The 280,446-nt window shown below is 42.7% G+C and overlaps 5 protein-coding genes and 3 pseudogenes across 21 annotated transcripts; 4 read left to right on the top strand and 4 right to left on the bottom strand.

Annotated features, from left to right (window-relative positions):
- The first annotated feature begins 14,515 nt into the window (after positions 1-14,515).
- On the top strand, positions 14,516-15,165 carry LOC109433898 (hypoxanthine-guanine phosphoribosyltransferase pseudogene; annotated as a pseudogene).
- A 12,142-nt stretch (positions 15,166-27,307) lies between these two features.
- Positions 27,308-31,808, top strand: LOC109433895 (cold shock domain-containing protein E1 pseudogene; annotated as a pseudogene).
- A 14,217-nt stretch (positions 31,809-46,025) lies between these two features.
- On the bottom strand, positions 46,026-111,383 carry WDR59 (WD repeat domain 59). 2 transcript variants are annotated; one of them, XM_088800232.1, is made up of 27 exons: positions 111,210-111,383; positions 106,690-106,739; positions 100,558-100,693; positions 97,419-97,504; positions 96,349-96,429; positions 93,734-93,771; positions 90,627-90,715; positions 88,189-88,305; positions 84,710-84,787; positions 82,377-82,533; positions 79,108-79,187; positions 77,852-77,984; positions 77,590-77,714; positions 75,898-76,062; positions 73,979-74,074; positions 73,667-73,823; positions 73,095-73,164; positions 69,978-70,131; positions 66,428-66,484; positions 60,552-60,685; positions 59,334-59,415; positions 56,467-56,579; positions 54,960-55,110; positions 54,794-54,866; positions 53,691-53,817; positions 53,393-53,535; positions 46,026-46,859 (listed from the first exon to the last, which is right to left on the bottom strand). In XM_088800232.1, the coding sequence occupies exons 1-27, from the start codon at positions 111,261-111,263 to the stop codon at positions 46,624-46,626; spliced, it is 2,982 nt and encodes a 993-aa protein (XP_088656358.1). In that variant the 5' UTR covers positions 111,264-111,383; the 3' UTR covers positions 46,026-46,623. The 2 variants fall into 2 exon arrangements, with proteins under 2 accessions (XP_088656358.1, XP_088656359.1); XM_088800233.1 differs by lacking the exon at positions 66,428-66,484.
- Positions 111,384-121,066: 9,683 nt separating this feature from the next.
- On the top strand, positions 121,067-216,439 carry ZNRF1 (zinc and ring finger 1). 6 transcript variants are annotated; one of them, XM_019710556.3, is made up of 5 exons: positions 121,067-122,112; positions 200,418-200,513; positions 210,432-210,537; positions 212,182-212,273; positions 215,172-216,439. In XM_019710556.3, exons 1-4 carry the CDS (start codon positions 121,689-121,691, stop codon positions 212,237-212,239), a joined length of 684 nt encoding a protein of 227 aa, XP_019566115.1. In that variant the 5' UTR covers positions 121,067-121,688; the 3' UTR covers positions 212,240-212,273; positions 215,172-216,439. The 6 variants fall into 6 exon arrangements, with proteins under 6 accessions (XP_019566115.1, XP_088656361.1, XP_019566098.1 ...); XM_088800235.1 differs by having other exon boundaries at positions 215,072-215,196; XM_019710539.3 differs by lacking the exon at positions 215,172-216,439 and adding an exon at positions 213,467-214,483.
- On the bottom strand, positions 134,493-135,826 carry LOC109459162 (DNA-directed RNA polymerases I and III subunit RPAC2-like). The gene is made up of 2 exons (XM_019753436.2): positions 135,804-135,826; positions 134,493-134,868 (listed from the first exon to the last, which is right to left on the bottom strand). The coding sequence occupies exons 1-2, from the start codon at positions 135,824-135,826 to the stop codon at positions 134,493-134,495; spliced, it is 399 nt and encodes a 132-aa protein (XP_019608995.1).
- Positions 216,440-217,523: 1,084 nt separating the features above from the next.
- Positions 217,524-222,203, bottom strand: LDHD (lactate dehydrogenase D). Of its 4 annotated transcripts, none has more exons than XR_012490128.2 (11): positions 222,062-222,203; positions 221,089-221,201; positions 220,730-220,871; positions 220,364-220,505; positions 220,070-220,229; positions 219,554-219,753; positions 219,331-219,459; positions 219,126-219,253; positions 218,431-218,565; positions 218,233-218,344; positions 217,524-218,144 (listed from the first exon to the last, which is right to left on the bottom strand). XR_012490128.2 is itself a non-coding variant. In XM_019710519.3 (11 exons), the coding sequence occupies exons 1-11, from the start codon at positions 222,134-222,136 to the stop codon at positions 217,979-217,981; spliced, it is 1,458 nt and encodes a 485-aa protein (XP_019566078.2). In that variant the 5' UTR covers positions 222,137-222,203; the 3' UTR covers positions 217,524-217,978. The 4 variants fall into 4 exon arrangements, 3 of the variants coding, with proteins under 3 accessions (XP_019566078.2, XP_019566086.2, XP_088656360.1); XM_019710519.3 differs by having other exon boundaries at positions 218,431-218,521; XM_019710527.3 differs by having other exon boundaries at positions 218,431-218,521; positions 219,554-219,618.
- A 10,414-nt stretch (positions 222,204-232,617) lies between these two features.
- Positions 232,618-266,973, top strand: ZFP1 (ZFP1 zinc finger protein). Of its 8 annotated transcripts, none has more exons than XM_019710595.3 (5): positions 232,634-232,766; positions 236,624-236,701; positions 236,793-236,851; positions 262,299-262,425; positions 264,040-266,973. In XM_019710595.3, the coding sequence occupies exons 3-5, from the start codon at positions 236,837-236,839 to the stop codon at positions 265,119-265,121; spliced, it is 1,224 nt and encodes a 407-aa protein (XP_019566154.1). In that variant the 5' UTR covers positions 232,634-232,766; positions 236,624-236,701; positions 236,793-236,836; the 3' UTR covers positions 265,122-266,973. The 8 variants fall into 8 exon arrangements, with proteins under 8 accessions (XP_019566148.1, XP_019566154.1, XP_074170667.1 ...); XM_074314566.2 differs by lacking the exon at positions 236,624-236,701 and adding an exon at positions 238,158-238,265 and having other exon boundaries at positions 232,686-232,766; XM_019710604.3 differs by lacking the exon at positions 232,634-232,766 and adding an exon at positions 232,834-233,286.
- Positions 248,230-249,215, bottom strand: LOC109433989 (protein FRG1 pseudogene; annotated as a pseudogene).
- Positions 266,974-280,446: the final 13,473 nt, after the last annotated feature.

Here is a 280,446-nt window from a genome sequence, read left to right as displayed (position 1 = left end):
CAATTTTTGTTTATATATTCATAAGAGATATTGGTCTGTAGTTTTCTTTTGGTGTCTTTGGTTTGGGTATCAGGTAATACTGGCCTCACATAATGAGTTTTGTTATACACAAATTAGTATTTGGCCTCTTTACATGTTATAGGTCTATTCAGATTTTTCTATTCCTCGAGTCAGTTTTAGTAGATTGTGTCTGTCAAGGAATGCGTTCATTTCATATAAGTTATCAAATTTATTGGTATACAGTTGTTCATAGTATTCCCTTGCAATCATTTTCATTTCTGTAAGGTCATAGTAATGGTTCCTCTTTTATTACTGGTTTTTGTAATTTGAGGGCCCTCTCTCTCTCCCTCTCCCCCTAACCTCCAGTCTAGATAAAATGCCTTATCCTTCCTGATACGAATGGTGTCTCTCGTCCTTGGGAAAGACACTCCTGGGTTGTAGGAGACACGTATACATTTCAAAGGGACAGTGGAAGGAGTCACAATTGTAAGCTGTTCTTAGTAAATATTCTAAGAAAGGGTGGTCAAGGACAGCTTAGAACAAACAGTAAATTTTCCTGGCAACCTTGAGCGTTCTCAGGCAGACATTTTAGGGGTAGGAGAGTAGGGGGTGCAGAGGAGGAACACTGGGGTCAAGCTAGGAACATGGCCTTATGCTGCTAGAAGCCATGCTAGAGTTTGGACAGAGTCCTTATGTGCCAAGAGTTCTACAGCTCTACACACACACACACACACACACACATCGTGCTCACACACACTCATGTACACACACTCACATTCTCTTTCAGTACCTTAGTCCACTCAGTTCTACCAGATCCATATTCAAATTCTTCCTCTCCTTTGGAAACCCCATGGGTAAGTCTTGAATGAAGCAACAGGTAGTACTGAGGGCTGAATCCTGGCACAAACCCCAGGGCAGGAGCTGGCTGAGGAAGGATATCGGCCGCAGTGAACTTGCAACAAAGCCCTTCATGTCTTCTACCTCCCCCATGTCAGTGGCTTCCCTGAGCCAATCCCACGTCCAGGGAACAGCAAGTGGCTTCCCAGCTTCCGCCCAGGACGTGGACTTGCAGGTCCCCATGGGGAAAGGAGAAGCCTCCAAAATGCCCATCAATCATACAGCCTATGACTAACCCGTCCCTCCAGCACTCAGAGCCCCTAAACAGGAACTGATCAGCATAGACAGTCCCTCAGGGCCCTGCTGAACAGCCCCTGCTTTACTCCTTCAGTGTTCCCTCAAAAGTAGGAGGCTCTTACTATAATAATATTGAATGCCATAGTAAGCAAGTCACTCCCTTGTCCCCCCCCCACACACACACACACACACCCCCGTCCTTCTGGTTATGTCAAAAAGAAAGCCTCTGTCTGATGCTACTAAGTCTTTAATACCTTGCTGAAGATTAGAGCCTTAATGAATTTATTGACAACAGTAATTGTTTGTCTTTGTTGTACTTTTATTTATATTAGTCACCTTACATATTTTTGGCAACAGATACTAGGTTTTTCTATGGTTATCGTGATGCAAAGTTTTCTTTTTATAGGTATTTATTTTGGTAAAAAAGTGAGTCCATTAAAGACAATTACTGCATATTTAAATAATGATGGGATGGAAAAATTCATGAGCATGGTACTGACTGCGCTTAAGAGAAAAAAATGCAAGAACCCTGTGTATATTCTGGGGGGAGTGTCCCCAGCCTGTGAAAGCCTCCTGGGGTAGGAAAGCTTTTCGCACAGGCACCAGGTTACAACAAAAGGTAACTCTGTCTCTGCCCAGTGACCTTGGGCTGTCTGCCTCCCTGGGGCGATCCTCCCCTGGCCCTTGCCGGAAGCCAGCAGGCCTGGAGCATCATCTGAAAACAGCCACGTCTAGAGGAACATGCACACTGGCGCCTGGAGGGAGGTGCGAGAGAGAGCATTTCAATGGGAGTGGAGGGGGGTGTATTTTCAGACTTTGGGGTCCTGGGAGCCACAGCCAAGTGGTGGTGCCGAAGGCCGCATGGTTCCTGTAGACCCGGAGCGCGGCGATCGCACTCGCCTCCCGTCACCACTGGGTGGCGGACTCTCGCTCCCAGCAGGAGACGCAGATGGCCTCCTCAGCCTGGAACCGGCCTAACGGTCTGCCCCTGTCACAGCCCTGCCTCAAGTGTCCTTCAGATGGCAAGACGCTGGGAATGAGGAAGTCTGTCTCATTCCCCTTCAGAGCCAAATCCCAGGTCACCAGAAAATGAACATGACCCCTAGCAGGGATTCTTGACCATTTTGTGCACAGACGCCTTTAGAGGCCTGGTGAAGCCGTGGTGTTCTTCTCTGAATAATGTTTTCAAATGCATAAAACATATAGCAATAAATAACAAGATCTAGTAATTTGGGGGAAAAATGGGCACAAGCGACTTTTCTAGATCTCTGCAATGACTGTCATAGGACATGAAAATGTCTTCAATTTCTATTGGTACCGCTAATACCACCATGGTTTATTTGTTGCCTACATTCACTATTGAAGAAAATCCTAAATATCACTTAGAGGTTAATGAGAATAAAGACTGAATTATTTTCCTATACAAGTAAGGGCTCCATGAGTTCTACCTGTGAACCCAAAGTTAAGAAACCCTTAGCAAAAGCAGAGGCGGTGAAGATGGGAGAGATTTAAACTGAGCACCTTAACTCCTGCACAGCGAACCCCCAGTCCCTCCATGCGGGGACTTGCCAACAAGTCGGTTCTACCCCAGCTTCAGTGCTCAGCACTTCCTCAGCCTTGACCTTAAGAAAGAAGCTGGCTATGAGCAGCACTGGACAAAGAAACAGTCCGGGACACAGGACAGTCCTTGAATAAGTGGAAATTGGCAGGAACCTAACATATCATCCAGGTGCACCCATTTGGTTTCCAGACATTGAAACACAGGACGAAGTAAGTGCCCAGCGCCTTACCACACATTCTGGGCAGGGCCCAAGGCCCATCTTCCATATCCTTTCCCTCATTTGAGCCTAGAGGACAAATTGGGAGGGACATGGTAACGGAGACGCCCCCAAAGCAGGCCGTGGGACTCTCCAGGGCCTCACTAAGTCACCAAGTAGCCATCATAGAGAGTCTAGTTTCTTTGGGAGTAAGTAGGGTTGAAATTCTGAGGTGCTCAGGGTAGACCTCCCCAAGAAAATGACATTTGAACCAACACTTGAAAAAGGGAGGAGGAGGATATCTGAGGGAAGAGTGTTTCAGAAAGAGGGAATAGCCCGTGCAAAAGTGCTGAGGTGACAGTACACCTGGCGTGTTTCCAGAAGGAAACCCTGCCGCTGAAGCAGAGCACAGGGTGAGCAGAGGAGAGAACAACAGGAAATGAGTCCGGAGAGGTAACTGGAGAGGCCTAAGCATGGGGGCAATGCAGTGACACAGGTATGCAGAAATGAAGACGAGACAGGTCCTGCCACAGGTTGAGGGTTGTAGGGATGCTACCTAGGAAGGGCCTGGGGAGACAAGGTGAGTTTGGGGCTCTCCTAGGGAATTTGATTAGAAAATCATGACGGAAACTAGGCAGAGGCAGTAATTCTTCCAGATGTTCCCCACAATCCAGGTGAGGATTCTCTCTCCCAGCCAATCAAGCCTGGCCTAATTCACTCCATTTCTTTTGTTTGTTATCTTTGTCTCAATCTATCTCATTTGATCTGAGCTCCAAGAAGCATTGCAATCTTCAGCAAGAGTATCACTGGTCAGGGTCCATTCAGGAAAACAACCACTACAGTAGTTATTTTAACGGAGAGAATTCAATATAGGGAATTCCACAGGTACTGGAGGAATAAAAAGGCAAAAAGGGGATTCTGACATAACACAGGCAGTATAACCTCAGGAAGCAATTCCCATTCAAAGGGCTGGGAGAACAAAGGGAAGAGGCTGGGTTTGCTGGAACCTCAAAAGGGCTCTGGGAGCTGCAGCCCAGACGTCTGAGGAGAAGGCACAGCCAGGCTAATGAGGGCATCTTGGTCAATCCCCTTGGCCAGGGGTCCCCCACCTCTATTCCCCAAATTTCTACCAGGAACAAATATGATGAAGCCTGACAGCAGCTGCCTAAGATTCTGCAAAATCCTCTACATGCCAAAAGCATAAGCTCATAAAGCCTAAGGGAGGCAAGTCCAAACGTCATCCACGGCCTGAAATGGCTCAGGCCTTAGCATTCCCCAGAGGACTTGGGCCTGAGCCCCCAAAGTGAGCTGGAGGCATGGGGGCGGGGGTCTTCATGAACTCGTATATGGGAAGCAGGAAAAAAGAGGTACAATGACCATGGTCTGGTGCTGTCCATGAGGACAGCAGGACAGGGCTAAATATTAAAAACTGGGAGCTGTCCTTGGTCTGGACACTCTCAGGGTGACTGCATCCTCTGGCCCTCCCTGACAGCTGGGGACACACCATCAGCAACTGCCCCTCACACCACGCCAAGCACTCCAAACAGGACGGCCTGCTCTGCTTCCAGAAGTGGCGCCACCCCAGGAAATCAGGCTGACAGCGCCCATTTCCACCACCAGATCCTGTGCTGTTACAAAAGGGACTGGCGGCATGAGAATTTTTCTAACCTCCTTACCTGTTCCTTCTAAACCAAAAAACGCCCCCCTCCCCATTTTTTTTGGCTAAAAGCCCATTTCCCTAAGAAATCTCCTCTATTCTATATATACATTCACATGGATGAGAACTTTTCACACTAACTTCATTGTCTTACTATTTCACAATGAAATTTCCCCTTCATTTTGCTAAATTAGCTCTAAAATAATTTCTCTCTACCTTAGAGAGAATGAAGATGTATAGTAGGAATGGCCAGGTGAATAACGTCAGGAGCTCCAAAACCTAGTCTGATTCTCGTGCCACCTTGGGGAGAAGCGATGGACAGGACAGAGGCTCAGCGTGGTTTCCCCCCGTGTGACTGCAGTAGATCTGTCGGAGGCCTACCCAGAGCTCCTAACTGGGCCACTACAGCTGTCCTCCAGCTCCTGAGTGTTGGCTGCTAACTGCTCACACCTACACCCTTCTCCTGCCCTTGGCTGACCATGACTGCCTTGCCTGGGCAGTGATGAGGCACTATCCTCAGAGGGCAATGACTGAGGCTGTGGGAGTGACAGCCCAGGCCCTCTGCTAGGTGTACCCAGGGGATAACCTCTGTGATACATTTCACATTCCAGAGCTCCCCTGGGATCAGGCTCAGACTAGACTTAATCCAAACCTACATCTTGGCTTGGCCCTTCCCTCACTGCCTTAAAACTTCTTGCACAAGAATCATCATTTCAGGCTCTGCTTCTGGAAAACTATTCTTATCATAGTGTCCTGCCCAATACCAGTCCTGTAAGATGATCAATAAGAAACGTTTCAGGGTCAAATAGTCTGCGCAATTCTGCAAATTTTGTTCCCCTCCCAGAGACTCCAATGCATATTAACAGTTCTGAGAAATACAGCAATAAAGAAACCTGTTTAACTGTGCTTAATCCTGTTAGTACCTATTAATAGCATATATTTGAGGAAAACTCACCTAAGCCTTGAGCCCCAAGGAGCCAGTCAAGCTCAGGAGGAGTAGGATGGGGTGGGAAAGGGATATTGGGAAGATTCATTGATCTAAAATATTCTAAGTCTACTCTGAGGCTGTCTTTAGGATTTTGATTAGTTTAGTTGGGGATTAGAGAGAGGATTTGTTCTGTGTCTGACTTGTAACACTGGGGAAGTTTCCAGATCAGTGGCTACCTGAGTCCAGCCCTGAACACAAACGACAAGGCTTGAACCAACTCAGTGGTGTGGAAGCGTCATTCCTCTCACCCTGCAGGCTCTACTGTTGCCCCAGAGTCTGACGCCTTTGTACCCTGCTATCCTCAAGGACCACACAGGACGACCATCTCGCCTCCTTTCACTGACAAAAGGGAACAGCACTGTTTAACTACAGAAAAAGTCTGCCTTTTTGTTAATTGAAAAAGTTCCAATGCCACATTCAGTCTAGGAAACCAGTGTATCGTAATCCATCTTCTCTCCTCTCTGTTCCCAAGGGGTATATTAACAAAGTGGGTTGGCAGGTCCACAGTGATGGGGAAAACACAATAGCAACATGAACATGGCACTGCCGGAAGATCAGAGGGGACAAAGGGAGCAGCGTAGGGAAGGTGGAATTAGTCTCGTCTCTTCTTAGCTGACCTTTCCCTGGCCAGATTCAGGGCGATACTGAAAGGTGCTGGAGCCGGTGCCCAATTCCATGAGTCTTTCATAATCCTCCTTCTACGCCCTTGCTACCTAATCCATTCCTAGCACTTCCATCTGACTAGAGAATGGACACTCTCTGACTGCTCCTCATGGAGGGTGTTGGGCCTAAATGGATGAGTGGTGACCTCCAAGTGCCTAAGGCCCTACTTTCAGGGAGCGTAAGGCTTTAAAAAGCATCCAAGTGAGGCAGCTGGCTTCCATGCCCAACCTCCAAGACTACCCTGAAAACTCTGAACCTCCAAATCTCCACACTGCAAATAAAAAGCCAGAGCACACTGAAGAGAAGGATTTAAAATGTCTGAATATCTCATTATACAATTCCACTTAAGATCATAATATCACATACGAAAGCTACTTGAACAAGCTGGCATATAGTTAATCAATAATTGAGTTGTCCCCAGATATGAGAAGGCCATGGAAACCAGTGGCTTAGATGTAGATCTAGAAAGAAATCAAATAAGAATAAACTTGATCAGAATACCAGCTCACGTTGAGTGGAAAGGATACAGGTCTAATAAAAAAGACAGATAATAACAAATGTTGGTGAGAATGTGGAGAAGTTGGAACGCTCATACACAGCTGGGGAGAATGTAAAACAGTGCAGCCACTTTGGGAAACAGTCTGGCAGCTCCTCAAAATGTTAAACATAGAGTTACTATATGACTCAGCAATTCCACTCCTAGGTATATACACAAGAGAAATGAAAACATATGTCCACAGCAATACTTGTACGTGAATGTTCATAGCAGCATTATTCATAATAACCAAAAAGCAGAAACAACCCAAATGTCCATCAACTGAAGAATGGATACACAAATGTGGTCTATCCATAAAATGGAATATTATTCAGCCATAAAAAGAAATGAGACTCTGATACATCATACAACATGGATAAACCTTGAAAACATTCTGTTAAGTGAAAGAAGCCAGTTACAAAAAACTACATATTGCATGATTCCAAAATAGGCTAATCTATAAAGACAGAAAGTAGAGTGGTGGTTACCAGAGGCTGGGAGAAGATGGGGAGGTTGGAATACATTAATTACCTAGGACTGCCAGGAGAAATTACCACAACCTTGGCAGCTTGAAACAACAGAAATTTATCGTCTCCCAGTTCAGAAGGCCAGAAGTCCAAATTGAAGGTGTTGGCAAGACTGGTTCCCTCTGGGAGCTCTGAGGGGGAATTCGTACCCTACCTCTCTCCTGCCTGGTTGCTGGCAGTCCTTTTGTGGCCCTGGGCTTGGGGTTTTGTAACTCTAATCTCTTCCTCCATCTTCACTCTGTGTCACTGCATGTTCTCCTTGTCTGTCTCTTATAAAGACACTCAGCATTGGATTTAATGGCTCTACCCAGAATGATCCCATTTCAAGATCTTTCATTACCTCTGCAAAGACACTTATTCCAAATAAGGTCACATTTTGAGATTCTAGGTGGACATATTTTTGGGGGCCACAATCAACCCACTCCAGGGGGTGATGGCTGTAGGATGCAGTGTTTCTTTTTGGGGGTGATGAAAATGTTCTAAAGTTGACTGTGGTGATAGTTGCACATCTTGGTGAGGATACTGTAAGCCACTGAACTGTGCACTTTAAATGGGTGAATTATACAGTATGTGAATTTTATCTCGATAAAGCTGTTATTTGTTTAAAAAGGGTCACAGCATCTTATTGCACCCCTATTACTATGAGTAGTAGACCTGTTTCTTCATGGAGCCATGGATGATTAAAAACAAATAAACAAAGCATTGCCTCTCTCCATGAATCTCCTTAAAAATAGACCTATTGACTATCTCATTCATGAAGTGGTTTTTGACGAAAGACAAAAAATTGTCTGGTCAGCAATGTCTTTCAAAGTCCCTCAAAACTTCAAGATTATCACAGTAGCCATTGAATGCCGTCTTCCCAAATCAAACTGAATAAATAACAAAAGAACAGTACCTGTGGCTTGGCATTATATTTTTATAAATTGTTATTTAGATGTCCTTGAAAGGCAAATAACTTTTCCATCAATGTTTAGCTACTACTCACTACATAATGCAAATACTAAGCACGTGAGGCCAAATACTAAGATTAAGGTTCAGCTATCAGAATATCCCTTACCTTGATTTGGTCCTTTACTGGAAAGCCAGGACTTGTCTGGCTGTCAGATTTTCACAGGGTAGAGATGTAATGATGTCTTTCATGCTTTTAAAATGTTCTGAAGGGAGCAAAGCCCACAGAAAGTCAGCAGCCTGGAGTCTCCTGTTGATCTCTGGACAGAGTGAGCAGCAGTTCAGATGCCGCCTCCTCCACAAAGGCCTTGGACATGGCTCTCCTCCCTGTACACTCCTGTGGTACCTGGCATAGTCCTCACTGCATAGCCTGCTTCAGAGGAGACAGTAATGAATGGGTTAAATGTAATCTGAATAAAGTATGTTTTACAGGAGATGATGTGGAAGCCACTAACATAGGCCACCTATGGAAACTTAAATTTTCTAGTGGCCCCACTTAAGAAGATAAAACGAAACAGGTGAAACTAATTTTAATGATATATTTTATTTAGCCAAATACACCCAAAGTATTATCAAAACAAGATTCCATCACTATAGAAATTTTTAATGAGATATTTTATTCCTTTTTTTTAATGCATTAAGTCTTTCCCCCCTTTATTCTGTCTCCCCCAATGCATTAAATCTTTTAAGTCGAATGTGGTGTTTTACACTCTCAGTATATCTCAGTTTGCACCAGCCACAGTTCTAGTGCTCAGTAGCCACGTGTGGCCAGCGGCTACCATATTGTGTAGCACAGATTTAGGGCATCAGCGACACAGTAGCCACTATGCTGAGCACTTCATTCCCATGTCACCATGATAAAAACAATTATAAGCAGCCTCACTGCACGCTTCATGCAAGCTATGCCAGGCAGTAATCTTCACAGCAGTTCTGTGAATATACACCATTATTATGTTCACTTTCCACATGAGGGAAATGGGAATTAGAGATGTTAACAAACTAGTCCAAAGCTGTACAGCTAGCAAAGGAGCCAGGCCAGGAAGCCTTAGGAAGAAGCTGCACTCATGAAAAGCTTGCACATGGTCGCCGCAAATCCACACACCCATCTTGCAAAACAGGTTCTTATTATGAGTCTTTTTGAAAAATAAGTCTCCCTGTATGCTCTTCAGGCTGAGTTAGTAAAGACGGAGCTCCCAATATGCATTAATTTTGGCCAACTGTATTATCACCACCATAACATCATTGACTGCTTAATATATTATTAAAAACAGGGTGTGAGTTCAATTCCACCCATCTGTGTGCCTTTAGTTCAGAAGTAAAAGATGGTAATTTACTTCCCTATTAATTTGATTTATGATTTCCAGTTATGCACGTTGTTAATTTTCTTTTCCTTTTTTTTTTTTTTTTTTTTTTAAAGATTTTATTGGGGAAGGGGAACAGGACTTTATTGGGGAACAGTGTGTACTTCCAGGCCTTTTTTCCAAGTCAAGTTGTTGTCCTTTCAATCTTAGTTGTGGAGGGCACAGCTCAGCTCCAGGTCCAGTTGCCATTGCCCACCAACCCTTGCGGGAGTCGAACCGGCAACCTTGTGGTAGAGAGGACACATTCCAACCAACTGAGCCATCCAGGAGCTCAGTGGCAGCTCAGCTCAAGGTGCTGTGTTCAATCTTAGTTGCAGGGGGTGGAACCCACCATCCCTTGGGGGACTCGAGGAATTGAACTGGCAACCTTGTGGTTGAGAGCCCACTGGCCCATGTGGGAATCGAACCGGCAGCCTTCGGAGTTAGGAGCATGGAGCTCTAACCGCCTGAGCCACCGGGCCGGCCCACAGGTTGTTAATTTTCAAGCAGAGATCAGAACAGAAAATGGCTGTTTTTATTTCTATTCATGTTTTTTTCTTTTAAATTGGGGAATATTGGGGAACAGTGTGTTTCTCCAGGGCCCATTAGCTCCAAGTTGTTGTCCTTCAATCTAGTTGTGGAGGGTGCAGCTTAGCTCCAAGTCCAGTCACCATTTTCACCGTTTTCAATCTTAGTTGCAGGGGGCGCAGCCCACCATCCCATGCGGGAATTGAACTGGCAACCTTGTTGTTGCGCGCTCGCACTCTAAACAACTGAGCCATCCAGCCGCCCCTCCAGAAGCTCAGCGGCAGCTCATTGTCTTCAATCTAGTTGTGGAGGGCGCAGCTCACTGGCCCATGTGGGAATCGAACCGGCAACCTCGTTGTTCAGAGCTCACGCTCAACCAACTGAGCCATCTGGCCGCCCCTCTATTCATGTTTTGCAATGTGATTTAAATGGTTCTCACAAAGGTTAAGATCCTTTAAACCACATCACCTTTAACGGTCTCCAGTAGCATTCAGGGCATTGGAAAAATAGCTGTTTTATGGAAAACAAGGACATTAAGGTCTTGTGGCAACGTGCATACTGTTTGGACATAAGATCCTTAATATTAGGGATGTTTTCCATTCTCTATGTGGCAGGCGGTGAAGAAAGCAAGAAAAGAGTGATATGATCCTTAGTTGCAGGTTCTGAAGTTTCTGGTACCATGTAAATTCCACTGTTTTGCCTGCTCAGTAAGGTCGATTTTAAAATGTGGTGGCAACCAATGATTTTGAAGTGGTCGTTTCTCAGATTTTAGGGTTTAATAAGAATTACTTGGAGATGCATATAAAAATGCAGATTTTTGCCCAATTCTCTGAGATGTTGATTCAATATATCTTTAGGGTAGGCTCATGGATTTACAGAACTTCCAAAAGTTCTCTCCCCCATAAAGCAATGAGAAAACCAGTTAAATTTTTCAGAATTCTAAAAATTAGCCAAAATCTTGCACCAACCCAAGGAACATTTATTCAAGAAAAGTGGCCAAATCTTGGTAAAAATGGCAAGCACTATGGCATTTTTAACTTGCCCTCGTTCTAACACTCTCTCTCCAGCTCCACAGTAACCTTGAAAACCAGTAGTCTGAAGTCATGGGGAAATCCAGTAGTCTGGCAGCCAGCAGAGGGAGCTGGGGTTGCAGCTCCTTCAAAGCCTCCTTCCCAAAGAATTCTCATGATTTGACTTGTATGACGGTTCCCTGCAATTCCACTTGCAAGGCAGTCTTTATTTCACCTGATTTGAAGCTCATCTAGTGAAAAAAGCCTTTTCCCCAGGGACATTTGTCAAAAACATTTAGAAGCAATTGTTTAATTTCATGGTTGCCTGAGGTGTGGATAACAGCTGGGGCAAACAATAGGCTTTATTTAAAAAATAAAAAAAAGAAAGAAAAAAGAGCTTAAAAGGAAAAGCTGGGTTATGAGATTTTCACAGAGCTATGTATGATGAGCTCCAATTCATTTTTGGGAATTTAGAAACATATACATGTTGGGTTATGTGCAAGCTCAAGAATAACATGCGAGAGCCCTAAATTCTCACCTCTGGCTGACCTTGAGGCTCTGCACAAGCAGGAAGTAAAGGATAAGATGGAATTATCAACTGCCTGGCTGAGTATTGAAAGCAAGCCTCAATGTGCACACAAAGTCCTTTGGCAAAGACTTATTAGTTCCAATTATTTAAGAAAATCTTGTCCAATAATTAGTTGACACTAAACAAACCAAGCAGAGACCTCAATGGCCAAACATGACCAAGGAATACAGATTTTACAGAAATACTTCAGAAAGGTCACTACACAAACAAACAAACAAAAACAATAATGACAAACAGCAACAACAACAAATCCTGGTGGGAGAGTATAAAGAAATCTGATTTCTAGATTTACCAGATTATATTACTTAAAATTCCAGTTTTCAATTAAAAATTATGAGACATACAAAGAAACAAGTATAACCCATACACAGGAAAAAAGCAATCAATAAAAACTTTTCTTGAAAAAACCCAGACATTGGACTCAGTAGACAAAGACTTTAAATCAGCTATCTTCAATATGTTCAACTAACTAAATGAAACACTTATAAAGAACTAAACAAACGTTCGAGAATGCTATCTCACCACAGAAAATATCAAGAGATAGAATTTATGAAAAAGAACCAAATACAAATTCTAGACTTGAAAAGTATAATAACTGAAATGAAAAATTCACTGAGGGACTCAGCAACATATTTGAACAGGCAGAAGAAAGAATCAGAGAACTTTAAGATAGGTCAATGGAGATTATCCAGTCTGAGGAAGAGAAAGGAAAATGAATGGACAAAGTGCACAGAACCCACAGAGACCTCTGAGTCACCATTAAGTGTGCCAACATAATGGGAGTCCCAGAAGAAAAGGAGAGAAAGGAGCAAAAAGAATATTTGAAGAATAATGGCTGAAAAAACCCCAGATTTGATTGAAAAAAATCTGTAGATAGAAGCTAAACAAACTCCAAGTAGAATAAACAGAAAAAGGCCCACACCAAGGTACATCATAATCAATTTTTTGAAATTTATTGAGGTGACAATTGTTAGTAACATTACATAGATTTCAGGTGTACAATTCTGTATTACATCATCTATAAATCCCATTGTGTGTTCACCACCCAGAGTCAGTTCTCCTTCCATCACCATATATTTGATCCCCCTTATCCTCATCTCCCACCCCCCACCCCTCTTACCCTCTGGTAACCACTAAACTATTGTCTGTGTCTATGAGTTTTGTTTCTCATTTGTTTGTATGTTCTTTCGTTGTTTTTGGTTTAAATACCACATATCAGTGAAATCATATGGTTCTCTGCTTTTTCTGTCTGACTTATTTCGCTTAGCATTATACTCTCAAGATCCATCCATGTTGTCACAAATGTCCCTATATCATCTTTTCTTACCGCCGAATAGTATTCCATTGTGTATAGATACCACAACTTCTTTATCCATTCATCTATCAAAGGACATTTTGGTTGTTTCCATGTCTTGGCCACCGTAAACAAAGCTGCAATGAACATTGGAGCACACGTGTCTTTATGTATAAATGTTTTCAGATTTTTTTGGTAGATACCCAGGAGTGAGATTGCTGGGTCATACGGTAATTGTATTCGTAGTTTTTTGAGGAACCTCCACACTGCCTTCTATAACGGCTGCACCAGTCTGCATTCCCACCAACAGTATATGAGGGTTCCTTTTTCTCCACAGCTTCTCCAACACTTGTTACTATTTGTCTTGTTGATGATAGCCATTCTGACTGGGGTGAGGTGCTAATCAAATTTTTGAAAGACAAGGAGGGAATCTCAAAAGCAGCAAGAGAAGCAACTCATCACATTCAAAGGAGCATCAATAAGACTAAAAGCTGGTATCTCGTCAGAAACTGCAGAAGCCAGAAAGCAATGGGGGGACACATTTGAAGTGCTGAAAGAAAAATTAGCAATCAAGAATTCTGTATTTGGCAAAACTACCCTGCAAAAATTAAAAAGAAATTAAGATATTCTCAGAAAAATAAAACAGAGAGAATTCATCACTAGCAATCCTGCGCTGCAAGATATGCTAAAGAGAGTCCTTCAGTCTGAAATGAAAAGTCACTATACAGTAACTTAAATTTACATGAAGAAATAAAGAAAGTAAAGGCAACTACAGAGGTAAACATAAAAGACATTATTAATGTATTTTTGTTGGTAAGTCTCCTTTTCTTCTATCTGATTTAAAAGACAACTGCATAAAGCAATTATTATAAATTGGTGTCGGTGTGCATGTTTTAATTCAGTTCATAAAAATGTAATCTGTATGACAATACTAGCACAAAGGAGGAGGCGAGAATAAAGCTATATAGGAGCAAACATCTGTAGTATTGAGATTAAGTTGTATTAATCAGAGCTAGATTCTTATAAGATAAGATGTTAATTGTAGTTCCAAGAGCAACCACTAAAAAAAAAACACCTCAAAAATATAGTAAAAGTTATGACAAAGGAATTAAAATGGCACACTATAAAATGTCTATTTAAGACAAAGACAGTAACAGAGATGTGTTTGAGAGTTAGCAGACCAGGAAGTTTGGAGAAGAGAACGGCGCAGAGTGAGAAGATAAAATTGGAGATGTGGGTAGGATCTTAATGTTCACGCAGAGCCTCATAAGCTAATGGCAGGCAGTTTGGAGTCTGAAATACAGTGGGTTCTGGTGTCTCTGCCTCGCCCTTTGTCTCTGTCTCTGTCTCCCTCTCTCATAGATAAAATGAATAGCAGGCAGAATCTTGAGTGTGCCTCCCTCTTCTGGGGACCCCTGACTGATACAAGTGTAACAGGGTATAGAACCAAGCTAAGAAAGTCCAGCTAGGTTTAGACCATTAAATAATTATTCAAGAAAAGCACAACTTGGGACACACTCAGCCGGCGCACCTGCTGGTTCCAGGATGACAACTCGCAGCCCCAGCATCGTGATTAGTGATGATGAACCAGGTTATGACCTCAATTTATTGGTATACCTAATCATTACACTGAGGATTTGGAAAAGGTGTTTATTCCTCACAGACTAATTACAGCCAGGACCAAATGGCTTGCTCGAGTGTGATGATGGAAATGGGAGACCATCACATCACAGCCTCTGCGTACTCAAGGTGGGCTATCAATTCTTTGCTGACCTGCTGGATTACATCAAAGCACTGAACAGAAATAGTGATAGATCCATTCCTACGACTGTAGATTTTATCAGACTGAAGAGCTACTGTAATGACCAGGTAACAGGAGACATAAAAGTAATTAGAGATGATTTCTCAACTTTAACTGGAAAAAATGTCTTGATTGTTTAAGATATAATTGACAATTGAAGATATAATTGATAATTGCTTTTCTTGGTCAAGCAGCATAATCCAAAAATGCTCAAGGTCGCAAGCTTGCTGGTAAAAAGGATCCCTCCAAGGGCTGGGTATAGACCAGACTTTGTTGGATTTCAGATTCCAGACAAGTTTGCTGTAGGATATGCCCTTGACTATAATGGATACTTCAGCGATTTGAATCATGTTGTGTTATTAATGAAACCGGAAAAGCAAAATACAAAGCCTGAGATGAGAGTTCAAGTTGAGTTTGGAAATATTTGGAGTCCCATTGAAATTATGGGTAAAGTTATCAAATGTTCTAGTTCTGTGGCCAGCTGCTTAGCAGAACTTATTGCATGTATCTTCTAGGAATTTTATTGTTTTGGATTTTAGAAATGTCAGTTGCTGCATTCCTGAACTCTTTATTTGCACTATGAACCTATGGACTATCAGTTCCCTTTAGGTGGATTGTTGTTTGACTTGTAAATGAAAAAGCTCTTAAACCACACCAACTGCTGAATGAAAACATTGAAATGCAAGAAACATTTAAAGAGAAGATATGTTAGTTTTTTAATTGGTATTTTCATTTTTATATAATCAAGAAAGAACAGAAGTGATTGAATATTGTTAATTATACCACTGTGTGCTTAGAAAAGTGAGTAGCAGTCAGTTTTCATACCAATGACAGCATCTAAGAGATATTGTTATGTCATATAAACCATATGCCTTGGAATTACTTTAGTAGTGTTTCAGTATTATTAACTGTATTTTGCCACTTGGTCAGATTATTTCTGGTGAACCTTTGTCAACAGTTCTTTTTAAATACAAATCAATAAATTCCAAAAAACTTTAAAACAAAACAAAAAAAGAACAACTTTTAACGCCTACGAATAATATATAATTAACTGTTTTTGATGTGTTGCCAAACAGGTGAACATTTTTCTATACAAATTTTCAGTGATTTTCTTGTATTCTTGCTCACACCACTCATTTATTCATTTGTATTTTGTGTGAAGTCAAATGTCTACTTAGATGACTGTGGAGTATCACAGTGCTCATTATCAGTTTTAATTATAAAATATCATACATTGCCGTATATAATGCATTCCTGTGTATAATGTGCACCCACATTTTTAGCCCAAACTTTCAGGGGGAAAAAATCTTTCATTTTAATTTTTTAATTCAAATTTTTATTTCTTTACTTTTAGGTACTTGTTTTTTTGCATTATAAAGGAATTTTAGCATTTATTTTGTAACATGTTATGGTACAAGAAATTTTATGTAACAAATAATTACGAAATATAAGAACAGATACAAGGTACAAGAAATTTTATGTACCCGTAAAAAATTTACAATATTTACACATCATAGAAGGCTAAGAACTCCATCATTGAAGTTAGTCGAAAGTTCAACAAAACCAATTATCGTATTCCAGGACATTATTTTGCATGTGGATATCGTTATTAACTTATAGAGTTACACTTTTAACCCATAAGCATAAATAAAAGAATTAAAAACATTTATATAGATACGGAATTAGTACTACCCAGGTATAATGCACATCTTTATTTTTCTCTCACAAATTTGGGCTAAAACATACACATTATACATGGCAAAATATGGTACTTCTTGATGACTGCCTGAACCAAATCATTTCCTAATGTCTTGGCTTGACTACAAAAGGTGAAGCCACACTAATCCTCACTCTTCAAAAAGTGGCAAGAAACAAGAACAGGACAAGTTCCTGCAAACCGTGAGCTGAGTAACTGGAGACCTGGAGGAGGTCAGGGTTTACTGTATTTGAAAAGCAGTTGTTTGAAGAGACGCATAGTGGAATTTATACGAAGCTTCAGAGAAAGCTGAAGGCTTGCACCTCAGATTTGAGCACAGGGATTTTTGTTTTCTAATTGCATTTTTAAGAATGACATGGTATTGGCAGAAAAACACACACAGACCAATGGAATAGAATTGAAAACCCAGAAATAATCCCACATAAATATGGACAGGTAATTTTACACAAAGGAGCCAAAAATATGCAATGGAGTAAAGAAAGCCTCTTCAATAAATGGTGCTGGGAGAATTGGAAAGCCACATGCAAAAGAATTAAATTAGACTGCTATCTGTCATCATGTACCACAATTAACTCAAAATGGATCAAAGATCTGAACATAAGACCTGAAACAATAGACTGCATAGAATAAATTTATAGACCTTGGGTTCAAAGAGGATTTTATGAATTTGACCTCAAAGGCAAGGGAAGTAAAAGCTAAAATAAATGAATGGGAATATATCAAAAAGCTTCTGCACAGCAAAAGAAACCATCAACGAAAAAAAGAGGCAACCAACTGAATGGGAGAAGATATTTGCAAAGAATGCCTCAGATAAGGGCCTAATATCCAAAATATATAAGGAACTCATACAACTCAACCACAAAATGACGAACAATCCAATTAACAAATAGGCAGTGGACTTGAACAGAAACTTCTCCCAAGAAGACATACAAATGGCCAACAGATATATGAAAAATGCTCAACTTCACTAGCTATTAGGGAAATGCAAATCAAAACCACAATGCGATATCACCTCACACCAGTTAGAATGGCTATCATCAACAAGACAAATAATGACAAGTGTTGGAGAGGCTGTGGAGAAAAAGGAACCCTCATACACTGTTGGTGGGAATGTAAAATGGTGCAGCCACTATGGAAAACAGTATGGAGGTTCTTCAAAAAATTAAGAACAGAATTACCATATGACCCAGCAATCCCTCTCCTGGGTATCCACCCCAAAAATCTGAAAACGTTTATCTGTAAAGATATATGTACTCTGATATTCATTGCAGCATTATTTATGGTGGCCAAGACATGGAAACAACCAAAGTGTCCTTTGATAGATGATTGCATAAATAAGACGTGGTATATATACACAATGGAATATTACTCACCCATAAGAAAATATGAAATACTGCCATTTGCAACAACATGGATGGATCTTGAGATCATTATGCTAAGTGAAATAAGTCAGACAAAAACAATTGAAAACCATATGACTTCACTCATACGTGGGATGTAAAACTGAAGGCAACAAAGAAACAAGACAAGCAAATAGACACAGACAACAGTTTAGTGGTTACCAGAGGGTAAGAGGGAATACGGGAATGGTAGAAAAGTGGAAAGGGGGTCAGATATATGGTAATGGAAGAACTGACTCTGGGTGGTGAACACATAATGCAATATATAGATGATGTATTATAAAATTGTACATTTGAAACCTATGTAGTTTTTTTGACTATCGTCACCCTAATAAATTTTAATTTAAATAAAGAATGACACTTCATGTCTCCTATGCCTTGTCTTTCTTTATCAGATCTTCTACATTACAAGTACAACATCTAACAAGTTAAAAAAGGATTTAAGTGGGAAAATATATTCCTCCCCATCTCACTTTCCATAATTCTTATAACATATTCATTCTTATCTTACTTCCCCCTTTTATTCCATTCGTCTACAAGGTATATCGACTACTTATGAGATTTCATCCATTCATTTCACATTTACTAATGCACTACCCCATTCTTTTAGGTATGCAAAGATAACTGTGTTAGTCATGGTGCTTGGTTGCAAGCAGCAGAAACAACTCTACACAAAAAGAGAATATTCTGGAAGAAGTAGATAAAAGGCAGGAGAACAGGGGTTGGAAAATGGACAGAAAACAGGGCAGCAGTGGAAGGCCAGCGAGCAGGAAGATAACCACCATGTTTTAGTAGAAACCACTTGGTCAGGATGCTACCACCACTTCCACCACAGGCCACTGCTGGATACCACTATCACCATGAATAAGGACTAACCATCTCCTCATCTTTGTGTGACTAGCTCAATATTCTGTGCCTGCCCCAGGTGGGAAAGGTAATTGGCCAAGTCCTGTGTCCATGCCCCGATAGCTCAAGACAGGGAAAGAGTGTTTCTTGTCTTTTTATGTTTCCATGGGAGGAGGTAAACTTACATAATGGCAGGGAGGGGAGGGAACTCAAAAATAGGAAGGGCCTTGGTAGCCAAAGACAACTACACATTTCAATAAGTAAGGCACTGACCTTGTCCTTCAGAAGTTCCCAGTCTTGAAGGAGAGACACACAATAAATAGGACAAACCCAACAGAGAATAATAAACATGATGCTTGGACATCATCAAGAAAAAGTACAGCCACAAGGTTCTGAGCACAAGCTCTGGAGTCAGATGAACTGGAGTTAAGTCTTGGTTCTGCTAGGTGGAACCTTTAGTTGCCTCCTCACTTGTAAAGAGAAGTTAATAACAGTAATCTCTTTGTAGGATTGTTATTCAAGTGTGCAAAGCCATCAGCATAGTGCTTGATACACAGTAACACTGCAATAAATATTAGCAAGGATTATATTATTATTTTTTATGGTGAAAAATTTTTATATTTAGAATTAGCCAGCTGGACTCAGTTTAGATGATCCCGATTTTGTTGGCATCAGAGTTGGGAGCCAGTTGAACATATGCCTTCTACTCTCCATCAGGCCTGATCAGAGTGTTGACCTTGGCCATGTCAATGTCATGGAGCTTCTTCACAGCCTGTTTGATCTGGTGCTTGTTGGCCATGGCATCCACCATGAACACAAGTGTATTTTTGTCTTCTATCTTCTTCATGGCTGACTCGGTATTTAGGGGAACTTGATGATGGCATACTGGTCAAGTTTGTTTCTCCTGGGGGCACTCTTTGGAAGGTGGGTGACATGCAGATCTTCTTTTGTGTGGCTGTCGTTGCCTTTCAGCACTTGCTTTCTTTGCCTTCAAAGACTTGCTTTGCCTTCAGCTTTGGGAGGGGCAGGGGCTTCCTCCTTCGCTTTCAGCACCATCTTCATGAAGCAATGATGACCATTATAAAGGGTAATGGGCGCTCTACCAGAATTGGCTAAAAAGTTCATTGTTCATTCACATAAAACTCAGACATAGGGGCTCTATCTACTCACATATTTCCAGAAAATGGATTCATTTTAACTTTGTCTTTGGAAGCACGTAAGTGAGTCTGCCTAAAGCAGGGCCATAAACTACAGCGTATCTTCCAATCTTTTTCCCAGTTCTTCATTTAATTCATAGCAAAATGGATTGGGTGGGGTGGAGACAGGTCACAAGACGTGCATCGGGTTCTCGGAAGTTTTAGCAACTTCAGAAACAAAGTTGGGAACCTCCACACTAGAAGGAAGCTATGCGGAAAGATTTTGAGAATGACAATGTTTGGGGAGGAATTAAAATTACACACACATACCCTAATGTGGATGTTCAGAGTCCAGCTGAAGTTTTAAAAACATTACTCCCCTTCCTCGGCCCTCCATCACCTACCACTACTAATATTCTAGGAATTAGGAGAAGAGTGTTTCTCTTTATGGTGCCACAGGCTTGTACTGGGATTTCTATAAAGTCAGATAATCTTTTCATATCTTGGTTTTATCCTCCAAAGCAATTCTGTCCACTAGAACTTTCTGCGATTATGGAAATGTTCTATCTACACTGTTCAACACAGTAGCCACTAGTTATTGAGTGCTTGAAATATGGCTAGTGTGATTTAGAAACTGAATTTTTAATTTTAACTAAATAGCCACTTGTGGCTAATGGTTACCATGGGGAATGGTTAATTTTGTGTCAACTTATCTGATCTAAGGGATGCCCAGATAGCTAGTAAAACATTATTTCTGGATGTGTCCATAAGGGTGTTTCTGGAAGCAATTAGTATTTAAATCAGTAAACTGAGTAAAGATCAGCCTCGCCAATGTGATTAGGCATCGTACAACCTGTTGCGGGCCCAGATATAACAAAAAGGTAGAGGAAAAGCAAATCACAACACCTCTAGGATGTTGGAGCAAGACCCTGCCATCATCCGCAGGTAAATACTCTTCTTTTGAGAAACAACTCTTAGCCTGCTCCTGAGCCTTAGTAGAGACTGAACACTTGACCATGGGCCACAAAGTTACCATGTGGCCTGGGCTGCCCATCCTGAACTGGGTGTTATTTAACTCACCAACCCATAAAGTTGGGTTTGCACAGCAACACTCCATCATGAAATGGAAGTGGTATATGTGAACAGGCTGGTGCAGGCTCTGAAGGCACAAGTAAGTTACATTATGAAGTGGCCCAAATGCCTATGGTCCCCACTCCTACTACACGAACATCTTTCTCCCACGCTGCACCGATGACTTCATGGGGAATTCTCTATAATCAGCTGACAGACAAAGAAAAGACTCAGGCGTCGTTTACAGATGGCTTTATATGATATGCAGTCACCATCTGAAAGTGGACACCTGTAGCGCTACACTTCTCTGGGACATCGCTGACGGACAGTGTTGAATGGAAACCCTCTCAGTGGTCAGAACTTCAGGCAGTGCATCTGGTTACTCACCTTGCTTGAGAGGAGAAATGGTTCTATGTGCAATTATACCAATACAGGGTCTATAATCAGGGTTTGAGTGGATGGTCAAGGACTTGGAAGGATCATGATTGGAAAATTAGTGACAAAGAAATGTGGGAAAGAGCTTTGTGGATAGAGCTCTCTGAATGGGGGGGGGGGAAAAAAAGTGAAGATATTGTGTCTCATGTGAATGCTCACCAAACAGTGACCGCAGCAGAGGAGGATTTTAAGAATCAAGTAGATAGGATGAGCCATTCTGTGGATACCAGTCAGCTTCTCTCCCCACCCATGTCTGTTATCACCCAATGGACTCATGAACAAAGTGGCAATGGTGGCAGGCATGGAGGTTATATATGGGCTCAATACCATGGATCTCTACTCAACAAGGCTGACCTGGCTACAGCCACCACTGAGCGCCCAATCTGCCAGCAGCAGAAACCAACACTGAGCCCTTGATAAGGAACCGTTCTCCAGGGTGCCCAGTTAGCCACCTGGACCACTTCCATCATGGAAGGGGCAGCAGTTTGTCTTTACTGCAATAGACATTTATTCTGGATAAAGATTTGCCTTTCCTGCATGCAGTGCTTCTGCTATTCAGGGACTTACAGAATGTCTTATCCACCATCCTGGTATTCCACACAGCATTGCTTCTACTCAAGGAACCCACTTCACAGCAAAAGAAGTGCAGGAATGGACCCAAGCTCATGAAATTCACTGGTTTTATCATGCTCTCCACCATCCTGACACAGCTGGCTTGACACAATGGTGGACCAGTCTTTTTAAGACTGTTACAGCACCAGCAAGGTGGTCATACCTTTTAGGGCTGAGGAAGGCTCTCCAGAAAGCGCTACATACTCCAAATCACTGTCCAATATATGGTGCTGTCTCTCCAAAAGCCTGGATTCTCAGATCCAGGAATCAAGGGGTAGGAATGGGAGTGGCACCACTCACTATTACTCTAGTGACCCACTAGCAACATTTTTGCTTCCTGTCCCCACAACTTTATACTCTGCCGGCCTAGAAGTCTTGATTTCAGAGGGAGAAATGCTTCCACCAGGAGACACAACAAGTGAACTGAAAGTTCAGCCTGCCACCCAAACATCTGAGTTCCTCATGCCTCTGAATCAACAGGCTAAGAAGGGAGTTACGGTGTTGGCTGAGGTGCTTGATCCTGACTACCAAGGGGAAATTAGACTATCATTCTGCAGCAAAGGTAAGGAAGAGAATGTCTGGAATACAGGAGATCCCTTATAGTGTCTCTTTGTATTACCGAGCCCTGTGATTAAGATCAATGGAAAACAACAACAATCCAATCCAGGCAAGACTACTAATGGCCCTACTGAGCCTCAGGCCATGAAGCAGCAGGTGGTCTCTCTAGGGTTCTGGAGTACCTCTAGGATCCTGGTGGGAGCCGGTGGGAACAGCAGCAGGATGTGGTGAGCAAATGGCCTCCCAAAGCCAGCTCCCAGTGGGAGACCGGGGTACTGATGAACGGAAATGAGGTGGTCTGCACCCAACTCCAAAGTCCACCAAGTGGGTATCTTATGGGGGCCAACCGGATGGTGCACATGCGCACAGATGAGATGCCCTGTGGAAGCTCTTAGAAATGCTTAGGGGCCAGAATCAGTGGAGTTTGGTTTATTACTGCTAATGTGACCCCTTGAAACTTTCAGTATCTAGCTTCTGATTAGGTTTTAAGAAGCACAACACTCCTTTTTCGCAACAGGTTTGCTGCCAGACCATGGATATATGTGAAAACCACTGCTAAATCTAACCCAAAATGGGAAAAGAAAAGACTCGTATCAACAACGTCATCGTTGGACATGTAGATTCCGGAAAGTCTACCACTACTGGTCACCTGATCTATAAATGTGGTGGGATCGACAAAAGAACCATTGGAAAATTTGAGAAGGAGACTGCTGAGATAGGAAAGGGCTCCTTTGAATATGCCTGGGTCTTGGATAAAATGGAAGCTGTACATGAGCGTGGTGTCACTATTGATATCTCCCTGTGGCAATTCGAGACCAGCAAGTATTATGTGACCATCACTGATGCCCCAGGACACAGAGACTTTATAAAAAACACGATTACAGGCACATCTCAGGCTGACTGTGCTGTCCTGATTGTTGCTGCTGGTGCTGGTGAATTTGAAGCAGGTGTCTCCAAAAACCGGCAGACACGTGAGCATGCTCTCCTGGCCTACACACTGGGTGTGACACAACTAATTGTTGGTGTTAACAAAATGGATTCCACTGAGCTGCCTTATAGCCAGAAGAGATATGGGGAAATCGTTAAGGAAGTCAGCACCTACATTTGTGCCAATTTCTGGTTGGAATGGTGACAACATGCTGGAGCCAAGTGCTAACATACCTTGGTTCAAGGGATAGAATGTCACCCATAAAGATGGCAATGCCACTGGAACTGCTGACAAGTCTTTCCGCCTGCCCCTCCAGGATCTCTACAAAGTTGGTGGTATTGGTACTGTCCCTGTGGGCCGAGTGGAGAATGGTGTTCTCAAACCTGGCGTGGTGGTCACCTTTGCGCCAGTCAACATTACAACCAAAGTAAAGTCTGTTGAAATGCACCATGAAACTTTGAGTGAAGCTCTTCCTGGGAACAAGGTGGGCTTCAATGTCAAGAATGTGTCTGTCAAAGATGTCTATCGTGGCAATGTGGCTGGTAACCCATCAATGAAAGCAGCTGGCTTCATGGCTCAGGTGATTATCCTGAACCATCCAGGTCAAATCAGTGCTGGATATGAACCTGTGCTGGACTGTCACACAGCTCACATTGCTTGCAAATTTGCTGAGCTGAAGGAGAAGATTGATCATTCTGGGGAAAAGCTGGAAGATGGCCTGAAGTTTCTGAAATCTGGTGATGCTGCCATCATTGATCTGGTTCCTGGCAAGCCCATGTGAGTTGACAGCTTCTCTGACTACCCTCTTCTGGGCTGTTCTGCTGTTTGTGACATGAGAGAGACAGCTGCTGTGGGTGTCATCAAAGCAGTGGATAGCAGAAGGCAGCTGGATCTGGCAAGGTCACCAAGGTAACCTTGGTGACCAGAAAGCCCAGAAGGCTAAATGAATATTATCTCCAATACATGCCATCCCAGTCTTAATAAGTGGTGGAAGAACGGTCTCAGAACTATTTGTCTCAAATGGCCGTTTAAGTTCAATAGTAAAAGACTGGTTAATGATTGCAATGCATCGTAAAACCTTCAGAAGGAAAGGAGAATGTTTTGTGGACCATTTGTTTTTGTGTGCGTGTGGCAGTTTTTCAGTTATTAATTTTTAAAATCAGTACTTTTTAATGGAAACAACTTGACCAAAAATCCTGTCACACAATTTTGAGACCCATTAAAACAAAGTTTAATGAGGAAACACACATACACACACAAAACTGATTCTAAATGGCTTTTCTACTTTAATTTCCTCTTCCTCTGGACAAGTTTTACACTTTACTCTATATTTTATGTATTCAGCCAATGATTGGCACTTACCATGTGCCGGGGATTGTGCCAGGCCTAAAGATGTGGAAGGGATAACAGTGGGCCTCGTCCTGGGGTGCTTATGGTCTAGGGAGAGAGGAGATACACTATGGGGGGGGGCCATGCTGGGAAGGGAGGAAAGCAAAGCACAAGGAATAGTGGGTGGGAGGCACCCAACCTGGGGGCCGAGGAAAAGCACACATTCACCAAGGGCTTCTCCTCTGCTCACTTCAGAAAGCCAGTGTCCCCTCCCTGGAAATTTCATTTTAGAGCCCAGAAAACACCCTCCATGGCCCTATTGCATTGCTTTATTCTTATGGTCACCACACATAACCTCACAGAGTCTATTAGAATAAAAATGGAAAGACTATATATTATCTTCACTAGGTGACGCTTGAAAAATACACCAGAGGTCAAAAAGTACAAACTTCCAGTTATATGAGCATAAGTCCTGGGGATGTAATATACAGCATGATGACTATAGCTAACAATAGTGTATATTTGAAAGTTGCTCAGAGTAAATCTTAAAAGTTCTCATCACAAGAAAACAATTATAATTCTGTGGTGATAGATGTTAACTAAACTTATTATGGTAACCATTTTGCAATATATACATATATCAAATTATTATGTTCTACACCTAAAACTAATATAATGTTACATGTCAATTATATCTCAATTTTAAAAATTGAAAAATACATCATTAATATTTATTCTTCCATTAAACAAGATTGAGCATTGCTTACAAAATTTGGTAGTAGCATCATGCAACGAGTAAAAAGCAATGTAATATTTACCCCTTAGAATAAATCAGAGAAAAGAAGAGACATAGTTGAGGACCAATTTCCAACTAATAAGAATGTTTACCTTACTGATAATACCATTTAATAATCACCTTGTTAATTACCTTTTATTAGTAATTACATTATTAATAATGCTAACAATGCTGTTATTCAACAATAAACACTCAATAAATTTACCCATTTAGATTCTAGATATTCATTAGTTATTCAAACACTGACCAACCAAACCTTGTTTCAAGAGAGCTTTAGAACTTGCTGAGTTTAAAAGAAGTGAATGTTTTCCTGCAAAGCAAAGACTCTTCCACTATTTATTCTTTTTGAAAAGCACAAGTAGTCTAACATATTGGTTGACCCATATTACCTCTTAAGTTTTTTGCTTCCAGGTGAAGCAATAATAGTCCAGGATTTGTCCTTAATTACATTCAGTTATCATTTCATTTATTTTATGGTTTCTCACAACAGGTTTATTGAAACCTAAAGTATTGACTTTAAAAGTGCTGGAGACTTAAAAAGAGTTAGAGTTAGAAAGAATTACCAAAGGCTTATCTACCCACAAGAAAGTAAACCTTGAGTAACACTGTCATCCTTTTCCTAAGGCAGTAATTGTCACTTTTGCCTTATCAGTACCAACTACTTATCTGTGTGACCAGCAATCCTGGCGACAGTTCTAGCTTTTGAAAGTTTGTCTTTGTTCCACATATCCTTGGTCATTAATTTCTCCTTCTAAGAGCTGGCCAGGCTACAGTCAGACAGCACTTTCACCTTCTGTGGAGTTCAGGACCTTGATCTCTCGTGCCCACCTCAATGACCTTATCCTATATTTTCTGGGTCAGGGGAAGAACCTATACAATTCTAGAGGCCAGAAGTCGAAAATGGGTCTTTTGGGCTAAAATCAATGTTTTGGCAGAACTGTGTTTATTCTGAAGCCTCGAGGGAAGAATCTGCTTCCTTGCCTTTTCCAACTTCTAGAGGCCACACATATTTCTTGGCTTGTGGCCCCTTCCTCCAATTTCAAAGCACACCACTCCAACATCTGATTCTGTCTTCATGTATGTGCTCTAGTTCTGACCCTCCTGCCTCCCTTTTATAAGGACTCCTATGATTACATTGGGCCCGCGCTGATTAATCCAGAATAATCTCAAGATCCTTCATTTAATAACATCTTCAAAATCTCTTTTACCCTGTGCTATAGACTGAATGTCTGTGTCCCCCCAAATCCATATGTTGAAACCTAATCCCCAGTGTGATGGTATTAGAAGACAGGGCCTTTGGGGGGTGATTAGGTGACGAGAGTGGAGCCCTCATGAATGCGTTTAGTACCCTTATAAAAGAGACTCCACAGAGCACCCTTCTTCCTTCCGCCATGTGACAACACAGCAAGAAGCCAGCTGTCTATGAACCGGGAAGCAAGTTCTCACCAGACACTGAATCTTGCCAGCACTTTGATCTCGGACTTCCCAGCCTCCAGAACGGGAAGAAATAAATTTCTGTTGTTTATAGGCCACCCGGTCTATGGAATTTTGTTAGAGCAGTCTGAACAGACTAAGACAGAATGTAAGATAATATATTCACAGGTTCCCGGAATTAGGATGTACACATCTTGGGGGGGGGGGGGGGGCGTTATTTAGTCTACCACAGTGAGATTTTATACTGTAAGCTGCCTACAATAATGCTTTCGTAAATAAACAGAAAATGGAATTTTACTTCTGGTCTTGATTTTATTAGCGCAGCTCTTGCTGCCCAAGTTGGCACAGAGTAGCCAGCCCTAACCAGCCATGGGAACCTCTGAGAGTTTGCAAAACCCCTCTAGGGTTGACGTGCATAAATATCACTTGAAAGGGTTAGATTGGATGCGTATGGCCTCTCTGCTCTGAGCTAAGCAAGACATGGCTGGCTTACTCCTTTGGGATATTTCCAACTAGACTCCCAAGGTCACCCAACAATTCTAATGGCAAAGTATTAAAAAAAAAAACACTTCAGCATCCATAAGGAAAAAATAAACTATTTCAATCAGAAAGATAAATAGTCACCTTTTTATAGCCACCCCAAGCTAGAATGCCATGTTGTAGATTCTAGCTTGCATTCTGCTTTTAAAGAAGTATATAGAATTTTTAAGGCTACTGTATGTATAGAATTAGGCAAGTATATAAATTTTGACACTTAGTAGTTTCCAGCATAGATTGTTATTTCAAATGTAATAGAAACTGCAGATGTTTCTATAAGACAAAGACAAATCAAAAACAGAAATGGACTAACTGAGCTGTAAGACCATGGTAACCTCCAACTTTAGATTGGAAATATGTTGCTTAATAATAAAGGGAATACAGGTTACTTTAAACAATACCTTTACTATAAAGCCCCAAGGCCCATTCCAACAAGTCAGCAGTGCCAATATTTTTATATAACTGAGTGAACAATGACTATAAAGGTATTTCAGTGCTTAAGGCATGCAGATGTCACAATCAGTTTGTTGCACCATAATATTTGTGTAACATGCTTTTTAAAAAATCTCTCACCCATAGATATGAAGAAATGGAAGAGTAGAAGGTACAAAGTTAAAGAGTAGACAGGGCATCCATCTGAGACAATTAGCAACATGACAACATGTATATCCAACACCAGTGTCCATTCGTGTACTGCTTACTTTTGACCTAGTAATATGATGGGAAAGTTGTCCTGAATTATGGTCCTACCTTTTCAACTGAAAATTTATCATGAAAGACACTTGCTTAATTTCTCATTGGCTAGTTCTTTACCTGCAAAATATCCATAAGGATGTGAAACTTGACCAAAGGAGACTGTTCACATTCTATTCGGACTCCTAAGTTCGATTTGTCAACAAACAATTCTGGGATGTGGGCAGATGAGGTAGATACAGAAGGGAAACATTAAAAGAGTGCAGAATTCAATGAGCTCTCAATGGGCAGCCGGAAGAGTGGTTGCAATCCAAGGTCGGGGTAAGAGAAGAGGTACTAATTTCCATCTACCAAAATCAGAAAGTAAAGATTGGTAGGGAATGAATTTAAAAGATGACCAGAATGTCTGATGCCTTGGGTAGAGAAATTTATAATTAACCCCAGTTCAAAGATGTAGAGTTGAGAGCCAAACACTGAGAAAGGCCTGAGCTCGTCCATCTGTGGTATGATGGACCCAAGTTCACATGCTCTGGCTGCCTTTCTGGTTGGTTGCCCTGAACCACTGTTGGGTGTGGAAACAAGGCAAGATGCTTACTCGTCTCCTCTTAAGTAGGTAAGTGAATTTGTAATTCTAGAAAGGCATAAATAATAAACATATAGATGAGGAGGAAATAAGTTTTGATGTAAACTGCGTCAATCCAGGTATGAAAAGTTCCACGGTGAGTGTTCTCCCTCTATGCAAGGTGCAACAAAGGCAGATGTTCACCTACAGATGTGTTACTGGTGATCTTCAGCTAGGCGTTATCGACAGAGGTGTTCTTTAAAACTTTAAAAACAACGGATCCTGGCTTATGGCAGCGCTGGAGAGGGGTCGCTGAGCCGTTGGGTCTAACGTGTAACTTTACCACCTGAAATGGCTGCTTCAAGTTTAGATCAGGCAAGGAACAAACCTCGAAACAACCACCAAGACCAAGGAAGAGTATGTACACTTCAGCTGAAGACACAGCACTCAATCTGAAACAAGAAGTTTGTGCCTACTCAACAGCTTTGAGAGAGCACTTTCCAATGCTGCTACTAGTCTTTGTTTTCTTCAGTGCTGTGCTGGGAGATTGGCTGGTGCAGCAGCAGTTGTATTGTTTACTAGCTTGATAGATCATTTTCTCTTGCTCTTTTTTTTAATACTAGCAACTTTCATCCTTTGAAACGTGTGCTGAAAAAGAAGGATCAGCAAATACTACTGAAAGTGCAATGTTTGATTATCACTGCAAGATGAACTTTGATCCAAATCTTCTCCACAACAATGAACACAATGGGTACTCCAATGGTACTTCAGCAGCACTGCGTGAGACTGGGGTTACTGAAAAACCGCTAACCTTTAGGGATTTATTCAGTGTTCAGAACATGAAGCTAGACTTTTCTTCCACTGTTCACAGTGTCATGGCAACCTGTAAGACTTCAAAGTAGGAGATGATGTTGGATTTGAAGTATCATCTGACCGGCAGACTGGGAAACCCATTGCTGTTAAACTGGTGAGGATAAAACCAGAAATCCTCCCTGGAGAACGAATGAATGGACAAGAAGTGTTTTATCTGACTGACACCCCTGAAAATGTGGAAGGGAACGTTCAGCTGAACACCAGAGATAACTTTGTAGTTGATAACAATATACATACTGGTGCTGTTTAGTGCTCAAAACATTATGCTGTTGAAACAGAAACAAGCCCGCTGTCAGGGAGTAGTTCATGCCATGAAGGAGGCATTTGGCTTTATTGAAAGAGGTGATGTAGTAAAAGAGATATTCTTCCACTACAGTGAATTTAAGGGTGACTTAGAAGCCTTACAGCCTGTAGACGATGGGGAATTCATGATCAAGGACAGAAATGGTAAAGAAGTTGCAACAAATGTCAGACGATTGCCTCCAGGAACAGTCATTTTTGAAGATACCAGCATTGAACATTTCGAAGGGACTGTAACCAAAGTTATCCCAAAAGTACCCAGTAAAAACCAGAATGACCCATTGCCAGGATGCATCACAAAGTTGACTTTGTGATTCCTAAAGAACTTCCCTTTGGAGACAAAGATACAAAATCCAAGGTGATCCTGTTGGAAGGTGACCATGTCAGGTTTCATATTTCAACAGAGCGACATGACAAATTAGAATGAGCAACCAACACAGAAGTTCTATCAAACACATTTCCGTTCACTAATGAAGCCAGAGAAATGGGTGTAATTGCTGCCGTGACAGATGGTTTGGTTTCATAGTGTGGACGTGATGCTGTATGTCCTTCCACTGCAGATGAAGTAGAGTTTACTGTGGTTCCTGATATTCTCTCTGCCCAAAGAGATCATGCTATTAGGATTAAAAAGCTTCCAAGGGCACCGTTTCGTTCCATTCCCATTCAGATCACTGTTTTCTGGGCACTGTAGAAAAAGAAGCCACTTTTTCCAATCCTAAAACCACTAGCCCAAATAAAGGCAAAGAAAAGGAGGCTGAGGATGGTGTTATTGCTTATGATGATTGTGGAGTGAAACTACTGCTTTTCAAGCCAAGGATTTAGAAGGATCTACTTCTCCTCAAACAGGAGATAAGGCTGAATTTAGTATTAGTGTCAAACAGAGGCCTGGACAGCTGATTGTAACTTGTGTGCAGTTTTTAGGTCGTAATTCTAACTCCAACAGGCTCTTGGGTTATGTGGCGACTCTGAAGGATAATTTTGGATTCACTAAAACAGCCAATCATGATAAGGAAATCTGTTTCCATTACAGTGAGTTCTCTGATGGCCTGGAACTGGGGGACATGGTGATGTCGATGGCCTGGAACTGGGGGACATGGTCAAGTACAGCTTGTCCAAAGGCAGAGGCAACAAAGTCAGTGCAGAAAAAGTCAACAAAACACATCCGGTGAATGGCATTATTGAGGAAGCTGATCCTACCATCTACTCGGGGAAAAGTCATTCGCCCCTTGAAGAGTGTTGATCCAACACAGACTGAGTGCCAAGGAATGATTGAGATCCTGGAGGCGGGAATATGAAAGGTGAGGTCTATCCATGTGGCATAGTTGGAATGGCCAACAAAAGGGATTGCCTGCAGAAAGGGGCGAGTGTCAAGTCCCCATTGTGTGTCCTGGACCAAAATGCACAGACTATGGCCTACAATATCAACCCTTGCAGAGGGCCATAGTGGAGTGTGTGAAAGATCAGTTTGGCCTCATTAACGATGAAGTAGGAGAGAGCAAGAAGCTTGTTTTCCATGTGAAAGAAGTTCAGGATGGCATTGAGCTACAGGCTGGAGATGAGGTGGAATTCTCAGTGATTCTTAATCAGCGCACTGGCAAATGCAGTGGTCGTAATGTTTTTGAATCTGCGAAGGCCCCAAGGCTGATGCAGCTCCATGACCTGATAGGTTGGTCAATAGGTTGAAGAACATCACCTATTGGATGACGCCAGTGCTCCTTGTCTAATGGTTCTTCATCAGCCAAGGGGACCAGAGAACTCAATGGGATTTGGTGCACAAAGAAAGATCTGACAGGCCAGTGTCATTGACTAACCACATCCACAAAACCCATCATTAATCCACTATGATCAAGTTGGGGGGATTCTGGTAAAGGGTCATTCCTCCCAAAATCTGGAATACTTATTTTATTGAGCTATTACACTAGTTTTAACATCTTCCTCGTGTTATGTTTAAAAAAAAAATAAATTTAAGAAAACCATTTTTAAATTAAAACAAAACAAAACAATGGATCCCGCCCTCAAATACTCATAGGTCAACCCTCATTAATGATTGTTTCCCAGAGTGGATTTAGTGATCACTTTCCCCAACATCCATTTCCCATTTCTCTTGGTAACCACCACTAATTTCATTCTTTCAGGTCACCACCTCCACCTGTTCCAACTCCTTGGCTTCCAGGGGTCTCACGGACTCTGTCTGAGGCAGGGTAGATCTCCTCTCACAGGGCGCCCAGGAGCTTCCATAGCCACCCTGCAGAGCTCTCCAAACTGGCTGCCAAGCACTTGTCCCATGGTGGGGCGGGCCCAAATCCACACTACACCCAGCAACCCGAAGCCTCAGCAGCCGCTTGGTATATGGTGGCAGATGGACTGGAGTTGGAAATGGTACTATTATTCTTAATCATGGAATAATTTAGTCTCCTTTAATCATAAGTGTGTATACGTGCAGTTTTTTGTTTCACAAACTGGAATACTAACATAAATATAAGTTCTGTATCATGTCTTTTTTACTTAACATACTCATATTATTATTTGTTCCAAACCGCTCCAAACTTCTTGAGATTCAAATTTCTTGGAATGGTCTTCAGCTAGCCTGTTTGAGGTAAAATCTTTCCTTTACTCTTTATAATCTTCTTTTAAGACTATTTTGGAAGAAGACTCAAGTTTTCTTGGGTGGCATTATTATTCCAAGGACTATGTAATATACTCAGTGCCAAAACTCTTTAGAGAAGGACTTTTAAAATATGATTTTAATTGTCACCGCCTATTAACTAAGCTTTTAACCTTAAAGTAATGACAGGCCAACTACCTAAGGCCAAATTGATATCTCATTTAAAATGTAAAACACACCCATAAAATTTACCTAGCTATAAATTTGTTCAATAAAACTCTAAATATATAAGCACATATTCTTTGGGTGTGTGCTTTTGTGACCCATATAAACCTTTTGCCCCAGGTACAGCTATCCTGTTTAAAACAAAATTGAGGAAATAAAATGGTTTGCACCCAGTGGTCTCCAAAACACAAAATTCTTCTCAGTCAGTGCTGAGAAATCTGGAAAACTTCTCTTTTTATATTTAAAACTTATATATTAAAAAATTGCTTGTTTGATTTTGGCAAGGAAGCTTTATAATATTTAACAGTTTTTTCTTTTGCATTGAAGAGTCAAAGCAATATATTAAAAAATCAAACAGTACAAAAAATTAAAAATAAAAAGTAAAACTCTTTTCTACCCCAAACCCTGCAGGCCTATTCCTCAAGCCCCTCCTAACATTCCTATTAATAGTGTATCCTTCCAGAAATTTTCTATGCATTTATAAATGTATATGTGTATATCAGTAAAAAAAACCAAAACAGAAATAGGACCACACTTTATACACAGTTTGCCAGTGTGTTCTTTCACATAATATATACGGCAGCACCTATAGTCTGCATCCATGTTTTTCTAATGGTGATATAATATTCCATTGTATGAACACACCGGTTTATTTAATCAGAACCCTATTGATAAACATTTAGGTTGGGTTTTTTCCCCACTATAATAAACAATGTGAAATTAAACATTCTCATACAAACATTTTTGTGCATTTGTGTAAGTGCATCTGTGGAATAAACTCCTACAAATGAAACTACATCAAAGGGTTGGGTATTGAACAGTTTGAGAGCTATTGCCAAATTGTTTTCTAAGAAGGCTACACCAGTGAACACTCCAGGATATAACACCGCATACTTCCCCACATGCTAGCCAACACTATGTTTTTTCAACTTTTTTATCTTTGCCAGTCTTGTAGGTGGAAAACGGTAGTTTGTGTGTGTGTGTGTGTGTGTGTGTGTGTGCGCTTTTAGCCAGTACCCAGGGAGTGCAAGGTTACTGCCATTTCTGAACATGGTGACACAATTAAATAAAATCAGGGTAGTAACACAGATGGATGCTATTTCAAAAGTTTATCCCTATTTCTAAGAATGATTAATTGGCTTTGCAGCCTCTTTTTGAAAGATTAATCATGTACTGAGCAGTGTTTTGGTGTCACTTTCTGATTACTCCTTGATCTTAAAATGTCAAGCTAAGAATTAAGGGATTTATCCAGATAACATAAGGAATAATTATAATTTTGATTCAATTATTTAGAAATGTCAGCACAAGTCACTTGAAATCTTGAAATGATGACAATTCATATTGTATGTTTAGGTGAAACAGGCAGTCTCAAGAATAGGTTAAACAGAGAAGTGAGTATAGTAAATCTTCAAACTTTTCTTACCTCTTATGAACAGTTTTGGAAGAAATTTATTACTGCCACTATGAGAAATTTTAAATCCTTTACTGAAATACATTTAAATAACCTTTTTATTTTAGAAGAGTTTTAAATTTACAGAAAAATTGCAAAGACAGTGCAGACAGCTCCCATATACACCACAACCAGTTTCCCCTCTGTATTAGCACCTTATATTAGTATGGTCCATTTGTCACAATTAATGAACCAATATTGATACATTATTACTAACTAAAGTCCATACTTTACTCAGATCTCCCTAACTGTCCCCTGTTCCAGGATCCCATTTGGGAGACAACATTACGTTCAGTTTCAATGTCTCCTTCGGCTCCTCTTCGCTCTGACAGTTTTCTAGACTTTCCTTGTTTTGGATGACCCTGACAGTTTTGAGGAATATTGGCCAAGTATTTTGTAAAATGTCCTTCAGTTGGGATTTGTCTGCTGTGTTTCTCATGATTAGACTGGGATTATAGCTTTGGGGGAGGATGACCCTGGAGGTAAAATTCATCACGTATCAACTATCATATCACACTGTCAACATGATTCTTGACCTTGATGTTGACCATGATCACCTAGCTGAGTGAAATACATTTAGAAACTTCCTATGTTGGCATAAGCAAGTATACAGGACATGATGAGTTGAGTCCTGAGGGTTTCCAAAGTAAACCCTTTGATGGCGAGGCTATTAGGCGGGGCAGGAGACCCCTAATTCTTTAGCAGACGCTGCTAAGGGAGCAGAAAAAACCCCATGTCAGAGCATAACAAACTTTGAAGCAATATTGGAAATTTAGAAATACGCTGTTCAAAATAACCCCTTTGGGGTAAGGACTGTTACTCATACTTTTCAGAGGAGGACACAGTGCACCGTGCCAAGGACACAGGACAGCTGAGATGCAATCGCGAGGTCTGGCCTCAGGGTCCATGCTCTGACCACTCATGCATAGTGCCGCACCGATGCTATCTTTTGTCTTAATTTGCATTTCCCAGATTATTAGCGAGACTGGGCATCTATCCTTTGGTTGATTGGCTATTAGACTTCTTTTTAAGATCACAATTTGCACAGGGGATACAGAGGTGAGACCCCAGAGTCAGCAATGAAAAGCGACCTGGGGTGGGGATCGGGGGTGCATCCCATACTCAGGAGTCATTGCACGGTATAATTTAGGCACAACCCTTGGCTAAGGTTGCCAGATTTAGCAAATAAAAATACAAGGCCCCCACTTAAGTTTGAACTTCAGATTAACAACAAGTATGTGCCGAATGAAATTCAAATTTCCCTGGGCATCCTATATTTTTATCTGGCAACCCTTCTCCTGGCTGCATAGCTCCCATGCCTGATTCTCCAGCCCTCCTAGAGTTTCTGTGAGTTATTTCTCTTTCACAAATCTCATTCCTGCTTAAAATAGTTGTGGTGGAGCCTATTGTGTCACTAAAATCCCTTACACTGTGACTATCAATGTGGGAAGATGAATGAAAGATCTAGAAGGCTGAGTGTTTCAAGAAAAAAATGGGAGAACACAATTCTTTGTGTAAGAGAACAATGCAATGTGCTTAATATGCAAAGTATCTTTCTAAATAATTCCATGTAAGGTGTCATTATGAAACAAATCATAACATCTGCTTGCTTCACGTCCTTATGTTACGAGTTGTGACACCTGGAATAGTTGTGCACTTTTACTTTACAGATGAGTCGAGATTCACAGATGTCCTGTGCTTTCTCTAGAGTTACACAGCAAAGTTGGGGTGAGAACGAAAGTCTCCAGATTCCCAGACACTATTCCCACTACTCCAGATTCCTAACCCAGAAAACCCTCGTTATAATAAGCATAGTGCATACTAAAATGTAAGCTTATAAAATGGCAGGAATCAAGCGTGTTACAGTGCCTGAAATGAAACAGATACTCGAAAAAACTCACACCTTTAAAAATAATCTGTTATTTAAGTATTAATGTATTGAGGCACATTAAATTCTTGCCAACCCAACGTTGACCTTTGAATGAAAGGATATAATGAAGTAGGTAGAGGGGAAGGCAGTCAGTTTCATTCCTTAAGGTCCTTACAGTTCATCTGGTACAACGGACGCAAAAATTCCCTCTACAGCACTCTTAACAGATGCTACCAAGAGAACTCTTTCAGTAACGGGGAGCTCACTACCTTTTGTTGGACAATTTTAAGTCTCCCCGAGTATAATCCAGATATCCCTAATCCCTCCATCCTGCTGAAATCACCTTTATCTTTAATATCTACATAAGGCAGATCTAGGCTGCCTCCCCCAACATTCCCATGGATTTTCCAGACACCAATATGGATCTAGGCCGTCCAGGGTAAAGTTCGTTTGCTCATACCTCAGTGCCCACATTCACTGTCTTCTCTTACTGGTCACTTCACTCCATCCTGAACCTTATTCCTCTTCTTTTGTTCCCCCAAAACCCCAGCGACACAAAGTCACTGTGTGGCGGACTTTTATGGACCAGTTACCCTAGTAGCAGCGGAGGGCAATTATGGCATAGAACAGGAAATAACTTCAAATGGAATGTTAAGTATTACTGCTCCCGGAAGTTATTCAGCCATTTCCCACCTCAGCAAATTTCTCACTCAGCATATCCCACCAGGGAGCTAGGCCTTCTGCAGGCTGCTCTCTGCCCAGCCCTCCTCACCTTCCTCCCTTCTTCCCATAGCTCCCCAGGGAATATGAAAATTTCTCTCACCTGATTAGACAGGAAAATGGAGTTTTATTTTTTGTATCTTCTCCTCTCCGACCACACCAGAGGCAGCTCACCTTTCACCCCAAAAAAGGCTCATCAAGGTTATTTCTCTAAGGTGAGCTATGTCATACATGAGTTATGTCATACATATGTGAGTCATGACAATCAATTATTTTAATTTTTTTTTGTTACCACTTATACTGAGCTGAAATCTATTTCCTTGTAACTGGTTTCCCGTAATCCTATTTTTGAATTCCAGAACTACAGAATAAACCTAATTTACTTTCAGCCCTTAAAAGTCACCGTTTCATGTCTTCCCTATACCTTCTCTTCGCCAGGTCAAAAATTTCCAATTATTGTAATAATTCATTTTGTACAGTTCCCAAACACTTCACCACCTTTCTTATTCTTTGAACACTGTTCCTGTAAAAACACCCCTGAACTGAACAGAATGATCCATATGTGGGCTGACAAAGTGGCATAAATAGGACTATTATCTGTCTGTTCAAACACTCAGTTGGCTAAAATCTCTAGGTCTTTTACATATGAACTCCCTCATCAAAATTGTACTTTTACTATTGTTTCTAACTAACTGCAGACTTTGTATTCATCCTTCATAAAAACTTATCTTTTTAATCTGGATCCATCACCATAAATTTGTTGAGTTTTTCAAAATCTTAATCGGATGCAATTATCCAACATATGAATTACACATCTCAGCTCTGTTTCATCAACCAATCTTATATGAATATGTTTTCTAGTGAGCCGTCTGTCAAGGATTTGCTGCACATTCTTCCTAGAAAAGCAATGTGATAGAGCGAATGTAGGGCTAAACTACAGGAAATCTGGGTTCTAATCCCAGCTTTGTCTTCTATCACCTTAAGCATAATGTCTCTGAGCCTTGGTGTCATCAACTGTAAAATGGGCTGTGTCCTCGGTAAGTCTCTGTGAAGGTCAATGGTGAAAGTACATAAAAAGACATCCATCTCACTTCACCTTAATGTTTTTATTTTATTTTATTCTATTTTACTTTCTCCTTAGTTCAGCGCCTGCCTTTCTCAGTTGCTTCTAGAATCAATATTCATAGAATCCTCTGAACCACCTTAGTGACCAGGTGCCTAGATTTGATGTGACCACATCCATCTTCCTTATTAATATTAGGTTGGTGCAAAAGTAATTGCAGTTTAAAAGGTTAAAAACAATTGCAGAACTGCAATTATTTCTGCACCAACTTAATAACTATTTTAACTACGTTTCTCACTTTAAAATGCAATTTAAAATTAATGCTAAAAGTTTAGATTTTAGCAATAATCTGTGAGAAATGTTCATACTCAAGAAAGTAAGGGGCAGGATTTCAAGCTGCTTTTCTTTCTGATGGTGTATGTTTGTTCAATCACTGGATCTATGAATCTAGGGTGAATTACAAGTAAGCAGAATGTTCATTTTACAGCTAGAGAAAAGGTACAGACTAGTCTGGATTAACCTTCATCCTCAACCTCACTTCAGACTGAAAACGAAAATCTAACCGATTCACCAAATCTGGATCTCTGCTGCCATCTAGTGGGAATAATTTCTCAGCTCTAACGATGTAAATGGGGAAGGTCTGTGCTCTGACAATTACACCTTGAGCTCCTTCCGCCGCTCTATTCCAGGATTTCTAATTCTGCCAAGGCCTTTGTGGGAGAACAAGAAAAAGTATATCCTCTATTTGTACTGCACAAATGTTTAAGCTCTGTTGAACTAAATGTATTCACAACGTTTACAGAAGGAAAAAGTTTGATTCCTTTAAGATAGATTGGCCCAAACCTTCTAAAGCAAGCAAGCACGTTAGTTTCTGGAATATTTTCCCGATTGGGAAAAAAAAAAAAGACCTATTTTGGACACCAATGTCCATCTTTTCCCCTTTTCTTCCATTTCTGATCTCCATTAGGAAAAGAAGAAAAACTACAGAGATCGTTTTGGGGGTGCTCTCCATCAATGATTCTCTCTAAATTAAGACAGTGGCGGAAGAACATAATGTCTGGCCTGGCCCCAGGCCTTTAAACCCGAGTTACTCCCAGTACAGACACAAAGGCACCCGATCAACGAGCTGCACAGGCCAGGTGATGCCAGCAAAGCTTTCGATCTTCTGAAAGTACCAAGGTGAGAGAGAGGAGAGTGCTTTCCTGAATGGCAATCCAGAGCCATGATAGCAAAAAGCTGAGCTCAAAAAGACAGGTCATTTCTATCTAATTGTTTTCTCATCCTTTATATTGTATTTTAGCTTAACATCACAAAATAAAGGTAGTAATTAGAGATGGTTTTGAGATTTATGCTACTGTAAGAGAAATACTTTTATGATAGAAGGAAGTGGAATACTCATGTCTGCACTTTGCTTACCTTTTTTCTGTTGGTCTAATCCAGGGGTGTCCAAACTGCGGCCCGCGGGCCAACTGCGCCGCAATCCATTTTTTATTGACCCGCAGAAAATTCCCAAAATATGTTTAGTTTACTTAAATAAACCCGGTGAGGCAATACGTACTTTACCTCGAGTGAGTGGCCCAGCTGTTTGTGTATTTTACCACATATGGCCGTTGGTAAAAAACATTGAAAAAAGTTTGGACACCCCTGGTCTAATCTGAAAGTTTCTCCACAGGCATTCTCACGCACTAACAATGCCTGCGGCAGCCCTGGGGATTTCTGGTTTCTGGTTTGGGAGGTAATAACCAGTCTCCCAGGATTTGTTATATGTGTAAAGTGATGGCAGATATCACATTTATCATCTATTCCTGAACATTTTAACTGCCTTTCAACTACAAGTATTATTGGAAAATAATTCCAACCATCATAAGGGAACAGAGTCAAATGATTAAAATCGGAATGAGAAACTAGATATGCTGATTAAATATCAGCCACCTCCTCTAATATAGGCAAACCCAGGCTAACTCAATCCTACTGAATCTACCACCCAAATACCAGACCCTCCCACCCTCCTCTCCATTTCCATGACTTATTGAAGTGCAGAGAGTCTGCCTGGCTCCAAATCTGATTGCGCTCATGTCCAGAAAGCCTTGGGCAAGTCAGTTTAACTGCTCCAAGCCTCAACTCACTATCGTCAAAGGAAAGACAACATTCACTACAGTGATCCACATGTGAGCCTCTAATCTCATGGCTTGGCAGACAAGGGAGCACACATCAGCGGGTGGCTCCGCTAGAAGAGGGAGACATCATGTGTGTTAGGAAGTGACTGTACTAAGGAAGGATTTAATCTTGTGCCCTGGTGAAGGAAACCAGAATATGTCACTCCATGTTTGACATAGGATTATTTTGAGCTAAAGGTGATTAAGCAGCAGCAAACATAGGAAAAGCTCTCTGCCCTACCCCTTGTTTGCCTAAAAGGAGGACGTAAATTTACAAAGGTGTCCCTCCTCCCCTCACTACCAGGAAGTTCAAAAGTTAATTTCTGGAGACAGCTTTAGACCCTTATCAGTCTGGAGAGATGGCACCAGTGGAAAGCTACAAACAAACTTGACTATCCTTTATTTACCACTAGTTCCCATATATTTGCCTTCCTATGATTTGCTGCCCTTCTAGACTCAAGGTCCCTTTCCTTTGTCTTGTCACATCCCTAAAAATGTATTGTTTTTTGTTGAAGGTCTTATAAGTAAACCTGAATTCTAAGCCACCTCTTTGAGTTACTCACCCCTCAGTACTTGCACATGTTAATAAACTTCTGATTATTTTTCTCTTATCAATCTGTCTTTTGTCCATCTAATTTACAGGGCCCTAGCTGAAAAATCTAAGATTGCTAGAGGAATTGATTTAGGATATATAGCATCCCATGGTGCACCGCTACAGATGTACTACAGTTTATTTAACCCTTCACTGGTTGAAGGACACCTGGGCTAATTCCAGTTTGGGCTACTGCAAATCTGCCATTTTAGTATCTGTTTCCTGTTTCTCATTTCTCTGTTTCTCTTGTCTTACCTTCCTGTGGGTTACCTGAACACTTTTTAGAATCTCATCTTGATTTATTTTTTTTCTCCTTTCCAATTTTTCATTGTGGTAAAATACATGTACATAAAATTACTATCTTAACCATTTTCAAGTGTACATTTCAGCGGGATTAAGTACATTCATATTGTTAGGCAACCATCACCACCATCCATCTCCGTAACTCTTCATCTTGCAAACCTGAAACTATACTCATTAAACAACTCCCCATGCTCTCCTTCCCCCCGCCTCAGGCAACCACCATTCCACTTTCTGTCTGTACTTTTAACTACGCTAAGTACCTCATGTAAGTGGAACTATACAGTATTTGGTTTTTTATGACTCATTTCATTTAGCATAGTATACTCCACGTTCATGCATATTGTAGCATATGGCAGAATTTCCCTCCTTTTTAAGGTGGAATAATATTCCACTGTATAAACATACCACATCTGGCTTATCCATTCATCCATCGATGGCAACTTGGGTTGCTTCCACATTTTAGCTGTTACGAATAATGCTGCTGTGAGTATGGGTGTACAAGTATCTCTTTGGGACTCTGCTTTCAATTCTCTTGGGTATATACCCAGAACTAGAATTGCTGGTAATTCTCTATGGAATGATATGGTAATTGTAATTTTAACTTTTTGAGGAACTGCCATACAGTTTTCCACCGTGGCTGTACCACTTTACATTTATAGCATTTTTTTGAGTGCATCACTCTGTCGTTTTCCTAGTGGTGGCTCTGGGCATTACAATATACATGGAACAACAGTCTACTGGTATAACGTTTACCCCCTTGAGTGAAGTGTGGAAACCTTCCATTCATTCAGGTCCCTTTACCTTCCCCACTTTTAAATATCATTTCCAAATGGTGTTATAATTTTTGTTTCAATCATCAAATGTGATTTAAATAACTCATGAAAAGGATAATTATTGCATGTACCCATATTTTTGCTCTTTCCATTGTTCCTTCTTCCTTCCTGATGTTCCAACATCCCTTCTTTTATCATTCGTATCTGTTTGAAGAACTTCTGTTAGTCATTCTTTAGGATAAATCTGCTCGTGACAAATTCTTCATCCCTGAAGGATAATTTTGCCAGATATATAATTCTAGGTTGACAGTTTTCTTTCAACTTTTGAGCAATGTTGTCTACTTCTTTCAAGCCTCCAAATGAGTTTCTTATCATTTGAATTGGTGTTCCCCTACAGATAATGTGTGGTTTCTCTCTACTGTGTTCAAGATTTTTTCTTTGTCTTTAGTTTTCAGAAGTTTAATTATAATGTGTCTTGACATGGATTTCTTTGGGTTTATTCTATTTGGTAAATTAATAAGTTAAAATTTTAAAAACAAATCTCAACTAGTTGAATTGGTAGGTTTATGCTTTTCATTAAATTTGGGGAGTTTCTGGCCATTTTTTCATTGACTACTATTTTCAGCCCCTCTCTCCAGTCCCCTTCTGGGATTCTGATGGTACAAATGTTATTATAGCTTTTGTTATTGGCCCTAAGGCTCTGATCATTCTTTTTTCAGCAACTACATGTGAAGCGTGTAACTGAAAAGAAGATTATGAATAATAGAATACGATGACAAATACCTGAAATCAGACCTTATTGAACTGGTTATCCACTTGTACCTATTCCGCAGTATTTCATCAAATCTTGGCTATTATCATTTATAACAACACGTGGCCTCTCTGGAAATCAATGAAGTGCCTTTAAGACCAAGTACAAAACAGTTTCAATTTATCAACAAAGATGGAGAAGAAAGTGTATTTAATGTTGAGGTTAAAAGTTATCAGTTCTTGAGAATGAGCTGTGCTGTAAATGGCTTGATTGACGAGTATTTGAGTCTTCCCCAAAGCTTATTTTCTTTGTTAGAAAAAGGAGATGACATTATTGCCGAGCATATATTTAAAAGCACAGCAAAATGCTGCAACAGAACAACAAGGGGATTGGGAATCCAGTTATTGCTCTTCCAGCTTCTAAGAAACGTGCTCATTTGCCCACTGGACAAAATGCTGAATGAAGTCTTCAGAGGAAAATCTCACCATAACTTATTATCCACGTTTGAATAAAAAATATCAAGAATTTTGTAGCATCAAAATATCAAGAATATCAAGAAACTATAGACAGGGACACTGATTCAGGTTCAGTAACCACCAAACACTTGTGTTCTCAAGAACCTATAATAACGAATTTCAGATTTTTCTACTTCACATGGGGGAAAAAGAGTAAAAATTAAAATAGACCAACTACGGAACCTCACCTACAGTTTATGGTATATACATCATCAAGACAAACACAAGGAAACCTTGGTGAAAGATATGGTCTGATGTGATTCATTTAAACACTCCTGTTGGGTGATATTTTTAAAAATTAAAATTGGTGGTCTGTATTTGTGTGGAATTCCCATTATGCAATCAGTGGATGATAAAAGACTGAGGAGAACTGGCTTACAGGGGAAAGGATTGGCCCAGACTCCTTGGCACAGCGTTCGGGACCCATTATGCTCTGACTCCAGTCCTGCTCCCCAGCTTCAATTCTCAGCCCCAACCTAAGCTCCACCTGTAAGAAACCACGTACGGTGCCAAATGACACGCTTGCTTGTCCATCTTGGCTTAGCCCTTCCCTCTGCCTTCCCACTCTTCCTCACCTGAAGAATACTCCCCCTTAAACTCGGCCAAAGCCTCCTCCGCTGTATGATCTCTGCCCTCAGTGGAGTTACTCCTTCCTTCCCCCGGAAGCCAACAGCACACTGTCATAGGAGCATTTATGTAACAAATTCCTACTAGAGTCTGCATTCCAGCAGGGTAGAGCTCACATTCTCTATATTCACCTTTGTCCAAGCACTCATCTCATGTTAAATACTTGATGAATTAAATCAGATCTTCTCAGATTTAAGAAAAAATATCAAATCAATGATATTGTGGTGAAATAAATGTGCCAGTATTATGGAATGCCAATAGGACAGGTTTCTTTCTGATTCTGACAAGGACAGTAGGTTCTAAGGAGAATGAGGAAATCAAGGTGTGTGTTTTCTCCCTTGGGATATGTCCTTTGAGTGTGTATATAACACCCTATTGCCAGCTCCAACTTTGAGGAAAGTATGACTCGGTGAGCCATAAAGTAGAGGGTGTTATTTATAACCCTGTTTTCTGAACTGTTTTTCCACTGCTAGAAAAATCAATCTTCTAAGAAATTGTTCTGTTGCATAGAGACCACTGATGAGCTCCCCCACCCTTCAGCATCAATCTTCTGACAAAATGCATGACTCCTGTCTTTCCTTCAAGTTCCTGCTGCATTAAGTCACGGAAACGGAGCCAGCTTTCTCCTAAATCCTGCCAGCCACCCAGGGAATCACTGAATAAAGAAAGCACCTTCAGACTGAATGCATTTTTATATCAGATGAAATTTTTCAAAAAAATTTAAAGCAACATTGATTCTGTGTGACAGTACCAAGGAAAGCATTATGCCACTTGGGTTTTAGGGGGCAGGGGAACAAAATCAAGCTGGTGGTTGCCCTTCCCCCATTCTTTACAGTAGGTCACCTAAGCAACATTTTGTTTCTGGCGCACAAATAAGGCTGCTATTAGCCCTGTTTTCCTTGCCAAGTTCCAAGGTACTTTGGAACACAGCTTATATTATTTTAAAAAACAAATACACAAAAAAGGACTTAGGTGCTTGTAATAATCTATTCCGAGGCAGAGAGAGTCTCAACCATGGCCAGCACCCAACCCAGACCAATATGTTTCCAGTAGTGAATATTTTTAAAATATTAGACTTTTGTTCTGGTACCTTGGAAATTCAAAAGGAATACATATATTGAAAGAAGACATTGCATAACTTTCTAAGCTTTAAAGTTCTTAATACCCATTATTAAGGTTTTTAAGATTTAGAAGATAAGGTTCCTATAATAAACACATCTAATTCTTGATGGGGACAGATAGGGACAGATTTTTACATTAGCTTGACCAGTGGGAACAGGAAAAGACTGTTCTCCGCAAATGGAGTGATCTCACTGAGGAACACAGCGGGTCCTCCGTGTAATCAGTCAGCCCCTTCCGTGATCACCATTGCAGCAGCATCGACACAAACCAGTGAAAGGCAAAGAGTGAACAAATTCAAATTTCCTTGGCGGCCTCCTTTATCAGCCCCCCCAATGTACCTGCTGCACCTCGTCGTTATTCAGCTTACTGTGCACAGATGCTGACATATGACCTCACATCAGAACCCAGGAGAAACCTCTGCTCTTACTGTACGGATCTAGGCTTCTCTTAGGTCACGGTGGTTTGCACCCAGCAACACAAGGGACAAAGTACAAACATCATCTCAAACAGTGTTTTGAAAGTGTTTTGACCACAAGCTGCAGTGAGAAATGAATTTACACTGTGATCCACTATACACGTGTGCAAGTGTGTGTGTGTGTGCTCTCGTAAACCAGTTACACAAAACAACACTACCCTCTATATGGTCATGTGGATCATTTTTCTTCTACTCTATTTCACTTTTTTTTTACGCTGGTTTTTGTCTACTAAATTGATTTCACAATCCATTAATGGGTCCTACCTCAGTGACTATGTACAACACATTCTGAGACATGGAGCGAAGTTTCTTAAGTTAATCAATCTGGAATTGTAAAATTCTAAGAAACAAATACAAGTTTCGGTAGAAATACCAGAAAGAAGGAACCTTTTCCTGGCATATACAAAATGTGAAGCACTGACGATGATTCTGAAGAACTGGTGGATATCTGAGTCATAACCAGTTGGCACACAGGTAAATACGTGGTGAAGTTAGTGAAGGAACTTACCAGAGCTCAGCCAACCCGCACAGCGGCAATGGAGACGATTACGTGAACGCTGCGATGCCGTCTCATTGTCCTTTTGCTGAAAGAAATGATTAAAAGATTCTTGGGGTTGGGAAGAACCTTAAATGTCAAATTCTATTTTCTCCTGCCAGATAACAAAAGTAAATCAGCATTTCCTTTGACAATCTGAGCCCTCTCTTTGTTCCAATCCAAGAGTTAACTTCAATTGGAAGTAGGGTAAAAAAAGATCCACTAAAATATTGTTCAACTTTCTCTTTTTTTTTTTTTAACAAGTACTAGAATTTTATTAGCCAAGGGAGAGCAACTGGAAGAGAAATAACAAAAAATACATCTCAAGAATCCTTAAGTACATCATAGATTTATAATTTAATATCATATTTTAACAGGCCACTATCCATCAGTTCATGGAATATACCAACTTATGTCACAGGCCCCCTTGTCAACCAAATTAATGTCCACCGTCCTTTGGCTCAGGAGCCTGTCTTTTGCTTCTGAACTTGGTCTCTGTAATGGCATCAGAAAAGATGCTCTTCAAGGATTTAAGGTTAACACCTGAAAAGTTAACACGGCTCTGAAGGCAGATGCTTTTCTCCGAGAAAACTTCCACCTGGCTTTGCAGCTCCGCACGGCCGCCATCCTTCTCCTCCAGCAACATCCACGTCACTGACAGCCAGATGAGAGGGCCACGGCTCACGACCAAATGAGAGGGCCACGACAGCTGGTGCTGTGTAGTCCGTGAGGGAACACATCCCACTCTAGTTAGGAATGGGTCCTGCAGCCTCTCGCCTGGCAGAGAGCTTGTCACCGGGCACTGACGGGGTCCTCTGGAATTTCCGACAACTCCCGGTAAGTTCAGAAAGTGCTTTCAAGCAGGCAGTGACACCCACACCCGGTGGGACACACCTCCTGGGTCCGAAACCACTCCATCATGTGGCTGGTGTGTCCCCCATGCCCGCAGGTCAGGCAGAAATTGGACGATCCTCGAACTGCCACGTGGCAGATGGCACACTGGAATGTGAAGCCTTTGCAGATGGTGCACTGTGTGCCACGGACCTCGCTTCGGCAGTGGCTGCAGTACACGCCAAACTCTGCAAATGGTTGGAGATGGCCAAAACAAGAGACACGAGTTTAGTTCTGCAAAAGCAAACTGGGCATTGTGAACTAAGACAGACATATTCATCTTAGGACTCTGTAGGACTCCTATTAGACCAGTGATTTTTGATTTCCTTGTTTGAAACAGCAGAACCCCTTCTTCTACAATTTCAAGTGTTATAAAGAGGAGCTGCTGTCACTGCAGTGGCAGGGTGCGGGCAGAGGGTAGAGCAGGCGCCTGGCTCTCATACGCCTTGGTGAAACCCCGGGGCCTGCCGCAGTGGCAGCTGGGTCTCATTCCTCTTCCCACCCCAACAGTTGCAGGGGCAGGACACATGGAAAGCGATAAACAAACACGTGTTCCAAGAACTGAAGGACTCAGTAAACACTTGGGCCAAGAGCTGATCGGTCTTACAATATCGTCTGTACCTGCTGATGACCCGGCAGCACAAGATGGACCAGGTCAGGACACCACAGTGCCGCCAACCACTGGGGAAGCAGCCAGGACCGTTCTGCTGTGACTGGTCCCCAGCCTCCTAGAGGAGACCCTGAGGGCTAATCCCACCATCCGCTCATCCCAGGCTGCCTCAGTCACTTCCCTGAGTGCAGCCGGCCCAGGTTCACTGTCCTTCTCGCCCTGCTCATCCCCGGCTGCTCTGGAGATCCTGCCTCCTCCCTGCTTGGCCTTCCGCTGTGCCACCTTGGGCACAAACCTTCCATGTGCTCTTAAGAATGAGCAGGGGCAGGAGGGTGGGCACTTGCCCCATTACTGCCTCCAGGCTGTTACCTTTCTTCTAGAGGCTATGCCACCTGGTTTCACCAGCCTTTCCTCTTTTCCACGGCTCTCATCTACTGACAGTCTGGACACACACACCGTACACTGAAGACTTCTGTTCTTGGTCCTCAATCTTCCCTCTACCGCAATTCCTGGCATGATCCTTGGTACCTTTAAAAATCTACGCCACTAACCCTCTGCACACCTGACCTCTTAGGTCACTGCCCGCTCATCTCTAATCTACCACCTTCACTTTTATTCCATCAGCCTCCTTCTGGCTGTAGTTTGCCCTTTGGGTCAGCCTGAATTACATGACCCAACTTTGTAATCACTTTTTGGCAAATATCCTCAACATCTTTGCCACTCTCTCCCTCCACGGTCCCACCTGGCAAAACCTCAACCTTGGATGACCCCTATGCCCTGCCTACTCCATGCCTGCCCCGGGAAGACCCACCATCCTGAGGGAAGGCCCACCATCACGATGTGTGTCTCACTAAATACACGACCATGGACAGACTCCCAGCGCTGCACAGTGGTCTGTTTCTCGTCCATTTCCAAGACGGCTACTTCATACCCCAGCCACATTCCAAAAACTCCTCCCTCACACCTTCGCTCCCTCTCTGTCACCTGATGGCCCTTCTCTCTCTTCCCTGAGAAAACAGAAGCCTTCAAATAGGGGCCCCTTCATCTCTCCATCACCAAATCTTCAAGTCTCCGTAAGTTTGTGCCTCTTGTCCTTCTACCTCTTACAATAGAAGGGTCCTTTCTTCTATCACAGCCAGTTCCTATGCTTTATGACAACTGATAGCCATAAAAAAGTACCAATAAGTATTTTTTTAAATACATGGTAACTAGGGAGAAAATTTTATGGTAGCCCTAATTAAGGTAAATCGTGAGACAAATTAGACTGCTTTGATAATTCTGGTTTAAAAACAGCTATGCCTACTCTAAGCATAACTTTTTATATTATGTAAGACTTCAGTTTATGTTCTCATAAAAAGCCTAATTAGTTTAAATTTCTTAAATTTCCTTTATTGGTTTTATTGGTTTGATAAGATTCAACATTTAAATTATAAGGATGTAAAATTATGTGTACAAGTTAACAGAATTATGACAACATGTCTTTTAAAAAGGGTTGTTCTTTGGCACTTGAGATAGCTATAAATGTAAACTTAATCACTCTTCGTATCTATCTGGGTAAAATTATTAAAATGTCATCTCTCTGAAAAATTCAATATATCATTAATAATTGTTTCTCTATAGTGTGTCAGCTTAAACGTAATTTCTAACATCCTTATTATCTTTACGACCTTGAACTAATATTTCATTTAGTTACTTAATGAATAATCTTTGGGGGTGTATGTATAATTGTTAAGTGGATACAAATTCACACAGATAGAAAATACAAAAACACTAAGTCACTTGACATAATTTTAATATTTTTCTCTTGCCTCTTAGGGGTACACAAAATGGAATGGCCAATAGTTAACAGCTGAGAAGGCTGTGCGGACACCTTTGGGCCATGCTGGCATACATGCTAACTTTCGCTATTTAGGAGCTACAAAGGGACATGGAATGTGTTCAAAATCCCAAAGCTGTCAAGGTGTCCTTTACAGCAACGCCAACAAGCTTAGGGATCTCAGGGAAGGAGGCATACAACCACAGGTTATAGGCTTTGCAGGTGAAACCTGGGAAACGCGAAACGAATCATTCCTGGTTCCTAACAAACGACTACAGCAGTAAAAATACTCTGGCATACAGGATGACCAAATTACGATTCCTAAGGCTTAACGAAACCTCCAGGAGGAAACTAACTCCAAAGGCTTAGTCTCACATGATTCTAGTTTGTTAACCATACAGAAGAGCTGTATTAGTTAACATTACCTATTGCACAAATGTAAATAAAACCAGCCACATAAATAAGACAATAAATTAATCAGCTGACGCAGAAAATTGCTGTACAAAATTTAGGGGAGCAGAGATGTGTACCTCTGGAGAAGGAACTAGAGGCAGGGCTTACAAAGCAAAGCAATCGCCTTGCTCAGCCACCATTACAACCAAGAGCCACATACCACAGTGGAAAAAACAAAAATCATCTTATTTCCAGAGATTTTCTTTTTTTTTAAATGACTCTGTTGAGCATTATTCCCTCAAATAATGAAGCTTTGAGTCCTTTCTGTAAGTATCTAACCCCTAATGAAAACAACTTTATCCCTCAAATTTGCTGCCGATATGGTACAATGACCCTTGCAGATGTAATGAGCACAAGAAGAAATTGCTGGTTTTCCACCTGAGGAAACCAATGGTAGCCCTGGTAACCCTGTGTGTGTTTTTTTCAATACCTGATGTTTCCTACATATGGGCAGTCTGACTCTTCCAAACAGTAAAAACTTTAAGAATGAAAATATTTTTCTTAATGTTTTTGTCTGTGAATCTTCCACAATCCCCCCTTTTCTGAAAACTTGTAATAATGTTTATAATGGTAGTAGGACATATCATTCACTCTTGAACATCATTTAAGTCTTCATGAGCTAATGTTTAATCTCTGATTGTATTACACTTCTTGACCCAGCCCCCCAAACCACTCTTTATAGTTCTTTGTATAGCCCACAGAACCCAGCAGGATTCTTTATATTAATAGCAGATGTCAGTAAGAGTTTAGCTGATTGATGGATTGATGCATCAGTTACTTATCTCTATGATTCATATATTTCCCTGAAAATTAATTTTAACAGACAAAATTGCTCCAGGCCATCATTAATCTCTCCCTGCTATACTTTCATGCATTTAGATGCTCCGAAAAATACATTGCCCAAATAGCCTTTTGTGTCTTTGCATTTCAAGCATACACACCAAAATAATCCATGTTAAAATAATCCTTGTTATTCAGTATTTAAATCTATGTATTACTCTGGTTTACTTGTTTTTTAAATTGAAACTATACATACACACATACAACTTAGAGTTAAATATTCTATACCACATCTTATTACCAAAACTAGCATTCCCTTCCACTCCCACACCCATCACTCCCTGGGAAAATCCTTCTAACCCATTTAACTGTTTCTTTTGTTTTTACCTCCCTATCTCTAAACAACATGTTTATAAAGCTATTTCTTCCTTTTCATGTCTAAGCATTATCTATTGACTTTCTGCAGCGGAAGCTCTCTTTCATTCCCCAATCTGCCCAACCACACGCATATACCACCTGTCCCTCACCTTCCCCACATAGTTCTATCATCATTTGGTTGGATCAGTATTCTGCTTTTACATTATTTATCTAGGTAAACATTATTCAAGCCATGTACCGTGACAACTTTTCCTTTCTGGCACATTTTGTTTTTCCTAGAGTTGGTGACTGTCTTATCTTGTTCATCTGCTTAATTTACTATGTACTTATCAATAATTCATCTCTAAATTCTCCCTTAGATATCTGAATCTTCTATAAATACACTGAACACTGAAATACATTAAATATTTTTTCAGTTTTCTCTTCCTGGAGACAACATTCCTGAAGCTCCAGTCGGGACTGGTCTACCTCTAGGTCTGCCACTGCAGATCTCCCTTCATGATCATTCTGTTCCCTGGTTTCCTGGATTGACTCTATTCCTCCTCCTTAGATAGAAGGAACATTTCACTTTCACACTTGATTCATAAAGTAGGTACAGAATCCGAGGTTACTGGTCATTTTCTTGAGAATTCTGAAGGTACTACTGTGTTGTCATCCAGTTTCCAGCAACTAGTTCACGGCTCCTGAGGAAGGGTGATGCCATTCATATTTCTTATCCCTTGTATGTAACCTGTTTTCTCTCTGGAAAATTCTGGGGCCTTCTCTTTAGCCTGGGTCTTCATTCATTATGCTAGGTGCTTGGTGAGCCCTTTCAATCTAGAAACGTGTTTATCTTCTCTGGAGAATGAACTTCCAGTTTTCTGCTTGGGTAGAGGAAGGGTAGGAACCTGCTGTGCAAATTGGAAGAGGGGACCTGGGACCCTACAAAGGCCATCAAACAATGCTCCTGTTTTTAACCTCACTTTCGTGCTACTTCCAGAAGTACCGGGTACCACAAATTCCTGAGCCATTTGGTGGTTCTGTCATGTATCTTACTGTTTTTCTGCCTGCTGGTTTGGGGTTCAACTTTCTCTGGCCCTGTAAAATCAGGTACCACTAACCTATCTGCCTCCCGGGTCCCAAATTTTATTGCCAACATTTCTCCTTGCACAGTTATGCCTTTTCAGAAAAGCTCTCTCTAGACACTTTGGTGGGGTCTGGGGAGAGAAGAAATCAATGTCTGTTCAGTTGACTCTCTGGCAGTCTTCCATTTTACCCTTTAAAAAACATCTCTCAGCTTCTTTCATATCACAGTTTTGCTTTTCATTGAAATTCATTGGTGACTCATTCTAAGTTCCTATTTCTGGTTCTTCCTCTCAGACTCAAGCTCCAGGTATTAGTTTCCTCTCAAGACCCAAAGTGGGTGGGCTCTCATGTTTTGTTCTCCTCAAACTCTTCTTCTCCACCCTCCAGCTCCCGGGTAGATGTACCCATTCTCACAGCTGGAATACCATCCAGATGCTGAAGATTCCCAGAATCTTAGTTCTAGCCTCAATCTCTCCTTTGACCTTCAGACTCACATCCGACTTCTACAGTCTGATATCTCACACACAACTCTGACGGTCCCAAACTAAGCTCTCAATTTTCTTTCAGTCTTTTGATCTCAGTTTTCTTAGAATATGGCACCATCATCTACCCAGTTGCTCAAGCTAGAAACCTAGGAATTATTCAAGTTTTGTCCCTTTTCCTTAATCGCACATCCAATTTGTTCATAAGTCATGTTGAGTCTACTTCTAACATATTTTTATTCCATTCATCTCTCCCTACCCCAGTTGATATGACCCCTGGACTAAGCTATTAATCTCTCTTGGACTACTCTGTCTTCAAAGTTCTTCCAACCTCTACTTCTGCCCTCCTCCAATCCTTTCTTCAGATAACAGCCAAAGTGATCCTCTTAAAATGGAAACCAGAGCAAGTCCCTTCTCAGTGCCCTTTGAAGCTTACCACTGGACTTAGAATACAATTCAAATTCTATATTTACAAGTCCCTAATGATTCTACAATCTAATTTTATACCACTCTTCTCACTCATTGTGTTCTAGCCACACTGGGCTTCCTTCACTTACTTAAAATAACAAGTTGCTTCTCCCATCGGCCTGCTCCCTCTGCATGGACACTCTGTTGGTTGTCCTCTGCACAGATGGCTCCTTGTTCTTCAGACCTCAGCTCCTCAGAGAGGCCTTCCCAATACACCTCATTACATCTTCTAAAATTATCCCTCCCTGCTTTCCCTGCCGCAATATCCCTTTTGTTTGCTCTTAAATCGTTTGATTACAATTTTTAATTATTTTTTCTCCCCCACTAATCTGTGAGTTCCACAAAGGGAAGAAATGTGCTAGCACTGTGACTTAAGAGGAGTTTGATAGATATTGGTTGAATACCTATAGTATTAAATGAATAAAAGCCCCTACTTCCAATTACTACCTGAGGATTGTATATAAAACTACTTCTGTCACAATAAATATTTAATCTTGTCATGAAATGCAAGGGCTTTCAAGAAGCTTAAAATAGACCCAAAATGCCTCAGAAATTTCTGCTGACTTACAAGAAACTAAAACTTCATTCCATGTATTGTGCTATGGACAAATTATAGAAGCTTTCAGATAATGACAGGAAAATAAAAAAAATAAAAAAATGCACACTCACCGATCCCTTTGTGGGGGTCAGGGGGACAGGAAACAAACTTCAGCACTTCGGCTCTCTTTTCTCTCAGACCCCAGCGATAGAGGATTTCTCCATAGCATTTCTTAAAATCATCAAATTGCTGGGTATTGGCGGGGTCCAGGAGCCTGGATAAAAGTCAAAAGATTTCCTGTCAGTTCCTTTAAGAAAAAACAAGCTCAATACCAGCTGGCTCTGTATATATCTTTCTTAATACCAGAGTCCTAATGTTGGAGAATGGAAGCACTATAGACCTGCAGCTCTCACTTAGGAAGGTCGTTACCTTTTATTCTTATCATGCTGGTCACGTTCTCGTTCACGAGGATCACTGTAGGTCAGACTCCCAAAGCGGATTTCTTCTGGTGAGGACTCTCCCCACGGTGAAGATACGTGTTCTATCTCTCTCCCTGCTGAAGAAATTCAAATGGGATGGGAAGATGGAAATCAGAGGAGACATAGAAAATCTCTGAAAACTTTCATAAAGCAGTGTCCAATTTATTCCCCAAAATAAAAATAAGCTAAGTTGAAGATCCTGAGAAATAGAACTAAACTGAAGTCTTTCCTAGACTTACTTTTTTATCGAGGTATTATTTATTATTAAAATAACCTGATAATTAAGTACACACATAATGATTAAGCAAATTATGGCACAGTATACTAGGCAGTCATTATTTATAAAGACTTTTTAAATGACATTAGAAAATGCTCATGATAAAATGAAAAATCAAACACAAAATCACATAATGACTCCATCTAGACCCCACATAAACAAAGATTGGAAGAAAATGCTCTGAAATGTTCGCATGTTATTTCTAGGTGGGGCAATCAATGATTACTATTTTCTTCTCTGATACTTCGTATTTTGTTTTTCTTCCTTCACTGTATTACTTTTATAATCAAGAACATTAAGATCATTTTTAACAACAAATTTTAAAAATCCAGAGAACACAAAACATCTACTCATTAAACAGATCTTTATGGCCAGCTAGAATGAGGCTCAGCTGTATTTCTCTACATTAAAAGTTATATGGCAAGAGGTAGATAATAGAAGTGGCAGATGACCATGGAAGAGGTTGGTGAAGAGAAAGGATAGGGTTAGGTTTTGGGGGTGAACACTGGGAAGGCTCACTGTCAGTTTCTCAAGGTTATGGGATGAAAAGCAACCCAGAAAGGTACAAAGACCTTCCAGAAACTGGCCTGTTGAAACATGAAAGTCCCGGCCTTGCTGAATGTAGTATCGCCATCATACTAAATTTAAAGAAAAATGAGAAACGAGGAAAAACGTGGAGAATATTCATCAACTAAAGAGTACGTATTACTAACAATTCACACACAGCTTTTAGAGAACTAAACATCCAGGGTGGGATCAGCGAGCTCCACACCAACCTATGTTCCAGCCACCGGTGTTGAGCCCTGGGTCTGACATGCTTGAGCAGGAACCAGAGGAGGTAAAGCTGGGCTGCAAAACAAACACGAGTAGCATCAGAATACCATTCCCCATGAAAGTTTACCTTTAGGAAAAGACACCCAAACCAGAAAACCACAAGCTTACATATCGACTGTGGGACACCACCAGATTTGAAGAACGACTAGGAAAAGGCACAAAAGGGTTTGGTATTCCCTGAGGCCGAGACTGGGCTTCAAACACGCTGCACAGCATAGCCAATGTCTGGACATCCCGGAGTTGGCAGTAATGAGCCAACCTAGAGGAAAACATGAGAGAAGAGAATATAGGTCTGCAGAAGGGATGGAGGAAGGATACTATCACCACCGTGGTGGCCTGTTGCCATAGGGATAGGAAGAGAGGATGCTTAATTCTTCCTCAACCCCCCCCCCCCCAATTAGGAACCAGGGCTTTCTACAGATCCAGAGGCTTGATCTACTTTGATTAAATTTGGTTAAATTTGCTTTGGAATAAAATGTAAGTATTACAAATGACCTAGAAAATCAATTTGAAAGCTTCTGGTTGGCATCTAGGCATGGGCTCAGACTCAAATGTATAGCTTTTCAAGAACTAAGGAGACTAAACTGAGATCAGAGTGAGGCCATACATGCTCTTTCCCAACTGCACTGCTTTCTGGGAGGTTCCTGTAAACTTCATTCATGTAACCTAAAGCTATGCGAAGGTGCTCAGAGAACACTGTACCACCACTGTATGGCGAGCAGACGATAGACTCAGGAGGTGGAATTAGGAATATGAGCTATTAATAAGAACAAGGAATAGTTTTACCTTGTAGGTAGTCATATCCCCTTTGCTCCTTTTAGGATCACTATGCTCGAGTGTGAGGTAGGGATCGGAGGGACCTGGCCCTTGTGAGGGATACTGGTGCCTTCCTATCAGGCAATGTCTAATATTAGGTAAGGTGTTTTCACACTGATTTGAGCCTTACGTGAAGTGGGTAGAGCAAGCATCATCATCCCTGCGTTACCATGAGGCAACTGAAGCACGAGCACAAGTGTCCCAGGTCTGGCCTCAACCAGTAGGTAGAGCAAACCTTCCCGTGAAGAAAGGAGAACGTCCTTATAGAACTTGGCTCACTGTTATGGAGGTTCAAGTGGTTTACCTGGTTATAAATCATTTTGCACGTTGTATTTCCAGTTGGCCATATTTCAGTGTTATAAATGAAACACAAATTCAGTGTTTTCATAAATTGCCTAATAGAGTGAAAGCATCATGGCCTTTCGAAAACAGTAAAAGCCAACACGCAATTCTCTAATCTGTTCACAGTTGCGAAACTCTACAGCAGCCTAGACATTTACCATCTCAAAAGCTCAAACTCCTGTGTTCAGCATGATGTGACTTATAGGCTAATGTGTAAATCTCTAAAGGACATGAGTCTCAAATCCCTGTGATAGATGACAAATACTATATAGTTCCTTCTGCTATATACAAGGAGTTAGTTGTGCACAGAAATTATTGTAGCACAAAAAGGAAGATTTCATGTCCATCTCTCATTCCTCAGGCCTCTGTACTTTTCTCTTAGACTGTAACCTTGAAAGTGTTGACAGACCTAAAATTTACATCACTCATTTCCTCACTTCTAGCTCTCCCAACCTACAGGGATTCCAGCAGCTGTCGCCCAAATGGATGTCGAGCCCAGGGTGTTTCCAAATCTGGGTCAGATTTCGGACCAAGGCAAAGATCTGTAGCTACCGTAGCCAGCGACCAAACCTGAACAAATCAAAGAGAAAAACCCCAAACTCAGACTGGTAAGGACAGGAACAGGAAGCATGAAAGAACCCACCCTCCCCTCCACCTACATTCCGCCCTTGCTACTCTGAGAGCCCCAAAAGCTGGGAGTTCTTGAAATACGACTTCAGGCCTCAATCCAGACCTACTGAATCAGAACTGGCCGTTTAACAAGATTCTTGAGGAACTATAACATTTGAGAAACACTAGCCTTAAAAACTTTCACTAAGCAAACTTCAGAGAAATAATACATGTAGTAACTTCAGCTGGCTGTCTATTTAGCCACTAACTCATGTAACTTTTTCTACTGCTTCATTATTGAACTGGCAGGGAGAAAAATGAGTATTCGGTATCATATTTAAGATCTGTCCTTCTCTAGCCAAATAATGAAAAACGTTGTTGCTTTCCTTACAAAAGTTGCAGTATACTCTCTGAAACTACAGAAAAAAACAGGCCAAGACAAAACAGACCTGGCTTCCTTTTTTGGTGACACCAAGTCCGGAAATCTCACAGCGCTTGGAGTCATCAAGCAGAAACCAATGTCCATTAAGTGTCTATTAAATGCAAAATTTAGCACACACTGAATACATCGTGCCATCAACAGAGCCCACTCCCCTCCACACATTTAAAATTGGAATAGAACTTTTGGGAAAATCTTTCCTAGCAGCAACACATCATTGTATGCCCACTAACTGAAAAACACTACACTAGACTCTGTGAGATACTCAAAAGAAGTACAGATTTTAAATCAAGGAGTTTATAATCTAAGGAAAAAAGACTAACCAAATAAAAATACTGAAACACAGGTAGAGAAGTTTATCAGATTTGTAAAAAAAATCAGTTAAATTACCTATATACTTAAATAATGCACAGAAGCATGGGTTCGGCTGAGAAAGTTGGTTACCTTCATCTTTATAATCAATGACTCACCTACATAATTGTGGAAAGGGACAGAGTAGATGTTTACTACCCTGCTGACAATTTAGGCATGTTATTACATTTCCTCACTTATAATACATATTTCCTACTGCCTTCAACAGAAATAGTTGACACTTAGGTTTATTTCTGCAACTCTTTGCAAAATAGTAGGCACATCATCTTCAACGCGTGCACAAAGAATTTTTTAAAAATTCTTCAAGCATTTGCATTGATGTCATTTCTGTCCCATTAAACAGTACCATACCACAAATGGTGACAATAATTGCAAGAACAGCAGCAGTAATTGTACCATATATTGGGTCGTTACCATCTATCGGATGTAGATATGGGAATTTTACATCATTACCTTATTTAGTTCTCATAAGGACCTTAGAAGTATTGTTCCTATCTTACAGTCGAGGAAACTGAGGTTCAGAAAGACGAGACAGCTGCCCAGGATCACGTAACAACAAAGTGACAGAGCCCAGATTTAAACCTGGGCCTGTCTGAACCCAAGGGAAGGGTCTTTCTTCTTCACTAGGACTAGCCTGACCTTCTAAATCAACTTAACAAAAACTTAAAAAACAAAACACTTCAGGAAGTCATTTTTCCTCAGAGACTGTTTTTCAGAACATGAACATGGTCTGCCTTCGCACTGCATTTACCAATCTTCTTACCAACCCATTGAGGTCATTATTCTCATGATCCCCATTTTACAAATGTACATAGAGTCGGAAATAATTTGCCCAGTGTCATACCACTAGGGAGCTGAGTTAAACCTATACATCCTGTTACATATTCCACAAAAATTCCACTGCTTCATTTTGCCTTCTTACTGTTCACAGAATTTTAGGTGGCTGGGTCCTTAGAGAAATAGATTAAATCCATGACTAAATTTCACTTAAAAGGAATGTTTTCATTCAGATAAAAATCAAGGACAAGCTTTAGCTCTAGGTCATTTGGAGGGTTATAAGGGAAAGACCTGATCAGACAGGATAACAGCTAGTAGTTTCCATTGCTTAATCTAATCTTCACACTAAAGAATAATGGGTGCAATACAGAGAGACAGAGTAGATTTTAAAACTCAACACATCTCCATCTAAAGAAATGTTTTCCTAAACCTATTATGAAATGAAGCGTTGCCTAAGGCTAGGTGCGGGAAGAAGGGATTGAGAGCTAAGGGATGTGGGCTATCTTTTTAGGGTGATGAAATGTTCTAAAATTATTTGTGGTGACTGTTGCAAAACCCTGTGAATATACTAAAAGCCACGGAATGGCACATTTTAAATAGGAGAACTGCATATTATCTCAATCGAGTTGTTTGAAAAAACCATAGGAGCAGTTTGCTTTAAATACACTGCTGTCTTCCTGCAAAAATGAAGATTTAAATTTTTGTAAGATTGCATCGTATTTTAAAACTCAACATGTCTCCATCTAAAGAAATGTTTTCCTAAACCTATTATGAAATGAAGCGTTTTTAAAAGCAAAAAAACCCAAACAAAAAAGAATTAAGGGTGCAAATGGGAAAGATGCAGATAACCAAATTTAGGTAACCATCGCCATGGTACTAGAATAGAAAAGGGATGTAATAAAAAATACTCAGTAAATGCTTTAGGACCATCTCAACTAAGCACTAATAAGAAAACATCCAAGGCATTTAGAAAGCTGCTCCAGCCCTATAGTTTGGCAAGGAAAATTGGGGGAGGAACTGCACAATAGTAGGCACACCTCGAAATATCACTAAATCACAACTATAAAGTGAAAACAACCTGCTCAAAAATAAAACTCCAAATCTCCCCCAAAAGGGGTGGATAATACCTGAACAAGATCCTTCCTTCCAACAAGCAAGGCGGAAGTGGCATTCTTCTGACACGTTTCTTGGATATCATTTACATTCAATCTGAAATTGAAAAAGAATTTGAAAGTTTCTCTCTAACTTCCTAAATCAATTACTCCTGGTTTAACAAATAGGCCAAAAACTGCTTCTTTGGCTATCACTCAAAATGTTTTATTTGTATTGGCCTAAAGCTCCCTTCCCACATGACATGAACAAAATGCTTAACTACTCACTGTTATGCTGTGGGTTCAGGCCTGGGAAGGTGAAATCACTCACCTCTTTGAGGTCAGGAGAGGAGACCACACTCAAAGACAAATTTGCAACCCCGTGTTCTGTGGAGTTCCCCAGGCTCAAAGGTTGAATAACAATGGATTTAAATATGTGCAACACTGTAGTTTCTAACACAAAGAATAGCATGCTGTGTATACTACAAAATAAGTTCTTTTTGTTATGTGTTCAAATTCAGGAAGAAGAGGAATCACAGGCCAGCCTGTGTATGCTTGTCACTCATCTCCTTTTAACCAAAGTGGCTCTGCTTTATCTATTTTATTGACTGGGCTTAATAGGCAGAACTCTGAGACTGCTCCCAAGATTACTGCACCGCTATTAAGTACCTTGTATAATAAACCCCTTCCTTTAAATGCAGGTGAGACCAGTGAACACTGGTGAGACATACTTCCATGATTACGTTATTATTAATCAGTCGACTCTGAAATTGTCAGAATTATCCTGAATGGGCTTGACCTAATCAGAGGACAGGTGAGCAAGACGGTGCAGCATCAGTGAGACACTCCTGCTGGTCTCGGAAGAAGATGAAATTCACGGAGTTCTATGGCTGCAAGAAACTGAATTCTGCTAACAACCTGAATGAGCTGGGAAGAGGATCCCAAGCGTTGGATAAGTGTACCACCTGGTCAACTCCATGATTTCAGCCTCGTGAGACCTGAGCAAGGACCCAGCTAAGCCATACCCAGACTCCTGATCCATGGAAATTGTGAGATAACAGATGGACGTTGTTTTAAGCCATTACATTTGTGGTAATTTGCTATACAGCAATAGGAAGCTAATACACTGGACTTCTCCTGAAACTGCTTTTGAAGAAAGAGTTCCAATACATATAAAAAAAAAACCACACACAATACTTTGATAATCATTCCTAAGTAATAGTAAGCATGGCACACTTAAAATTTTGAACTTACATGTACAGTTCTCCCAATGACTTGTGAACAGGAAGAAGGCATGCAATATCCTGGATGATAACTTTGCCAGCAGCCTTGATTGGTCGATTGCCAGAGTCCAATCCCTCGCGCTTACTTTTCCATCTCCTTGATTTCTGGGGGAGACAACAAGATATAACTAATGGGAACCTTGCTGAATGGAAACCCACAGTTACAGACACATCATAGTTGGGTCATTGGTAATTTGCAGAGACTTTGCATTACATCATGCCCACAATTATATGAATCAGCATCTGCAGGAAATAAGAGGATGACATAGGGCATTGAACTCTTGTTCCCAAATCACAACAGGAAAATAAGCACCTACTACAGAACTGTATATATTCTGCAGGTGCTCAAAAACAGATACCTTGAAGCCAGAATTTTAAAAATAAACAAGAAAAAGAACAGCAGGTAAATAAGTTAGTAAAGACCACAAAAATGTGCGAGAAGAGCAACTTTTAAGGTTGGGTTCAGCCCTACGTTCAAAGTTCTTGTTTGAAACTAATCAAAGTTGTTGTGTTTTTTAAAACTCTCCTTCTCAGAGAGTTTTCATAGGATATGTTGAGAATTTAATCCAGACACAGCAGCGTGGGCTCTGCAAACCTTCATCTATGGTAGGCAGACAGAAAAACTTAGCAGCTCAGGGAAATTACCATTTTTCCTAGCAGACTTGAATTATTTCTAAAAGTGATGATTTTAGAATGTCAAAAAGACTTGAGCAGAGGGTTGTGGGTAATGGACATGGAAGATCAGGATCAATTATCCTATTTCCCCAGAGCCTTACCTACAACTGGCTACAGAGGAGTCTACTGGATGTGGGAAATGAGAGACGTCCTGGAAAAATGAGAATTATTAGAGTGTAGCCCCCTCTGATTATCTTCAAAATGACAACGAGCCAAGGGAGTGATATTCTATTTTACTTCATTGCCAGAAATTAAAAAGGGGGCCACCAAGGTGATTTAACTCAGGAGGCAAGTGACATATTTATTAACAACGGAGGCAAAAGAAGCTAGTGAAAGGGTCTGCAATTCTAAGTCAAAAAAACCAAGGTCTTTTTGCCACACGTACTGGTTGAAGGTGGCCCCAGGCAAGTCACTTATTTGCTGTGAATGTAATCTATCACTCTCTTCGCAGTGACAACTTGTGGCTCAGGATGAGTACTGCTGTCTCACCAAGTCAGCAAGGGTACACGGAAAGGTGAGAGTACACACCGTGTAAACTGAAAAGGGGCAATTTTAAAATCCGTAATCTTTAGGAATGTGTATAAACCTTAGATTAGTTCATTATTTAGATTATTCACAAATTCATGTTCCGCAGGTGATTTTTATACAATCACTCTTCCATAAATTAGTCATGTCAGGTGTTACTGACCACTGATGTCCCTTCTCATCCACAAGGTTGCCCAATGCACGTAACTTCCTATAGGATGAGGAAGTGTTATGGAACCTACGAAATCCAGGATACTCAGACTTAGTTCACAGAAGGTAAATGAAGTCTCTGAATTGCTTATCATAATTGGTAAATACGTATGCTACAACATCAATATGGACCTGAACCCATTTGATTTTAAGAAGCAGTTCAGTTACTATTTATCCATACAGGAGACATCATTCTGCAATACAAGAGGAAACTTAATCTATCATTGTGGGGTAGCCCTTCAATTCTCCACTAACCCTTGGTTATTTTCTGAAGAAGAATTACGACCGTACTCACAAAACGCTATCCTTTTAGCCACAAATATCCTGACGTGGGTGCAAGTAAGGAGAGAAGGTGCGAAAGAGCAAACAATCTGTCACAATGGGCTGGAGCCAGGCCTTGTTAACCAACACAAGACGACATGCACTATGACATGACTGGTTTTGTCATGTCACAGTGCAGGGTAATTTGGCCTCCATCCATCCAGCAGTGACAGGAACAGCCCCGTGTGCTTAACTAGAACAGGGAGGGTATAAATACATACACTAATTTCGTTGTGATTTTCATCCTGGTTTCCAGGAGTTTAAAAATCCCAGGAAATGACAAACCCAGAGGTCCCACATAATTGGTCATCAGATGAGATTTAGGGTACTGGAGGGGGGAGAGAGAAGGAGGGAGAGGGAGAGAAGGAGGGAGAGAGGGAGAGAGGGGGGGAGACAGGGGGGAGGGAGAGGGAGACAGAGAAGGAGAGGGAGAGGGAGAGGGAGAGGGCGAGAGAGAGAGAGAGAGAGAGAGAGAGAGAGAGAGAGAGAGAGAGAGAGAGGTGGGGGGGAGACGGAGAGAGCGAAGGAGAGGGAGAGGGAGGGGGGAGGGAGAGGGAGAGAAGGAGAGGGAGGGGGAGGGGGAGGGGGAGGGGGAGGGGAGAGAAAATGAGCACACATGAGAGGGGGAGAGAAGGAGGAAAAGAAGGAAAGGAGGGAGGGAGGGAGGGAGAAAGGTCTACACTAAAAAGATTCAACCAAGAAGGGACTATTATCCATCTAAGTGGGTCTTCAGGTTGGTTGGAAGGCTTCTAAAACACTGTTCTAAGTGGTGACTCTGGCTCCTTATTACAAAGAGAAAATGAGAAACACTTGGACAATTGAGCAACTCACTATAGCTTCATTTAACTAAACTGGAAATAAACGGAAGCCTCCTGAGGGACGGGGTTTACTGCTTTCAGACCACAGTGAAACCCACAATTCCCTGACTTTTTAAGCAAACCTAATGAAAATATTAAGTGGTTCATCTGCAAATAGACCAGCTCATTTTAAACTGATTTTCCTAGCAGACTTGAATTATTTCTAAAAATGATCATTTTAGAATGTTAAAGATACTTGAGCCAAGGGACGTGGGTAATGGACATGGAAGATCATAAGCAATTATCTTATTTCCCCAGAGTCTTACCTACAAATGGCGACCCAGGAGCCCACATGTGGGAAATGAGAAATGTCTTAGACTTGAGTCCAAGTGTATAGCTGTTTGACTTAGGATTTAAAGGCTTGCCTGTTATTATCAACATTAGCTCCTGCTACGGATTGCTCACTCTGCGAGCACGAGCCTCAGCACAGCTCTCTGACAGAAGAGGTGTTGCCTCCATTACTCAAGCCCACACTCGTAAGAGCTGAGATTTGAACACAAGCCTGTTAGGCTGCTAAACTTGTTAACCTGTTAACCTTGTTAACCTTGTTAACCTTGTTAACCTGTTTTTAAGAACATGACTTTTGATTAAAAAGGAAAACAAATAAGTCCCGACTATGCCACCTGTTCCTACGATATGTAAATAGTTTGGTCCACTTTTAAACGGATCCATTTCTGCATATAAGGAAATCAACACCTGATTCTAGGGAGGCCTATCCAACACACCATCATCTACAGTTAGTTATTCACTTCTAAAGTCACTTCCCTGCCAAGCACCATGACTGTTCTGCTGAGCCAGAGCAGTGTGCTGAAGACCAGCAGAGGCAAGCAGCTTCCGGGCTAGCTGGCTTCCCAGGGGACACGCCAGGCTCAGACCCAGATGCCGTATTTCTGGCCGGGCTCACAAGCCTGCACCTCACACTGTTTAATCTCCTTCCTGGATTTGTTAAGTTTAGATACATTCATAAAGAAGACTCAGAGTCCAAAAAGATGTCCTAGGACTCTTCCCCAGTTGCAGTCTTGGGTTTCTACAGAGATTGGTAGAAACACAACAGTGCGAATCGTCAATAAGAACTCAATGAAAAGGTAAAGACAGTGGGTCTTGGACAACTTTCTGCTACTGTGCTCACTGAATTATGAAAATCAGTCTGTATTTCCTGGGACTTCCTCGTCAACTTCTTGAGACACCAGGCCTCTAGGTGCTTCACTGTTTGATCTGTAATGACGATGACGTACAGGCTATGTTTTATGGGACCTCGTGAAACTGCCTTTGAGCCTATAATAGGAGAAGCTTCCCCAATACAGCGTCATCTACTTATAGCTGCCACCAAGAATCAAATTATAAAAGCAATTATGGGACAGCACTATTCGTTCATTTAATCCAACAAGGAATAACTGTAAAACAGTATCAAAAATCTTTAAAGGGTCATGAAACAGTTTTGTTTGTTTTTTTTCCAATTTGATGGTTAGTGGTTTTACAATAGGAATTCTCTCCCCTTCAGGCTACAGGAGTCACTCGGCAATCCTGTCTAGTGGCCAATTACTCTGGGGATTCAAATAAATTACGCTGCCTAAATGAAGATGTGCTAAATCTCCAATCCGTGCTGCTCCCTAACAAGCATGGACAGTTTCCCAGGGTGCTTCTTCCAGAGCTTTGGCAACAAAAAGGGTTCATACTCCAAGACTTCCTTTTCCCTTAATACCTTGCTGGCAATTTTAGGAGTCTCTCTTATCTGTGCAACTGTCAGGTGACAACACACAGAAGACAATGACACACCAGGCTGAGGTGTGGCTGATCTCTCAAGGTGAGGGGAGGGCACCATGGCCCAAATGCCCCCAAACCCCCTGCATCACTCCAGTCCCATGCTGATGAGCTGGAACATGGGTACTTTTCTGTGCGGTGCAATCGGTACCTCTGGGAGGCAAAGGACTCTGCGTTGCTCTTAGGTCTTCTCAATGCCCCATCAAGAGAAAATGCCCTTTCCCACAGATTTCATGAGCAGGGATTGAGGGAAGAGAGACAAAGCAAGACAGACAGGTTATCACATAATGAGCACCAGATGCTCCTCTGAACATACCAAGAAGGTGTTCGCGGAATTACAGGAAAGAGGACAGGGGAAAAAGGAGTTGGGTGGGAGGAGGAGGGAGGGAGGCATTGGTGCAAACAGCACTGAATGACAATCAATAGCCAGCTTGCGACTGTACCACCAGTGTTACTGCTACAATTGGAGGCAACAATAAATGGGTTAAATGTAAAAACAGCCCAAGAATAAGCCACCAACTGCTTCGCAGCAACCCCATAAACAATGCATAATCAGCAGAGCAGCAGGGAGTCAAAATGAGTTCCTATTTAAGTAGCAGTGGGAGCAGGGACTGCTGGAAAAATCAGTGGATATTCAGCAGTTGGGTTGGCTGGGACAGACTTTTTGAGGAAAGGTGGCCACGCTGGTGGCTTCACCTGCAAGTTGTTGGCAGCAGTGGTACTTTCAGGGCTCCTGATTTCAACTGGTTTTTATACTTAAAAGCTATTGAACTAGTCCCCTAAATATTTTTTTACACCAAATTAAATTTATGCTAAAGTCTCAAGGGCGCCTTGCACAGCCTGAAGTTGCTGTGGCACTACTGAAACATGAAGGGGGTGGGAGAGGAAGACAGAAGAGGAATGAGTAAGAAAGAAAGGAAAGGAAGAGAGGGTGTCTATAGCGGAGGTTTTACTGTCAATAGAAAATATTTACTGTCAATACAAATTTTTCTGGAAAACATTGGTTCCAGAAAATTCCCAAAGGATAAAAACTAGCTTATGCGTCACGCCAATGAAGCAGGTGGGTACTTCTCTCTTTGAATTAACTAAGACTATAAAAGGAGACAAAATGGTGGAAGCCTCTTATATCTTCCTCTTGCTTCCCCCTATACCAAAGGTCGGCTTTTGGAAGTTCTATGAAATTATACAAATACTCCCAATGAAATCAGGTAAACTAAAGGCTTACAACCAGGGTTCTTTCCAAGAATCCAGTTCTTTTTCAAACAAGTCCATTCACAATCCTTAACAGTATCACTGTTCGCCCATTTGAAACTGGGATGGAACAAGAGGTGGTCCTTGGTGCCTGACTCCCAAGAGTGAAAATTTATTGTTGCTGGTCCTAAAACCCAGCCAGCCTGTCATTTCAGGTTCCTCAAAGCCAGGCAGGTGGCATTTTATTCTTGGGCCTTTTGGCAGAGACAGGATTAGTCAAGGAGAGCATTTGCACAGCGCACAGTACCGGGAAGTCGTTAATTGCTTGTATGGACCAACGTCGCCGGGCAGAGCGAGGAGACATCTGTGTATGAAAACGTTACACCCAGGAGAAGGGAAGAAAAACACCAAGAAAATTAAAAGGGAAAAATATAGAATAAAATGAAAGCTTCCCACACATCTGATGGACTAAAAGGTACCATAGCATACTGCAAAATCGGAATTGAAATGGCCAAAAAATCTGAACCTAAACACAGCAGTATGTGCATTCCCTCACCTCCCATCCAACCCATCACATTCCAAACCCCGCTTCAATGTCATTGCTCTTCAGCCCAAAACCCATTTCAAGATAATAAGGAAGCTAATGTCCACACCGCTCTGACCAAGGAACTATGGTCAAGGTCTGTGGTTCTCTACCAAGCATTAAGGTCACAGCACAAGTGCAGAAACAGGTGAAAGACTCTGCTTTCCCCTTCAGGAGCACACATATGTGGCGAGAAGATTCTCATTCCTAAAAAGGAAGAAATTCAATAGACTCAATACCTCATTTTTTTGGTGTGTGGCTGGAGGGAGATTGGGGAACCTGGAAATCTTGACCTTGGGACTACAGGATTATTTTAAGAGCGATGCCATGGGGAAGTGAGAGCCCCAGAGAAATGTGGGAAAGCAGGAGCTAAGGCTGAAAGGACCTATACTCTTGCGTGCACTCTAACAACATAAATATCAGTGTAAAACTGGGAGCATAAACAGACTGTGGAAATCAGAACTTCTTCTAGTAGTAACTTCAAGACCACTCCAGGTATTTATGTTAGAGCTATTTTACTTACACGAACGAAAGCAAATGTGGGAGGTTGCAAAATTGTTTAAATGTTCATAGGATAATGTCTAATGTTTCTCAGAAGTTCTGGGTCTTCCAATTTACCCTTGGAAGAAGCAATAGTTCCTCACCTGTTAATAGTTGGTCCGGTTACCAAATGAATACTAGCGTCTCTGTGTGTTTTCTAACTTCCTATGAAATTTGATGGTTTTTTATGTGTGTCACTCTTTTTTTTTAATTTTTAGAAGCAAACCTTGGAATTCCATCTCAAGAACATTTGGCTTCATATAACATGACGTCAGTAGGGCAGGTTAAAAACACACAAAAACAAGAGAAACAAACAGTAATCCTCAATGGCTCTATAAAAAATTTTTTGTAATCTCCAAAATATGCTATAATTCCATCATTGCTATACTTTAATGCAGTTATAGTCTCTTCCTTTATTCTTACTCATTTAAAGATCCCAGGGGTAGAAATCTAAAAGAGAACAGAAATATATAGGAGAAAAATCTGGGCTGAAAATGAAGACTTAGCACAGAGAAATTTAGTAAACTGGAATCATTTCCAGAACAAAAGTAATGAAAGTCATATTACTTGACATGTGAAACGAGACACGAGGATCAGAAAATACTCCTCGAGGGACAAAACTATAATGCCCTCTAGGAAGAAGATATTGGCCTATATCCAATATCGTGGCCATATGTCATTTCTTTAATCCTCCCCCTTTCCCTCATGTAAATGGAATGGACATGAACAAGCTTCAATGAGAGATGAATTTATTTCAGATTCATCACAAAAAAACTGACTGACTCATTTTAACTGCTTCTTAGGTTGAACCACATGAAACTTTTCTTTAAGGTCTAAAATGTTCAAATATCACCAATTTCATAAGATTTAACCTAAATTACTGTATGTCATTCACTGAAATGTACCTCCCTTCCCCAGGATTTCTAAGGTTCTTGTAATGTTCTATTTCTTGGTCAATATGATTGTTAATTCACTGAATTATACCCGTCTTATGATTTGTGAACTTTCCTGTACATATGTGTACAGCAACACAGAAGTTTCATATACAATTATAATAAAAGTATCTCCTTCCATTTTGCTTGATCACTATCTGGAATAAAACTTAAAGACCACTTACTATGTCATCCTGTTGGAGTATCTATCATAGCGCATTCTCTGAGGAGAAGCGGCACAATGGGAACCATCCCAAACTGAAATATCCCAATTTTTCCTTTGGTCCCTCTTTATGATTATGGTGTTTGTAGTAAAAGGACCCAGACATCAAAAACACGAATGTAGGCTTCACAACTGCTTCTGCATTAGGAGAGGTCCCACCTTGGAACGAGAATTATTTTGACTCAACATGGTCTTTACACACTGTCACAGAGTCAAAAGTGCTGGTCCATGTATTTTGCCCAATCCAAACACAAGCATGAGTAGCACAAGACACGATTTGAAGGGAATTCAGAACGGCTTCTTTGACTAAAAGATCTCCTCAACCTGACTCTGGAGCTAAAGAAAATTCCCACATTTATCCAACCATGAGTCTGCTTGGCTAGTACGTCAATTAGAAAATGCCTTAGTTCCAACCAGTTTATCAAATTATCTTATCAGTTACCTGCTACCTTGCAGAAAAAGAATTTTTTAATGCAAAAGACCTGGGAAGATATAGGTGTTCCAAGAAGGTCTGTGACAGCAGGTGGCCGGGGCATGGGGTGGGAGAATTCCATCAGAGATATGAAGAAAGGACTAAAAATCATTTTCCCTATTGGACCGAATGGTTTTTCCCAAGACTGGTCCTGTCTCACGCACGCATCAGTTCCTACCACTCCTTTCAGTTATACAACCCTAAGATCAGACAAAGTAAGAGATGGCCAACTATTAGTGTGAACTAATAAGGTTAGATACTATACTGCAATAAGTGGAAGACTCCTTAACACTTGCTAGAATTATTTAAAATAATTTAATTTTAAAATTTTAATTATAGTCAATCATTTCTCAATTAGCGGGGGACAGCAAAGAATCCCTAAGGACTGAGTTTGTGAGTAGCCCAGTGGTAGCTCTATTTAAAACATGCTGTCAGTTAAAAGCTGGTTTAAGCCAGACTCTCAATCTGACAAGAAAGAATTCTCAGCATCCTTCCTACACTCTGCCAATGTTCTCTACATTGTCGTCACCAAAGGCTTCTGACAGCTTAATAGCTACTTTAGGGACGATGAGTTCCTTACGAACCCAGGAACATAAGGAACATAAGGACGGGTTCAGGTGATTTTTATGTAAACTGGTCCATTCAAATGGATACTTCAGTGTAGACTTAGAAAAGCATAAAACGTTTTAGAGATCAACTTGAAAATGTCTCAGAACTATGAAGTTCCAAATAAATCAAGATTCTAAGCCTTCATAAACACCCTTTAATTTATTAACAAACATCAGAATACCAAGGAAAACCTGAAGGTAAATTATTCTACCTGAAAGAATGGGAATCAGCTTACTGACTGGGGATTACAAGGATAGGGTTAAATGGGGAGAGAAGACTATGGATTATGAGAACTATCCATGCCCCCAACCGCATACACTCTACAGTAGTAAAAACCAATAGAAAAGCACAAAGCAATAGTCTTTCTTTAACAAACTAATTATGGAAGTGAAAGACTAGGGGATTACTAATTTAGCGGCTGTGCGTGGCAGGCAGGGAGGCAAAGAACAAGAATCCAGGGAAGGGAGGAGAATCAAAGACAGTGGCTCTGCTGCTTACCCGCTCCTTGTAGTAGAAGGAGCTGATGGAGACCTGCTCTTTCTCACTGCGAGTGGGGCTCCCACTGTATAAACGTAGGTTCCCAGGGGCCTCTGTGCGGATCTTCATGGGCGCAATCAAGCCAGTATGATAAGCAGACAAAGCTGAGAGTGATCTGTGGTTGAAAATGCAGAATTACCCACACTGGCTTCAATCGTTCCACATTTTTAAGTAGTGCTGTTCTTGGCACTTGATGAAACCAAGAGGAAAAGATGGATAAAATGGGAGGTGTGGGGGGAAGGGGAATGGAAAAGAACAAATGGAACTTTTAGAACTGAAAAATGCTTTATCTGCTGAAGCAGAAAATGTTTCTGTGATTATACACATGGAAAATTCAAAGGAATCTACAAATTACTAAAACTAACAAGTAAATTTAGATACATCAATCTATAAAAACCTACTGTATTTCTATATATTAGAAACAGACATTTGGAAAATAAACATTTTAAAAATGTCATTAAAAAAAAAAAAAAATGTCATTTATACTAGTATCAAATACCTCAAGTACTTAGGAACAAATTTAATGAAAAAAATGTATGTTCAAAATACAAAATATTGCTGAGAGAAACTGAAAAAGACCCAAACAGAAGTACACCATGTTAGTAGATTGGAAAACTCCATATTGTTAAGATATCAACTTTCTCCAAATTGATCTACAGAGTCAACACAATTCCAATCCAAATATGAGCTTTATAGTAAAAACCAATAAGCTGATTTCATATTTTTATAGAAATGCAAAGGACCTAAAATAGCCAACACAATCCCGGATAAGAATAATAAACTTCCGGTGGTTCAGGTGGTTGGAGTGCTGTGCTCCTAACGCCAAGGATGCTGGTTTGATTCCCACATGGGCCAGTGAACTGCGCCCTCTACAACAGCTTTCCCTGGAGCTGGGCTGCCGTGAGCTGCCACGGGCTGCTGTGTGTGGTGCTGGCATAAGGAGAGACCAAGAGATCAAAGGGAAAAAATAGACATCCACAAACATATACTCAATTGATTTTCTTTTTTTTTTCAATTGATTTAACAAAGTTATCGATGCGAATTCAATAAAAAAAAAAGGAAAACCTTTTCCATAAATGATGCTGGAACACTTATATATGTCTATTGAAACAGCTAAACTGAAAAATATTTTCATGACCTCGGGGTAGGCAAAGAAAGCACTAACCACAAAATTTTAAAAGCAGTAAACTGGACTGTATCAAAATAAATAAAAAACTGCTCTTTATCACAAATTTACTAAGGAGGGAGAAAGAAAAGCCACAGATTAACGTGAACAGGCACATCACAAAAAAAAGATACGCAAATGGTCAATTAGCACACAAAAGTGGTTCAACCTCGTTAGTCATCACCATGGGAGGGCAAATTAAAGCCGCAATGAGATAATACTGCACACCCACCACAACGGCTAACATTGAAAAGCTTGAAAAACATCAAGTTTTGGAGAGGATATGTAGCAACCAGAACTCTGAAACACTGCTTGTAAAGAGTGTAAAATGACACAACCACTGGAGGGAGATGTTTTGGCAATTCTAATAAAATTAAACAAACATATAGCTATCCTATGACCCAGAGATTCAACTCCTTAGGTAGAGAAATTAATATCCATGTCCATAAAAAGACTCGTATGTGTAGATCTACACATAATAGCCCCAAACTGGAAATTATCCAAACGTCCATCAATTGGAGTATGAATAAACTGTATTATTTTCATACAATGTAACTATTGATACGTGCAACAATGTGGATCAATTTCAAAAACATTAAGTTGAGCAAAATAAAATAAGCCAGACATAAAATACTACATGCTGCATCATTCTATTTAGATGAAATTCAAACACAGGCAAACTAAACTACAATGATGGAAGTCAGGGGAGCAGTTTCCTACGGGGAAAGGGACCAGGGAACTTTTGGGGTGAAGGCAATGCTCTGTATCTTGATCTGGGTGCTGATCATCAAGGTATACATTTCGGGCCGGCCAGATGGCTCAGGTGTTTGCAGCACCGTGCTCCTAACGCCAAAGGCGCCGGTTCAATTCCCACATGGGCCAGTGAGCTGCATGCTCTACAGCTAAGATTCTGAACAACAGGCTCTCCTTGGAGTTGGGCTGCCGTGAGCAGCTGAAGCTCAGCATGAGCTCCCTTGGGCTGCTGTGTGCTGCCATGTGCCGCTGTGAGTGGCCAGCAGCCAGCGTGAGTGGCCGGCAACCATCGTGAGCTGCTATGGGCTACTGTGTGCTGCCACACGCGGCCGGTGGCCAGCAGCCGGCAAGAGCTGCCGTGAGCGGCCGACCAACAACTGGCGACTGACTGACTTCCTCAGCCGCAGGGACGGGGGAGCGCAAGGCTCCTAATACCAGCATGGGCCAGAGAGCTGTGTCCTACATAACTAGACTGAGAAACAACGGCTTGAACCGGAGTTGGGGGTGGAGGGAAGGAGGGGGAAAAAAAGTATACATTTGTATGCTGTAAATTATGCTTCAATAAAATACTGTTAGCATAAAAAAATGTTCAAATAGGAACATTTTCCCTCTGATCCAAAATCCAGATATTCTTGTTTCCCTTTGTGAGTAGATGATTGTTTTCTAGTCCAACCTTTTCAAATAAGGAACATAATGTAACGTAGGGGGTCACTAGCACTTAATTCCCAATTCTTATAGAGCCAAAGTCTCATCTGCCTGAGTTACTGCAGAGACTGGCCAAGTCCCAGGAGAGCAGTAGCGCCTGCTCATGCACTTGGTTCAATCTCCTTTCTTTCTTGTGAGCTCAGTTATTTGCTCCTAAGTATGCTGATTACATTACACCAAGATATCCAGGTGTTTGTAGCAGGAAGGTTTCCAAGTCATCTCGGTCCCCACATTGCAGAACCAGAAGTCTACAGTATATAACTTATAATATTTATTTAAGTTTAAAAAACCAGTAATTTGGGAGAGGTTGTACGTATATGAAGACTGGGCAATATGAGAACTCTGTACTATCCACTCAATTTTGCCCTGAACCTAAAGTTGCTCTAAAAGATAAAATTTATCAATTACGAAAACAAAAACCACTTTACATTACACCTGCCATCTCCCAGACTCACCTTGGAGTAGGTTCTGTAGGAGACACTGCTCGATGCATCGTCATAGGCCTTGTGAAATACACCAGATACCCTGACAAAGAAGACATCACATGTGTACAACAAAGTCAATAAACTGGACATGGGAAACCCTAAGGCAGCATTGGTCAACCTTTTGTCTATCTCAATACCTTTTCATGAGGTGCAAAGGCTCATGACTGCAGCCATACTTAACAAGGACAAAGGTCAGAATCTCCAGGACCCAGGAGAGACAAGATATATGATGTTTGGAAAAGGTCTTCACAGGTACTTTATATATCCTGGTTAGGGGACCTGTCCGCTGTTTAGAATCAGGGCTTTAAGTAAGACTCAAAAATTATGCTCATCAAGACTGTTATTCTGGTGAACATTCTCAGAATATGTCCACAGACACCAATTCAGCATCAGACAATATAAACACTACTACAGAAGTCTTCTGAGTCTTAGGAAATAAAAACAAAGAAAACTCGTCTGATAGGGATTACTATATAGACTATATGACATCCTTAGCTGATCTCTCTCAAAATCTAGAATCATAAAACCAAAAAGAGACCAACCTGCTCCACAGAACCTGGCCCCCGAGGTCCTAGGAAAAGGAATATTGGCATCCTGGTAGGACCCATAGGCAGTGGTTACTCGGGCAAATGTGGGTAAAGGTGGTGTGACTGAGTTCGGGAGTGCAAAGGGGTTGCTGGAAGTGCTGTCTTCTTGGTTCTAAAATGTAAAAATCAACAGATAGAAACCCACAACTTGTCTTAAAGTGGAGTTGTAAAATAAAGATACATTATTACAAAATCAGGGCACCCAGGAGTTTAGGGAGGAAGAAATGAAACAAAACACCAAAGCATAGGTTGGTACAAGAATCTCACCACAAAAGACTCAAGGCAGGAAACAAGCTGGCGCAGGCAGGGCTCCAGACAACTCTGGTTGCGTTTCACTTTTTGCAGGGAAGTGTCTTTCAGGATCTGGGAAAGGTACAAAACACAGTCAGGAACAGCAACATTCTTTCTCCTGATTCACTTGTATTTGGAAGCAGAGAAGATGCAGGGCGACTGGTGCATGGCTGTGCCTGAGGCTTCCAAAGCCACATCCTACTTTCTACCTTCTCTAGAGGCTCAAAGAGAAAATTCGTTTCTGAGCTCACTTTCAGATGCCCTTTTCTTAGAAAGCCAGGGTAAGCATACACGCTGGTTTTGAGAGAGCACATTTCTAGTAATGGAACAACTATTCTTAATTTATAGTGAATTCGATTCCTTTCCTCACTCCTTATTCTATCCTCTCCATGAGAAATCTCGGTACCTTAGAAGTAACACCTGCTGGCCTGAACTGAAAATTGCTCTAAGTGAGCAATACAAGCCAGGGGGAACAGATTTCACTTTAGCGAAAAGTATAGAAATCCCATCATTTTAAGGCACATGCTGCATATACAATGTGACATACACATACTGAAGACAGACATGTAAATTGGATCTGCACTATCCAATATGGAAGTCATTACCCACATGGGGACATTGAGCATGTGAAGTATGGCTGGTCTGAATTGAGATGTGCTGTAAGTGCAAAATTCAAGATGGATGTTAAAGACTTAGTACAAAAAAAAAAAAGGAATGTAAATTATCTCAATAATTTTAATTTTCATATTGATTACATGTTGCTATAATGCTTTGGATATACTGGATAAAATAAAACTATTACTGAAATTAATTTACCTGCTATTTTAAATTTTTTTTAGTGTGACTACTAGAAATTTTTAAATTCATGTGGCCTGCATTATATTTCTATTGGACAGCACTGAATTGGATCTTTAAAAACACTTCCTAGTCCTATCATTTTTATACCAATAGAAAAATCTTTTTTTTGTATGTCAAAATGAGACAATGAAATATTCAAATTCCTAGTACAAAACATCAAATACCACAAAAATCTGAGTAATTAGCCTTTCAGAGAGCCTTATGACACTTGAAAAATTTCTAGGTCACAGATCATACTCTAAGAAGATGAATCAAGTATGCATGAAACTAGGCAAAAGTGAACAGCATTCAGGCCAACTTGGTTTCAAGACATTTTTATGACTTCACATGTGACACTGCTCACACTGAAAAAGATATATCATCCCCAGCTCATGGGGCTTTTTCACAAGGATTCTGGCTGATTAGTTCTGCATGAACTGACAAATCAAGGTTCTGAACCTGGAGGGGTAAAGACCAGATGCCAGCCTGTAACACCTCCACTGATGCACTGCCATCCTTTTACATTCACCTGTGCAGCCAGGCAGACTCATTCTAGGATGGCACCATCTCTTTTTATGGCATGGATTCTCTTAAATGACCTTATGTACTTTTTTCTATCACCTTTCAGCTTGAAAATATATCTTGCGTATTGTTTCCAGATAAATGAAATTGTATTGCAGGGTTCTTAAGCTGGGATTAATGCATAGCTTTAATGAGATCTGTGAGCAGATTATATGCAATTACAGAACTGCATTATTATTCACATGCAACATTTCTGAAGTTACATGCAATATTTGTGCCAATTTTTCTGGGAAGGGTCTATAGTTTCCATTAGACTTTCAAAGGGGGTCTAGGACCCAAAAAAAGGCAAGAATCACTGCTCTAACGTTTTCTACACAAAATAAATAGGAAGTGTTAATACTGCAGTGGATAAGGACAGGTGACTTCCAAATAGTATCCATCAGTTTTCATTCAACTTTACTACTCAACTCAGACACTGATGTGTATGAGCAGAGCTCTCCTCTTACATCATGGAGAATTTGAACACAGATCCCCACCTTTAGCAGCTTAGCTTTCATCGTGGATGTGATGGTTGTGGGGTTGATAAACTGGAAGGAAGGGGCAGCGTTGTTTGGATACTGCGCAGGGAACTTCACCAGCATCTTGACCCGATGGCTGCTACAGTGCACAGACACAGTGCAGCTCCTGTCCGCTGCATCCATCTGCAAAGGACAAAGTGACAACTGCTCCGGAGACAAACCACAAAGGATTTCTACATACAAATGGGTGCTAAGTGCTCTGAGTTTCTGGAATCTCCAAAGATGAAGGGAGAATCTCCAAAGACAAATGAATTTGGAAGATTTGGACCACTCATTTTCAAGGTTAGATTTTTAATTTTAGCACCGATTTAATAAATTCTAAATATTTCGACTTAAAAATGCTTCATCCTAGAGCTCTGAGGTAGGCTGAAACTTGTCATATTTATTTTGAGACCAGGAAATAAAACAGGAAAGAATTAAATAGCTAACAAGTTAACAAGGGATCCTAGAAAAATCCATAGAGACAAAAAGTAGATTAGTGGTTTCCAGGGGCTGGGGAGTGACTGGTCATGGATATAGGGTTTCTTTTGGGATGAGAAAAGGTTCTGGAAGTAGAGTGGTAATGGTTGCACAATTTTGTGACTATATTAATAACCACTAAATTATACACTTTAAAAGGATAAATTATGGTATGTGAATTATATCTCAATTTTTAAAAAGCATGCCTGAGAAAGGAATCAATATCTCCTTGTTAAACCAGATCACCAGGTAGCCACCCTGTTTTCAATGGGGACAAAGGAATATAAACCAAGTTGAGAGAGATAACCAATTAATCAAGGATTTTCTCTCTTTTGCTTTCTTATGCTGCCAACTAGGGAAGACACCTGAAGTGCAGTGAAAAGAGGCTCACACGTGGGAAATCTAGAGACCTGGATTCAAATATTATCTCTTCCACCAAATAGCTGCTGACCTCAGACAAGTCATTTCATCTCTTAGTGTCTACATTTCCTCTCTGTTAAGTGGGGATAAAAGCACTTATTGCAGAGCTGTTTTAAAGGTTAAATGAGATAATTACATAAGTGCACATATCCATGCCTACTGTTAACTGAATCTGGGCAAAAGAAAAACTAATCGAGTTTTAAAACTCCTTTGTAGAGAGAGACTCAATTCTCTGAAGCAAAATATTTCAATACCTGCCCAAAAGGAAAAGAGTGAACCTCTCCATGTGTGAAATGAACAAAAAGGCTTGGTCACCTTCTTACTCTGAATCTAAATCACCAACTTTAAGGGAAGATCACACAGAAAAGCTCCAAAAAGCCCTGGGTGGTCAGGAAGTTTGGCTTCTAAACTCAGCTCCGTTATTAACTTCAGCAGTAACTTCTCTGCCAAATCACTAAGCCTTCCAGGATCTAACTATCTGCACATATGGTAAAACGAGGTGTCAGAGCATCTAAAATTTTAAGACACATAAGCATCAGTCTAACCCTTAGTTTGTACTATGAGAAAGTAGTATGTAAGGAAAAAAAAATTCTGCGTTTGCAAAACACTATTTCTTTAGAAAACCTAGGAAATGAAAAAGCAAACCAAGAGACTTACCTATTAGAGCAGCAAAGGTATGAGTTAGCGAAAACCGAAGCTGACACAGTCCTCTGTCGCACCACCTGCCACCCGCAAGCACGAGAGACAGTGCATTAAACTCTGAACACCTACCTCCACGTTGACGTTCCGGATCTGCACATTGATGAGGGAGAACTCCTGCTGCAGAGTCTGAGGCAGTCCCGGCTGATCTGATTTCTTCTCTTCCAGGAGATTGCTTGGGGGGTCTTCCTTTAAGACTAGCAGGAGAGAGAGGTTCAGTTGTTGGCAAACATTCTGAAATTGAGCCAGAGAGTAGTTCTGGGGTATCTTCATCTTCTACAACTCTGAAATGCGTAGAGGGGCACCCCCTCTAAAACATCAGTTGACCAATTACCTTCTTCCTCCCCATGGCTTGAGTTGTGCTGGTGATCTGTGTCTTGAGTGTGGAGGATCTTCTCTGGTTCCGGCAGAAGAGAAATGCTCTCTATGAACTCATCAACACCATCTAGGATGTCATTTGCACAAAGCTGCAACAAAGGGTAGAAGATCTAGCTCTAGACAAGTCTGGAAATGATCATCACGTTTGATTAAGAGTTCTAACTTAAAAATGGGAATCGCAAAGGACAGAGATGTTGGCCAAAAACTGATACAATCAAGATAGGCTTTATCCATCAGCAACTCTCCGTAGGTAAATACTCAGGAGAATAGACTCTATTATTCCACCCTGAATTTTTCATCCTGTTCTTGTTTATGCAAACCTCCGAAAACATTATTTTAAATTCCAAGCCCTGATGGAGTTATTCGCATAACCCCAAACCAAAAATATCATAATCTTCAAAGCATTTGGAACAAGTGGTACTTTTTGGAGAAAACCGATTTGAAAGGCAGTAAGGTCATGATAATTGACCAAAATACTCAAGAGTGACTTCATACTAAGCAGTGCTGCAAATTTTATCCAGGGTTTTGTATCCACTCCATATAGAGTGCAGTGGGGGAGGCAATACAAGTGAGATTTGGTTCCCGCCTTCAAGAAATGCAGCCACCAAATGAGAAGACAGAACCCTGTGATGAGGCAGAACAAAGCAAGGGCCACAAAGCAGTTCATACCAGGTACCATTGTGGTTCATATAAGAAACATATCATTTATGGGGCAAAACCTGAAAGAGGTTTTATAGAACAGGTGTTATTTATGGCCGTAGAGGACTCAGAACATTGCAGAGTTCAAGGATAAGCTTCCCAGTCCATTTAGAAGAAGAGAAAGAAATGAAGCCCACAGGCTATTAGCTCGGTATGCTACCGACACCCTCTTACACCAGGACAAGAGAAACAGAGACCTTTAGAGGTTTTCAGCCTTAAAGTGCTGAATCCCAAAGCTGGCTCTTGAAGACCCCACACCCTAGTGTGGCACACATGAGCCACTTGGCCAACCAGCAAGTATGCGTATGTATTAAACACCTCTGTGACGTATCTTCTAACTTCCATAAATACCAGATCTTGTATTTTTTTAAACTTTACAATGTATCCAGTTACATTCCTCCACAATAGCAATGAATACATATCTTCTAACTTCCATAAATACCAGATCTTGTATTTTTTTAAACTTTACAATGTATCCAGTTACATTCCTCCACAACAGCAATGAATACATACCCTCTGCATCTGGGAATCCACCCGCCACATTCTCAAGGTCTGATCCCGTGACCATGTAACGAGCTGGTAGTCCTTGGACCCTAGAAATCACCAAGTAAAAATCCTGGAAATGTCTTTGGATTCAACATCAATTTTGCTACAGATTGCAATGGAATGAGACTCATTCATTCATTCATCCATCCATCCATTCAACAAATATTTATCGAACACCTCCTACATGCCAGGTGTTTTCCTAGGCACTAGAACTACAGCATGAACACAACAAGCTCTGTCTTTATAGATCTCACCTTCCAGTAGTGGAAACAGACAAACAAATAAACATATAATAAAATATCCAGTAGTGATAGTGTTATAAAAAATAAGTAAATTACACAGGTAAGAGGACAGAGACTGATGGCAGAGCTATTTTTAGATAGGACTCCCTGAAGAAGTCACATTTGAGCAGAAACTTAAATGAAGTGAAATAATAACTAGCAAATTAGCAAGGGAAGAGTGATGCTGGGGTTTAATGTCACATTAAACTTTCACCTCCACAAACGTTCTTCTTTTATATGCTCTAGAAGAGATGAGGATGCATACAATTTTTGTAAAATGAGTTGTTTTAAATGCATCATGACATCTTACTGTTTAAAAGGATTTTTTTTGGTAAAGCGATGCATGCATTTCTTTATAAAATGAATAATCAATCTTTAATGTTCTGAGTTGACCAAATTATATTTTCAAATATTAGGTCTGGTGAAAGGGCAATTATTCTGAAAAGGTTCGGGGTGCTTTATGAAAGAGCTTTATGAAAGATCAGGACATTTCACGGTAATCATGTAGTGTGTAGAATCTCCTTCGTGGCCATCTTCAGAGAACAAAGAATTTAGAACTAATTTCATCCAATTCCCTTGTTTTACAAATGGGGAAACTGAGGCAACAGAGAACACAATCTGTTCAAGCTAATAGGGTGAGGGAGAAAAGTTCCTTCTCTGGGTCATTGCCTTCAATCAGTGTTTCAATATATCCCTGTACACAGCTAACAAGACAGCAGCAGTCCCGAACTACTGCCTGTTACGAGTTCTACCATCTAGACTCATGTTCACGTCAACTATTTTCTGACTCCCCATCTGGCCTCTTTGCATGTCCCTGACTTTGAAGAAAAGTTGTGCCTAATTCCTTTCTAAACCCAACTGCTTTAGCTGTGCCTTTGGCCCTATTCTATCTCCTTTTCAAACGGCCTTTGCTTTCCCACATACCCCACTTCTTGCATCTTCTCCTTGCCTTCAGAAAGAGAGGGCAGCAGCCTCTGCCAATCAACCTTGCTTTTGAAGGCAACTTCATTCACAAAACCAGTTCCTGCTGCCTCTGTTTAGCTACCTTACAATCTGGCTTCCATTCTCAATCTGCTTTCGGAATGCCTCTCTTAAATACATGGCTTCCTATTTGTACAATGAAGTGCGTTTCTCTCCAGCAACACCTGAAACCAATGACCGCCACTTCCCTAATGAAGCGTCCTCTTCCTGTGGCTGTAACGTCCTGATTTCCTTGCTACCTCTCTGGGAGTTCCTACACCACAGCAAAAAACAAAATCAAAGCTTAAGATCTTCCAATAAAAATTGACTACAAAGATATGGCAGAAAAAATAAAAATTAAAATACAAGAATACATGCAGGATGATTATAGTCATAAAAGATTAAAAACAAGCACACCTAAACTGTTTTGAGGGATGCATAAATAGGCAGTAAAACCAAAAAGATAAAAACAGAAACCACTATCATCTATCAAAAGCATTAGGATAGTGTTTACTTCTGGGGAAAGAGAGGGGATTGTGATCAGGAAGCTTCTGTGATTCTAGCAGTGTTCTTTTTCTTGACCTTGGTGGTAGTTACACAGATTTTCACTTTATAATAATTTGTTAAACTGTCCATGTTTTATGCAATATTCTAGATAGATGATATAATACACAATAAAAAGGAATTTTAAAAACACCTATAACTTGTACTCAAAATTTCACAACTGGCTAGACAGTCCCAATTTACACAATTCACCCTACCACACATAGATAACTGAAAATGGGTTGCTAAAAACTTTTTATTTCAACACAAAACTACAGGCCAACCTCTCCCTGCCAGACTGCGGGGAAACTCATCATCTTTTCACAATGGCAAAATGCAAGAGATTAAGTTGAAAGCCAAAGTCATGCATGCAAACTGATGGGATAAAGACCAAGCAGCCTCATGTTTCTAGAAACAAGACAGATTATAGAAATAAAAATAGGAAAATTATGAGGATGACCAAAAGAGTCCTTTCAAAACAATTCTGGAAGAGGTTTATGAGGGTCACAAACAAGCAGGGGTCAGATGACCATTCTAATCCCAGATCTACCAGAGACCTTTCCTGGGCTCTAGACAAGACACGCTACTCCACTGCCTAACTTTCCTTCTATGATATGAAAAGACCAAGAAATATATTTCTATTCAGTAAAACATTTAGAGAGCATGGCAATAAGATCTCAAGAAAAGAGAGGTGGCAATTGAATTTGCATGGAGGGTTGGTGGAGAAACTCAGGTCGAGGGCTTCCTGACTCCCAGTGTAATTCTGACCCCACAATAGTGAGGGCTGGCTAATTAAGCTGCAATAACAAACAACCCCAAATCTCAGTAGCTTAAAGCAATGGTTTCCTGCTCACTCTACATCTCCACCTCACGCTCACTCCTGACCAGAGCAGCTCCATCTGGTGTTTCACCAGTTGCTGTGGCAGAGGCAATGAGAGCATGTAATTGCACACTAGCTGTTAATACTTCAACCCAGAAGAAACCGCATCATTTCTGTTCATGTTTCATGATCAAACCAAGTCATTTGGCCAAACCTATCTTCAATGGGATGGGACGTATGTGTGACGAGAAATGGGAGTCTGTGGTAGGCAGTACAAATGATGACCTAGGGTCTCCCTCATTAATAGAGTGGCAAGGGCAATTGTCGGGGGCTTCTCAAGGTAGTGACCCCAAAGTTTTTCAGCCCTATAAATGATCCAACAGCAAGTCTATCAATTTCTTACAGATCTCTTTCACACAGGAGAGAGACTACACTGAACATAAGAGGAGGGAACCTGGAAGAAGAACCGCAGCCTGCACACCTATCTGTGATGAAAGGTGCTGGTGCCCCTGACGCTCTGGTTCCTCAAGCCCAGCCCTGTACGGTGCGTCCTCCTCACAGCCAAACCTGACCGGAGCTGCTGCTGAACAGGGCTCAGAGGCAATCAGGCAGCGGCCTTCTCTCTCACTCACCTTCCTTCTGTTTCCTCCACTGGAACTCCAGCACCACATCATCGTGGCCCACAAAGGTATGGACTGGGGTGTTTAAGTCAAAGACATTCCACAAGAGAAGACTGTTCTCCCTCCGAAGCTGGGGAACCATCACAGTCACTAATCCATTGCTGAAAGGCTACAGCAAGAAAAGGAAAAGCAGGTCATTATCCCAGGGAGATTTAGCTGAGTCGTCAGTTACCAAACTTGGCATTCTTTCCTAACTAAAATAAATTGCGACCCATATGGGTAAAATTTTTCCAAATACCTTAAGTTGACAATCACATCTACTTTTCTTTTGGTTTTCTTTTACTTTTTCTTTGCTTTTGGAAGGGATCAGAGCAAGTGAAAAATAAAGCTAAGCCAAATACTTGGAGAAGAACTTTTAAAATATTCTAAAATAAGCGAATGGCTCTGACCGCTGCACCCTGGAACGCAGTTTCACATCCTAGCTACTCTCCCTGAGCTCCCTCTAAGAGTTACTGGGTACGTTCCCAGAGTGAGCATGCAAGGTACTCTGGGGAAAAGCCCAGAGCAGCAAGCATAATTCCTGCCATGTGGAAATGCACCAGGGGCATACCACTCGCATGAAGCGTACCCTTCCCATTGTCCCAAATACTACAGCTATTCAAAGGAAAACCTTCCAGTCAGGTTTTATTTATCAACACTCAATCTGCTAAGTAGCTAAGGGACCCATTAGATTGATAATTAGACTGTTTTTAAGGAATAAATCATCATCACCTAAAAGCACATTTATTTCTATCTCTTCTCCTGGCAGCACTCCTGGACTTCTCTGTTTATTTTTTAAGTAAACATATTAATCCAGAGAAGTATTTCAATTCATAAGAACGTCTGATTCCTTGACATGTGTTCCCAGATGCAAAAGCCACTTACTACCCAAATTATCCTCTATGCTCCATCATGCCCCAGGGTGACAGCCTAATGTATAAAGGTAGCTTTATTCATCCCTATGCTCCCTTTCAAATTGACACTAGAAGAAATATATTACCTCTGATCAGCAACTATCAATGTACCAATGGAAAAATTGTTGGAAGGTTGATAGTAGCCTGCCCTTTATATTTGTAGCATTTTATGCTTTATAAAGCATTTTCATATACAGTTTTTCAAAAGGAAGGCATATTATACGTGTACTAAATGCCACCGAATTAAACACTTTAAAATAGTGAATTTTATCACAATAAAAAAAGAAAAAAAAGGCACAGTAAAAATTATTATTCATAGTCTACAGAGGAAAAAAATCGCTGCTCAAAAACCTCAGGTGGCTTGCTCATGGCCACACAGATATTAAATGTCTCATTGCAGCATTATTCACAATAGCCAAGGTAGGGAAACAACCTAATCGCCCATCAACAAATGAATACATTAAAGAAAATGTGACACTGGCACACACACACACCAATGGAATATTTCAGCTATGAGAAAGAAGGAAATCCTACCATTTACTACAACATGGATAAGCCTTGAGAGCATTATGCTAAGTGAAATAAGTCAGAGAAAGACAAATACTGTATGATATCACTTATATGTAAAAATCTAAAAAAGCTGAACTCTTAGAAACAGAGTAGAATGGCAGTTACCAGGGGCTGAGGAGTGAGGGAAATAAGGAGACGTTAGTCAGAGTTCAAACTTCCAGTTATAAGATGAATAAGTTCTGGGGATCCAATGTACAGCATAGTGACTATAGCTAAGGACACTGTATTACATACTTGAAAGTTGCTAAGATCTGAAATGTTCTCATGACCAAAACAAATGGTAATTATGTGAGGCAATGGAAGTGTTTTCTATGTTGGTAATCATTTTGTAGTGTGTAAGTATGCCAAGTCAATACACTGTATACCTTGAATTTATACAATATTTTATGTCAATTGTATGTCAACAAAGGTTGGGGGGGGCGGAATGGGAGACTAAATGGCATTGCTGGGCCTAAAACCCAGGTCTTCTGAATCTAAAGCCAGAGTTCTTCCCACCACAATCCACTGACCACAAGCCTCTCAACGCTCTGCCTCCATCTCACCCTCTTCCCCTGCCATCAGTGACCACCTTCACACTGCCGAGCTTCCCAGTCCAGCTATGGTTAGCAATTCTAGGACAGATTCTTACCCAACATTCCAAGGGCAAATTATTGAACAGGTAATACCTTTTATGCCATCATGACCACCACGTTCCCCCCCCAAATCAAGATAGACAGAAAGAAAACATTGCCTCACAAAGAAAATAAGAAAATGGCCCTTGGCCCCTTGTGTCTGGAACACCAAGATGGAAGTTTCCCAGCACCAGATAGGTGTCACACTCACAGTGTATCTGGCCTTCCAGACAGGCACCTGGCAAGGGAGAATATTGAGGTATTTCCGAGGCTGGCGGTAATCCCAGAACTAGAAGAAAGAAAGCAAGATAATTTGTGAAATAAATGCCATTAAAAGAAACTCAACTATTGAAATAAGCACAGTCTTCAAACCACTGCTTTCGGTCCTGCAGAGATCCATTTCAATACTGCATTTCAGTCACCCCACAACCATGCTACTGTGACATCGACACAAAGAAAAACTCCCTTTCACTTTTATAAACATTGCAGGAGAATTCCGGACTTCTTGAGGACCACCCCTCGGGGCAGATCACTGTCAACGTGCCTTACCCAACCTTCGGAGTTGAAAGAGTGACACATTTTCACCCTGTATCACTTTTACACCACGTAGGGTAATTTAACTAATAACAATAGCTGAAATATACTGACTACTTATTGCATTTCAGACAGATGTTTAGAGTTTCAAGCTTTTTATCCATTTAACCTTTACAACAACCGTATAATGGATGTTATTAATCTCTTTTGCAAATGGAGAAGCTAAATTACTAAATTCCTAAACTTGCCCAAGATCATGCAGGAAAATGTGGCTGTGGACTATCTGTGCACCAGCCCACTCACATACACACTCACTCACCCACGCCACCCTGGAAGGTGTGGAACTCGCAGTGGCAGAATTACACAAAGGTGAGCCAGATACAAATCTGCCTTAGAGATGCCTATGCTTTTAATGGAGAGACAAATATACTTAGATCTCAAGCACCTGTTAGGAATGCAGAAAGTGGCAGAGCGCCAAAGGCAGGAGGACCAAGACTGAAACTGTGAACGATTCAGGGATTAAGAAATTATTTTCACAAACAGATGACAGGAGCCACACTGGAAAAGTGTGGCAGTTTCTTAAAAAGTTAAACACACGCATACCATATGCTATGACCCAGTGATCCCACTCCTACATATTCATCCTGGAAAACTGAAAACTTCTGTTCACAGAAAAATCTATACATGAATGGTTACAGCAGCTCTATTCACAATCACCAAAAACTGGAAACAGCCCGAATATCCTTCAACAGGCCAACAGATAATAAGTTGTAGTATATCCATAAAGTGGATTACTACTCAGCAATAAAAAGTGTACAAATTACTGATTCTTAAAACAACTTGGGGGCAGCCAGTTGGCTCAGAGGTTGGAGCGCAACGCTCATAACACCAAGGTCGCCGATTCGATTCCTAAGTGGGCCAGTGAGCTGCGCCCTCCACAACTAGATTGAAAACAATGTCTCGACTTGGATCTGAGCTGTGCCACCCCCCCCCAAACTAGATTGAAAAAAAAAAAAAAATAACAACTTGACATGGAGCTGATGGGTGCTGGAAAAACACTGTCCCCCGATATTCCTCAATAAAAATTAAAAAAATTAAAAATAAAACAACTTGGATGACTCTCAAAGGTGCTATGCTGAGTGAAAAAAGCCAACCTTAAAAAGTTATGTACTGCATGATTCAATTTTAATGACATTCTCAAAAACACAAAACTATAGTGATGGAGAACAAACAGTGGTTGCCAGGAGTCAGGTGTTGGGGAAGGATGTGACTGCAAAGGGACAGCATGAGGTAATTCTTATTTCTCCTGACAACACTTTTTTGCCAAATTCAGGTCCCATATTCAAATAATCAAATTGTTAAGCTGTCTTTTCCATCTAAACTGCTTTTGGGTTTCCCAGATAGCCACAGGGTAAACTATAACTTGCTCCCTCAACTTATAAAAAAAAAAGAAACCAGAAATCACCAGGTTAAGCTTGGCATGCTCCAGATTTTTAATTAGCTCAACACTTGGTGAATGCTTTCCTGCTACCAAGTCCACCGTATGTGAAAAACTAGTCATAAATGAGAAGTTCAACCTCTCTGGGTTAATTATATACCAGTAAAATATTATTACCATGAATGCATTTCAGCAATTGTTTACTTTTCAGGTTGGAAATGAATGTTTATCCATGTTCATTTATAAAGACTGGCATGATGATTAACAAAATTAATCCTTTTTTTAAAAAAGGATTTTGTTTCCAAGTTTAAATATGCTCATCAATTGGTGACAATTATATAATTGATGGGTTAAATTAGAGGACCTGAAGATCTGACAAAGTCCTGTTTGTGACATATTCTTATTTTCAAGGCAATCAGTGCTGGAGTCCAATATATGAATAGAGGATTTCACCGTTTCAATCTGATAGAATTGGTTATTATAATAAATTAACCAGAGCCATGCCATCCTCCCATCCATATTCATCCATAGGTGATTTCAGCCTTATCTACAAATTACTAAAAACAATGGTTGAATATCATACGAAGTGCCTGTAAATTACTTTTATGGTTATGTTATATACAGTGACAAACTTGAGGACCTTAAAGAAAGAGGCAGAGGTCAATTGGCTGGTTTCTTGTTCCTGAACTTAGGAGACAAAAACCCAAATTCCAAACAAACAAACAAATTAACAACAAGAAGAAAAAAAACAGGTCTGGGACATAAAAGTAAATTACAACGCTAGGGGATTTACAAACCTCAAGCCAGAAGTTAACGTTTAAGCCTTAGTATGATTCTAGTTTTGCTAACGATACCAAGAGGACGTTGTACACGCCTATGTAAATAAAACAAAACATATAAGTTACATATAAATTAGTGATGCTGAATCACAAAATTGCTAAGCAAACTTATGTGGTCAAATCTCTGTCCTTCTGGGCAGAGACCTAACCACAAGGAGAAACCGTGGGGCGAGGCTGGCTCTGTGCCCTGCGTCGTTTTGAACAGGGTGCATGCACATGACATCCCAGGAGGAGAGGAAAAACAACAGAAACACTGCACTCCAAGATAAACCAAAAATAACAGGGTCACCAAAACACATAAAATCTTGAGCATTTCCTGTAAGTTAGAGAATCTCTAACAAAACGACTCTATCCCTAACTTTCTCAATGCTGATGGTCTGCAGATGTTGTAATTTTACAGATACGATACTTGTGTGAGAAATTTTCCACCCCAGATATGCTAATCATAAACTTGGTAATCTTAACAATTCTGTGGGCTTTTCTGCTGTATTTACATATCTGTTGTGCTTTTTTATCTTTCTTTTTTTTTTTTGATAAGTCAGTCCTGAAATCTGACTTCCGGCAACTTCTTTGCAAGTAAACTGCTTTTCCTTTCTAAGTGCTTTTGTCTCTGACTTCCTTTCATAAAGGGAAAGGAGAAAACCCTCTGAACAAAGTCCAGGAGCCATCTCAGATACATAGTAAGCCATCTCAGATACATAGTACTATATCATCACTCCTGCTGGTCTACATAACCAGGTTTACCTGCCTAGCTCCCCAAGAAGTACATGCACCCCTGAAAACCACACACTATACTAACATACTGTAGTTTTCCTTCCCAGGAGTGTGCTGTCACACAATCTAATGCCTCCCCCAACTGCCCCAGTGGGTACCACTCACCTTGACAGAGTTGTCTTGACTGGAGGTAGCAAGCACGTGCTCACTGTCCGGGTGCCAGTCCAGGCCATGGATTTTGGAGAGGTGAGCTGCTAGATATTCCACTGCTGTACTGGGTTTCTGCAAAGGATCAGCACTGAGTGTTGTCAATTTAGAAAGAACTTACTGAGTGTCTACGTAACAGTCTGCTAGGTACTGAGTGGGGATACAGGAATGCTACCAGACACTGTCTCTATCCATAAGAAACTCCAATTTGTTTTGTTTAAAACAAAACAACAACAGAAAGACTTACCCAGCTCTCCTTCAAGCATGCTCTATACATGGGCCTATGAGCCTAACTTCTCCCTGCTCCAGCCCCATGCACGGCTTTAATGAAGGATACGAGCTAATGGGTACTTTTCCGGTTTAGAAGTATGGTCTGCAATTCCCACTCCCCTTCCTCACAATCACCCAAGAAGAGGGGCTGTGACATCCAAACAGACCCAACCTCAATCCTGAGGCAAAAACCACCAATCTTTTTTTTTTTTCCCCTTCTCCCATCTCCCTCCCACTCCGGTTCAAGCCATTGTTTCTCAGTCTAGTTATGTAGGACACAGCTCCCTGGCCCATGCTGGTATTAGCAGCATTTTCACTTCTATAATTAGCATTAGTCTATGAGGTTAAAAGTGCAGTTTCCAGAACCAGCCTCCCTGAATTCAAATCCTAGCAACAAACTGTGCCTCAGTTTACTCATCTGTAGAATAGGGATAAAAATAGTGACTACTTTAAAGGCTAGCTATAAAGAGAAATAAATCAGTGTTCTTAGAACAATGTCAGCACATAATATACGTTTAGTAAATGTTAATATTATTAGTCTATATGAGTTTGAATGAAATTCAACATTATCACTAATACTGCACTTTTTAAGCCTCTGATGTTTACGGCCGTTAGTGCTGGTTTAACACTCGAAAAGTGCCAGAGAAGTAAAAATATGACCAAAAAGTTTTACAATCCATCGGAGCAGAAGTCCTAAGTATTAATAACCAAAAATAAAGTTTAAACCCTTTCAATGAAATTGATAAAAGGCTAGAAAGGAACACTTTGGCAGTATATTTCTACAAGATAAGGAACACAGGTACTGTTTTGGAAAACAGGTACTGACAGAGTTCATAACTAAATGTCACATTGTTTATTTTGCCTATGGCTTTGAAAATAGTCTATGGCAAATAGGTATGCACTACAATTAACCAAATATTTTATTTAAACCATTTACTATATTTAAATGCTATGCTAGTGACAGAAGAAGTAACACCAATCATCAATTTAAGAAACAAAGAGAGGGAAAGAATAACTATTACCAGACTGGACTAAAGGTATAGACAAAAACTAACATGTGGAAGATAGACCCATCCACCCTCTACTTATAAAATCACCTTCTCACCTAAGACCTACCTAGGGCAGAGGGCTTTGGCTAGCACACCAACCCAGCACGATCCCAGTCTATGCTTTACATCCCTCTCCTCTCTCCAACTGTAAGACCTTCTCCACAGCTAGAAGAGGAAGGGAGCAGGGCAGCCAGAAGCAAAGCTGAGACTTTCCAGTCAGCACCCAAGTTGGGACAGCCCCTGAACAAGTCTCAGGAAAACTCAAAGTAGGTGCTACCCAAAAGGCTGAGGTTCTCTAGGCTCAGGTTTCACAAAGCAGGAAGCAGTATTCATACCCCAGATCTTACATGAAGCTGACTGCACTATGCATTAGTACCCAATCATCTGGCAATTAGAAATGTGGGAGGCCTCTTCCCTGAATCATTCTTCTCATTGATGCAAACATACCAAATTTCCAACAGACAGCTGCAGCCTGGGACCCTACCCCTCTTTCACACCTGTCAGTTACATGGGCTGCTTCAGGGAGAACACGTGGTTTGTAAGCGCTTTGGAGGGTGACAGGACAGCTAGGCTTCTAAGGGAGGAGCTGACCATACTGAGTACCCACCTCAGTGATTGACACCAGAGGTACTCAGGATGGTATATGTCCGGGAACAGCTAGTTTTCCCTTTGCAACCTGAGGCAGCTGACCTTCTAGAATAGAGTCGGGACCCCCAGGTTTGATCTCTCCTCCATGATACACTCACTATTAATATAACCTTTACTGTAAAGATAAGGCAACAGAGGCTTGATGAAGTGTAGTGGCTCAACTGATATACTCAGCAGGCAGCAAAATGAGACTCACGCCACATTCATTTCTTAACCACTGATCACAATGTCTCACTTCCCTATATTCCATCAACACCAGTTTGATGGGGAATCAAATGTCATCTGGTACTGGGATTTTAAAATGGCGATTTACCATGCTGCATAGGGCACCCTAGACTCTCACAGACAAGCCCTGCTAATCACAACATTCTCTTTGTATCCTCTGGGAGTGATTAAAGGCCAACTGGGGGAAAAAGAGAGATTACTCACCCGCTTGTCCCATATCCTTACATCCCCGTCATGACTGGTAGCAAGGCAATTAGCATTTTTTTTATTCCATTTGACCTGTGAGGCACCCGCTGCAAAGAAAAATCAGAGGGAGAAAGCTGCTGCCCTCAACACCTTCAGAAGCAGAGGGGAGCATATCCAGGGGAGCGGGATAATGAGTTCCAGTTGAATAAGCACAGAATCCTTCAACTTTCTGTGATTGCACCAACTCCATCATTAAAGATAAAATGAAGCCAAAAAGATAAATGAATTAAATAACACATGGGAACAGGATCAGAGTCTCGTATTTGAAGAAATACCTTCACTTAGGAAAAAAATCTAAAAGTTACCTCCGAGCAGCATCAGTAGGGAAATGTAATTTCTTAGAGAGCAGAAGTTGAGCTTAGCTCTGCTGGTTAGTAATTGACTCATCACACAACCTGGCCCTTCACCATCTCCAGCCACCAGCTTGCACTCCCAACCAGAAGAGCCTCAGCTCAGGGCCTGCTCCTTCCTTTTTTTTGGAGGAACAGTCTTGGAAAAACAAAGCCCACAGCTGAAGCTCAGATGAAGCATAAGCTCCAGTTCTGCCCTCAGAAGGTTTTGTGCACCCCCCACATCTCCTCGTCAGCAGTCACACGTCTACTGCCCTGCGGTGAGTCAGGGAAAGGGAACACCCTGGCACTGGGTGAACTCAGGCCTTTTGCATTCTGCCCAGACAAAGAGGTAACAATGACAAAAGAGCCAATTAGGAGAGGAGGCACACTGTAAGATGCCAGAAGGGGCTGAGACGTGGAAAACTGAGGCATAACAGTAATTCTAGCCATCTCTTAAAAATAATTAACTTAATCAACCCAGAACCAAACAATGGCCCTCCTTCTTGCCTCTCCTTGTCCTTGCTCAAACAATACATATTTCCACTTTGACACCTCTCCTCTTGGGTGGGTGGTTATTACTGAGGACGCCATAGTAGAGCCAGGGCTTTGGAGAACAATCTGATCCAAGAAGTCTAGAGATCTTAATAGATAAAGTAAGAACTTAGGATGTAACAGGAAATAAGATCCAGGACTTAACCTTTCTTGGTTTTGGTGAGGGTATTTGTTTGTTTGTTGTGTCTTTTTTGTCCTTGAGATGCAGGGAAAATACTTTTTCCAGTGCGAGTGTGGGGAGGGTGTCCATCAGACCAGGAAGCCTCCCAAAGATTCTGGGAACCCCCTACTTCAATCTGCTTGACTAGGATCATGACACCGGGGTCACACAGAGGTCCCACAATGTAAGAGTCCCGGATGCAGAGAACACTTGGAGCACATGGACATGCTCTCACTGACTCTCTTCCCCGAAGGTATGAACAATGTACTCCCGGAGAGCTGAGGACCACAGACGTGGAGAGCAGCAGTACCCAAGGCTGCACCTTCCAGGGAAGGTTAGATGGGACAGCTTACAAAGGTCCACAAGCCTCCCAGTTGCTTCTTTCTCCCAGGGCAGCCTTACCACTACTGAGAAACCTGGCTGAGGTGCAAAAAATGAAAAAGTCTCCTAATTCTATTTTTTTGAAAGACCTATAAAAGAAAGCAATTAGAATAAGTGGGCTGAAAAAAAAGAACTGTCTTTATTTTTAGGGTTGTTCTATGACCAATCTAACTTAGAAACCTGTTGAATGGAAATAAAGTCAGAGGAATGTGATCGAGGATTTCCAGACCATTTGTATTTTTATTCACTGGGATATCCTCTGCTACCAGGTCTATGGACCATTCTATGTCTGAGACCGTAAGTGCCTAAAAGGTGGGGGAAATACCAGATCAACGGAATCATTAAGCCCTTAGCACAGAGGCACAGTACATCCAAGTAACAAACATTTACGGAGCATCCCCTCGGGTCAGGCAGACATACTGACCTTGGTCTGCAGCAATGAGCCAGACAGAGATGGCCCCTAACCCTAAGCTGCTTCATACAATCGTGATGCTAAATGCCTTTAACTGATGAGACATGGGGGTGCAGGGGAAAAGATAAGAATCATGCAATCATTTTGGAATAAACACCAAATCAGAATTCAAATGTAACAAGAAGATACAAAGGAGCAGGACACAAGAGATAGATATGTTTTTATCAAGAATGCCAAAATGCAAAACTGATATATCGGTTTCATCACTGTAAGGTATACCAGCGCCACAACCAAGCTCTACTCCCAGGAAATAGTGGGAAAACGCCACAACAGTCCCAATGCAAAATCTCCAAAATAGTCAATTTCAATTGACTCTGAGCAATGAAAACAGGTAAATCAGAAAGTAATTTCAAAGACTCAGTGCATCCATATTAAATGACACCAGAGGGACACAATCAGCATCATCTAGATTGGGGAGAAACCACAGGACAAACAACCGGGTTTCTTCAATAAATAAACCGCAGGAAAAGAAAAACAAATCAAAAAAGGAGAGGGAGAAGAACCCTACCGATTAAAAAAAGATGAGAAATGCATCAACCACTTGCAAGCACTGACTTTGCTTGGATTCTGATTCAAATAATTCGTAAGGGAAAAGAGAGAGGAGGGGGGTGGGGGAAGAGAGACTATTGGGGAAATTTGAATACTATTTAAATATTTGATGATAATAAAGGGCTATTGTTAATATTTTTAGGAATGTTAATGATATTGTGATTATGTTTTTTTCTGTAAAACATTCTTCTCTTGTAAAAAATACTGCAAAATATTTGTTGATGAAATGAACCTGGGATTTGCATCAAAATAATCCCAGGGGGATGGGGTCGGGGGTGGGACAGTGGGTAGAGGTAAAGATGACATAAGAGTGGCCATACAGTGGATGGGGAACACAAGGCAGTTCATTTTCTTCTATTTTTTTAAACATTTGAAATTTTCCACAATAACAAGTTTAAGAACAAACCAATCTGGTTCCTGCCCCTGAATTCTGAAATAAGTCCCTGACCACACTCAACAGTCCTGACTCTAACTTCTAAGAGCAGCATGAAGCAAGCTCCTTGCAATATGAAACTTACGATTCCACCCAGCCATGATCACACATGGGGAGTGGGGTGGTCAGTGTGAGAGCTAGAAGGAAAGGAATGAAGACAAGCTGGGGGGCGGAATATACACTCACCTACAGCAGACAGTGCAATGGTAGGTTTCCTCGTGTCTCTGAAATATAAAAGTCAGAAATCAAATGCCCAATTCATCTGCCACCATCCACCTGTACACACATTTCTTCTTTCCTTTCAGTGGGTACTTGGAGTTCAGTGGGAACGTGAGGGCCTTAATAAAGTGTAAAAAGAAGCCAGTCTCCCTCCAGGTAGATTAACTTTGTCAGTCACTTCAATTGAGGCTGAGTCTGAATTTCAAATCATATAGCTGTATCCACAGAATAAGAATTACATGATTCAGCATGGCCTGGGTGACCCTGATGGATGAGCAGAAATGCCCAAAGAATACCCTCCTGGTGTCATTTCTCGTAATAGAACAAGGGGACAGTCATGCGGGGAGGCATAACTCTGCAGGAAGCTTCCCATCAGCATTTCAAAGGTGGAGTGAAAAACTACTCTGGATGTTCACAATCGCCAAGAGGTGAAAGCAGCCCCTGTCCATCAACTGATGAATGGATGAACAAACTGTGGTCTACAGATACAATGGAATAGCATTAGGCCTTAAAAAGGAAGGAAATCATGTCACATGCTACACCATGGATGAACCTTAAGGGCATTATGCTAAGTCAAATCAGTCAGTCCTGAAAGGACAAATATTGTATGATTCCACTTATATGAGGTCCCTAGAGGTGTCAAATTCATAGAGACAGAAAGTAGAGTGGTGGTTGCCAGGAGCTAGCGGGAGGGGGAAATGGGAAGTAGTTTAATGAGTACAAAGTTTTAGCTTTGCGGGGTGGCCAGGTGGCTCAGCTGATTAGAGCACAAGCTCTGAACAACAGGGTTGCCAGTTCGATTAACACATGGGCCAGTGAGCTGCACCCTCCACAACTAGATTGAAGACAAAGAGCTGCAGCTCTGCTGAGCTACTGGAGGGGTGGCCGGATGGCTCAGTTGGTTAGAGCGCGAGCTCTCAACAACAAAGTTGCCGGTTCAATTCCCACATGGGATGGTGGGCTGTGCCCCCTCCAACTAAAGACTGAAAACGCCAACTGGACTTGGTGGAGCTGAACTGCGCCCTCCACAACTAGATTGAAGGACAACGACTTGGAGCTGATGGGCCCTGGAGGAATACACTGTTCCCCAATAAAAAAATAAAAAAATTTTATTTTAGCTTCGCAAGATGAAAACATTCTAGAGATCTGTTCACAACAATGTGAATGTACTTAACACTACTGGCTGTACACTTTAAAATGGTGAAGATGGTACATTTTATGTTCTCTGTTTTATAGCCAATTAACAAAAAACAACAACAACAAACTACTCCTGGAGACAACGGGAGACTCTTGGAGGAAGAGGCTCATGATTCACTACAAATGGTAAAACGAGAGCTGGGCAGCACGGTAGAGCTAGGGGGCCAGACAAGGCCAATCTGCAGCTCGGCTTACTATTTAGAAAACCTGAAAGGAACTGTCATTTCAGTGTCTTGTAATCTTTAAGTTATGAAAACAATTGATTCATGTCAACGAGGAATACTCTACACCGGCCCCAAGGCTCCCGGGGTACTCTGTTTGTTTAAGAGCTTCTCTCCTCCATTTCCCTGGATTTTGTGCTCCTTGCCTCCCTCTGGCTCTGCCTTTAGACTAATCACCTCTGAAGGGCTTATCTGTATGGAATGCAGGTGAAGTCAGCGGACATACCTTTACTCCTGAAGAATCCCTTTCACTGGTCTGTCAGGTCTGTCATACCTCCATACCTGGCTAGTTTTCTACCTACAGTCCACCTTCCAGTGTAAAATATCACAAAGCCACTGCCACTTCGGAGCAGAGCAGCCTCGTGAGGGGAAAGTGTCCCATCTGGGGGACTCTACAGACTACACCCTCTAGTGAGTCACCTCTGTTATGGAAAAGGAAACCTTGCTCTACAAAGGGAGAGAGGAAAAGACGTTTGCTAAGCACTTATACCATGCCAGGACCTGGGTTTCACTCTTCCCTCCATAAAGAGTAACCCTACCAGGGTTACTCAGCCCCCTCTTACCGATGGGGAACTGAAGACTCACAAAGAGCAGGCAAAGAGCTGAGCTGATGTATCTCGTAGCACTGCCTTCTGTAGCAGTTGTGTCTGTGCCCATTAAAATCCCCCCTTCCTCACCTGCCACTTCAGTAAACTCCAGCCTGACTTCCGAATGCCAGTACCTGTGTTTCTTTACCAAAGAGACCTCCCTGGTTCCTGAAGCCCATTTTGCAAAGCTTTCTGATAGGACTGAAGTGCTAAGGAATTAAGGCCCCTGGGGACAACCAATGATGGACAGTGACAGCACCCTCACTTCCTTAGCCTTGGGGGGACACCTCTGAGGAGATGGCTTTACACTAGCACTTAGTGGTCCCCAGTAATACTAAGCCCCACCTGTTCACAGTGGTACCCAGGTGAAGAACGCACCCTCTATTTGGGGCCCTGCCGATCCTGTCTCTCTTCTTTATCCCTACAGTGTTTCTTTTGCCTCCTAAATAATGTATCTGGCAAGTATCCTTGTCTCAGGGTCTGCATCTAGGGGGAACCAAACTAAGACACCTGATCTCGAAAACGAAGGTCCGAAATTGCCCGACACCAAGTGGCTATGCCTCCTAATTGTCCTTACTTGATATCCCACACGTAGATGTAGGTGTCCACAGAGCTGGTAACCAGGAGATCGGGCTCAAACACTGCCCAGTCCAAGTCGCTGGGGACACAAGAGACAAACAAAACATTGAAGAGATAAAAATTCAAAGTCTGGTTCCAAAGCACTAGCAGATTTAGTCTCTGGTGACTTCAGAAAGTCACTGTTAACAGACCTCTTAATACAGTTTAGGCTGAGATTCTCCAAAGTTCTTTGGGAATGAACAAGATTTAACTGAGTTCTGAAGGAAATGTTCAGGTCCTTCCCTTGGCATCGGAAACACGAAGCAATTTTTCATTTACTGTCTTCTACATCGGACTCAACCACAGGGACCCTGAGTAAGCCCAGTATCTCTTAAAGCAGTGCAAGCTGCCCAGCTGCCATACAGCTTCCAGGAGGGCAAGCAGGCCTGTGGTCCTCCTCACGCCCTCACTCACAGAAAGGCAGTTCCTACACGAACAGTTAGCACAGGCTGGGGGTCTAGCCTTTCCCATCACCTCTAAGGTCCACCTCAGCACTCCTGCACTCCCTGCTGCTACTTCCCAGAACAAATTTTCCCCACCCAGAAACAGGGACCCAGGGAAAGGGTGGATGAAGGAACACTCCAAAAGCAACTGGAAGGCCACGAGTGTAAGGCAAATGTGCATCTAGATAATGGACTGTGACGTAGCTCTATGTGGTGACCCACAGCTGCCGGAGAAAAGAGCACAAGCCTTCTCCCTGCTGTCTCTGGACTCCTGGGCACTGCGAGCTGTGACCTGAGGGATTCCCTGCATAACATCGCCTCCCTCCTGAGGCAAAAATCAGCTCGAATCCTTCCTCTGGACTGGCTGCACCTGTTTTCTGGGCTCGGGGTTAACACTGCATGGATGCTGGTTGTTCTCTGCTGTGAAAGCCATCACCTAAGTGCAAACTAACAATCTAAAAGCCACCCAGGGCTGACGCAACACAGAGAATCAAGCTGTGGAAAGAGGAGGGTGCTTTCATTTCGTTCCCCAAAGGACTGGGACAAAGCGAGACAGTCCAGGGAGCTGTGGAGGGCTGGTGCTTACCTGATTACACGTGTGTGGCCTTGTAAGGTTGTGCCAACTTCCCCACTGCCATCTTTCCACTTATAAAGGTCGACTCGTTGGTTACTCTGAAAAGAAACAAGGGAAAGAAGGCAGCAGGTAGTACATCAGAATATACGCTCTCACCCCAATCTGCTGAAGGCCGAGAAGGGGAAGCCATGTAGAAAACAACTTGCATGGCAAAGATCCTACAGGTTGAACTTTTTTTTAAAAAAGCCATCAGAAATAAATATAATTAACATTTGAGCTAACCTCAACTCAGTACAGCAAACTCTGAATTTCAAAATGGAAAGGCAGTATATCTTCAAAATGAACCCATCTTGAACAGTCAGAGCTGAACTGAAGCTACAGATGCACCACGAAGCATGTGAGTTATGGGTAATGGCGATGTCCCCCAACCACTGGAAGGTCACACACCCATCTCTCTAGCTGCTGTTGCACTAGATTTTTTAACTCACTCTTCCCATTATTAAATGCCTAGAGTCCATCTACCACACTTACAAAACAGATGCATAAGAAAGAAAACGACCACCACCAAAACGGAGAGCTGCCGGGAGCTGCTGTGAGCAGTCGACCGACTACTGGTGACCGAATACCTCAGTGGGGTGAGCGCAAGGCTCCTAATACCAGCCTGGGCCAGGGAGCTGTGTCCTGCACAACTAGACTGAGAAACAACAGCTTGCACCGGAGTGGGGGGGGGGGGGAGCGATGGAAGAAAGGGGGGAAAAAAGTATATAAAAAAACTATTACAACTCGACAGCAAAAAGACAAGCAACCCAATTTAAAAACGGACAGTTAAGAGTACGAATTGCTGGTTCAATTCCCACATGGGATGGTGGGCTGCGTCCCCTGCAACTAAAGACTGAAAACGGCAACTGGACTTGGAGCTGAGCTGCGCCCTCCACAACTAGATTGAAGGACAGAGACTTGGAGCTTATGCGCCCTGGAGAAACACACTGTTCCCCAATATTCCCCAATAAAAAAAAATTTTAAATAACTAAATAAATAAAAGCACACTTCTTTTTTAAAAAATGGACAAAGGATTTGAATAGATATTTCTCCAAAAAAACACACAGATATACAAATGGCCAACAGGTGTTAGGGAAATGCAAATCAAAACCACAGTGAGGTACCACTTTACACCCACTAGGGTGGCTATCATTTTTTTTTTTTTAAATAAAACAGGAAATAACAAATTTTGGTGAAAATGGGGAGAAACTGGAACCCTTGCACATTGCTGGTGGTGCCGTAAAACAGTCCGCCACTGTAGAAAAGTGTGATGGTTCCTCAAAAAGGTAAACACACATTTACCATATGACCCCACAAATCCACTCATAGCTATATACCAAAATGAAGTACTCAAAAAGTACATGTACACACAGTGCATATTGGCACTATTCACAAACGCCAACCCAAACGTCCATCAGTGGTGAACGGATAAACAAAATGTAGTCTATCCATCAATGGAGTATTATTCAGTCATAAAAAGCAGTGAAGTAGTGATACCTGCTACAACACGGATAAAGAAGCCAGACACAAAAAGTTACGTGTTGCATGATTCCATTTATATGAAATACCCAGAATAGATGAATCCATAAAGACAGAACACAGACTGGTGGTTGCCAGGGGCTATGGGGCGGGGGAAATGGGGAGAAATTGCTTAATTGTAAGGGGTCTTACAATGAAGTGATGGATTTTTGGGAACTACACAGAGGTAGGTCATGGTCACACAACATTGTGAATGCAGTAATGACACTAAAGTGTCACTTTTAAATGATTGTCTTTTTTAAAAAAGGCTGTCTTCCTTGCCACTCCTAAATAAATGCAGTGTTAATCCACTTGCACCGAGTACTGAGGGGTCGGCCTAAATCACTGCTTCCCAATCAGGGGTGACTTTGCTTCCCAGAGGACATTTAACAATGTCTAGAGACATTTTGGTTGTCACTATGAGGAGGGAGAAGGAGGATGCTACAGGAATCTAGTAGGCAGGGGCCGAGGATGCTACTAAATGCTGAGGCACAGAACAGCCCCCACCTCAAAGAATTATCTGACCTAACTTGTCTATACTGCCACGGTTGAGAAACCCTGGACCAAATGATCAGGAGCTGAGCATGAGAGGGGAGCTAAAGGGCATCAAGGTGTAAGCCAACAGAAAGAGCAACCGTCCTAACACACAGGAAAGAAACGGAGAACGGGAAAGCAGCAGACTGCCTGCCCCTTCTCCTTCAGAACACTCTTCCCAACCAGTTCAACCTCACACATCCTTGGTTAAAGGCAGACAGTCAGATTCTATTTTAGGAATGACGGAGAAGAGAAGCTTGTGGTTCCTTCTAAAGCTGACAGTGTTGCTCTTCTTTCTTAGATGCTTTCCTCTCACACACTGTCATTCCTGATAAGAACAGCACCAGACAGCACTGTGAACGGTCACATCCCCTGGACAATAAGAAGCGTGCCTTTAAATACTATCCTTCTGGCCCAGTGCAAAAGGAGCCCGAGGTTGAGATCTCTAATCGTTCTAGAACAGAATGCTCATAGAGAATTTGGTGAAAGGTACCAGAAATGATCTCCCCAGAATCCTTTTTCAGTCATGAATCCCTTGGAAAACCTAATAAAATGTATGCATCTTTTCCCTAGAAAAATTCATAGATAACCAGACACATAAATTTTCAGGGGGTGAACTAATCTAATGAATCCCAATCAGGAAAGAACCCCTTCCTTTGAGGGGAAGAGTATATGGAATCTTCTAATCCCTCTGAAAGCAATGAAGGTCAATCCCAGACCAGCTTACTAGTTTCACCCTTAGAATGTCTAGTTACATTACTGCTAATGAAAACAGGTTCTCATCACACACAGAAATGAAGGCATCCACCTGTGTCCCTTTCAAAATCTGGATTCAATCCTTAGAAACGCAAGGTCTGACACCTACAATACCAGCAAAACCTCTTCACATATATCTTTTTTTCATCTGTAATTTGCCTCTATCTTCCTTGTAGAACCATCCACATCTTTTTTCCGCCTGCGAAATGAGGGTTACATTCTCTTTTCTACCTCAAGACTTATACCTGCCAGCCCCAGATCACATGTTTAAAAGCCTTCTCCTGTCCTTCTTAAATAAGCTCACCGAAGCTGCAAAATAGTGTGCGAAGCTGTCATGAGGATTCCACTGCACAGCTCCAATGTCCCATTTGCTCTGGCGAGAGATCTTTCGATGACCTTCAAAAGGGGCATCTAGATTAACGATGTATAGGAATCGGCGGCTAGGAGAACAACATCAACATTATGACAATACAACAGCATTAGCATTGAGATACAAAAGCACATTTAGAATTACATAGTTTGCAAGCAGTGCTCAAAAAATCCCCAGAGGTAGATGACCATTTATCTACTCTGAAAGACATACAAGTGACAAGAGTAACTCAAGGAGGCTGGTCGGCAAATGGGAGTCACATCCCTGCGAGAATCGACCTCTAGAGGTGGTCTTCCCTACCACACCCACCGCACCCAGCTCCAACCCAGCCCTCACCCAGCCTCTTCCAATCCCCCACTTGGGACAGTCACTGCTTCGACATTACTCCTAACACGCGCTTTGCATGTTGACTGCAGCATTTATCTCTGAGCAGCACTACGTACTAATGTTAAGGCTCTCGTCCTGAACCAACTAAGTGTTTGGAGTATGGACCAAGTCTCGAATATCTCTGTATGTCCAGCATCACTAGGCCCAGTGCTTTGTAATCAATAAATGTGTGCTAAACACATCACGTATAGCTTAACCAAACATCCTGTGGAAAATCTCAAATTCCCTTGGAAGTCAACTAACTAGAAAGGGAACTAAGTTAAGTCTATCCAGAGGGCAAATAATAACAAAAAATAATAATTAATAATAAAAATAATGTATTAAGTGCTAATAATGTTCAAGATGCCAATCACTATAAAGGATCTGAAAACAGGGATGTTCTGTGTTCACCTATTTTCCTTTTTTTTTTAGTGAAAATCTCTGGTGTGTGAATCAACGTCTCAGCAGCCATCAGCTCTCGTTTCATTGTTAGAGGATATCGCATATCAATGAGGACAAGTGGGCTCAATAATGAAGAAAAAGATTACTAGTCGCTGCTCAGAAAAGCTAAGAAATGGAAAGTAAAAATAGTATGGAAAACTCTAGCAGAAACCCTAGGAGGGATGGTTAAGGGAGAACTGCTAAGTAAGACACAGATTCACAGAACTGGGACTTCTAAGAAAGTTACTGCTAAATAAAGATCTAGAATCTCTGACCTCCTCTGAAGGAATCACCTGATCCTGCGGCAGGCCAGCTGACATCTTGCCATTAGAACAAGAAACAGGAAAAGGCTAAGAGCTGTACAGATGGGGTGTGTGTCGGCAGGGAGTTCAGAGAGACATTCCAGAGCAAATACAGGACAGACAGTGAGCACTTCAGGAAAAAGATGCCTGATTGAACATAAGTGTTTTTATCTTCATTCCCCTCTGAAGACCGACTGAAATAAGAGTAAGAACATAAAAGAGAGAAACCCACAAAGACAAAGACAATGAGACAGGACCAGCATGTGAATGAACAGTAACTGATCTAGGGTAAAGGCAGCTAATGGCCACGTGCCGGCAGGAGTGAGTGAGAAGCAAGGTGATTCACGGCAGAACCCAGGACTGCTCAGGCTGGAGGCTTCAGGCTACAGGCAAGGAGAAGGGAGAAGGCTGGAGAACCGAACGCAGAACAAACCAAACCAAACAAGAACTGGTTGCAAGAACACTAAGGAGAGTGGTTTAAGCCCCGGGGTCGGTCTCTCTACCTCTTCTTCACTCAGGTGGAGGGGTGGGTGATGTGCTTTGGAGAAATTACTTCAGAGAAGGCCGGGCTTGGGACAAGAGGCCCGGCAGAGAGTAAGTGAGAGGGGCTGAGTTCAGAACAGGACGTGAATGTAAGACCCTTAGGCCTCTCCCCTGATTCAGCACTCAGAACGCTGAGCTTTTAGTCTTCAGACAGTGACTAGTGACAGGAGGATTCTTCTCAGGAAGAAATCAGCTCAAGAAAAAGAAAAAGCAAACAAACAAATAACAACAACAACAAAATCCTCCAACAAGAGGGCCTGGTTCCCACCTGATGTCCCCACAGTGAACCCCATCACCGCCCATGTGAACAGAGATTCCAGCCATTCTCTCACATTAACAGAGGTTGCCAGGAGCATCAGAGGAAACCTGAATGACAGAGGCCAGCATTATCGAGAGAAAGAAAAAGGAAATGAGGTTGGCACAGAGGAAAGAAAAAATCCTAGAATTAATATGCTCAGAGAGGCAAAAGAAGACAATATAAAGAACAGAGACCAAGAAAGAGCTCTTAGAAACTAAAATAGTTTAAATAAAGAAATCTGATAGAAGGGTTAGAAGTTAAAGAAAACTACCAGAATGCACAACAAAAAGACCAAAAGAGAATCCATACAGGATATTCGACATGACTAATAGCAGCTCCAGAAAGGACTGAGAAGAGGAAATGGGGAGGGGGGGGTGTTTTCAACGACATAAGGCAGGAAAATTTCAACTATAAGACACAGATTTCCGCCCTTCCCGAAAGTGGCCTGACATGACCTCTAAAACAGTTCACTATTCACGTGACCCAGAAAATCCCACAAAATTATGCCAATAAAGAGGTTCAAATCTTGGGGTTCTGTACCGTCGCAGATTTGGCGCTAGGAACATGGTGGCCACTGCCCTTGGTAACAGAGAAAGTTCCCAGAGCTCCCACGTGCTAGTGCATGCAGCGTCACTTTGGGCCCTCGACCCCCTTGGCATGTCACCTTCCAGTTCTGAGTCGTAGGCCCAGCCCCTACGGTCCTCCTTTTACTGTGTGGCCCCCAGGGGCAACTCTGACAGTGAGAGAGCACTGGTGGTAGCCAAGTCCGATCACTATAAACAAAAAGGCCACCAGAGAAAACGCTGAAATAGGAGTTACGGATACATGGGGTTTGCTGGATGAAATACAAGCAGTTAATTTTTGTAATGTAGGGAGAAAAGCCCAAATTGCCAGATTACATGTGTAAATCACTAGGTTATGGCTTTTTTCTTAACTGAAGGTCAAAGGATTGGAAACAAGTCATTTTTTTCTCTTGTACATACGTAATGTGTTATGTAAAAAAGTATTCAGACTGATAATTTTAGTTAAGCATAATGGTATGGCTGCAATTTTTAAAACTTTAATCAGTGTTTTGTCTGATTAAAGCAGGCACCAATCAGGATATCTCCTAACAGGTAATTTACCTCCTAGTTCCATCTAGTAATCCTTACATTCTCAATTTTCATCTCTGGGAAATAACAAGAAGGGAATATAATTAAATTGGGAATAATCTAATCATTGTTGTTTAAATGGTGTCAATTCTCACCAGGAAAGCCATTTTTTCAGCCTCCGAGAGACAAAATAATGCCTCTACCATTTTCTACCTAGTGATCTGAAAATTGACGTTTTAATTAGAAAGAAGTCACTAAGCGTCAGGGAACTTATATACCACTATCTATGCAGCATTGTTATAGTCTGATTATTTCTGTGTTTTGACTATAATTTTCCTAGTGCTTTGAATAAAATTTTGTTAAAAATTTAAAAAATTAAAAAGATTTAAATCTTTGTGTTCACTTTAAGACCGCTGGTAAAACTGCCCTAGCAGGCAATTGAGGGTATGCATATCCAAAAAGCCACCAAGTATCTGAAGGCTGTCACTTTATAGAAACAACGTGTACCTTTCCGTTAAAACGGTGGAGTAGGTAGGTGTGCCCAGGCCAAACAGTGGGGCTTGACGCAGGGTCGGGAGCCCAAAACAAATGCTGAATTTTTGCTGCACATACTTTAAAATGCAGAGAGTCATGCTGAACTTAAGGGCTGAGATGTAAATTCTCTGATCAGTGAGCACAGCCAGGTGAACAAAGCGCACAAGATGCTTCACAGAACTTATGGTGCTCATGGGCTAATGGGTTAACGCCTGCATGAGCTCACCCTGCCACACTGAGATGATCCTCACTGAAAAAGAGCAGATTGTTCTAAACCAGGAGAGGAGGTTGTACAGAAGAAAAAGATCTCCCAGAAGAAAATGAAGAAACAAAAACTTATGGCCCAGGAGTAAATTCAGTATCAAATAAATGCTAATTAACTGAAAGGGCCTTCCAAGGTGCTAAAAATTATTCTGTATTTTAATCTGAGTGGTGACCATATGGTGTAGATATCTGTATATTTATCGGAGTTGTTCTTTTATGCATACACTTTACTACACATATTGTTCAAGTTCAATATATGAAAATGAAATGGTGAACTTCAAGATCATGTTAAAAAATAATATAGATGTATACATATCTAAGAATACACACAAACAGGAACACTTCCATGATTTCCATTTACATAACCCCATTCTCTCCCAGAATGCTACGAATGAGCAACACACGCATAGGTGAATGCTGAGAAGTCTAACATTTTGAGACACAGTTATTCCAGGGTACCTGAGAGTATTTTACGGTACCTGAGAGTTGTTAATACAGCTACATGATACCAAGTGTATGTTATGCTTCTATTTGTTTAGATAAAACAAGTAATAATGTAAAAAAGGAGGGGGGCTGTAAGTGCCTGCACAATCAATGAAAAAAGACACACAAGAAAGCAATCACAGTAAAAATTTCACACATTAGAGATAACACAAGAGACAAACATAGGATTTTAAAGCTTCCAAAGAGAAAAAAAAGGTCACACACAGAGTCTAGAATCAGAATGACATAGGACCTCCCAACAATAACTCAGAAAAAGAACCCCAAATATTGATTAAACCCAACAATTGTTATATATTGGAAGAAGGGGGGAAGGCAGGTATATACGTAAATGACTCACAGAGCAAAGTAAAAGTGCTAAATCCTCATCTTCTATTGTAAAAAGTCAATGGATGAATCATATACTGTTTGGAAAATGGAGGCAATCCAAAAAAAGTGAGTAGGGAGGAGGCAGAAAAGAGACATACCCATTTTTCCTTATCTATGCACCCAGTGTGACACAAGAAAATGGTATGGATAATTGTCTCTGGGGAAACGGGTAGAGGGAGGAAGGAAACTTACTTTCCATTGTATATGCTTTCTTTGGTATGTGCTTGTCTTAAGGTAAGTCAAAAAATGATTTCAAAATAAAATAATGAAGGGGCTACCAGATGGCTCAGTTGGTTAGAGCGCAAGCTCTGAACAACAGGGTTGCCGGTTCGATTCCCACATGAGCCAGTGAGCTGTGCCCTCTACAACTAGACTGAAGACAACCAGCTGCCGAGCTGCCGCTGACCTTCCAGAAGGGCAGCTGGATGGCTCAGCTGGTTAGAGCGCAAGCTCTCAACAACAAGGTTGCAGTTCAATTCCCGCATGGGATGGTGAGCTGTGCCCCTTGCAACTAAGAATGAAAACGGCAACTAGACTTGGAGCTGAGCTGCGCCCTCCGCAACTGGATTGAAGGACAATGACTTGGAGCTGATGGGCCCTGGAGGAATACACTACATGCTACATTTATTCCCCAATAATATTCCCCAATAAAAAAAATAATAAAATAAAATGAAATAATGAAGTTAATAGAAAATACCTCATTGATTTATAAATGGGTTCATAAACAACCAAGTTAATGAAAATACTGCCAAATTTGAGAAGTAGGGGTATTAACCTAAAGCAATATGAAAGGGAAGGGGGAACTCTGACCATTAAGTGTTCTCATACTGGTACAATGTTAGGGTGATTAGCAATGCAGGGATGACCCTTAACTGCCAGAATCCTAAAAAGTTTGAGCCAGAAGACACTAGAGAAATTATGTAGTTCAATTTCTTCATAATAAAATTGAATTCCTTCATGAGAAAACCAAAGTCCAAGGAAGCCAATTGAGTAAATGTCCAGGGGCTCATAATCATTGGCACTGCCAAACGCGACCCCACATCTCCTCAGTCCTAGTAACCAACTACCTGTGAGACCACACCACACAGCATCTTTATGAAGAGTCTGTGCAGTAAACAAAAAATTGCAATTTCAAGACCAAACTACCAAGCTCTAAAATTTCAAAGGAATTTTATTGCTTACCTGTTAGGGCAGACAAAAATAAACTGCAAATAATCCCTCCAAGTACCCCTGAAGTCACTAGGACAGCAGAACTAAGCCCTATCACTGTAACCCTTAAATATAAGAGTACTTTCCAATTTCCCAGAAACCTCTTGATTTGCGATTTGTTCCCAGGTGTCATGGAAAGCTCACTTACCCAGAAAGCACCGCATGCTGCCCCAGACAGTCCACAGACATTGCAGTTGCCTGTGAGAGAGAACACAGATTCAGTTCTGCCAGGAAAGCCAGCTCAGGTTGGAGAAGGCAGGCAGGTTGTCAGTCACCTTGGGGTCTTCCTCTTCCCACCCTTTCAAAATCAGGGTCCTTCCAGCTCATGTGTCAAGGCCCTTCCTTAACATCTCAAAGTATTTTTTCACTAGTTTCTCTTAATAATTCCTTGATAATTTATCACCTATGAATTATCTACACTTCTAAAGTGCCTTCATTTCTTTAATACCTCCTAGGATAATAAAGTTGGATAGTTCACTGCCTGCTGTATGAAACCTTCTATTAGAATAGGGAAATCTGATGAATAAAATTGGTGTACCTTACCCACACACTTTATAATGTAAAATCCCAATCATATCTTCTTTCACCCTTAGTTTTTAGATACTGAAGTGTACTCCTAGGAAAGCAGACTATTTCAGAACTGCTCCCTGTCAAGAGATACCTTTTAACAGAAGAGAATAAAGTCCTTAACAGCCCTTGTTCCTTCAACTGCAGGATGGTGGCTTTTGTGGCACACTTTAGGAGTCATGTGACCTTCATGAAATGACACTACCATAGCATTAACAGTGACTTTTGATTCTTATTAGCCTGGAGAAAATGTAACTAATAATTTGGAAAAGATGGGCTAAATGATGGCTAATAAAAGATATCAATTCCATGAGACTCTGTAAGCCCCTTACACAAATTGCTACAGCCCTTCTTTTAAAAAAAAATCATGTTTAGGGCAGCCAGTTAGCTCAGTTGGTTAGAATGCAGTGCTCTTAACAACAAGGTTTGCTGGTTTGATCCCCACATGGGCCACTGTGAGCTGCGCCTTCCACAGCTAGATTGAAACAACTACCTGACTTGGAGCTGATGGGTCCTGGAAAAATACACTTAAATAAATAAAAGTTTAATAATTATTTAAAAAATCATGTTCATGAAGTCAGCTGTGTTCCTTAAAGCATTTGGTTTCACCACTCCAAAAAAACTAATCACATTTTATCAAAAGGAAGAAAGATTTCTACACGGAATTTCTGCAGAAAAACGGAGTTCATCTGGTGCAGTAGAAAAAGTATGCACAGGCTTTGGAGTCAGAACTAGGTTCAAAACCCTTCTCCACCACACCTCAGGCATACAACAATAAAAAACAATCCAGCACAACTCACTGATCTCTTATACTGCTGAAATTAGTCGATACTTTCTATTAGTTTTTTACTTGATCTGACTCCTCCTTAAAACCTTTGATTTCTATGACATGAGTCTTTCCTGAAACTCCTCCCAACTTTGGGCACCCCCCTTCCTGGTCTGTTCCTAATCAATCCATTTCTCCCTATCTCTGCCTGGGCTCAGGCCTTCATCAGTCCTCACTGGACAGGTACCCCAGCCTCTCACCAGCCTCACTCTCCACCCTCAGGGCTGTTGTTACACTTAAGCCTGGTTATGCTGCTTGCTTGCTCACACTCCTTTAGTGGCTCCCCACAGCCTACAGGACAAGGTCCAACACCCTTGGCGTGCCATTAAAGATCACTTAAGACCTCTTCTCTGATCACTTCTACAGGCTGTCTCGCATCTCTCCCCTCCCAAGTCCAGCCCAACACTCCAACCATGACGAATTCTTCTTTTTTTCCATTTAAGTAGAGTTGGTATACAATCATATATTGGTATATTAGTTTCAGGTGCACAATATAGTGATTCAGCACTTTTCTATCTTACAATGTGATCACCCCACTAATTCTAGTAATCATCTGTAGCCCTGTAAACTCACTGCATTTTTCACTACATTCCTCTTCCCCATTTTACCTCTTTTTGAGTATAAACTATTGAATCTCCACAACACTTTCCAATACCATTGCCACTAGCCACAAGTAGCTATTTAAATGGCAATTAATTAAAATTTGATTAAATTAAAAATACAATGTCACTGGTACTAACCCCATTTCATGTGTTTAACAGCCACATTTCCATCATCACAGAAAATTCTACTCGATGGTGTTGCCCTAGAAGATTATCTCTAAGTTTTCTTACAGTGTCCACATCCATTGATTCCAGGGACCACATACCGTGTTTTCCTCGAAAATAAGACCTAACCAGACAATCAGCTCTAATGTTTCTTTTGGAGCAAAAATTAACATAAGACCGGGTCAAAAAGACGCATTAGAGCTGATTATCCGGCTAGGTCTTATTTTCAGGGAAACACAATAAGAGTAGATCCAAGCAGCAGAGGTTCTTCACTATTAATCAGTGACAATATCTCCAGGTATTGATTTATAAAATAAATGCTTGTATAAGGTGTAAAAGAAAAAGAGTTTCACCTTTTAGGCTGGGGTTTTTCCACTGAAAAACCTAACAGCTTTTATTTTTTAAAGAGGCAGGGTGTTTTTAAAAGTTTATTGTTCTGGCCTTCCTCTTCAGAAAGACAATAGTAAGAGTTTCAACTCTTCATTTCTACATTAATGAAATAGTTCATAAAAAAGGGCCCCTACTCCCCCACCAATTACCATCAGAATTAACCACAAAACCATAATTAACATGAAGATGTACCTTTCCAAATGAACAGAAAAATCAGAAAGAAAAACAGAAACTCCCACAAGACAGTTAAATTACGCAATTTGCTTTATCCTCTGACTTTAACAACTGCTGTTTCGGTTTATTATCCTACTGCTTCATAGCATCCTAACCTATGTGTCTGCACCCTCTCTGCAGGTCTCTTCAATGACGTTTCTATAGGGAGGTTTGGTTTCTCTGTAAGAGGCTACTTGTACTTCTATGAGAATTAAAGGGTTTACAGATTAGTAGCTTCCAAATTAGCAGGTTCCATACAAGATTTTGTTCTTAATCCCCAGTGAAAGTAATTAACAAGAAGGGTAACAGGAATGTGGTTCGTTATCCCTAGCAGTCTGGCGCCTCCCCTGGGAGCGCAGGCCTCCCAGAGACAGTGCTGACAGTACAAAGTGCTTCAGAATTCTTTAATCCAAATGCTGCTGCTCAAATTCTCCAGGGAACTATGTATCAGAGAGCACCATAGAGCAAACTGGTTGGTGGCTCCTCCACTCATTATCTTTATGGCAAGAGACCATGGGATTTTAGAAAGAAGAAACCACAGCACCCCTTGTTGTAATCCCAATTTCCCTTCAGTATAAATCATCTGAGTTTCAACACAGCGCCTGGCACAGTCTGCACCTGGCAAGAGCTCAATAAATCCTTGTTGAATAAACGAGTGACTGAAAGCCTGGCACAGAAGGTATTCCATAAATACCGGGGGTGCCAAAAAAATGTATACACAAGACTTGTATTCATCTTTTGTTATCAGTATAATATCGAGTGTTACAAATTTCACACAGTTTTTTCCTTTCTTAAAATGTGTACACATTTTTTTGGCACCCTCTGTATTTGTAGCATAAAAAGCGAATCACCAAGACACTGTCCTAAGGTGCTGGGGGTACATGGTATTTGTTGAGGAATGACTGTATGACAGGCTCATAAAATATGAAGCAAGGTAGTGTAATGAGGCCAACAAGAGCCCTGCGGCCAGATGCCTTAGTTCAAATCCCAATGCAGCCACATAAGGGGAGCCTTGGCCAGGTCACTTGGGACCAGCCAAACAGAGATCAGCTTCCCCGTTTGGAAAAAAAAGGGATAACATCTATTTATCTTGCGTGGTTCTTTCATGAATTAGAAAAAGAAAATAACAGAGAAATCACTTAGCACGAGGCCTGCCATATGGAAGACAGGAAATTTAAAAATGGTAAAAATCACTAGTAAGTGCTAACGTTCCTTGAGGCTTACCATGTGCCTGTCACTGTACCACACATGCTAAATGTGTGAATGATCTCATAGTAAAATTCTCAAGCCAGCCCTTTGAGGTGAACAAACTAACGCGCAGAGAGTGAGGACAGGCTAGGGGCTGAGCCGGGATTCGAACCCGACAACACGGTATTTTCCACTATTCTAGCAGCAGCGACCACTTAAAAGCTTAGGCGCCGAAACAGGCACTATGCATGCAGTTTTGTTTTTTTAATCGAATCCACCCCCAAAGTCCTGTGAAGAAGCGTTAAGTCCACAGAGCTGTGAGGCTCAGAGAAGTTCTGCGTCTTGCCCAAAGTCACTAAGCGCGACCCTCAGCCTCGGGGAGCAAACACCCCCTTGCCCACCATCCGAGTTTGGAAGCTTCCCAGCACTCACTCGCACGCGATCTCTGCACTTCGGAGTCCAAAAGCAGACACCATCCCCCGTACCCCCCGCGGGGAACCCCGAAACCCTGTCGGCGCCCGTCCCAACCGCCCCCAATGGTCATCAAGGCTCCCCCTCGCCCGCTCGGGTCTAACAGCTCCGGGTCACCTTCTTGTCCACGAGCCCAGCCCAAGTTTGGGGGTCGCCCCGCCGCCCCTGAAGCTGACCCGGCAGCGTGGGGGGAAGGGAACCGGGAAGGGCGCATGCCCAGAAGGCTCCATTTGGCGACCAGCTCACCTGAGAGTCGCGAAACTCCACCACCACGTTCTCGCTGCTCCATCGCGTAGCCATCTCCTGCAGTCGGGAGCCCAGGTCCCAGAACCGCGCGTTCCCGCCACCGAAACCCACGTACCAGGGATCTGTAAGCCCCACGCACCCTGCGACTGAGCCCTGCCACGCCCCGTTCCCTTCTTCCGCCTGAGCGCAAATCATTGGCTGACCCAAACACTGACTCCGCCCCCTCTTCCAGACTCCTCCAATTGCGGAACCGTCCCTACCCAAAACAGGCACGCCCCCTCCACTTCCGTCACTCGGCTTGAGTCACACAAGCTTCGTCGCAGCTGCGGACACACGCCCCCTTCCTGCAAGCTGGGCCGGGAGTTGTAGTCCAAGGTCGAGTAGCGCGTGGATAACACAGGAAAAGCTCGCAGATTGCAGTTTGGCCGAGATGCAGTGCATGTTGTCTTCCCTGTCTCCTCGCTGGTGTCACCGGTAAGACCCAGGATGTCTACAAACCAAAATCCAACATTTGTGCAAACCTGCCATGAAGGCATTGAAAAGTCTGAATGTGAAATTTATTGTTTCATCCAGTAACAGCAGCGCCTGCCAAAGTGTCCAGGGACCCCAGTGAGTCTCCACAACCTTTTCATGGGGTTTCTGAAGGCAAAACAATTTTGATAATCATACTAAGACGTTATTTGCCTTTTTCACTTTCTTTCACCAATGTACAGTGAAGTTTTCCAGAAGCTACATGGTATATATTGTAGCAGATTGAATGGTAGAAGCAGATGTGAGAATTCAGCAGGGTTTGTTTTTTTTTGTTTGTTTTTTAAATTAAAGTTAACTGGGGTGACAATTGTTGGTAAAGTTACATAGATTTCAGGTGTACAATTCTGTATCACATCATCTATTAATCCCATTGTGTGTTCAACACCCCAGTCAGTTCTCCTTCCATCACCATATATTTGAAGCAGTTTTCTATTAAGCCAGACATTAAAGAGATTTGCCACTTATCCCACTGTTTTTTTAAATAAATTATTTTTCATTTACAAAATGTATTATTAATGCTAATGTGCATTAATGTATAAGTAAAATCATGAATAAATATATTTTAAATTCTCATTTTTAAATCTATTAATTACTATCAGTATATATAGCCCACATAAAAGTTGGGCAGGAGGAATCTTTAAAAAGTTGTAAGAGTGTAAAGGGATCCTGAGATCAAAACGTTTGAGAACTGCTGATTGCGCAATGAATGGTGATTAGCTACTCTTCTTTTGTCCCACGCTCTCAAATCCTGGCTTAACTGGCTTAGCTTCTATTTCTTTATAGAATGGGAAAATGACATGCTTGATTCATTTGGTTGTTACAAGGAGTTAAGCACAGAGCCTGGAATGTAGTCAATACTCAAGTGTAAACTATTTTTATTGTTGTTGTTGTTAATACTATCACTATTTCTATGTGCAAGGCATTGCCTGAGTAGAGATAAGAAGCCTTCCCTTCCCTCCTGGGGTATTGGATGTAATGGGGAAGACAGACTTATCAATAGGGTGACCAACGTATCCCAGCAAACCCTTCAATCCAGATAAACTGAGACAGTTGGTCCCTGTACAACAGGTATACACTTGGCAGAATGAATTGGGTTTTACAAAAAACTTGCAAGCAATGTGCCAGGAGAGGACATCCTAAACGGGGGACCTGACATAGCATCCTGAAGCAGGTGACATTTAAGCTTTTCAGTATAATTAGGATTTCCATAGCGTACACTGTCAGAAATAGTACTTCAGCATTGAAGTGTGAACAAAGATCCTTAAGTGTGAAGAGAAGGATGCATTCCAAAGACACAAAGCAGTTCCTCAATTAACACTCAGGGCACTGTGCTTTCTTTCAAAGTACACTTCACAATTTGTAATTCAACATTTATTTTTTTATTTAACATTTTCAAGCTTTGGGAGGACAGGGACCAGGTCTGTTTTATTTTCAGCCCTGCGTGGTGACTGCATATATAAGAAACTCCATGAATATTTGTCCAATGAATGAATGTGAAAAGCATATAAAGTCATACCCTTAGGCTGCTGTATAGGTCAAGGGATGCCTTCTGTGAAACCAAATGTAATTTTTAAAACTATTCAAAATCGTTACCTGCAATTCTTTACCCCCAGAAGGGAATACAGAATCACCAGTCTCCTTCAAGTCCCTTTGCTTTCTTTCCCATCCACCTATCAGTTATTCTCACACACTGCAGCCCTTAAAAAACTCCAGCCATGGCCTCCACGCTCCTATATTATTAGCCTTTCTTCCTTGTCTCCCACTTTTCTCCTAATTCTCTACCACAAAAGACTGCTCTAGAGAGAAGGGCCTCACCTCAGCTTAGCCAGCCCAGAGGGGGAAATCTTTTAAGCCAGATTCAAGGGCAGGGAGAAAGAAACAGAATACTTTCTAAGTGTCCTGGAATACGTTGTTTAAAGAACTTCTGTAAGGTTTTATTTGAGCCAAAGTGGTGACAATTGCCAGGAAGCAAGATCTCAAATGCTATGGAGAATGATGGTTTGGCAGTTTCTTTTTAAGCATTTGGAAATAAGGAGGGAAAGTAAGGAAGATTACATGAAGGTGGGAGAAAGCAAGGCAGTGATTGGATTTCAGGATAGTTAACAAGATTATGTGCTCTCTTGAGGGTGGTTATCCTTATTTCACAAGTGTGTTAAACTAGATGCACAGAAACAATGGACAGGGCTTGCTTAAGGCAAAGACAAACCTTTTACTAAAAAAAAAAAAGTATATGCCTGGGGCGTGACTACCCACCATGTCCTGCCCAGTTCATCCTGTGAGGTTACTTTCCCTAGAACCCCTTTTTTGTCTCTAATAAAAATTAATCAATTCGGCCGGCCTGGTGGCTCAGGTGGTTAGAGCTCCATGCTCCTAACCCCGAAGGCTGCCAGTTCGATTCCCACAAGGGCCAGTGGGCTCTCAACCACAAGGTTGCCAGTTCAAATCCTCGAGTCCCGCAAGGGATGGTGGGCTGCGCCCCCTGCAACGTAACGGCAACTAGACCTGGAGCTGAGCTGCGCCCTCCACAACTAAGATTGACTTGGAAAAAAGTCCTGGAAGTACACACTGTTCCCCAATAAAGTCCTGCTCCCCTTAAAAAAAAAAAAAAAAAAAAAGACCCTGACCCTAAAAAAAAAAAAAATTAATCAATTCATCTAACATACCATAATCTTATTTGTTTATTTCCCTATTGCCTGGGATGTAGTGGGTGCGCAATAAATATGCACTGAACAAGTGATTAGCAATTTAGCAAATAGTCAGGGCATATGGGAAGTTGTAGCAAGAAGTATAGCTAGAAAAGTTAGAAAAGGCTGGGGGGGGTGGGGGGGGAGAGAGAGAGAGAGAGAGAGAGAGAGAGAGAGAGAGAGAGAGTCCAAAGCTCTCTGTCTGTAAATAGTTTGGTAATCTGTTTCCCACTAAAACCTGTAGAATTGCTCTTGCCTGAACATTTCTGCAACCCTCCCCCACTCCTACCTCTTTAGTTCATGTCTGTCTAGTTCTGAAAATCTGCTTGTCATGATTCGTAGGCACAGAAAGTACTTGGGGTTTCAAGTCCTTGGTGCTCTGTGTTCTCTCAATGTTTTCTTTCTTAAATGTGAAAAGAGCCCAGTAGAATTTTTGAGAGAGGGAGCATGAACACCTTTCAAACTGCCTTCTTGGGCCCTTTCTTTCCATCTTCCACCCACATTGAAAGAGGGACTTAAGCTAAATCTAGAGCTCTCTGGCTGCTGCTTCATTGCCATGTACCTCTGAGATCCACCTATGAATATCCTGTCTGAATCAGAAACGGGGGACCGTTAGGAGTCCCTTGTCAAGTAGAACTCAACCGGCTGACCAGGCCCCAAGGCCCTTATAACCAAGCAATGCATTTTCAGAAGGTCACTTGCTAGGAAAGCAGGATCTCTGGCCAACCTAGAAATCCAGGGCTTTGGCTGGCTCTTATCAGCAACTACTACAGTAGACTTGCAAGTTTGAACAGAATCCTTTATCTTTCCAGTCCTGTTTCCTTTTCTAGAGAATGTGAAGTTTAGCTGACCCTTCCATCTGTTTACATCTGAGAATCTTGGAATCCTGTCTGGAGCCCCACTAGTAATTTCCCTCTTTTCATCAGTCAACAAATATTTGTGGACATGCCCACTTGTTCAAGCTCCTTGCTAGGTGCATTTGGTTGCCCATTACCCTGATTTCTCTCTTTAAGTTTTCTCTTTTCAAACAAAACAATAAAAACGTAAAGAGTTCTGAGTGGTCTGGGAGGAAGTTTCTTACTGGGAGTCACTTGTCTACCCCCAGAGGAGGTGCTGGGGGCTCCCTCCAAAGCTGTAGGGAGCCTTCCCCACTCTCAGGCTCTTGGAGACAGAGAGGAGGCCACAGGTTCCCCAAAAGCTTCCCAGGAGCAGCCCTAACAATCCATTGCTCCCATTTTCTGACTTATATTCTTCTGGAGATGTTTAAAATTGGGTTTTGCAACAGTTATGCACTCGTGTTTGCAAGTTTTGGCAACACTGATCTTATCAGCTCTTTCTCCTGACTGTTCTGGTAGGTGGGTCAGTGCTTTATTAACCCTGTTTCACAGCTGAAGGAGAGCCAGGAAGCAGTTCACCCAGGGTGGGTGACAGCATGAAGATACGAGATAGAAAAATAAAGATACGGAGATAGAAAAATAAATAAAACAAGAGTCCCAAATCTAGCTGGGGACATTTCTGCATCTGATAGCCTTGCATTGAGACAGTTCAAAAGACTTGACACTTCCCCAGACCCATTAACTTAAAACCAAGAACCCAAAAGAGAAACTTGGAGCAAAACACATACTGGATTCTTGATGTAACAAATGACACATTGAAACTAATCTGAGGCTGCAGGTCTCTGTGGATGCCTGTTGCTATGCCTTGAGTCATTCTCTCCAAGATGTAAAGGATAGAATCAAGTTACTGGATGAAGAGCTTTGTATCTTAATATCTTCATTTCAGATGGGAAAATTGTCATGTGAATAAGTGCACAAGGAGATAACAGGGACATTGCCTGAAAAGGGCTGTGATTCAGGGTCCCACAGGGCACCTAAACTTGTTGTCATAACATTGCAGAGAGTAGAGGCTTCACCCTTTCAGTTCAGGCCCTCAGCTGTTCAGTGGTGCCAGATGTGAGAGAGACTGGCTTATGATAACCATTAGACTGGAATATAAATGAAGGGCAGACTATTAATTTACAAAAAGAAACATAGCTATTAAACAGATCTAATCTTTTTCACCCCAAAGCATACAGAGAAAATGAAATTGTTAACTAAAAATTATTTGATGAGCATGTATAAAGGTTAGAAGTTCTGCTCCTACCAGCTATGTGACTTTATAGTGTGCCCGTGGTATATACTTTATCTATCTATCTATCTATCTATCTATCTATCTATCTATCTATCTACCTTTCTACAAATTTACAAAAAATGGGTCAAACACAAATACAAAAAGGTATATAATGAAACAAAATGTTTCTTATCCATCCTGTCACCCAACTCTCCAGTTCCTGCTGCCCACTCCCCAGGGGACTACATTATGCTCTTTCGTGTTTCTATCCAGTATCTTTATGAATATATAAGCTAAGAAAAATATAGATCTTTATTTGGGGAAGAGGGAAGTTTCTGAATTTTGCAAGTCTTAGCATCTTCAGTGCTCATTAATCATTGGTCATTATTGTTGTTGTTTTTAATTTTTATTGGGGAATATTGGGGAACAGTGTGTTTTTCCAGGACCTATCAGCTCCAAGTCAAGTCGTTGTTTTCAATCTAGTTGTGGAGGGTGTATCTCACTGGCCCATGTGGGAATTGAACCAGCTGCCCTGAGGACCAGCTTCATCTTTGGTTCCCACTTCCTTTCATTGGAACTCTATTGCATCCTTCAGTTCCCTGAAGATGCCGTGTTCTCCAGGCCTTTGAACATGCTGTTCCCTTTGTTTGGAACATTTTTCTCTTCTTGAAACACAGTTCACGCCTCTCACCCTATTCTCTGGCTAATCTCCAACTCGTCTTTTCAAGTGTCAAACAGAAAACCCCAGGCCCAAAGTGGCAGGACTCCTGCTGAAAGCTTATTACACCAAACCTAGATTTAATACCTGATTCTAATCGCAGTTTCAACCTCTCCCAGAACATCACTTAATCAATCAGTCTGGAACTTCCTGATCAACACTAGTGAGGTAATCTGCCTGAAAAGACCCCCTACCTCCCCCTAAAGAAAGGTGTCCTTGCCTGAAATAACCCACTTTTTAATTTTTTTTTTTTTTTTAAAGATTTTATTGGGGAAGGGGAACAGAACTTTATTGGGGAACAGTGTGTACTTCCAGGCCTTTTTTCCAAGTCAAGTTGTTGTCCTTTCAATCTTAGTTGTGAAGGGTGCCGTTCAGCTTCAAACTGTTGTCCTTTCAGTCTTAGTAGTGGAGGGTGCAGCTCAGCTCCAGGTCCAGTTCCCATTGCTAGTTGCCAGGGGCGCAACCCACCATCCCTTGTGGGAGTCGAACCAGCAACCTTGTGGTTGAGAGGACCATGCTCCAACCAACTGAGCCATCCGGGAGCTCAGCAGCAGCTCAGCTCAAGGTGCCATGTTCAATCTTAGTTGCAGAGGGCGGAACCCACCATCCTTTGGGGGACTCGAGGAATTGAAGTGGCAACCTTGAGGTTGAGAGCCCACTGGCCCATGTGGGAATCGAACAGGCAGCCTTCGGAGTTAGGAGCATGGAGCTCCAACCACCTGAGCCACCAGGCCAGCCCCACTTTTTAATTTCTTAGTCCCACCCTCTTTCTGCTTATAAAAGTCTTTCATTTTGTACAACTCATGGGAATGTCCTATTTCCTAGATGCGATGCTGCCTGATTCATGAATTGTTTAAGAAAGCCAATCAGATCTTCAAATTTACTTGGTTGTATTTGTTTTTTTAACAAGATCTTGGCTTAGAATCACTGTATTTGTACCTGTCTCCTTTCATCGGCACCAAGCTCTTTCGCTCTCACAGTAGTTTTACTTTCATAGCACTTAGTCATTCATTCATTCATTTGACAAATATTTATTTAGTGCCAACCACATGCCAGGGACTGTTTTAGGCTTATTATATTGTCACTGCCAGCTTCAATACTATAATATATATATATATATATATATATATATATATATATATATATATATGCACTGTAATTCATATACCATAAATTCACCCTTTTAAGTGTATAATTCAGTGGTTTTTTAGCATATTCACAAGGTTGCACAACCTTCACTATCATCTAATTCCAGAATATTTTCACCACTCCAAAAAAGAAACCCATTAGCAGTCATTCTCCGTTCTCCCCTCCCCCAGGTCCTGGCAACCATTAACCTTTCTATCTCAATGGATTTGTCTACTCTGTGCATTTCATATAACTGAATATGTGGTCTTTTGTGTTTTGTGATTGGCTTCTTTTGCTTAGTATAATGTTTTCAAGTTTCATCCATGTTGTAGCACATATCAGCAATTCATTTCTTTTTATGGCTGAATAATAGTCCATGGTATGGATATACCATATTTGCTTTATTCGTTCATCAGCTAATAGACATTTGGGTTGTTTCCACTTTTCAGCTATTTTGAATAATGCTTCTGTAAACATTCATGTACAACCTTTTCTGTGGACATATGTTTTCATTTCTTTTGGAAATATACCTAGGAGTGGAATTGCTGGGTCACATGATAATTCTATGTTTAATTTTTTGAGGAACTGCCAGACTGTTGTTTTCCACAACAGGTGAACCATTTTACATTCCCACCAGCAAGGTATAAGGTTTCTGATTTCTGCACATCTCAGCAACACTTTTTATTGTTCTCTTTGATGTAGCCATCCTAGTGGGTATGAAGTGGTTCTTCTGAAGCTCTGTGAGAACATGGACTCCATTTGTCTGGCTCACCACTGTGTCCCAGAACCTAGTACAGTGCCTGGCATTTATTAGCTATTCATATTTTGTTCAATACACTAAAAAAGTGTTGAATGAATAGGTAAATCAAAAGCTACTTAGATGGTTACAATACTTACTGTGTATTTATCTCCTCAATAGAGATCTGTCAAGAGCTCTGGTATTCTTTTTTGTGCACAGTACTGAACTACCCCTCTTCTGTTACCAAAGCCATTCTTCAGGATGGAAATTGCGTTAAATTCAAACTTTCTTGTTTTTCTTTAGATCACTCATTTGGATCTTAGGTGTGCACAAATTCCTGTTAGGCACTTACAGATAATTTCTTGGGTATTGGAACATTTTGTTTTTTTCCTACATTCATTTCTCCTCCAGGACGCTTCCTTCTCTTCTGTTTGCTCACTCCCAAGCACTCCATGTTTGCAAATAGTCCTCCTCCTGTTTCTTTCCAAGCTGGTCTACTGGGACAATCGACACCTCTGACAGACTAGCCCTTCTTTTTCTGGTTTTCTTTCACTATTGCTCTACACCCTTGTCAACATAAGAAATGTCCAAACCTGTACAGAATTTTTATAAGAGTTAATTTGAGTCAAACTGACAACAATTGTTGGGAAGCAAGTTCTCAAATGGCAGTTTTGCAACTTCTTTTATACATTTGGAATTAAGGGGGGAACATAGAGCACATGGAGGTGGGAGAAAGCAAGGTACAGCATAGTTAACAAGATTATATGCTCCCTTGAGCGTGGTTGTGTGCTCCCTTCAAGAGTCTGAAAAAGGTATTTCAAAGGTGTGTTAACCTAGATGCACAAAAACAATGGACAAGCCTTGCTTAAGGCAAAAACAAACCCTTTACTAAAAAAGTTGTATGCCTGGGGTGTGACTACCCACCATGACCTGCCCATTTAGGAATTTATGATCAGATCACCCTGTGACGTTACTTTTTATTAGATGTATTACAGTGCCCCTTTTTTGACCACACTGTTTTTGGCTCCTTGATTTGGAAGTCAGTTAGGCCAGGGACTGGGTGATGCTCACAGCCAGCACTCAGTGCTTGAAAAATAGTGAATGAATGAATGAATGAATGAATGAATGAGACTATGTGAGAGGGACATATTGCAAAATGAAGACTTGATCAACAAATATTTATTGAGTACTCACTTTGTCCCACGTCCTGTGGTGTATGCCAGGATAAAAGGTAAACTAAGCAGGAGGGGACCCACCTTGAACAAGGGAGTTTCTAAAATCATTAGGTCTAGCTGCATTTTTCCATTTCCATATCTATATCTTTTTACCTTTTATGGTACAACTAATGATTTTCAGGATCACATTTTAGCTAAGGTATCTACTCATTCGCTTTAGCCTCAAATAGGAAGTTCTGATCTACTGCCAGCAAAATCCGGAATCACAAGTACCCCAGTGCACTGACTGTTTATCCCCAAACAGCTAAAAGTCCCCCAAACGCTAAGCTTCCTGATCTTAGGGTCCTTGGACGGGGAATCTCAGAAAGAACGGACAGCGTGTCCACCAGAGGGTGCTGTGGGGGCAAATTTGTGCTGGGAGCGGAGCTTGACTAGTGACCCTCAGAGCCAGGTAGGCGTTTTTGAGAAATCTTCAGCCTTTCTTGTGTTTCCTTCCCACCCATTTGGGCCATAGCCGCCCCTCCCCCTTAGGTGGTTCCCCCATAATTATTAGCCACTTTGAGGGACTTAAAGGGTGCTTGCTTTGAAAAAGGCGTTGCTTCAGTTCGTGATACCCCGTGCCTCAGGCCACTGGCCCGCGGGGGCTGTGTGGGTGGGGGCCTCCAGGGCGTCAGCAGCTGGGCGCCGCAGGGGCCGCGAAGGGGTTAAGCCGGCGGGGGGGGGGGTGAGGGGGAGGGGGCGCGGGCCGCGCCTGCGCTCTGCCGCCCTCCATTGTCTCCACGGCGGCGAGGAGCGCCGGCGAGCGCAGCCCGGGACCCAGCAGGGCGGCACGGCTGGCGGGGTCGGTGGCGGCTGGTGCGAGATCGCGACGCGACGCGACCGCGGTTTCCCGAGCTCGGCCTGGCCGCCGAGCGCTGCAGCTCGCCCGAGGCCTGAAGGGTCCGGGCCGCCGTCCATGGTCGCGGCGTCCTGAGGTGGGGGACGCGCCCGGCGCCCCCAGCCCTCCTCCGCTTCCTCCTGTCGGGCGGGCGGCCTCCTTCGGCGCCTCCTCGAGCTCGCTTGCCGCCTCCCTCCTTCCTTCCCTGCGGCTCCCCCGGCTTTCGGGAGCCCGGGGGCGGCCTGTGGCGCGCCGAGCTCGCGCCGGACTGCGCCTCTTTGGACCTTGAAGGGAAACATGCGTTTGGCTTGGATCGTTTTAAATTCTTAGTTTGGGATCCCCGCCCGCCTTCCTCTTCCGCCCCGCGGATTTTCTTTTCTTTTTTTCCCCCTTTTTCCTCTCCCGGTCTCCTTTTTGACTCCCTCCCCCTTTATGCTCGCCCAGCCCTCCACTCGCTGCTGAGAAGTGGGGGAGGGTCTCGGCCTCCAGGTTCCCGCCCCACCGGGGCCCGGGCGAGTATGGGGGGCAAGCAGAGCACGGCGGCCCGTTCCCGAGGCCCCTTCCCTGGGGTCTCCACCGATGACAGCGCCGTGCCCCCGCCGGGAGGGGCGCCCCACTTTGGGCACTACCGGGCGGGCGGTGGAGCCATGGGGCTGCGCAGCCGCTCGGTCAGCTCCGTGGCGGGCATGGGCATGGACCCCAGCACGGCCGGAGGGGTACCCTTTGGCCTCTACACCCCCGCCTCCCGGGGGACCGGCGACTCCGAGAGGGCGCCAGGCGGCGGAGGGTCCGCGTCTGAGTCCACCTATGCCCATGGCAATGGTTACCAGGAGACGGGCGGCGGTCACCATAGAGACGGGATGCTGTACCTGGGTTCCCGAGCCTCGCTGGCGGATGCTCTACCTCTGCACATCGCACCCAGGTGGTTCAGCTCGCACAGTGGTGAGTCCGCGGATGCTGGAGGCCTTGGGGGGTGGAGTGCAAGGGAGGGCGCACTTGGGCGCTCAAAACCTTGGCGCGCGTGCGAAGGTTTGGATGTGGAGTGCACGACCTGAATCCGTCTGCCTTCCCTGGGTTTCCCAAGTCCAGGGAAGATAGGGATACCGACCCTCCAGAAAAGAGGCTTTCTGCGAGGCTGTGGAGCTGGGCGTTTTAAGACTTCAGGCGTTGGTTCACTTGTGGAGAGTGAAACATGCCTACTGAAGTCCCACTTATTGGCATTGCCATCCTCAGAGAAGAAGTCTGGCCTGGCTTAAAGCAGGTCGGCCTCGGTGCTTCCTTTCTGTCACTGCAGCATTGTGCCTACCTCACCTTTACAGAGAGATCCAGTTTGACCAAGCGGTGTCTCCCAAACAAAGAGTGTGAAAAGAAATAAAATTGGGGGCAAGTGGTGGTTGGATTAGGGCTCTCACTCTTGCAGGTAGAGAGGGTTGCTCAATTTTGCCACCCTGCTGGAGAGATGTTTGAATTGTTTAAAATGGAGCAGCCAGCAGGCTGCTGGCATAGACAGGTGTGGCCTGCTGATGGAGGGCCCAGCCAGGGAGCCTCCTTCCAAGGCTTTGCAGGACTAGGGTTCTGGTCGCCCGTGCTGCATGCATTAGGCTTGGCTCAATGACTCTAACATCCCTCCATCTTTTTTCTTCCCCTTCATGCTAAGAACTTGGTCTTCCTGGTAATTGGTATCTTTTTGTGACGGAGAGGTGGAATTTTATTGCCAGGCTGTTGGTACATGACAGGAGAGGAGGAGGATTCAAAGAATCTGGATGAATTCATGTTGTGAACTTCTGGTGACAGGCCAGCAAAAAGCTGGAGGAGGATTTCCCAGGCTCTGCCTGGCAGGAGCTTCTGGAGGAAAACAGGTCTGTCTGCTCAGCTAACCTGAGAGGCCAGGTTAGGCTTCTAGAAAATTGGTCAAAAGGGGTGTGGGGCCACTATTTACTAATTGGCTTTTATTTCTGGAAATAGTCTGGATTTTTTTCAATTCTATAAACTTTTAATTTGTGAAATAATTTTTTTTTGCGGGGAGGGGAGTAGTGACTGATTTCAGGTAACACTTGAAAGTGGCTTTTGATTTGCTGGGATGGTATTTTAATCCCTAAACAAGCCTCTAGATATTGCTGATTCTCTGACCTGCACCAGACTGCCCTGAATGAGATACAAGGCATGACTATCTTTGACACTTTTAGACATTTGATCAGCCTTAGGCACCTTGAAATTAATAATCTTTCTTATAAAATTTGGTCCAGAAAGAGTCAGCTAAATTTGTGAGATGATTGCGGTTAAGTTTTTTTAAAAACTGCCATTAGTATCTTATTTTAAACCGAAAAGCACTATGAGAAGATTCTCTAAAATCACAGAATTTTGTGTCGCAAGACAAATGTAATCTTACAGAGGCTTGTCTAGAGAAGGAGTTTCCGGTTTGCTAAAATTTCTTGCCTGTCTCTTACTAGAAACTTCTTTTTCCTTATTCCACCACCAGGCTTCATGCTGGAGTTGTGAGCTTACAAGTTGATTCCAAAATTTCAGATTCCACAACTGTGAAACCATAGTTTAATTTTTTTTTCTTCATCCAATTGTGAGGGTAGGGAGTGTGCTATTAAGGTAACAGGTGAGTGATAGGAGAGATTAACGGGAGGGAGCCAATAGCCGTTAATAGCCACTGAATCATGGGAATACTGGAAAAGTTGGAGCAAGGGATTAATATTAAAGCATGTGTTGGGGGCTGCTATTATTATTTTGGGCAATAACATTCTTTACAGGACCATCCTGTCCTTTTGCAATACATTAAGCATACTTGGCCCTGTCTACTAAATGCCCCTACAAATTTCCAAATGCTCTTGGTGGGGGAGGGGGAATCCACCTTGATTGAGAACTACTGCTTTAAGAATTCGTTCTTTCATTCAATTAAAGTAATTAGTTTTTCCTATGCAGTTCATTTGAGATGAACTTTCATATTTCTGCTCTTCTGCAGTGGTGGTTCTATCTACCTTTCTGGAACAGGCCAAGGGATCTTCCTCTCAGAACATCCCTTTCCTCTCTTGTTCATTGCTGTAAAAAGAGAAACTTACTTCCATTCTAGAGCCTTTGAATAAGGTCTGAGCAGTTTTTGCTCTTGTGTCGTGAAAATAGAAGGATAAGCTTAGATTTTGGTGCACAATTAACTAGATGCCTGGAAGTCGATGCCATGCTCTTGCTTGTGTTTTCCACGTGCTTTGGAACTCGTCATGGGCACAGAAAATAGTTGTCAGTGAAATAAGGGGGGAATTCAGTGTGCAGGAGGCTTCCTTAAAGGGAGTGAGCTGATGTATCAGGAGGTGGAATCCAGGGGTCCCAGCTCCTCCTCTAAGTTTCTGTGACCTTGGGCCAGACACATCTCTCTTGAGCCTCAACTTTGTTATTTTAAAAATAGATGTGTAATTCTCGGCAGCCAGCCTGTAAAAGTTGTTTCCCAAATCCTGTGAGGATACACAGCAGTCACATTTGTCTTCTCTTGGTTCTTACACTTTCTTGGTCTGTGACCCTCTCACGCCCTGTTCCCTATGCCTGGAATGCTTTTCCTTTAATTCTGTACATGGATAGCTCTTTCTGATCCTTTAGGGTTCAACTTCAATTTCTCTTCAGAGCCCACTCTTAAAACTTGGCTCCCTCCTGTTAATCTCTCCAGTCACTCTCCTGTTACCTTAATAGCACGTATACTTCATAAGCATCTGATTCATGTTTACTTTTTCTGTTTAGTTTGACTACATTTTAAGCTCCGTGAGAGCAGGATTGTGCCTCGTGATCACTATTGTAACTTGCATTGTGTGTGCCTGGCACAAATACTTGTTGAGTGAATACATTTGAGTGTCTTGTGTCCATCGTCTCATTTAATCCTAATTATAACTCTAGGAGGTAAGACTTTTTATTCTCATTTTACAGGTGAGAAAACGGAGGTTTAGAGGGGAGATTAAGGAACCCACACAGGTCAGATAGCTAATAGGTGATGGAGCTGGGATTGGCAAGTGTCAGAACCTGGGCTCTGAATCATTAGTCTGCTCCCTCTCATCCTAAAACAAAAGGAAGCTGTAGGGTCCTGGAAATTGTACTGTGAGTCAGAGGATGAGGCTCATCTCCTAGTTGGGCTACTAAGTAACTATCTGATTTGTGGCCGTGGGCAAATGAGTCGTTTAGCCTCAGAGTCACCTTTTTTTTTTCTCCTCCACCTATGTGATGGAGATAATACCTGTTCTGCTTACCCTGCTGGGTCTCCTGAGGTAGTATTTAGAAAAGCCAAATAACATACAACTGGAAACTGGTGTTCCTATAGGGACACTTTTCCTCTAGTTCTCTGCCTTCTCTCATCTCAGAATTTGCTGGGCAGAGAGATTTAGAACTGTGAACTGTTTCCCCAAAATGGAAGGTAGTGCTCTCTACTGAAATCTGACCTAGTGCATTGATGGGCTGTTCATAATAATGAATGCCATTGAGAAAAGCTGCTTTATAGGATCGGAGTTAGAGAGTCCCTTTCTACATTAAAATGTAAGTTTCTGCTGTAAGGTGTTTAACTCCTAATAATGTCCTTTGTATCTCAGAATATGGATTTCTAGATGTGGGGGAAAAACAGAGGATCCACCATGTTGGAAGGAAGAGGGTTTCCTGTTTTCTGGGTCCTACTATAAAATGGCTGGTCGTTGAGGGTTTCACTCGAATTCGTTAGTCATATGTGTATATACACATGCATATTCAGAAAAATCTAAACTGTTCTCTGTTGTCACCAAGCCATCAACAGGTGAATAGAATGTGACTTCAGAAGTCTTTAAACGTGCTAGCAGGATATCTCATGGGTTCTTTTTTGCTGTCACTCTAGGGTTCTCAAGTGATTTAATTTTCTCTATTCTTAAATAATTAGGGAGAATTGCCAACTCCATTGGAGTGGATCAGAAAGTGTCTTTGTGCCTCACCATAGGTGTACTAGAGGTAATGGTCCTCTACATGGTTTCTGGAGAAGGAAAAGCATTCTGTGGTTTCCAAAGAGCATGATGGGTCCCCTGCCCTGCAAAAGTTCTATTCTTAATGAAGATTTTTTTCCCCTCTTCTTCCACCCCCACCACTCCCATTCTGGTTCAAGCCGTTGTTCTTCAGTCTAGTCGTGTAGGACACAGCTCCCTGGCCCATGCTGATATTATGAACCTTGTGCTCCCCTCCAGCAGTCGGTCACCAGTAATCGGTCGGCCGCTCATGGCAGCTCACGCTGGTCACATGGTAGCCCGTGGCAGCGCTCAGCAGCCCGCAGCAGCTACGCCAACCACTGCTACGCCAACCACTGGCTGCTCATGGCAGCCCAGCTCCAGGGAGAGCTGTTGTTCACAATCTTAGCTGTAGAGGGCGCAGCTCACTGGCTCATGTGGGAATTGAACCTGTGACCTAGGTGTTAGGAGCACGGTGCTCCAACCACCTGAGCCACCCGGCCGGCCCAAGATTTTTTTTTTTTTTAAGCAGAGTTTTTAGTTCTCTAGCCATGAGGACTTATTTTCTATAAAATAAAAAAGTTCCGCTTAAGAGAAGGTAGTTTCTTGAAGGTCATAGTTAGCTCTTCCTCATTTGGGTTTGAAAGGTGTTGCAAGAAACAGTGGTTTCATTCTTTAAAGTGTTTGTTTTATGGGATGTATACATTTTGCTACTAAACAAAGACACACCCCAAATATGTCACAAGGAATGCTCTAAGCCAGCCCACTCTTAACCAAAGAAATGCAACTCTAGTTCCTTTTGGGAAAGGGAACATGCTTTATATTTTACAAATGGGATATTCAGCCCAAGCTTACTGGGCACTAATATTTTAGTAAACCCAATTCTAGAACTAAACTTCAATTTTGATAGTTTCGAAATTGGAAAAACCTTCATAGGGAAGTGATGATAATTTAAATGGGTCCTGTTTCTACCAAATAGGGGTGTTTTTAATGACAGTGGTTTATTGAGAGTGGTACTGGAATCTTGAACTTAACCCAGAACCTAAATCTTAAACCCAGTCTTTTAGAATGATGGTTGAGTATAAATTTCCATCTGTTTCTTTTTCAAGCTTTGTCATGGTGTAATATGAATCAAAATGTGATTACTGGTGGGTACAGGCTTGAGTATGAGAAGGGACTCCATAGACCCAGCAGTTTTCAGTTCTGAATGTTATGTTCTCATAAGCCCACAGTTTCATACTTGAATCCAGCAGTTTGATTTTGATATGCTGAATGGGTACGGGGTGAGTTGTGGGTATGAATTAATAAACTCAACAACAACCGTCAAGTATGAAGCAAAGAACCAAGATTAATCTTAAAGCAGTAGCTGGGATAGTTTCTAGACTGTTGAGACTGTTTACCTTGAAAACTCCCAGGAGTTGTTAGAATTGAGACTACCACCTTCCTCTGTTGGGAATAAAGAGGAAGGGGAATTCACTGGGTCCCTGTAAATGCCAAGTTAGAAGACGTGTTGTAAGAATTTATAGTGGACTCTTGGATCTATAATCAGGAGGCAAAGAAGAGCTCTCCTGATTTCTGTGAAAGGTTCAAAAGGTTTTCAAACTTGACTCTGCCCAGTGTTCTCTAGGGGGCTGCAGTGCAGATGACTGAACCTCACTCCCAGAATTCAGTAGAGCTAAGGAGAAGACCCAAGAGTCTGAATTTGTAACAAATGATTCTGAAAATGTAATCAGAATACCATCTATATCTGAATCTCAACTCTACCATGGATGTAGCTTGTCTCTCCCTACACAGAGAAAGAACTCGGAATGCCTTTTTGGTGCATTCATTAGCCTGATTTTTAATATTACTAAACCAGGCAGATATTTACTAAGCACTATCCATACAAATCTTTTCATTTGTTCCCAGAGGGGGGCTTCACCCCGAAGAGCATTGTTCATTATTTGATGGTTTTCTTTTGCATGGAACTGTGCATTTTTCTCCTATAGGTAGGCCTAAGCCCGTCTGCATTGGTCCTGAGAATTGAAGTTGCTCCTCAGTTAATTGTGGCAATGTCCACTTTCCTTCTGTGCTTGTCTTCTCCCTCGTTTTTCTTCTAAGGCACACAGCTGCCTTTGGCTGCTTTGCTATAGAAAGGCTTACTGAGTTATATCCTCTTTTATGTACCCCCAGTCAGTAGCTAGATAAGTCAAGATTTCAGCATGAATCCAGATTTTAAATGGACAAAATACCTCTCTGCTTTTCTCTTACTGACGCACAAGCGTGAGACTGTATGTGTGTGGAGATCTGTACAGCTAAGACATTCATTTATTCAACTGGTATTTATTAAGTGCATTGCTTTGTTCTTTTTGTAGATGTAAGAACATCCAAACCTGTAGAGAATTTTTATAAAAATTTATTTGAGCCAAACAGGATATGCCTGGAAGCAGGATCTCAACAGAGTGCGATAAATACAAGAAATGACAGTTTGCAGCTCTTTTATTCATTTGGAATAAAGTAGGGAACTAATGAAGATTAGAGGAGGATGGGAGAGAGCAAGGTGGGGATTGGATTACAGGATAGTTAACAAGACTGTGTGCTCTCTGGAGGGTGGTTACTTTATTTCAAAGGCGTGTTAAACTAGATGCACTGAAAAAACGGACAGGGCTTGCTTACGGCAAAGATGAGCCTTTTACGAAAGAAGTTATACACCTGGGCATGACTACCCATCATGACCTGCCCAGTTAGGAATTTATGATCAGATCACCCTGTCAGGTTACTTTCCATAGTACCCCTTTTTCATGTACGTTACTGGCCATCGTTGCTTCCTCACCCCTTAAGAGTAAATATTGCAGCTTGGGGAAGATTTTACCTTCTTCATCAGACCCTCTATAGAATAAACAAATTCAGAGTTTTGTCCAAGAGTCTGCTAAGTGGATATTTCCTCTCCACTCTTCACTCACGCTATTCATTCTTTCAAAAACCCTAGCTCTGTGTTGGGGCAGGCAATCTTTTCTTTGTGGTTCCAGTTAAGTGCCTACTAAGAAATTCCTCATATGTCCTAATACAAGTGGTCTTCTGTGTTCTCAATGAGAATATCAAACAAAAAACTGTTTTTCAAACTCTTAACGTGTATCTTTGACTTTAATATTTTTGTTATCCCTAGAGCCACTTTTCTTTCTGGTCGCTGAGCACTGTTCCGCCTCCCCCGCCCCACTCCAATTCAAGCCGTTGTTTCTCAGTCTAGTTGTGTAGGACACAGCTCCCTGGCCCAGGCTGGTATTATAAGCCTTGCGCTCCCCCGGCTGCGGCCGTTGGTCGGCCGCTCACAGTGTCTCTCCCCGGCTGCCAGCCACTCACGATGGCTGCTGACCACTCACAGCAGTACACAGCAGCCCACGGCAGCTCACGCCAACCTCCGAGGGCTACTCACCCCTGCCCAGCTCCAGGGAGAGATGTTGTTCACAATCTTAGCTGTAGAGGGTGCAGCTCACTGGCCCATGTGGGAATCGAACCAGCGACCTCTGCATTAGGAGCATGGCGCTGCAACCACCTGAGCCACGGGGCCTACCCTGAGCATTGTTTTCTAGAAGTATGATCCAGCACTTTTGTAATCTGTCTTCATAAAATTTATCCCCAGCCACAAATGCCCACAAGGAACTATAAGGAACAGTTTTCCTTGGTCTTGTAAGTGTATGTCTCTGAGCTCCACAACATCAACACTTTAGTGTTGTGTTAAGTAATTTTTAAAGCCTTGTTTATGATAGCCAACACTGGTGACTGAAATGTCATTCCCTCTGGAATAATGATTAAATATGTGTTATATTTGAGTATTTTTTGCTCAAAGTAAAGAACTGATGCTCCATGCTGAGAGACTTTATTCAGACTTTGGCTATAAGGTGATACCTTAATTTCTGAAGGATAATTTTTGAAGAGGCCTCAGCTTACATTTAGGGCTATGCAGTCAACTTGATCTTGGTGAATTAGACTTGTCATGGCATGGCTCCAAGTTGCTTGTTGGTAGTCCCTTTAGTTCTCAAAGTATAGGTTTAGTTCTCAAAATAAGCCATGCTTCACAAAGGGTTGTTCTGAAATTAGTCATCTCCGTACTGTACAGTATCTTTTAAGGTCAAAGTTAATTTGTTAGCATGTGGGACAAACTTAAATCTGGAGTCACCTAGATGATCTGGGACAGAGGTAGGAGGTGAACCCAAGACCCTAGACCCCAGCTGGTTTGGTCATTTTACATGCATTTTTCAGCTCTTTGGAGATCTTTTCATTTGTTTTCCTGAAATAACCATTTTCCCTGGTGAGAAGGTGCTTTTCCATAGAAAGAGCTCTTAGGATTCTTTTATCCTGATGCCTACCCAAGTACTCTGGGAATCCTACAAAGATTTGAGGGAGTCCTTGAGATTCCAACCTAAACCAATAAAATACTTGGTCTACCATATATACAAATGAGCTTTCTGTAATTTTGTTCTATTAGATCAGTTACAGTTTTAATGCTCTCTAAGGTATAATATCATCTAAGTCAGCTTTTTCAAAGTAACTTTTTTATAGCGCTACTCCCTACTGAAACAAGCATCACCAAATACCCATGTATATCATATGTTATTAGATTTCCTCAATCCTGGTCAGATATGGCCGAACATTCATGGCATTGCAGCCAGTTACCCTGGATAACTCTGGCAAGGCTAAGGCCCGTGATGAGGGCTGGCTTGCACACCAGCTGCTTTCCATCTTAATATCTCATGAGCCCAGTCTGGTTAGCTGTGTTTAATTGATCTATTTCCTGCCTCCCCTGTCAGCCCAGAGGCTACGTGCAACATAAAAGGACAGCAAATCTAAGCGTTTCCAGTATTTTGAAGTATAGGAATCTCCTATGAAGCGGCAGACCTTTGAGAAATAGTATGAGCTGTTCTGTGTTTGCTGTAGCTTTGGAAAAACCTTTGGATTCTTCTACTGAAAATCTGTTTTAAAAAAAAAAAATCTTTTTAATGAAACAGTGTGAGTCACAAAACAGCCACTCCTTCTCATAATAGCATTTCTCACCAGGGGAATTTTTGGTAGCTGTTGGGGGAAGGATTTGAGTAGGTTGTGGATGATAAATTCCTCTGTGGAACATAACCAGAGGCTGCCATATCGGAACTCTGGTGCTTTCCATGCTGACAGGGAGCCCTGAATTCAAAGTGCAGGACCACAGAATAGAAGGGGGAGGCCTGTGCTCAGTGAAGAGCATGACCAATGAGATTGGAGTTTCAACATTCATACACTACAATGGTGTTTTAATGAATTGAGTAATAGGATCATAAAACCTGAGGCCTTGGGTCAGAGGGCCTGAGGTCATTTAGAGGAAAAGCATCATATTTCTGGATTAAGGGACGCCCCTGGACCTAATGATGAGAGCTTAAGAGTCATGAGTGTGCCTTCTTTTTCCGTATTGTGAAATGGTGGCATGGCACTTGGCACTGGCCATGGGATGACTTTACACAGAGAGCATTCATTCAAGGTCATTTTAGGTCTAATAAAGCACTTAGAGTGACACCCAAGAAGAACACATCACCCACTCAGTCTCTTTGTAGGATGGTGAAAAGGAAATGGCTAGAGATATTAAGAGTTTAGAACAAGCCAGGATTATGATAACATCCAAAATGCCTGTCTTCGACCTCTGCCCGCTCAAACCTGAGTTTGGACTGTTGCCAACTTCAGTGACTTACAGTTAGTTCTTCGTCCGTCCTCATGTCTGAACCACTGTCTTATGTAAGCTACAGATAGAAGAAAGTCTGAAAGGTTACTACACTGTTAAGATTTGCTTTCCTTTGGAAAGTCATAGCTGTCTCCACTCTGTGTTTTCCTGTCTTTGTACTTTCTTTCAAAGCCTCTTACCAGTTCCAAGTCTCTTGAGCTCAATAAAGAGGAACAGGAAGTCAGCGTTTGATGCCTTAGAGCCTGCAATAACTAATAGAGAAAAGGACACAAGCACGGAAGTGTGGGTGGGGGAGAGGTTTCTGGGCCTTGAAGGTATCAGGACTGTAGGACTATAGACATCCTTCAAAGATGGCTTTAACCAACTCTTTCAAACAAGGAAAACACCACAGGAACTTCTCTTCTGAGAGGACTAATTTTCTTAGGTTATATAGTAGAGGCTCAACATTTTTAATTGAGGGCATAATTACAAAGTATCTATTGCCTGAGGACTTCAAAATGCTTAAGGAAAAAGTGATTATCACTTTTATAAAATAGCAGGAATTACTTCCCTGCCTCTCTCCCATCAGAGGCCTCAGGGTACGTCCTGTCACGGGATCCAGGCTGGAGCCTGACCCTTCCTTTTTCCTGTCTGTTCACTTTTATTAGTTGAACCCTAAAGTTTCAGTGCTGCGATTGCAAAATGGGAAAGTCATAGGGGTTTGTGCTATTTCAATTTTAGTTTCACTTGCACATTTCAGGAAATCAAATAGTGGTGTGACTCTGAATAGGAGCTCTGGTCTCTTGGAATCTTTTCAAAAAGTGAACTATTTCAGGCATTCAAAAGAGATAATGTACTTTATCTACCAAGCAGATTAATAAATAAAACATGACAGATGTAATTGTATGTACCCTGCCAATTTCCCTTTTCCAACTTCCCAAAGGTAACTTCTGCCCTGACTCCTGTTTATCATCCTATGTATGGTCATACTTTTATTTCATGTTACTATCCAAAACAGTGTTCATTTAATTTATATAAACTTATCATAATGTCTCTATCCTTTCATATCCCTATATGTATATACCTCAAAATGGATCTGTAAATCCATTGTACTACTTATTTATTTTTTTAAAGATTTTATTGGGGAAGGGGAACTGGACTTTATTGGGGAACAGTGTGTACTTCCAGGACTTTTTTCCAAGTCATGTTGTTGTCCTTTCAGTCTTAGTTGTGGAGGGCGCAGCTCAGCTCCATCCCTTATGGGACTTGAGGAATCGAACTGGCAACCTTGTGGTTGAGAGCCCTCTGGCCCATATGGGAATCGAACCAGCAGCCTTTGGAGTTAGGAGAATGGAGCTCTAACCGCCTGAGCCACCAGGCCGGCCATTGTACTACTTATTGATCTAATGCATTCATTTTCACTGCTGTACTCCATTGTATGAATATACCACAAATATCACCATTATGGAGCCCTTCTCTTATCAATGGATATTAAAGTTATTTTCAGTTGCTTTGAGAATTTTTTCTGTTCCTTTACATACTTGAGTGAGAGTTTTTCTGGGGTATATCCTTAGTCATGAAATACCTGGGTCATAGGTTATATATATATATCTTCAACTCTTAATTAAATATTGCCCAGTAGCTCTCCAATGTGCTTGTACCAATTTATACTCCCCAAATAGCATATTTTCAGTTGTTCCACGTCCTTGCCAAAACTTGATATTGTCATAGTTTAATTTTGTCAAGCTCTGGTGGGTGTGAAATGGCATATCATTGTGATGTTATTTATGTATTTGATGATATACTATTTATACATAATTAATACATTAATATTTTATGTGTGTGTGTATGTGTGTGTGTGTATGTGTATATATATATATATATATATACACATATATATATATATATATATATATATATATCCGGTTCAAGCCGCTGTTTCTCAGTCTAGTTGTGTAGGTCACAGCTCCCTCGCCCGTGCTGGTATTAGGAGCCTTGCGCTCCCCTGGCTGAGGCAGTCGGTTGTCGGTCACCAGTCGTCGGTCGGCCGCTCCCAGCAGCTCCCAGCAGCTCTCACCGGCTGCCAGCCACTCACACTGGCTGCCGGCCGCTCATGGCAACACATGGTAGCTCGAGGCAGCTCAGGCCGACCTCTGGCTGCTCAGGTCTGCCCAGCTCCAGGGAGAGCTGTTGTTCACAATCTTAGTTTCACAATCTTAGCTGTAGAGGGTGCAGCTCACTGGCCCATGTGGGAATTGAACTGGCGACCATAGCGTTAGGAGCACGGCGTTCCAACCACCTGAGTCACTGGGCCAGCCCCTAATGTTATATATTTAATCATGTTTCCTCTTCTGTGAAATGCTTGTTCATGTCTTTTACCCATGTTTATATAATGGATGGTTCATCCTTACTAGTTTGTTTTGTTTCCAGATAATTCTTTGTCAGGTAATGCAGATGTATTTCTCCCAGTTTGTGGATTATCTCTTTATTCTGTTTGTGATTTATTTCTTTTTTTTTTTTTAGTTTAAAGAGGGAATTTATTATAAGAATACAAAAATTCTTGTGGGGATTCCAATAGCTGTAATGGGTTAATAGCTAGAATCACACCTTTTTGAAAGACAGAGCATGTTGTAATCACAAACTTCTGGGTTTTGCAAGCTCACAAAGGGAATATCCTAGAAGACGTTCCTCCCTGTAGAGTGAATAAGGGACTAGAATGTGGATTCATTTCTGCATGCTTTCTGGTCCTTATATTCCTTTATGCTTGCCTCAAACTTGTCAAGCACATGTTGGCAGACATTTATGAGCTCATTCAGGCCTCTCTGAAATGGTTCAACAGCTGGAAGAGCACCTCGAGTCTGAATGCGTAAATAAATTTTACTCTCTGAAGGATGGGTTGTAGTGTAACCACAAAATTCCACTTCCAGGTTCTTCATGATCATGTAATGAAGAGAATTTCCTAGGGTATGGTCCTCCTCGTGTAATACAAATGCCACACGGTGTCTATCGGTTCCAGCTGCCTGGACCATTTCCAGGGCTGTCTTCCTCTCGCCTTCAGCCATGGAGGTCTTCAATCCAGATACTTTTCTACACACATATTTTTTATAAAAATGAGATCATACTGAATATGGTTTTGTAACTAGCTTCGTTCAGTATTTCACAACTGCAACACTTCTAAAGCACTTCCAATTACATAGAACTATTAGCATTAGCCCCTTATTTTTCTGCCTCCACATATTCTGTCGATGAATATTTAATTTATTGCCTCCAGTTTCTCCCTATTTCATTTGACCATCCACATGGCTACAGGGGAATCTCCTTAAAACACAAACTTAAGTGTTTGCTAAAATGTTCTTTTGGTAGAATCTAAAGAAAGGATAGAATTAGAATAGGATGGCATGCTAGAGGATGAAAAGGGAGTTGAAAGGCATAGAAAAACACAGATTATTATAAAAATAGAGACTACAGATGATCACGCGCAGGCCCAGCTATAGCTTCCATTTGCAGGAGCTACGGAAACTAGAACGGAAAGACTGAGAAGAGTCAATCAAGCAGGAGGGAGGAAGAACTCAGTGCACAGAGTGGCTTTATTAGCAGTCTGCACAGGCGGGACTTGGGCCAGTTACAGGGCCTTAGGCCTGACTGAACACACCCATACCATCACTCGGAGACAGCGGCCTGGTGCGTGATTTCACACGTTAGCTTGATTTTCTCTTGCTGTTCTAAGCCGGGGATGGAGGACTTAATTCTAGTCCCACAACTAATCTTGCCTCCTGGGTATCTAGTGCCTGAACGTCTCAATTCAAACACATCCTTGTCTCCTCTCTTTTCCCAATCAGGGCCCCTTCTTCTGCCCAGGCGCCCACTTCTCTCTCATCTCTTGCCCTCCCAGTTAGGCCCTTGATGCCAGGCCGGACTGCAGAGGCTGAGGCCCCTGCCCGCCGCCGGCCCCTCAGCTACCGGCTCCGGTGCAGGGCGCAGCCCGCTCCTCCCGCCTGCTCGCCCGCCTCCTCAGCCGTTACCGCTCCAGCTCCTGGTCGACCATCTTCCATCACTGGGGCGGCTTCTGGGATCCTCAGGTGGTGCTGGTGGATCAGAGGCTCTGCCCCATCCATGAAACGTGCAAGCGAAGCAGGAAGGATGGGACTCTGGTTTTTTATAGTTAGCGATTTTAATGCAATTGACTATTCCCATATTTTCCCTTAGGACCTGTATATTTTGTGTCTTAAGGAAGATTTTCTTTCCTTGAGGTTATAAAGGTATAATCTTATGTTTTCTTCTAAAAGTTTTTAAATTTGTCCTTTCATATTTAAGTCCTTAATCCTTGGGGAATTGTTTGAATGGGGTAAGATAAGGGTATATTTTCCCTTTTTTTGTATGAATAACCAGCTCTCCTAGCAACAAGTGAGGAATGGTAGGTCTTTTCCTACTGATTTGCAGAGCCATTTCTAGCATATATTATGTTTCTTGCCAGGCATGGATTTGTTCCTGGGCTTTTTGTTCTGTTCCATTGGTCAATTTATCTATCCTTGTGCTAATACTTTCTTAATTACTGTAGTTTTTGTCTTACTGTGTGGAAGGGCAAATCCTTTCATCCTGTTATTTATTCTTTTTCAAAGCTCTGTTGTCTAAATGAAGCTTTCTAGAGGACAAATAAGGGAATCCAGATAGAATCAACAAAATGAAGTACAAAGTACCAGGAACTGCTCTGTTTATAGCTGGTATTCTTAATGATGGGACATCTGGCAAACTGACCCTAATGGGCAGTTTCAAATTTTCCCCCTACTATATCGCACAAACAATAACATTTCCCTATGTCTTTGTATTGCAAAGAGCAAAATAAACAGTTCTGTATGTTACAGACAACAACAATAAAAACAACAAAACTGGTTAGCTATTTTTGGCACTTTCTGCTTCCAGATAAATTTTAGAAACAGCTTTGTCAACTTCTATGGGGGAAAAAACTGTTAGGATATTTATTGGAATTACATTGAATTTCTCAATCACCATCTCTATAAAATTGGGTCTACCTATGAATGCGGTAAGAATGGACTTACAGATATAAGAATAGATTTATTTTGATGTTTTTAAAAATTTTTAAGTAATTTCAGACTTACAGAAAAGTTGTACAAATTTATACAAATAAATATTGCATATCCATCACTCAGAATCCTCAAATATTATTAGAAACACATAAGTAGTTGATGCCCATTTAGTTCTTTTTTCACCCCTTCTTCTGCCTCTCCCCTTCCCCTCCACCCCCCACTCCGGTTCAAGCCGTTGTTTCTCAGTCTAGTTGTGTAGGACACAGCTCCCTGGCCCATGCTGGTATTAGGAGCCTTGCGCTCCCCCTGGCTGAGGTAGCCGCTTGCTGGTCTTCGGTCAGCGCTCACAGCAGCTCACAGCAGCTCTCGCAGGCTGCCGGCTGCTCACGCTGGCTGGCTGCCGGCCTCTCATGGCAGCACATGGTAGCCACGGCAGCGCACGCTGACCTCCGGTTCGGCTGCTCATGGCAGCCCAGCTCCAGGCCCAGCTCCTGGAAGAGCCATTAGCTGTAGAGGGCGCAACTCATTGGCCCATGTGGGAATTGAACCTGTGACCTCGGCCTTAGGAGCACGGCGCTCCAACCACCTGAGCCACCAGACCACCGGGCCAGCCCGTTCATTTAGTTCTTAACTCTGCAAAGCAGCTTAAGGTCTTAAGAAATGAAATTTCTCCAGTCTGAGTAATCTACATTGGTCTGCTCCTAGGAATAGGAAAACCACGTGATCTTAAAAGTGACATGGTGTCTGCAGAAGTGGCTAGGCCTAATGCTGAGATCTGCTTTCATCAGTTTCCTGTAGCCTTATATGGACCAAAGTAGATTCAGTTCCAACCCCTGCTCCCAAGGTTTGTGATCTGATCCCGTCTGTTGAAAGAGGGGCTTCTTGCCCTTAGATTGAGGGTCTTCTCACAGCTGTAGGCTGGAGAGTTCAGGTCAAGTCTGCCTAAGTATGACTTGAGAATGGAGGCTTGGTGTGGCTGAGCCAGGGGTGCCTTCAAGGGAGGAATGGAACACCCCCACCTCCCGCCTTGGGAGTGGTTAAGGTTGCAGGCTCAGAACCAGACTGCCTTACATTTGAATCCTAGTGTTGCTGGTTTTTAGTTGTGGAACCTTGAGTAAGTGACTTAGTCTTGTGCCTTAATTGCTCTACCTCTAATATAAGGCTAATCATAATTATATCTATCATATGGGCATATCCACATCACTCAAAACAGTGCCCATCAGATAATAAGTGATCAGTAAATGTAGCCTCATTATTATTTAATGTCTTTGGTGAAAGCTTTATAATTTTTAGAAGATCTTGAATCTCTTTTGTTAGGTTTATCACTAGGTACCTTATAGTTTTTTGGTTATTACTGTAAATAGTAGCTTTAAATTTTTTAAATAATTGTTCCAGTTTTCTTGTATATTCAGCCGACATGTTGGACTCTTATATGTCTAATAGTTTTAAAGGGACATATCTACAGAGAAAGTCCAAGAGAATCATGTCTGCAAATAGTGACTTTTTTGTTAATCATCTTATGTGTCACTTCTCTTACTTTAAGATTTCTGGCTAGTTCCTGCAGTAAAAAGTCTATTTGAATCTATAATCGAGGGCATCCTTGTTTTCCTCCTATTAAAGGGAGTGCTTCTTGCATTCGAAGTGTTGTTTATGTTTTTCATAGATATTTTTTTCCTTGTATTCTTAATTTGTTAAATTAAGTATCACAAATGGCTATTTTATCAAAATTTTCCCTTGCTGAAATGTTACTATCCTACCTGGGTACCTATTACTATCCTACCTATTCTGCATATATGTTATGAATTTACACTCATAATTTTATTTTCATACTGTCATTCTTTTGTTATTAAGATTAATGCAGCTTTTTAAAAAGAGTTTAGGGATAGATGTTCATTCTTTTCTGGAAGAGTTTGTATAATGGCATATTAGAATTCTGGCTGCAAACAGATTGAACACTCAGAGAGGTAATTGAATCAAACTTAATTGAAGAGACAGTTTACAAAGTTGTGGGCAAGATTAAAGGAACTACCATGTTTCCCCGAATATAAGACCTAGCTGGACAATCAGTTCTAATGCATCTTTTGGAACAAAAATTAATATAAGACCCGGTCTTATTTTACTGTAATATAAGACCCAGTATAATATAATATAATATAATATAATATAATATAATATAATATAATATAATATAATATAATATACTGGGTCGTATATTAATTTTTGCTCCAAAAGACGCATTAGAGCTGATGGTCCGGCTAGGTCTTATTTTTGGGGAAACACGGTAATAGTGAATGGGTGAAACACCTGGAGACTGGCCACAGTCTGGAAAGCTGTTACCACTCTTAGATCTGGAGTCCATGGTGAAGGAGCCGTTATCAAACCTGGTGAGAACTGTAGCTCTGGGCCATGTCCCATAGAACTGTGGACTTATATAGAAGAATGAAGCCACTGCATACATACCATCGCAAGGCATAGAAAAAACCAAGTAATAAGTACCCCAACCTCTCTGTTATCTTGTCCTCCAGTCTCCTACTGGTGCTTCCCATTGGTCAAACCCAACAGAAGTTTAGGAGGCAAGAGAACCATGTTTGGACTTATTAGCCTTGTAGAGCACAGAACAGAGAGGAAACAGAGACATAGGAAATATCTGTACTTGGAATGCTTGGTACAACTTGTATGTAAAATTCTCCTGTAAAACTATCTGGGCCTAGGACTTTTTTGCTGAGTAGGTTTTTATCTAGTGTTTCAAATTCTTCAATGTTTTTGGTCTATTTAGGTTTTCTATTGTGTAAGTTTTGATAAGGAATATTTCAAGGCAATCTCTGTGTCTATCTCTATATTATGCCCCTTTTTTATTCCTAGTATTATTTGTATATTTTCTTTTTATTCTTGATTAGTCTTGCCAGAGCTCTATTTTATTAGTTTATTTTCAAAGGACCAGCTTTTGATTTTGTCAGTTGCCTTTCTTCCCCTCTATTTCATTACTTTCTGTTCTTAACTGTATTTTATCTTTCCTTCTATTGTACTTTCCTTACGCTTACTTTGTGTTTTTCTAACTTCTTGAGATGACCCTATGCTTATTTACTTTTCAATATCCTTTTCTAATATAGGCATTTAAAGATCTAGAATTTTTGAGTAGTTCTTGAACTAAATCCTGTGATTTCTGATACCCTGTTTCCCCCAAAATAAGACCTAGCTGGATCATCAGCTCTAATGAGTCTTTTGGAGCAAAAATTAATATAAGACCTGGTCTTACATTATATTATATTATATTATATTATATTATATTATATTTTATTTTATTTTATTTTATTTTATTTTATTTTATTATACTATACCTGGTCTTATAGTAAAATAAGACCGGGTCTTATATTAATTTTTGCTCCAAAAGACGCTTTAGAGCTGATGGTCCAGCTAGGTCTTATTTTCGGGGAAACATGATACGTAGTGTTTATCATTCAGCTCTAGGTATTTTCTAATTTCTAGTATTTGATTCATGAGTTATTTACAAGTATATTTTGAAAATTTCAAACATTATTTAAGTTGGCCTCTAACTTAATTGCATTATAGTCACAGAGCAGTCTGTATATTGATTTTTTTTAATTGATACTTGATTTGTGGCATAGTACTACATAGTCAGTTTCCATAAATATTTCATTTGTGCTTGAGAAGATTGTTGGGTGAGATTTGATTCTGTATAATCCTAGATCAAGTTTATCAGTTGTGTTGTCCAAATATTTCATATCTTACTAAATTTTGGTGTTCTTTTTTCTTTTTTTCTTTTTATTTTATTGGGGAATATTGGGGAACAGCGTGTTTCTCCAGGGCTCATCAGTTCCAAGTCCAGTTGCTGTTTTCAATCTTTAGTTGCAGGGGGCGCAGCCCACCATCCCCTGCGGGAATTGATCTGGCAGCCTTGTCGTTGAGAGCTCGCGCTCTAATCAACTGAGCCATCCAGCCGCCCCAATTTTGGTGTTCTTGATCTACCAATTCCTGAAAGGAACTATGTTAAAATCTCTATGACTGTGGATTTGCTAACTTTTCTTTATAATTTTGTCAAATTTTGCTGTATATAATGTAAAGTTCTCTTAAATGCATAGTTATTTAGAATTGTTTATATCTTCCTAGAGAATTGTTTTTTTTATAAAGCATCTTTATCCCTAATAATACCTTGGTCTATTTTGTTTGATATCAGTGCCAGCTTTCTTCTTGTAAATATTTGCCTGGTATCTTCCCTGTCCTTTTACTTTCAATGTCTTGATGTTTTACATGTGTCTCCTATAAATGCAGTTAGATTTTTTTCCAGCTTAATCTGCAACTTTTAATTTGCAAGTTTACTTGATTTTAAAAGAATGGTGGTTACAATTATATTATGTTTTAATATCTTATAATATATTATTTAATATATTATTATTTAATATTTTATTTTGTGCTATTTACAGTGTGTTTTGCTGGCAATTTTTCTCTTTTCCTGACTTCTATTTAGATAGCTTGAGTTTTATTTATCCCACATATTCATTCTTATCTCCTTTCACTCCTCACCATCTGGAAGCTTTCAGTTCTTTTAGAGGCTACTCTTAAATTCTTGGCCCACATATTTGAATGAAATCTGAAGTTTAATCAGTATCACTGCTCTCTTCCCAAATAATATAAGAACCCACAGTTTGTATTGTACGTACATATTTGTGGTTCAGTATTGTAATCTCACTTTATTTTTATACCCTAGAATTAGTTGTTGCTCTTCTTACTTGAGAAAGTCTGCTTGTTTGGATTCCCCTACCTGCTTACCAAATTCTTTGCTTACCATTCTGTCTATCACGCTTCATTCATCCTTCTGTTAAATTTCCTTCTTCCAGAAGTAAGCTTTAAAATATTTTTTCAATGAAAGTCTATTAATACTAAACTCTTTATTTGCTTCTCTAAAAGTGTTTTAGTTATCATAACCATTGAATGGTTATTTAGCTGCATACAAAAATCTGAGTTGGCGGTTATTTTTTCTCAGCAATTGGATGATATTCTGTTGTATTATCTTCTGGCTTCTAACATTGCAATTGAGAAGTCTGCTTCTCAACTCTTAGGAGTTAATCTGTTCTTTTTCTCCTAGCTGTTTTATCTTTTACTGGTATTCTGCAACTTTACTGTCATGTGTTCAGGTTTTGATTTATTTTTATTTATCCTGCTTGCTATTTGTTCTTGAATCTGAGATTACGTATGTTTCAAAGCATTTGAGAAATTCTCAGTCATTTATCCCTTCAAATTTCACCTTTCTTTTATTCTCCCATCTTTCCTTTTGGAAATCCTAAAAGTCATCTATTGTCCTTATTCTATCCTTCATGTTTCTTAAAGTGTTTCTCATTTTCCAGCTCTTTATCTCTGTATGCTGCACTCTGGATAATTTCTTATCTCTACCTTTCAGTACACTGTTTTTTCTTCACTTGCATTTTAGCCTACCCATTGAATTTTATATTTCATTGAACTACATTTTAAATTCCTTGGATTAATTTGGTGGGTTGTTTCCTTATTGCCTTCGATTGTGTAAAAACAAACAAAAAATGAGTAAATCACCTTGTTTCCATGGTTCTAGTTTTCCTCTTTGGGAAAGTAAGTAGCGTTGGCTAGCTGCTTTCTTTTCTCTTCCTGCTCAAAAATTCCATGAAGCTGTATTACTGGCATTATGCTGTTGAGCAAACAAGCACTATGAACAGGGAGGCAGGAAGCTGGAAACCCATCATCATTTTGTTCTCTACTCCCAGAGGAAGAGAAGCTCCTGAGTCATTTCGGGAAACCTTTCAGCACTGTACCTCTTGGGAGCTTACAGCTGTGGCAAGGATCTGTTTCTATGGCAACAGAAGGCTTAACTCTTCCTCTGTACTCAGGATATGCCGAGGGAAGTTACAGGATAAACTTTTAGAGCTTTCCAGTTTCTCAAGAGGCTTGATTTATTCTCTTCTAGACGGCTGTCCAACACAGTAGCCACTAGCCACATGTGGCTATTTAAATTACAATTATTCAAAATTTAGTTTCTGAGTCACAGAAGCCACATTTCAAGTGCTTGATAGCCACAAATTACTAGTGACTGCTATAATTGGACAGTACAGATGTAGAACATTTCTATCATTGCAGAAAGTTCTGTTGGGCAGTGCTGTTCTGAACCCTTCCACAGTGTTTTATAGTATGTAGAGAATTGGTGAACGGGTAGTTTCAGAAAATGGATCAAGTGAACCTATTAATCCCCAGACTCTAGAAGGCTGTCTTTAGAGTAACTGCCATTCTACACCATTTATGTATATGGAGAATTCAGAGAGGGTGTTGCATTCTAAGAGTGATTTATGGGGTGAAATGGTGAACCCAAACCTTACCTATAATTTGGTACCATGGGAAGAGGGGAAGCCAGTGAAGTAGAAAGGTGAATGAACCTTGGGGAATATGGAGATGCTTACTGCATAAGCATACTGATTTTATGCAGTTGTGATTAAACTGAGAATAGGGAAGATGGGTTTATGAGTTGACTGGAGAAAACCAGCCCAAGGTCTTATAACTTGACATTTGACTCAGGCTGGAAATTCCTTGTAATGAAATGATTTTCCTCCACCCCCTTAAATTGCCATCTCATTCTCCCTTGAGTTGCTGTAGAACAGTTAAAGATTCTCAAGAAAAGAAAATACCTTCTTCTCCCCACAACAGACACATACCCACACCTCCTTCTAATACAGCAACATTTCACAGTGACTGGACTCCAGATAAATCCAGAATAGGTACAATGTGGGTCACACCAGCCCTGCGCCAATGGGCTACACAGAGAGGGAAGAACCACTGACCCTGACCTTGTTCTCTGCCCATGACAGACATTGCTGAAACTTCCTTCATTCTGTGTTACGGAACTCGACGTGGACTCAGAATCCCTCTGAACACAGTGCTTCCGGTGCCCACGGTTCGTACTATCGAGCTGGAGTTGGCATGTGCGACTAAACCTGTTTCCTGTCCTTTGCTAGGGATTTGAGGCTTGGAGTTTGCTGTTCAGAGACGGGACATTGTTCTTGTTGGTTGCAGAGTACCCGTGACGTGTTAGTTTAGAAAGTTTAGAAAAGTCTGTCTTTAATATTTATGACCCGTGGTACAGAGTAGGTACCTAAATAAAAGTTGTTCAACGAAGATACACATGAAAAAGGGTAGTGGTTTTTTTTTTAGGTAAAGATAAAGGTAATTTGTATTGGAAAAGTGTTCAATACTTACTTCATATTGGTGATTTTTGTAGGCTTGGCAAAGGTAGCTGAGACTTGACTTTCTGGAAGAAATCTGAAAGAAAAAGATGGCTTCTAAGATGACTGGGAGAGGTTTAGAAAGAATTCAGAGGCAGCATTTGTAAAAGGAAAAGAAAGTGAAAAAGAAAAACATGCCCTACAGCAGGTGAAGGGGTTGGACAATATGAATTAATAGGTGCTCTGCAGAAACAGAAAAGCGAACAGATCTTTGTGGTTTTTCAGTCAACTGGTTTTTTGTTTTTTAAGTAAATCTGGAAGCATGGGTTCTTCCTCCCCACCCCATCACAAAAATAATCAGAATATTCATTATAAAGATTTCAAACACCAATGTAGGAAGCAAAAGTTTCCCATGATCTCTTGGTATGTATTTCTCCAGATTTTTGCCCCTGTGTGTAGAGAACTAGAAATCACATTACCATTCCACAACTTCTGTTTTTTATTGAACCATGTCATTCCATGCGTAAGTGTGGATTTTTGTTGTTGTTTTCGTTTGGGTCTCTGTGGTAATTTCCAAAAACCTAGTGTACCTGGAAGTGGAACCTATTCACAGCAAATCACCTCCATCCCCATCTCCCAGCCATTGTAACTGTTTGGGTGAAGTCATGCTACAATAAGTTGTCCACAGAATTTGCCCAGAAATGCTTTTTTACCCGTTGCTAGAGAGAGAGACCATGTCTACTGTTTGGTCAAAACTTCTCTGTAAGTTGTTAATAAGAGTACCACAGGGAAAGAACACAAAGTCCCTCTTACAGATTTAGTCTGTTCTCATAGAGCAATTAAATGGTTGACTAGAAAGAGCCCAGAGCTCAGCCCCAACTGCAGAGGACCTTTGGTAATTGAATCACACCAGGCAGTAGGATTTATAGGAGCCCATAGTCTCTCTCTGCCTTCAATTCTGAAGCAATCTGAATATGCCTAAGTTGTACCAGAATTCACTGCTTCTTCCCATTTTTATTTCTGATGGGATGATTGCTTCTGCCACAGGTAGACTTACAGCCTAAGAAATTTGTATTTTGGATCCACAATCTGAGCTGCTCTAAAAGACAGTACCAGGTGGGGGGCTGGGGGTTGAGACAGTTCAACCCAGGCCTGTAGTAGGCAGCTAATCACGGCTCTGCATTCAGCCAGGGACTTTTGCCTGCCTGGGGTGCCGCAAACAGAAACTCAAATAGGTGGCGTGCTGATGGGGCCCACAGCAATCCACTGGAACCTGGACACCTGTCTGGGATTATATCCACGGAGGGAGGAGTCTCTCATGAGCTCAATTCCAACTGCCCCAGGGTCTGAGTATTAGTCAGGTGATGGGCAGGCAACGTCTGATTCTCCTCCATCCTCCAATGACCTGTGGAGTAAGGAAATGACCAATAACCAAGCATCTTATTTGAAGTGTAAAAGAAGTCTAGCCTGTTACTAAATGGACATGTGAAATATTCCTAAATAAGGAAAAGCACCCCTTCCTAAAGTGTTTTTTAAAGATGTTGCTATTTGTGTGACCGTTGGAGGCCAGCTGTGTTGACAGGAAGTAAAAAGTACTGTCACGGAAGTTGGAAATTGGTTTAAGGAAGAAGTTGAACCCATTACCCAACAGCAAGGTTGATATAGAGTTCCTGTGAGCTCACAGCCCTTCTGGATGGCACGTGTCATTTCTCCCATGCCCCCAGAAAGTGGAGAAACAGGAGCAGAGTGGGAAAAGTACTTGGAAAAATTCTGTAATGACTTGAGCCTCAGCCAGGCTTAATAGAGTCTTTGAACTCTACCCTACTGAGACTGTTGCTTTTATAATAGTCTATTTTTGCTGGTTATTACATGTTTTAAAAATAAGAAACATGGGCTGGCCCGGTGGCTCAGGCGGTTGGAACTCTATGCACCTAACTCCGAAGGCTGCCGGTTCGATTCCCACATGGGCCAGTGGGCTCTCAACCACAAGGTTGCCAGTTCAACTCCTCAACTCCCGCAAGGGATGGTGGGCTGCGCCCCCTGCAACTAAGACTGAAAGGACAACTTGACTTGGAAAAAAAAGTCCTGAAAGTATACACTGTTCCCCAATAAAACCCTGTTCCCCTTCCCCAATAAAAATCTTAAAAAAAATAATAATAAGAAGAAACACACACAATCTTAAACAGTAGTCTGTAATAACAATATTACTAATAGCAGACATTTATTTATTGTTTACTAAGTGTCAGGCACAGTTGCAAATGCTTCTCATATATTAACTCTTTCAATCCTTACCCTGTGAGGTGGTTAACTGTTATCAACCCCATTTTGCAGATGAGGAAACTGAGCCCTAGCGATTAGGGAACTCACCTATCATTACACAGCTAGAAAGTGATGTGCCTCTAATAAAAGGTATCTCATATTGTTATTAAGTTATACTGAGTTTGGCCATCAAAAATTAAATTGGGGGAATCTTTTTCAGCCCTCAGCCCTTCCTACCACTTAGGAGCCTATAGCATTCTTTGTAGTTCATAGAAATGGTAGAAAAATAAAGCACACTTTCTTACTATGTCAACCAAAAAAGTATATGAGTTGCCCCCCATGACTGCATTTTTTTGCTCTTTATCATAACATCAGTCCTCTCGACAGTCTTTGATTCCAAGAGGACCTATAGTTCATTGATCCTATTTCTTTCCTATTTCTTTCCCCCGTCCGTCACCCCCTCGTGTCCTTACTTTCCTCCTTGACTTAAATTCTAAGGTCAGTCAGAACCACTGCCTCACATAACACTCTCTCATCCTCCTTCCGCTTTTGCTTTGAGTAAATCCAAGACTGCCTACTATGTGGGTGTCCTCCTGGGCTGGAGCAAACACAAACACCCAGCATGTTCTCTGGCCTCGTTCTTAATTCCTGGTCACTAACTTCAAGCAGGTGCTTAATGCTGCCCGGGAATCCTGCTGTATTTCTATGTTCATTCATTCTCCTGCCCTCCTAGAGGACTATCCCATACCTTCTTTCAACTCCCCTCTCATCTTTTGCTATGACCTTACTTCCTATTTCATCGAGAAAACAAGTTACTGGCACTCACCACCATATCTACCCCCCGACTGGAGTCTCTGCTGTTTTCCCCTGTCGTGTATCTATAGGCCTCCGCTGTCCGCTTCCAGCTCAGGCCACGGCCTCCTTGTGCACTGGGTTTTACTCCTGTTTTCTGCGTCAAGAGCATTGCTCCAGCCTTCCTCCTCCTCTTCCTCCTAAATGTTGCTTTTCTAGTGGCACATTCTATCAACATACAAACTGTTGATGCTTCTTCCATGTTGAAAACAACAACAACAAATTCTCTTGATTCTACTTTTCCAGATTCTACCCCATTTCTCGCTTCCGTTCATAGCACACTTCTTCAGAATTCTCTTTTCTTGACTTTCTGATTTGTCTCCTGGAACCCACTCCCATAAGGTATTTGCCCTCACTACTCAATTGAAACTGCTCTTATCGAGGTCACCTTTGTGTTGCTAAATCCAGTAGTCCCTTCTCAAGTCTCAGTTTGGGAAAGCCAGCTGCAGTTGACAAGTTGGTCTCCATGAAACACTTTTTCATTTGCTTCCGGGGTACCACTCACCTAGTTTTCTTCCTACCTTTCATGGATCTTAACTCCTTTGCTGATTCTTCCCCATTTCTCTACCTCGAATGTTGAAAGGCCTGGAAGATCAGTCCTTGGACACTTCTCATTGTTTTGTATATCGCAGCCTGGTGAAGTCTTTGTGACTGGTGGTTGTAAGTACCATGTATGTGCTGATGACTCCACAATTTACCTCTCCAGCTCACCTGTTCCCTTCACTTTTTTATTTAACTGCTTTATTAAGATATAATTCACTTTATGTACAAGTCATCCATTAAAATGTACAATTCAGTGGTTTTTAGTGTATTAAGAGAGTTGTGCAACTATCATCACATTAATTTTAGAACAATTTCAGTATCCCAAAGGATATCCCATAACCATTAGCAGTGACTCTATTTACCCTCAATCTACCCCAGCCCTAAGACGAGTACTGATTACTTCCTACCTGTATAAATTTGCCTGTTCTGGACATTTCGTAGAAATGGAATCATTATATGTGGCTTTTGTGTCTGATTTCTTTCACAGCATGTTTTCAAGGTTCATCTTAATTATAGCATGTGTAGCACTTCATTCCTTTTATGTCTGAGTAATATTTCATTGTATGGGTACATCACCTGTTGTCTCTCCATTCATCAGTTGATACACATTTGGGTGGTTTCCACCTTTTGGCCAGTAAGAACAACATTGCTAGGGACATTCCCATGCAAGTTTTTGTGTGGACATATGTTTTCATTTCACCTGGGCATATATACCTTGGAGTGGAATTGCAGGGTCACATGATACCCATGTTTGATCTTTTTGAGGAACTCCAGACTATTTTCCAAAGAAAGTGCACCATTTTACATTCCCACTCACAGTGTATGATGGTTCTGATTTCACCACATCTTCACTAATACTTGTTATTATCTGTCTTTTTGAAATTAGCCATCCTGATGATTGTGAAGTGGTGTGGCATATCTCACTGGTTTTGATTTGCATTTCCCTTAGAATGTTGGGCATCTTTTCGCATATTTGTGGGCCCTTTGTATATCTTTTTTGGAGAACTGTCTGTGCAACTATTTGCCAATTTTTTATTTGGATTGTTTGTCTTTTTGTTGAGTTGTACAATTTCTTTATATATTTTGGGTATGAATCCCTGATTAGATATATGATTTGCAAAGTTTTTCTCTCATTCTGTTATCTTTGAGGTGCCATAATTTTGATGAAGTCCAGTTTATTTATTTTTTCTTTTGTTACTTATGCTTTGGGTGGCATACTTAAGAAATTGTTGCCTAATTCCAGGCCATGGAGGGTTACACCTGTGTTTACTTCTATGAGTTTTGTTTTTGTTGTTTTTTTAATTTTATTGCGTAACAGTGGGTTTTTCCTGGACCCATCATCTCCAAGTCAAGTCGTTGTCCTTCAGTCTAGTTGTGGAGGGCGCAGCTCAGCTCCAAGTCCAGTCGCCGTTTTCAATCTAGTTGCAGGGGCCACAGCCCACCATCCCATGCGGAAATTGAACCGGCAACCCCGTTGTTCAGAGCTCGTGCTCTAACCAACTGAGCCATCCGGCCGCCCCATAATTAGGTTATTCTTGATCCTTTCAATTTCCATATACATTTTAGAATCAGCTTGTAAATTTCTAGGAAAAACTCTGTAGGAATTTGGATTGGGATTGAGTGAAATTTATGAATAAAATTGGGGAGAGCTAACAACTTAATATTGCAACTTCCAATCCATGAAAGTGGTATTTCTCTACATTTATTTAAGTGTACTTTAATCTCTCTCGGCAATGTTTCGTAGTTTTAGAGTAAAAGCCATGCACACATTTTTAAACATATATCACAAAATATGGTATTGCACATTTGTTTTTTAAAAATTGTTTTAATTGTGGTAAAGTACACATAGCATAACATTGACCATCTTAACCGTTTTTAAGTGTACAGTTCAGTAGTGGTAGGTATATTCACATTGTTGTGTGACCAATATCCATAACTTTTTCATCACAAACTGAAACTATGTACCCATTAAACAACTCCCCATTTATCCCTCCACCAGCCTTTGGCAACCACCATTCTACTTGCTGTTTCTATGAGTTTGGCTAGTCTTGCTACCCAGCTCATATAATAAATAAAATCATATGGTATTTGTCTTTTTGTAACTGGCTTATTTCACTTAGCATAATCTTCAAGATTCATCCATGCTATAGCAAGTGCCACAGCTTCTTTTTTCAAGGCTGATTATTATTCCATTATACGTATATACACCACATTTTGTTTATCCATTCACCCATCAGTGGACACTTCCGTCAGTGGGGTGGGTTGCTTCCATCTTTTGGCTGTAGTGAATAAGGCAGCTGTGAATATGGTGTACAAATATCTCTTCGAGACCTTGCTTACAATTATTTTGTATAAATACCCAGAAGTAGCATCGCAGGATCACATGATAATTCTATTTTTAATTTTTTGAGGAACTGCCATACTGTTTTACATAGTGGCTGCACCAGTTCATGTTCCCACTAACTGTACAAGGGTTCTCTTTTCTCGAGCATTTGTTATCTCTTGTCTTTTGCATACTAGACATCCTAACAGGTGTGAGGCTCTATCTCATTGCAGTTCCCTAGTCATTAGTGCTGTTGAGAAGCTTCTCATGTGCTTGTTGGCTATTTGTATATCTTTTTTGGAGAAATGTCTATTCAAGTCCTTTGTCCATTTTTAAATTGGGTTATTTTTATTGTTGAGTTGTAGAAGTTCTGTATGTATTCCAGATATTTACTCCTTATCAGATACATGATCAGATGTCGTATACAGATACAATGTTTTCTTTCATTCCATAGGTTGCTGGTTCACTCTGTTGTGCCCTTTGATGCATAGAAGTCTTTTGTTTTGAAGTAGTTCAATTTATCTGTTTTTACTTTTGTGGCCTGTGCTTTTGGTATCCTATCTGTTGCTACTTTTAAAAACTTCTTTTCTATAGTGTGTTGCTAGTCTGTATAAATACAATGATTTTTGTATCTTGATCTTTTATCCTGTGACCTTGCTACATGAGCTTACTGGTTCTAGTAGCTTTTGTGTAGTTCACAGAACTTTGCACACACATAATTACATTATCTGCAAATCAAGACAGCTTTACTTCTGTTCAGATCGTATTCCTTACTCCATTGCACTGACTGGGATCCCCAGTACAACGTGGAATAGAAATAATGAGAGAGACATATCCTTGTGTGGCCCCCAGTCTTAGTGGGGAGCGTTCAGTCTTCCATTACGAAGCTTGATGTTCAAGTAAGTGTAGGTGTTTCATAAAGTTTCCTTTTATTTCTGGTTATCAATAGCTGTTGAATTTTGTCAACATCTATTGAGAGGATGATAGGTTGTTTTTTCTCCCTTATTCTGTTAATACGATGAATAACATTGATTTCAAAGAGTAAACCAATCCAATTGGTCCTGATGTATCATTCTTTTTATATGTTATTTACTTCAATTTGTTAAAATTTTGTGAAGGATTTTTACTTTTATGTTCATGAACAGTATTTGTAATTTTCTTTCCATGTAATATTTTGTCTTGTTTTGATATCAGTAATGTGGCCTCGTACAATGATTTGGGAAGTGTTGATTTTCTGTTTTCTGGAAGATGTTTTCTTTCTTATTTTTTGGTAGAATTCACCAGTAAAGCCCGGAGTTTTCCATTCAGAAAAGTTGAACTAAAAATTTAATTTCTTTAATAGGTATAGAGCTATTGAGGTTATTTCTCATCAACTGAGCTTTAGTAGTTTAGCTTTCTTCGTGTGATTGGTCCATTTTGTCTAAGTTGTTAAATATATCAGCAAAAAGTTGTTTGTAATATTTCCTTATTACCCTTTTAATGGCCATAAGGGTGCTTAGGGATAACCCATCTTTCATTCCTAACATTGGTAATTTGTGTCTTCTCTTTTTTCTGGTATGTCTGGCTATGTATTTATCAATTTTATTAGTTGTTTCAGTGAACTACCTTTTGGTTTCATTGATTCAATTTACTGTTTTTCTTCTATTTTGTTGATTTCTGCTTTTTATTTCATCCTTTTTTTCAGTTTAATTTGCTCTTCCTTTTCTAGCTCTTAAAGGTTGAAGTTTATTTAGATCATTGATTTTTAGACTTTTTCTAATATCAACATTTAAAGCTATAAATTTCCCTGTAAACATTCTGCTTTATTTAGTTTTTTTGTATTATGTATTTTATATATTTTGATATATTGTCCTTTTATTTTCATTCATTTCACTATATTTTCTAATTTTGTGTGATTTTTTTTTTTCCTATGACTCACAGATTATTAGAAGTATCTTATTTAATTGCCAGACATTTGGGAATTTTCCAAATATCTTTCTAGTATTGGTTTTTAGTTTCATTCTGTTGTGATCAGAGTATATACTTTGTATGACTTGAATTCTCTTAAATTTTTTGAGATTTGTTTTGTAGCTCAGAATGTGTTCTAGTTCAGTGAATGTTCCACACGCATTTGAAAAGAATGTGTTTTCTGATGCTTTTGAGTGGATTTTCTATCAATGTCAGTTAGGTTGATTTGGTTGATAGTGTTTTAAGTCTTCTAGAACTATACTAATTTTCTGTCTACTTGTTTTATCAATGACAGAGGCAGTGTAAAATCTCCAGCAATAATTATAGCCACTCCAGCTTTCTTTTGATTAATGTTTTCATGGTTATCTTTTTCTATCCTTTTACTTTTAACCTATCTGTGTCTTCCCATTTAAAGTGGGTTTCTTAGAGAAAGCATATACGAGGTGTGATCAAACAATACAGTGAATGTTTAAATAAATAAAAAATTATTCAGTAAAAGACACATTGCCATTCATCCACCTCAAAATACTCCCCCTCACTTTGAACACACTTAGCCCATCGTTCTCGCCACTTTCTGAAGCAGTTCTGGAAGTCCTCTTTCGTGAGTGTCTTTAGTTGCGCTGTCGTGGCTGCCTCGATGTCCTGAATCATTTTCACTTTGGGGAAGAGCCAGAAGTTACACGGTGCCAGATCTGGTGAATAAGGTGGATGAGGACACACCATAATGTGTTTATTTGACAGAAATTGCTGTATTCCAGAAGTGATGTGTGACACGGAGCAGTGTCATGATGGAGGATGATTTAGTGCACACTTTAAAACACACCTCTCAACTGTAGCTCACACCCAACTGACTGCACCAAACAATTTGAAACTTGTCACACACTGTTACTAAGGTTCAAGGTGCCACTTCCCATATTGAAGATCCCTGCCTTTGCATTGGATGGCACTCCACAGCGGCATTCACTGTATTTTTTTATCATTTTTTGAAAGGCTCCATGTCACACATCACTTTTGGTACAGCAATTTCTGTTCCTGAGAGGACAGTGAATGAGTAGGCCCTAAATAATAAGATTCAGATTTCACAGTTCATATAGCAGACATTTTAAGATCTTGAGCAAATCATATGAAGCGGAGATCTGAAAAGCACACATGATGTCATTTTTTGGTTCTGTGGTTCAGATGACTGAAAGAGCGAGGGATATTTCAGTAAAACAGAGACCAGTGACGACTGAGCTATAATTAGTAGGAGGCTGCCATAATCAGTTTAATGCCAGTTATTGTAGAAGATTCAATTTACTACCTTATGTAAGAATCAAGAAGGATCACATTGGGAATCTCGTCTCCTAAACCCTAGCAGAACTAAACTCCTCTACCTGCCAGCATCCTTCTAAATAAGAAGACTGTCCTGTTTCAACCAAAGCGTTCTTCTCTCTCAATCAGTAGACTCAAGGACTTACTTCCCAACACTCTAGTGTTTACTAGCCAGCTCTCAGTTTTGAGTTGAGATCATTAAGATTTGCACAGCTGCTTTGGGCTCAGAGCTCATCTCTGCTGTTCTCCTTTTAAGGATCCATCTCTAGACAAGCACGGCCTGTTCTCTGGCAACAAAGTTATCTGCTCTCTCATCCAAAGAACTTTGGACAACCTGTCCAGAAATATAGGAGCAACTTCATTCATTTTCTTTTTGTTGAAATTGTGAACAGTTAAAAGGGATGGTAATACCTGTATGGTACTTAGATGAGTAGGATTTGCCCAGTGTATCTGGGTGAAAAATGTTTATGTATCCGTACATATGTTTAATTCCCCTGAGCACTATGAACTGAGGCATACGTAATTCACTTTCTTTATTGTGTTTGCTTAGAGTATGTTCAAGAAAATCCTTGAGCTATGCAACACTACTGGTTCAGTTGTATTGTTTGCGAGGGAAGAGAGACGGGAAACATGAACTTGAGTGCTTGTTCACTGCCAGGCTTCCCATCTTACAGATGGGAAATGACAGACAGAATTTCTATCTGACTCCAGCATCATCTTTTGCAGCCTTGGTGATGGGTGGCAGTTTAGATGTGGTTGGGTTTAAATTCTTTCCTGTTATAAACTTGACTGGAGGTACTAGCATGTAGAGGGAAGAGCAGAATGGATGATACTGTTGAAATCCACACTTTCAAGGGTCTTCTCTTCCTCCCGTTGTAGCAAACTCTTTAAAAGTGGAACCACATTGATAGGTTAATGGCAGTCCTATGCCTCATTTGGCTTTTAGAAGGGACAAAAAACATTCATAAAACTTGCTTTTTTGGAAGGCAACAAAACCGTTTGCAAACAAATGTGGAAAAGTCTATGATAAGGAAGTGGATTTGGTCTTGCTGTGAACATTTATTTTTCTCCCCCTGACCCCCCACCCCCGCGTAGATTTCAGGTTCCTCCCATCCCTGAGGTGTAGAGACCATGTCCTTTCATATTGACTACAATCTGCATATCATTTACCTAGAAGAATGTTTGAGAGCAGACTTTGTTGTTAGGTAACAAAACCTACCTCAAAACTTAATGGCTTAAGACTACAACCATTAATATATTTGCTCATAATATATTGCTCATGACTCAGGAGTTTAAGCAGGGCTCAGCTGGGCATCTCATGAGGTTATTGTAGTCAGCAACTAGAGGTAGAACGTCTCAGATGGCTTCACTCACACATTTAGCACCTTGGTGGGCATGGCTGGGAAGCAAGGACCTCTCCGTGTGGCTGTCTCTCCCCTTGGCTATCTTTGGTCTCATTGCATGGCTGCTGGATTCCAAGAGCAAGCATTCCAAGCAGTAAAAGCATAGCTGCCATTCTCTCCAGGCCCAGCCTGAGAAGTTACATGCTGCCACTTCCTCTACCTTCTGTGAGTCAAGACAAGCATCCAGGCTACCCAGGAGATGGACCATTGCAGAGGAGCCAGTGGGACGGACAATATTGTAGAAACAGGATCTACCATAGCATCCTTTCCCTGGAGGGCTTGAGCCCCACCCCAGGCCTATTCAGTCGGAATCTGAAGAAACTGAGGTGCCCTTAGGGAAGTCCCATGTGTGCGCTCTTCTACGCACATTCACACTGAGGTCCTCAGTCTGGCTTTCTGATGAGACCACGCTCCCTCCTTTGAGCCATATTGATAAGAGAAAAGGAAACTAAGTTAAGTACTGTTACATGTTTTTCTAGAATACTGCCCTACTTCTGTACCCTGTCTCTTCCTGCATACACTGATATTGACTACCATTGTTTGTATAATAGTAAAAAGTGTGGTAGGTTCCTGGTAAGAGCTAGGTCTTCCTCTGTGCCTAACAGTGTCTTCTGTGATGACTCGGCATTAGACTCCAGTAGATACGCAGGAAATTGTTGAATTGAAGCATTAAAAAGGGCACTACTACTGCTGAGTGTTATCAAGTGCCTGTCAGAATTGTGATCTATAGATCAAACAATTACACTTCCCTGCTATGAATTGAGAAAAACATGATCTTGCATTTGAACAGATTTAAAATTAGATTCAACTTAAAAAAGTGGTCTATACATTTTTAAAGGTGAAAACATTTTTTTAATTTGGAAGCATATTTAAAATACTTTGAATAAATATAATTTACTTCTCTGCAAATTATTTAAAAGGCCTAAGGCAGAACCTTTTACTTTGAACCATTTACAATATACGACATTTACTTTGTCCTTTTCAGCACAGGAACACACAAATTTTGCCCTTGAAACTACTTATCAAATCATTGGAATTAACGATATGCGAGAGTATTATATAGCTCATGGAGTACTAACCCATGGAATGGATCTTAAGACTCTCCCTATACCTACCTGTAAGAGGTGTACATTCCCACGTCCTCCTTTCCTAATGATTCAATGCAATAGATCTCTGGTGGGACTTTGGAATCTGAATTTTTGCTGAGTGTTCCCGGAGAGTTTTAGACATGCAAATTAGTGGACCCAACCCCAGACCTACTGAATTCATATCTGGAGTGGAGGGATATCTGGGGTGTCTATATTTTAACAGGTTTCTCAAGTGATTCTTACATGTGCTAAAGTTGCAGAAGTACTTACGGAGAAATCCCTCTCTAGTTCTGAAAACTCCATTTTCACTAGAAAGTATCCCCCAAAATTTTTCACTGTTTATAGGAACCTACAGTGAGGGGCCCTCCAGATAATGGGGGTGACTTTTTTTTTTAAGGAGTTGTGCAACTCTTTCTAAAATCCAATTTTATAACACTTCCACCCCCCAAAATGCTCCATTACACTGTTTATAGTCAATCCCTGCTCCCACCCTCAGTCCTAGACAACCACTAATATGCTGTCTCTGGATTTGTATTTTTTGGAAATTTCTTATAAAAGAAATCATACAAGAAAGCCATCTTGTGTTTGGCTTTCTTCACTTAGGTTCTTCTATGTTGAGCAGTACTTTTTTTGTTGTTGCTAAATAGTATCCATTGTATGAATTTACCATATTTTGTCTATCGATTCACTATAGTGATGGGCATTTGGATTATTTTTAGTTTGAAGCAATTATGAAGGTTGCTGCTATGAACATTCACCTAAAAGTGTTTGTGTAGACATGTGTTTCCATATGGTAGGTCTATGTTTAACCTTTTAAGAAACTGACAACCTTTTCCAAAGTGGCTGTACATTTTAGCATGGATGAGGGTTTCAATTTTGTCAAATCCTCAAAACAGCTGGTTTGGTCAGTCTTATGAATTATAGACATTCTACTCGGTATGTATTAATAGTTGTATCTTGTTGTGGTATTAATTTGCATTTCCCTAATGACTAATGTTGATCTTCTTTCTGTGTGCTTATTGTTATTAGCAATTCATATCTCTGGTGAAATGTCCATTCAAATCTTTGCCCTTTGGTTTTTTATTTGTTGTTTGTCATCTTAATTGAGTTGTAAGAATTCTTTATGTATTCTGGATACAATTCTCTTATCAGATGTGTGATTTGCAAATATTTTCTCCCAATGTGTGAATTGTCTTTTCATTTACTTCTATGGTCTCTTTTTGAAGAACAAACATTTTTTATTTTAATTAAGTCCAATTTATTAGTGTTTTTCTTTCATTGATCATGCTTTTGGTGTCATATATTTTTTAAAAAAAGGTTTGCCAATCCAAAGTCACAAAGATTTTCCGTGTTTTCATTTATAAGTTTTATAGTTTTAGCTTTTACATATGTCTGTTCCATTTTGAGTTAATTTTGGGGTATGGTGTGAGGTAAGGGTCTAAGTTCCTTTTTTTTTTTTTTTTTTTCACACGTACATTTATTTGGCTTAGCATCATTTGTTGAAAAGACCATTCCCCCACCCACCAAGAGAAGAGTTGAATTCCCTTGGCAAAATCAACTGGCCATAAATGTAAAGGATTATTTCTGGACTCATTTCTCTTCCATTGATTTATATGTTTGTCACTATCTTGGTTACTTAGAACTTTATAGTAAGTTTTGAAATCTGGTAGTGTTCTTTTTCAAAATTGTTTTGGCTATGCAACCGTGTTTCCCCGAAAATAAGACCTAACCGGAAAATAAGCCCTAATGTGATTTTTCAGGATGACATCCCTTGAACATAATCCCTAATGTGTCTTTTGGAGTAAACCTTAGTATAAGACCCAGTCTTATTTTCAGGGAAACACGGTAGGTCCTTTGTATTTCCATCTGAGTTTTAGAATTAACTTGTTGAATTCTATAAAACTGTTACCTGTTTTTGAATTCTGATGTTTCTCATTCAGGAATCTTTATGATCTCAGAGAGGAACTGAAACTGACTCACTGTTCTTTGAGAGGTTATAATAAACAGTTCCTGAGAGACACTTGACGTGTTGGCATTTCTCCAGGTTACCCATGTTCCGTTCACAGCTAGTGAGCACACCAGCCAAGGCCCGCTCCAGAGCAGCAGTGACTGCGCTGTTTCCCTTCCCCTCGATGGCTCACGACTAGTTGGCACTACAAATACTTACTAGGAGCGAGAGAGCATTACAAGAAAGAGCACATTGAAGATGATGCATTTATCTTCTCTCTGTTTTTTCCTTCCTTATTTTAAAGCCACCTTCATACCAGTGAGATTTGAAGCAGCCTGGCCAAGTCTGGTTCCCTCTTCACTGAGTTATATGCGCAGCTTCGTGGTTGTTTTTATCAGATTTTTTTCACCTGTTCTTGCCTACGCCTATAACACATTATCATCACTCAAACCAGACATGCTTTTATCTTTTCAGAAGCTTGCAAGAGGAAACTCTGGGGCTTCCCTTCCTCAATTTTACTTAGAGGAACATTTTTATCTTTTTCTTGCAAAGGTTGGCGCTTCATCTTTTATCGTTTTAAATGTATATTTCTTTTGAACGGGCAGCCTTCCAAGCTGTGTAGTTCTTATCTTTCTTCTACTTCACCAGGCCTCTTTGTACTGGATTCACTTAAACCGAACTAATATTTATTGAGCATTTGACTATATGAGGTCGGACAATTAAGTTCGCAAACTCATCCTAGAAAAACTGCTACATACCTCACTGCTGAATATCACTATGGTCACCTTCAAAGTACTCCCCTTGGGAAGCTATGCACTGACACCAGCACCTAGTCCACCCTTCAAAGCAATTTGGGAACTCTTTTTCTGGAATGGCCATCACAGCTGTCATCGCATTACCCTTGATGTCCTAAATGTCATCAAAATGTCTTCCTTTCAATATTTCCTTTATCTTCGGGTAAAGAAAGAAGTCACTGGGGGCCAGATCAGGTGAGTAGGGAGGGTGTTCCAATAGTTATTTGTTTACTGGCTAAAAACTCCCTCACATACAGTGCCGTGTGGGCTGGTGCATTGTCGTGATGCAAGAGCCATGAACTGTTGGCGAAAAGCTAAGGTCATTTAGCTTTTTCATGCATCCTTTTCAGCACTTCGAAATAGTAAATATGGTTAACTGTCCAGTACAAATTCATAATGATTAATCCTCTGATATAAAAAAGGGCTAGCAACATGGTTGCAACAAGTTTGCAGACTGAATTGTCAGCCCTCCTCTGCAGGGTATCATTTTAGGCCCTCATGTGCAGAAATTGATCAAACACGATTCTGGTCCTCATGGAGTTTACAGGCTGGTGACAGAGACTGTAGTACAGACACAGAAGTAGCCGTAGAAGGTAGCATGTAAGAGGTTGAGAGATCGTGGGGCTGGGTGGAAACCGCTGTGAATCAGGAGCTGCCTTTGCTTCATATTTTAAAGCATGATCCTGACTTTCAGAATTTAATCCTTGGAAATCTCTTGTGGTGGTTTAACTATCAGCCTTGCTGACTGTGGGACAGAGTGCTTAAGTTTCAGGCCTCCTCGTCCTGTGGCCTCACTTTGCTACCACTGATTTTTACAAGGCTCTAGGATATATTTTTATTGGATGGGCATTTTGTGTGTTTTTTCTTAGAAAAAGGACATAAAACAAACGAACCAAGATGGATGTATTCATAAATGGAGTAACATAATGTTTTAAGCACCTCTTCTGTTATTTAATATTATTATTCCCCAAGGGGAGCTTAGTATGGTTCTGTCACTCTTGGGCTTCTTGAAAGTGGGATTCTTTTCTCCAACATTGTTTAATACTTCCACCAGAAGAAGGAGGTGGCAGAGGATTTGAAATAGTGATTCCGTTCGTTGCCTCCCGGTCCTTTTCTGTGCTGTGGGACACCCTGCCTGTCGCAGAATCTCCTCGCAGGTGTCCTGGTTGGATCACTGGGTAGTGCCTATCTGGTCAGGCCTCGTGGATATGGTGAGGGACGTATTCTGTGAGCACTCGCACTGGTGTGAAAGTTTTGTTTGTTTTCAATCTAGCCCACACCCATGTAAACCAGGTTCCTTATGCCAATACCAGAATAATCCTGGCCAGGGCTCAAGAAAAACCTGGTAACCGACCTAAAATTAAATGCATGAACTCTGCCTGCCCTTTGCATTATGTTTTTTTGTTAGGTATTCTCAACTGTTTTTTTCCCTTAGGAAAAGGCTTGGAAGTAGAAGCTTGAGTCATTATCCTCGGTATAGAGAGGGCATGGGTGAGCGGGGAGGGTTACTGCTAGCCAACATCGCTGGGGCCAATGCAAATTTTACTGGGTTTAAGATTTTTTTTTTAACCTGGAAGTAAAGGTTCCGTGACATTATCAATCAGGGGCTCTGCCCGAGTGATCCCTATTAGGGTCTTGACTTTGAACTTGAACCATATTGCATCTGGTGCCTGTAAGCCTGCTTTGTTCTTTTGTGTCAGCTCAATCTTCTCTTTAATGATCTCACTTGAGTACTCCCAGGTGGAGAATGTGTTATATTTATCCCTGACACCTTTCAGATTATAGGAGGTCACACAAGCCATGAAAAAGGGGCTTTTTATTCCTAGAGTTGGTTTTTATTCTGGCTTAAAAATAAGCGACTTGGGAATTAAATATCACTTTCTTTGTTAGTTTCCCCTTCCTGCTGGGGTGGTGGTAGTGTAGGAGTGAGCTTAGGGTCCCCTGAAAAAGCGTGTGTGTACAGATAATAGAGAACAGTGTGGGACTTTTAAAACATTGTGAACCCCTTAGAATTTAATGTTCGCATTTATCTAGACTTTAAAGAGTGTTTTATTTTTACAAAAAATGCTTCATTTTTTGAGGCATTTCAAACATACAGAACAGTACAGAAAATAATATGGCAAACATCTGTGTACTTATCACCAAGATGAAATGTTTATGTATTTTTTATGTATGGAGTTATCTGTACTTTCACCACTTACATGAAGACCCACAATTTTATGTGTATGTTAAAAATGAAAAGATATAATGTATTTATCTCTTTGCAACTTGCTTTTTTTTTGTTTTTAATTCAGAGTTATGTTTTTGAAATGCATCCATGCAGATACAGCCCATTATAAGGACACTAATCATATTGGATTAGGGCCCACCCTGAGGACTTCATTTAATTACCTTTTTAACGCCCCTATCTCCAAATATATCACATTGTGGGTTACTGGGGGTTAAGATTTCAATATAGGAATTCTTGGGGGACACAATTCAGCTCATAACAATATTCTGGCTCGGCCATCTAATTGACCACAGAATTAAAGCATTGATGGTGGGCATCCTTGATTTGTTCCTGACCATAGAGGCATTTTAAAGAGAATGTTCTTAAAGTTTTACCACTAAAAGTGATTGTTGCTGTGGGATTGTAGATACCTTTCACTGGGTTAAAAATGTTCTTTTCTGCACTTCATTTGCTCTCAGGAATGGATGTTGGAGATTTTCTAACCCCCTGAGCCCTGCCTTCTCAAGTTAGAGCTCGGGAGATTTAAATGCCTGGCCTTCCTTCCGGCAGGGTCCAGAAAGATGACCTGGGCTGTGTCCAAAGGCTAATTTGCAAGAACAACTGGAGGCAATGGAGGCAGCGTGTGGACAGGGTCAAGTTCGAGTGTGTAAACGGCATCAGGGGTGGTGTGATGGTGGCATTTTTCTCAAGTATCCCTAAGGTGGAAGGCTCCTCATCAGCCCAGTTTTGTAGTGTGGTTTTTGGCCTTGTCCCTGGATGCTTAGCTTCCTGTCCATGTTACTCTGCCACAATCCTTTTAAATAACATTTTTCCTGCCTAAACACCAGGTCATGTTCTGCTGGTTGCTGTGAGGAGCCTTTTCTTGCCCAGTTGTCCTCCCTTCTGCTCTCTTTGGGTGTGGTCTGTGGTTCTTTCCTAGGTTTTTGATCAGACATGCTAGTGATTTTCCATGCATTTTTCACAACTTTAATGAGATACAGTTCACATACAATCCACCCATTTAAAGTGCACAATTCAAGTTTTTTAAAATATATTCAGAGTTGTGCAACCATCACCACTGTCAATTTTAGAACATTCTCCTTCCCCTAAAAGAAACTCCATACCCTCTAGACATCTCCCATTTCCCCCCAAGTCTACCAGCGGTAGGCAGTCTACTTCCCGTCTGTATAGATTTGCCTGTTCTAGTATATGCATTTTAAATGCCCCCTAGGTTCTGCTTTACTGCTTTCCATAAACTTTTTTTGATCATAGAGGAATTATTTTTATCCCCTTTTATTATTTCTCTTTAAAAACCACTTTGATATTAGCATAAGAAGACTTACATTAATTTAGTATTCAGGATTCACAGCTATATAGTGAAAATATTATTCTTAGATCTTTTGGTGAAAGTGGCAATTATATTTCCTTAGATGATCCAATACAAATGCATACTATTATCTGCTCAGTTATAAGTGGTATCAAATCAAGAGTCCCCTGAACTAAACAAACTAACTCTCCATCACATGATCTCCTGGGGACTTCTTTATTTCTATAATTTACTTGAATTGGAACCATATTAAATCCGTAAGTGCTTCCAATTCTTTTATTCCTTCTTTTTTAACCCCCACTCATTACCATATGTAATTGCCCTGATACAAACACAGGTTTTTATGTTTGTAAATGTAAAACTTGTCTTTTTCCCCCAACTTGTTATTTTGAAAAATTTCAATCCTACAGAAAAATGAAAAGATGAGAACAACAAATACTTACATACTCCTCACCTAGATCCAGCCAATGAACATTTTGCCATATTTAACTTCTCTTCCCTCTCTCTCCCTATCTCTCACACATATTTTTATGAACCATTTAAAAGTAAGTTGTAGACATCATGACATTTACTAATTAATATTATCTAACATTACGTTCTTATTTAACTTTCCAGTTGTCTCCCATGTCCTCCTTCCTTCCATAGTATCTTACTCTATGGAATTTTGAATCCTTCTTTTATGTCTTTAATCTTTAAATATACTTGTGTTACAGGATTTGTTGGATTTTACAGTTTTCAAATTCCTGCCCATACTGGATTGTTTCCCCCTGTATTTTGTAATTTTTGACTGCAAGCTCATCATAAGCAGGGTATCGGACGTGCAGGCCTGTGGTGAGAGGTCTTAGGAGAAACTTTTCTTTTGAGCGCATGCGTGCGTGTGTGTGTGTGTGTGTGTGTGTGTGTGTGTGTGTCTTTTCCTACCCTCACTTTTTGCAGTTCTCTTCGGTTTCTGGCACTTGGGGATTTCCAGTTCTTTTTTCCTCCAATAGTATTAGGTATTTGTAGCAGTAGGGCTTTCTGGTTATCTCGGCTGTCATATTACTGTAATGGGAAGTTCCCCTGATTTTCATATTCGGATTGAGACTTTGCCTGTCAAAGAATTTTTAAGGCTTAGGTTTAGTCTTCGGTGAACTTTCAACAAGTGACTAAAGTTGATACCTTGCTCGTAATTTAACAAGTCCTGAAATCTTAGCTTCCCAAATTACTATTAATCCTGATTACAAAAATCTCACAAGGCAGGGGTAGTGGAAAGTAGCGGAGAGGACAGTGAAGTTAAGTGGTAGAAGCCGCTGAGTGTCTTGTTTTCCTTAATCTTTCTTTTTTTTTAAATTAAAGTTTATTGGGGCTTAATCTTTCTTAAGGGCATCCCTACATCAACATTTAAATGTGTCATAATGGGTTCCTTTTCAATATAATCAAGCTGGAGCAAAGTTATTACGTTTTAAAAGATGAAAAGAATCGTGGTTCACTCCCCTGCTGAGGTTGTAGTTTGAAGGATTTATGACTTCTTAATTTCTTTTTAATACAGGATCTTATTTTCAACAACAGACGGAAATAGCTGTGTCTAGAGCTTGTTCCCCCATACTTCTTATGAAATTTACTAGCAAATAATGGTTCAGGAGCTCTCAAAGCTGAGAGAAACCCATTTTGATAAACTCGAGCTTGGGTATGATGGGTGTGAACCACTCAGTTTTTAAAAAACTTACGTATAATTTTCAGTTTGCGAATTTGCAGCTGCCTCTATGTAACTATAGAAATCATCTGTTTTTTTTCTCCTTTCGGTCTACTTAACCTACCTCTTTCCCCCCAAAATTACCTATTTGGATGATCTCAATCCTAGTATTTCATGTAATGCCAAGTTTACTAACCCAAAGAAGGAAGAAGGGATGGTGTGTTGAGGCATAAGTGGCTCAGAAATATCAAGGAACATGTTTGGTACTTGATTAATAACTTTCTTTTAATTTTGGAATTAGAAAATGAAGGTTTTTGTGATTGGGAAACCTCTATGGACTTTGGTTTTTCTTCTCTAACCACAGTAAGGGGTCAGACTAAATTAGTAGTTCTTAACTAGGGAGATGCTTTGGAATCGTCCAAGGAACTTTTGTTTTTTTAACTTTTAACTTTGAAATAATTACAGACACAGGAAGTTGTAAAACTAATACAGAGTGGTCCCACGTACCCCCATGCAGTTCCCCACAGCAGTCCATCTTAGCATAACTGTGGTACAAGATCAAAGGGAAATGGACATTGGTATCGGGTCTGATCCACAGACCTTATTCAGATTTCACCAGTTTGACATGCACCCATTTGTGTGTGTGTGTGCGTGTGTGTGTGGTTTATAGTCTTACCACGTCTGTAGGCTGGAGTATCCACCACCACAATCAAGATGCAGAGCGTTCCATTACCACAGAGATCCCACTGTTTCCCTTCATAGTCACACCCACCTCCCTCCCCCCTCCCCTAATCCCTGGCAACTACTGACCTGTTCTCCATCTCTGTAATGTCATTTTGTTAATGCTGTAATGGAACCATATGGTATGTAACCTTCAGGATTGGCTTTTTTCACTTAGCATAATTTTCTTTTCAAGTTGTGCATATCAATAGTTCATTCTTTTTTTTTTTTTTTTTTTTTTTTTTTTGCTAATTAGTATTCTGTGATATGGCTAGACCACAGTTTCTTTAATCTGAGGAACTTTAAAAAAATACTTGTCTGCTGACATAGCCATACCACCATTACCTACCCCAAACATATCTTTTTCACTATGCTTGTTTTATCTATCCAGTCTTCTATTCATCTGTCAGTCTTATTTTTCTGACATATTTCAAAGTACATCTGTATACTTCCCTCTAAATATTGCAACATGTATACCATTAACTGGTATTCAGCATTTGTTTAGTTTCTTCTCTTGGTGTAAAATTTACACACAGTGACATGCACACATTTTAAGTATATATTCACTGAGTTTTTGGTTTATTTTAAAAAAAAACTTTTTAAATTGGGGAGTATTGGGGAACAGTGTGTTTCTCCAGGGCCCATCAGCTCCAAGTCATTGTCCTTCAGTCTAATTGTGGAGGGCGCAGCTCACTGACCCGTGTGGGAATCGAACCAGCAACCCCTCTGTTCAGCGCTCGCACTCTAACCACTTGAACCACCCGGCTGCCCCTGTTCACTGAGTTTTGACAAGTGCAACTCAAACCTCTATCAAGATAGAAAAATTACATCACCCTACCAAACTAGATTGTGGGTCAGTGACTTACAGTAGGGCCCAAGCATGAGTCGTTTATAAAAGGTCCCTAATTTTTTAAAATTTATTTTTCAAGTGCAGTTGACATTAGTTTCAGGGGTACAACATAATGATTAGACATTTGTATACCTTAACGAGGTCATCACCCCGATAGACTACTACCCATCTGAAAAGTTCTTAATGTTGATGACGATGATTCTGATACACACCCTCGTAAAGAACTTTCGGTGCCTTGAAAAGCCTCCTTAAGGCAAGCAGACTCGTCCAAGGTGAGGCCAGTTTTTCTCTCTCAGGGGTGTGAGTGACATCCTTGCTCCTGCAAGGCCTCCCCTATCCTCAAGCAGACAGGTCCCCCAGAGACAGTAAAATTGAGAAAATTGTGCAGTGAACATCCATATAACCACCACCTAGACTGCAATCAGCATTGCCCCATATTTGCTTTATCACAACTGTTCATCTGTGCGTCCACCATCGAACCTTCTTATGGTTTTGATGCATTTCACCAAATGCATTTTTAGTCTCTGCATGATCTCCTCTGTGATTCTACTCCTTTGCAGCACGAACTTAAAGAATTTAAACAGAGCTGGTGACTCGTGTGAGAATGAGGAGAGTCTGAACCTGCAGATGTGAGAAGCATTTTCATTTGCTGCCGTTGGGGATATGACGTGTTCCCCAGGTTAGACAGCCTGTGACTTATCTCCTTGAGGCATCTATTACTGGAAATGAAGCAGGATCCTCCTGAGGAAATGGACTCTTTCTTAAAGTCCTGCCCTAGGTGGGCTGACTGCTGCCCAGAAGCTCTATTTTATAGATCCCAGAGGAAATCTAGGGGATTTTAATCTTACTCCCCTACCCTACCTTATAAAATTAGTTCAGGTGGGGGGTTAGAACCTTGACGTTAAACACCAAATATCTAACTACACATATAAGGTGGGAACAGAGGGTCAGGAAAGAATTATATTCTCCAACTTGGGGAGTCCAGCTGTGAAAAGATAAGAACTGCAAAGCCCGTTGTCTGCAGCTGTCAAGGGCTCCTTGTGAGCCCAGAGGTTTTTCTCTCTTTGTAGCCGTAATTCCCATCATACGTGTGCCTCATGCTGCAAAACACACTTCATGTATTAAGGAAGCAAACTTGGCTTATATAGTTTCCCTCATAAGCTCAGATTATGTCTTTTCAGTTTGTACTTGGGTATGACACGTCGCTTTTCAAGACAATCTAGCCTTCAGGAAAGAAGCTTTAGGTACCGCCCTGTTGGTTCTGGACTCCCTGTTCAGGCCACATCTGTTGTAGGCCACTGCTTGTTGGGCTCATCCTGGTGGCTCAGGTTCTTCCGTTATGTTCCCTTGGGTGGCCAGCGTCCTTCCAAGCCCAGGTCAAACTTTTGCTTTCCGTTGAATTAACTGCGTGTCTCTTCCTTCAGCTCACAGGTTTGCTTCCATTTTAAATTATTTCTTCCCTGCTTGTTGACAGTTCACTTTGTACTCTCCCTACTCCCAGCAACGCCTCTTAGTTCCCTCTGGTTTTGTGGTTCCTGTGGAAATGGCAGAAGCCCATGTAGAAAGTAAACGGCCTACTGTCTGTTTTAACAGCATAGCATTTTTACGTGCACTTTTTGTATTGCAGAGTAAAGGGCCGTATTACTTATGTTGATCCAAAAGTGTGGCTCCTGTTTGGAGAAGGAAAATAAAACCCAGCAGCTGTTGTGAGGGTGGGGTATTCTCAGGAGTCTGGTTCTGGAAGTCCCGTCACAATAAGGGGTGGCCCTGCTGGGAGAAGCTGCTATCCCTTGGTCTTTCTGACACCATGGCTGCTCTGCTGCCTCGCTGACCTCTGTGGGTCAAGGTGCAAGCCAGTCACTGGCTCAGAGTCTCTAGTCTAAGACCCTGGGCAGATTTCCCTATAGGGCCTGGTTGACAGGGAAGAGTGGTGTGGGGGGGCCCAAGGTGGGGGCCGGCACAGAGGAGATCGCTGTGGGCTTCTCAAGCCTCGTGCTGGAGTTTCAGCCTTGACTCTTGTCCCTGACTCAGGCATGTCGGATTAGGGATCTAGAATCATTGTTTTTTACTTGAAGAAGCAATTGAATAATTTCCCAGTCAGTTATACTAGTGCTCTGTGCTTCTCTGACCGTCTCCTCCATCTAAGTCTGTGATGGCATTACTGCATCCCCCATGATTTCTGATATTAATTCCACTGGGGGGAATTGGCCTTACCTGGTCACGTGGAGCGTGAGACCTGCTCTCCAGCGATGGTGCCTTGGCTGTCACTGCTCCCGTCAGCAGAACAACCTCAGCCCCTCCTCACCTCTCACACATACTGGTCAAGTCCAAACAAGAGGGTCTGGGTCTCTTCCTAATCTGGTCCCCTATGTAGCTCTCTTGTTTTAGAGCAGTAATTAAAGGAGCAGGGTGTCTGGATGAACCTGTTACTGAGATCTTATCACCTTCCCGGAGCAAAGGCAGAAAGAAGGCCTTTGTAACAGGCAGAGTGGGTGGGTCCACATTCTCGTTCATTTGTAGAGCAGTGGCTTCTCTTTCCAACAAACAGGGCCAGGCTTCGATCGTCCCCTGCTGCACTGATGCAGGGAGAGAATCGAGAAGTGTGGGAACAGCATGTGGATTTTCCCCTGCTCTCAATTTTAGAGTTTTCTAAAGGAACTGTTTCTCTGGTTTAAGTAAAGTGGCAGTGCTAGTTAATTCGAATTGGAACCACCCCTCCCTCTGTGCACACTCACCCCGCTTTTCCTGTCCCACCTATGGTTTAGAATTTCACCTTTCTTTTATAGAACCAGGGTCCTGACTTAGCGTCCTGGGTGTCTCTTGTTGGGAAGAACTTGGTCCCCAGCACTCTCGTGCGACTAGACCAGGAACAGGTCATGCTACGCCCTCAGAGAGGGGAGTCTTCTTGGAAAAACTGTGGCTTGATGGTGAGCACCGCTAGTCCCTTGGGGAGAGAGGTCTGCTCCTCTGCCCACAAAGCCAAAGGGCATTGTGGGCACACTAGCTGCTGTCCGGAGTGAGGAACCCCTTCCTGCCTGTCTGTGGAGAGTTGCTTCTGCTGGAAAGACACGAGAACGCCGTGCCTGTTAACCTCTTCAGTGAGCTTGGCGACAGAGGACTTTGATTTTACGGAAGCAAAACAGAACAAGCACATGGTCTTGTGCGGGTGACTGTTGCCTTTCCAACTGAAATGAGCTTTCCGTGGGACGATCAGCATCGTCTCTAACTGGGCATCTCCTTGAAGTATCGAGAGGGTATCTCTTGCATCACAAGCTTCAAAGAAAACAAATAATATTTCCTTTCTGGGATTTCCTCAATAAAGACATCTGCTAGTCAGTGACCCAAAGCTGTCTCTGAGTTGCTCAGAATTTAGATTCATTCCTTTGCTGACCCAGCAGATTGTATTTGTATGTAATTGGGACTATTTGCTGTTGGAGAAAATTCTGAGGACGTCAGTCATTGTAGCTGTTAGTAGCTGATGGTTATTTGTATAGGTTCCCATCCCAATGTCACTTTAGAGGTCTTTTTTTTGTATCAGATTTGAAATATAAGGATCCATAAAGAGGAATTGGAATCTTTCTCTTCAGAGGTCAGGGCTTAAGGAAGTTGAAAGGATCCATCTCCTTCCATAGATCCCCCGTGGTTGTGTTGGTTCACATTTCCGTCAGGCAGCTCTGGCCAGTGGACGCTGGAAATTGGGTATTGGGGCTGAGGATTCCATCGTTTTTAATGACAATACTGCTCATAAGTTCTAGTGGTTGTGACCAGAACAGGTTTGAAAGTCAGGTATAGAGTTCTCTCTGAGCTGGTATTTACTTTTCTTGGTTAAAGAATAGATCCAGCATTGGCACTCTAACACGAATGGGAACTGTGTGCTGTACAGAGACTTACAGATATCAGAATTCATAAGTAGTGTGTGGGAAAACAAATTGACATGGGCTTATCTCATGGAAGAGACTTTTAATACCACTAGGTTCAACCACCCACTATGGGAAACCCCTTGCAAAGCAACCAGAAAACTCAGACTTCTCTGGCTCTGGCCATTTTATTGCCAGAAAAATTAAGGCAAACAGGATTGCAGTGCATGGGACATCCTTCATTTTTATAGTTCACCACCGTGAAAATGAGTCCAGTGTCTCCTGGCTTATTGCTTGGAGAATCAGTTGATGTCCTTCCATTCGTTCAGAGGTAAAATGTCCCAGCAGACACATCTGTGATTCTTAGAATGACAGTCCAGTGAGTGTGTCACGTGTCTGATCTTTGGAGGGCAGGTAGCACCCCCTCAGGAGCCTATGGACTATGCTGGAGGCTGGTGGTGAAGGTGACACTGGCTCCACCTGTGAGACCCCTGCTTTTGTTTCAACTTCTCAGTTTTCTCAGTTTCCTCCCCCCGATGCGTTCATTCAGTCCTGTGGCATCTTCCGGTTGAGTTTCTTGGGTTGTGGGAACTCAAGATCGTGGATTCTTGTTATGAAGACATTTTTTACAGTCATGCTGTTGTATTTGCTTTCTGGTTTGTTCAGAAGCTCCTGGGTGTTTTCCTCTTTCAGATCCCGTGGCTCCAGTGTTTCTTTGAAAACCCCCACCCTGCCAGACCTCCTTCTCCAGTTCCCCTGCTCCTTTGACTTCTGTGTAACTCAAATACTTGTTTTGTGCTTATTCATGCCAAGCAGATTTCTGATCTGAACAGAATTTAGTGAGGTTATTCCAGTACAAATAGAAGTGGTGACAGAGTTTTGTATTCTTGTTTGCTCAGCAAGAATCACCAGGTTTGATCAACACCTGGATTTTTTTTTTTTTAATGATTTAATTCGGTCCTGGATAGAGAAGGGCTTGAGGAAGACAAATTCCTCAAGTCCCAAGGCTCAAGGGCCTTCCCTTAGCTGGGAGGTTGGTTGTCTGGTTCAGAGCAGCAGGGTGACCAGATTCCTTCTGTTCTATCGTGTGCTCTCTCTGGGTCTCTTATCACTTTTGAACTTTCCAGTTCTACTTCCAAAGTCAGAGGACTTAGGAAGTAGGATTGAAAATAACTTTACAGGAAACAAATGAACTTCAGAAACAAACAAGGGATTCATCATCCCTGGCCTCGGGATTGTCAGCAGCAGCTGCTTCGCAAGAAAGTCAGGGGGTTGGTGCTGTCTGCCTCTGGAGCTGCTGTTCTGGCAGGGAGCTGTGTGTGGACAGGGGAGGAACCAATGCCGTTGTGAACCCCCTGAACTAACGAGGGCTCACCATTCTGCCCCTCTGGTCCTATAAATACTCTGATATTTCCAAATTCCCCTTTTCTTTTTCTTTCTCTGCAGGAGTGTATAGATCTGATGATAGTTTGGGGCTGTCCCATTAGGGGGGCTCTTCTCATCAGGAGTGTGCAGTTTTTTCCTTTTTGACTTTCAGTAGCCTTATAGCAAGGGGCACTCAGAATAATACCACAGTAACAGTTACATCCAAGGGTTATTTCCCCATACCTGCACCATTGCAGGCACCAGAACTCATGGAAAGAAAAGTGGCGAAGGCCTTGCAAAAGAGTGAGAGAAATGGTTAAAGATGGGGGCAACTTGAAGGGAAATTGGAACCCTGCAGGACAGTGGGGTCCCAACCCTTCATTGTTGCACTTGGGCAGAAAGTAAGCAGCAAATCTTATCACGTTGCTTTGGAAAAGTGTTTGGATTGTGTTTGGTAAGTCGATAAGAGATGAGATAGCAGTAGCTAGTAGCACTTATGCTTGCTTTGGGTGCTGCTTTGGCTTGTTGGGTCCAGGAAAGTTGTTCCACGTGGTTGCTTTCCTTTTCTCCTTTAAGTAAATCAAGTCTCTTCACCCAGAAGATACACTGGGCTTCCAGCACACTGTAGTTGGGAGTTTTCAACCACATTGTTTTTTCCTTGTTCTAGTTCTGAGGCGCTCACTGCCATCCCAGGAGCTGCTAGCTGCTAGGCTTTTCATATTTGAATGTAAATGACTAGATACTGGCCTTGATCTCCCAGCTGCACAAGCATTTGGGACCCGTGAAGGAAGCCCTTAAATTGTCCCAGGCCTGTTTGCCACAGGAAGAGTCTGCTATCGGAACTGTTTTCAGATTATACAAGAGGACTCATTATAGACACTGAGGTTACCCTTCCCTGTGTGCTTGCCATCAGATGGAATTCTTAAAAGAACAGCATAACTAATCAAGATCAAGCCTAAAAAACTCTGATGCTCTGAGGGCATCCGCGAAAACTATAGTCTTTTTATTTTTGTTGGTGGTGAAATGGTTTGGATTGCCTATGAACCCATCTTTCTGCCATCGGAAGACTCGTCTCTTGAAGTGTTTTCTTAGGTTATATTTGATCCTTCCATTCTAGATGTGAGCAGAGAAGTATTTGGAGCCAAGGGTTTAGGATTCTTATTCTACCTGTAATGATTAGAAGTTGCACACATCTGTTTAAAAAGTGGACTCAAGGGGTTAGGCGGATAGATTTGACCTCTCCCCTCTCTCTTTCAGGCCAGCTTTGTTTCATTGGGCCTTTGGAAGCCATTATGTTCCTTCATCTTCTTCCTACCCCCCATTTCTCCCTTCACTCCTTTGAACTTACAGAGTCTAGAGGAGTAGACAGTGTTTGGGTCAGGCTATCTGACTAGATATCCTGGTTTGATTATTTGGTACAATCCAGGATAGGAAGATCCTCTCTCAATTGCAGGAAACTCGAAAGCATTTGGACTTGCCACTGCTAAACCAAGGCAATGGGCAGTCCCCTAAATTGGGGTAATCCAACCTTGCCCATGGCAGGAGTGGGGAGATAAGTCCTAGCCACATATTTCACCATGCAGTCTGGCCAAATAATTCTCCAGATAATCCACCAAAAAGAAAACGGTTTATTCGGGAAAAGAAAAACGGAACCACCAAGGAGTGCAAACACGTTTGCGCCCAGAGGGTCAGTCCTCCGTGGCAAAAAAGGGGGGCCGGCGCAACACGGCTTCCCCCTTTATTTCCATCCCTCCTCCCCGGAGGTTAGCATAGAGTTAAACAGGAAGTCAAGACTAGAGGGTTAATAAGGGGCCCAGCTCCACCCATAGTCCTCCCAGCTCTATGGTTAAGCGTCTTAAAATGTCAGTTTACTTTCAACAAGCACCAGGACCATGAAATCAACCCCAGCCCACCAGCCTCAGAGGAGAGTTTAGGAGTCCAGAAACCTGGATTTTAATCTTGGCTACACCCTTGACTTTGGGGAAGACTTCAAAGGTCATCTCTTTATTTCTCCTATACTGTGAGGTACTGGAGTTTCTTACCTGTGTGAGGAGGAGGCTAAGAAAATGAGGCAAGAGATCTCAGTTGGGCTGCCCAGTGGTGACTTCCCTTCAAGGGACACAATGGATTCAGACCCCGCAATGAAGCTCCGATGTTCTTGCTGGCAGGTTTTGTGATGGGTTCGTCAGAAGTGACCGAGGGAAGAGGACATGAAAAGTATGGGACTTCTCAATTGATTCCTATAACCCAATATAACTTTCACTCCACCAGGTGTCTTAGCGGAATTAATCATCTTGTCACCAGCTTGCTTTAAAGTGTCAGTTTGAGGAATCAGCTTTGTCACAGCTTCTGACCTGGCTGAAGCCTTTTAATGAAAATTGGCCTAAGTGTAATAGTACCGCGGGGGTTCCCGTTCCGAAGAGCCTGGCTGCTGAGACAATGGAAGGCTTATATTATATTTCCCTCAAGTTAGTCTGTAAAAGAAACTTAAAATTAGGTTACGCTTTTGACTTGACAAAGTATCAGTATTCTCGCTGTTAGGCTCCTTACACTAGACGGATCTAAGCAAACGGCTGTTCAGTGACTTCAAAAGAATCAAAACAGTTTAAAGAGCTTTGAGAGACCTGTTATATCTCATTTATAATAACATGCTTAGAACCTTACTTGTTGAAGAGTGTCTCAGAAGAAGGTAACACCTTGTAGTTGTCCCATTGGCAAGCTCCATTAAGCAGAACCCTGGGAGGTTAGGGACACCCCACGTCTGTCCAGAAAATGCATTTCTTAGTCACCTGAGAAATACTTCTCCTTCCATAAAACCTCTCTCTCTCTCTCCCCCACCCCACTTTCTCTTTCTCTTTCTCTCCCTCTCCTTACCCACTTCCCCTTCCCTAGCTGAACGCAGCAGCCTTAAAGGAGATGTTTCCACCTACAGAGGCTCAAGGTCATTGCTTTGACCTTTTGCTAAAGTTGAGTTCCTGAAGTGAGATGAATTATTTATCAGGAGGAGTCCATTAAAAGAGCTACGGAAAGAGAGTGCACATGTGGAATATCTTTACCTTTCAGAGCAGCTTTGGCCTCATGCACCTGTGTTCACTTTGCTATAACAGTCATAGCAGTAGGTGTGTAGCAGAGTCATCGAGGCGCTGGGGTGTTCCCACATCCGTCTCCCCTGGATACTTGTGGCAAGGTGGATGTTACTGGTGTGCTTCTCAGCCTTTAATTCCTGTGAGTCTCTCTCCTTCAGATCGCTACAGGCGATGGCAGCTTTATGTGGGGTTTGGGAGTAAGATGCTGACAGTGGTCCGAGGGTAGGCGTGAGAGGAGGAATGAGGAGGAATCTTCTGAAGTTTAACAGTCAGCCTGTGAATAACAAGTATCCCATTGCCTTTGCTCATAGCTACTTTAAAACACACACACACACACACACACACACACACACACACACACAGGGGCGTCAGTTCTGAAAATATTTTAGAATATTTGCCATGTGTGAGGCCTGGGGCTTCCCGACTCCTTTTGTTCACCTGGAAATAGTACCATCTTTCTTCATGGGGCAGAAGAACCCAAGGTCCTCCATGAACTAGAGGACCCTCAGCAGGATTAAAACACCGCAGTAATCTAAGCCTCAGAATTAGAAGGAGCCAGTCTCCTCACTTTAATGGAGGAAAATGGAGAAAAATGGAGACTCGGAAACACTGAGTTGTCGAGAGTCCCACCAGTGGTGAGAGACGGGCCCTTGATGAGAATGCGCGTGTTACATTTTAGCTGCCTGCTTAGTCCCTTTCCTAGCACCGCACCCTGGCAGCAGGCTGGACATTGGAGCCAGATCATCTGTGAGGAGAGCCTTCGGGGAGGTCAGAAGGACACCCCGGCCTGGAGGAGTCGGCATTCACATTCCTAGAGCCCAGGGGTAGATTTCAAGCTAGATTGGGGTGGGTATAGACAGCCAGGCTCCTCCTGGCTTTACTTTTACCTGATCCCCCTTCATCTCTGACCATCACACCCTACTGGGTTCAGCATTTGCCTTGGACAGGTATTCATGATATGTAGCTTTGAAAAAATCGATGGTGGCGTTTCGTTTGGATGTTTTAGATTGTAGCTCAAAGGCCTTGATCTGTTCTTGAAAGTATTTGAATTAATAAGTGAAGATGATAACGCTGGTATGTGAAGTGACTGAGCTCCGACGTTCTGCGGAGCGTTGAATGCTTGTGAGCACGTTGTCACTGTCCCCTGCCATTCAGCTCAGCTGGTTAAGAGCAGCACCCATTCCCATCAGAATCGGAATGAGAAGGGAGAAAACTCTAGGCACCAAGCAGGTGCTGCGTTTGTCCTCAGTAATAAGGCGGCGGGAGGGGAGTGGGGGACAAATGGCTTTTGTTTTTTGCGTTGTCTGTGACCTCCCTGCGTGGGCCTGTCTCCCTCAGGCCAGGTGGGACTGGAAAGGGAGTGGAGGTCATCTCCCAGCTTGGGATGTTTGTTAAAATACAGAGGGCTATTTCCCGTTATTCTTACAGTTCTTCCTGTATATTGCTAGACCACGCAAAGGAATACAGGAACATTATTCCTGAAAACTTCTCTTCTACCTTGAGTCTCACATTAGCTAATCTTTGAGATAAGGGCCTGATTTTCAGCCAAAACTCAGTTGTTCTGTCCTTGATTGAAAATGAGGGGCAAGTGGAGTTTTGGCTGCCTTGTTTTATTCCTTTCCTCTCTCCCCACCCCACTTCTCCATCTGGTTCTTCGTGTTGTCCTCATGTCAGCGTGCCTAGGTTGAAATCACAGCTCCAGTCATTCTTAGCTGTCTGACCTTCAGTTTCCTGTGCCTTGATTTTCTCATCTGTAAAGTAGGAATAGTAACGGTGTGAGTTTAGGGATTAAATACTGTAATGCAGATAAGGTGCCCAGAACCAAGCCTGGTACAAAGGAGTGACCCCGGAAATGCAGGCTACTGTTCTCATTTTTGCTTCCTGTTTCTCTGTCCCCTCCCACCATCCTTCTGGGTGGATGGGAAAGCTGAATGAGCAGCAGACTCAGAGCTGCTACGGCGAGAGAATTGAGACTTTTTCTGGCTGCTCTTAGTGAGTCCTGCAGTACTTGGCACTGGTGTGTCTTATATTGGTGAGAGTCAAAGAGGCTTTTGAGAAGATCTGACTGCCCGACGCTGCCCTTGGGTCACTGTGTGTCCCCCCTGGGTGGCACATGTGCCTGTCCTGTGCCTCTAGAGGACCCAGCGAAGAGCAGCATGGAGCACCCCCAGCTGGGGCACTGGCTTCAATCCTAGTCATGCAGAAATGCAGTGTTCACTTCATTCAGATTGGTGAAGCTGCTTTTCATGGGCACTCGGGGCGTTCTTCACCTTATCTTACATGAGGGGTGGGCCATGTCCCTGTAACCCTTGCCCAGTACCACTTGTGTCTTCAAATAAGGAAAAAGGGAATGTGCTTTCCTGGAGTGAGAAACTACCAATCTTATTGCTGTGGTAGTGATAATATTACACGTGCTAAACACAGGCAGCCAGAGCTGAAAACGGAGACAAAGCAACAATGAGAAGCAAGTAAGCCTGGGGGCGGCTCTGCATTGCTCCAGCACTAGGGCTGCCTGGCAGGGCGGCCCCGATGTTGCAGGGCTGGTTGTGCTAAGCAGCTGGCCCCCTATGGGGCAGGCCCTAGAGCGCTGCCATCCAGCAAACTCCACCAGGGTGTTGTTCAGCCAGAGTCATTCATCTAGGCCCAGCCTCTTGGTTTTGCCTTCTTCGTAACTAGCAGTCCTAACCACTATTATTTTCTTCGAGATCCAGGGATAAATGGGGTGGGGGTTAGGAAGTAGGACTTAACAAAAACATCTTTTTTGGTTCTTGTAATTGTGAAAGTAATTTGAGTTCATTATCACAAAACCCAGCAATGCAGAGTGTTTCAAGTAAAAGGTTATCGCGCTTCTCCCCTGCAGCCTCCCTGTCCGTGGTTAACCTGGTAGCCACGGTTTATGCACATGCTTACGTGCGGACATGTGGGTTTCCTTGTTTTCTAAGGTGTCTCACTCCACATATTGTTCTGTAACTTGCTTTTTTTTTTTTTATTAATTCAATTGGTGGACAAATTAGTATACAGAAAAGTTACCTTTTTATTTTGGCTTCTGATAGGCCCTCATGTAGATATTGCACAGACCCTATTAACCTTGCAAACAAGGGGATAGTCTGGAAGCCTGAACAAGGAACCATTTGTACCTTCTCCACCTTGTGATTCCGTTCCCTGCCCTGCAGCAGTTGGGAGGTGTTGGCGCTGGGGAAACTGAGCAGGAGAAGTTTATGAGCTGGCCAAGCTCCCAGGCGGGGAGGGTGGCAGTGAGGTGCCAAGGCAGAGGCCGGACGGTCAGGCAGGAGTCTAGACCGGACCACGAGGCTCCAGGCTTCCTTTCCTGTTCCGTTCTGGGAGTAGAGATATGTATGCGGAGGATCTTTCTTTGAAGAAACTCAACTACTACAGAGAAAAGACCTATAGTTACTACCGTTTGATCACAAAGGAAAAAGCTCCCTGGAACCTCCACAACCGTAATTCCAAGTAAAATACCAGCTAACCAGTTCAATGGTGTGTTGAGAAAATACAAGGATGGTTCAACATCAGAAAACCTGTCATATCAATAGACCAAAGGAGGGAAAACATGATCTCAGTTGACACAGAAAAAGAATTTGATAAGTTCAGTACCATTTTATGTGTTAGATTCTCAGTAAGATAAAAATAAGAGGAGCTTTCTTAATTTGACAAGTTTAACAAAAATCTATAACATTATAGTGGAGGTCCTAACCAACAGGTTAAGGAAAGAAAAAGAAATGAAATGTAAGAATTGGAAGGGAAGAGGTGACACTTAATTTTCACGTGATGTAATAAGATACAAGATGAATCTATTGGTGTAAAAGGAATTGCGGTTTAAAAGGTTAATAATTGCAAAAACCGCAATTCCTTTTGCACCAACCTAATATTTGATCAAATTGTATTTCCCTTTGCCAGCAATATTCACCTAGAAATATACGAAATAATAGCAAAAGAAACCGTAAAGTTTCTGGTATTTAACTAAGACAAGAATATTTAACACGTCTCTGGGAAATCCAAATAAATGGAAAGATATTCTGTATTCTTGCATGAGATGTAATATTATAAAGAGGATGATCTTCCTTTCACACTGATGTATAAATTCAGTGCTACCCCAATAACAGCGGAGTAACAAATTCTCCCAAAACTTAATAGTTTAGAAGAGCAATAATCATTCTCTCTCTCTCTCACCATTTTTGTGAGCCCATAATTTGGGAGCAGCTCTCTCAGGCTTTTTTTTTTTTTTTTTTTTTTGGTGTTTCGGCCTCTCCTGAGGCTGTGGATGGGACCATGTCAAAGGCTTTTCCACTCACATGCCCCATGCCTGGTCTGGGAAGACCTAAGGAGTTGGGGCTCCTGGAAAGCTGGGGCTCTTGAGACATCTCTATTTATGTGCAAGCTTTCTGCGTGATCTCCCCAGCAGGGTGCCTTCAGGGTAGCTGGACTTCTTACATGTTGGCTCAGGGTTCCCACAGCCCTTGTCCCAAGAGAGAACCAGGTGGAAGCTGTTTTTTGACCCAGCTTTGGAAGTCACACATTGTTACCTCTGCACATTATTGGTTGAGGCCGGAGCAAAGGCCCCTCCAGGTAGAAGGGACCTTCTGTCAATAGAGGGATGTTAATATCACGTTGTAAAAAGAGCGTGTGGGATGAGACACGCAGTGGTACAGCTATCTTTGGAAAATACAGCCTGCCACAAATGCAATCCATTCAGAATTCTAGTTGGATTTTTAAAAAAGAACTTTGATTCTTAAACACATTTGAAGTAATAAAGTCAACATTTAGAAAGAAGAAAATTAGATGTGTCCTCAGACACAGTCTAGTATGGGAGTTGCAAACATACACAAAAAATAGGAGGCGAGACCAACGACAGTAAGTTTCATAATACTGGCAGAAACAAAACTATAAGGACGTGGGGCGGGACTCATCAATTCGTCCTCCTGCTGTGGCGTGTTGGGGAAACTGCTACATCCTCTCCTTGTCTTAACCCAGTTCCCTCTCTGCTCAGACCTTAGAATGAGTCTAATTTGAGGGATATTTGGCCTTAGACCAAAAATACGTATTTTTAGATGGCTTTATTGAACCAAGATGTTGGCAAGATGTACGCATTGCATTTGGTTGATCTGCTTCTTTCATTTCTCTCGATACGGATCTCTGTGTGTTTGCACGTGGCATTGACTTCGTGTAAAGACCAGGACCAATTGACTTACAGAATGTCCCTTATTGTGGATTTCTCTGATTGTTTCCTCATGGTGTCCTTCAGTCTGTTTATACCATCCCTTGTACTGCTTTATAAACTGAAAGCTAGGTCTAAACGCTTGATTCGTTTCAGTTTAAACATTTTTGGCAAGAATACAGGTGTTTTTGCTACATATTTCATGTTGTGTCATGTAAGGAGACACGTGCTGAATGTCATGTTTTTTCCACCAATAGTTCTGTTAAGTTTGATTATTTGGTTAAGATGGTTACTGCTAGCTCTTTCCGTTGTAAAAGTACATTGTCCTTCTTTGTAGTTAGCAAGCTACTTAGAGGGTGATTCATTGGTGACTTGAAATATCCTGTTCTCCAAAAACCAAATGATGTTCATGTTCTAATGGTAAAATCTAATGGTGTTAATGTCCAGTGATGACCCTCACCTGAATCAATCACTTCTTTGATGGGTCACTTCAAAGCTGTGAATGTGTGTAATGATGTGGTGCAGCCTAGACGTTAATAGTGCTATTACATGACGTCACCTTTCTTTAGGCTGGGACAATCTGAATTCCAAACTCCTCGAGCCCTAAGTTTTGCAGATAAAAGATTTATAAACAAGTAGGAGAAAATGCAGAATATCTTTGTGTCTCAGGAGCAGGGAAGGACTTTGTAACGCACAAATAAGGCAGAAACACGGGGTATTTAAGGCCTCGAGACTCAGAAGGGAGAGGATGTAGAAAGAGAACAGTGGAGAGTGAGGACTGAACCTCCAGGCCTGGATCACGATGGCAGGGTTAGGAGGAAGAGGAGAAAACAGAAAAGGAGACGGAGGAGCAGCCAGTGGGTTAGAGGAAAACCAAGAGAGGACAGTGTATAAGCCAAGCGAAGAAAGGAAGCCAAACAGAAAGGAGCGGTGACCTGACCCATTACTCCTGCGAGAGGTCAAGTGGATGAGGACCAAAAGCTGACTGTTAAGTTTAATCGCATGGGGCCCAGTGGTGCTTTGATGCGCAATTTTGATGGAGTGATAAAGGCAAAAGTCTGATTGGAGTAGGTTTAGGGTAGAAGGGAAGGCAGGCATTAGCAAGGATAGACAACCTTTTGGAGGCGTTGCGATGCAAAGAAATGGGGAGATAGCTGTCAGAGAAAGTGGAGTCAAGAGAAGGCATTTTTCCAAAATTGGAGAAATGTCAGCATTTTTGTTTACCAATGGGAACGATCCAATAAAGAGCAACAAAGTCACAGCCAAATGACAATCCACATTTTGCAAGTGCACCTATAATCCAGAGGATGCACAGAAAGCACATCTAAATGGTTGCTTCCAGAGAAGGTCTGCAAGGAGGAGAATGGAAAGACCATCCGGGATGAAAGGAAACAAACAAGAGAAAGGCCTTACTCAGACCAGCCTGAACCTCCGGAGTGTGATTAAATCAGCCCTTGCAGCCCCAGGATAAAAACAAAGGGTGGAGGAAAAGCAGTCTGATGTCTCTGACAGCTTGCAGTGAAACCACCAATGAACCAGCCTCCACCCACAGACGTAGGAGGGTAGAATAAAGTCATTTGCAAGGTCTCAAAAAACTTACCCTTTCCCAGAAAGCTGCTAGAAGATATACTCACTCCTAATGAAGGAAGAAAGCCTGCAGTCCAGGAAAGGGAATCTAGCAAAGGAGATACCTGTGTACTTCATAGGACTTTTACTTTTCCTTTGCACCCTTTTGTAGTAGTAGTTGTTGTAAAGTATCTATCTATGTCTTGACTAAGCAGTTTTACTTTGTGAAATTTGCCCAAAGGGATGAAATCAGATAAGTGCCCAAATGCTGCGAAGATACATTGTAGCTTCTAATACTAAAAACCTGGAGGCAACTTAAATGTCTTTCTGTAGGACTTTAGCTAAATAAATTGTATCTCTGGATAGCAGGATACTATTATATAAACATTTCTTAGATGGGGGAGACACATTTCATGGGAAGAAAATATTTTTAAATGGAAAAAAAACATTTCAAGAGTGTAAATGTAAAAAGAAAGTCTCAACATATAGATAGTTAAGTCCAGAAAATATTTTAAAATATTTTAAAATAAAATCCTTTAAATATTTTTAAATAAATAAAGTATTTTTTAAATAAAATCCTTTTCTACACTGGGGGAGGGGAGTGTCACATAAAACAGGTCTCAAAGTTTAGAGCTGAGTGTCCAAGTTCCCCAAGAATGCAGTACCCTGGGAGAGCCTCGAGGTGGAGGAAGATGGCAGTTAGAATTGGTAAACATTTTGTAATATGCTGAAGTGATTGGGGAAAAAAACCTCAATCGTGACACCATCCCCAGCAGCGGCAAGAAGGTTCCCTGGCAGGCCGGCGTCTCAGCCTGCATGGAGAGCAGCTGCACTTGTGTGACAAATCCCTTTCTCAGAGGCCTCGTTGAGTTCTAATCCATACCCACGGTTCCCTTTGCACAGATTGTCTAGTTGATTGGTTTTGCCTATTAAAAACAAACTCAAACATTTATCAGGCCAAAAGTGTAAAGACCCAGGGATCTAGTTTTGGTGCGTGACCTCTGGAGGAAGAGTGTCCCACGTGTGTGTGAGGGCCTCCAGTAGCACCTGCCGAGTGAGTGGGGCCACGCTGCTTCTGGGGACTGCAGTCTGTGCAAGTGAGCTTCTGCGTCTCCAGCCAGGTAGCCTTACCTTCCTCCAGGTCATGAAATGCGATCTCCCTAACCCAACTTTAAAATTTGACCCTGGTGGTCGGGGCTGGAAAACATACTTCCCTTTTCACCCCATCCATGTCTCTTTCCTTGCTTGTCTGAGCCCTTTTCCTCTCCTGTAAAATGGACCCGAAACTACCCCACCAAGTTGTTTTGGGTACATTCATAAACATGAGGGTCCACTTCTTCCTCGGGGCAGAAGAAAAATGGTACTTTCTGCTGCTCTTTAACCAGAGGGGTGAACAGTGTTAATTGGTTCGTCATTTCAAAGATCTGAGTTAAGTTTAGCCACATCAACGGGTAGTCTTTTAGTAACACGGTTTCCTTTCCAGAAAAAAAAAAAAAAAAAGAACAAGAGGAACAAAGGAAGGCAAGAAATCACTTTGGAGATAGATGTCTATTGTATGGAAACTTCATTTGGTTTTTTGGTTTTTTGCTCTGGGTCCCTGTAAATATTATTCTTAGCTGCTCCCTTTTACTTCCAGTAACCAGCACATTTGCACGCGTGTTTTAAGTGTGGTCCCCTAAATATTTTTCTCTTTCAGGGCTCAGATTTGGATCCTTATCCATTCTCCTGAAGTGCACTTATCTCTTTCCATGCCCCCTTTTTTTTTTTTAACTGTTTCTAGACTAATTCATATGTCCAGTCCGGATCTTCCCTCTGGGCCTCAGCTTCTTACACCAGATGCACCAGATCTCTCCACCTGCAAGTCTCTCCGATTCTTCAAACTCGTTATGTCCAAAACCGAGGGGGCCGTTATCTTCATCCTTTGCCCCCTTTCCGTAACCCATCCTCCTCCTAGGCATTCCTATGGCCATGAAAACAACTGTTTACCCCATTTCTGAAGCCAGAAACTTCAGCATCGTTCACTTCTGCACCCTTTCCTCTGACTTCTAAGATGATAAATCCAAGAAAGTGAATACTGTAAAGATCTTTTTACTCCATGTACTTTTCTGCCAGGATTGGGCACAAAGTATAAAGGGATGCCAAAACCACAGTAATCAAGATAAAGCATTGTTCAGAGTTGGGTCAGCCAGACGTCCCTCTGGATTCTGAATCCGCCCGATGGTCCACGGGGCAGCCCATGCAGAGGCCCAGTAACAGGGGCTGGCAGGGCAGCAGGGGCGGTAGCCTGGCTCCAGCCTGCTTCTCTCCGTCCATGTCACCTTTGGGCCGGGTGACGGCAACGTGCCCCCTCGCTGTCCTGCAGGCGCTCAGAGCGCGCCGTCCATTTACTGCACTGTGCCCACACTGGGATTTCTAAGTGGAGCCTGTCTCCGAATTGTTGGACAGTTTTGCAGTATTTCCAGAAGGATGCACCCAAACCCTCAATGTGCCTTGCAAGGTCCTATCAGATCTGATCCCTACTAGGACTGCCTAACAAAATACCCCAAAAGTAAGAGGCACGAAACAACCAATTACCTGTGGGTCAGGTATCTGACAGGGCACCGCTGCAGCAGCGGGTCTCTGCTTCGTGATATTTGGGGTCTCAGCTGGAGAAAGTGGAAGTGTGGGCCCTGTGTGTTTTGACGGCCCGTGCCCTCCCATGTCTGGCCGAGGCCTCAGCAGGGCTGTCAGCCAGCACGCTCCTGTGTGTGGCTTGGCCGTGTGGCCCGGGAGCTTCCACCGCACGGTGGCTGGGCTGCCGGGTAAGGTCCTGAGAGACAGCTGGACAGCGGCTTTATCTGTTGCATGATAGTCTCACAGGCCCGAGCCTCTCGGCTGGACCGTTAGAACAATCACAAGCCCACCCAGGTTCAGGGGAAGGGAAAATGGACTCCAGCGCCGCGCGGCCCTGGAAGTACCTGTGGGACTGGGAATAGCCCGAAGGCCGTTTGGGAAAATACAGTCTGCGGCTCCGTCCAACTGGTGATAGGCATTCATCCGCCTTTCTGACCCGGCCACATGGTGCTCTGGTTCTGTGAAAGAACAAGCTAATGTCACCCCAAGGCCCTGCACATGCTGTGCCCTCTGCGTGGAACCTTTTCTCCCTTTCCTTCCTCTCGCCTTCTGTTCCTCCCCGCGAGCTGCCAGGCTGGCTTTTGCTTGTCCTATAGTCTCAGCTTAGCCGTCCCTTCTTACAGGACAATCTCTGCCACCTCAGCTCTGGCCCCAAAATCTCAGGGAGGACCCCACTCCCAGTTCCATTTGGCCCCTTGTTCTGTCCCCATTGTGATAGTGCTTGTGAGGTGGTGCACGTGCCTGTGGACTTTGTGTGTGTGTCCCCCTCGGAGTTTAAGGTCCATGAAAGAGCTCTTTCTGCCTGGGGTGCTATCCAGTGCCTGGCACTCGGTAACCCTCAGGAAAATGCAGAAAATGGATTCAGCCCTCAGTGGCCACCCACTAGAGACACTGACGTATACACAAAATTGAACATTAACATAAATTAATACACAGGATTAGCAATGTCGTAGGACACACACACGCACCAAGTCGTAAAGCAGGGGACAATTTTAGGTTGTCCTGTCAAAGCCCATCCCTTTGCAGGTTAAGAAGTGTAAACGGAGCTGTGACACGAGTCACCCAACTGGAAGCAGGTGCCTCCAGGATGAGTCCCAGGCCTGCACTGTGATGGGCGGCATTACAGTGGGACTCGTTCGCGCTCCTCCCCGTCCCCACCTGAGTTCCAGGGACTGTGTTGGGCCAGCGATGAAGCCCAGACATGCCACCCATCCTATCCTTCCCATGTGCCAACAGGCAGGACGGGGGCATCCGCTCTCAGCCCCCGTTTCTCTCCCAGGTCCTGGACCATTTGTCAATCACTTAGTTGGGTGAAAGGACGCATTTAAAAAATCAAAGCCAGGTTCCTTTTCACAAGCATTGATCACTTGCTGGCTTTTATTAAAAATGAGTTTTTTTCCTTCCTTGTTTTCCCATTTTAGACCTTCTGGTATAGAGGGTTGAGTTAATGTTGTTCTTTAGTTTGTGGCATGTTATAATTCATCTGGGCAAGGGTGTTTTTTTGGTTTTATTCATTTATACATCGATTTATTGCCTTTTATTCCTATTCTCCATTCCCCTCCCTTCCATAGCCAACCATGCAAATGTGCTGTGCTTGCTGTGTATTCTCTTATTGCTGTATTAGGAATTGTTGCTTGTGTGCATACTTGGAGTTTTTGTTTTTGCTTTTGGATTTGGATTTTAGTTCTTCGTGTGCACGTATTTTTAATTTAAGTAAGTGGCTTGGTGCCACAGATCCTTGGGGTGACTTTTTTAACTCGGCACTGTGTTCAGATCTATCCCGTGTGTGTGTTCAGACTGCTGCATCCTGCTTCACGGTATACACGCTCTACGTGGTGTGTGCCCGTTCCCACTCGTCATCCGGGCTGTCTGCAGCTCCCTGCGCCCCCACTCCGTGCTGCTTCTGATTGGCCTGTGGGAGAATTCCTCTGGGAAGTGCACCCAGAAGTGGGCTTGTTGGCTCATAGACCAGTGAGCTTTTTAGGATTATTTCATCTGAGGACAGAAAAAAGATGAGAGTATACCATTTCTTTCCCCATTTTTCTCCCACGTGCTAAGAAGGCAGGGTGTTTAGGTGGCTCCAGCTTTTAGCCTGGCTCTGGAATCTTGCAGTGATACCATCCTGCAAGCAGAGACAGAAATTGGATTTTCATTCTCTTCTGGGTCATTTGAAGTTTAAGTTGAATTGTTCAAACTCACACTGCTCCTGCTGCGTCCACATATAAAATGAGCCGTGACTGCCTCGGTCTGGCCTGGTGGCCTGTTGTCCGACGGTTTCTAGACCTCCTGTGTGGAGGTGCAGTGGATGGAGGCCGTACAGTGCAATCAGGCTGGCGTAAGCACACCTTTGGTTTCTCCACACACGTGCCAGCCCCATCCATGAGGTGGGGTCACACATTGGCCCAAAGGGTGGGTGTGGAGGGCCCGCATGCCAGCGGATAGCACAGAGCCTTTGTGGGAGCCATTCTGACTCCCCCTGCCTGGCTCCCTGCTTGTGAGACGTGAAAGCCCCCAGCAAGAGTGCTGAGCGGAAAGGGCACAGTGCTTCCTGAGGAGGTGTCTACAGGGTGTATTGAGATATTTGGCATCATATCGTGAAATATTTATAGATGGACTTACGTCTAGTATCTGCTTCAAAATAATCCGGATACGGTAGGGAGATGGTGGGGGTAAAGACCGGGTGACCATACAATTTATTGTCCAATCCCAGGCATGTTTGAGACTGAAAGAGGGGGCGCTACTTATTACACCAGGACAAGCTTAAACCAAGATTGTCCAGGCAAACCAAGGCGTGGACACCCCAGGGGAAATGAGACAGAATCGACCCTGAGTTGATCATTGTTGAAATGAGTAACTCGGGGCTCATCATATTCTAATTTTTTGTTTATTTGAAAATTTCCATAATAAAAACATATCTATCAGACTGCTAAAGTATTTAAAGTCCAGACTGTCCAAGAAATGGCCATTGGGTCCCTAGGTAGCCTCTCCCCGGGGTAGGAAGCCTCTGGGTGCTTCCATGTTGGGGCAGGGTGGGGAGGGATAGGCAGAGAGGCGCTGCCTGCCCTTGAGAAAGTGGAGGGAGTTCCAGCTCAACATGACTTCATTTAGCATGGGGCAGGGCTGACCTTTTTCTTGCCCTAGGACTTTGAAGGCCGGCCCAGGTGTTACCCGAAGCAGGTTCCTTCACATCCGCTGCTCACCACATGGCTGGCAGGGGTCCCTGCAGGCTGTGCACGTGCACATGTGATTATTATCTGCGCCGCTGATCAGAACCACAGGTTAGGCAGGAAGCAGCATGGCCGCAGTGGGTCTTTAACTGACATTCTGTCTCACACACCGCGTACTGTCCTGCTTCCGCCTCCCTGTGGTGTGGCAGTTGCTGAGCCCTGAGTAGTGTGGAAGGTAGCCTCTGCTGGGGATGGACTCAAACAACAGTCTAACATCTCTTTCCGATTGTACAGCTGGGCATTCTTCACACAGTTCCACACAGTGTGATAGTTATTCATCCAACAGATACTTACAAGAGCCTGTCATATGCTGTGCGCTGGGGACACAGCAGTAAACGAAAAAGACTGCCTTCCTGGAGCTTGTATTGCAATGGGGATGGCGGGCAGCAGGTACGGTGGTGGTGGGTGCTAAGAAGAAAGTAAAGCGCATTGGGGTGTGGAGGGTGGATCAAGAGTGGTGGCTGTTTTAGGTGGGTTGTCTAAGGAAGTGAGGGGGCTCGCCGATGTGAGAGGGGTTATGGGGGACCGAAAAGCAAGTACAGCAATGTGGGGGGGCAGGTAGAAGAGGAGGGTCACCTTGCTCAACTGCTGCTGACTGGTGAAGAATTGACTTTAGGGAACCACTATGTACGGGCCTTGGTAACTAACCTTGGAAAGGGCAGTTTTGAGGATTGGCGTAGGGCAAGGCACAGTGGAGAAGCCATTGCAGACAGCTCTGCACGTGCTTTTCGTTGTAAATGGGGCAGTTGTTGAAGGTGTGGGTGGGATTGAGAGTTGTGTAAGGTGGGGGCTAGCGCTGTGTACTGACTCAGGAGAGGAGGAAAATGGGTTTAATGGCACTTGTTGTAATGGCCCTGGGGTGCTGTAGGAAGTATTAACGACCCTGCTCGGGAGGTAGAGCCCTGGAGGGCCCAGTTCAGTTGTCTTTTCCCCTTGGAGTTCCTTCTTCTCCATATTGAAAATAAGTCACAGACGTTTGGACTGTTCTCAAAACATCTGTTATAACATGCTCTATTCTGCTATCTGTGATCTTTCTCTTGTTATACAAATGATTCTGAACTTTTGGGTTAAATCCAAACCCTTTATGACAGTCTAAATCTATGGATCCATTCCTAAAGAGAAGCACACCTACGGAACCTGGCGTGTTACTTCAGGAGGCGGATGGATCCTCCGCCATCCATTACAGGCGCGTCCCGGTTGAAAGCTGGCTGTCAGATACATTCGTTAGACAGTCACTTAGGGTATGATAATAGCGAAAAATAATGAGAGCTCTGTGGCCGTGTCTTCTTTCTTCTTATCTTATCCTTCATAGATCATCAGTTCCTTGAGGACAGAAATCATATTTAATGTTTTGCCATGTTTCTTTACCACTTAATAACTAGAATAAAAATGGATGGGCAGACAGACTGACTCACTTGGTTCTTCATCCTACTTGCGTGTGGCAAATAGCTGTACAATTTTCAGTGGTGCCCCCCGAGAGAATGCCGTGCTTCAGTAATTTTCAGTAGAGCCAGGGAACCCCAACTACTTCCCCCTTATAACATGTGGTCCTTTAGGGGAATAATCACGTGTCCTATAACATTTTGTATTGGGTTCCTGTCACTGCTCTAACACATTATCATAAATTTGACAAAACAAATTTTTTCTCTTACATCATTGGAGGTGAAAAGTCTGAAATGGTGGTCTGGGCTCAAATCAGTATGTTGGGCAGATTGAATTTCTTCTGGAGGTTCCAGAGGAGAAGCCCTTCCCGCCTTTTCCAGCTCCTGAGTACGGCCCGCTTTCCTTGGCTCATGGCCCCTTCCTCCGCTGTCCAAATTAGCAGTGTGGCATCTTCACATCGCTCTCGGGCACCTGCTTCCCCGAAGCGCCTGTCTCCCTCTTTCCCTCATAAGGAGCCTTGTGATTACACTGGGCTCACCTGCATAGTCTCCCATTTTAAAATCCTAAATGTATCCCTTTTGCAAAGCCATTTTTTTTTTTTTTTTTTGGCCACATGAGGTATTATTCACAGGTTCCAGGGGTTAAGGATGTGGATGGACATCTTTGAAGGACCATTGTTCTGCCGGCTACATGTTTGTGTAGCTGTTGACACACACGTTCTCATTTAGTGGTCAGGTTGGGAAATTATTCCTGCTTTACAGGTAAGAAAATGGAATCTCTGAAAGATGAGGTGACTTGTCCCTGGCCACACAACTTGTGACGTGAATGCTTGAATTCTGAATCAAGATTCATGTTGTTTCATTCTATGTGACTGCTTGATTTTTAATTCTCTTATTTTCCACGGATTTCAATAAGTGATATTTGTCGACATTTAGATTTCTGATGCCAATATTCGGGGAAGTTGATATGCTAATTTGAAATGAGGGGATGTGATAATCTATGTAAAAATAGCTGTCAAGGTAAAATACTGAAGTGAAGAAGGAATTCCCAGTTTATGTGGCTTCCACATTTCAGAAGCATTTATGTTTGTAAGGTCCAGTAAAGACACTGCTCACTGGCTTAAGGGTCACTAACATATACTTGATTTTATTGTTACATCCTATCACAAATCTTTTGCTTGCCAGACAGCCGAATTACTTATCATTTGGAGAGCCCTGGTTTTTTAACCTTGGAACGATTATCATGAATGTAAAGATTCATGAAGTATTGCCATCCATGTTCCAGCTGCCATGTTGGAGTCTCTTCCTCTTGCTCCCACGCTTCTCCCTCTCCCTTGCTTTTGTCTGCCAGACTTGAAATAATCTGAACCAGTAGTGAAGACAACCAGTCTGGTAGCATCCTCTGCATGTGTCTTGTTAGGGGTCATTTGCTGTTTTAAGGAGCTTAGAATTGGGGATCCTTGCTCGTGTTGTGTCTGTCTGGAGGGTCTCTGGGAAATCCTTTTTAATTCATTGATCAGTACCTGATCGTTCTCTGGGGTCTTTCCATCTCTCTCTGTATGGTCCTCAGCCGTGGGTGGATGACAGAAAAGCGAGGCTTGAATCACGAAGGCCTCCTCTCACCCTGACAGTTCCCTTTGATAGGACTGGTCACTCCACTGCGGTTTAGCTCTCCGAACAAACCCATCCTATTCTTTTGGCTTCTTCCTCTTTAGATGCCATTTCAAAGCCCCGTTGTGGCCTGCAGGACCATGTCCTGAGTTCCGCCTCCGGTCACTCTGTGATGGAGGTGCAGCCGAGCCGAGCACGCCCTGCTGCAAAGGGGCCAGGTCTAGGCCCCGGCAGGAAGCCAGCCAGCCGTCATTCTGCCAAATGGCCAAGCTCAACCCCCAGTGTTGCTGCGTGCCCACCCATAGCTTTTATCACGTGACCCCAGCAGACCATGTTCTGCATCCTGAGATTGTCCTGGGAGCCTCCATTGATGGGAAGGCCAGGGTTGTCATCATCAATGAACGAAAGTTCCACAGTGCCCTGCAAATGGTGTCTTTCAGTGTGTGTAGTCACTTAGATGTGAGTGTCATGTCCATTGCCTGGTGAGTCTGATCTGGCTGAACATGATCTAGTAGTGTTTCAAGCATTTTCCTTCTCATCAGTGAAAAATCCCTGTCAGCCATGTGGACGTTGGGGTGGTCAATGCCTCTGAGCGCCCAGAAATAAACTATTCGTCCTGGATAGGTGATATGGGAAATTTCCTTTCTTTGTCCTTTTCCCTTCCCTAACTGGCCTTTTCTCCTCTATTCACACACACACACACACACACACACACACCCCAAACAAAGTCAGTTGAAGGTTGGAATTTTTAAGTATATCAATAAAGACCCAAGGACTTGGGGAGAAACAGGCCAGCAGCAGGGTAGTTCCAAGCAGTTTCCCTAGGAAATCTGCCTGGGGCACCTGCAGAATGAGACCGGACCTGCCTGCTCAGCATCCCCCTGTGGAACTGGAAGAAGGGAGGCCCCCTTCTGTGGCTAACGGGGAGGCAGCCCACAAATCCTCGATAACTGCCTTTTCCCTACAGAACAGATGTTATAGTCCCTTTGTCTTCTGAGGGTAGGTGGTCCTTGGCCCCACTCCGTGCTCTTGAGTTTGTAAGAAAAAGGCTGGGAAATTCTGCCTTCTCCTGAGTTCCCTGGCATCACCCATACACTGGAAAGCCCGCTCCAGCAGCTGCTGTAGGTCCAAGAGGCATAGGTGTGTGGCGTGTTGGGTATTGGAATTAAGGTGGGACAGCCGTTGAGAGGAAAGCATGGGATTCAGCTAAGTTACTAGGCATTTCCTGGCCAGACATGTCTATCCCATTGCCTAGCTGGTAGGTCATTCCTAATATCTGTGAATGTAAATAAATTCTGGCTTGACCCTTTGGATACTAGACAATCTTCCTCTTTGAACAGATGGTCCATCCTTTAAATAAGACATCTCCCAAATAAAAGCCAAATGTTCATCTGGAGACGACGTCCACACTTTTGAGTCATGTTTGGATGCCCCTAAATCTGCCCAAGTAGGGTAGCCAGGTGACAAGGGGTGATAATTCAACGTTTATCTTTCCCAGCCAGTAGTTGGGGATTCGGTCACACACTGAGGCTTTCATCATTTTTATATTTGTACCCGCTCAGGCTCCAGTCATAAGACCGTCATGTTCCTACTCCCCCCCTTCCCATCATCCCCTCCTAAACAGTCCTTCCAGGGCTTCTCTCTAGAAGAAATGGGTTAGAGGGTCAGTGGGAACAGGACCAATTAGTAGCCGTAGTTCCTGCTCCTGGCAAATGCTTTTCCTATTCTTCACTTGGCTGGAATGCGGTTGTTGGGCTCCACCTGCCAGGATTGCAGCCTGGACTTGCTGTAGCAGCAGGGTGGGTGGGTTGTCATCAGACACACGTCCGTGTGCCTACCCTGGAGTTCTTCCCCTTGTTCCCGCTGTAGATGCCGCCACTGAGCCTGTTCTCATTTAGCATAGATAGATAGATAGATAGATAGATAGATAGATAGATAGATAGATAGATAGATAGATAGATTTTTTTTAAACATCCATATATGTACTTTTCATATACTTCTCGATTCTAATGCCATATACAGTTCACAAGTTAACTCTAAAATCAGGGTGTATCATATCATCAATCTTAAAATTACAATTGGCAGCTTTTTTTTCACCCCCCTCTCTCAGAGGTTCATAATAGTGCCTCTTAAAATTGATGGCATCTTAGAGTCCACAAAATACATTATGTAGGGTCAGCTCATTTTTCACTTCTTTGCCTGAAGAATTTGTGAATTTCCTGCTGGGCCAATTTACTAACAAGTCCCGGTATATCTGAGTTTTTTACTGGATGCAAGTAAACTTGCATTTACCGTGAGAAAATGGTCACCCCACGTTTCACGTGCTTTGCTCTGCACAGAATACACACACAGCCATCTTCGCTGGGCTGAAGGATAATGACTGACAGCAGGCAGCAGACAGGGCACTATGCAGATTGCTAAGTAGCTTGTGAGCGTGTACAAGTCCACCTGGCTAGTGACTGGGAGAGCCTGTTTCTTCTGACTCCTAATGTGATGTTCTTTCTTCCAAACCATTCAGCCAAGAATCCAGAAACAGCAAAAATATGTTGGGGGTGGAATATACCGTGCTTAGACTAAGTAGAGAATGGAGATCACTATTGAGAGAATCTTTATAGCAGGTAAAAATTGGGAATCCAAACACCCACAGAAGAAAATAGCGAGGTACAACGTATTGTCACTATAGAATATATAAACATTGAAATTGGCAGGTATATGGATTCTTGCTGATTACAAAGAAGTATGTATATTTAAAGAGCCAAATATGAATATCCAGGCAGAGAGGATTCTAGGATGGTGGTGGCTGGAATGCGTGTCTCATCCCTTTTATCTCTTCCAATGCCAGCCATTTACCTCTGTGAGCCAATACGGGGGTAGGCACGCAGGGCCCACAGAAGGAGTCAGCAAGGCGGAACTCCTGGGAAAATTCTAAGATAGACGTTATGGAGGAGAGGATATGAGACCTGGAAGATGGAACCAAGACACTTGACATGCAGGAAACTAGAAGTACTGAAAGGAGAAAAAGGTAGAGGAAGGGTGTGTCAGGGCAGGACAGAACCAGGCTATAATGTAATAGTAAAACAGTCCCATAAGCTCAGTAGTTTAACTCAACAAATTTATGTTTTCCCTCACACTGCAGTACCCAGTGCAGGTCGAGAATTGGGGGAGGGGGGGCTCTGCTCCTTGTTACTCAGGAATCCAAGGTGACAGAGGTCTCATCTCACTGCGGGTAACGTGGTGAATCATGAACTAGTACTTAAAGTCCGCTTGGAAGTACGTACATTACTTCTGCTCACATTTCACTGGCCGAAGCAAATCAGAAACCCACCTTTATCTTCAAAGGGAACAGGCAGGTGCAGTCCTGCTACATAGCTGGAAGGAGGAGAGCTAGAAATACTTGGTGACCAGACTCATGATTTACCACTAGGGGAAATAACTAAGACACATAAGCATATTCTGGTAAAATTTCTGAACTCTAAGGATGAAGAGAAAAATGTTTCAGGCCAAAGAAACATATTATTTACAAAGGAGAAAGAATCACATTGGCATCAGATTTTCTATTTGCAGCACCAAGAAGCTAGAAGGTGGTAGAATTTTATCTCCAGACCACTGAAGGAAAAAAGGAAGGCAATGCAAGAATCTGATACCCAGGCAAACTTTTATTCAACATAGTACTAGAGGTCTCAGAGCAATTAGGCAAGAAAAGGAAGTAAGACGCATCCAATACATTCTGTTGATGGATAGTTGGGTTCCAGTGTTTGCTTGTTATGAATAAAGCTGCGATGAACATTCTTATATCTATTTGTAGCCACACGTTTTCATTTCTTTTGGGTAAATATTTAGATGAGGAACTATGCTTGGGTTAGGCTGCGTGTATATTTTGTTTTATAAGGAACTACCTAAGCTTTTCCCAAAATGACCGTGTCATTGTATACTCCCTCCAACATTATGAGTTCTAGTTGCTTCATATCCTCGCCAACATTTGTTGTCAATGTTTTAAATTTTTTGTTTGGCATTTTAATAAACAGATATAATAGGGTTCTCCAGGGAAACAGAACCACCAGGATATATATGTATGCATATATACATGCATAAAGGCTTGAGAACCAGAAGAATGGACGGGATAAGTTCCAGTCTGAGGGTAGGAGAAGACCAGTGTCCCAGCTCAAAGAGGCAGGGAGCTCAAAATCTCCACTTCTCTGCCTTTTTATTCTATTCAGGTCTTCCCAGAGTGCGACAAAGCTCTCCCCAGAGTGCATCCTCCCCAATCTGCTTTCCTCAGTCTCCCCATTCAAATACTGACTTCATATAGAAACACCCTCACAGATACACCCAGAAATAAAGTTTAACCCATGATCCAGTCAAGTTGCACAAAGTTAACCATCACAACAGATAGGTTAAGAAAAATACACACACACACAAATATAATAAATTGCTTTTAAGTGTCAGTATGACTGTCTTCTGATACCTGCATATGAGAATTTTCTTGGCTCCTGGGAAACAGGTGAGCTCCAGGCCCTAGAACAGAAGTCTGGAGGCCAAGTCCGGGGGAACAGTGTTGGAAAAGGTAGAATCAGAACTCCTGGGCCTTTCCCTAGGCCAGAATGTTCTCCAGAAGAGACCAGCCCACACCTCAGCAAATCACAGACTATGCAGTGGTTTCAGAGGAGGAGAATGTGACACCTATAGCCTGTGCTCTTGGGGACACATCTCTGCAGTAAAATAAAGCCATCCCGTGTTACTCCTGGCTCTTCCATTTGTAATAAATTTCACGGAATCAAATCCACTTATTCCGGTCTCCTTTTACAGGCGTTAAGCACCCCCTGGCTGTGAGAGGGAACATCCAGGCTGGGAAGCAGGGGCTGGACAGTAGGGACGCATTGTTGGGTGGTAACACTCTGGGCCCCTAGGTGAGGGGACTCCACATCTGCCCTCCTCTCGGAGACAGGAGGTCCTGCTGGATGGCATGGCTTCATTTTCCCTGGTTGCTTCTTTTGATTCTTCTGTTTAGGTGATCCCAGAGGCAGAACTGGGGCAGCGTTAAAATAGCGCATCAGCATAGGAGGGAGGGTCAGGGAGGGAACTGGGGCAACACGCAGAGCACAGGTCCCGAGAAATCAGGTCTTAAAGGAGAAGGCTGCAGTTTTGGAAAATGAGAAATATATGGTCCCCAGAGCACGAAAACTTTATATCACATGATAAATGTTGAAGAGGATTGAGAGAGTTGTAACTTGAGCCGGTTGCCCGTTCTTCAGTTCCCCTGTCAGTCAAATAGAAGGGCCTGGGTGAAGTCCGAGGGGCCCAATTAACCCGACCCAGGGTGATGCTTGATGCACATGACTGTGTGTGAGTTCCTCGGGGCACTGTGGGTTTACCTACCAGTGGGCTTACCCGTTAACCCGCAGGGAAAGGGGTCAAGGCCTTGTACCAGGTGCCTAGTGCAGGCTGGTCATCTCACAGGAGCGCTGGTCCTGGTCGCTGCTCCAGCAGCGGCTTCCCCACTTAGGCAATATCCTGTTGAAAGACAGGAAACAGCTGGGCTCTGGCTGATCAAACTGTCCTCAGCGCTTCTGGCTGTCTAACCTTGAGCTGGTCTGATGGCAGAGAAAGCGAGGAGGAAATGAAGTCTCCGTTAGGAGCTCTCTCCCAGCTCCTTTTGGTTGCGGTGAAGGGATCCTGGGGCAGCATTTGCTTGGTGGAGCCCGCCCAGTGCAGAATCAGACAATGACAGACAAATCCCCCTCCTGCTCTGTCATTCGTTCCTTCCTCATTTTGAGAGGTTGGCAGAAAAGGACTAGGCACATGGTAAGTTTCCTGACTGCCACAGTCAGATGGGAGCAGACGAGGGCTTAGGGGAGCCAGTGTCAGACTAGGTTCAGTCTCTTCATTCAGTCAGTGGCAAATAGTAAAGACACAACGCAGGCACAGCACTGCCTCTGAAAGGAAATTAGGTGGAAAAGAGGAAGGCAACTGAGTGTCCTTGCTGTCTGTTCACCCAGTTTCCAGGGCGAGGGCCAGAGTTTCCTCTCAGATGCAGGTAGGGGGTCTCCTGGAGACTTTACCTGTCGCTTTCTCATGAAGGAAAATCAAGCATCTTATACGTGCTTCCTGAGTGCTGATGAAGGTTTCATGGAATGTAACAGAATCATGTCGATCGGATGACATTGCAGACCTTTGGTTTATCTTTCTGTTCAGGGCTGATTTTAGTTTAATTTGGATTTCTTTCCAAAATGGTATCAAAATGTCCTGGGTATCTTCCTGGGTAACCTTCAGATAGCCCATAAAGATCACAGTGTTTATCCATCTGTAGCATCGATGGTGCTGAATCATGCCTGGGCAATTGTGAGGAAAGACTGGGGCAGTAGTGGCAGACTCCATCATCACTGGGTGACCTTTCAGGAAAGAAGGTGGGAAACACATTAGTTTCTTTCCCTCAACTCTCCATATCTTTCCATCCCTCTTACCTTTTACCTTTTAATTTCCATTTAAAAGGTAATTCACAAACTCAGCGTCTTAAAACCAGTGCTATAGGCTCATGACAAATTGAAAATAGGACTCTGTCCTTCCATATTAACAGAATTCCCAGAAAAAAAATGCATTGTTTCAGTTTATGGAATTATCCAGGACCGTGGGTACTTCAGGAGAAAACGGGCCAATGTGGAAGATTTGAAGTTAGCATTTAGTAAGACCCATGTCTGTAACGTTTATGTTGTTTCTGCCATGTAACTTCTCTGCTAGTGCACAGCTTGGCGAGTAAGGTACACACTGGGCCGTCAGCCTTCCTGGGGTTGTGTGCCAGCTCTGGCTCTGTCTGGATGGCTACCTTGGGCAAGTGACTCACTTTGATGTCCTCTTCTGCAAAGTAGAGTTAACGTTAGTACCCACCTCATGTTATGTAAATGAGAAGACATGTAAAGCCCAGTGGCTGCCCATAATAGCGACTCAGTAAATGCAAGCTATTATCACATGCAAGAGTGGGTGCTATAGAAGTTCAGCAGGGACCATGTTTCCACATGGGCATTACGAAAAGTGCCATACACAGACAGGGTCCTCTGGATGTTCAGAGGAAACAGAGATAGGACTGACCGGGGTGGCCACTGGCCACCCCCAGCACACTTGGCACATTCGTGGCCTGTGTCCTGCTGCTCCATCACCCCGTCTCTCAGACCCCAGATCCTTCCTCCGTCACTCCTGTTCCTGCCTCCTGGTCACGTGCTGCCACTCGTGATGATAAGGGTACCGTGTACATTGGATTAGCTGCCTTTTAGTGTGCTGTCAGGTTTCTTATCTCATTTGCTCCTAGCAAGACTGAGGTAAATGACTATTTTTCAGATGAGGAAACTGAGGTACAGAGAGGGTAGATTATTGCCAAGATCTTGAGGCCGGAAAACCCAGGTCATCTTGGTATTTCCCGCTCACGTACTGGACTGAGTTGTTTCTTGAGCCTTACCCTCCCCCACCCCACCCCACCCGAGTCCAGAGGCAGTGGTGATCCAAGTAGGCGTTCACCCTACTTGTCCAGGAATGTACATCTCTTCCTATGACAGTGGCACTTCCTCTGCAGATAGAATTTTTCCCACTCTACCTCTTTCTTAAAACCCGGTTCTGAGGTATGTTTTCCCAGTACCACCAAGCAATTAACTCAATTCTGACACCACCTGCCAGGAGCTAGCATCAGGCCCCACAGGTGAAGGGCTCAGTCACACAAGACTTCTCCCCCCACTTCAGACACTGTTCCCAAGTCCAGGCTGTTACCTGTGCTTCTGATCAACTGGCCGTGCCACAATCCCCTCCTCACTTGCGCTTAGCTTGTTAGAGCAGCTTACAGAACTCGGAGCAACATTTCACCTACTACAAGGGTTATACCTGTAAGTATATTGTAAAAGGATATAACGGGAACAGCGAGGTGCTAGAAGAGATGCATACGGCAAGATGTGGGGAAAGGGCACAGAGCGTCCATGCCCTCTCCATGGGCACTACTCTCCCCGGATCTCCACGTGTTCACCAGCCTGGAAACTCTCTGAACCCAGTCCTTTGGAGTTTTTATAGAGGCCTCATGGGCATCGATTAAATCATTGGCCGTTGGTGATTGAACTCAAGCTCCAGTGCCTCTCCCTTCCCCGGAGGTTGGGGGGTGGGACTGCAAGTTCCAGCCCTCTGGTCAGCTGGTTGTTTCCCCTGGCTGCCAGCCCCTAGCCTCAGTTTACCAAGGGACTTTCCAGAAGTCATCTTATTTACATACACTCTGATGTGGTCGAAAAGGGCTTGTTATTACTAATAAGATAGGCCTTTCACCGTATTGCTCTGGAACCATTTAAGGAACTGATAACAAAAGACCAAAAGTTATTGGACTTACAATATTAGGAAACTTCAAGGGTTTTAGGAGCTCTGTGCCAGAAATGGGACAATATCCATATATATTTTTCTTATTATGAATCACAGTATCCCACCTGTGATCAACTCTTCCCTGGTGGAAAGGACTTTAGATCTGGAGCTAAGAAATCTGATTCTAGAATTCACCCAGCTTCCTCAGATGTTTGACCTGATGGCCTCACTGGGACCTCTTTCTTCATCTCTACAATGAGGGGGGCTGGTCTAAACCTGTGAGTCTCAACTTTTATTGTTCTGGGACATACATGTTCAGTGGCATTCCCTCTCAGGCCTCCTTGTTGGGTGGCTTACTTCCCAGCACCTTCACTATAACTTGACCCCCCTCCTGCACTCAGGGAATCAGATTCAGATGCAGGATTGTCTGGTGCTATTATAAGCGATAACCGTGAATCTGTTCTAAGCTATCAGAAAAGTGAGGAATGTGCGAGGTGTAAGGCTTTTTATTAGTAACAAATGACAGGGACTGTGTCAGCCTCGTGTTAGATGACCCGGGCCTGACCTGGTCCAGAGCACATCCGGCCTGGCCTGCTCACTGCCCTGAGCCCTCAGCTTGGAGACTCAGCAAAGTGGAAGTGTCCTGTACTCAAAGTGTTGTAAAACCTTGGTATTTTGCAGAGAAGGAGGTGAACCAAGCTCTGGAGAAAATGAGACAATCTCCCAATGGCTTGTGATGCTGTGGAATATTATTTACTACAAGTAGAGATTTATTTGCAGTGCACAGGCATGGCGGCAGATCCAAGGGTGCGGAGGGACTTAGGTTAGAGGTGAAGGAGTGCTCGTTCTGCCAGACTCAGGTTCATTAATCCCCTGTTCACTGCGTGTGTAACACTGGGTCTGTAGCTTTCCCAACTGGCTTAGGAAAGAAGCAGTTCAACACATTTGAGATCCCATTTTGCCAGAAAAGTGGGGATGAACCCTTCCCACCATGTTTGTTTGTTTGTTTTTTAGATTTTATTGGGGAAAGGGAACAGGACTTTATTGGGGTACAATGTGTACTTCCAGGACTTTTTTCCAAGTCAAGTTGTTGTCCTTTCAATCTTAGTTGTGGAGGGTTCTGTTCAGCTTCACGTTGTTGTCCTTTCAGTCTTAGTTGTGGAAGGCGCAGCTCAGCTCCAGGTCCAGTTGCCATTGCTAGTTGCAGGGGGCGCAGCCCACCATCCCTTGTGGGAGTCAAACTGGGGAGTCAAACTGGCAACGTTGTGGTTGAGAGGACACGCTCCAACCAACTGAGCCATCTGGGAGCTCAGCGGCAGCTCAGCTCAAGGTGCCGTGTTCAATCTTAGTTGCAGGGGGCACTGCCCACCATCCCTTGTGGGACTCGAGGAGTTGAACTGGCAACCTGTGGTTGAGAGCCCACTGGCCCATGTGGGAATCGAACTGGCAGCCTTTGAAGTTAGGAGCATGGAGCTCCAACTGCCTGAGCCACCGGGCCGGCCCCGCCATGTTTTTTGTTTGTTTGTTTGTTTCAGTCTTCTGGGTTTGTTATTAATGGATTCGTAACCACACAGAAATCAGAAAATGTAGCCCTTTCTCAAAGCTTGGCCAGAGTCCTTGGGTTCATAGCACTTCTAAGACTTTTCAGCTGAGATGCTAGCTGATAAAGATCTTTCAGGAAGGGGGTCAGGGAAATGGGGACTGTGCCGCTGAGTCCAGAGCCCACTTTGTCCCCCGTCAGACAGACCCTGGATTTTCTATCTCATCCTGTAGTTCACAGCATTGTTACTGAAGAGAGGGAGGGGTTGGAGAAGACTTGAAGCAAAGTGCTTGTGACCTCTGTGGGAATATGGGAGTGGGCTTGCCTCCTGTCTCAGCAGCACCTGCTGTTGGAGTCCAGGGCTTCCCAGATAGCATGAGCGAGCCCCGCGGAAGGGGAGGACGCTGGTAAGGGTGTGGAATCCTCTGCCCTGAAGCAGCTGACAGTCACCAGGAACCCTCAGCCTTTTATCTGTTTCACAGAAATGTTGCTGACAGATAACTACTGACATTCAGTGAAACTGTGCATGGAACATTTTTACTAAAAATGAACAGAAGAGTCAAATCTTCACAATAACTTTTCCGTAGTATTGGATCTTTTTGGTAGGTTGGAAAATAATCCATTTGAAAATAATTTCAGTAAAAGTAAAGTGGGGGAAATTGAAAATAATTTATATTTTTTAAAAGCTTATTAAAAAAATCAATGAAGGGACTCTGTTTGCCTAGTAGAGTTCCGCTCAGAAGATTCTCACCTGAAATCCCCAGTGCTGATGCCGTTCTGATGGAACCCCTTGGGTGGATGAGTCCACACTGGGGAATAGAACCTGTGTTAGCCTGGGGTGGTGAAACAGCTGTCACTCTCAGTGGCATAGGGCCAAGGCACGCGTGGCATTTGGGAACACTCTGGAGGACCACAGCTGCCTTCAACACACGGGAGGCCAAGGTGCTGTGGGTGACGGATGGAGGTGCCACCTGGGTATGAGCTGACGAGGACGGAGCCGTGCGAGGGGTGGAGATGCCACTGACAGTAGGGATTCCTCCCACTGGTCCAGCGAGTGGTTTGAGGGCTGTAAGGTGGAAGGGTGCCTGTCTCCACTGCCCACTAGACCTCCTTGGGAAAGGATCTAAAAAAATAAAACTCAACTCAGCTGTCAGTGACGCCTAAAAAACTTTAATGAGGGGCATATGACAGGGAGAGCACTAATGAAAAAAATGAGAGTTGGGGACTATAATAAAATAACAAAATTTTGCATGACTCAATGAAGGCGAAATCAAGTCTGGGACATATCTAGATTGTAATTCTCCACGTCAGCTCTGACCCCACATGGCCAGTCATTTAAGAGCATTTGCACTTATGGATATATTTGGAGAAGACATTTTATCCTGTTTTCCTCTCTTTCAGGTTTCAAGTGCCCCATTTGCTCCAAGTCTGTGGCTTCTGATGAAATGGAAATGCACTTTATAATGTGTCTGAGCAAACCTCGCCTCTCCTACAATGGTAAGTGCTTGGCCGGGGGATCCTCTGAGTGAGGGTCTTCCCAACCTCACGTGGCTCTGGGCAGTATTTCCAACTGCCTTCTGGCAGGAATCCTGAATGGTGACGGGAAACCCCACGATGCAGCGAGTCTTGCTGTGACAGTCAGAGAGGAAGAGGAATGAGATAAGAAAGGAAGGCCTAAGGGTCAGTTCCATGGTGCCGGGAAGTCTCTTGGGTCATTCAGTTAGCCCTTCTGCCTTCTTGGTTCCTTGGACATCTGGTTGGTGGGAGATACAGCCTCTGCCCATTCACACACCTCATAGCAGAGGGCCCAGAGGTAGTGCCACCTCTCCTTGGGGGACAGGAGTCTGTGCCAGTGTTTGCCCAGAGTGCTTACGCCCTGACTCCCACGGCAGTATAAATGCAATACGTGGACACCCTTTAGGGCTTAAAAACACTGAGCTGTCACCTAGTCGCTCCACCATGGTCATCCTGCTACCCACCTTGGAGGCTGCCTCAGAGCTGAGCCGTGAATACAACAGGAGGTAGGAAACCAGTCCAGGGATTCCGTGAAACCCAAGTCCCCCTAATATGGCACCTCTGTGACAAAGTGAGTGTCAGCATCTGCCTGGTCTGCTGTGGGTAAGGATTTAGAGCCCAGCTGATCCAAATTCAAAGCCGGCCTCTACCATTTACTGACTGTATTATCCCGGACAAGTTGATCAGTTTAGCAGAGCCTTGCTTTTCTGGTCTGTAAAACGGGGATATCAATGCCTAGTTCATAGGATTTTTGTCAGAATAACACAGATGTTACATGTAAAATCCTTCAGCACTGAGCCTGGCACATGGTCAGGGCTCAGGACGTTACAGCAGCCCCGAAAGAGGCAAGACCATTCATGGGTTTCTTTTCCTCATTTTGCAAAGTAGACGGGGTTTCTCTTAGCGCTGTGCACGCTGTGCTGCTGGCCGCTCTCTGGCAGCCATGCTCGTGTGCTTAGTCTGGTCTTCAAACCATGTTCATCACAGAACTGTGTCTTCTCCGAGAACATGCAGCAGATCTGAGTGTGGTGCACCCCAACCCTGGCACTGGGCCCGCCTTCTAGGATTAAAGTCCCAGCAGTGCTTAGGAAAAGAGTTCTGTGACGTCTCAGAGAGTCTGAGGACTGGACAGGAGGTGAGCCTGGATCGCTTGACCCCCCTCCTGATGGTGCAAGTTTCCTGGGGAGACTCGACAGACCTGTCCTTGGGCTCCTGCCCCCTCAGACCCCGATGTGCTCGTTTCCCTACACAGCGTTAGCCCAGGGGAGGCCTGATGATTCCAGATTGTTCCTGCGAAGTAATCTGACAGATGTGATCCACTCGGTTGCCCTGAAAACACATCCTGCTATTCTCTCATCTGCTGTTTACCAGCTCAGCCCAAAGACTCTGGATGCGGGCGGGCAGGCCAGTTACCTACTGCCTCAGCTACCTGCAGTTTGGTAACCTTTGCTCAGGTTGGAAGACCAGCCGCAGGACAGGTTGTGGCCCTCTCTGTATCCCCAGCATTTCTCTCCCCTTCCTAACCCTCTGGTGTCCAGGAAGCCCCTCTCCTCCCCAGTGGACAGCCTGTCCCTATCCCTGGGGACTGACAGCCGCTGTGTTTGAGGCTGTTCTCACAGCGCTCTGGGCTTCCCGTCAGACGTTATCAGTGTGCATCCCTTCGAGGCTGCTCCGACTCTTTGTTCTATTCCTCGTCTCTGCCTGGAACCATGGATGGAGAGGAGTCTTCTCCCCAGTATGGCCTCAGAAACTGTGTTCACTTATTTTCCATATGTGCAGAGCCCTCATGAAGACCGCTTTTTGTCCCTTGGGTTGCTGGGGAGAGATCTCCGTAGACACTGCCTTGTGTCATAAGAACACAAAGCAGCCTCACAGTGGGCTCACCCAAGAGGAATGGCTCTTGGTGTCATCGGGGAGAACTTTGCAAAGGCAGCTGTGGCAGACAGTGCTCTTGGGGCCACCTGAGTACGGAGTACTCACAGGCCCCATTTGGAGAGTGGGGACGGTGAGGGGCTCCATCCCGGAGAACTGCGCGGTCTGCCTGCCCTAGGTCTCCTCCCTGCTGGCAGCCATTGGAGAGGGTCGTCCTTTCCCTTCACCTTCTCCACAGGAGAGCAGGCTTTGCAGCCCAGTCTGAGCACAGGCCATCCACAGAAGCCACACCCAGAGTGGGAGTCCTCGTAGAGGACAAGAAGCCTGGCCATGCCTCCTGACACATAACTTCTTGTTCTGGTCCCATTTTTTTCCTCCTCTAATTGAAAAGCCACCTCCTCAGGACTGTGTGTGTGTGTGTGTGTGTGTGTGTAAACTAGAAGCTTAAACTCCAGGATCTCTTTAGCAAAAGCCAGTCCTTCACCATCAGAGACAAAGGGAGGGCTTGTTGCATCAGTCCTGTCAGTGGAATTTGTCGTAAAGTGATGAAGATTCTGCAGAAACAATGGCCCCTCTGTACGTACTATTAATATGAAAAGGAGGCGTCTTTTCTGAAGACACCTAAACCTTCCAGCTAAGAAGGCGTTAGACACCTGGGGTGTGTATGTAGAGTGGAAGTCTCAGGGGCTGGTCTGAGGCCTGTTCTAGTTCCCACAAAGCACAGGCCTTGCAGGTCCATAGGCCAAAGCTCCCAATCGGGACCTCTAGATATTTATTTTGGTTTTGCCAGTATTTTACCCATGATTTCTCATCCCAACCTCCCGGGTTCATTTGATATTTTCTAGTTTAAAAAGTTTTTTTATGAGGAGATGAAAGAGTCTGTGAAATGTAGCATTCTCAGAATCTTTCTGAAAAGGGGGCAGGATGAGGCTTTTCTAATGTAAAGAGAGAGAAGTGCTACTTTCTTATGAAGAGTCACTGGAACACCTGGCCACTCCCTGGAGATTTCCCATCTACACAGACACACACAAAAACTTTCTGTAATTGCTGGCACCAGTTGGGGAATTTTTTAGAAAATTTACAGCGGTTATATACAAGATGAAATTTAGTTAACCACCAAATGAAAAAAAAGTGGAAAACTCCTAAATGAGGCAGATACAAAGTAGTATTTTTCTTATTATGAGGGTTGGCCTGAGCCATGGGTTGGAAGGCCTCCAGTAGCCGCCTGCCAGATTTAAAAAAAAAAAAAAAAAAAAAAAATTTAGGAAAAGCAAGACTAGTTCAACTGGTTTGCCCAGTGCTCCAGAGAAATGTGAAGCCCAGTGAGCAGGGCTGCAGGCAGGCGCTCAGCCCTGCTGGAGGGGCAGGGCGGGCGCCAGACCCCAGAGCACGGACTGGGACATCCTTCCTTCTCCTCTTCCAGGGCGGCTCTGAACCACGGACTCCTAGGAGATAAGGAAGGAGTTGGAGGGACCTATTTTTTGGGTAAATGTGGTCAGCTTGAATGGGCCTTTTAATTTCTATCCCTTTCCAACATCTGTTTTGTGGTTCTGAGACTGGGAGAACTCACCCTCAAGAATATGCACTCAAATTTTGACCAACAGATTGCTCCGCTAGCAGAGTGAACCTTGTGAGGAGGGATCTGATATTGCTATGACTAGAAGAGAGTCATATACTGGGGTGGGGGCATGACAGATGCCCGCCTGTCCGTTGAAAGCAGGTGGTGCTGGTTCCAGGGCCGGCCCAGGAGTCCTTGGCCCTGGGAGATTCTGGCGTGTGGCAGGTTCCTTTGCCAGCAGTATTAGGAGAGCTTGGTGGCTGTGAAAACAGCTTCAGAAGATTCTCCCCTCAGCTTTCTTTGGCGGCACAGACCCATCCTCTGCTTCTTACGTCCTGACTGCCCTCCCTTCCTTTCTGGCAAAGGTCATTGCCCCCAACCAACTTCAGGGCTCTTGAAATGCTAAATGTTACACAAGGTTTCTTTAAAGGAGAAGGAATCTAGCTCCTGGGAAAGCAGGGAAAGCAGGGACGCCTGCTGCTAGTTTGCCCTGAGCTGAGCCCGCCGACTTGAGTAAATGGTGCTTATTTGGCCTGTGTCTCTGTCTGCTGAGACCTTGTAGTTGGGATGGGAATGCCTTTTCTTGGTCCTGGGGGAGCCAGGTCCTGGCCTAGGAGTTTGCCCAGCCCAGTGGGGCACTGCCAGGAGCTGGTGTTAGATGCTGTGGCAGGGGCTGAGTCTGGCTGTGGCAGTGTCTGTCCTGGTGCTCCTCCTGCAGGAGGGAGGGGAGAAGGGCGCGCCCGGCAGCTGCTGAGGAGTGGCTGGGAGGGAGGGAGGCCCAAGGAGAGGGGGCTGAGTGGGGTTGCTGTGGGGAGCCTCTGTCCGTTGAAACCCTCTGGGCCTGAGCTTGCTTTAGTGCTCACCCCTCTGGGCTGCCCTCATTGCCGCCCGCCTCTCCAAAACAATTAGATCACGCCTCACAGCTTTAGGGTGTTGGAGTGGGGATGCCATTGCTGGTAGGGGAACTCTCTGCCCAAAGTCTCCCCTTTGCCTGGAGATTTCCCTGTAAGGGAGCTGGCAAGTCCTGGCATTGGTGGCTCTGTCCCTCCCTATCCCCTTCCTACCCCTTCCTATCCCCCAGGGGCCTGGGCTGGCAGCTCTGCGCATGCTGACAGGCTGCAAGACCAGGCTTTTCCACACCTAGGTTGGAAATGAGGCCGGGGGGTGGAGCCTGTGTCTCTGCGTCATTTGCTGGGGGTTCTCCCTCTGGCTCCCGCCTCCCTTCTCACCGGGGCCTGGACTGCCATCAGGCACAAGGGGAAACCTATTATGTACAGTCCCACGCTTAGCTGCTGGCTGTGAGCTGCATAGCGTCAGCCTTCGCTCCCAGCTGCCCGCAGAAATGTATCTGTAGCTGTTTGGGCTTCCCGACCGCCCCCAGCAGCTCTGGGGGTCCCTTGGGGAATGTTGAGCCAGTGCTCTCTGCAGGGCAGCTAAGCCCCACAGTCGTACTTGAAGGGCAGCAGTGCAGCTCCTCAATCTGGTCTGTTCACTCTGAGCATCGAGGCTCCTCCCTCCACCTTTCTTGGGCCTCTGCTCACACACATTCACAAAAAGAGAAAGATCTGAAGCTGTCTATGAGATCGGTGCTGTTTTCTAGCCCCAAGGAAGAAACCCTGTCGCCTGGTCTTTTAAGGAAAGGAAGCAAGCTGGCCAAGTGGAAGGATCTGGGCTTGGGGGTCGTGGCTACTTACCAGCTGCATGAACTGATCCAAAGACCCCCACAGGGTCTCTAGGATTCATTGAGATGTGTTTGTGAAGTTCCTGGCGTATAACTGTCCCCAAAGAAGTGAGGGTTCTTTTTTCTCCTCCGAAATCCCTTTTCTTTGACAAGCAGTGCTACCCCTGTGTCTTAGGGAGGAAGCAAAAGTGTGCCCCCACTTCCCGCCCCCAGCCCCACGACAGGCATCATACCTACCATTTGGGCACTAGAGAAATTTGCCTGCCACTCTGGTCTGGTTGCAGGGACAGGCATTGGAGGCATTGGCACCATTTTGCACCACCCCCAGCCAGTCCAAACACACTTCCAAACTCCCTTGGGCAGTTACAGTGACCTTGCACAGCGTATCAGGATGCTTAGAAGGGGCTTGAGAGACAGTAAGAGAGAGGCAGAAAGCACAGCTTCATTCCTGTGTTCTCATCAGCCAGCATTGGTTGAGCCCCCTCTGCTGGGAACCTGGGGCCGCCAAGGGGCATTTGTGTCCATCTGCAGAGTGGCCTTAACTTGTGCCAGGCCCAGCGTCCTTGGCTTTGTACCATGAGGTCCTCCGACAGCAGGCAGCAGGCTCCCATCTGAAGAGTGTGGAAGTCTTGTAGGAACTGGCTGATAGCCAAGCTTCAGCGTCAGCCATTTCCACTCCCTGCTTGGCTCCCAGGGACGTCTGGGGGCTGCTGATTTTCAGGGCCCCAGGGATTGGGACAGGAAGCTTTACTCAATCCACTCAGGCATGTTCCCAGATCTGTGCTCCTCCTGCCTTCCACCGTGGGAAGAATGCTGCTCCCTGGGCACTGTATTGGTGTGGGCACTGCTGGCTTCCCCACGCAGTCAGGTTCCAAGACCCATCCCAGGAACCTTCAGGTGGCCTTTTGCAGCCAGGGCTCTTGGTACCAGTGAAATGTGCTCCCTGCTGCATGCCAGCCTGGTGGGCCAGCTGCACAGTTTCGTTCTTCCCTCCAGTGCTGCATGCAGACCCAGGCCGGCTGGTAAGGCACAACACTATACCATGCATGCAAATGCTCTGTAAAGGGTTGTGTGATGGCCGTCGATTGCTGGTAAGAAAAGACTGTGCCTCACCTTCATGTGCTCAAGCCTGAGTCCTTGAGTGCACAACAGGATAAGAAAATGCACCACCCTTGCGGCTCCCATCCCTTCCCCTTCCCCTAGTGATATCCAGTGTGAGAAGAGAGGAAAGTCCAGTTTAATCCTGTTGAAGAAGCAAGTTCCAACTCTTATCTCTGTTCCTGGCTCTGTGTCCCATATTTTCGTCACTTCTAAGCAGGCAAGGGGCCTCACGGACCCTCCTGGAGCTCACAGAGGACAGGAAAGTGCAGCCAGCACTGAAAGCTGTTTGGGACCCAGGGAATTCATTCTAATTTGCCCCTTAGGGTCACAGCGGAATTACCAATTAGTAGGGTGAAATGCGAGGGGACACTAATTCAGAATCAATAATGTTGTGTTCCCAGGGAAATCATAGAAAGGAGTACGGGAAAGGAGACTAAAGGCTGTACCCAAACTCTTGCTTTAGAGATGAGACAAAGAGAGTGGGAAATAAATGCCCAGGGAGGTCTACAATATGACTCTGCCTTCTCAAAGCTAGACTCTCCTCCCATCTTTATTGGAGGTTTTCCCTCCGATATTTTATTATGAAAAATCTCAAACGTGCAGCAGAGTTAGGAGTTTTGCCACGAACACCCACATACCCACCACCCAAAGTCTGCATTGTACTGTACCTGCTCTGTCATGTACCGAGAGCTGCAGCCACCAGTCCTTAACCTTTGATGCATTTCAGAGTCAATGTTTCTTTTTTTTTTGTAAATGTTTCTTTATTGGCGTTTCTTAATGATAAAAGTAATGCATGTGCAAATGTATAAATATGTACGGTATTTAGTGCTCTTAAAAAACGAGACGATACCCTTTTTTTGATCTGCACTTACCACGTTTGGAGTCTGAGGTTACACTCCAGAGGCAGGCTATGTGCTGTCTACTTTTTCTCTTCTCTTTTGCCCTTTTCCGGTGGGCCTTTGGCTTGGCCAGATCTTAACAGAGAAAATGACCACAGATTGTCCTGGTGGCCAAGTAGCTAAGAGTGACTTCCCTCACAGCTCACGGGCATGGGGTCTGAAGTGTTGAATCGGCTCTATCTTAGGCTTTTTCCTTGGAGTTCCTGGTGGTGGGCTTGGAGTCACCATGGCCTTCTAGGCCATGGAGAATCCTTATTTTATGAGCCTCAGATGTTTCCCTTTGGACCCACGTAATCAGAGGGCACAGAGAACCAGCATTGGTGGAGGAGGGCACCAAGCAGAAGGTCCCTGGCCGCTCACCAGCCCTCTGACTTAGGCAAGATGTCTGACTTCTTTCCTCATTTGTAAAGTGGGGACAGTACCCTGTGCCCTGCGTTGTTCCTAAGATCGCGGGTCTCAAGTGAAAATGTACACACACACACACACCTGAGTGTGTATCATGGGCAATATTCATGAACAATTAAGATTTTTCAATACTGGAGAATTGATCCTATATCAAGCTGTCCTTTCTTCACATCCATGATCCTGCTCTCTTGGTGTTTCTCCTGTAGTTTTGAGAACTTCCGGGTAACCTTTTGCTTACTTCACCTCTTTCACTGGCCTTTCAGATATTAAGGTTGACCTGGGTTTGTATTTTGCCTTCTATGGATTTCAGTCTAAATTTTCTCTCCAGACAATCTCTTTATCCCACATCTACGATCTGTCGCCAACGTCTCTCTTCTAAACGCCAGATCTAGATTTGAACAGACTGACGGAGGTTTCCATTAGTGTGTCCCGGTAGAGACGCCTGGTCAGCACCTCCCACCCAGCGATGAATTCATTTCATTCCCATGCCTGTCCTTCTCCTCCTGGGTTCCCTCTTCGTGACAATCGCCCGCCGTTTGCCCAGCTCCCCTGTTAATGCAGAATTCCTCCCTTCCTGCCCCCATTGCTAGTGTATGAGTTCATACCCCCTGCATTGTTGCATCGGCTTCTAGAATGGGCTCCCCCATCTGTGGGGTCTTCAATCCCTCCTCCAGTAGTTTCCGGAGACCAGATGGGATCAGAGTGCATCTCTCGGGCCTCGCAGTGAGCCAGATAAAGCCCAGGCACTACAGCAGGACACGGGTCTGGTGTCATCTTCCCTCCTGCCTCCCCTCCACCGGCACCCCGACCCCTTGCCCCAGGAGTCTCTCTGCACCTGTCATAGCAAACTCCCTGCAGTTCCCAGGTACACAAATACAGTTTGTTCCCTTTGCCTGGAATAATCCTTTTCTGAACAGGCCTTACCCTGATTAGGCATCTTTCATACCTCATACTGGGGCCTGGATACATTATAAGACCTGCTAGAAATTCCTGAAATTTCCATTTTCTTGTCTGTCCTCTCCTGTTAGACTCTGAGTTTCTTGAATCCTGAGTTCGTGGCTTATTCACTGAGTGGCCAGTGCCCAGAATGTCTTAGAAATGTTATAAAGGACAGCTGCCTCGCTGTGGCACTCTCCCTGCTGCGCTCAGCTTCCGTGGCCGTGGCTTTGCTGGGGCCCACGGTGTGCTACAGCTTTCTTCCCTTCCTTCTTTTGTGTGGGGATGGCGGGGGCAGTTTCCTTTCTAAAAAAATAGAGTTGTGCAGTTTAGTGACATTTAGAATATTCACAATGCTGTACAACCACCGTGTCTTATCTATTTACCAACACTTTCGTCACCCCCAAAGAACGCCTCTTGCGTGACTCCACTTACATATTTAAGTGATATTTAAGTGATATTTAAGACAGGCAGCCTCCTAGAACCAGGGACTAGAATGGTGGTTGCCAGAGGCTGAGGGGAGAGGAAATGGGGACTTGCTACTCAGCAGGTAAAAAGTTTCAGTTATGCAAGATGAGTAAGTCCTAGAGCTGTGCTGTACAACGTTGCACCTGTAGTTAAGATAATACTGTATTGTACACTTAACAACTTGTTAAGAGGGTAGATCTTAGCTTAAGTGTTCTTACCACAAAAGAGAAAACCCCTTGCACAGCCACTCCCCAATCCCTCCTGCCCTCAGCCCCAGAGCTACTTTTTGTATTTACCTATGTATTTGCCTATTCTGGACACTTCGTATAATACAATTGTACAAGAGGTGGCTTTTTGTGTCTGGCGGCTTCTTTCACTTAGTGTAGTATTTTTGAGCTTGTGTCCATTTGTTGTTCTTTTTTCGTGGCCGAGTAGTATTCTATTGCATGGATATACCACATTTTGTTTATCTGTTCATTAGTTGGTGGACTTTTGGGCTGTTTCCTCCCTTTGGCTATTGTGAATAATGCTGCTACAGACGTGCATGTACAAGTATTTGCTAGAGTACCTGTTTCTTCCGTTCCTCCTTGCCTTCTACCACTTTCTCCATCATCATATTTTCCCAAACCAAACACCAGTGCACCTGGTCTATGTGTATGTTTAGGGGAAAAGTCTACACAGGGAAACAGGTTGCCTCATGCTGCGTGTGCCACGTGTCTCTCCCTCCCCAAGCCCCCTGGGCCACTTATTTGGTGATTAATCCCATTCTGTCTTTAGACAATAAACTTGTGATGCGCGTGTCTTGTCTCTGCAGTGAGAGCCTTCAGGGCCAGGTCCATCCTGGGCTTCTTTGTCACCACAGAGCCTAGTACACGTGGGGTGACCCAAGCAGTCCCAACCAGTTACAGCCCCATGCCTGCTTGGTGCCACCTGTCTGCTGGTGGTGACCCTCTCCCACTCTCCTTGTCCCCCCTTTGCAGATGACGTGCTGACTAAAGACGCGGGGGAGTGTGTGATCTGCCTGGAGGAGCTGCTTCAGGGGGACACGATAGCCAGGCTGCCCTGCCTGTGCATTTATCACAAAAGGTACGAGAGGACGGCAGGGCCAGCTCAGCCAGATCCCAGAGGGCTTCTTCCCCGTGGGTCCGGGGAGAGGAAGTCAGACCCTCATCACTAGCCATTCTGTCTCCTTTTGTTGAGGGATGGCCTCCTCCCCCACCTTCCTGCCGGGCTCTGAGCCAGCAGACACGCCGAGTGGAATTGCCAGAGGTTTTGCTCTGGTTTGACAGCCTGGATGGTGAGGGCTGATGGGGAGACCTGTGGAGCCCCACAGGTTGAAGGTGCTTTTGGCTCTTTTTCCAAAGAGCCAAAAATTCCCTTCTTTGGAAGGTTGATTTCCGTCCGTCTCTCCAAGTTTCTTCTCCCTCCACTAGCCCCCTGCTTCACAGGGGGAGGCCCCTCATCTGTGCGAGGCAGGCAGTGTGGAACGGCATGCTTGCTGCCCCTGTACCCGCCCCTGCTCCCCAGAGGGCCAGGCGGCAGGAATAGCCACTACCTGTGGGGCCACGGCACTGAAAGCTGCTATAATTAGCAGGGCTGAGATTTATCCTCAGTCTCCGGCATGAGCCTTGTTCTTGTTTCCGACTGGAAAGAAGACACCTCCTTACCCAAGAGGGAGGACACTCTGTACTGCCTATGGCCGCCACCTGCTCTTGGCTCCTCGAGCCCCAAAGCTTCTGCCTGACACATGGGCTTTTCCAAAACCTGAGTCACTGGGCCACTGGCCACAGGGCAACAGTGACACCCGGCGCATGGATGTGGCTGACACAGGCGAGGCTCCAGGTTAGCCTGGGGGAGGGGTCTGGGTCTGGGTCCAGCACAGAGTTCTCCAGCATCCTAGCCAGGCACCAACCAGGCCTAGAAAAAGGGAATATTTGGCTCTAGGAAGAATTATGCAAATTATCTGTCTGATCCCTGTCTTTGAAAATACCCAGATGTTGGTTTACAATTCCGAAAGCTGTCTTAGGGCGATCTCTGTTCCCTCTCTGACTCAGGCAGTCCTTTCTGTAAACACTAGAGACCAGGGTCTCACGGTCAGCCTCCTGTCCCCTTAGCAATGTCACTAAGCCAGAAGGCCATCCTTTTTCTCGGGGAAGTGCTAGATGCTGGCTGCGACCACAGCAAACTGTGCCAGGTAGCTTGGGGGGTCTCCTAAGAAGTTACCCACCAGTGAGGGAGCATCGAGCTGTCCCTTTGACCCAGGGGAGGGTTCTCTCAGGTTCCCAGAGGTCAGAGTAATGGCCAGTCTTCTGGGTCTTTGTTCCCACTTCCTGCCCTCCAAGCCTGAGACATGGCTGACTAGCTGCCCTGTACAGTCTGCCCACTCTCCCCTTCTCACTAGTAGCTGTTGCCATCGTCCTGGGCTCCATGCAGGTAAAGTCTTGATCCCTCTCAAGGCCACACTCCCCTCTTCCCGCAGCATCCCGATCCACCCCAGTCCTGTACCCACCATGCCAGGTCGGCTGCCCTGGCTGAGCCAAGATCAGTTTGGTGTTCTGCCTTCTTGCTGCTTCAGAAAGCGGGTATCTGGGGACACGCTTGTTTTCCCCTGGGGTCCTCGCAGGCGAGATTTAGGAAACCCCTGCTCAGAAACCTGACCCTTGGAGCGAGCCCCCTAAGGAGCGGCCTGGTCAGCGGTAACCTGTCTCCCCTTGCCGCCTCCCGTCTCAGCTGCATAGACTCGTGGTTTGAAGTGAACAGATCTTGTCCAGAACACCCCGCGGACTGACCCTGCTGGGCTCGCTTGCTGATTCCTCTCAAAGGTGAGCTGGTGGTTGGGGGTGCTACGTGCTCAAGGCTTGGGGTCAGATCATTCTGGGGCCTGGGCGTGAGGGCTGAGTTGCCCCTACATACCCCGCCCCTGGGAGGGGCGTATCTTATCAGTTAGTAGTTCTGTTAGGGGAAAATTATTCTGGGAGGGCTAAGAGATGCAAACTCGCACAGTTATAAAGAAAAACCTGCTCAGTATAGTTGATTCGCTGGGGAAAGATCAGTCTATGCCAGACGTCTAGGGTGACTCTCCCTGAGGAAGGCAGAGCCCTTTGGAATGTGCCAGGTAGGAGAAGCAGCGTGAGCTCAGGAGCCAGACACCAGGCTGACGCCCAGCCTGCTCTGTGCTCACTGAGTGGCTCTGGCAGGTCAGCTCCTCAGGGGCGCTGACTCCTCTTTGGGGACGGGGATAATCTCGTTCCCCATCCCTGTTTGGACATCACACTTACTAAACAAGACAGTCTGGGGGACGGTGTCCGTCATCATTCCACTGCTGGCTCTTCCTGCCTCAGGCCACTTCCCCTGCTGCCAGATGGATCTGAGGCCTGCAGGCCAGACTTGGCCCCACTCACCCCACAGCTCAGGTTCCTGGTTCCACAGCAGGCCAGTGCAACTAACTTCCCCAAAGTGTGCACACGTGTCCCCCGATAGAGCCTTCTGGTCTGGCCTCTCCATTTCTTCCCCAGGGCACCCTGCTTTACTATAAGCTGACCATCCTCTCCTGTCCCCCATCCTACTTGTCCCTTCCGAGTTCTGGACTGGCACCTTTCTTTTTTCCTGGCAAATAGACACCCCCCCCCCCCCCCCCAGCAACCAAAATTCTGACTCCACCTCATCTCACATCCAAAGGTTTTGGGGCCTCTTTTTTTTTCTCTTTCTCTTATTTTTTGTTTGTTTTCTCTTATTCTTTGTTAGGCTTATTTTATTTATTCCAAGTAAACTCCCAGAACAGCTGATGATGGCAGACAAATCAGGGACATTTGCTCTTTTTACCTTCACCTCAAACACTGAGGACAAGGGGAGAAGAACCAGCGAGGGTGAGAGTGAGGCAGAGGGAGTGGAGCCTGGTGCTGGAGTCCAAATTCCCGGCATGTTTGCCTTCTTGGGGCCCCAGGACTGGAACCACAGGCGCCCCTGCCTGGTGTCAGCCCGATGGAGCATGACTTACGTATTGTGGTCCATACAGGGACAGCCAGCTCTGTTCCTGAGAGGAGGCTTCGGACACTGGGGCAGAGCTGAGTTGGGGACACCAGTGGGAACAGGGCACCCCTACTGCACTGACTTCTGGAGAATGGTTCTCCCTTTCTCCCTGAGGACACCAAATTGGATGAGCCGCGAGTTTGAGAGAAGAAAGAATCAACCACCACCCTTCCCCTCACCCCTCATCCCAGGAGGGAAAGGGCATTTTCTTTTTCACCTTTGGAAGGCGTTGTGGGTCTGTCTCTAAAGTGTTTACCAAAAAACAAACAAAACAAAACAAAACAAAAAAATTATAAAAAAAAAGTCTAGTGTCGACTGGTGTTTTCCCTCGTGATGTTTACTGATTGCTGTCTGCTGCCCAGCTAGAACAGAAACGCACAGAGCCAGGTTCACGCCACTCCTGTCCTGACGTTACGGGAGCCCCAGCACAGCACCCTGTGCCCAGCGCCCCGTCAGCCCTCTCCATCACCAACCTCTCTGCCTTGGTTTTCTTTGTCCATTTTTCTGGCTTGGTTTTGCACTTTTCTCCCTGTGGGACCCTGAGATCTTGACTTCATTGCCAAAACAACCCATGGAAGACCTTCTCCCCCCTCCATTCCCGTTTCTTCTCCCTCCCTCCCTCCCGGTTCTGGTCAGTTCAGAGGATTTAACAATCACAAGTGTCCTGCAAAAATCCTGAACATTTTTCTTAGACCCTTGTGGATTCCCCCCCCGTCCTGAAAACTTAAACAGACAAACAAAAGACTTATTAAAGGAATATGTACAGCTACCCCTGTTTTCAGGCACTCTGAGAACATTTTAGCCATTGATGGTCACACGTGGCATCAGCCCATGCAAGATAGGTTTCTTCTGTATTTATATATTAAAATACAAAAAAAAAAACCAACCTTATAAAATGTTTAAAAAAATGTTCAAAGCTGGGGGAAAGGCTTTCTTCATTAGTTAAGATGTTTTGATATGGTATTAAAACAATGTCTAATAAAAGATGCACTGTGTGACTTTATTTTAGTGAAGTGTTGTTACACAATCAGGAAATGGGGATTGAAGGCCTGTCCCCCACGCCTCCCCTAGCCACTAAGCCTTCCTTCAGGCTACTACTTGGGGCTGCAGGTGTACTGGGATTCTCAGAGCAGTCATGCCTGGATAGAGGAACGTGCTGGTCAGACCTCAGTCCCCCAGCTTTACTAACCCTCTCCGGCATCGTGGAGTCAGTCTGCCGTCACCTGTGGAGTGGTTGTAACAGAACTCTTGTGAAAGAGCTGCAGGGGCAAAGATCTTGCAGCCACTGGAGGCTGCAAGGATGTGGGTTCTCCCAGGTGTTTGCCTAGCACTGTGCCCCTCACCCCTCACCCCCCAGTCTCGGCTCCCTGCTCCACATCCTGCCCTGCCTGTTCAGTGGGAGTCTCAGTGCTGACTCATGGGCATGCCTCATTGAGGCCCAGAAACAGGCCCTGGTTTGGGGCTAAGCCAGCTCAGAGCCTTGAACTAGAACCAGCCACTCAGGGCTCACAAGAGTTGGCACACCTTGGGCTGGGCGGGAAGCTCTGGACAGGGGATAGCAGTGCACGCCTGGCCTCTGTCCCTGTGCCAGACAGGCTCCCGGAGCAGCAGTCCAGAGCCTCCTGCATAGCCTGCGAAGGAAAGCTCTGGAGGGAGACGACTCCGCACCCTCTCTGCTCTGCCCTTCTCAGGCCTCCCGTGTGCTGTTGCCTCCGTGGGCTCTAATCCCTCCAGGCCCTGGCTCTGCACTCATCTCGGTCAAACACTTCCTGAAGCACCTACTCCGCGAGGTACCGCAGGCCTGTGGGCAAATGTGAGCCAAGGTACAGGCACCCTCAGCACGTTCAGAGAAATACTAAAGAACTTGTGTGTGGGTCTAAGCCCGAGCCTCCCAGTCAGACCCATCTGAAGTGGAGACCCCAGGACTGACGATCACCACGGCGGCCAGAACATGGGCCCTAAACTGTCTGCGTACGTCTCTGCTTCTTGGCAGAATGATCTTGAGGAAACCACTTCATTCGTCTAATCTTCAAATTCCTCGCATGTGAAGTGGGGACAGAATCACGCAGCTCAGAGGTCACTGTGAGGGTCAGAGAGTCTGCCTGCCACATGCGTATCAGGCTCCCTGGTAGCTTCGTCAGAGCAAAGAGCACTGTTCTATTCACAGCACCTCCTGCTTCTGCCTGGCAACTGTGTCTCCCTGTTCTATATTTAATTCCTCCAGCAAAGCTGGCCCTGCCGGAGATCTCCTTGTCTGACCCCCTAGGCCTGCAGGCAGAGGCCTGTGTGCCCCTCAGTTGCTCAGGCCTGGTCAGCAGAGTTCTGGGTGAGCTGAGTGGTCGTGCGCCAGGCAACGCAAGGCTGGAGCCCACGCTGGGTGCTATTCCAGGCTCCTGGGGCTGGTGCTTACCCCCCTCCCTGCCCCCAGCGACTTCTACTCCCACCCTGCACACTGCAGCCCTCTGCGGCTACTGTGGCCTCCAAATTGAGACCTAGGTGCCAGCATCTGGATGGGGTCGGGGTTGGACACGGGTGTTGGGGTTTCCCAGGTAGAACTGGTATCTTGTCAGCCTCCATCCAGACAGCTCTCCCAGCTCGGAGGAGAGGGGATCAATCAGCAGGAGCTGGGAGGTAGGTTCTACCCACTCCCTCTGCTGAGGGTCCCCACGCACGGGGGCTTCCTGGACAGGAGCACCTCACTAATATCATCTAGTAGCATTTGATGATGTTGAGGTGTTTAGGAGAATGTCCTTATCCTTAGGAGACAGATGCTGAATTATATAGATGAATGATGTCAAGAAATGTGTAACAATTTCAAATGGTTCCCCCAAAATACAGCAAATAAGACAAAAATATTCATTGTTGAATTGTCAGTGGCTGGTATGTGAACTGTGTGCTTGTTCTTTAACTCTTCTGTATGTTTGGAATTTTTCCTAATAAAAGTGTGGGGAAATGGTCATTTGTTGAGCACCTACTAGTTGCCGGGTAGTGGGAGGCACATCGGGGAAGAGCCCTACCCCTGCAGCATTGGCCCCTGGGAGGCGAGGTCTAGTGAGCTGTGTGTCTGTGGACAGTGTGTGGGCTTGTTTGGGAGGGGGCCAATGAGATTTGTCCCACATCACCCCCTGGCACAGCTACTGTTCCCAGCCAGCACAGCCAGGGGACAGAAAAGTCACAGAGGAGTGAACTCCAGCTTTGCTCCGTGTTGACACAGAGGAAGGATTCCAGGAACCAAGTGGACCAAGGAGTCACAGAGGGGCTGCCTCTGCTGATGGGACTGGGGGTGGCGAGGAGATGGAGGCAGGGAAGGAGCTTAGAGGTAACAGGAGAGGGGAGATGGAGGTTGCACCCGAATGGCTGGCCAAACACCTTTCCGAAGGGGCCAGGCCCAGGGGGAGGGAGATGGACCCATACAATAGGCTCCTAGGACCTGCAGTGGGGCGCACAGTTTAGAGATTGGCTCCCAGGACACCAGGCCCCTCCCCGACCCTAAGAAGTTGGGGGATGAGAGCTGTATGCCCCAACAGGTGGTGAGTTAGGTGCCACTGCCCAAAGCAGTCTGTGGTGTCTGAGTTTATGGTGTCAGGCGCCCTCTCGTGGGCTTACAGGGAACAACTCACACCCTAGTCCAGTAGCTCTAGCAGTGATCCCAAGGCAGGGGCATGCCCAGTGGCAGATCCTGACTTTCAGGGCAAAAAACCTGGGCGTGTAATACATCACATGATAAGGCAAATCACTTCCATTTCCAACAATTGGTAGCAGCTGCTTAAAGAACATGTTCAGACTGTCCTAAGACCCGGGCTCAGTGGGGGAGTCTGTCGTAAGAGATGCTGGCTGTGGGCAAGTCCTCAGGCCCTGGGGTTCTCAGCAGAGCAGTTGGGACCGGGACCTGGGTCCCTGTAAGTGACCTTCATCTGTAGCCTCAGGCTGCAACAAGTCAGAGGACAGGTCCGGAATGAGGGATGAGTGTGTCACTGGCCAAAGGACAGAGAACCTGAGTGGGGGTGGCATGGGAAGCCGTTCACAGGTACTGCCTGCTCATCTCCATGTTGCCGCAAATGGGGTTCAGGTTTATTTTGAGAAACCCAAGAAGCAATATCAAGGTCTCCTTCCACACCAAGAAAGGAGTATTCCTGTCACCAGGCAGAATAGGGCTAAGGGTGCTGGGTCCCTCAGGCTTGGTCCCAGGCCTCCAGCAATGGATGGAGAGGAGTCATGTTAGTCTTTGGGGTGACCCTTTGGGGTCCAGGACAGGATGTGTAAGAGAACAGAGAGGAGGAAGCATCACCGGAATGACCCTGAGCCATTTACTAGACCAAAGGCTCCTGAGGACACAAGAGGTCCAAGAAGGAGCCAAGTGTCCAGGCTTCTCGCCTAGCCTCTGGCCTTGGGTTCCAGATCAGAGGGAAAGGCAGAGCTGTTCTCTGTCGTTAAGCAAGATTCCAGAACAGAAGGTTCCATTGTCTGGGGGCTTGGGGGCCAAGTGCTCGGGGCCCCCTCACAGCATCTTGCCCGGGTTCATAAGGCCTCGGGGATCCAGTGTAGCTTTGAGCTGCCACATGGTCTCCATGCCCACGGTGCCCACCTCCTCCTGCAGCAGCTGCCGCTTGCCCAGCCCAATGCCATGTTCCCCAGTGCATGTCCCACGGAGTGCCAGTGCCCGTCTGGGAGGCAGAGGAAAAGAGATTCTCAGCGGGGAGCTCCTCCCTCTGCAGCTCTCCCCGCAGCTCCCTGGCCAGGGTTTATTCTTACCTGCCCAGCTGGTGTGCGAAGACCTCAACCCTGTGGATCTCGTCGGCGTCCTCCGGGTCTACCAGTAGGAGGCAATGGAAGTTGCCATCGCCCACGTGTCCAACAATGGCTCCTACGGGCCCAGAGGACAGAGCTGCCATCCCCAGCCCAGCCTTCCACCCTCCACCCTGCCGCGCTCCAGCAGTGGGCAGGCAGAACCTGTGAGCCCCGAGGCCTTCAGATCCTCCTTGGTCTGCACCAGGATCTCCGGCAGCCGGGAGATGGGCACACAAACGTCGGTGGCATAGCCCTGGAACAGGGGGCGGGCCTGTGAAGTCCTCCCCTCACCCCTGCCTGCCCAGAGGTAAGGTTCAAGGTTAAGAACTGTAGTCAAGGTTAAGAACAGCTCCGAGGAGGCTCAGCCTCACGACCCCAGTGTCCCCTGTACAAGATGATGGCCAGGCGTGTTCTCCAGGCACAGCTACCGTAGCAGAGGCTTCCCCAGCTCCACAGCTCTCCCCTTCCTCCTCACCCTCACTGCTCCCCCAGTGCACACACATCTGAGCTTTTGCTGGAGCCCAGTCTCCCTCCTCTTCCTGTTGGCTAACACCTTCCACTTCATTATCCCTCTCTCCAGGAAGCTTATCCTCTGCACTCACAACAGCAGCTAAAAGCGCTGTGCTGGGCCTGCTCCAGGGTCCCTGTGCACAAGGCCTGGCTCACCGCAGGAGCTCTCTGGAGGGTTTGGCAGATGACTCTGCTTTCCCTCTAGACAGTGTCTGAGAAACAGCTGCGTGGGGGCAGTCCTGTCCCTGTGGGCCTCGGCCTGCTGCTCTGGACACCAGGGTAGTGGGCTGAGCAAAAAGGGTCCGTGGGCTGAGCCGTGAGTCCCGCCTCCCCCCAGCACAGCTCACCTTGCAGCCTGGCCGCAGGGCCAAGATTGCATACCAGGCGTTGTGCCTTGCGGTCCAGAGTTGGCTGCGCTGCTCTGCCTCCTTGGCCCAGGAGAAGTGGGAGGCTCCGTTGTACTGGACAATTTCCTCTGTGGGGAGTGAGGGGTTGATACCAGGCTCTACTTTGGGCAGCCTGTGTCCTCCGCCCTATAGCACCCCAGCTAACCTGTCCTCTGTAGCTGCTCTGCCAGTGCCTGCTCAGAGCCATGGAACTCAAGAAAGAGCGTGGGTGCCACGGAGCAGTTCAGGTTGCTGTACCTGTTGCAGGCATCCATCATGACATCATCCAGGAACTCTGGGACCAAGGGGAGGGCAGGTGAGGTAAGGCCTGGTCTTCAAAGGGGACCTCTTCTGGGGAGCCCACCTGGACTGTCCAGTCCCCAGCTCACCAATGCGGGCCACGGGCACTGCAGCCTGGAGGATGTGTATGGTGCTATCCACGGCCGCCTGGACACTGGGGAATGCACAGGTGGCAGCCACTATGGCCTCAGGGACAGGGTGCAGGCGCAGTGTAGCTGCTGTGATGAGTCCCAGTGTCCCCTCAGAGCCCACAAAGAGCCCGGTGAGGTTGTAGCCAGCTGCACTCTTCCTGGGACCCAGGGACACACAAGGTAGGTGAGAGCCCAGGCCACTTGGCAATAGATTTCTATCCAGGAGCCTGGAGCTGGAAGCTAGGCACTGTCCCCCAGGGCCCTGCCGGGTGGGGTGCTGAGCCTGAGGTATGGGCTATCCCCATCAGCCTAGACTGCCATCAAGGCAGAGACGTTGTCTGGCACAGCTCATATTTGCCTCGTGCAAGAAAAATGAACTCCCGTACTATCAGATCCATCCCAGGTGACACGAGTTTCAGAAGCCTGGCCCACCTATCCAGGAGGCCCCCGTCGCCGTGGGTAGAGGGTGCTCACCGGAAATGACGGCTTTGGCCTGCGGTGTGAAGCAGCCGCCCGCCAGGCAGCACCACCTCCAGGTTCAGCACGTTGTCCCGCATGGTACCATAGCGCACAGTGTTGGTGCCCGAGGCCCCAGTGGCCGCCATGCCACAGAGAGAGGCGTCTGCCCCTGGGTCTGGAGGGCAGAGGGCAGGGAGAAGGTAGCGTAGGCAGGTGCACAGGGGCAGAGGGGTGACCTCAAGCCCCAGAAACAGCCCTGTCTCCAGGAGCCCTGAAGGCCCTGGGGAAGGGCCTCAAGTCCCAGCCTACCTACGGGAAACCAGAGGCCACTGTCCCGCACATAGGTGTTGAGTGCTTTGCGGGTGACGCCGGGCTCCACCACCACAGAGAAGTCTTCCGGATTCAGCTCCAGGATTCGGTCCATATGTGTCAGGTTGATACAGACACCACCCTGGCAGGAGGGGTGCCAAGGGGACAGCTGACCCAGGTCACCTGCCAGACCACAGCCCCTAGCACTCCACTTTGAAGCTGACCTCTTAGCAGCCAGACTGCAGCCCCAGGATGGCAGGTAAGGAGGATTGGACTTGGGCAATCAAGCTGGATGTGGTGGATTGGGCACCACAAATGTGACAAGTGTGATGGGACCAGAGCCTGGCCAGGGAGGGGCCACCATACCTGCACAGCACAGACTCCACCCTCAAGCCCGGTGCCTGTACCGAATGGGATGATGGGCACCTTTTGGCCATAGCACAGGGCTGCCAGCTGGCTGACCTGCTCCACATTCTGGGGCCACACCACGACGTCTGGAGGTTGGCACCTAGAACAAGACCCTCAGTGTTTAGAGGGGGTGTGGGACCCTCTGATCCCGCTCACATTTCAAGGATCCCTGAGATATTGCAGGGCCTGAGGCTGCACAATGGAAGAGGGATGTGGAGACAATGCCAGAGCACCCCAAAAAGATGAATAGGGAAGAAGCCAGCCTAGAATTCTCACTCCCAGCCAGGGGCTCTGACAGAGTGCAGGACCGCTTATACCTGTGCATTGACTCATCATGCCCGTGTTGCTCTAGGACTGAAGCAGCAGTAGACACATGGGGGCTCCCCACAACTGCCTTCAGAGTCTCCACAAAGTCCTTGCTGAGTTTGCCCTGCAGGGAAGAAACACATTGCCAGGGTCACTTACAGACACCTGGGGCCACAGAACTACTCCTGTGGCAGGTGGGAGGGATGGCGCTGGAGGGGAAGAGGGGCTGACAGCACCTCTGGCCTCCCCTTCACCCACACTGACACCACCCCCAAAAGCTAGAGGAGCCAGGCCTTGCCAGTGGGCCCACCCAAAGGAAATCCAGACACAACCATCAGGGTCAATGTTTTACTTCAGAAAAACTGCCACCTGGATAAAAATAAGAACCAGATTCACTCTACAAAAAGGGGTGTCAGCAGGGTTCCATAAAGTAGCCAGTCCTGCCTTAGTGACTGGTAAAGCTTAGTCATCTCTGTCCCTTTTCCAAGGCAGTGCCCCAGTCACACCAGGGACACAGCTTGTAAAAGGAAGGACAGGAAGAAAAAAGCTCCATTGCCCATCAACTGCAGTGTCCCCCACCCCGACACCACCGTAGCTGGGTGCTTGTAGGGCCCTCGGAGCCCTTCTGAGGATTTCTTCCCACTTTACAGATGGGGAGTGGAGGCCAGCAGGTCAAGGACAGAGCCTGGCCTAGACCCCAGGCCCTTGCTTCCTAGGCATTCTTTCAAAATGTCTGTGTACAAATTGGGAGTCCCAAAGGGGCACTACGGAGCCCTCAAACCTTTCATGTGACTTCCCTCAGCCCTGACTCATGAGAGCTGTGGGGTCTTTGGTCCATCTCACCCAACACCCACAGTGACACAGGGCAAGCCCAGTGATTCTCTGTTCAGGGTCACACGGAGCAGGGGTAGCACAGAGCCTGATGGGAGCTTGGCATAGGGGGGTGGGGGGCAGCCCACCCTCCAGAGGGATTCCCCTGCCTACCTGAGTCCCCCTGGAGCAGTAGCCCCTCCAAGGGAACAGGCCCCAGGTTACTGCCGCCCGGAGCAGACTGGCCATAGCTGGGCTGTAGCCAGAGGGGTGCAGATACTTAAGCCCAGTGGCTGTGCTGAGGGTGGAGCCTGCTTAAGGTGGCCCGGCTTAAGGTGGCTCTGCCAGACGTTGCTGAGTCTGGTACGTGAGCCAGGGCCAGTACTTCTGAAGGAGCGATGAGGTTTACTTAACACAAAGGGACACAGAATTGCAGGGCTTCCTGTGGTTCTTCAAAGGCAGACTCCTTGCCATGGCGTTAAGGGTCCTGCCAGTTCCTGCTGACCTCTCCATCTACCCCACTTCCTTCCAGTCTCCTCTTCGGCATCTAGCTCCAGCTTCACTTTCCACTCCTGTATACCCCTAGCCTGGCACACACCCTTGTCTTTCTCACCCTGCAAGTCTCAGCTCCGGTGTCACAGAGGGGACTGCAATCAGGGCTGTGAGGCTGAAAAGTGCAGGGGAAGGGAAGGAGTAGGGCAGTGAGGCAAGGCAGGAAATCTTTCTGGAAGAGGAAAACTAAGGATGAGCAGACGTTCACTAAATAAGTAAAGGGAAAAAATGTTGCATCCCTTTAATCTCCACCCTCCCACCAGGCAGATCCCAGGACCATGCTGGAGTGACGTGGCTGCTGCTCTTGAAGCTATTTCAAGTTCGGTTTTCCTCCCACAGCAAATTTGAAGGAGCATGTTGCTAACATTATTGAGCTAAAGCTATTCCTAGCTTTGTTTTTCTTCCCAATCGAATCAGAAATACAAACATCTGCTTAGGTTCTTCTCCCCATTACGTTGGAATGAGTTCACATTTCCACTCTCAATGTGTTGCTCAACTGGTAACACATTTCAGGGTAATCCTGAAATCCTCCAAATTGGCAGAGCGCCAGGCACGTACCTGGTCAACCCCTTTTGTAGAAAGAAAAGTGACCCAATAGAAGAGTATACATGGGCCCATGGGCAATGGTGAATGGCTTGGCTGGCTGGTCAGGGGCCGATTAGGAAAAAGATTGGCAAATGAGGGTCAAGGAGGTTTGGGAAGAAGCATGTAGTTGGAGCTATAGGAGTAGGTACAAAGTGATATCTTTCTATCACATGAATTACATGTTAACCCCCCCCGGAGAGCATCTACCATGGAAGAGACTAAACAAAGTAGATAACAGGATTCAGCCAGTTGTCATCGGCCAACCTCTGTCAATGACCACCGCAATACAGGCACAGTGGTAGTTGGGACTGAAGCTAATACTAAGCCCACCAGCCTGGGCACCCGTTCACTAAGGCTGATCTAACTACTGCCACTGCTATGGGTCTTCCCTACTGCAATACTGAATCCCCAACATGGTACCACTCCTCAGAGAGACCAGCCAGCCACCTAGTAACAAGCTGATTACGTTTATCTTGACTGAAATCAATACAACACATATTATGGTATAAGTTTGCCTCTCCTGCCTGCACGACCTCAGCCAGCACCACTGTCTGAAGACTCACAGTATTTGATCCACCGACATGGTATATAGCATATAACATCACCTCAGACCAAGCGACTCACTTTTTAACGAAGGAGGTGCAGTAGTGGGCAAACGACCTTGGGATTCACTAGTCCTAATGTACACTTCACCATCCAGAGCTGCCGACCTGAAGAGCAATAAAAGGAATGAATGGTGTTTGGAAGGTAGAGCTAAGGAACCAGCTTAGAGATTCATGTAGTCAAACGTCGTGCCAGAAGAGGAAGATTTCTTTTTCAATATGAATAACAAATATAGGATGAGTATCCAGATTATTTCTAACTTTTTATTTTGAGATAATTTTACACACAGAAAAGTTGCAAAAATGGTAGAGCGAATTCCTATATATCTTTCACTTAGTTTTCATTAATGTTTATGTTGTAAATAACAGTACCATTATCAAAGCTAAGAATTGGTAAAGTACTAACTGGTACAGTTAGAGAATTGGTACAATAGTAAACTACAAATTGGATTTCACCTGCTTTTCCACTGACGTCGTCTTGTTTTGAGGGAGTATTTATTTGTTTGTTTGATCCAAGATCTAATCCAACATCCCAGGCTGTATTTAGTTGTTTTGTTTCCTTTGTCTCCTGCAACCTATGACAATTTCTTAGTCTTTCCTTGTCTTTCGGACCTTGATATTTTGAGTACTAGTCAGTTACTTTATAGAATGTTCCTCAATTTTGGTTGTCTGATATTTTCTCAGGAGATTGAGGTCATGTGTTTTGGCAAGACTACCAAAGAGGTAGTGTGCCCTTCTCAGCATATCATGTCAGCAGTATAAGATGTTGATATGTCTCATTATTGGAGATGTTAACCTTGATCACTTAATGTAGGTGGTGTCTGTGAGGTTCTGCACTGTGAAGTTACTATTTTTCTTTTTGAACTTAAGAAATATATTTGGGGAAGTACTTTAAGACAGTGGCCAAAGCAAGTCACAGAGCAAGCCTCATTTTAATACGCAGGGAAACAGACTGCACCTTCTGCTAAGAAAACCTGCAAAGTCATGTTGCAGAGGGCATGGAGACAGGCAGGCCATTCATTGGGGCCACTTCTTTTTCATAAGGACCTCAAAATCCCACTGAGATATGAACTACTTCTGATACAGAAATAAGCTTTCTTCATGCTATTTGGCAAAATGTGGCCAACAGGTGGACACAAAGAAATAGTTGTTTGTGTATAAGGAAGAAGATAGATATTAATTACCTCAGTGTTCTTCAGCATTGCTTTTCTGGAAAAACAAAACAAAATACAAAACCAGTTTCCCATGGCATGAAAGAAACATTGTAGGTCATTATACAGTAAAGGGTTAACTAGGCAAGTATGGGTTGTCTAAACCCTGTGCCTTATGAAGAAAGGTTTGACTGTTGCCCAGCTCTTCAGAGGTAACCTCTAATCTCCTGAAATGTCTACCGATAAGAGTGTCTTTCTTTACCTGGAGGCCTTGAACCAGCCAGATAATTCATACTAGCAATGTGCTTTATGCTGGGGACCTTGGGCCACATGGCATTAGCTTGATCTCTGCTGGTCTGGAGACTAAGATGAGCTGTGTGAGCAGTCAGACATACCTATATGACCAACCCCCAATAAAAACCCTGGACACTAAGGCTCTCTGAGCTTCTGGTTAGCAACACTCTGTATGTGTTGTCTCACATCATTGCAGGGAGAATTAAGCACTGTATGTATGACCCCACTGAGAAGGACAACTGGAATCTTGTGTCTGGTGTCTCTAGGATGCCGCCTGTGTGCCCTTTTCCATTGCTGATTTTAGTCTATACCCTTTCACTGGGATAGACTGTAACCATGAGTGTGAACAGCTTGCTCAGTTCTGTAAGTCCTGGAGAATGACTGAAGCTGAGCATGTTCTTGGAGACTTTTAGACACAGTCATACTATCATTTTGAAACCATAGCAGATTATCTCGGTCAGAATTGAAACTTGCTGACTTCTCTAGGTTTTAGTTTTTCCATTTGTAAACAGGTATTTAGACTAACATACCCCTAATCCTTTCTATTTCCGGATCTACTCATAAAATGTGGGAAGCTTTGAATCAACTGCTTCATTTTGTTATAATACCTGGCCCAATAATACTCATACCCATGGCTTTCTGGCCTATAGGAAGTTATCTCTAAATCCTCTATAAAAACAGTATATTTAGTACTAAAACTTATTCAGAATGACTATCACCTTTTTTTCTTCTCAATGTGGGATAAATAGGATATTCTTTAGGTGTCTCTCCACAAGGAGGGGATAAAACAAGGAACTAGCTGGAGTTCTTTGCAGTCCCAAGACCTGGCCAGCTGGAGAGATGGGCTGATGGGTCAACTACTTACCGTGACATTATGCAGGGGTACTTGCTCCACTCAGGTGGGCATCACTGAAAAGTTGGGTGACAGGATGCAGAATTAGGCAACACTTGGTACACTCAGGTGGACAGGACTACAGAATTGGATGATGCTGGTAGTAGTTAGGTTTCAAGCATCATTAGTTCTTACCCCAGTCATTCATTCATTCCTCACCTATACCAAGCACAGGGCTGGGAAGGCAGTGATAAATGAGACAGACAATCCTCATATGCCCAGAGGATCCTTGGATGAAACCTTTCTAAGCCATTGGCCATGTAAGAATCCATTCTTTGAGGAGAAAGATGGACTTGTCAAATGCTAAGTTAACTGGATTTTGCAAGGTTCAGTGTGTTCCATTCCCCAGAGTTAATTTATCTTAAAAATAAAGGAAAGTTATATGGTGATTGAAGGAGAACTGACTCTAGGATTTATAGACGATGTAATACAGAATTGTACACCTGAAATCTATGTAATTTTACTAACAATTGTCACCCCAATAAATTAAAAAACAAATAAAAATAAAAACAAAGGAAAGAGAGCATGAGATATTCACTTTGCTCCATATCAGGAGAATTTTTGCAGACTTCCTACTTTGTAATTATGCCACGAGAAAAATAGATTGAAGGCCACTTCTTAGAGCCCCAAATATGGAGAGGAGAGCTGTGATTAGATATGATTCCTTCCCATCATCTCAGATATAAAAGAGGGAGGCAGGCCAATTTACAGGGAAGCGTTGTTGACTAGATGGAGTGGTGTTATCAGATTTTGGAAGTAATCCAAGGAAAGGAACATCCATCAGTAGGGATTTGATTATGGAGCCTACTATCTGATTATGGAGTCTTGGCTCAAACCTCACCTGCTCAGTAAAGCCTTCTCTATCCACTCTATTCAATAATGAATGTGCAGCCCAGCACTCCTGATACAACCTCCTTAGCAGTGAATGCCACCTGACACTGTATATTTCACTTAGTGTTTATTGCTTGTCCTCCCAACTAGAATGTAAGCTTACAAGGGTAGAGAGCTTTGTGTCTCATGCATAGTTGTGCCCTAGCACAGTGTCTGCCACCAGGCAGATGCTTGACAAAACTTGATTTCAGTAATGCTAATGCTGAATAAAAGAGTAGGAAATGAAGACACCTGGGGAAGAAACCTGAATCCATCATGCAGTACCTTAGAAAAAGAATCATGTTAAAACCTGGCAAGGAGAGGGAATCACTGTGAACACTGGCCAACAATTCTTTTGTTTTTTGGCTAACAATTCTTAAACATTGACCTTTTCAAGTTCAGAGTGCAGATGAAGGAACAGATAATTAATTAATAAAATTTAAGGTAATCAGGAAAATCCAGACCGTATGGAAATTCTTCAGAACACACAACCCAGTGTTTTCAGTATTTAAATGACAAAGGAAAATAAAGATACATATTAAAAGACATCAAGCGCAGGACGTGGACTCATTTGGATCTTGAGTTTTAAAAAATTGAAGACAATGCAGAACGTTTATGAAAAGCATTTGGAAATATGTATACCAACTGGCTATTTGAACACTATTGAGGAAACATTACTAATGTTTTAGGTGTGATCATTGCACACAGTGACTGCGCTTTAAGTGTGAGCTGCAGACCCCTGGGGTTTATAAGACACTACAGGGGATCCAGGAGGTCAAGATTATTTTAATAATAATACCTAGATGATGTTATTTTCCTATTTCATTGAGTTGACATTTGTCCTGATGGTGTAAAAGCAATTGGTAGGGGGAACTGCTGGTGCCACCACAGGATTCCAGACAGTGACACCAAACCGAACTAGTAGTCATTGCATTCTGCACTCTCACTCAATTGCAGAAAAGAAACGTTAGTTTCACTTAAGAATGACCTTAATGGAGCAATCAGGAGTCTTAACTGTATTAAGTCTTAACCTTCGAGTGCCTTTTTACTATTCTGTCCGATGAAACAGAAAGTTTGCACAAATTACTTCTACTGTGCACAGAAGCACGATGATTATCTCCAGGAAAATCACCTGTGCAGTTGTTTGAGTTGTGCGCTGAATTAACTGCGTTTCTCATGGAACACCATTTGTTTTTTGCTTGAATTGCTGATAAATGAAGGCTGAGTGTTTGGGAGACATTTTCTCAAAAACTAACGAACTGAGCTATCACTTCAAGGAAAACAACTGACTATATTTGTCACCCAGTGATAAAATGAGCTTTCAAGTGAAAATTAGAATTTTGGTAAAAACCAGTTATCTGCTTCCCAATACTTAAAGCTTTTCTGATGAGACCAGTGGTGATATTATTGTGGTCATTTGATACTATATAACAAAATGCATCAACATTTAAAAGATCTTTATGACTCAGTGAGCCATTATTTTTCAAATGACCAAGACATGATGTTACAAAGTCATGGCTTGATAAATTATCTATTCAGAGCACAAGAAAGACCAGAGGATTTTAATATAACAGAGTATAAAAGTTAATTGATGAGGTCATGTGTCGTGATATATATTCTGTGCCCCATGGTAATGTCATTTGAGCAAGTAAACAAAAATAAAAATTTGCTGTCAATAACGACGAACAAACCACACTGTTATTTATGTGCTCTGGGACATTTGCTCCATTTTAAACAGTCACTATTATTACAGTTAAAATCTCTTTACATCCTATCGCAGTGCCATCCAAGCATGTACTTAATGTTGGTGCCAGTGCTTGTTGGAACAGAAGTGGATTTTACAACATGCTTGGAAGGAGATCAGACAATCACTAGGATATTGCTGAGCAGCTGATTAAGAAGCAAGCACTCTGAAACTTTAGTGACAAATCAAAAAAATTAAAAGCAATATTTAAATAAAAATATGCAATGTGTTTTTCAAAAACATCCTCCACACTTTTCTTTTTATTCCTAAGGGGAAATCAATAGAAAATATTGTGGTTTTGAATTTTGCAAGTTCTGCAGATACAGCCCACACAGAGAGTGCTCTCTGTTATTACGCATAAGGCAATAGGGGAATTTACTTTTTGTGTGTAGGGGGTGGTGGGGGATTCTTCTTTCTTTTTTTACATTTCAGTAGTCTTCAAAATATGCATAATTTTTACAGAAATGGGATCACATTACCTACTCTTGTGTGATCTACATTTTTTCATTTCTGGATATAGTAGACACGTGCCCCATATAGTTAGTATACATTATCATTTTCAGTGTCTCCCCAAATTCTATTTATATACCACACAATTAATTTTATTTATATCAGTTGAAAGATTTTTAGATCGTTTACAATGTTTTGCAAATATAAGCTGCAATATGAGAACATTCTTGTATATACATCTTTGTACAAGATTAAAGGCCATGATAATTTAAAATTTTGATACAATGAAGACTTCAGAAAGATTTTCTGTATTATAGCCCTACCAGGATTGTATAAAAAATATTTTCCAAATTGTTCCAGCCCTCGGTATCATAATTCTTTTTTAAGTATTGGCCAAATTTATAGGTCAAACTGATATTACATATAATATAGCTCTTCTTTGATTTTTAGTAGAGACATTTTTGATGAATTTATTGTTCTACATATTTCTTTTTTAATTGGCTATTCATAACCTTAGTTTATTTTCCTTTGTTTGTTTGTTTTTTGTGGTTTTCTTTTTGTTGTTTCTTTTTTATTTTTTATATTTGTTTATTTATTTATTTACATTTTTTAAAGGAGGGCTCAGCTCCTTAAAGACCCATGCGGGGATTGAACCGGCAATCTTGGTGTTATCAGCAGCACGCTCTAACCAACAGAGCTAACTGGCCACCCCTTAGCTTATTTTTTCTTATTGGGTTAAATGAACTTGTAAGAGGTGTTTATAAATTAAGACTATGCTTTTTCTTTCATACAGGTACCACATATATTTTCTCAGTTTGTCTTTAACTTTGTTTATAGCAATATTTTTCAGAATTTAATTTCCTCTATGCTTGAATTTGTCAATTCTTTCTTTACAAATTCTGCCTTTGGTATCATAACTTCTCACCCAAAGAATATCAAAAACATTCTTTTATCATTTCTTTGTAAGTACTTTCATGATTTCCACTTTAAAACTTAAATCTTGAATCCAGCTTATACTTAATTGTTCTAATATACAGATTTAAGGTGCATTTTTTCCTCCAAATTGTAAATTAATTACCCAGTAACAATTGTGGAATATTCCAGTTTTTCACCAGTGCTGTGAAAACAGACACTGAATTGATATACACTTCTACGTCTTTTTTTTTCTTTTTTCTGGAGCCAGTAGTAAAAAGTTTTCATTATTTTATCTTTGCAATACATTTTTATATCTAATAGTTATTAGTCTCTTTTTAAAAAATGTCCTGAGTATTCTGTTTTCCTTTATGATGACATATGGAATTATTTCATCAAATAAAAAAAAATCAAAACAGTGCAAACAATAAATAACAAAACTACCTTGCTGAGACTTTGATTTTTAGTAACTTACAGAGTTATGCAACCATCACTTCAATCCAGCTTATTATTATTTTTTAATTCTTGTAAAATATACATAACATGAAATTTGCCATTTTAACCACTTGTGTGCAACTCTGTGGTATTAAGTACATTCCCAGTGTTGTATAGCCATCACCATTATCTCTTCAGACCTTTTTGATCATCCCAAATAGAACTATTTCAGCATCCCATGCCTTCCCTTTCGCCCGTCCCTAGTAATCTCTATTCCACTTTCTCTTTCTATAAATTTGCCTATTCTAGATATAAAAGTCAAATCATACACTATTTGTCCTTTTGTATCTGGCTTATGTCACTTAGCATATCTTCAGGGTTCATCCATGTTGTAGCATGTATCAGAACCTCATTCTTTTTTTGGTTGAGTAATATTTATATATATGTACATCACATTCTATTTTCCATTCTTCTGTTGATGGGCACTTGTGTTGTTTCCACCTTTTGGCTATTGTGAAAATGCTGCTATGAACATTGGTGTACAAGTACCTTTTTGAGACTATAGTTTCAATTAAAAGCTAGTTGCTACCACTACAGACCTATAAGAATGCCCCAAATCCACAGCACTGACAACACCAAATACTGACAAGGAGGTGGATTTTGCATTCTTTGCTGGTGAGGATGCAAAATGGTATAGCCACGTTGGAAGTTTTTTACAAAACTAAACATATTCTTATCATATGAGCTAACAATTGTGCTCCTTAGTATTTACCCAAATGAGTAACATATTATACTCACACAAAACCCTCACATGGATGTTTATAGCAGCTTTATTCATAATTGTCAAAACTTGGAATTAACCAAGATGTCCTTTGGTGGGTGAATGTATAAACTGTGGTACATCCAGACAATGGGATATTTTCCAGCACTAAAGAGAAATGAGTTATCAAACCCTCAAAAAGACATGGAGGAGCCTTAAGTGCATATTTCAAAGTTAAAGAAATCAATCTGGAAAGACTTCATACTGTATGATTTCAACTATTTGACATTCTGGGAAACGCAAATGTGGGGACAGAGTCCCAGAGAGCAGTTTCCAGGCTCTCGACCTCACGCGGAAAGATGCTGGCTCGGGTAGATGGCCATCAGCTGTGACTAATTGGCCATCAGCTGTTACCGGTTAGCCATTAGCCGCTGATATAACTGCCATGGCTGAGCTAGCAAGCGCGGATTGCAGTTAGCACGGCGGATTGCAGTTAGTAAGGGAGGTTTGTTGGCAGAGAAGCAGATGGCGGGTTGCGGATCGTGTGGCTCCTGCTTCCTGTGTCTTCAACCCAGCCGCCAGCGAGAATATAGTGGTATGAATCCCCTATGACTCCGTGGGTGTTCCTTTTTGACCTCACCATATCCTGCGTTCTAGTGCGGGGAGCAGGACCAGAGACCCCGCATAACACCCTGCATGACAGCAAAACTGGTAGAGGAAATGAAAAGATCAATGGTTGTCAGGGGCTCTGAGAGAGGGAGAAATGAATAGATGGAGCACAGGATTTTTAGGGCAATGAAACTATTCTGTATGATGCTATAGTGGTGGATACCTGTCATTACATATTTGTCAAAACCCATAGAATGTACAACACCAAGAGTGAACCCGAATGTAAATTAAGGACATTGGGTGATGTGTCAGTATAGATTTGATGATAACAAACGTTCCACTCTGGTAGGGGATGGTGATAGTGGAGGAGGTTATACCTGTGTGGGGGCCTATGATATTCGGGAACTCTCTATACTTTCTTCTCAAATTTTGCTATGAACCTACAACTACTCTAAAAAATAAAACAAAGCTAGTTGCAGTACATGATATCTTTAAGGCCAATTTTATTTTTTTAAAAATAAGAAAGGTGTGAACTTAACAGTTATTTTTGAAAAGTGAGATTATGGGTACTTGCTTTCTTCTTTTATACATATATTCTATTACAAATACAAGTATCATAAATTACCTGTGCAATCTTTAAAAGGCAGTTTTTTGTATTGGGGGAGATAGTGGTTGTAACACAATCGGATTCCTCATAATCAAAGGATTATCTTGGTCAGAGCTCAACCAACCGGCTCAACAAGACGAAGACTTTCCCGAGAGTCCCTACGGCTCGGTGGCCCGGCCCCGTAAGCTTATGGGAAATGTAGTCCCGAAAACCAATGGACCACTCCTCGGAGGACCCTGGGACGGCGAGCAGTCCCTTTATCTGCGCATGTGCACGGCTGCCAGCGCGCCGGAGGCCGCCCTTCCCCCACCTCTAGCCGCGAGTGGGTGACCGGCCCCGGTTTCCGCGCGTCTTCGCCTCCCCGCGTCCTGACCCAGCCTGGCACTGAGCCACGAGTGGCGACTGTGTCCTTCCAGGTATGAGGGGGGGCAGCCTTGCAGCTCTGGGGGGTTTGGGGGCCGAGGGGAAGTAGATGAGGGGTGGCGTGCTTGCGCGGGGTGGGCACCCAAACTTCGGTGACTCGCTGACGGCGGTGACCCTCGGGATGGCGTCGGGGGACCGCCCGTCGCTCTCCTCAGCGTGGGGTTGACGGGCCTTGTCTGGCCGGACGTACGGGGGCGGGAACAGCGGAGGGGGAGGGCTGCTACGAGTCTCGCCTTCCTCCCTTTGTCCGGAGAAGCGCCTCAGACCCGCGGTGAGGGTCCGGCCGGCCCGGAGAGAGTCCGGAAGTCCGGGCGGGCGCGCGTGTGACTAGGCCCCGGGAGTACTGGGCGAGGCCGGGGGCGGGGCCGGACACACCTGGCAGCGTCCGGATGCCGCGTGCTGTGCCCCCGGGCCTCACGGGGTGGAGGGAGACTTGAAAGCTCCAACAAGTTTCCTGATGCACACGACGACGTGCTGAATAAGAGCTCTGACCTCTTTGCAAGAACCTTTTCAGTTAAGTATTCACCTAATCCACACACCCACCCTGGGACTTCACTAGTACTTATCTCAGTTTCAACAGAAAAGTGGAGGTTCAGAAAGGTGGAGTGCTTTGTCCAGGGTCACACAGCCAGCTGGTACTTTATGTTATATGAATGGTAAATCGTTTTTTATTTACCTTTTGACTTTGTGTAGTGGTAGTTTTTGGCATGCAGGCGTTTTGAATTTTTCTAGTTTAATTTACTACTTTTCCCTATTATGGCACCCAAAAGCCTTCACCACTTTGAGATTATACAGGTTTTCTTATGATTCCCACTGGTACTTTAGAATCACATTTTAAAGAAACTTTCTTATACTTTTATTTTGATTCCATTAATGGTTACATTAAGTTAGGAGGAATGTTAGGTCTTAACTGTAGGTCTTTCCATTTGTTAAAGTCCTCTTGTTTTGCCCCTCCCCCAGTAGTTTATAATCTTCATAAAAGAATTGCATTTTCCTTATGTAACTTTATTCTTATGTAGTTTTTTATTGCTATTGAAAAAGGAATGTTTTTCCATTGTATCATTTTTTTTCTCTTGTATTTGTTGATATTTCCCACTTTAAAATTTTTGTATATTTGATATTTGACCTTTTTCCCTTAATGTAGCTAGTGGTTATCTATGTTTATTGTTAAAGAATAACTTTCTTTAATGTCTGTAGCATCTGTAGTAATGTCTCCTCGATCATTCTTGATATTTGTAATTTGTGTTCTCTTTTTTTCCCTTGGCCACTTTGGCTAGAGGTTTATCAATATTATTAATCTTTTCAAATAACTAACTTTTGGTTTCATTGAATTTCTCTGTTTTTCTGTTTTCAGTTTCATTGATTTCTGCTCTTTCTTATTTTCTTATGCTTGCTTTGGGTTTAATTTACTTTTTTTTTTTTTTTTTACAGCTTCTTAAGATGAAAGTTGAGGTCATTGAAACCTTTCTTCTTTTCTTATAAAAATTGTTTAATGCTGTAACTGTCCCTCTACTGTTGTAGCTAAATTCCTCAAATTTTTATATGTTCTGTTTTTATTTCCATTAAATCCTGTTTTTTTTTAAACTTCCCTCATGACTTCCTTTTTTACCCATTGGTTATGTAGAAGTCTGTTTAATTTCCGTATATTTGGGGATTTTCCAGAGCTCTTTCTGTTACTGATTTTTAGTTGAATTCTGTTTAATTTTGTTTTTTAAAGAATTTACTCTCAAATTTCAATTCTTTAAAACTTGTTGAGGTTTGTTTTATGGTCAATGATATGATTTATTATATGTACCTTAATAACTATTGTGCTGTTGGTGGTGGAGTCTTCTATAAATCATAAATGGGTCATGGTAGTTGATAACTGTGGGTCACTTCTATAGCCTTAATGGTTTTCTATGTGTTTTCTCACTTGCTGAGAAAAAGGGTATTGAAGTCTCTGACTATAATTGTGGATTTATCTATTTTTTCTTTTTCTATCAATCTTTGCTTCTTGTATTTTGAATTTCTTTTGTTAGGTGCCTGTACATCTAGGATTGTTAGTGTCTTCTTGGTGATTTGACACATGCATTATTACGTACTACCACTATCTCCGGTAATCTTCCTTCTGAAGTCTACTTTTTCTGATATTAATATAATCACTCCAGCTTTCTTTTGATTAGTGTTTGCAAGGTATATCTTTTTCATCCTTTTACTTTTGACCCAGCTATGTTTTTATACTTAAAACAGATTGCTAATGTAGAGCACATAGTTTGGTATTGCTTTTTTATTCAATTTGACAACCTCTATCATTTAATTGGTGTGTTTATACCAAGTGTTGATATGGCTGGATTAAAATCTATCATCTTGCTAGTTTTTTTTCTACTTGTCCTATCTGGTCTTTGTTCCTATTTTCCTCTTTTTCCAACTACTTTTGGATTTTGTGGGTATGTTTTATGATTCCATTTTTTCCCTTACTATTGGCTTGTCATTTATACTTCTTTAATTATTTTCAAAATTTTTTTAAAGTAAATTATATTGGGGACTATTGGAGGACAGTGTTTTTCTCCAGGGCCCATCAGTTCCAAGTAGTTGTCCTTCAACCTACTTGTGGAAGGTGCAGCTCACTGGCCCATGTGGGAATCGAACTGGCAACCCTGTTGTTCAGAGCTGTGCTCTAACCAACTGAGCCATCCAGCCACCCTATTTATACTTCTTTTAAAAACATTTTTTTCCTGTGGTTTCTCTAGAGTTTGTGATTAACATATTGAATTAATCACAGTGCACCTTTAAATAACATTATACCGTGTAAAGTAAGATCCTTAAAATAGTGTACTCCAATTTCATCGTCTCATCTTTTGTGCTATTATTTATCTTCATTTTAATCATCCCAGAGATCTTTGTTTCTTTGTGTATATCTAGGTTTCGATCTGGTATCATATGCCTTCTAGCTGAAGAACTTACATAAATATTTCTTACATGTCTACAGTAGTGAATTCTATTTTTGTTTAAATATTTGTAAAGGTTTTTAGTTCACTTTCATTTTTGAGAGATATATTTGCTGGGTATAGAATTCTGGGTTGATAGTTTCTTTTGTTTTTTTTAAACTACTTTAAAGATGTCAGTACATTGTTTTCTGTCTTGTGTATTTTCTGTTGAGAAATTGGCTGTGTTTATCTTGGTTCCTCTGTATATAATGTGTCTGTTTTTACCTCTGGCTGCTTTCAAAACTTGAACTTTGATTTTCAGTGGTTTGAATATGATATATCCACGTGTGTCTTTGTTTTCTTTCGTTTTGTTTTTTTGGTGTTTAGCCTGTTTGGATAAATTACCTGACCTTCTTGGATCTGTGGTTTGATGTCACTCATTATTTCTGGAAAATTCTTGACCATTACGTCTTCAAATACTTCTGTGCCATCCTTTTTTTTTTTCTTTTGGGATTCTGTTGGCCTGTTTATTAGGTCATTTGATATTGTGCCACAGCCCCTGGATAGTTTGTCCTTTTTTTTTTTTCTTCCTTTCACTTTCTCTTTGTATTACAGTTTGGGTAATTCCTTTTGATTTATCTTCAGATTTCCTAAAACTTTTCTCAGCTCTGTTGAGTCTAATAATGAACCAGTTGAAAGTATTCTTTCAACTCAGTTACTGTGCTTTTCTTTTTTAGCATTTCTGGTTGATTTTTTTTTGCAATTTCCCTTTCTTTTGAAATTCCCTATTTGTTCATTCATGTTCAGTTTTTCCATTAAAACCTTTAAACTATAAATCATCGTTATTTTAAATTCTGTTAATTTCATCACTTGATTATTTTTTCTTTTGATACTGGGTGGTCTTACTCCTGCCTTTTCAAATGTTTCATAATGTTTGATTAAAGGTGAGTGCTGCCAGGATGAACCTTTCTGCCCCTTGTGAAGAGGCAAAGTGACTACCCCAGGAGTTGGTGTTTTCCCAGGTGATGTAGAGGAATTTCTAAACAGGTCATTCTAGGAGTTCTGAGACCAGTCAAATTTAATAACAATATCTTCCTTTTTGCTTTATTTCAGGTCTGCCTTCATAGTTCTGTGCCTTTACCCAAAAGCGGCAGAAAATGAACAACTCCCAGGTGAGTTGTTTGTTTATTCCCAATTTTGTTTTTTAGTACATTTGAGGAAGTTTCTAACGATCCAGAAAATGAAACAGAAAAGCACAGATGACTCAAACTCAAGGAAAACATAGTAAGAATAACTGGTCAATACTAGCAGCTGAAAAGCAAATCAAGTTAATTAAGTGTCTTCATTGATTATGAGTACTATTTTCTTGATTCTCTAGCATTAGTTCTGAATTAATTTTATGGACCTTCATTTAGATGGTGGCTTTGACAGCATCTCCAGAAACAATCCAAATTTAAAGGGTTATCAATTTGTTGGTGGTTATTTCATATAGCATTCTTCAGTGCAGTTGCAGGGTTTTATTATGTGTTGTTTGTTTTTCTAATCAGATTAGCATGATGCCAGGGAACTCAGTAAATATCTGGGTGTGTATTTAAATTCTACCCTAACCTCCTCATTGTTACTACTTTTCTCAAGTAACTTCCCAGAGTTTATTTGTACATATTTACAAAGTACATATATAAGATAGTATATTAATCATACTGTTCAGCTTAAATGTGTTTTGTTTTTAATTAATAGACTTTATTTTTTAGAGCAGTTTTGAGTTACAGAAAATTTGAGTGGAAATTACTGATAGTTCCCATATACTCCCTCCCTCTACACACACGCTTTCTCCTATTATTAACATCTTACATTAATGTGATATACCTGTTACAATTAACGAGCCAATATTGACACTTTAATTCAAGTCCATAGATTACATTACAATTCACTCTTGGTTTTATACATCCTATGGGTTTTGACAAACATATAATAAATGTATTCACTATTACAATATCACACAGAATAGTTTCACTGCCCTAAAAGTTCCCTGTGCTCTATTCATTCATTCATCCCTTCCTCTCCCTGAGCCCCTGGCATCCCCAGATCTTTTTACTGTCTCCATAGTTATGCTTTCCCAGAATGTCATATAGTTGGAGTCATACAATATGTAATCTTTTCAGATTGATTTCTTTCACTTACAAATATGCATTTAAGGTTTCTCCATGTCTTTTCATGCTTGATAACTCATTTCTTTAGTACTGAATAATATTCCGTTATATGGATGTACCACCATTTGTCCATTCACCTATTGAAGGGCATCTTGGTTGCTTCCAAGTTTTGGCAATTATGAATAAAGCTTCATATAAACATCGTATGCAAGGTTTTATATGATGTAAAATTAGTTACTCATTTGGATAACTACTAAGGCGCGTAATTGCTAGATCATATATCAAGAGTATGTTTAGTTCTATAAGAAACTGACAAACTGTCTTCCAGAGTGGCTGTACCATTTTGCATTCCCATCATCAACAAGAGTTCCTGTTGCTCCACATCCTTGCCAGCATTTGATGTTGTCAGTGTTATGGATTTTGGCCATTCTAATAGGTGTGTAGCAGTATCTCGTTGTTGTAATTTACAATTCCCTGATGACATGAGGTGGAGCATATTTTCATGTTTATTTGCTACCCGTATATTTTATTTGGTGAGGTGTCTTAAGATTTTTGGCCCATTTTTAAATCAGGGTGATTGTTTTTCTTATTTTTGAGTTTTAAGAGTTCTTTATATATGTGTGTGTATATATATGTGTATATATATATATATATGTGTGTGTGTGTGTATGTATATATATATATACGTATATGTATATATGTATATATATTTTGTGTGTGTGCATAATAGTTCTTTATAGGCTATATGTTTTGCAAAGATTTTTTTCCATCTGTGGTTTGTCTTTTTATTTTCTTGATTGTGTATATTTTTATCATTCAGTAACATGTCTTTAAAGTCTTTCTGTACCAGAGCATAGAGTTTCCTAATTTTTTCCTAATTTTTTATCGCATAATGTAACACAACAGTATTATAAAACTCATTATATGTGTTACAACAGTGTATATAACACGTATACGTTAAAGAATAATAATAAAATGTGCACCCATGTACTTAACCCAGGCTAAGAAATAGAACATTATTTGTTCTTTTATTTATTTATTTGGGTGTCTTTTTAAACACTATTTTTCAATTATAGTTGACATACAATATTAGTTTCAGTGTACAACAGAATGATTAGATATTTATATACCTCACTAAATGATACCCTGATAAGTCTAGTACCCATCTGAAACCATACATAGTTACTATAATATCATTGACTATAGTCCTTATGTTGTACTTTGCATCTCTGTGACTTTTTTTTTTTTAATTACGTGGCGTTTCAGCATTTTTCTTTTTTTTCTTTTTTTTTTTTTAAGATTTTATTGGGGAAGGGGAACAGGACTTTATTGGGAAATAGTGTGTACGTCCAGGCCTTTTTTCCAAGTCAAGTTGTTATCCTTTCAATCTTAGTTGTGGAGGGTGCCGTTCAGCTTCAAGTTGGTGTCCTTTCAGTCTTAGTTGTGGGGGGTGCAGTTCAGCTCCAGGTCCAGTTGCCGTTTTCTAGTTGCAGGGGGCGCAGCCCACCATCCCTTGCGGGAGTCCATCCAGCAACCTTGTGGTTGAGAGGACGCACTCCAACCAACTGAGCCATCCGGAAGCTCAGCGGCAGCTCAAGGTGCTGTGTTCAATCTTAGTTGCAGGGGGCAGAGCCCACCATCCCTTGGGGGACTCGAGGAGTTGAACCAGCCACCTTGTGGTTGAGAGCCCACTGGCCCATGTGGGAATCGAACTGGCAGCCTTTGGAGTTAGGAGCATGGAGCTCTAACCGCTTGAGCCACCAGGCCGGCCCCTCTGTGACTATTTTTATAACTGGGAATTTGTACTTCTTAATCCCTTTCTCCTTTTCCACCCATTACCCCATCAATTTGTTCTCTGTATCTCTGAGTTTGTTTCTCTTTTGTTTGTTCATTTATTTATTTTTTATTTTTATTTTTTAGATTCCACATAAAAGTGAGATCATATGGTATTTGTCTTTCTCTGTCTGACTTATTTCACTTAGGTCTGTCCATGTTGCAAATGGTACTATATCATTGTTTTTTATGTCTGAGTAATATTTCATTGTGTATACATACCATGTCTTCTTTATCCATTCATCTGTGGATAGATACTTAGGTGGCTTCTATACCTTGGCTATGGTAAATAATGCTGCAAAGAACATAGGGGTACATATATCTTTTTGAATTAACGTTTTGGATTTCTTTGGATAAATACCCAAAAGTGGAATTGCTGGGTTATATGTTAGTTTTATTTTTACTTTTTTTGAGGAACCTCCATCCTATTTACCATACTGGTTGCACCAATTTACAGTCCCACCAGCACTGCGTGAGAGTTCCCTTTTCTTCACATCCTCACCAACACTTGTTGTTTGTTGGTTTTTTGATAATAGCCATTCTGACAGGTTTGAAATGATATCTCACTGTGGTTTTAATTTTCATTTCTGTGATGATTAGTGATGTTGAGCACCTTTTCGTATGTCTTTTGGCCACTTGTATGTCCTCTTTGGAAAAATGTCTATTCAGGTCCTCTGCCCATTTTTTAATTGGATTGTTTGGGCTTTCTTGGTGTTAACTTGTATGAGTTCCTTATATATTTTGGATACTAACCCCTCATAAGATGTATCATTGGCGAATATCTTCACCCATCCACTAGGTTTTTTCATTTTGTTGATGGTTTCCTTTGTTGTGCAAAAACTTTTTAGTTTGATATAGTCCCATTTGTTTATTTTTTCTTTTGTTTCCCTTGCCCAGGGAGACATATCCAAATAATTATTGCTAAGAGTGATATCAAAGAGTTTACCTCTGTATGTTTTCTTCTAGTAATTTTATGATTTCAAGTCTTACGTTTATTTAAGTCTTTAATCCATTTTGAGTTTATTTTTGTATATGGTGTAAGAAAGTGGTCTAGTTTCTTTCTTTTTCTTTCTTTTCTTTTCCTTCCTTTCCTTTTTTTCTTTTCTTTTCTTTTTTTTGTATCCAGTTTTCCCATACCATTTATTGGCGAGACTTTAATTACCCCATTGCATATTCTTGATTCCTTTGTCATAGGTTAGTTGACCATATAGGCATTAGTTTATTTCTAGGCTCTCTGTTCTGTTGATGTATGTGTCTGTTTTTATGCTACTACCATGCTGTTTTGATTACTATAGCCTTGAAGTATATTTTGATACCAGGTAGCATGATACCTCCAACTTTGTTCTTTCTCAGTGTTGCTTGAGTTATTTGGGGTCTTTTGTGGTTCCTTATAATTTTAGGATTATTTGTTCCAGTTCTGTGAAAAATGCCATTGGTATTTTGATAGATATTGCATTAAATCTATAGATTGCTTTGGGAAGTATGGACATTTTAACGGTATTAATTGTTCCTATTCATGAGCAAGGTGTATAGCCTTTCATTTATTTGTTTCTTCTTCAGTTTCTTTCTTCAATGTCTTAACCGTTTTCCAAGTACAGGTCTTTTACCTCCTGGGTTAAATTTATTCCTAGGTATTTTGTTCTTTTTGATGCAGTTGTAAATGGGATTGTTTTTTAAATTTCTCTTTCTTATAGTTCATTATTGGTGTATAAAAATGCAATCTATTTCTGAATATTAATTTTGTATCCTGCTACTTTACTGAATTCATTTATTCTAGTAGTTGTTTGGTGGAATCTTTATATAAGGTTCTCTAAATGTAGTTTCATGTCATCTGCAAATAATGACAATTTTACTTCTCCTTTTCCAATTTGGATTCCTTTTTCTTTCTTTTTCTTTCTCTGATTGCTTGGCCAGAACTTCCAATACTATGTTGACTAAAAGTGGTGAAAGTGGACATTCTTGTGTTATTCCTCATCATAAAGGAAAAACTTTCAGCTTTTCACCATTGAATGTGATGTTAGCTGGGGTTTTGTCATGTGTGGCCTTTATTACATTGAGGAATGTCTCCCACTTTACTGAGAATTTTTATAAGTAGATGCTGGATTTTGTCAAATGCTTTTTCTGTATGTATTTATATGATTGTAGGGTTTTTATCCTTCATTTTGTTTATGTGGTGTATCTTGTTAATTCATTTGCGGATATTGAACCAACCTTTCATCACAGGAATAAAACCCACTTTTTAATGTATTACTGAATTTAGTTTGCTAATATTTTGTTGAGGATTTTTGCATCTGTCTTCATCAGAGGATATTAGCCTGCAATTCTCTTTTTGTAGTGTCTTTGTCCGGTTTTGGTATCAGAATAATGCTGGCCTCATAAAATAAGTTTGGGAGCCTTCCATCCTCTTCAGTTTTTGAATTCCTGATTCAATTTTGTTAGTAATAATTGATCTGTTCAGATTCTTTGTTTCTTCCTGATTCATTCTTGGATGGTTGTGTTTCTAGGACTTTATCCATTTCTTCCAGATTTTCTAGTTTGTTGGCATATAACTGTAGTATTTTCTTATAATCCTATATATTTCTGTGGTGTTTGTTGTCACTTCTCATTTCTTATTCTGTTTATTTGGGCCCTCTTTTTTTTCTCGATGAGTCTGGTTAAAGGGTTGTCAATTTTGTTTACCTTTTAAAAGAACCAGCTCTTGGTTTCTGCTATCTTTTCTTTTTCTTTCTTTTTTTTTTTTTCAGACTCTTTCACTTATTTCTGCTGTAATATTTATTATTTCCTTCCTTTTACCCACTTTGGGCTTTGTTTTGTCATCTTTTTCTAGTTGTTTTAGGTGTAAAGTTAGATTATTTGAGGTTTTTCTTGTTTTTTGAAGCAGTCCCGTGTTACTGTGAATTTCCCTCTTTGAATTACTTTGGCTGTGTCCCATCGATTTTGGGTCATTGTGGGGTTTTTATTTATTTTTTTAGGGGTGCGCAGCTCACAGTGACCCATGCAGGGATCGAACCGGCAACCTTGGTGCCACCAGCACCACACTCACCGGCCACCCCAAGGGTCATTGTGTTTTCATTTTCATTTATCTCAAGATATCTTGATTTCTTCTTTGATCTCATTGTTAACCCATTTGTTGTTTAGTAGCATGATATTAACCTCCACCTGTTTGTGTTTTTCAGTTTTCTTCTTGAACTTTATTTCTAATTTATACCAGTGTGATCAGAGAAGATGCCTGATATATTTCAGTCTTCTTAAATTTATTGAGACTTGTTTTGTCACCTAATATGTGGTTCATCCTGGAAAATGTCCCAGGTGCATTTGAAAAGAATGTATATTCTACTGCTTTTGGGTGAAATGTCCTAAAAATATCAGTTAAGTCCATCTGTTCTGATGAGTCATTTAAGACCACTGTTTCCTTGTTGATTTTCTGTCTGGATGATCTATCCATTGTTGTCAGTGGAGCGTTAAAGCACTCTACTACTATTACTGTTTTATCATCAATATCTCGCTTCATGTCTGTCAATATTTGCTTTATATACTTAGTTGCTCCTATGTTGGGTGTGGAGATTTTTCAAGAGTTATAATCTTTTGTTAGATTGATCCCTGTATCATTGTGAAATGTCATTCTTTGTCTTTTGTTACAGATTTTTTTTTAAGTCTATTTTGTCTGATACAAGTATTGCTACCCCAACTTTTTTTTTTTGCATGAAATATCTTTTTCCATCCTTCTTCAATCTGTGTGTGTCTTTGTATCTAAAGTGGGTGGGTCTCTTATAGGCAGCATATGTACAACTCTTGCGTTTTTGTTGTTTTTTTTAATCCATTCAGCTACTCTGTGTCTTTTGATTGGAACATTTGGTCTATTTACATTTAAAGTAATTATTAATAAGTATGTAGTTATTACCATTTTATTGTTTGTTTTCTGATTGTAGTTCTCTGTTCATTTCTTATTCTCTTGCTCTGTCGTATGTTGATGACTTTCTGTAGTGTTATGATTGGGTTTCTTTTTAGTTCTTGTATATCTCTGCTAGATTTTTGGTTTGTGGTTACCATGTACTTCATATATACCAAGTTATGTTTTTATCAGTCTATTTTAAGTTGATGGTCGTATAAATTCAAACACATTCTAAAATCACTACAATTTTTACTCACCTTTTGTTTTGTCATTATTTTTCTCCTCTTTTTTTTGTGTGTGTATGATTGTGTGTATTCCTTAATTTATTATTGTAATTACATGTGATTTTCCTAATTTGCTTTTTAACATTTGTACCAGCTTTATAGTTGGTTGATCCATTGCTTTTACTAAGTGTTTGCCTTTGACAGTGAGAACTTTTTTCTTCCTATGTTTTATTCATATTTTTTATCTTCTTAAAGAAGTCCCTCTAACATTTCTTGTAATACCAGTTTGATGATGATGAATTCCTGTAGCTTTTTCTTGTCTGGGAAGCTCTTTCTCTCTCCTTCAATTCTAAATGATAGTTTTGCTGCATCCAGTAATATTGGTTATGGGTCCTTGCTTCTTATCACTCTGAATATTTCTTGCCAATCCCTTTCTGGCCTGCAAACTTTCTGTTGAGAAATCAGCTAACATTCTTATGGGAGCTCCCTTGTAGGTAAACTAACTGTTTTTCTCTTGCTGCTTTCAAGATTCTCTCTTTGTCTTTAACCTGTGGCATTTTAATTATGATGTGCCTTGGTGTGTGTCTCTTTGGCTTCATCTTGTTTGGGACTCTCTGCACCTCCTGGATTTGCATGTCTATTTCCTTCTTCAGTTTAGGGAAGTTTTCTGTCATTATTTCTTCAGATAGTTTTTCTATTCCCTGTGCTCTCTCTCTTCTCCTGATGGTACCCCTGTGATGCAAATGTTAGTATGCTTGATGTTGTCCCAGAGGTCCCTTAAATTATCCTCTTTTTTAAAAATTGTTTTTCGTTATGCTGTTATGATTGTGTGTTTTCCCTACCATGTCTTCCAAGAGCTTCTGCTGCTTCCAATTTGCTGTTGATTCCATCTAATATATTCTTAATTTCAGTTATTGTATCCTTTATTTCTGACTGATTTTTTTTTTATGCTGTCTCCTTTTTTATGTTCTGTCTTTCTCTTTTGAAGTTCTCACTGAGTTAATCTATTTTATTCCCTAAGTTCATGGAACATCCTTGTAACTAGTGTTTTGAACTCTGTATCTGGTAGATTGCTTGTTTCCATTTTGTTTACTTGGAGTTTTGTTCCATTCTTTCATTTGGGACATGTGTCTTTGTCTCTTCATTTTTGCTGATGCCCTGTGTTTGTTTCAATGTATTAGGTAGATCTGCAATGTGTCCTTGTCTTGATAGAGTGGTCTTATGTAGAAGGCGTCCTTTGGAGCTCACTGGCACAGTTTCTTTGGTCACCTGAGTCAGGTGTTCCAGGATTGTACCATGTCTGAGTCGTGTGTGTCCTCCTGCTGTAGTTAAGCCTCAATGGTTATTGGCACATCAGTAGGTGGTGTTGATCCCCAGGCTCACTGGCTGTGAGGGCTGGCTGTGACTACAACAGATAATTTGTTGTGTGTGGGCTGACCCCACAGAGCAGAAGTCACCCAGCCAAATCCACCCTTCAGATGTGTCATTTATAGAACTGGTTGGGTGGTGCTCTGGTGCTCAGATGAAGCCAGCCACCAGGTGTAATAGTTCTGGAACCTCTTGTGAGGGTCTCCAGTGCAGGCCAAGTTAGCTGCCACTTGTGCCAAGCGTGGGACTTCTTGGTAGGAGCTACAAAGTGATCTACAGTTGATTGCTGCTTGTTCTGGGCTTAGAGGCACTTGGGAGAGACTACAGTATGAACCGAGGATGGCTGCCACTTATACTGGGCTTGGGACTCTTTGGTGGGCACCATGATGAAGCCAGCCGCCACAGCCAGTGCTAGGCTTGTGCTTGCTTAGTTGAAGCTATATTCCAGGCCAAGACTGGCTGCCACTTATGCCAGGCTTGTGATCAGCTGATGGGAGTTACAATGAAAGTTGAAACCAATCACCACTTGTGCTAGACATGGGGCCACTTAAGAGCTACAATGCACGCTAAGGCCAGCCACTGCTTATTTGGTGTTTTTGGACCTTGGAGAGATTTTGGGAAAGTTCATAGTGTAAGCCCAAACAAGCTACTTGTGTGGAGGAGCTGCTGGAAGAGGCTAGGGCTGCTGGGCCTGTTGGGTGGGGCAGGGTCTCAAGGAACCACCACGGTGGGGTGTAGGGTGTTAGACAGATTAATGGAGAGTACAGATTTGGCACCTGCCTGCTTTGATCTGGCTGGGTGGGAGGGAGTTCAACAGAGGAACAGTGGTGCCTACCAGCATCTCTGTCCCCAAAGAAGTTGCCCCGACCCCAGCCCTTCCAGTCCTTGTCCTGAATTTTGTCCATTTAATTCCTCCCTGTATGTCACTTTCTGAGCTATTACCCCCGCACTGGAGCTTAGATTGAGTGAGTTTGTGAGCAGTTGAGTCTGTGCACAGGTCCTTTAAGACCCGCAGTGCTTTGGTCTCTAGCAGCCTTTTGTCTTTCTCAGATGCAATCCCTGCCAGTTTTCACAGCCAGATGTTATGGGGACTCCTCTTCCTGCCACTGATACCCTGGGTTGAGGAGCCGAGTGTGGGACTGGGACCCCTCAGTCCTCAGGGCAGACCTCAGTGGCCGAGATAGCCCACCTGATTCTTATTCACCACACCATAGATGTGGGACCTGTCTGTTCCACATCTCTGCCCATCCTACCAGTCTGTGCATGGCTTCTTTTTTATGTCCTTAGTTATAGGAATTCTATTCAGCTAGTCTTCAGGTGGTTCTCAATGATGGTTCTGTAATTTTAGTGTGGTTGTGAGAGGAGGCAAGCGCAGAGTTTACCTGCTCCGCTATCTTGACCGTAAGTCCCATTGTCCATTATCTGTTCTTTATGATACATTCTCTGATTGAATACTCCTAGTAGGTAGCCACTATTTTTGTTAATCATTCTCTTAATATTTCTTAAAGATTTTAACACTTCGGTATGTATCTCTAATATAAAACTCAATTTTGAAAAACTATAACTGGAGTTTATATTGCCTTTTTTTGCATATTTTTCTGATTGGTGTAGGCTTTTTTTCTTCCAGACATGAAAAATCTGAAAGATGTCCTTTCTTGCACCCATGCTCCCTTTATCAAGACTCAGGGTTTTTGTCTTGTTTTTTTCAAGTTACATTAGCCACTGTTTGCTAAAGAGAGGCAAAACTATGCATGCATTGCTGGTGCTGATACCGTCTTACTGGGAGCAAGAAACATAGCAAAAATTATCAAGCAAACACAAATCTAGTTGTGTCTAGAAATTTTGTCAGTGTTAGACAACAGCTTCTAGGAGATGAGCTGAATAGAGTCTCTGGGTCATAATGTGGCTTCAGCTTTTCTGAGGGTTTAAAAAAATAACATTTGGAGCAGTCATTGTCTGGTAGAAGTCATTGGCAAAGTTGTAAGAAACACAGGAAAACATAAGGTTGGGCCATCTGGCAGGGTCAAAGTGTGGATCGGTTATTGAATGTCTGGCAGGAATATAGAGTGAGTGGGCTCCTCTCTATTCTCTGCTTCTTAGCTCACTAGTCAACTGCCAACTCTCAGGAGTAGATCAAAGTGGAACACTTCTGTGAGTAGAAATGAGTGTCCTCATCTGATCCAGGGCAGCCTGGTGTGCAGGGGACAGAGAGAGACCGTCAGCACATGCTCAAGATAAACCAAACCAAGTACAGATAAGAATCTGGGTCAGGCTTACCCAAGCATTATGCCCTCAAGTTTAAAAGGTGATACAATACTTGTAGTCATCTTATTGAAGACAGCTCTCAAAATGCCTACTTTTGAATCAATTCCAGCCTGTACAACAAGCAATTTGGTATCAGTAGAGAATCACTGCCATCCTGCATCTCCTTCAAACCCTTCCTAGGATTTCCTTCAGCTCTCAGATTGATCTTTTGTTTACCCCTTCCCATGTCCTTGTCATTTTGGATTACTATCGTTTTATTGGAGCACGTTGTTCAGTAACTTCTTGAGAAAAGGTATGTGAGAAATACATCCTCCTCCCCCCACTCCTGTTCAAGCCGTTGTTTTTCTCAGTCTAGTTGTGTAGGACACAGCTCCCTGGCCCAGGCTGGTATTAGGAGCCTTGCACTCCCCCTCCTCCCCCCACTGAGGCAGTGGGTCGCCAGTCGTCAGTTGGCTACTCACAATGGCTGCCAGCCACTCACTGGCCACTGGCCGCTCACGGTAGCCCGCGGCAGCTCATGGCAGCCCATGGCAGCTTACGCCAACCTCTGACTGCTTGTGGCAGCCCAGCTCCAGGGAGAGCTGTTGTTCACAGTCTTAGCTGTAGAGGGCGCAGCTCACTGGCTCATGTGGGAATCGAACTGGTGACCTCAGTGTTAGGATCACAGTGCTCTAACCACCTGAGCCACCGGGCTAGCCCTACATTCTTTTTTTTTTTTTTTTTTTTTAAAGATTTTATTGGGGAAGGGGAACAGGACTTTATTGGGGAACAGTGTGTACTTCCAGGACTTTTTTTTTTTTTTTTTTTTTACGGATTACTTTATTCAGGAAAAAAAAAAACAGCAACAAAAGGAGAAGACAAACAAAAATCCTGGTCATTTGCAGTATCTATCAGCTTTCAATTTGGCTCTCCTGTCCAGAAGTGTTTCATGCAAAAATCCATCTTTCCGGGCCTTTTTAAGAATTTTACTGTCTTCTTTGCTTATTTTAAGTTTTTGGTCTTGGAAGCTCTGAAATTTCTTTACATAATTGATTTCACACTGTTTAACATTTCCTTTGTCTTCTTCTGGAATATCATCTTTTTTCTTAGTTTCTCTTTCAGCACAGGACCTAATCTTTATCATTTCTTCTTTTCCTGCTGTTTTACTTTTTGCTTCTATGTCACCTGCTTCATTGCATCTAGTAAAGCAACTATTTGAGGCCAATAAAGCCATTTTCCCATCTTGAAAGACGGGTTCCCATTGTTCTCTTGGTCCAGTTGCATCTGAACGCCCAACAACAAGTCCATCTGAATTGATACCAAGGTATTTTCCATAGCCAGATTTCAGGGCAATTCTGGAATCAGATAATTTGACAGCTGTAAACTTCTCTGGAGGACTAGGGCCCTCATCAACTTCTTTGTGTGGTGCTCCTAGTGTAAAAAGTCCATTGTCAAGTGCGTGTATGTAGGTTCCTTTATCCATTTCAATTGCTGTGGTTCCTGAAATTTCACCAAAGTTTGTAACTGTCCACCAGATTCCAACAATATCAAGTTGGGTCTCTTCATCATCTCTTTTTCTCTTCTTTGCTCTTTTTTTTTCTTACTCTTAGCCTTGGTTCCCTTGAGCACGAGTTTGGTGGACTTCACATAGGAGTATTCGGCCATGATTCTCGTGACACTTCTGTACAAAGAGATGCGAGCTGGCTCAGGATAAAATACCTCGACTGGGGCAGGAAGGGCAAGGGAGGCAGGCAAGTGGAGACGGAGCGCGGACTCCCTGAAAGCAAACGCAACAGTAGCAGTGGAAGTGTCTTTCCATAAGCCCTGGTCTTCTTCGCCCGAGTGTTGAGTCCCAGATCCTTTTTTTTTTTTTTTTTTCCAAGTCAAGTTGTCCTTTCAATCTTAGTTGTGGAGGGTGCCGTTCAGCTTCAAGTTGTTGTCCTTTCAGTCTTAGTTGTGGAGGGCGCAGCTCAACTCCAGGTCCAGTTGCAGTTTCTAGTTGCAGGGGGCGCAGCCCACCATCCCTTGCGGGAGTTGAACCGCCAACCTTGTGGTTGAGAGGATGCGCTCCAACCAACTGAGCCATCCGGGAGCTCAGCGGCAGCTCAGCTCAAGGTGCCATGTTCAATCTTAGTCGCAGGGGGCGCTGCCCACCATCCCTTGGGGGACTCGAGGAGTTGAACCGGCAACCTTGTTGAGAGCCCACTGGCCCATGTGGGAATCGAACCGGCAGCCTTCGGAGTTAGGAGCATGGAGCTCTAACCAGCTGAGCCACCGGGCCGGCCCCCTACATTTTTTGTTTTTTTGAGACTTGGAATTTCTGAAAATGTCTTCATTCTGTTTTGATATCTGATTGATAGATGGTATGAATGGATTTGTCCAGTCCTTACTTTGGCTTAGCTTCTGTCCGTTTTTGCTCATGTAATTTGAAGCTATGTGATTGAGCGCATACATTTATTGAGTGTATGCACATTTATGCTTGTTCTATCTTCCTAATGGATTTACCCTTCTATCATTTTGGAATGTCATTCTTTATCTCTAGTTATAGTAGCTATCTGATATAAATACAGCCATACTTGCCTTTTTATGATCAGCGTTTTTATGGTATATTTTTTTCCATTCTTTTTGTTTCAACCTTTTTATGTTCTTAAATTTATAGGGTATTTCCTCTAAGCAGCATCTAGTTGAATCATGTTTTTTTTTTTAAATCAAGCCTGACAGTTTCTTTTGATTTTTATTTTTCTTTATAAGTAATTTAATTATAGGCACAGTTGGATTGAAGTATGTCATCTTGCTATTTTTTTTTAAACTTTTATTTAAGTGAGTTTTTCCAGGAACCATCAGCTCCAAGTCAAGTAGTTGTTTCAACTGAGTTGTGGAGGGCGCAGCTCGCAGTGGCCCATGTGGGGATGGAACCGGCAACCTTGTTGTTAAGAGCACCACGCTCTAACCAACTCAGCTAACTGGCTGCCTCTCTTTTATTTTTTTAAGTGGTTGTTCTAGGAATTATAGTTTATATTCTTTACTGATCATCTTGAAGTAATATTATACCACCTCAGTACAATCCAAGAATACTATGTATATAGTATAGCAGTGAATTCTTGCAGCTTTTGTTTATCTGTATGTGCTTTTAATTTTCCCTTCATTTTGAAAAATATTTTCCCTAGGTATAGAATTCTAGCGTTTTTTGTTTTGGTTTCTTTTTTTCTTTCAATATTTTAAGATGGCATTCTGCTTTTCTCTCACTTCACTGGTTTCTATTAATAAATAAGCCTTCATTTTTATAGTTGTACCCTAAAGGTGATGTATCTTTTTCTTCTGGCCACTTTTATTTAGTTATTTTTTTGTATGCTGAAGGGTTTTTTTTAGTTTTGACCATATATGTGTGTTCATACAATATGCATTTGTGGGGGTTTTTTTTCTGTTTTTTTGTTTTGTTTTGTTTTGTTTTTAGTTTCAGGTATACAAAACAATGTAATAGTTAGTCTAAACATTTCACCCCTCACAAAGTGATAACCCCCCTTCCCCAATCTATTACCCCTCTGACATCGTATATAGCTGTTACAGTTCCATTGACTCTATTCCCTATACTGTACTCCATATTCCATGACTATATATATATTAAATTATAGTTGACATTCAATATTATTTAGCTTCAGCTTCAGGTGTACAGCGCAGTGGTCAGGAATCTACACTATCCATGAAGTGGTGGCCAGTTTTTAAAATATCTTTTTCTCTGGCATTTAGCAATTTGAATATGATGTATCTTTCTATTTATTCTGCATGATGGACTTTTTTTGAGTTTTTTAGGTTTATGGTCAATGCCTTTTACCAGATTTGGAAAATTCTCAGGTGTTCTTCAAATATTTTATCCCATTCTTTATTATTCTCTGGGACTATACATTATCATTTTTTGTTTTTTCTTTCATCATTATAGGTAATGATGCATTCGACTTTTTATTCATGTCTCACATCTCTTATGTTTTATTTCTTCCCCCAGTGCTTCAGCTTGTGTATCTTCTATCGAACTGTCTTCAAATTCATAATTCTTGTCTTCTGTCCAGTTGCTATTAAGTCTATACAATGAGCTTTTTATTTCAGGTACTACATTTTGCAGTTCTGGATTATCCATTTTCTTCGTTTTTGTAGATTCTGGTTTTTTGTTGAACTATTCTTATGTTTTCATTCACATTGTCCTTTTTTTCTCTGGATTACCTACTACTTTACAGTTAATCTGAAGGCTTTGTGTGCCAATCCTAATACTTGGTCTATCTCTACATCTGTTTTTGAGCTGTCTACCTCTTGATAGTGTCTTTGTTTTTTGCTTTTTCACATGTCTAGTAATTTTTGTTTGTATTATGCTGGATATGTTGTATAACTCCCTCTAAAGAATGCTAAGTTTTGTTCTGCCAATAATTTAACTGCCTGGAGGAACAAAACTGTTGCTCTCTGCTAGTCCTTCTGGAGCCTTGCCCTCCAACTGCACATATTAGAAACCAACCAGAGATCTGAGGTGAATTTTTATGCAGAATTTTAGAACTCCCTCTCTGTGGCTTCCTTATCTCCCATTACGCTGCTCCCAAAGCCCAGTTGCTTTGCAGACCCAAATGCCAGTTTTTATTTTTTAAATTGATTCCATGTAGCAATACTGTCACTTTCTGCTTAGGCTCTGTTTGTGCCATGGTTTAAAATACTTTTATGGACACTTTTGCTGGATATAGAATTCAAAGTTGATTTTTTTTCTTTCAGCACTTTCATCATCAGTGTGAATGTGGAGCACACCCTTCTTTCACTAATTTTAGCTCTACAATGGTCGCTCTCCAATGCCTGCAAATTGTTTCATTTATTTTGTCCAGCTTTTATTGTTTTTCCTTAGAATTTTGAAGTCATTGCTTTGTAGTGTTGTAGCGAAGGCGTCCAAAGGCCTATCTACTTATCAGGATGTAACCTGTTCCATTCTCTCCTGAAACTTGTAGGCTTTTTTCTTTGTCCCCTGTGTCCTACAATTTTTTGGTAATTTGCTTTTTCCTTACATTTTGCCTGATAGTCCATAAGATAGTTTTTGTTCTTTACTTACGTTTTTTTATTTGATTTTGTGAAGTGTGAAAATGTACAGAAACACAAATAAGAGAATACTAGGTTGAGCTATATAAAATTGCCAGATTTATATGTCAAAACAGTTGAATGTCATCAATTTCAGTATGGTTCAACTTAATGACTATCAACCTGTTACACCATCCAGTAATCAATACTTACCATCTTATGTCGTTCTACACATTATGTACATTGAAGTTTTTTTTCTTTGTGTTACACAGTTCATACATGAATTCTATTTCTGTTGTGGATCTGCCCTTCCTAGTGTGTTGTCACTCTTGGTATTAGGTCACTTAACTCTGCTAAAATCTTCTTGATTATTAAAACCAGTCTCCCCACCTTAGAGGTTGCTAATGTTAAAAGTTTTGTGTGGGTGTATCCAATCCTCTTTTTTAATACTTTTGTATGTACTAAGTAGAATTTATCATATATATTAAATATATGTATTTAGAATTCTGTTTTAATTAATAACATTATTCTGCAAACTTTTCAGTGCCTTGTGAGACTAAGTTTGCTTGTTGTAAAGAGTATGTTGATTTCTTTTTTTTTAACTTCTCTGAGGGTCTTAATCTTGTATTAAACATTTACTCCATTCTATTTTGATTACTGATTTTCTTGACCCACCTTTCTTCTTCTTCTGGTCTGTCAGAATATATTTCCATCCTTTTAAAAGTTTATCTTACTCTTTCAGTGCTTATTTAAATGTATGTTTGAAACGAAGTTTAATCACGATTTATATTTTCCTCAGAGTACTTTCTGCCACAACTTTCAAGTTGCTGGCACCTAAAAATTAGTTTCAGCTTATTTACACCTCTTCTTCCCTATCCCATATATACTTATTTTAACAACATATTTTGCTGATTTGCTCCCCATTGCTTTTTGCATTCAACTGATTTGTGGTAGGTTATTTTATTTATTTATTTATTTATGTACATCCTTTGATAGTAGTAATAATACCTAGCATACAACATTTATTGTTTAGTAGTCATCATTTCAGATTGTCTAACTGTGGTCCATGGACCAAATGGCCTGCTGCCTTGCTACAAATGGTTTTTAGTATTAGCATTTAGTATTTGGTGTTAGTATTTCGTATTTGGTATTGATCTCAGGCACAGATGACCCATCACCTGCATTCTCTGCTCCGCTGCCAAGTGGCTAACGACTCTTGTAGGATGCCATGAAATGATGCTGATTGGGTTCCCTGCAACATTTTTAAATGGTTGGGGAAAAATCAAAGGAAGAATAGTGTTTTATGATGTGACAATTATATGAAATTCAGATTTCTGTGTCCATAATCAAGTTTTTTGGAACACAGCTATGCACACTTGTTTATACATTGTCTGTGTCGGCTTTTATGTACAATGGCTGAGTTGATTAGTTGTAGTGGAGACTACATATGACCTGCAAAACCTGAAGCATTTACTAATTGACCCTTTATAGAAAAACTTCTCCTAGAACTCACACTCTAGTCTTTTCAGCATTTTGAAGATATTCTGTGATTTTTGTGGCTTTCATTGTTTCTGTTTAAAAGTCAGTTGTCCGTTTTACTGTTTTGTCTCTGAAGGCAATGCATATTTTTTCCTCTGGGAGATTTAGCAGTTTTATTATGATGTGCCCAAGTGTGGTGTTCTCTGTATTTATTTTTCTTGGGAGCAGTGGTGTTTCTGTAGTCTGATATGAGCTGTCCTGGAAAATTTTAAGGTATTATCTCTTCAAGTATTATTTCTGTTGTATTTTGCCTCCCCTATTTGGATTCCAGTTGCAAGTATGTTAGACCTTTTTAGTTTGTCCCACAAGCAGAGTGAAATAAGTGCAACAAGAGAGATACAAAAAAAGTACTCCAGGGTTTAAAAGAGAGCAGGACTCAAAATCGAATATGTGATCTAAGTGGGAACATCTTTGCATAGTGAGGGGAGCCATGGGAAAAGGGGATGAAAATGAAATTTGGATGATGTTGAAAACTGGGCTAGTCATTAGTTTATTGAAATAAATAATAGGTAACCATTTCTAGTTATGTAGAGCTTTACATTAGGGAAATTGTTAGTTTTATGATGTGTGGTAATAGAATAAGAGGAAAAAGAAATAAGAGTTAGGAAGCCTTTGTAATAGCTGGGGTGGCTGTGGAAATAGGAAGCAAAGGAAAGACTTGAGCGGTGCCTATCTCGGTGAAGACTGATCTTGGTCTTTGTGTCCCTAGTACTTACTTTATTCCCTAGAAAATTTCCTAGTGATCCTGTTTTTTGAACTATAATTTCAGAAGTGATCTGAAAATGGAGAATAAATATTTAGTATTGGGAAAATCATGACTCTAAAATTGTTGACCCCCATGGTATTGATCTCAGGCACAGATGACCCATCACCTGCATTTTCTGCTCCCGGGCCAAGTGGCTAAAGATTCTGATAAGATGTATGAAATAATGCTAATTAGGTTACCTGCAATTTTGTACACTACAACTCCTCTCACTTCCTGTAACTTTTCCTGAGGCTTGGAGTTATGAGTGGGAAGTGGTGGAAAGTTATTGAGGCAAGGTTTTGAAGATGGCGACAAGTGTAATCTAGATTTTGGAGGTATGTAATCTTAGAGGGGCAATGACAATTTGGAAGAAGTAGGAGGGGTTAAGAAATTGGAAGTCATAACTGAAGATGAAAGATACAGAGGGTGCCAAAAAAGTGTATACACATTTTAAGAAAGGAAAACTGTATTAAAGTTGTAATACTCAATATATACCGATAACAAAACATGGATACAAGTCATGTTTGACTTCTGCAATTACAAGAGGTTCTCAAAGTGGTTACCATCAGCATCCAGACACTTCTGATTACGGCGAACTACTGCTTGAGCAGCATTGACCAAAGTGTCCACTTGTATACATTTTTTTGGCACCCCTGGTATATAGATTCAAAAGAGAGAGAATGTGAATAGGTAAAAAAGGATTCGTATACTCAGAAGTAAATTTAGAGGTGAATGTTTCAAATGTATAATAGTTGGAAGAGTTGAGGAGGGTGTGTTAAAAATGGTCTGCTCTGGGTGTCAGATATGCTAGGTACACCTCTCTAGTCATGGCCATAGAATTTCTGCCCAGAACACCAAATTCATTCCAGATTGAAACTGCATCTGTCATGACAGAAGCAAGTGTTTGAAGTCATTCATGTTTGATATCTCTTTTAATGCTGTGCTATCAGAATTGTTTTATCTATAATTTTTGGAGCAGTGTTTTTGTTTGTATAAAGTATAGAAAACAGCATTATGAGAAGTATTTTCGTATTTGATGGTTGAGTCATTTCTAAATCAATGTAAATTGAGCCACAGGTTTACACCCTTGTTGGTCTGACAGGATGCAAAAGTTCTTAGTGTACTTACCATGTGGCAACGTGGTGTGGATGGTTTTGAAAGTTATCAAATGGGCTTCATTTTTTTTCTCATAACGTCTTTTTGGTTTTGATTAAAATTAACCAGCCTAAAATAACCAGTATCTCTAACGAGGCATATTTTGTGGTGGCAAACTCTACTCCCCTTTGCAGGTATCTCGTATGCTTATGCTAAGAGATAGTATCATTCTCGTGCTCTGAACCTCTCTTGAAGTATTAATAAAGTGCTGGAATTCCCTTGTTGCATAACCCACTTGTTCATCCCTTTTACCCTCAGCTATTATTTCTCCTTATCTCCGTTTGTCATTATCTTTACCCAAACTTTTCCACCCTAGGAAGGGACATCAGGGTTACCATGGTGTTGGTCTAGATTGCTGGCAGCAGTACTCGTCGAAGAAGTGCTTCCCCCGCAGTCCATTCCCACTCGTGTAGTGCAGGATTCTTGACCACTAGACAACACCACGGCATTCACTGTCAGCTCCAACTTCGCCAAATGCGGTAGAGGCACAGTCCACCCCATCAGGTCCTTAGCAATTCTGACAGATTTAAAGGAATAGTTAGTTTCTTGCTTAGGAATCATCCCTGCTTCCGGCACCCACTGTTGCAGACCTAGTGCTGGCACCAGTGGGTCAGGTAGGAAAAAAGACAGTTGAGGTGCTGTGGGGAAGAATTATATAGTTACCAGCATCCATCCCACCCCCGCTTTCCCAAATCCCCAGAAAAGCAGAGGAATCTATCCAGTAGGGACCCTCCCTTAACCCCCTCATGCCTTTATATCCCTCCATTTTAAACAGCAAATGTTTCAAATGCCCATTCGGTTTTCTATTAAACAGTACTCTGTGGATGATATGCAGCGTGGTGTGTCCATCTGATGTGATGGCTCGGGGACCACTGTTTAACATGAGGAGCTGTAAAGTTTCTTCCTTGGTCCAAAGCAATGTAAGTTGGTGGTCCAAACTGGTACAGCATTTTGTGTTCCAATCCTTTAATAATACTGGGGGTGCCAAAAAAAATGTATACACATGACTTGTGCTCATCTTTTGTTAAATTGGTATATATTACAATTTTAATAGTTTTTTCCTTTCTTAAAGTGTGTATACATTTTTTTGGCACCCTCTGTGTTTTGGAGCATTTGCATCTACTCCCAGGTCTGCCAGGCCCAGTCTGAAGCCTGTGTATTCCCGGCAGGATCCATTTGTCCCCCGGGCTCCCAGCGTCAGTCTGACTTGCTGGCTGTGCTCAAGGCCTTTGCACTAGGGGATCTGCCACGTGCCAGCTGCCGTCTCCGTCTCTGCGGTTCTGGTTGGCATCGTGTGCCTCAGAGGGTGCAAAAGGACTTGGGCTAGGTTCAGCCCCTCTCTGCACTAGTGCAGCACCCCCATGTCTGCTTATTTTATGGACCCAGGTGTGCACCTCAAGCGAGCACACGGGGCTGTCTGCTTGTTGATTCCAGTCACCTTCCAAGATTCAAAGGGAGTTCTGATGGGCAGTAATGTGTCCTGCTTTATTCACACCACTTGTGTCCGTAGTGGTTTCCACAGGGCCATGCCCCATACAGACACCCCTGTAATAGGCCAGGTTTCCATTGCTCTCCAGCCTGACCATATGGCCAGGGCATTGGCCACTACCCGTGAGACAGTTAAAAGGCAAACCTAGGGGCTTTACCACTGTTCAATTCTTTCATCACTGCTGGGCACACAGCATGCTGTTCAGCCCACTGAGCTGATTTGTTTGTACCTTCTTCCATTAGGGTGGTGGCTTTCCAAACAGGGTGCTGTCCACTCACCATGGAACTGCTGTCCACAAACCAAGCAGCGGTTGGTCAGTCGCGGGCTCTTTATAGGGTACTGTCCACGAGTCAGCTCCTGCTTCCCTCCAGAGTCAGTCCTAGGGCAAAAGAGGCCCCCGGCTTGTGAGGTTCTCCTTGTGTTCCCCAGGCAGCATGGTCCTATGTAAACCATTTCCATTTGATTACGGAACTCTACTGGGCACTGCCATCCCCAGTAGCGTTCCTCTGACCTCACCCAAGGCACTGTAGTTCTGATTTCAAGATCGTTTTATGTCTTTCAGTCTTAGAGGCAGCTTCAGTCAATAGCAAGGTAGTAAACATTCCTCTAAAATGGAAATTCTCAAGTCCAAGAGACCAGTAGTTTCCACTAGGAAGCACTCACTAAAGCCCCAGTATACGCCGCACATAGGACTAGGGCACAGAAAATCTGTCCCCGCCGGCATTCCGGCTTCCATGATACGCTGGGGCTCAGGGCAGTAGTACTGGTTCCCACTTAGCATGTCCAGTTAACAGTACTTGAAGGGCAGATGTGCATGCCTTGTGCTGTACAATATTAGGTGGGGGAAATGTGTCCCAGTCAGATGCAGTGTCCATCCCCACAGTACAATCCGGTAAGAAATGCACCACTTCATATGAAGCCTGATCACACTTACCAGTTGTTCTACAAAACTTTCCCCTGAATTCCCATGGTGCTTACATTCCTAACTGGAGCCTCCATTAGGACTTCCTCAGCCGGTTTCATTGTTACAGTACTGGGGAGGGGAAGTGTTCCCGGCCATACGTAATTCCCATGAAACACTCAGGTCAAGGAGACACAGCTTCTTTACAGAATAGCTTCTTAAACACTCTGACTTGCATGATCCTATCAGCCATTAGACTTTCACCTTCTCTTAGTCTAATTGTAGTGCAAATCCGGGCTGCACCAGTGGGTTTGTACCACAGTTCCTGGGACTCCCATTTCAAGAAGTCCTAGAAACTTCTCCATCCCCCGACGATTTTACTCACAGTTGTGCAAAAGGCTTTGGGTCGCCAGCAAAGAGTCAAGCCAGGGGACCCAGGTCCTTTTGTTCAACATTACTAGATTAATCGATCTAACCACTGCCCCAAGAGTTTGCTGGTCAGGGTTTTCATTGTAATTTCTGTCTTCCAGCTTCAAAAATTGCTCCAAACGGATAAATTGGAGCAGGCTTGTTTGGGGCCATTTAATGTTGGTGGACCAATAGGAGGTACCTTTGGCACGCCAAAACTTAAGTTTTGACCCATCAGTGTCTTTTTAATTCATCCCATTTCTTAATAAGCAACTAAAGATTTACACCTTTTTCTTATTAGCCTGCATTTGTTTATGTATCAAGTGGACCAAGTCCCTAGGAGTTGGATCCATCTCTAAATTCCATGACTAACTTTTACCTTTAGTAACTGATCCCAGCACAGCTGCTGCTCCATACCACCCGTGACCATGTGGCCACCCAGGAAGCAGAGGTTCTCATCCCTGACCCTTCTTTCCCTTTTCCCAAACCACATGTTTTGTGACCCAGGGGACACCAACTTAAGATTCCTGGAGGGACAGGAGTGAGAGAGGGAAGAATGAGAAGGAGGGGGAGAGGGGAGGGAGGAGAGAATCAAGTGGGGGACAGAGGAACAGGGGAGACAAAGAAGGGGGAGAGAGAGGAGAGAAAGTGAGAAAGAGAAGAGAGTGAAATGAGAGGGAGCGAGAGAAGGGGGGAGAGAGAGACAGACAAAGGTGGGGAGAGAAGTGAGACGGAAGAGGGAGAGGAGAGTGAAAGGAGTGTGAGGAAGGTGAGGAGTGAGGGGATTGAAAGAAGTGAGTGAAAGGAGTGAGGCAGAGGGAGAGAGTGAGAGAAGAGTAAGAACAGTGAGAGGGGAGAGAGAGAACATGAAAGTGTGAAAAATGAGTGAGGAATGAGAGAAGAGTGAGAGTGAAAGTGAGGCAGAGAAAGGAGTGGAGGAAAGAGGAGAGAAGAATGAGAGAATGACAGGAGAGGGAGAAGTGAGAGGAAGGAGTGTGAGAGAGAGAGAAGTGAGGCAATGAGAGAAAAGAGAAATAGAGCAGAGAGGAGTGAGAACAAGAGTGAAAGGAGTGAGAGAAAGGAGAGAGGAGAAGTGCGGGGGGGAGGAGTGTGACGGAACAGTGAGAAATGAGAGAGCAGAGGAGTGAGACAACAGAGAGAGAACGAGGTGGGAGAGAGTGATAGGAGTAAGAGAGGTGTGAGAGCTTGAAAGAGAGACAGGAGGGGAGAGGAGTGAGAGAAGAGAGAGAGGAGTGAGAAAGACAGCACAGGGAGAGAACAAGAGGATTGAGAGAGAAAGTAAAGGAGAGAGAGTGACAGGAGAGGGGTGAGGGCGTAAAGAGAGGTGTGAGAACGAGAGTGAAAGGAGTGAGAAAGAAAGTGGAAGTGGGAGGGGAGAGAAGAGTGTGACAGAACAGTGAGAAACAGGCGTGAGTGAGATGAGAATGAGTGAGAGCAGAGGAGTGAGAGCAGAGGAGTGAGACAACAGAGAGAGAGAGAGTACCTGGCGGGAGAGAGTGAGAGGAATTAGAGGGGTAAGACAGGTGTGAGAGCTTGAAAGAGGCTGGAGGGGAGAGGAGTGAGAGAAAGACAGCACAGGGGGAGAGAACAAGAGGATTGAGAGAGACAGCAGGGAGTGAGAGAGGAGAGAGTGAGAGAGAACTACAGGAGAGAGGAAAAGAAAAAGGAATGAGAGAGAAACAGGAGAGAGGGAAGGAGGGAGGGAGTGAGAAGTGAGACAGAAAAGAGAGAAATACCAAAGAGGGAGAGCGGGTCGAACAGGGGTGGAACTGGGTGGGGGGAGGAGATGAGAGAGAGAGAGAGAGAGGGGAGTAAGAGAAAGTAGTGGGAGAGAGAAGTGAAAAATAGAAAGGAGAAAGATAGAAGTGAGAGAGTAGTGTGAAAGATGAGAGTGAAAAAGTGACTGAGTGGAGAGAGAAAGAAATGAGAAAGAGACATGAGTGAGAGACGAGAGAAATGAGTAAAAGAGAGACGGGAGGGAGGGAGAGAGGAGTGAGACAGAAGAGTGAGAGTGACAGGAGACGGAGTGAGAAAGATGAGAAGGCGAGAGAGAGAGAGAGAGAGAGAGAGAGAGAGAGAGAGAGAGAGAGATATTAGAAAAAAGGAGTGAGAGAAAAAGACAGGATTGAGAGAGTAAGAAAGGAAAGAGAGAAAATGAGATACAGAACAGTGAGAGACAGAAGAGTCAACGATAGACGGGGCAGGGAATGAGACAAAAATGAGAGGAGAGGAAGGGAGAGAGAGGAGTGAGAGAAAGAAATTAGAGAGATTGGAGTGAGAAAAGTGAGAGAAAAAGGAATAAGGAGAGCGAGAAAGACTGAGGAGAGAGAGAAGGGAGTGGGAAAAGAGGAGACAGGATTGAGGAAGAGAGAAAGAAATGAGAGTAAAAGAGAAAGGAGTGAGAAAGGAGAGAGAGAGGAATGAGAGAGAGGCAGTAGCAAGAGAGAGACTGGAGCGTGAGCATGAAAGTGAGAGCGAGCTAGTGAGAGGAGAGACTGTGAGGGGGAGGGGAGAGAGCTGAGTGAGGGTTAGGGATTGAGTGAGTGTTTTACTTACCTCTGGAGCTTCCACGCCCTCTCCAGAGTACCGCTCTCCCAGCGTCTGTGTTCACCAACCCAGAAGCTCTTCGAACCCTGTCCTGTTAGGTTTTTATGGAGGCTTCGTTACATAGCTGTGATAATTCAGCCATTGACCACTGGCACTGGAATCCTCCAACCCCACTCCCCAGAGTTCAGGGAGTGGGCCTGTAACTTCCAACCCTCTAATCATGTGGTTGGGGCTACTCTTGACCAGCTCCCATCCTTAGGTAATTTCCAAAAGTCACCTCATTAACATAACAAAAATCTTTCTCACTTTCAACACTTGATTCCAGGTGTTTGGGGAGCTTAGAGCCAGGGACTGTGGAGAAAGACCAAATACTGGGGGTGCCAAAAAAATGTACACAAGTGGGCACTTTGGTCAGCGTTGCTCAAGCAGTAGTCCGCCGTAATCAGAAGAGTCTGGACACTGATGGTAACCACTTTGAGCACCTCTTGTAATTGCAGACGTCAAACATGACTTATATTCACCTTTTGTTATTGGTATATATTGAGTATTACAATTTTAATACAGTTTTCTTAAAATGTATATACATTTTTTTGGCACCCTCTGTATAGATGAGAAAAATATTTTGGGCATCTGAATTACCAAATATATGTTTATCACAGTATCACAAAAGGTTTCATGTACTCTGTAATTTTGTCTAGTTTGATGCGGCAGAACAACACCCATGTGAGCACTCACTGCACTGGTAACATTAAATACTGTACATTTAGGTTTATGCATTTAACTCCCTCATACATCATCAGAGGAGAAACAGTGTTATTCATCTTAGCTACCTGTCAGGTGTCACAGTGCCAGAGGTACAGGGGAATCTGAACCCATGCTTTAACCACTGTAAATACGTTTTGGAGATGTGACAACATAGTGAAGGTGTATGTACAGTTGGTGTCATATGTAATGTCCACAGTGCATGACTCTTTTACAACAATGTGGTAAGTTTCCATGTATCCTTTCTATGTCACCAAATGCTCGTCATTTCAGAATGAATAGCAATGTGCCGTTTCAGGGGTCAGTTTCATTCACGGATGTGACTGTGGACTTCAGCCAGGAGGAGTGGGAGCAACTGGACCCGTCTCAGAGGATCCTGTACATGGACGTGATGCTGGAGAATTACAGCAATTTACTCTCCGTGGGTAAGGACAGCTCGCAGGAGTTGACACTGTTTACCGATTATGTCATTTCTCCGTTACCAGAAATTGAGCTTCTAAATTACTAAATGGTTTTGGCCTCAGGCTTCAGGTGTTAAAGGTGATGGTGCAGACTCTGAAGTGCTGCCTACTTTACTTTCAGGGTCTCTGAAGCCCGAGCAGTTAGGAGCTACATTCCATTAGCAAGTTCTCTGATATTATCAAACCAGATATGATTTTCAAGTTGGAGCCACAAAGATTGTAGCTAGCAAAGTTAGAATTGCCAGTTGAGAACTTTCTAGAAAGCCTTGGAAGAAGAGAAGGAGAATCAGAAGCCACTCGAAGTACTATCCCAAGGATTATGAATGGGTTGGTACCTTTGGAATTTTTTAGGAATCTATGTTTCCAATCTCTAAAGCTTTAGAGATGGCTGAGAACAGATGGCCTGAATCCCTCAGCACTCTGAATCACACCTCCCTGCTCACCTTCCCGTTTACAGATATTTGCCACTCGCACTTGAGCCCTGGTACTTGTCTAAAATGTCATAAGCTTTTGTTTTGTGATTAGTTGCTCTTTAATTAGTACTCTCAGTTTGCTAGAATGGTGGTGACCTTTATACTTTAGCTCATGGAAATTGCTGTGGTGCCCTCAAGGGGAATACAGATTTTTCAGTACAGAAGTGACATTGGCCGGGACACAAATGGCAACAGGATCACAAGAGTCATGGATGGCCAGTAATGCACAGATGAAAGTAAAGGTTACCAAAGGCCTAGGTCAAGGCTGGGTAATTTGATCCCCACAATTCCTTCAAATAAAAGGGACAAGACTGGTTTGGGGAAGAACTTAAACATTAAAAGGAGAAAAATAAGATTGAATGATGAAAATGCATTCTCTCTCCAACAACAACAGAAAAAAAGCAGTGAAACCAGCAGTAGCAGTGAATCTGTCAAAAGGATCTTGGATCCTTGGATCTATTTTATATTTCCTACAGTGTATGAGTTTCTGGGTCTTGCCATTCACTTGCAAAAGTCTTATTAAGAGATGTGGAGTGCTGCACTAGGGTCATCTCTGCAAACCTGTGAGAAATCCTGCCCTAGGAAGCTAGTTGGCACAGATGAGAGAGGTGTCCAAGGGGAAAGAGCCTAGAAGCTCACAAAGGCGGCTGGTCCGACCACAGTCATTCAGAGTCAGTCTGGGTTGCTACCCTAACATATGCCTAGGTGCTTTTCCGTCATCTGCTTTTCTTGGTCTCTGTGCTAACTGTTCAGGGTCCTTGAGGACACTGAGTCTCCTTCATCCGTGGACTTGTCAGCCCTCCCACATCATTTATTTCCTGTTTGCTGCCCTTTGGTTTTATTTTACTTTACCCGCTTTTTAAGGTCATTTTGTAATCAGGCAATGCTACTTGTGTTCATTGTCAGTTTCTACTACTTTTTTTTGCTACAGGCATGTTTTTTTCCTTTCAAAGTTTAAGAGCTAGGAAAGTGGAGACTTTTTAATACTAGAAGACTGAGTCCCAAATTAAAAAGCAGACCTACGATGGAAATCTGTGGAGATGTCACATTCTATAACGTTATAGTGAAAGGGTTGACGAAATGTATTTCGTGTGCTCTTTCCTAGAGGTGTGGAAAGCTGATGACCAGATGGAGAGGGAGCCCAGAAACCCAGATGAGCAAGCGAGGCCATTTGTAATCTTTAAGAACCAAACTCCAATTGAGGAAAGGGGTGATCTCTTTGGAAAATCATTCAATCTGAGCACAGACTTTGTTTCGTTAAGACAAGTACCTTATAAATATGACTTATATGAAAAAACTTTGAAATATAATTCAGACTTACTTAATAGTAATAGAAGCTACATAAGAAAACAAACTGATGAATATAATGGATTTGGAAAAGCACTTCTCTATCTAAAGCAAGAGAAAACCCATACTGACGTAGAATTCTCTGACTATAACAAAAGTGGAAAAGCCTTCAGCCATAAAGAAGCCATTTTTAAACATCAGAAAATTCGAAATCTGGTACAACCTTTCATTTGTAATTACTGTGACAAGGCTTTCCCCTTTAAGTCACTCCTTATTAGTCATAAGAGAATACATACCGGAGAAAAACCTTATGAATGTAATGTATGTAAGAAAACCTTCTCCCATAAGGCAAACCTCATTAAACACCAGAGAATTCATACTGGGGAAAAACCCTTTGAATGTCTTGAATGTGGAAAAGCTTTCACCCACCAGTCAAACCTCATTGTACACCAGAGAGCACACATGGAAAAGAAGCCCTACGAATGCAGTGAATGTGGCAAGACATTTGCCCAGAAGTTTGAACTTACTACACACCAGAGAATTCATACAGGGGAGCGCCCCTATGAATGTAATGAATGTGCAAAAACCTTCTTCAAGAAATCAAACCTCATTATACATCAGAAAATTCACACGGGGGAGAAACGTTACGAGTGCAGCGAATGTGGAAAGTCCTTCATTCAGAACTCGCAACTCATTATACATATGAGAACTCACACAGGAGAGAAACCCTATGAGTGTACTGAATGCGGCAAAACATTCAGCCAGCGGTCCACTCTGAGGTTACACTTGCGAATCCACACGGGAGAGAAACCATATGAGTGTTCTCAGTGTGGGAAGGCCTTCAGCAGGAAGTCCCGCCTCAGTGTCCATCAAAGAGTTCACATAGGGGACAAACCCTGAGTCTGCAGCCAGGTCGGACTGCAGAACCCTCTCCCCAGAACTCTTCCAATGGGCGAAGGTACTGATGGAGCACGGGAATTCCTACTGAGGTACAATCTGTCAACTCAGAAATGTGTAAAAATGGGTCCCCTAAAAACCATTAACATACTGAAAGTTAGCTGTGATACCCAGCTGAGAAATACATAGCAGAGTATATCCGATTGTAAATAGACATACTTAACTGTATTACAGTGAGCTGTTTGAAATCTCAAAAGAATTATTCAAGCGTGAAATATTCTGGGAGGCAGAAGAACTGCAGACAGTGGAATCTAGGAATACAGTGGCTGTGTGTGAGATTGTGCTGCACAACACAAATTGTATATTTTAGATCTGTGTATGTGAATTTAACACAGTCACTGAAAATTTGAAATTCTTGTCCACTAATAATGAGGACACATCAATCAAGATTTTCCACATTAAACATCACATGTGTTTACAGTAACTTTACAACTCAGTATGCATTCCAGATGAAGTGTGGGACAGATGTGAAAGTAGCATGTAACGTGTTTGCTCCTACTGCTTGCTGCCGTATATAAGTTGGTATGATCGTTGTTATTGAGCTGCCTCAATAAACAAGACACTATTGAAGTTTTTACCTGCTTCTGGGTTTGCTGAAGATTTTCTAGAAGCGTTATTTACATAAATATGCAAGTGTGAAATAAGTAAGAGGAAGTTTAGAGAGTGAAAAGAGGCAGCTATGGGCTGTATTAGTATGCACCACGGAATAAAAATGGGCTAAAGAGAATATCCACTCCATCATGCTCTTGCTACTGATTTTCAGTGGGGTATTTACATACAAATGCATGTCAGTTACCAAAATATTGTATAACCCAGAAACCAGTTATATTTTTGTGTTTCCCTGTTTCTCTTAATATTGTATGAATTGTCTTGTTAAAAAAAAAAAAGGTAGGATATGTCTGTAGTGCACAAATGTTACTTAACATTTCAGGAATTTTAAAGGCAAAATTATTTTAAGAAACTGTCAGATATCTTATTGCTTTAAAAATTTTCCGTGTCCATAGTCCACTTTAGAAATAAATTTTTGCAGTATTCTCTTTAGGAGAGGTATTTTTACTTCCTTGAGTTTCAGCATCATCAACCTAAAATTTCCCTTTGGAACCTGACTTAGTGTAAGTTATACCTTTCCTTTAAAGATTCATGAACAGTTTTGTTAGACTGTTCAGTGATCTCCCCATACATATTGTTTGATGACTAACCTACAAAAATTCATATTTTTTGCATAACTCAAAGATACACCATTTTAGGCTTGATTTCAGATTCACAAGTTACAACTGTTCACTTTTGAAGATCATTAACATGCTGTGATTACACATGAATGTGAGTATGAATATGAGTACATATGAATGAAATTTACTAGAACATCCATAGTCCAATAAGTCTTCGTCTAAGTTGTCATTTTATCAACTAACAGCAGGAAGCAGGGGAAAAGTTAATTTCATACTGTGCTATTAGAAATGTAAATTGTGATAGGCACCGTGGAAATCATTGTGACTCTGTCTTTTAACATTTAAAATATACATACTCTTCAACCCAGCAGTATCACTCCTGGGAACCTATCCCTAAGAGAAAAATAAAGTGCCAGTACTTAAGATTATGTTTATCAATGTATATTGTATTTTTTGGTAAGGACAAAATAGGAAACAATGTAAATGACCATCAGATTGGTGGTATTCCACAGAAAGCGATGTGTAGGAGCAAACGCCTCCAGGTCAGATGAGGAAAGCAAGAGGAGAGAGAGAGAGAGGGAGAGAGAATGTGTCCAATTTTATAAAATAAAGATCTAAGAATCTTATATGTGCGTGTATTTGTATTTGATTTTATGAGCCTGGAGGATAAATAGAATTATCCTAAGTCAAAAATATAATTGCTGCTAATTTCAGTGGAAAATTCTTCATGCATTCATTAGTTCCTAAATTAACACTCATTTATGCTAAAACAACGACATAACCCATTAAAATGGACACAGTTTGTTAAATAACATTAGTTAACAAAGCGTGACAAGGCAGGCTCTAGCTTTCATGGCTGTATTGTATGTTTGAGCCTCTTCTCAACGAAAGCACGTGGGTATGTGACATTAATTGTTCATGTAATGGAAACGAATACAAAAAAGGAAAAATAGCAAAGACAGAAAAACTAATGAAGAAAAATCAAGGAATGCCAAGGTTATTACTGCTGTAAATTATAAATTACAAATGCTTTGAGAAAACTTAACACATCTACCTTTACAGCTGCACAGGTGGTCATAGGGATGACTGTCTTTTAATGAGCTGTTTGCTCCCAAGGCCCTAGAAACCCAGATAAGGACTCCTAAAAAAATTTTTTTTTTTTTTAATGCTTTGTAATCCTCATAAACCAAAGTGGTTTTAGATGAAACTCCTTCTAAAGACAGGTTCTTATAGCCTGAGCATATGACTATTTCATTTATCCTCCCAGGAAGCTAGGAAGCGGGTTATTTCACTGGTGAGCCAGCAGGCCAAGAGGCGGTTGTTTGCACCCCCAGCTAGTAGAGGGTGTTTCCAGGGTCAGATCTCTGTCTGACCCCAAAGCCCACTGTACTTGGCCCTGTGACCTGTTCTTATTCCACTGATGTTATCATTTTTGAGATTTTCTTACCATTCCCATAGATATTTGTCCTAACAAATGCTTAAATATTTTAAGTTTTTCACAATGTTTCATGCTTTATAAATCTAAAGTTGGGGATTATCTACTTGGTATAAATCTTATGTGGATAAATCTAATTGGTGACACTCGATTGTTGGTCCGTCTAAGGACTAGTCATATGGGGGATACTCTGATAGCATCCCCATCAGGCAGTTGTCCTGGGAAGTCTGGAGCTTGTACTGTCCCCAGGCTTTATTAGGCTTAATTGATTATCTGAGTGTCCCATCAAGCCCTGCTGGCCAAAGTACAGTGTACTCTTGGGACCTGGTCTCCACTTGACAGTCTTCTGACTACACCCAATCTGCACTCTGGTGTTTTTGAAAAGGACAACCCCCATAGCTCATCCTGCTGAGCAGCAGTTAGTGGGACACGTTTAGGACCCCTCTGCTCCATTTATGAGCTCTTAGCTCATTGTTGGTGACCTTATCCTCAGGTCTTACCTCTTCTCCTGCCCCAGAGAGGCTGCCCTTCTCCCTCAGGCACATGCTTTAAATCGTTCAGTGTGTAACACACGTTTGAATAAAGGAGAACCGACCTCTCTTTCTTGGTTTTAGAAGGACTGCCAGAGTGTAACAAAATACAACAAAAAACAAACCTGAACACCCCTAATGAGGTTAGTGGGTCTCCTGCAAAAGAACCAAGAGATGGGACTGAAGAACTCAAGTTATTGGGAGAGTCCAGGGATCACAAAACCCCATGAGAAGTCCAGACCATGGAAGTCACACTAACCATGGCGGTGGACGTGGGGACATGCGTTACATTTGTTTGTTCATTTATTCATTCCATGTAACCAATAAACAAGCTTGGAGTGGCACTATTAATATCATAAAGTGGGCTTCAAGACAGTATTACTAGAGATAAAGAGCAATCATGCTGAGAAAGGGGTCAGTTCAAAAAGATAATCACGTATGTGCCCAATAACTGTTTTAAAATAAAGTGAAAATGGACAGATTTAAAGGAAGACACCCATAAGCTTAGTTGGACACCTTAGCACCTTCTCTCAGCAACTGGTAGAACTAGACAAAAATTCAGTATAGATAGAAACTATGAACACTGTTAACCACCTTGATCTAATTGATGGAACATTTCACCAGCAGCTGCAGAACACTTTTCCATTGCATTCACCAAGATAGACATGCTGGGCTGTACAATATGCCTTAACATATTTATAATAAAAGGACTGAAATCACACAGATGTATTCTCTGATCACTACAGAATTAAATTAAAAATCAATAACAAGATAACTATAGTGTAAGCACCACAGTTTTTCTATTGTTGTTTTGTAATACAAGTGACCAATGTAAGCTTTTGACTGCCGAGGCATCCACTTCCGAGACTGTCTTGGACAAACATCTCCAGCCGCAGGGCTAGATAAAGAGCCGGGCCTGGGGCGCTCCCTGTCCCTCACAAGTCGCCTTTGTTTTAGAGATCTCCGGTTAACAGATAACCGACCATTCAACTGCTTGCTTTTGATTCTTGCTCTTTTTAAAATTCACCAAAAAAGAACGAGCCCTCAAAACCCTAAGCCTCTGCTCTCAACCCCAATCAAAGCAGAACCCCAGGTCCACACTCTACCCACAACCTTGCTCTGTGGTCCCAATAACGTTTTTTTTTTACAAAGTTTCCTGATGCTTATTGCTGAGGGTGTCTTGCAATCATAATAAGGGCCAGTCCAGCCACAATACTGGATCTGAAATGTCGCGGGGGTCATTGGGTTACACCTGGACCACGTGTCCTAACCCAGACTAGTGAAGTAGCCTTGCGACAGGAAACCAGTGGCCCCGCAAAAGGGGAAATGCAGAGGCCTGTGGTCTCTGTCACTGCTTCACTCGCCACTGTCACTTCCTCTCCTGATAGGATATTGTGGGTCCAATACCTAGCATGATACTGCTAAAAAATTAATGGACAAATACAAATGTCCTGAACATCTGGTGCCAGCGCCTCCTAAGAACCCCAAGGATGTGCCCAGGTCTTGGACAGATGCAGAACTCCTCTGGAATCCTCCTGGGCGCTGCTCAGTGGCATGGCACACCAACATGCCAAGGCCCAGCTGCGACACGCCGGAGGCCTCAGGGCTCTCCCAAAGACCCTGTTGAGTATTGCACCAGTGGAGGCAGACCCTCCCCATCCCAGAGAGGTCAAGTGGGAAACCCTGCAAATGAAAGCGGCTGTCTACAAAGAGAGCTCACAAGGACATCCGCCATAGTTTTCCAGTAATCTTAAACATGTAAGATTAAGGTAATGGGAGAAAATCACAAAGTATAGAAACTGAGCTCAGAAACTAGACCTTAACTGAAATTCAAATATTTTGTAAGATTTTGTGCAGCAGGAAGGATAGAGGCTAGCTGATTGGCTATTGCAGATCTTTGGACCAGGTTCTACATTATTACAACTGCCAAAATGCGCCATTTGGCTGGTACTGCTAAAACCCCTAAAATCCATAACCTTAAAGATCCATCTAGGCTATTGCTCATTTTCTGAGACACCACAGATCCTGGACCCCCTCGGCTTTCCTCTGAACACACAGAACCAGGAAATTCTCATGGGGCATGCCTGCCATCATGGGTCTCTGTGGCCTGTAGTGAAGAGGGAGAGGGATGGCAAAGGCCCCTAGAGCCACCGGTATTTTCACCAGGGCCCTCCCTCTCACCTGGATATTTATCACCTGGTGCCATGCCCATCCTTCCATCACAGTGGTCACTGCTCAGGCTCCTAGTGAATGGAAAACATTAACGAGGCCCATCTGCCACACAAGATTGGCAAGGTCTAATGGTAAGAGTGTTCTGCACCCAATTCTACCATAGATGGGGGTGGGAGGTGTCCCCACACCACAAGCAATTCTCAGACACCAGCTGGGTAAAAAATTCAACTCAATTCTGACACCATCTATCTGGAGGTAACATCAGATTTCACATTTTAAGAGTTCAGTCCTACAAGACCACACCGCCCATTACAGAGGCCAGTCGCAAGCCCAGATTGCTACTTGTGCTTCTGATTGACTATGAATCAGAGGTTCCCAAGACCCCCTCCTTGCGTTCAATTAATTTGCTAGAGCAGCTCACAGAACTCAGGAAACCCAATTACTCACTAGATTACTAGTTTATTATAAAAGGATATAACTCAGGAAGGGCCAGACAGAAGAGGTTACATGGAATGAATAAATGAACAAACAAATGTAACGCATGTCCCCATGTCCACTGCCATGGTTAGTGGGAAAGGGGCGCAGAGCGTCCATGCCCTCTCCGTGGGCACTACTGTCTCCGAATCTCCACATGTTCACCAACCTGGAAGGTCTCTCAACCCTGTCCTTTTGGGAGTTTATGGAGGCTTCACTACATGGATGTGATTGATTAAATCATTGGCAACTGGTGATTGCACTCGATCTCCAGCCCATCCAGGTTGGGGATGGGACTGAAAAAGTTTCAACCCTCTAATCACATGGTTTGGCCCCACTGGTATCCAGCCCCCAATCTTGGTGAGTTCCAAAAGTCACCTCATTAACATAGCAAAAGACCTTTATGGCTCATATCACTTAGGAAACTCCAAGGGTTTTAGGAGCTCTGTGCCAGAAACAGGACCTAAGTGACCTCTTTATTTCCAACCCTGAAGAGGCCCCATTTGACCCTGAGTGCAGAGAATTCGTTATACAGAGCCCGCTCCCAATGGCAGGGCATCATCTACCACATTTTATGGAGACTGCCACAGCCACCCAAAAGGCACTGGAGGGTGTTGACATGGTGGCTCGACATGACGATTCCCACGCAGACGCCGAGATAATTCAGACTCCTGCCCTCCATTCCTGCTGCCCTAGAACTGTCTCCCTGGAACAAATTTCCCTCAATGGAAAAGGTTCCTGTATCAGGAACCTATACAGGAACTATACAGGAAAACCTCTACCAGGAGTTAACAACTTGAGGTTCCTGGCCACTTCACAGCTAGTCTCAAGACTCTTGACCATGAAACCAGCATTTTCCCAGCTACAGCCCCTTCTGCTGTCGACCCTCGCGCCACACAGCTGCCCTCTGACCCCGATCCTGTCCCTGCTACTCCCTCTGCCTCCTTCCCTAACCTCCAGGACTGGCAGCCACCTAAGGCCCTACCCTAGGAAACTGAGGCTTTTGGGGACTTGTCCCACCTCCTTGGGACAATCACCCCTATACTACTTTCAGGGTCCACTGAGACAATAAAAATGCACAGTCCTTTTTGGTACTCTTAGAAATGGGTCCAAGGCACTGTCGTTCCAGGCAATCCCTCTAAATTCTACCTACAGGGCATTCATTGCTGGTAAAACAATCAAAGTTGCAAACTGTATAGAGCATTGATTATGAACACAAAATGGACTAATAATGCTGACAGCTATGTCAGTCACAAAGCGACAGTAATGCCAGAGTATCACGTGAAAGGCATACCCAGTGAATGCCCTAACCAGATAACTCCAGATGCAGGGTGGAGCGACCGTCTGGATGGCTTTATCGGATTGGAGATGAGCTTTATCAGACTGCAGATGGTACACTGCACCCAGCCTCAAGTATAAAATCAGAGGTTTCTGACGGCTCATCACTCAGGCTGCAACTGAGGAGCTGACAGCCGTACCTGTACGCATCCAGACGAAGCACTTGAAGCCTCACCTCCTGCCCATCTCACCAGCCCAGACTGACACCTAATGATATGCATCCCCGTGCTGAAGGGACTCGGGACTCTCACTGAACTGAACGCTGGACTCTCTCTCCTTCTTTCGTAAGACTCTGTTCGCCTTGCCTAACACTATTGCCTGCAAACCTGTGTGACCCTCTTGTGTGAAACCACTCTACCTCAACTATTAGAGGCTGTCCTCTGACCGGAGCCTTGGTTAACACCCATGGTAAGCCAAGTCAGTAGGACTAGATCCGTGGCTTTATTCTAACAAAGTCTGACATTGTGGAAAGACACAAACATGTGTGAGACTGCTACTTTGATAGTCGCATTCCACTCACAACACAAACCCATTTGATTGTAACTATGGAAACCATTCACCTCAAACAGCTCCTTCCCACCAAAAAAAATGTCCAAGCTCTTGGCCTTTCTGGTGGGATTTGCAAATGGAAGCTGGTGACTCTTCCTACCCCTTCAAGATAGTAAACACTCCCCAATACTGACTTAAACGGGGCACTGAAAGACCAGCCCTGTCATTAAAGATACCATATTTCCCCGAAAATAAGACCTAGCCGGACAATCAGCTCTAATGTGTCTTTTGGAGCAAAAATTAATATAAGACCCGATCTTACTTTACTATAAGACCAATTCTATAATATAATATAATACCAGGTCTTATATTAATTTTTGCTCCAAAAGACGCATTAGAGCTGATTGTCCAGCTAGGTCTTATATTCGGGGAAACACAGGTGTCATTAAGGCCACACTCTCCCCGTTCAATAGTCCCATTTGGCTGTACTTAAGCCAGCCACTAGTGAATGGTGGCTCACCATTGACTATGGAAACCTCAATTCTCAGGATCCCCCATCAAGGCTCCAATTCCTAATATTATAGAACTGACTGAGTATATACAACAAGCCCAAAGGATATCCTTCACAGTCACTGACCTAGCTAATATATTCTTTTCTGTTGGAATGTGGAGGAATCCAGGCCCAATTTGCTTTCACTTTTGAAGGGGGTCAATACATATTTCCCCGGCTGCCAATAGAATATTTAAACAGTCCTGCTCCAAATTCAATAACCTAGAAGAAATGGACAACTTCTTAGAAATATATAGCCTTCCTAGGCTGAAACATGAAGAACTGGAAAATCTAAACAGACCGATCACCAGTAACGAAATTGAATGTCATCTAAAACCTTCCCAAAAGCAAAAGTCCGGGACCAGAAGGCATCACTAGTGAATTCTACCAAACCTTCAAAGAGGATCTAATCCCAATCCTGCTCAAACTCTTCCAAAAAGTTGAAGAGACAGTACTCCCTAACTCATTTTATGAGGCCAACATTACCCTGATACCAAAACCTGGTAAGGACAACACAAAAACAGAAAACTACAGACCAATATCTCTGATGAATACAGATGCAAAACTCCTAAACAAAATTCTAGCAAAACAAATGCAACAATGCACTAAAAAGATTATTCATTATGACCAAGTGTGGTTCATCCCAGGGGCACAAGGATGGTTCAACATATGCAAATCCACCAATGTGATACATCACATAAACAAAATAAAAGACAAAAATCATATGATTTTATCAATAGATGCAGAAAAAGCATTTGACAAGATACAACATCCATTTATGATTAAAACACTTAATAAAATGGGTATAGAAGGAAAATACCTTAACATAATAAAGGCCATATATGACAAGCCCTCTGCTAATCTCATAATTAATGGTGAAAAACTGAAACCCTTTGCTCTACGTTCAGGAACATGACAGGACTGTCCCCTGTCACCTCTGCTTTTCAACATAGTGTTGGAAGTCCTCGCCAGAGCAGTCAGGCAAGAAATAAAAGGTATCCAAATTGGGAATGAAGAAGTTAAATTGTCACTCTTTGCAGATGACATGATGCTACATATAGAAAACCCTAAAGACTCCACCAAAAAGCTATTAGAAACAATCAACGAATACAGTAAAGTTGCTGGCTACAAAATCAACATACAAAAGTCCATTGCATTCCTATCTACTAACAATGAAATCTCAGAAAAAGAAATAAAAAAACAACAAAACAATTCCTTTTGCAATTGCAGCAAAAAGAATAAAATACCTAGGAATAAACTTAACTAAGGATGTGAAAGACCTATATGCTGAAAACTTTAAGACATTTTTGAAAGAAATTGAAGAAGACACAAAGAAATGGAAAGACATTCCGTGCTCATGGATTGGAAGAATCAACATAGTTAAAATGGCCATATTACCCAAAGCAATATACAGATTTAATGGAATCCCTATCAAAATCCCAATGGCATTTTTTAAAGAAATAGAACAAAAAATCAGATTTGTTTGGAAGCACAAAAGACCCCGAATAGCCAAAGCAATCTTAAGAAAAAAGAACAATGCTGGAGGTATCACACTCCCTGACTTTAGCTTGTATTACAGGGCAACAATAATCAAAACAGCACGGTATTGGCAGAAAAACAGACACATAGACCAATGGAATAGAATTGAGAACCCAGAAATAAAACCACATAAATATGGACAGATAATTTTTGACAAAGAAGCAAAAAACGTACAATGGAGAAAAGGCAGCCTCTTCAATAAATGGTGCTGGGAGAATTGGAAAGCCACGTGCAAAAGAATGAAACTGGACTGCTATCTGTCACCATGTACCAAAATTAATTCAAAATGGATCAAACACTTAAGCATAAGACCTGAAATAATAAACTGCATAGAAGAAAACATAGGTACTAAAAACTTCTGGACCTTGGGTTCAAAGAACATTTCATGAATTTGACTCCAAAGGCAAGGGAAGTAAAAGCTAAAATAAACGAATGGTACGATATCAAACTTAAAAGCTTCTGCACAGCAAAAGAAACCATCGACAAAATAAAGAGGCAACCAACTGAATGGGAAAAGATTTTTGCAAACAGTGCCTCCGATAAAGGGCTAATATCCAAAATATACAAGAAACTCATGCAACTCAACAACAAAAAAACAACCCACTTTGAAAATTGGCAGAGGACCTGAAGAGACATTTCTCCAAAGAGGACATACAAATGGCAAACAGACATATGAAAAAATGGTAAACATCACTAATCATCAGAGAAATGCAAATAAAAACCACAATGAGATATCACCTCACCCCAGTCAGAATGGCTATCATCAACAAGACAAATAGTAACAAGTGTTGGAGAGGCTGTGGAGAAAAAGGAACCCTCATACACTGTTGGTGGGAATGCAGACTGGTGCAGCCGTTATGGAAGGCCGTGTGGAGGTTCCTCAAAAATTTACAAATAGAATTACTGTATGACCCAGCATTCCCTCTCCTGGGTATCTACCCAAAGAATCTGAAAACATTTATACATAAAGACACGTGTGCTCCAATGTGCATTGCAGCTTTATTTACGGTGGCCAAGATATGGAAACAACCAAAATGTCCTTCCATACATGAATGGATAAAGAAATTGTGGTATCTATACACAATGGAATACTATTCGGCGGTAAGAAAAGATGAAATAGGACCATTTGTGACAACATAGATGCATCTTGAGATTATAATGCTAAGCGAAATAAGTCAGACAGAAAAAGCAGAGAACCATATGATTTCACTGATATGTGGTATATAAACCAAAAACAACAAAAGAACAAGACAAACAAATGAGAAACAAAAACTTATAGACACAGACAATAGTTTAGTGGTTACCAGAGGGTAAGGAGAGGGGTGGTAGATGAGGGTAAAGGGGATCAAATATATGGTGATGGAAGGAGAACTGACTCTGGGTGGTGAACACACAATGTGATTTATAGATGATGTAATACAGAATTGTACACCTGAAATCTATGTAACTTTACTAACAATTGTCACCACAATAAACTTTAATTTAAAAAAAGAATATTTAAACAGTCGTGCTAATATAGGAAAGGGGCATAAGGGCTATTTCTTCAGAAGAGAGAACTAAGAGGTTGGATTCCAAGACTGCTGCCTACGTGCTCAGGCACAGAACTCAGGTAGATGTTAAGCAGTGACACAAAGCCATCTCTCACGGGAAGACTAGAGATGCCATTAGGACCATCCCTGTAGTGATGCCCATGGCACATTAAACACAGGTTGTGCTTTACAAGCGTTAAAAACCAACCTGCCCCTATTTTTCCTGTAAATTAGTGAAGTTAAAGGTAAACTTACCATTTTTCTTCTACCCTCCTTTCGCCCCCATACCAATGACTTTTCCATGGATGCAGAAAACACATGTAAACCCAGCCCAGGAGATGGAGGGGGTCTGTCTTCCACTAGCAATTAGAGACCGCTACTCTGTCTGTGGGTGGCCTTTGTTTTCTTACTTTCTGCTAAATAAACTTACTTTTACTTTAAACTCTATATCAATTCATGTTTGAATTCTTTCCTATGTGAAGCCAAGAACACAGCCCCCCCCCCCCATTTTTTTTCCCTGTAACACTGCAATTGCTCATAACCTCTGCCGCCAAGATTTAAATACCTTACAATTGGAAAGGTGCCATTTTGGGCATTATATTGACTAGCAGACCACTTATACCAACGTGACTGGTCAATCGCCCCTCACAAGATTCAAGACCCAGTCTCATGTCAAGTTTTGTGCATCATCTGGTTCTCTAAGGGCCAAGAAATTCCCCCAACAGTCAAATATCAATTACCATTAAACCAGCCACTACACTCAGGCACAACACATAGTAGGTCTTTTCATGTTCTGGAGGCAACACTTCCCTCATCTATCACTAATTATTTGTCCTGTATACACAACTATACCAAGTCTACCACCTGCCATCGGGATAAAGCTCAGCAGTACACTTTGGAAACTGCCCACCAGGCAACCCAGCAACCATACCGTTGAACCCCCCGACCCCACATTCCAAGCCGAGTCCTTGGCCACGTCTGACTATGCTTTCTGGAGTCTCTGGATCCAACATGTCTACCTGGCTTCTTCTGTGGTTTTGGACTAAGTACCTACCCCAAGTGGCAGCCAGTATACTACCCTTGAGAGTTAGCGTTTGGTATGCTACTGAGCTTGTCAAGACCCAGGGCAGGCCAGCCGCAAATACCCCACAATAGCTAATTGATTACAGTGGTACCTCGGTTTTCGAACGTAATCCGTTCCGGAAGGCCGTTCGAGTTCTGAAACGTTCGAAAACCGAGGCACGGTTTCCCCATAGAAAGTAATGGAAAATGGATTAATCCATTCCAGACCTTTAAAATCAACCCCTAAAACTGCAAATTTAGCATGAATTTTACTATCTAATGATACCATAGATGCATAAAATTTACGATGTTCGTAAACTGAAATGTTCGTCAATGGAGATGTTCGAAAACCGACGTACCACTGTCCTTTGATTGAAAGCTACTTGACAAGCAGTTGGTGCCAGAAGGGCACCTTGACCCTCCCTTGTCTCCTTGAATTCTGGAAATGAACCTGCTCCAGGAGGAGTGAGAGAAAACCTTATCACCAGAGCTAAGAGATCCAGGGCCCAAGAGCCTATATGATCAAACCTTGTTGCCTCTTTATTAATTTACTCCCCGAACCCAAACATTCTTTAGCGCCCTCACCATTATACACCCAGACCTTGCTTAGATTCCTTTCTAAGCACTAATTTTGTCCTGTCAGTTCTTCAAACGCATTGTTTGCCTAAAAAAGTGTGTAAAACACTGGCTGGTTCATCATTTCCTTGAGTATCCTCTATGATCTCCCTCGCATACATATTAAGTTGTTTTTTTCTCCTCTTAATCTGGTTTTGTGTCAATTTTATTATTAGTCCAGCCGTAAGAATTTAAGAAGTGAGGAAAGGGACTCTCCCCCTCCCAACAGGCTCTTTTACAAACCAAGACCCCAACTGGGCCTCACCTGTTATACTCCTTCCCCAAGTTCCCATAATGCCCTGGGCTAGAGACACCTCCCAGCAGCAGCTGCCTCCTTGGGAAAATGGAAATGGTACTTTGCAGGAGAGGGTTAACCCTGCCGTCAAAGGCCTTTCCAGATCACTGGAGGACGTGACTTGCCCGTGCTCAGCGACTTGCCCACGAGTCTTGAGGAAGTGATAGAGGTGCCCTCACTTCCTCCTCCTCCGACTGCTTGGGGAGCCCCTTGGGATCCGCTGTCTGAGATAAGCAGGCAGTCGATGTTCTTCAGTAACGACCACGCCACCCTTAGAGGCAATGCAGCTCCCTGGGGCGGGGGGAAAGCATTGCCCCCTGCCTCAGACACCCCTCTAGTCAAGGAGGGCTGGCTCAGGCCAATTGGAGAATTTGCATGACCCTTGAGGGGGTCATAAACAGGGCCTTTTGCAGCTCCCACATTCCCAGATTCCTGGGCTGTTGCTGTTTGGTCTGGTCTGTGACTAAGGGACAGTTTTCTCATACGAGGCAAACCCCTGTGAGGTGCCCCGATACGGAAGGAATTAGAGGCCCCCATTGACATCATTGTTACTCATGTTTCCACATACACTAACCATTCTACACTAGAAGCCATTTTCAGTAACATCACAGGCTCCCTCACTGAGCCCTCCACACACTTCCTAGGGCAGCTCGTGCAATGGACCCACGCAACCTTGGGTCAGCAGGAATTTCACCCCTTAACAACTTGGGCAGCAGCCAACGTTATGACAGACAAGTACATTCTCTGCTCCCAAGCCAAACCACGGAGACTATCTAGACGGAGACACAGTCCCTGGGGAGTCCGCCCATATTCCTGCTGGCAGATTGATTTCCATGGCCCACTGCCCCTTCTGCTGGAGCTTCCAGAATTGCTGTCATAATGATTGCTACACAGGACGCCTTTTGGCAACTCCTACCCGGAGTGCCTCAATTTCCTTACTACATTGATTCTTGTTCCCTTTGGGTCACCAGACATGACTCACTGTAACCAAGGTGCCCACTCTCAGAACACTCCACAGTGGGCTCCCCGACAGCATTCTTTGGAACTTTCATTAGGTCCCCCCCCACCCCCAGCTGCTGGCCTCATCGAATGTCAGAACAGCCTTAAATTACTTTCACACAAGTGGTCCCCCAAGTGGATGGAACTCGTGCCCCAGGCCCTCAGCGTGCATTATTCTCATCCCCTGGACTTTCATAACCCACAAACCAATTATTATACAACCCCCTCCCCCCCCCAGTTCCACTTTGGGTATCTCCGGCAAGCCTCAAGCTTTTCCCTTCCAAGATGATGTCCTTTTTATTTTGTCTTCTGACTCTACTTCCCTCTTCTGCTATTTCTGCATCGTCTCACCATCTGCTCTCACTGAAGACCTGATGGAGGGCAGATAGTCCAATATGACTCCCTCATCATTGAACACCCCAGACGAAAGCCCACCAAGTTAGCCTGAGATCATTTCCTTGGAAACCCTGACACCACTGAGGATTCTCCAAAAGGAGCCACCTCCAGGCTGGCCTCTCTCCCTGAATATAGTGGCTACAAGGCCTGGCTAATGACACTAAACTCCCCTACTAATTTACAGGAATTAGAAATCACCGCCCTTGGACCATCCAGTGGCACAGTTTGGGTGTCTGAAGACAAAAGGAAACTTTCCACTTGGTAGATGCGAGCCACATGCAGAGATGAGAGTATGGCGAGAAAGCTACAAGTTGTGGCCTTACATTTAACTAAGAAAAATTATGTAAGTGGAGCCAATTCAAACTGGAGCAGAGCCAGTATCCCCGATAAAAGGCTTTGCACATCTTGTTCCTTGTAACTTGGAAGGTTTGACTTGGGCAGAATAACCTTTGGACTGGGCCAGAGTAGCACTGTCTTCCAAACAACTGTAGCACTAACAGGAAAGCAGACCGCCTGACCGTAAGGACTGATAATCATGGACATTCTTTAGAATCAATAAACAGCTGCGTATAGCTACAGAGTAACTTAGCTTACCAGCACCAGTAGAAAGTCCTTCCTTCTATTCATGTAATTACTTCCCTTCCCTTTCTCATAAAAACCCCTTGCTTTTATCCCA

The sequence above is a fragment of the Rhinolophus sinicus genome, chromosome 8 (assembly GCF_057876585.1).
Source record: "Rhinolophus sinicus isolate RSI-liver-muscle chromosome 8, RSI-T2T, whole genome shotgun sequence".
Taxonomy (NCBI): domain Eukaryota; kingdom Metazoa; phylum Chordata; class Mammalia; order Chiroptera; family Rhinolophidae; genus Rhinolophus; species Rhinolophus sinicus.
The sequence above is the reverse complement of the archived record's forward strand: the minus strand, read 5'-3'. Positions and strand labels throughout refer to the sequence as shown.

Coding starts and splice junctions, on each gene's coding strand:
- LOC109459162 (XM_019753436.2), bottom strand. CDS start 135,826: ATGGTCGACCAGGAGCTGGAGCG. Junction 134,869..135,803: donor GTCGACCAGGAGCTGGAGCG/GTAACGGCTGAG, acceptor ATATGTGTGTAG/AAAAGTATCTGGATTGAAGA.
- LDHD (XM_019710519.3), bottom strand. CDS start 222,136: ATGGCCAGTCTGCTCCGGGCGGCAGTAACCTGGGGCCTGTTCCCTTGG. Junction 220,506..220,729: donor GTGGAGTCTGTGCTGTGCAG/GTATGGTGGCCC, acceptor CCCTCCTGCCAG/GGTGGTGTCTGTATCAACCT. Junction 219,460..219,553: donor AGTGCCCGTGGCCCGCATTG/GTGAGCTGGGGA, acceptor CCTTGGTCCCAG/AGTTCCTGGATGATGTCATG.
- WDR59 (XM_088800232.1), bottom strand. CDS start 111,263: ATGGCTACGCGATGGAGCAGCGAGAACGTGGTGGTGGAGTTTCGCGAC. Junction 74,075..75,897: donor TGAAAGCTAAGCTGCTAAAG/GTGGGGATCTGT, acceptor TACCTTTCCCAG/ATCCTGAAAGACACTTCCCT. Junction 59,416..60,551: donor TCATTGGGAGAACTGTACAT/GTAAGTTCAAAA, acceptor TTTCAATTTCAG/ATTGAATGTAAATGATATCC.
- ZFP1 (XM_074314563.2), top strand. CDS start 256,730: ATGGCTCGGGGACCACTGTTTAACATGAGGAGCTGTAAAGTTTCTTCC. Junction 256,793..262,298: donor CTTCCTTGGTCCAAAGCAAT/GTAAGTTGGTGG, acceptor GTGCCGTTTCAG/GGGTCAGTTTCATTCACGGA. Junction 262,426..264,039: donor CAGCAATTTACTCTCCGTGG/GTAAGGACAGCT, acceptor GCTCTTTCCTAG/AGGTGTGGAAAGCTGATGAC.
- ZNRF1 (XM_019710556.3), top strand. CDS start 121,689: ATGGGGGGCAAGCAGAGCACGGCGGCCCGTTCCCGAGGCCCCTTCCCT. Junction 122,113..200,417: donor GTGGTTCAGCTCGCACAGTG/GTGAGTCCGCGG, acceptor CCTCTCTTTCAG/GTTTCAAGTGCCCCATTTGC. Junction 210,538..212,181: donor CTGTGCATTTATCACAAAAG/GTACGAGAGGAC, acceptor CTCCCGTCTCAG/CTGCATAGACTCGTGGTTTG.